The sequence below is a fragment of the Pelecanus crispus genome, chromosome 1 (assembly GCF_030463565.1).
Source record: "Pelecanus crispus isolate bPelCri1 chromosome 1, bPelCri1.pri, whole genome shotgun sequence".
NCBI classification, from domain to species: domain Eukaryota; kingdom Metazoa; phylum Chordata; class Aves; order Pelecaniformes; family Pelecanidae; genus Pelecanus; species Pelecanus crispus.
In genome coordinates, this window is record NC_134643.1 from 207,283,314 (window position 1) to 207,571,671 (window position 288,358).

Here is a 288,358-nt window from a genome sequence, read left to right on the forward strand (position 1 = left end):
AATACTATTTCTTGTCTAGCTGTAAAAGTGATTGACAGATATGAGTGAAATCAGAGAGGTTTTAGTAAAAGTATTAGATAAACTACTGAAAACTGAGTTCACACATTCCTAATTCAGTTTAAACTGCTTCCCTTGCCAAACACAAAACCCAATACTAGATGTGGAAAGCAAAAATAAAGACCACAGAGAAACATCTCATACTTTTCCAGATCATAGTCACTGTCTATTGCAAGAGTTCTTAAATTGTTCAGATTACAGAAAATTATAAGCCCCAGTGGCATTGTGGAAGAGTACATCAATTCACAGAGAAATATTCTTATGCCCCATTTTGAAAGGAAAATCAGAAGAAGACATTCGCTTAACCAGAGAAGATACAAAAACCCGAATGCAAGAAATACATTTTCCCACAGATTGTAAGAGATGAGTTGGAGTAAAAGACAACCAACCATTGGCCATCTACCACATCCTGCTGGACATCAAGTGAATCGTCCCTCAAATGAAAGGAAACCTTTAAAAGCCACATAGTTCTCTCTGTAGTGTTACTGGGTCTTTAGATCTTAAACGATCCTGTTAAAAGCCTTTCATGGAATAGGTAAATTCTTTCACCTCTTCCACAATGGCTGAATATTGAGAAGTTATTTTATATGTATCTGTACATTTCACTACAGGTTTTATGAGTTAAAACCAGTATTTCACTGCACTTGTTTTAGTGAAGTGCTTAGCAGAGAATATCTGATTGGTATAATACTAACTCTTCCATTTATGTATTTCACAGTGAAAATACTTGCTTTAGAGACAAGGTTAAATATGTACTCTTCTGAATTTTGTCATACTAATAAGTTTGCATGAAAAACATAAGGCTACCAAAACTTTATAAGTCACTTTACTTCTAATGGTTGCATGTTTAGGCAACTAAGCTCTTAACAAGTGCTTAGTTATGCAACCCTGTAGGAGACAATGGTATATGTAATAAATATTCAAAGCCATGTGCAATTACTTATACAGAACTATTTTTCAAGGATTCTGTCTAGATTCTCTAACAAGATTCAAGATGTCAGTATCATAATCTAGAACATTCTAGATATTGGAGCTTTTGGGGGATTGTGTGAATGGTACCTGCTATCAATGGACTTTCAGAGGTCAAGGCTCTATTAGGGAGAGGTAAACTGAAGAAGTTTAGTTTGGGGTTACATCTGAACTAGAATTCTTCACCTTGTACACAGGTTTGGAACTCAGCAACTGTTTTAGGTAACATTAATAACAATTATAAAATACAGAATTGTTGTCAAATAGTTTTCATACAAAAAAAGTTATTTTCTTCATTATCCTCAAATTCAAAAAGCATCACTATGAAGCAGTCATAAAGAAAGAAACTCCTAGCTGTGCTTGAAAGGGAACTTTTCCAGGGTTGTTTCCTCACCTGATAACACTGCCCTGGTTTCCAGGTGATAGTAAGACATGCTTGTCCCCTGCTCTGGCAGGTTGCGGTCCTTCCTCAGTACCCAAGCCATCCAGGCTTCAGCCTCTGCTGCTCGTTCTAAACCAAAAATGACAAAAGGTAAAGTTCTGTAAATGTTGAAACTGAAACACATCAACTTTTTTGTCATTTTGCCTTCTCCCTGCTGTTGGCCAATTACACGCTGCTTACCTTTGTGTTGGGTCAGGTGCTTGTCAGACCCCTCATTGAGCTGATTCAATTCACCAACAGAGCAGAAAATAAATTCAGTAGAAAAGCGTGAATTTTTCTGTTGGCTAGTGAGGTAACTGGATCATGCCAGGGTCTGCTGAGCATGCAAGCCAGCACAAGGAGGGGGACATTCTGTGGCCAAGGGTGAGAGGAAAGTAAGGAAGAGAGAAGCAGTAGAGGAAGGAAGGGAGTGTTTACTCCCCCATTTTGGTGACAATGTACTATTAGATCAGCTCAGTTGCTTGTGGAAATGTAACTTAAGCATATTGTGAGAATTGTTGCTAGATCACCGTATGTGCAGACTATGGATCCATCACTTTAATAAGGGAAACAGTTCATAGGGAGCTCATTCAAACTCCAGCTTCTTTCTTGCCTGCCAATGCAGTGAAATCTCTTGCTCGAAATCATTAGGGCAATAGAGAAGCACTGAACAGAATTGCCCACTATCCCCAAAAAAGTCTTTCCAAAAAGAAACTGAGATAGCCAGTGCTTGGAAACCCCTTACCTCCATATCAATGATCTAATTGCCAGGCACGTCTCCTGCTTATCTAGCATTTGAGAATTAGATGTTAACACCATCTTCAGCCTGTCCCATGTTTCCAGCTGTGCTAACTTTCACACATTTACTGTGATACTCTCATAACTGTCTTTTGGACCATTAGCTGTTTATCACGTCTTCTCAGTGCAATGCCACAGCCCTCTCCTACTCTGTGAACCCATGCTCCAGATGTGGTGGGTCAACACTTCCCTACTACCTGTACATACATTCACCATGGAGCAGAGGAGAGGTGTTAGCTCTGCATCGGGATCTGTGCTATTTAACAGGGTTCATCCTCAACAGTTGGTAGCCTACTCATCTTCAACCCAGTGCTCTTCCCTTGCTCATGTGATCCCAACAACAAATTCTTCCTGCATCATAAATGGTGTCACAAGAGGAAGAAAATACCTGATGAGTGTGGGGTTTAGTATTTTTAAGGACCTATCAAAGGCATGGCTCAGTTTTGAGTGACTGCACTGCAAAGATTGTTTCCATGACTTTAGTGTGCGGTTACTTGGATGGTAGCTGCTGTGTAGAGGCCATAACCACAGATAGACTGGTGGTGGATTCTTTTCATGGTGCGCAAAGTATGGGATGAAGAATAGTAGGCGGTTTTGTGATTTGGTAGTGCAGTTTTCATCAGCTCGTATCAGGGTTAAAGCATCAGAGAGTGGTTAAAGTTTGTCTGGACACCATGTGTCGTGATAGGACTTCAGAGGAAGAGAGAGGCTTCCCGAGGACAGAGAAAGACAAATGCACCCAGTGGGAAGTGCAAAGGGGAAGGCCTCTGGGGCCTGCAGGCTATTTTCATTGGGCTAATTGCCTAGCTTGGTGGTAAGTTGCAACTGCTCAAATTTATGTTAAACTGCTCGGAAGAAAATGGCCTGAATAAAATACATTTGTGGCACTGCTTTCTTTCAGGGCTAGGAGCTCAGCCCTTCTGGGTCTCCCCCAGTCACTTTAACTGTTCCACACAAACTGCTGCTTCTTCCTAACCTAATCCCAGGGACTGTCTGTCACGAAGCTCTACTGCCTGATGTGCTGACAGCACACCGAATGACTGTTTAGAGATAAATTAAGGGCTGAATATATTTGGGGAATGCTTCCTTAAGGCTTTAACTTCCCGATTGCCTTAGTAGTTAACTGTCACTCTTCTGCAGAATAGGCAAAGACAGTATGCTGAAAAATATTCAAAAAGAAGTGCATTGTATGCATTGGTTATATTCATGGGGAAAGTAGCTTTGGAAAAGTTAGGTAACTTTTGTCGAGCCTAAATGTCCATCTGACAAGTACATTTTTACAGACAAATGTATTTTCATATATTTTCAGCCCTTGTTTCCTTGAGACCAGTGTTGTTTTAAAGAATACTACTGATTTCTCATACTCGGATAATTCTGAAATACTGGTTTTCATTCATGTAAAAAATCTATTAATATGGCATACATACAGGTGACTACTAACCATATTAGGTTAGGTTTTACAGATTATTTTATAAATGTGATTCATATACGTTTCTCTCCATGTAAAAACCATGAATGTATCTTGTTGAATTATGCTAATATTGAGAAGAACAGAGAAAGGAGGCCTGCCCACCAGATTTAAAAATAGAAAATCCAAGTCATCCTGTTCATCTGGGACCAGAGAGATAATTTTATTGTAGGTTTTCCGTCTTTATTGTCGCTTGATTTATTCTATTGAAGTTCTAGTGGTAATTCCAGTGTTTGTCACCAGATGGCACTGCAATGACAGTCTCTTGTAACCACTCTTTATGCCTGAGTAGTAGCATAATGAGGTCATTCTCAGATAACTACAAATTATGCATCACTTCTTCAGATTGCATTAAGCACTTCTTTCTCCACACCGTTATGTTTATACCATCAGGCTTGCTGGCACAGCTATGACAGCTAGTATTTTTAATATTCTTAGCCAATTTAACTTTGTAAGAAAAGCTCAGTGGTGGAGACCAAAACCTACCTTAAGCTTAATTTGTCCAGACATTACCGTGAGTAACGCTGCAGGCAAATGCTGTCTTTAATGGCAAGAGATGAAGAGCAGCAGCAGCTCCCACCTGTGTCAGGTCATGCACAGAGGTGTGTCTCAGTTCCCTGGCCCTGCACTTCTGAATAGGATCCCAACCTGAGGTCATCAACCACTGCCTACTGCATTCCCTACTTTTTCAGTGCAGAATTTCATGCTTTCTCTTGTTTATCCCCTCCTCCTAAATGGAGCATTCCCCTCCATGCCCTAATTTACCTCTCAGTTCTAGTGCACCCTGATATATTCTGTCACGATCTACCACTGTAGCTTGAGTTACAAGTACTGATCCTAACCATGACTTGTTACATCTAGGAAGTAAAAAGAAATAAACCTGGGAGTCCAGAGACATGTTGAGCAGTAAGCCACAATTGCCTCTGTTGAGAAGCTGACTTTTGCACTAATACAGCTGTCACCACTGGAGTGCTGTTATCCAAGCAATCACTCTGAAGTTGTTCAAGGGTAAACACAAATAGTTTGGGATTTTTATTTGCAGATCAAGATGTGTAGCGTTTACAAGTTTACAGCATAAAAAGCTCTTATTACTTTCATTATAGAGGTCTGATTCATCCCTTGTTTTCAGCAGGATCCTGATATTTGGTAGGCAAGTAATGCTGCGATACAGAAGATTAAAAGCTAGAACAGTTGCTTCTGACTGTGTCTCATACGGCACATGGCTGGATGGTGTGTCTTTTGGAAATGCACCGAAATCTCTTCACAGCATTACACCAAACAGAACCTTTCTCTGTAGCAGACAAAATTAAAAATACTGGTGATTTTCACAATTCTGCTCCTGTTTACTGCCACTAAAATGTTCTTGTCCTTAGGGGAATAGTGATTGTACTACAGACAGTTGTGCATATGCAGAATATTGTATTTGTGCTAATAAATTTAAATACACAACCATTTGGAAGATCATAATCCAAAGCTATACATAAGTCAGAAAAAGGAGTCTGGTAGTACATGTAAAGGCAGTATATTACTAATACAAGAAGTTGTAACCTCCAGGCCAAAACAAACTTTGTTAGTACAAAATTAGGGTTGTCTGTTGTGGCCTTTTGAATGCCAAGTTGAATAAACCCAGGCTTCCAAAAAAAACCCCTCAAGAATTACAGAGTGAAAGCAAATTACTATGTGATCATAACTACTATTCCCCCACTCTTCTGAAATTACTTTCATGTAGTTCAGCTGCATCCAAAGTGTTACATACCAAACTTAGGGAGAGTGGCTGGAACAGTCTAGCAGAACTCCTCCCATGATATGAGTTGCTATTAGTAAATCATAAAAATGTAAGTGGATGTTTATAACAGAAGGAAAGCATTGGAACAAGAACTTCAAGGGATCCATTTTGTCTCCTTTCAAAACATTTTTTTGTTAACTGGTGTCAGTGGCAAGGTGTAGCAATCATCGAGCCGCAAAGACTCTGGGCAGTTAGGTAGGAGATAAACCATCTGGGGTTGTCCTGATGAATGAGTAAAATGTGAAATAATATATTGTAAATGAAGGTGAGGAAGTGATTGAGTATGGCAGATATCAGGTTCTTTTTGTACATCACCTTAAAATGTTTGACTGTAGGGCATGTGCAAACTGCTCCTGCTCAACAAAGTTCAGAAACAGTGCAAGTATATGCATTATGGTTATACCTTGAGTCTGAGTGATGAAGGTAAGCTATGGATGCATGAGCATATTAAATACATATTTCTCTTTTTTTGTAGATATATTAATCATTTTCTTGTTTCTGGAAGTTGGAATTTTATTGATCTATTTTACTGGACTATCATTTACTATTCAGACATTGCTACAGCTAAGGAAAGGTAAGAATAGTATGGAATTTGTAAACACTTCTTGCTCTTCCTATTGACTTTTTTATAGCACACAGGAAATCATGGTTGTATATTTAAATGCTTGTAGCTTTTATTACTAACCTGATTTGGAAAGCTGTGTCTGAAAACCATGGCAATTTTATTACACAGCATTGGCAATAACTTAAGCAGACTAGTACACATCTCCCTTTTCCCATCTACTGAGCTTTCACTCTCTACAATGTATAGTCACATTGTTTCTAAGCTATATTTCACTCTCTTTACATGCTTACCAGTTTTAAAAAGCTATTGGTTTGCTGGAAGTCATTCCTTTTTTGTCTTAACACTTGTTATTGAATCCTAAATATACTACAAACCATAGCTCTTTGGACAGTCAAGGTGATGAAGCTTTAGGGATACTATACTGCTACTCCAATACCTCCCTCATGTTCCTACACTGCCTGACTTCCTGCCTTTGCTGTGAGTAGATACCTTTCCTCTACCATCTGCATTTTCTGTTTTCCAGAGGTTTAAATGGGGTTCAGTTCAATGTCCTACACCCACGAGTCTGCTTCAGAAACAGGTGGGCTGATAAAGTAATACATGCTGTCTGGGAGCTCATGTTTTCTCCAGATCCTAGTACAAGCTCAGAGATAGGAGGAAAGGGACTGAGATCTTTCTTGTGCCTCAAGTGGAAAAACAAGACAGAGGAACTTAAAATATTCTCCAATGGACAGGGAAATCCCTGAGCAATGGATTTATGCTTGTTGTAGAATTAACTTTTTCTTGAATATCATACTTGATATTGCTTTTTCAAAAGAACAGTACCAGTATATGCCATGCACTAGCTGAAGTAACTGTTAACCACATGAGATCGTCTGGACTTTTTCAGTGCTACAGTTGTATTAATAAAAGAAATAATACAGTTATTTTCTCCTGAAGTCTTGCTCTGTTGTCTAGAAGTTCCCTCGCATGATGCAAATCTATATGGGCACCTGAAGCACTCAGGCTACTCTGGTAATCAGCCAAGGACTGATTATTATCAGGCTTTCTATGAGGCCCTAGGCAGACTGATGAGCTCTTTGAGAAACAATGCACCAGCTGAATTACTGGTTGAAGCACACAGATCAAACCAAGCAACTGGGCATCTGGCAGGTGCGGAGGAGAGAAAACCGTAGTCTTGTGATGCAGATGAGAGATACGTAGTCCTAGCTACAAGAAGGGGTGCCCAAGGAAGGAAATGTTTGACTTCACACCTCCGAAGAAAGTCATCACCTTTATGACAGTGTCCTGGTTTCGGCTGGGATAGAGTTAATTTTCTTCCTAGTAGCAGGCATAGTGCTGTGGTTTGGATTTGGTAGGAGAAGAATGTTGATAACACACTGATGTTTTTAGTTGTTGCTCAGTACTGCTTATGCTAGTCAAGGACTTTTCAGCTTCCCATGCTCTGCCAGGTGCACAAGAAGCTGGGAGGGGGCACAGCCAGGACAGTTGATCCAAGCTGACCAAAGGGCTATTCCATACCATATGGTGCCATGCTCAGTATATAAACTGGGGGGGTTGGCCGGGGAGCAGCGATCACTGCTCGGGAACTGTCTGGGTATCGGTCGGCGGGTGGTGAGCAATTGCATGTGCATCACTTGCTTTGTATATTGTTATTATCATTATTATATTGTTATTATTATTATTTTACTTAATTTTATTTCAATTATTAAACTGTTCTTATCTCAACCCAGGAGTGTTTCTCACTCTTACTCCTCCGATTCTCTCCCCCATCCCACCGGGGCAGGGGGAGTGAGCGAGCGGCTGCGTGGTGCTGAGTTGCTGGCTGGGGCTAAACCACGACAGCCAGCTGTTGCCCTACTGTAAGAAATTGTTGTGTGCGCAGCAGATGTATCAAGGCCTCTCTCCACTCAGATTTGTCTCCCCCATGTCACTCGCTGAACGCTCTTCCTGCAGGCCCTGCCTCTCGCCTCCCGTGCCATTCTGCAGCGCTCGGGCGCTCCTTCCCCCGGGCCGCTCCCCTGCAGCCGCCTCAGCGCCTCACGCCACGCCCGCCTCCCTCCGCCGCAGCCCCCCGACGCCCCAGCAGGGCCCCCCGACGCCCCAGCAGGGCCCCCCACCCGGCTGCCGTTCCCTCAGGGGGGACGGCCGCAAGGCCGCCTTCTGCCTGGGGACCGACCCTCGCGGGGCTCGCAGGCTCCGGCCGCTCCCGAGACCGCTGCTCTAATCCAAAATGGTTGCGTTTGCGGCGGCTCGCCCTGCGCGCCGCTCGGGCACCGAGGGAGCCGGACTAGCAAGGAGCAGCCGGGAGGCTTCTGGGCGGCTGATCCTCCCGGGCAGCGCAGCCCGCCGGCGCGCAGCTGCCTCTGCAGACGCAAAGACCGAGCCGCCGCGGTCTGAGGCGGCTCCGCCGCACGCCGGCGCTGAGAGGGAGCCGCGGTGCCCGATCGTGGGCAGGGTGCGGGGGGGGGGGGGGGGGGGGGGGGGGGGGGGGCCACCCCCACGGCCGCGCAGGACGGCGCATGCGCGGGCCCCTCCCCGCGCGCGGCCGCGAGCAGGAGCAGTGGCGGGGAAGGCAGCGCGGGCGATGGTGGGCGGGGCTTTCCTCAGGGACGTTACAACTCGTCGAGGTTGGCGGCGGCGCCATTTTGAATTGGCTGAGGCTCGGAGGCGGTGGGTGCTGAACCGGGCTCCGCATCCCCCGAGAAAACCAGGGAGAAAGGAGCGAGGCCTGAATATGGCAGCGAATAGGAACTTGAAGCAAGTACGGATCGAGAATAGCTCCCCGGCGGCGCCGCTGGGCATGGTGGGGGGTGCTGGCGGCGGCAACCTGAAGGGATTGCGGGGCCTAGAAACGGAGAGTGAGGCAGCGGCGGCCATGGCGCTAGTGCCGAGCAAAGAAGGTGGAGATGAAGAGCAGGAGGTTGGGTTCACCATCGATATCAAAAGCTTTCTCAAACCTGGCGAGAAGAGCTACACGCAGCGCTGCCGGCTGTTCGTGGGGAATCTGCCTACCGATATCACCGAGGAAGATTTCAAGCGCCTCTTCGAGCGCTATGGGGAGCCTAGCGAGGTCTTCATCAATCGGGACCGCGGCTTTGGCTTCATTCGCCTGGTGAGGATTCGCGCGAGCCTCTGTGGCTGCCCCGTAACCCGGGGGCTGCCTTTGCAAGCGGGAAACTCCTGTCCCTTGCCCCCCCACCTTTCCTTATCAGGCGGGTGTAAGAAAAGACAGTAGCTGTCCCTCATTCTTCTTCTTGCTGCTAGCGCTGTTCCCTCAGCTTCCTCTTCCTTCTCCCCCCTCCCCTGTTTGCCTCCATACATCCAAGCCAGAGGCCTGCATTGTGAGCAGCCTTCCCAGCCCCTCGCGTTTAGGTTCCCACCTCGCTACGTGGTTTCTCCGCTGGTTTCGGGGCCCCTCCACCAAGTTACCGTATACGTGCTGCTGCCATGGGTATTCCTGCAGTCTGTTGTTATTTAGTGAATGGAAAATGTCGTTGTGCGATCTGCTTTGTTCGTGTAATACCTGTATAAAGGCTTTCCTTACTTAACTGGGAGAATTTATCGTACTTCAGGACTAGAAAAAAAATCCTTCTTTGTGCAGAAGCAAATTTCAGACTATACAGTTCATTATAAATACAGGTTTTCTCTATGAAAACACAGTTAATTTTAAAGACTGGACGGGATTGTTTCGAGACACCACTGCTTACACATCGTGAAAATGGAACGTGTAATCTCAGAATTGCAAAGAAATGGGACCTCAGGTGGTTTAAATTACTCGTGCCCAGATAAGACTAGTTTTTTAGCGATAATACAGTATTCGATCGAATATGCTCAAGTGAGCATGCAAAAAAGGAATCATCTGAAAAGCTTATGGCACTGTATTTAGATGTCAATTTAATGTGCAGAATTAGTTTTCGTGACTGCCATGTCTAGAATGCACTGATTTATATCATTCTGGGAATAGCTTTAGAGTGCTTTGGGTGTCTCTAGTCATGATTTTTCCATATATCTTACTGGTTAGGATTTTTTTCTTTTTGGTTGTCATCTTAAAGATAAGTGCTTGTGGCATTCTGCCATACGTCTTTTACCCTAAGAATCCCCCAGTCTGAAACAGCAATTTTCTGGAGGAAGTGCGATATATTTACACGTCATTACTCAATTTTGTATGTGATACAGATTAAATATAGCTTTTATCTGAACTTCCCTTTTCCATTATGTTTAGGGAATATGTTGTATTTTAACAATTTACCTAGTCAGTTGAACTGTGGAGAAAATGGCTGTAATCTAAAGAATAATTTCTTTAAATGAAAGGATTGCAGGTATCAAACTCAGTGAAAATCTCTGAAATGAGAAAAAAGGCAGTTATTGATGCAGGCTGTCTCATGGATGTGGGTGCAGAAAGCCCATAAATGTGAGAAGAATGAATACATGAGCGAAGAAGGTAATTTCATCATTTGTTGATGAAATTTGAATTGGACATCCACTGAGAGTTCATCCAACAGTGGTAATGAGCAAGTGTGATATTTTTCATTTAAAACCAAAACAAAACCCCAAAACACCTTAGATCCTGTAATGTAATCTATAAAAATACTGCCTCCTACTATATGGAGCTAGGGATGCAGAATATAAACATTTGAGTAAGTAAATGTGAAAGCATCGAGTTTTCAACTCTGCTGAAAGCATTTACAGAGCAGCACAAATGTATCCATCATAATGAGAATTTAAGTCCTCTAACGTGCAACGGGTTTTTTTGCCTGTTTCGTTTGTTAGAATAAATCATGGAGGATGACAAATGCTTCCCCTGTGCCCCAATCAGTTGACAGGAACTTTGGGGTTTTTTGGGGGGAAAAAAAGAAGAGTTGAATGACCCTGGTGATAATGTGTTCAGGTTAAGGAAAAAAAATCTGCTATTTTTCTTGGCGGGGGGAACCACAAAAGTGATATCTGTTGTCTTTGAAAATAAAATATATAAAATATTTTATATCTTGAAAAAGGAATCTAGGACACTGGCTGAAATAGCAAAGGCAGAACTTGATGGTACTATTTTGAAGAGCAGACCACTTCGAATTCGATTTGCTACTCATGGAGCTGCCCTAACGGTCAAGAACCTTTCACCTGTGGTTTCTAATGAGCTGCTGGAACAAGCATTCTCTCAATTTGGGCCAGTGGAAAGAGCTGTTGTTGTAGTAGATGATCGTGGCAGAGCTACAGGAAAAGGTTTCGTAGAGTTTGCAGCAAAACCTCCAGCACGGAAAGCTCTAGAAAGATGCAGTGATGGGGCATTCTTGCTAACAACGTAAGTTCACAGGCTTTTGTTTGAATTTGTATGAGTATATATTTCTGATGTGAAAGAAAACTGCATTCATGAGTATTCCCTAGTTCTTATTTTATTTTCAAATTATGGAAGCCATGAGGTGAGAAATTAATGTGTTTTACATGAATACCCCAAATACTCCTTTTTTTTTTTTTTTTTGTGAGGAAACCCATCTTTTCCTGCTCACTGTTTATAAGACTTGTAATTACCCTATGAGAGTCTGATAGCAACATTTTGCTTTGCCTTGTCTATATGTAATACTACTTTTCCTTCTCTATATAGTAGGGCTTTTTCTACTGACACTTTATTTTCATTGATTGCACTCTTCCTGATCCCAGTAAGAATGTGACAAAATAATATTCCTCTGTGTCTTAGCAAAACAGTGCACTACATTGCTCATATTTCTGTAAACTCAGAAAGCCTTCCTGTGTTTATTTCTATCTCAGAAGTTTATTTGTGGCTTGAAAGGCCAGAAGATTTTTTGGGTTGGTTGGGGTTTTTTTTTTTTCCTCCCTTTCAAGGGCAAGCAAGCTTGTGAATTACTGCACTTCTCTCTTACATCTCATATTTCTGTACTTGCTGAAGAGAGTTGTTAACTGCTGTGCTTTAACACATTCACTAGTGACGTTTTCAAATGCTTTCTTAAAGACTGTGAAATGATAGATGTTCAGGATTTTTTTTATTTTTATGGTTTTCATTTGGGAAAATAAGGCTGTGGTTCCACGGCATGGAAGCTTGGTGCCGTCAAATTGGGGAACTTGTAGTACTTTTTCTGTTCATGCTCTGGCTGCGCTGTTGATATTTTATCTGCTTGAGAACTTTCTGATACTTCCTAAGCCACTTGTGCTTTCTAAAACAACAGAAAAGTATTCAGCTGTTTTTGTTGGGTTCATTTTTGGCTATTGAAGCATGTGAAGGTGCTTGCTAACATGGGTGCGATGAACATCAGGTCCAGCAGAGGATAAGGCAGGAGAAAATGTTGCCAGGAGGAGCTTGCAGGTAGGGAAATGGTCTGGGACTCCTCTTTCTCATGATAATCTAATAAATCTTGTGTGCCACTGAGGTGACCTGGTGGCTACATAGTAAATTCAGTCTGAATACATCTCTACTGTTATCAGTAGGTGCCAGCAATTTCTTATCATCCCCTGGGTTTTCTTCGTATTAGTATTTGAATGGAAGCACAGTAAGCCAAACCGGGGAACTAATCCGGTTCATTTACATGAATGCTATTCTTGGCATAAGAGATGTGGCAGGGAAAAGGAAGCTAGCATATGAGGGAGGGTATTACTGTTTTACCAGCTGGATGGATTTGTTGGATTGTAATGACAGTCTAACCATGGCCTGAGTGAATGAATCTTTATCTTGCTTAGGTGGCTGACATGTTCCCTAATGTGCAGTTGCAAAGATAATTAGCATGAATCTGCTGCCACGATACTTTGATGTTTTGCTTCAGAATCTAAAATTTTACATTTTTAGCTGAAAACTCTTTGCCTGATCAGAAGAAAAATCTTTCAATTCACAGGCTAAATTTATCAAAACTAGGCATTTGAAACATTAATTTAGAGATTTAAAATTGTTGTTTTAAATCATAACTTGTTAACACCGCTGTTTAGTTCCATTTAAATAACAGAACTGCGAGCAATTCCCATGTAGATAACATCGGGAGAAATAGTTGCTGAGTTGTGTGCTCTGTGATTCTAGACTTCATCTTTTTAATCTGCACTCGATGCCCAAAGTTTTCTTTTTCAGCTGTTGATGTTAAGATGTATTGATTTTTTTTTTTTTCCTGTGAAAAGATCTGCAAAGTGAAATAAAGGTGTGGAACTCATTAAGTAAGCACCGGTGTTTTGAAAATAGTATCTGTAGCTCTTACCGCTTTAAGGTGTGTATTATAGGCTATGCTCCCAAGACTGATCCACAGAGGGTTTTACACAGTTAAGGATCCTTATACTGCTGTCCTTGGCAGGACTGGCTAATACTTGCCTTTAATTATTACAGATAATGAGAATTCAAGGAAGGTATTTTCAAAGATAAATTAGGATTCTGATTCGTGAGAGTATGATTCTTTGAAGAATGGGTTTTAAATAACTTAAACAGAAACTTTTTTCTAACTATCACTGGAGTATTAATGCCAAATTATGCGGTTTTTAGTTGTAGAGTAACTTTCAAAAGTAACTTAATATTCTGTGGAAACATTAATAGGTTGTGTTGCTCTGTTTTGGGTTTGTTGGTGCTTTCCTAATATAATCATGACCCTTGATAAAACAAAAAAGTAGTTCCTTCCTAAATATTTTGTAATTGTTTGTAGATGGTTTTGAGATTTTTTTTTTTAATATTTAAATAATTCATAGCAAACAGAACTACATCAAGTAAATTGTGGTTTCTAGGCGGAATATCTGGTTTTGGGCGTAGAAACAATTATTTTCAAAGATAATTCTTAAAATCAGGATTCATTGGAATTCTGTGACTTAAGAAGAATTTGCAAGACACAGGAATTATACATAATGTATGTTGGCTTTCTGGAGTATTTCCGCAAAATACTAAAATAACTTCTAACTGCTTCAGTTATGATTCAATTATTCAATTGAAACTGTCTTCCAGAACACCTCGACCTGTTGTTGTAGAACCAATGGAGCAATTTGATGATGAAGATGGGCTTCCGGAGAAGCTAATGCAAAAAACACAACAGTATCACAAGTAAGTTGTGTTTAGCTTTATTTTATAAAACATGATTTATGTTACTTAGCTTGGTAAATATATGCTTATATTTATTTTTGAGTTTGTGTAACAGGAAGTAGTGTTTTGTATGTTGTGCTGTTTTGTGTCAAAGGATTAAATAGGACCTTGCCAAGATTTCCTAATCATAGTAGAATTCAGACTTGGCTTGTTGGTTTAACATTCTATGTATTTACTAAACTAGATAGATGCCTGGCCTATGCTGAAATCAGTTGGAGCTTGTTGCCAACCAGGCTATAATCTTTTATGGATTAAGGGTGTGGTCTTATCCTGCAGAGATTTATATACCCACAGATGTTTTGTTCTCTGAACAGCCCCTTAACTGTTTGTGAAGTCAGTGGGAAATAAAATCTTTGCAGCTTCCATGGTCCAGATAAAACTTTGAGCGTGACATGAGAAAGTGAGTCTTGATCATCAGGTGGAAGAGAAGTCACCTAATCTGATAATACTGATTTTTAATATTGAAATTTGATTGCCATTTAGAGATCACGTTGCTTGAAGCTAAAATGCCTATTCTGGTAAGGCTGTAGAATACCACTTTATAAAAATGTGTCACTGTTAGTTACAATATTAGTGTTGGAATGTGAAATAAAATGTTGGCACCTTTTAATGTTTAGAGAGTCTGGCTAATATTCTGAGCTGTCTAATAAGCTTTGATATTTATTTAAATAACTGTTTTATGAATTGACTGCTTGCTTTAGAAGGCTGAAGATAGTTAATCTAGTGTTGCAGCTTAGTATTTTGTACTGATGTAAATACAAATTTTTATCTTAAAGTTATATAAATTGAACAGATTTTACTGGGATAATTTCGCTGATCATATTACTTGTCTTAACAGCTGAATTAAGCTTTGACTGGTTTAGAATGTAGTTATCTGACAGGTTGATTTAAAGTCAGATCTACACTTGAAGTGATTGTTCATAAATTCCTTGGCTGTTGCAGCTGTTGATCTAAATGTGTCCTTCTGTACATTTTAACTGCAATATATTTATTAGGGAAAGAGAACAGCCTCCACGTTTTGCTCAGCCTGGGACATTTGAGTTTGAGTATGCTTCACGGTGGAAGGCCCTTGATGAAATGGAAAAGCAACAGCGTGAACAGGTTGACAGGAACATTAGAGAAGCCAAAGAAAAACTAGAGGCAGAAATGGAAGCAGCTAGACATGAGCATCAGCTAATGCTGATGAGGCAAGGTAAAATCAGATAATCTACTAGTATTACATTTGTTTTGTAACGCATTTTCTTTGTGTAGCATATTGAGCTGTATGTTAAACTTAAGAGATTTTGCCAGCTGCTATTTAATGAAATGCATTGAACTGAGAAAAAGGAAGTAATATTTCTCCTTACAAATATTCCTTGATGGTTTGCAGAGATGGCTTAAGAAACTGAGAAAGGGGTGATTGTCTAGGTCTGTTTTCTTCACTTTTTAAATTTGTCTCATGTAAGTAGTTCATGTAAAGAAATTGAATGATAGCTTCACACTCATCAGTAAAATTATTTTCTGGTTTTGGTGTTGGCTTATGGTACTAGATAGGACTAAGTACTGTTTGTGAGCCATGTGCAGGAAAAAAAAAATGATAGCTCGTACTTCTTTTGGCTGTTCTGTGTACCTCTGGTATGATTTTAAATGTTACGGTAGCTAATGTTACTTTTTTTTCCTTTGAAACCCAGCTGAGAAGTCTGATGTGTGCATGGAGTTGTATGTATGTAAAAAACTCAAAATAATGTACAGTTGCTATGAATTTCAGTCATTCTTGGAATTTTAAGATCATGTATCCCTCCTTTGTAATTGTTTGGACATCTTGTCTTCTGCTAGTGTTGGGGAAAAAAGTCTAGCAATTGCTTTCAGGCCCCATATATAAGAACAGAGCTGAGTGGAGCTTGTGTTTCTTGAGCAGAGAGGACAGTAGCAGGGCGAGTATCTGGTACTTTCTGCATGTTAGCCTTCTCCCCAAAACACGTTTTTCCCAAAATGCTGTGGGCGTGCAGTCACTGCTTTCCAGTTCAGAACTATTGAACTACTACTTGATGTTAGTTCCCTCTGTATGACTGCTAAATTGCAAGGCTTGAGTGGATTGTTTAAATATATTGCAGATCTTTTGGAAAGGATCTTAAGGTTTGTTGTGTGAATGAAACACTGAATATTTTTTTAATCTTATTTTTTTTAAATCTTAATTTAAGGGAGATTGTGGCTACCTAAAAAAACCCTCTTATACCTAAGAGTGTTAGATCGTATGACAGTACAATAACTAGCTTGATAGGCTGAATAAGAATGCCTTGTAAATTTAAAGGGATTTGAACTTCTTGAGATTTTAAGTAGTGGATGCATTTCAAAACTTAAACCCAGATAACTCATACAAGCTGTCTGCTGCAATTATTTGACTTTACTTAGTGCTTACTCTTAAGAAAGGACATTTTGTTGATAGTATGACTTCCCTGTGTGAGACTGGTTTATCTTAATTTTTTCTGCTGACTTGAATGACGTGTTGAAAGTATCTTTATGAGCTGGATTGGAGTATTCACTAGTTTGGTGGAATTAAAGCACCTAGATGCTTGGATATATTGAATGTAAACACATAGTCTTTTAAAATCTGTTTTAAAACATTTTTGTAACTGGAGAGAAGATAAAAGGAGAGTATTTGATTTTTTGTATAGTATTCTTAAATCTATTGCAACTGAAAGTTGTCATTAGGAAAAAGTTTACTTAGCCTGTTTTTTTTAAATAGGCATGCTTGCCTTTAGTGTGAAACCATACTGTTTATGTAAGATCTTGTACTGAAATACAGAACATAATACAGTAAAAAACTGTTTTTAAATGCCATATAGTTATTGCAGTGCCTGAAATGACAGCAGTCAAGTTGTTTCTTGGTTTATTTTCCAAGCAAAAAATGTTAAAGCATTTGGTTTGTATGTAAGCATAGGTATATCTTACAGGTGAGGAATATGAATGTTAATCATAGAAACATAGAATCATTTAGGTTGGAAGAGACCTTTAAGATCGAGTCTAACCGTTAACCTACCACTACCAAGTCTACCACTAAACCATGTTGCTAAGCACCACATCTACATGTCTTTTAAATACCTCCAGGGATGGGGACTCCACCACTTCCCTGGGCAGCTTGTTCCAGTGCTTGAAGAAATTTTTCCTAACATCCAATCTAAACCTCCCCTGGTACAATTTGAGGCCTTTTCTTCTTGTCCCATAACGTGTTACTTGGAAGAAGAGACCAACATTAACCTTGCTACAACCTTCTTTCAGGTAGTTGTAGAGAGTGATAAGGTCTCTGCTGAGCCTCCTTTTCTCCAGGCTAAATAACCCCAGTTCCCTCAGCCGCTCCTCATAAGGCCTGTGCTCCAGACCCTTCACCAGCTTTGTTGCCCTTCTTTGGAAACACTCCAGCACCTCAATGTCTTTCTTGTAGTGAGGGGCCCAAAACTGGACACAGTATTCCAGGTGCGGTCTCATTTGAGTGCTGAGTACAGGGGGACTATTCGCTTCCCTACTCCTGCTGGCCACACTATTCCTGATACAAGCCAGGATGCTGTTGGCCGCCTTGGCCACCTGGGCACACTGCTGGCTCATGTTCAGCCGGTTGTCGACCAACACCCCCAGGTCCTTTTCGGCCAGGCAGCTTCCCAGCCACTCTTCCCCAACCTGTAGCATTGCATGGGGTTGTTGTGACCCAAGTGCAGGACCCGGCACTTGGCCTTGTTGAATCTCATACAGTTGGCCTCGGCACATCGATCCAACCTCTCCAGATCCCTCTGCAGAGCCTTCCTACTCTCGAGCAGATCAACACTCCCGCCCAACTTGGTGTCATCTGCAAACTTACTGAGGGTGCACTTGATTCCCTCATCCAGAGCATTGATAAAGATACTAAACAGTACTGTCCCCAATACTGAGCCCTGGGGAACACCACTTGTGACTGGCCACCAGCTGGATTTAACTCCATTCACCACAACTCTTTGGGCCTGGCCATCCAGCCAGTTTTTTGCCTGGCAAAGAGTACGCCCGTCCAAGCCATGAGCAGCCAGTTTCTCCAGGAGAATGCTGTGGGAAACGGTGTCAAAGGCTTTACTAAAGTCTAGGTAGACAACATCCACAGCCTTTCCCTCATCCACTAAGCAGATCACCTTGTCAGAGAAGGAGATCAGGTTAGTCAAGCAGGACCTGCCTTTCATAAACCCATGCTGATTGGGCCTGATTGCCTGGTTGTCCTGTATGTGCTGTGTGATGGCACTCAAGGTGATCTGCTCCATAACCTTTCCTGGCACCGAGGTCAGACTGACAGGCCTATAGTTCCCTGGATCCTCCTTCTGGCCCTTCTTCTAGATGGCCATCATATTTGCTAACCTCCAGTCAACTGGGACCTCCCTGGTTAGCCAGGACTGCTGATAAATGATGGAAAGTGGCTTGGTGAGCACTCCTGCTTGTTCCCTCAGTACCCTTGGGTAGATCCCATCCAGCCCCATAGACTTGTGTGTCTGAGTGGTGTAGCAGGTCACTAACTATTTCCCCTTGGATTACGGGGGCTTCATTCTGCTCCCCATCCCTGTCTTCCAGCTCAGGGGGCTGGGTACCCAGAAAACAGCTGGTCTTACCATTAAAGACTGAGGCAAAGAAGGCATTAAGTACCTCACCCCTTTCCTCATCCTTTGTCACTATGTTTCCCCCTGCGTCCAATAAGGGGTGGAGATTCTCCTTAGTCCTCCTTTTATTGCTAATGTATTTGTAGAAACATTTTTTATTTTCTTTAATGGCAGTAGCCAGATTAAGTTGTAGTTGGGCTTTGGCCCTCCTAATTTTCTCTTAAATTTCTCTCCTCATGACATCCTTGTAGTCCTCCTCAGTTGCCTGCCCCTTCTCCCAAAGGTCATAAGCTCTCCTCTTTTTCCTGAGTTCCAGCCAAAGCTCTCTGTCCAGCCACACCGGTCGTCTTCCCTGCTGGTTCATCTTTTGGCATATGGGGAAGGTCTGCTCCTGCACCTTTAAGATTTCCCTCTTGAAGCATGTCCAGCCTTCCTGGACTCCTTTGCCCTTCAGGACTGCCTCCCAAGGGACTCTGTCAACCAGGCTCCTAAAGCAGGCCAAAGTCTGCCCTCCAGAAGTCCAAGGTGGCAGTTCTGCTGACCCCACTCCTTACTTCTCCAAGAATTGAAAACTGTATCAGTTTGCGATTGCTATGCCCAAGATGGCCTCCAGCCCTCACATCACCCACAAGTCCTTCTCTGTTCACAAACAACAGGTCCAGTGGGGCACCTGCCCTAGTTGGCTCACTCACCAGCTGTGTCAGGAAGTTATCTTCCACACACTCCAGGAACCTCCTAGGCTGTTTCCTCTCTGCTGTATTGTGTTTCCAGCAGACATCTGGTAAGTTGAAGTCCCCCACAAAAACAAGAGCTAGCAATTGTGAGACTTCTCCCAGCTGCTTTGTCTGCCTCTTCATCCTGGTTGGGTGGTCTACAGGACTCCCACCATGGTATCTGCCTTGTTGGCCTTCCCCCTGATTCTTACCCATAAACACTCAACCCCATCGTCACCATCATTAAGCTCCAGACAGTCAAAACTCTCCCTAACATACAGGGCTCCCTACTGCTTCTCCTTCCTTGCCTATCCCTTCTGAAAAGGTCATAGCCATCCATTGCAGCACTCCAGTTGTGTGAGTCATCCCACCATGTTTCCCTGATGGCAACTATATCACAGTTTTCCTGTTGCAGAATGGCTTCCAGCCCTTCCTGTTTGTTGCCCATGCTGCGTGTGTTGGTGTAGATGCATTTCAGTTGGGCTGTTTATCCTGCCACCTTTTTTGGGGGCGGGGGGAAGCCCTAATTCCTGCTTGACCATTCTCAGGCACTTCCAAGTTTTGTCAATAACCCTTGCATCTTTGCTGCCGCACAGATCTCCATCCCCTACCTCTGCTGAGATGGCAGACCAAAAGACGTCGCTAGCACACCGTCCCTCAAACACTGGCATGCCACCCCCTGGCTTATCTCTGTCGAGCTCGGTCTTATCCCTTTCCCCCTTCAAATCTATTTTAAAGCTCTTTCAATGAGCCCTGCTAACTCCTGTGCAAAGATCCTTTGCCCCCTTTGAGACAGGTGTACCCCGTCTGTTGCCAGCAGGTCTGGTGTCATGTAAAGAAACCCATGATCAAAAAAACCAAAATTCTGCTAGTGACACCAGGCTCAGAGCCAGGTACTGATCTGCTGGCTCTTCCTGTTTCTTCCCTCATCATTCCCTGCAACTGGAAGGATAGAGGAAAACACTACTTGTGCTGCTGATCCCTTACCCAGTCATCCTAAGGCCCTGAAGTCTCCCTTGATTGCCCTTGTACTTCTAGTTGCAACTTCATCGCTGCCAACCTGAAAAATCAATAATGGATAGTAGTCTGAAGGCTGTACCAGGGTAGGAAGCTTTCTCTTCAGATCTTTAACCCGGGCCCCAGGGAGGCAGCAGACTTCCCTAAGAAGTGGGTCCAGTCTGCATACTGGGCCTTCTGTTCCCTTCAGAAGCGAGTCTCCTATGACAATGACCTGTCTTTTTTCTCTTTATAGAAGCAGTTTTGACACAGGGCATAGGCCGACCTAATTTTGACACCTAACAATGGCTATCATACACAGTGCAGCCCCCCCTTTTCAGTTGGACACATATTTTTAATTTTGTGTGTATGTGTGACTTTGATATTGGTAAAGATGATTTAGTGCTGAAAATACAGGTTGGATAAATTTACCATTAAGTGATTGTTAATATTTGACAGTGCTAATGATCTAATTCTAGAACTTACACTCTATTTTTTATGAGAATTTATCCACCTGCTGTCTGTACTTCATGGCAATGTTAGGGGTTACTTTCTCCTAAATTGTCATGCCTTAGTCATATTTTAAACTGAGACAAGACGACAGTGGCCTGTTTATTAAGATAGGAAAGGTCTTGATGCTAAAACGTGGGAGAACAGCTTAGGTATGTTTTGTAGATATTATGGATTCTTCTAAGGACACTGTGAAGGAAAAAATACTCCTTTCTTTAGTGTCTATTAAGCTCCACTTTTATATGGAAAAGGAAGATAATTACTCCTTCCATTACAGAGCCAGTAGAATATGAATGAATGCTTTTCGTGCTAATATTCCAGTGAGGAAACATGCTTTTTGTTAGTGTGGGAAGAGGGTTTTTTCCTTCACCATTTGGTTAACAGAGTACTTCTCTTCGGTACCAAATAACTTGGAATCTTCTTCAGATTATTAGATTTCTGCTTGTGCACCTGCAGATATTTAATTTGCCAAACTCTAGGGGTTAGTAAACATTCTTTCTGTTTCAATCTCACCAACTCCAGCTTCAGTGTGTATGAACATAAGGTGGTTTTTTCTCTTGTATTTATCTTCAGGTATTAGCTGCTTCTAAATCTTGCTGGTCTGAACAGTGTCTCTGGGTATAAGTTCAGACCATGCCAACAATATTAATTATGTTAATGAGATTGCATTGCAGGGTTTTTAAGAAACATGCAATGAAACTTTTGAGGTATCCAAACCTAGAATTAATAGTTTTGTATACCTCATACACAAACCAGAGATTTAAAGGTGTATTGAAATAGTAATTCTGAAATATGAAATATAGTATATTAATTGTCAGGAGCTAAAAAGATAGGAGGGATGAGCTTACTAGAGTCCCTATACTCCTGCAAGTGAAGGTTTTATAGAAATTGCTTTATGAGAGCTAGTAGGACTTAAGCCAACATGTTCAAGTACTCAGGTTTTCATGGTGTGATATTAATACTGACGGTAGACTTCATGCTTTTGGTGTGTGTAATTTTTCACTTCTAAGTGTCATGTTTTGACAGATTGAGTCAGGAGTAATTTGTAAAGCAGAATACGTGTTTCCATGTGTAAGTAAATTGGCATGATGTTTCTGATCTACATATTGGTGGTATGCTTCAGACTTCTGTAAATATTCCCTCATAATGGCGGTTAAATAAATTATGAAAATAGCGGAAAACGTGACTGAATTTAATGAGAAGCTTCATTCTTTATCACTTGTATGGAAGCTGGGCATTTATTCTCCATTTTTAGAACCTGAAAATTCAGCAGCTTAAAACAACTTTAAAATCTTTTTGGACTTGGTATTCCTGCTTTGTAGGATCAGCTTCTGAGGTGAGAGTACACTTTGACCTTCTGCCCTCTCTGCAGAAGGTTGAGGATAAAATGAAGACCTGGCCCTTTTTTAAGCACAAGAAAGTGCAGAAGCTAATACTGCTTTCTGTCTTTTTCTTTCACACCTGCTTTAGTGCAGGTTTTTTCTACTCAGAGAAAGGGCCTGTGTCCAACATACGTCAGTCCAGAATTACCGTCATTGCAGATCTTTTAATATGAATGGCTCTGTGTGCAGCCTGAACTTCTAGATCTATATTTTTCACCTGGCTAGTAAGGCTTTGTGCCAAATATTCTGCCATTGTCAAATGGTACTGGATCATAAATTGGTATGTTGAACTTTGAAATGCTAACAATTTCAGGAAAGGCAGTAATTGGAACTATGCTGTGGAAAAAAATTAAGGGGACACTGGGAAAAGTAGGACTCTACACCTTAAGAATAAAGGAGAGTAAATGATACATTTGTAGCAATTAGTGGTAGAGAGAAAGTAGGAAATCCTGTGCCAGTGTATTAACACAAGAAAAACGGAATGCTACGTAAATTTGAAAGAACAAAGAACTGACAAGGAAACTTCTCCAACAGTGGACAACATTGAGCATAGAATAGGCTAGTTCTTGATCTCAATAATACTCTGAAGCAACCTGAAGGTTAATTTTAAAAGAAAAAAGTGCACTTGTACTCTGAAATAATCTAAAGGTTATTTAAAAAAAAAAAGGGTGTGCTTGTGGCACTTCCTGACTATCAGGATGACAGTGGCCAAGTTTGCTATGGCAAGCACTGTTGGAAAGAAGCAGCCCTCAGACTTTGTGACTTGAGTGACTCTTCAATGTAATAATCATATTCTGTTGAAGTGTGAAACGTATTAATTTTGCAGAAGAGATTGGAAAATCAGGCCTGCAAAATGTGCTTGAGAAAGGACTTCCGATGTTAGTAAGGATGCTATGAGAGTAAAAATCTGATAATCTTCGTTAGAAAACAAATACATGATATTTTGGTGAAAAGTACTGGTCATTATAGTTGGTTTTGAATATTAAAGTAAAAGGTTAAGTGGTAATAATATATGCTGATACAAGGCTGAGGAAAGTGCTAAAAAGATGTTTTAATTAGAATAGTGAAGAAATGCAGAGAGAAATGTGTGGGGTAGTTGAACTGAAGCATAAAAGGCATATAATGGGTGGTATAGTGGAATGTTCCTCATGGTGTCTGTAAATAATGTCATGTGCCCAATGTCCTATGAAGATAGAAAAGGCAAACAAATGCTTTCTAACAAAAGGTGGAATTAATATTCATTGAAGAAAGCATAAACTTCCAGGCAGAAATCAGTAATGTGACTGGTCAGAAGTACAGCAAAAGTAATTACTATTAGTAATTAGCCCTGCTTTTTAAGAGGATATGTCTGTTCCTTTCTGGTAGTGTTAAAGATTAATCATTTGTAAATCACTGTAAGCAGAGTCATGTCATAAATCTCTGTGGAGGCTCAGATTACATGCATCTGAAGTTCATATCGCTTTTTTCTGATGTGTGCCATGCGGTGGTCTGCAATAGGTAGTAGAGAGTATAAGCCCATATATATCGTACTAGGTTTCTTGCTAGTGTGAATTTAGCAGTACACAGCACTGTGGGAGAACTGATGCCTTGCCCTAGATGTAAAACTGGGATGTGATTTAAGTGATTGAGAGTTCTTTCCTCCTTTTCTTTTTTTGAGGACTTCAGATTTCTGTTTCCATAACCTGCTTCAGAGGCTTTGCCAGTCCTGTAGCTTTCTGTGTTTCTGTGAGCTGTGGATCCAGCGTGTTTTTTCATATACTAGACTTAGCTTTATGGGAAGAAACTAGTTAAATGTGTTGAGAAAATTCTTTAAAAATTGAATTAGAACTGTAATGTGACAGTAATAGTAATTTTTTGTGTTGCCACATTGCTGATTGACAGCTTTTATGTATTACATTTTTAATCCTGTTAGATCTCATGCGACGTCAAGAAGAATTGAGGCGTTTGGAAGAACTTCGAAATCAAGAACTTCAAAAACGCAAGCAGATACAATTGAGGTATTTTGTCTTCTACTGTGCAAAGGTGTGGCATGCAGCTGCTGTAGGCCTGCTTGAATTTAGATACTCTAGCTTGTAGAGCTTGCTTTTGACATAAAATAAAATGACATAAAATAAAAATGTTTCTGCTGCTAAAAAGCTGCTTTTCAAAAGCATGCGTGATGTTTCTGTTAATGTTCTTGAACAGAAAAGTGATCGCTTATGCTAGTATAAAAGAAAATGGTTTCAAGTATTTCTTGAATTTTTTCATTTTTCAGCTCTACTAGTTCTGTTGTGAATTTCTGAGTTTTCTAAGTAGTGTAGAAATGTCTTAACACAAATCTTTGTTTCATATGATTTATTTTAACCTTGTGACTGAAGCATAGCTGTAATAGCTACGAACATGCTTCTAAGATTTATGGGCAGGTGATCTGCATGTGGAATAGCACTGTAAATGTGTAGTCTGACATGAAACTTTGGGGGGTATTTTCACTTGATGTTCTGGTATGTTGCAAACAATTTTTTCTTTATCTGATTCATACAAATATTTGCTTTCATGCCTCTTAAAATTTAAGAAAACAGTCATAGTATCATCATGTTGATTGAGTTTATACTTCTTATGTTAAATATTACAAGAAATGTAGATGAGAAAAAAGAACAAAATGCAAACACCTTGAGTTAAAAATGCGTCTTTTGGTAGTATTGAAATGTTTTAATCCAGTGTGACTTGTTAAAAACTGGAGTATTTTAACCTGTATACCCATATGCAGCTGGAAGAACAGGTACAGAATGTACTGGTATTGTAATTACCTGTAGTCCAGTTTTAAAAAAACAAACAAACAAAAAACCCCACAAAAAACCCCAACAGACTTCAGTAATATTCAGGCCCATCAGGTGGAGTAGATCAATGCCTTACACTATAGAAAAAATTAAATAATGACCAATTTTGTTTATATGCATGACCTTATCTCCCGAGACTGAGTACAAGCCTGAACAGGTCAAGAGTCTAAGTTGACATAGTTTTTGAAAAATATTCTAGACATGAAGAAGAACACCGACGTCGTGAAGAAGAGATGCTACGTCAGAGGGAACAGGAGGAATTAAGACGACAGCAGGAGGGAGGATTTAAGCCAAATTTCATGGACAATGTAAGTAAAATTCTGTGATGAAAGTCCAAATTGTAAAAGAATTTTTTTTAATTAAGATTTTTATATACTAGCTATTGAGCTGCTGCCTTCTTGTTTACTGTTTTTCCTTCAGTATTCCATCGTTCTCATGAGTGGAGTGGTACAGATTTAGTAGTGCAGTTATTCTCTTGTACGATGGCATCACTGTTATTTTTCCTACAAGCTGGCGATGTAGCATTTCAGTTAAGTGAAAGTGTTCAGATAATAATTTGCCTTTTTTATTCAGGAAATTAATTTTTCCAATAAAATAATAGAATTTTTCTAAGTGCGAGGTCATGGGAAGAAATGATGTTCCCATAAGAAGGTGTCCTAGTTTGACTGACGGTTTAAATTTTAAACCAGTTCAGGCTGTTAAGCTTGTTTGAACTGCTTGTTTTGGTTTATGCTTAACTTACTAAGAATAATATACTTCGGAAACAAAATGGGCAGTGTTAACTTCATATGGAGCCTAAAGTCACTCTCCGCTTTGACCCTGCTGTAAAACTAGATGAGGAAAACCTCAAAATCTTTATTACAGGAGACCGAAAGATTATAAAGGTGGAAAAAAAAATGGTCCTCTGCTATAATTTCTACATTATTTATATTAGTAATTTAGGTGTGTTCTGCCTCTGAAGACTCATCCTGCAGGACTAGCAAAATGGTGTTATCAGAGGAGTCAGCTTCTAAATTTTCATGATGATCTATTTTGGTCAAGGGTATGATTTTTTTTTTCCCCTACCAACCAAAGCAGTTAAATGAATGCAACCTGTATTGTGAATGCTTTAGTTTCATGTGAGAAGGAGACCTTTTACTGGTACAGTTATTTTTAGTGAGGAAGCAACGAATAAGAGGTCCACACAATACTCTTTCACATTATTACAGTAACTGTAGTCTGCAGGAGGGAAGTTTGCTCCCCTTTACAGGTACAGCTTGATACATAAATCAAAAATAAACTGCTGGTTTCCCAGCTACTTTCTTGTTTTGTGGAAGAAATACCTATTTTACATTCTATACCATACCATTTTCTGTAGGGTTGAAAAGAATATATTATGTACGTTCTGAGACATCCTAAGAGAAGTTGGAAAATGAAAGATTTGCTGTTCTCAGCAGGACATCTTTTTTCCTATTCTCTGCCCCTTAGTGTTTTTAGTAAAGATGGGGAGGAAGCAAAATTGTTCCTTTGATGTTACTAACAGCTATCAGTTCATTTTGCTGATTGTGTTTTGAGAAACTTGCACCAGAAAACAAACAATCATTTATATCAGTATGTGCTCACACTGTAAAACAAAACTGCTTTCAGCATGTCTCTTCTTTGGGTTGACGAAGATCAAGAATTCAAAAGTCATAATGTCCTTTAGTGTATTCCCACATACTATTAAACATACTTTGTGAAATAGCACGTAACAATTGTCTGATGTAATTTAGAAATAGCACTTATTGTGAATTCTGGAGTGCCAAATAGGAAATTTCACTTCACCTTAATATCTTCACGTAGCATCTTTTGGGGTGGCCTGACTTTCTGACCCTATAAGCTACCTGTCAAAACCCTCCTGTGGCTGATCTGTGAGACCCATGCTACTCGCTGCAGGAAGAGGAAGCTGGGGAGCCAACCCACAGACTTGAGATGGCAGTAGCTCCCTCAGAGTCCATTGCTGTTAGGAGGTTGTGGCCTATACTCTGCAGCTTGGGGTGCTGGGAAAACTAGCAACTTCTGCTGGTTTTCTTCTTGCAGCTGTCTTGAGATAATGTTACTTAGCCGCTGTGCTTGAATTGCTTGCCACAGTTTGGCCATCCTCGTGCTTATCTGCATCTTTAAATTCTGAAGTCTGTGTGAATAGAAACTATGCAAGTTGGTGTGCTGGACATGGCAAAAATGTAAGAAGGGAAGAGGAATGGTTCAAATGGAAAGCACTTCAATCACTATGCACAATTTCTGCAACTTCTATACGATGAAATTTTTGCGGGGGGAAAGGTGAAGGTGCAAGAATGCTTTGGAAGAGTGTAGCTTTCCCACTGAGTTGTATTACTGGAATTTTGTGTTCATCTGGAACTAATAAATACACTTCAAGAATATATAGATGTAGCTGTGCAGTGACAACCCTACCAAAAGTGTTAGAAGTTATATAAAGGAATATATAGTACAGGTGTTGTTTTTTTACTGTCATGCAAAGTTGAAGTGGCATATACAATAATTCAAGAAAATGTTTTCTCTAGTCTTCAGACTATTCTTTAGTAGTCTGGTCATGTGTTGACTTATGTTTTACTTCAAATGTCCTTTGAAGTTTAAAAGAGGAAGAACTGAAACAAAATTGGAAGTGATGTATTTACTTTCTTTAGCAACTGTTTCTAATAAGGGCAGCTATGTAACTAAGCATGGCCTATCATTTTATAGGCGTTCATTATGATGTCTTTAGATAACTGTACTTAAGTTCTATAGTGTGAATGGGAGTGTGAAAAAGCCTTTGAATTTTGCAGCAGAGAAGAATTGTAAACCATTTCTGGAGACTGCAAAACGATACATCAAATCTTTTTTCATTTTAGTAGAATTTCTTACAAAACTAAATTTTTTTATTTATTCTTACTAATACTTGTTTCCTGTGAACAGATTCCATCTGGTAGTTACTTCTAGTCTCAGATTACTGTTGTACATACACTGAAAAAAAGTTACTCTGTTTGAAGAGTTCAAAAGTTGCCTCTTGGTGAAGATTGCCTTTTATGATACTGGTGGATAGTTTTTTACCATGTCAGGTCTTGATACTCTTTTGGCATAATCCTTATAACATACGAAAGTCTGCCAACCATGTATTTAGAAGGAAAATAATAATTGTTTCTAATCCTTATTTTTGTTTCTTAAAAGCTTTGAAAAGTAAGCTTCCTTCACTTATATCCTATCCCTTTTTACTGTTCAGTATAAAAGAAGGACATAAATGGTAAGTGCAATGACAACTGGAATTGGAACCTATCACATAAGGCTGCAGTATTAGGCTTTTCTGTTTAAAGTTTCTTACTGTATCTTTTCCCTAACTTGTTAAACTTTGATTTTTCAGTATGACTACTTTTGAAAAACGTCTTGTAATCAAGTTTAATGCAGTTACCGGTTACTCCGTTTAGTTACAGAAGATAAAAATATTTTCTGTGTGGGGATTTATCTTCCTGAAGCATTCTTGTTCATGGTGATGTTGTATGTTAAAAATTTGATTGCATTGATTGTTAATATAATGGGCAGCCTAGTGATACCTAAATAATGTATTAGTCTAGTTGTGTGATCTCCAGTAGATAAGTTTTTGATAAAAACTTTTGTGTTGGTTAGGGTTTTTACCTTGCTTTCTAAAAGTTGGTTAGTTGAAATCTGCTGTTACAGCTCAATATATATGCATACTAATTTTGTGATAGCTTTATCAGGAAACTTGTTTTCCTGTAGTATTTTGCTAATTTTTAGTTTGCATCCATATTTCTTGCTAAAAGAGGAGCTTGCTGATGGTGATTGGAAGAAATATTTTATTTTTCAGTAGCACAGATATTTTTTAAAAAAATACCATACTTCTAAGCACTAGTAATACATTAATTATTCAAACTGTGCAATGGTTACTATCCTATTGTGATAGAGTTACATTGTTAAATCTCCATCAGAGCCTTTTTACCAAATAATTCCAGTTCCAGGAACTAGTTTTGTCTGACCAGTTTTGTCACCAACTTAGAAGAGTGAAAAGAGAGTGATTTGGATTTAGTGTATTAAAATAGTTTTCATGGGTCTACAAAAGAGACCAAAGTATGTAGGAGTTGTAGTTTTAGTTTTATGGTGCACAGATTTAATTCTGTAGTAACGCTGTAAAATAGCGTTGGGTGGGTATTGTACTTAATGAAACAAAAGCTGTGATACTGGCCTGCAGCTTACAGCTCTTCTTACTGATGGTTTAAAGAGGGAGTTGAGATTTTTGCGTGCCCTTGTCCTCTTCCCTCCAGGGAAACTCTGCCTTTTTCAAGTGTAACTTGCACATGTAAGGAACTGCTTCTTGCTTCAACTTCAGAATGCTTACTGTTCTTTCATGTAAGACTGTATATTAAATTCTTAACTTTTTTTTAAATCTCCTAGTCTTTACAAGAATTATTTCTAGATGTTGTTTTGCTTTGCTTTAATTTTTCTTACACAGAAGCTCTGCTGCTCAGGTATGTTGTATAAGTATCAGCATAAAGTGGCAGCCGCTAAAGCAGTGGAGACTGCCTCAAGAGCAGAGATTGTAGTGCTCTTGGATCAAAAGCTGTAAGACGGTTGAGAGCAAGGGAGTAAAAAAGTGCATCCCAGAACAACAACAAAGTTCATAGCTTCAGGAATGCCAGAAACTTGATTGAAAAAAAACCATTTAGTCTTTGTTCTAAGAATTTTGTCCTTTGGAGTAGCTTATAAATGTAGCTTCCCATTTCTTTATTACTTTTGAGCCTACTGAGGTATATCTTATCCCTTGCTTCTACATTCTCTTGCAAGTTGAGTAGTAGACATTTTAGAAGGAAGACTATCACTTAGATTTCCTTGGACTTCTGTAATTCAGGAGTAGTTTTTTGCACTACTTGGCTCTTAAGTGAATAGAACTGCATTTTTTTTTCTGTCTTCTGATTCCATTATGCTCAAAAGCCCCAGTTACACAAGACGTTTGAATTTTCACTGAATGCAGAATTGTTTCCTACCTTATTCAAAACTAAACTAAGCTAAGGCAGATTTCCAATAATAAGTAAATTAATAAAAATTTCCAAGTGTCTTTTCAAACTTGATCTGTTTTCTACTGATAATAAATTTGGGTTATTTTGTGTTGACAGCCTAGTGTACTTAATGAAACTGATGGTGGTGAAGTTTTGTGAGGTTGTATGAATCTAGTCTCTGTTTCTTAACAAACTGCTATAAAGCTAAGCTGCTTTATAAAAGCTCTTTGCAGAGTTTGGTTGGGAGAGGTTGAATTACCTCCTTATTGCAATCCAGCATATATACTCATGGAAGAAGTAGTTCATGTTTGACACCTTAAAAAGGTAAAACTAGCTTGGAGAAAAGCAGATCATTAAATGTAGAACTGAAAAAAACTCCCAAACCTGACAAAACATTCCTGCTTTCTTGTCAGTGGGTTTGCTTCAGTGATCAAGTTTCTTCCTATGCATAGAGCAACATAGGCTAGGCCTTTGAACAAGCAGTTTATAAGTATGCAGTTTGTGTTTTTGTGGGTGGTCTTAGTTTTGGCAGTAGCACTAAATTTTTTTTTATTTTTGCAGGATTGCAGTGGTATATATCAGTAGACAGATGCTTAAATCTTGCATTTCTTCTGTTTCTCAATGTTTTAGATAATAAATTTGGTGCTTTAGGCAACAATAATAATTCCTTAACAGGCCTTAAATACTCACATTGTATTATTTTCAGCCCTTAATAACACTGCCAGATGTCAAAACTATTTTAACTGTCATATCTGCTTTTAGTATGAAAAGACATTGCATAAAAATCAATGCAGAATTTCAGCCATCTTTTTGTAGCATATTATGTGTTTGTATGCATAAACTGAAGCTATTTGTGGAGTAAGATACTTTTTGGTCGTAAGTATTTATTTCATGACCATTTTAGGATGGTTCATAATTGACTTTATATTATGGTTTTTTTGTATATCAAGGTTGCTACTAAGGTAATTTTTCAGTAATGAAGCAAATAATCATTACAATGTGACATGTAATTTATAACTTTATATTTCAATGTGTGTGAACTATGAATATTTAGGGTAATGTGATAAATTTTCCTTATGTTATAGGTATTTAGGAGACTAAAATCTTTTAGTCTGTTGCCATCACCTTCTAATGTTTGCACAAAATGCTTTAGAACATAATAGTATTTAGTTCATGTGAACCTGCAAACAGAACAAGTGACCATTCATAAGTAATTTTTGTCCCTTCATATGCTGTCAAAAGTGCATAAATCTCCAGTATGAATTTAGGTGTTGCAGTACTACTTGCAAGCATTCCCATGTTTGTTCTCTTCTATAGTAATTGATAAGGAGTTTTTGTCTGTGTTTTTTAGATTGTCTGTTGCTGTTTATAACTTAATTTTCTTTCAGTAAGACTAATGGATCAAGAAACTAAAAGAACACTTTTCTAAAGATACTTTGAATGCAATGGCAAAATGACATCAGTCTTTGCCAGTCTTAGTGTTTTATGAGGCCTCAGATTTAGCAGATGCCATTTTTGTTCAATTATTAATGGAAGGACTTCAAATGCATCTGGTGTGCTTGTTTATAGAATACTCCATTTGTGTACTTAGCTTCTCCTGTTTCATGGATTTTTACAGATAAAAATGAAAAAAAAAACTATTAAAGAGCAGATATAAGTCTGTATTCCATATTTTTAATAGAATTTCTGAAAAGGTTACTGCTCACAAGTTAAAAGAAATCTACTTACCTAAGTTCCTCAAATACTGAGTTCTTCAATTTTCCATCTTTTGACAAGTAAGAGTGAGGCTTTTATAAATAATTTAGAAAAATCCTTTGCTAATGTAATTGTTTGATAAATGCCCTACGTATTTTGAAGAAGCTAAAATTAATGTTTGCCTTTAATAATTTTCATTTTTTCTTCCTCAGCTACTGGAGTTAAGTTTGACTTGGAGTTTGTACACATATTTACCCAGACTAAGAAGAAATTAACTTTCAGTTTCAGTTGTCTACTTGGTACCAATTTTGGACTCATCCACTTGTCTAAATCCCGAGATCTCACTTGGTGGCATTGAGACTTGCAGCCAAAATAAGTTGCTCTGCTTAGAAAAGTTTGTCTTTATTCAAAGGGTCTGTGCTTAAAGAAAGAAGAAAACACCCATGAAGCAATAAGTGAGTCTGTAGAAATAGTATTTTTGATGTGAGGAAACCTATTAATGGATCTGTTGCTTAGTGTGAGGAAAGCTTATTTATAGATCTGGTTTCTCTCAAGAGGCAGTGCCTTCCGAGTAGTTTTTTTTTCTTAGTGTGAGCAGTAAGTGTCTGACCTTTTGCTTAGTCTCTAACATTTTGCTTCAGTAGCTCTCACAGAGTGGAAAATTTTAATAGTGGTAATGCAGTAAACTGAGACATAGAAATTAGCTTGTCTTAGTGAGGTTGCCTGTCTTTTCATACCAGGCTAAATGTTATTTTTTTTAATTAAAATATTTAGGGGTTTTCTCATTAATATTTTACAAGCCTCCTTTCTGTAGTGTAGGCATCGAGTAGGTTTATCTCATTACCAGACCTAATGCTTGTTTGGGGTTAAGTCTTCCATGAGGAATATGGAATTTAAGTCTGATACTTCTGTCTTCCATCAAGTCTTTCTTTAGGTTCCACTTTAATTTTTGAGAGATTAGGTGTTATTAAAAATGTTAATTCATCTAAAAATAAGAAATGCATTTTAGAAAACAAGATGATAAGTTTCTGTAGAGCTGTTTTGTAACTGTTCAGATGGGGAGTTTAGTATCTTGGTTAATAGAAACTAACATTTAAAGTATCAATTAAATATATTTAAGGTTTACCATTTAAAGATGCTTTTCCCAAACATTATCATAGAATCATAGAATAGTTTGGGTTGGAAGGAACCTTTAAAGGTGATCTAGTCCAACTCCCCCTGTAATGAGCAGGGATGTCTTCAGCTAGATCAGGTTGCTCAGAGCCCCGTCCAGCCTGACCTTGAATGTTTCCAGGGATGGGGCATCTACCACCTCTCTGGGCAACCTGTTCCAGTGTTTCACCACCCTCATTGTAAAAAATTTCTTCCTTGTATCTAGTCTGAATCTACCCTCTTTAGTTTAAAACCATTACCCCTTGTCCTATCACTACAGACCCTGCTGAATGTCTGTCTCCATTATGATTTCATACAATAGCTCATGGCTCACTAATTTAGGCTTAGCATTGTGTAGGATGAAAGAGCATTTGTATTAGTTTTGTTTTGTACATGACATGAAGCACACTGCTTTTACCTAGTGTTGCCGAATGCAGTTTTGTTGATATACTTGTGGCAGGTTACCTGGTGTCTCTTCTGAATGTATTAATACAAAAGATCTGAAAGAGAAAATACAATGTCAAAATTAGGTTCTTCAGGCTTTGTTTCTCTTCTGTATGTAGTGCTGGTTTTTATAATCCGTTTTAAATTTGATTTACTTATGGAGTCTTTGTGTTCATTCCCCACTGCCCTTTCTGAATTTAATAATTTTTTAATAGATAAACATTTTTTATCTATAGGGGAACTTCTGTGTTCTTTAGGTAAGAACCAACTGTTCTTGTTTGTCCCTGTTCATAGTGATGCCCATTGGGTCCCTAACATGATTCTGACCTTTGGGTCTATAGTACATAAATAAAATAGTAGTTTTTGTTAGGTACCTTTTGATGAGAGCAGACACTGTAGCTTAAGAGTTACTGTGTGTGAACTTGGGACAGGGGATTTAACTAGAAAGCAATTTTTCTTAACCCATTTGGATTTGTTCAGATGACCAGTTTCTTACACTTTCGATTAAAATAGTAGAATTGCCTGGTACAATGTGTATTGTTTTCCTCAGTCAGAACTCTCTTTATTCAAATGGTAAGGGTCTTCATTCAAGTCTACCTCATCTTGCTCCTGTTTCACAGTAAATGGCCTCCAGGTTGTTTGAAAGTACTAGCTGGAAAACTATGGAGCCTTGTTTCATGCCAGGAGGTTTCATTGATGCTTCTTTATTCATGTTTTGTATGTTTAGGTGATGTATGTGTGGACAGGCCAGAACTTTGTTAGGGAAATCTTAAACATTGAACTATTCTGATTGTAAGCAACGTTTGTAACATGTATAAAAGACTGCATATATTAGAAGTTTCTCCTACAGGACCTCTTTGTAGCGATGGAAAACTTAGGCTTTCAGCTTCCTTTTGGCAAATACTTGCGTATTCTAATCACTTGGTAACTCAGATCAGTTATGGGATAGCAACTACAATTGGATTTTTGTTCTTGGTTACAATTTAGTCAGCATATATAACATCTACTTGGTGAGGAAAAACTTTTAATACAAAAGTCTGGCAAAGAGTCATATTTAGTGTACTGTGACTATAACTAGTGCCGCTTTTGAAGTGTTTTAAGTTGATTTTGCAATGTTATATTCGACATTCCAATTAAGAAGAAGTTAGATTTTTACATAAATACTTCATGATAAAGGATATTCTTGAGTGGTTAATTTTTCTTCTAAACATGGATGACTTTCACTTCATCTCATCCTTATTCTTGCAGTTGGGGAAAATTGTTGTTTTGAATCAGTCCAGTGTTCCCTCTGCGTTAGTATTTGCCTAGATTTGTTTCCTGTGCAAGGAAAACTTAACATTTGGGAAATCTAAAATGCAGCATTGTTTTGTAACACCCATTTTTCAGTTAAATATTTTAGTGTATTTCTGCATGATGGTACAGTTAGCCTAGACTTTGTTACCAGTTAAACAGACCGTCAGCTCCACACCCGCCAGGGTGAATTGTGCAGTGCATCTTAAATTAAGTAATTTGCAACTTGTTCTGTGAAAGTAAGGTATTCTCCATGCTCCCATGGATATCTGTGTTGATGCTTACCTACTCTCACGTCATTTCTTTAGCTAAAAGAAAACCAGAATAATTCTGAGCTGCATCATAAAATTCTCTAATATGCCTCTGAAGATGTGAATATATTGTGAATGTAATGTTTATATAATGAATAATGTAATTATATTGCATGTATCAATTGTGAACTTGGTGCTATGGTGGATATTGCTTTCAGAAGGTAGTTTTGCAGGTGAGTAAACAGTTAAGTGCCTTAAATTGATTACAAATGAAAAAAATATTTGTATTATGTTCAGCTGTTGAACTGTATTTAATTTATGTTTTTAATTTCATTACTGTCATTCAAAAAATGAAGCTAATAGAAATAGAAGTGTTTTTATATATTGGTTCCATGGATCTAAAGTGTCTCTTAACTCCAGCAGAACCGAATTGATTGACAGAATGAGGAAGTTGCTATCAAGTGAGTTAATATATAGATCTTTTTCCCCCCTTTTTTTTTTAAGGATTTCCAGATCTGTTAAAGTGGTTGCCTTCTCAAGGCACCTTTTGTCTTGTGAAAAATTATTTCTGAATTTCACCTTAAAGTATCCGAGAAGCAGAATTTTACCTTCCTTGTGAGTATTAGTTGTTAGATCAAGGGGAAATTTTGACAGAGTACCTCTGTTCCTGTTTGCTCTCAAATGGTCAACAGTGATGGCGTTTGGAAAAAACAAATCTGTCTTTGCAGTTATACTCTGAGTGCTTAATCTGTGTAGACATAGACAGTGAAGGGACATGGTAGGATTTTCCTTTACCTGAACAGATGATGTAAAGATGATTCAGATGAAGTATGGAATTAAAATTTTTGGATTTTATTCCTAGCTACTGTTTATATGCAGTTTTTCCATCTCTATACATTAATTTTTTTGGCTGGTGAATAACATTTTCCACAGGTTGTGAGAAAATGAGGAACCTTTTTACTCAGTTTTATTCTGTAGAAGTTGTATATACAGTATTTTACTGTATTATAATAAATGGAAGTGGGAGAGATGTGGAAAAAACTTGGGAAATAATGATATATTAATGAAGTGTTTTAAATGCAGTATTAAAATTCAGAGAAGCAGCAAGTAACTATGGGACAAAATAATGAAGCAGAAAAGACATAAATCTCAGTATCTATAATCAGAGTAGGTTCTACAGTACATCTTGCCTTATTTTAGACTCTTTTCTTTTTTTGTTAAGAAGTTAGATTGTAATTTGAATTTTTGGCCTATAATATAGCATTCTGAAAGTATGAGTTCTGTGTAAAATGAAGCTGCAGTAGCTTATGTGATAACAGGTCTTTAAAAAAAATCACATAAGCTTTTTTAAGGAAAACATTTATTTGTGATTTTATTCAAGTTATTGAGACTTCGGGATATTTTCTATATAAGATTGCAGTTCTCAAGTTTAGTGTCTAAGGTCACTAGGTAAAGACATTCAGAAAAATTTCTATGGACATGTAGATAACTTCTGTAGTAGTGATGGCCAGTTTTTAATATTGAAGATGGATGAATATCTCTGCATCCAGATCAGTGACTGAATTCTCAGTTGTCTCCATGATAAAGTGTAAAGGGTCTATTCATGAATGTCTTTCAAAAAACAAAAAAGCTTATACTACTACTGTTTCTGGCTCAGACAGTAAATATTCTTTTGCTCACTTGTTCTGAGATAAAAAACAGTAATGATTATTCACATTTTTTCACATAATTTTGAATTTCATTTGTCTTTTCTAGTTTGTTTGCCTTATTCCTGTAGTGCAGAGCAGTGGTTATTTTCTGCTTCTCATGACATAGGAGTGAAAAAAATGTCTCCATTGTATAATGGTTGCAAGTATTTTAGACTGTTTTCCTAATCTAGTTTACTTTCTACCCCAAACTTAAATTTTGGAAAAAAATCAGTTTTTGACGGTATTTTAACAGTTTACTGAGAGTCACTCTTTACTGCAGACACATTTCACTCTAAGGTGTTAGCCATTTCCACTTGACTTTTTCTTGAAAGAATTTCAACCAGCTCTTAACTTGCCTTCTTGCATCAGTATTTTTCTACAAGATTTTTTTAGTTTTCCCTTTGCTAATTTTGAAGTAGTAGCTGAAACATATTTCCAGGCTGGAACAAGCCCAGTGTGCCCATATGGGGGTTGATGAATAGCAGGAGTGCTTGGGAGTCTTCTGTGTTGTGAAAAAATAAATTTACTTTCCTCTTTCAACATTGGTGTTTTGGTCTACGTTTTATGAAAAGGAAACATATTTTTTGATCCGGTTTTACTTTTTGATTGTGTAAGTATATACTCATGTTCTACAGGATGTCACAGGCTTGCTTTCTTAGAGGTGGAATTAACTAGAACATTTTGGATTTAAAAAAAAAAAAAAAAAAAAAACAGAAAAGGACACCTGAAATGTAAGTAAAATCTTGTAGATAAGATCATGGTTCTTCTGCATTACAAAGGAAAGAAGAACATGTGGACTGCCACCTCTTATAAACAGCAGCTGTATTTGGAAAGCATGAAATGCAATTTTTCTTGGCCAAGGTGCAAGAACAGCAAGTATATTAATGTACTCGGGTGTCCTTTGACTTAGATTTTGAGGAACACTTAAAATCTTAAAGTCATGTTGAAACTAGTCTTAAGAAAAAAACATTACTTGCACCAATATCTTTTGAGAATAATAGTGATGTAATGACTGTTCATTCTTGAGTGTTTTCAATACTTGTAATCAGATTGCATTACTAAGACTTTGCAGCTGCTATAGGTGACAGTCTTTTTGAGTGTTAATGTGTACAATGAGATTTACATTATAGTGTTTAGTAAAAATGTATTGCAGTTTCTGGGATCTTTCAGTTTTCTTGATGCTCACAAATTTGAGGGGCCTCCAGGTGATCTGTGGGCTTACCTCTTTTAGATTAGCCTAGTGGCTGTCTCTTCTGTATTAAATAGTGTTTTCTTTCAGGGGGTTATTAAATGTTGCTGGTTAGTGAGGTGTCCCCTAAATGTCTTTATAATGTGAGTCATACTAATGCAATTAAACTGCTTTCTTTTCCAAAACTGTCAGTGTAGACCTGAGTTAAACAACATGTGAGGATTGATGTGTTGAAAGGAAGTCAGCTTTTCTTCAGATTGGGTTTTGCATCCAGCTGTAGCAGGATGACTTAAAAAACAAAGCATACTGGGAGGATCACAGTTAAACAGTGTTCTCCCAAAAAATGCCCAACAACTTGCGTGTTTTGGAAAGTAGAAGCTAGTTTTACTTAAGCAAAGGAAGAGCTTAAGCTGTCTTCCATCTTGTGAAGATCAGAAATGTCTGCTATTAAAATAAAGGTGATTTTGAGAGAATATGTAACTTTCTTTTTGAAAAGATCTTTCTGTAAATAGAAGTGTCGAGTGTGTGTGGGTTCTCTCTCTCACAAAACTGCAATCCGTTTCTATCTTTTCCAGTGTTAATGTGTGTTAGATGATGCACTGAGGCTTTTCAATACTTAGTTAATGAAATTGTATAATGGAGTACTATCCCACCCATTTCTTTATTAATGCTGTGTAAAATATGCTAGTATATGTTACAAGGTATATTAAGACTGATGTTTTAATATGCTGTGGTAGCTGTCTTGCACATTAATAGAAATTTAGTATCTTTTTATTACAAAACATTGTGATTTTAAAAAATTGTTTGAGGCAAAATATTTTTTTTGGTATTTTAAAGAATAACTTCAGCTTAGAGTAGTAAACACTTTTGGCTTGTTTTAACTGCACTTGTTTGGTTTTTTTTTTTCTGTGGGGCTTAGATGCTGAGGACTACCCTCAGCAACTGAGTACTCTCCAAAAGATATAGAAGGGAAATGAAGGAAGGCCCCACAGAAGTTGAAGATCTTTCTTATTTGTTCCCAAAATGGAAAGCAGAGAACAAAGATGTAGTGCATGGAGGCTTCTCCCAAATACAATACTATACTTTTGGTGTTAATTAGTTTTTAAAAGAAATTCCACTATTCGAATAACATTGATACTTCCTTTACAATATTATTGAAATGATGGAAATATTTAAGAAATGCACTCTACTAATAAAAAAAAAAAAATCTGTTTTCCATAAGGGAAATCATATTTTCTTTGTCAACAGCTGTAATTGTTACTACCACTGGGAATGTTTTTCCAGCTTCTAGCATTTACTGGAATACATGTATCTGTGTGTATTTCATGCAGTGTATATTCCTGTTTTTACTTGTGATAGGGTTTTTGATATATAGATTTTTTAAATAGTATAGCTTAGTGAGTCATCTCCATCAACTCTATTCATGACTTGAGTCACCAAGGAGGAAATTGGCTTTAACTATCTGCTCTAGCCCTATTGGAATGTTTTTCTCAAAGACCCAGTCCTGTTGACAGCTATTAAACCTGATGAAAATTCTTTTAATTTGACTTCCCATTTAAAAATAGGGCTGTGTAGTTTCCTGGATGCTACATGTTTTATAGCTACATTTACTTTAGTTGTTATCTAGTTTAATATATTTGCTTGTGTAATTTTGTGTGAGGTAACAGACCTTACTTTTTTCCAAACTCCTGGGTGGGAGCCATCCTTCAGTTTGTAGAATTCTTGAGTAGTTTCGGCTGGAAGACATCTCTGGAATTATCTAGTATGATGCACAGCTCAGAGGGGGGATTAGCTCTCAGTTTAGGTTGTAGTGCTCAGAACACACAAATCTTGGATTTTGAAAGAAGATCAGTATTTTCTTTTAAAATTATTTACTATTGCTGCATGTGATGGGATAAAATTAACTATTTTGGGATATTGTAACTTTCAGATCTTACATATAGATCTTAACTGATGGATAAAGCAGAGAGGGAAGGGTGACGGGGGTGGGTGGAAGAAGGCTTTTATTACTTTAACTCCTTGCTGGCAGTTTAACTTCCAGTAAGCTAGTCATTGGATTGAAATAGTAAAATATTCTGAGGAAAAGACAAATAATGCACAATCAAAAGTATCCCCCAAATTCTAGTTTTGAGTGCCAAACTAGCAATTTTAACCACTTTTATGTTTTATGTCTTTAAAATATAGGCGTCTTTCAGTAAATTACAATTGTGTGTAAGGTTTAAGGCATTTATGCCTCCTGGAGAGGCCTTTGGAAATAATTTTTCTTTTCTAGAAAAAACTTATTGAAATAAACCACCTTGGAAGGGAGTAATAAATTCCAGTAAGAGGTCCAGAAATGTCTTACCTATTTTGACAAATACAAAGTCTGCTAGAGAATAGAGTTCAGTTTTCATGTTAATGAAAACAAGTGAGAATCAACAGCTCTGTGAATTACATTTTGCTCTACACACAACACCTTGATAAAGTGCTAATTAAGTTACTGATTTTAATGTGCAAGCTTAAGTTTATGGGGTAAGTGTTCTTTTTTTTTTTTTTTTGATAATGCTGTGTCTTAGCATTATTTCTGTCACCATTCCTTAGCTGAAAGGTGAGTGAATAGTCCTGTGTTAATTGGGAGTGCATCTCCTGGCTACAAACACTTGAAGAAAACTGTATGATCTGTTGTCTTAATATTTCAGTTAATATCTTGCTTTTTGCTTTTCTAAAATATTCCATGCCATATTTATTCAAAAATTTTTTTGACAGTTTTGCTACCATGAGTATTGCATCATTTGGAGATAAGGTTTAATTTTCTTTGGGCTGCTGCAATTGCAAGGCCTGTTTTCAGGGGAAGAAAGTAGTATTGGTTTGTCAGTTAAAAAAACCCAGTTATTGTAACTACTTGTATTTGTATTTTCCATGTGAGAAGGGAATTGCATCTGACACATTGTCCTGTATCAATTCTTAGGTGTCTTTTCAAAACAGTTAGTTTCATGGTTTTATAGAGTGAATTTGAAAATACACTAGTATATTTTTAAAAAATCAGAAGAATCGTCTTGGCAGTTCTCTGTATACTTAGACTACTGGTATCAATGGTGATTGAGGCGTAAGACTGTTACGCATGATATACCTCAAATGCTCAAGAAGTCTTGTTTCTATAATACTTGTAAAAATGGGAGAATCCGTAGTATATTAAACATACTATATATATCTAATTTGAAAACTGGGTGTATTCAGGATTTTTGTGTAGATCTACTTTTTACAGTTGACATTAAAAGGAGTTGGAATTGTGAGGAAATCTAATTTTTAATGCTTATATCTAATGTAATTAGCAAGTAAAATGCTATAGTTGCCATCATAGCAGTTTTTGTAAAAGCAAATTACTCGGATGAATGAGACCTCCTTGAGGTTTGTTTGCATTAGTGAGTTCTGAAGTATTTTGCAAGAATCCTGCAACAGAAGTAATTTGGAAAGCTTTCTTCTGAGTTGTGTAAAGAATTGTCCTTTTACAATAGGATATTGGTCTTTGCTTCCCTTTGTTTTTTGTTTTTGTTTTGGTTTTTTTTTAAAATGTTCCCAAAGCTTAAATTACACTTTAATACACATTCTTTGTCTTATGGTTTCTTTTCTGCTATAACTGCATATCATCCATTTTTATTGTTCTCTTCCAGTTTAAGTTGTCTTCCCAGGTACCGGGTGACTTCAGAGGTTCTTAATTGCCTCCCTACATATTTCTCTAGTAAAAGTTTAGCCCTCCTCTCTTGCTGCTCAATTTTAACTCCCTGTTACGGGTAGTTATGGGTGGCTTTGGGGAAGGGGCTGAAGCAGGCTGCTACTCAACAGAAGAATGGGCAGTCGCATAGTGAGGAAAAGAAGCTCTGAGAAGATAGATGCTATCATTATGTTCTGCAAAAGGCTTGAGTATCCAAGAATGAAGCTCTCAGGTGGGCTAGAATATCAACCAGCAATGGCTCGGCTACTCTGTCACAACTGGCTGTTGGTATTCCTTTCTTTGTCGTATTTTGGGCAAAACCCATGGAATAGTTGACCTAACTTACCTGCAATAACTTGTTTATGCTCACATAGTAAATAGACGTCTAGGACATGATTTGTGGGCAATAGGACTGAATTTTTGTTATCATCTGGACTCCTGCAAATACAAGTTCTGGCAAATTAAATACATCTTTTTCTAGTTAATATGTCAAGCATTTGATTACATTAATGATATATGCTGTTGGTTAACATTTGAAATTGAGTATTTTCTCTGACAGATTTATCTTAAATTTGCTAATCCCATGTTAACCATATAGAAGAATTTCCCCATGGTGAAAATTCAAAAGAACATAAGTTGTGAACACACAACAGTAGGAGTAATAATAATTCTTGTAGGCATGTTGATAGATTAACAGGCAGCAGAGATCATAAGGCACATTTATGGATCTTGAGTCTATAGCTGAAATGTTTTTTTATATGGTAATAATTAAACACCAAAGTTAAAGCTACAAAATGGCAAATAATTACTTCATGGCTTTTGTTACAAAGGTTAGACTAGACTAAAAACCATAAAAATAACAGGTTCTACCCCTCTCTTTTGTTGTACTTTTTAACTGAAGATTGGTAGCATTTCAAGCTGAGAAAAAACAGTGGTTTATAGCTAAGAGGAAATGTAGTGTGCCTTTTAAAAAAAGTGTATGTTAGGGCTTGCCAATGCCTCTATCCTCTGCAAAGAAAACGAGTTAAGTTCTAGTGAGTAGTACAGCTTTAGAGCTCTGTACTTAACGTCCTTATCTAGCTGGTATTGTACTCAGCCCTGCCTTATATGGTACATTTCACATTAAAAAAAACCCAAAAAACAAAAAAAAAACCCCACACCAGCTTGCAGTTGAACCTGAGATGCATCAAGTAAGTATGTGCAGTAATTAAAAATCTGGTACTTTCCCTTGTAGCTAAAGAGTATCTCAGCTGTTTGTGGCATGTCCTGTTTTCACACACACACATATGCAAGCATGTGTGCATGCGCAGTCTGATTGATGTGAACTGATAGCCACGGCATTTTTCTACCATGTTGGGCTAGGGGTTGATGTTAGGGATGATACACCACTTTTCTTCCACTTCTTCATGTCAGGGCTGAGATGTAAAAGCAGACTAATATCAACAAAGTTGTATGCTGATTTTTTTTGACTAACTCGTTGCTATCAGTTTGTGGGTATAATTGATCCTAATAGGGCTGCTGATTTTACTTAAAATGTCAGTTGACATTACTATGAAAGGTCTGACAAAGTAGTTGCATGCTCTTTTAGAAAGGTTTAATGTGGGTTCTGGGGTCAGAAGAAGAGGTCCTTCTTAGCGTTCATCAATGGCGTTCCATAGCTGGACCTTAAAACTGCCTGTGTCTTTTAGTTATGAGGCCTTACTTTTCCTCTCCACACTAAGCCATATTCTTTCAAAATTAGTTCTTATGTTCTTCTTATGTTAAGTTCATTTTCTACGTTAATGTGAGTTACCAGAAACTAAATTACTGAGCTGAGAGCCTTTTGTTGTGTATCGTATGATAATTTCCTGTACCAGGATATTTTTACAAAACTGTTGACTCTGTTCTGTCAAATATTGGTGTCTGCTGCTTTAAGCGTGTGAAGATAGAAGACTCGTGTTTGGCATCCCAAACATGATTGAACAAAAAGGGGTTTTGTGAAACAGTAAGAGTACTATGAATGTATTTTGATTTGATTAATTTTTCAGTTTAAAGGTTGGTTTTAGCAAGACTGATTCAGTTGCCTAGTGTATGGAATTGTTTTCAAAGTGCATCTGAACTTACACTCTTAAATCATAAGTGGAATGATTTTCAGAATCAGGTAAATTTTTTTGCATATGCTTATTCTCAGCATACCTGTGTTCACTCAAGTGGAATATACGTTAACATTCTTGCAGAAAATTAATGAGAATGAGAATTTTTGGTGTAAGTTTCATTAGTTTTCATTTTGAACTGTGCATTTGTTTCTATTTCATCCTTTTGCTGTAAACAGTAATATTAAAATCCCTTGGAATTATCTGTGATAGGTGTACTGTATTTTCCCCTAAGTGATGATTTTTGCTACTCTGGGTACTGTCTCTTGAGTATTGTTTCACAGCAGGCCGTGGTTCATGATCAGTAATGTCAGAACTCTTTTGCTGTTGGATGACTGAGCATCAATTGAATCTGGATCAATTTGGTGTGTTACTTGTCTATTTAGTATAAATGCATGTTAAGTAGTTTATGTTGATACTACATTTTTATGGTGGTTTCAGAAGGGTGGTCAGTGTCTGAATTGACATAGCAATAGCATGATATAATTTATCAAAAAATGTACCACCATGAAGTTAAGTCAAAACTATTTGAACAAAGATGAACTGGCAGATTGAGTTTATATACCATAATATAACACATCAGAGCTTGGTTTCCAATCAACACAAGCATTTTTGAGTCATGAAGCCAGATTGACTGTATTATTGAACCACGGCCTTTAGGCAATATTGTAATAAGACTTCTTTATTTACAGTTAAAGTGTAAATATACTGCTGCTTATTAATGAAAAACACTGAGTGAAGATTGATTCGTTTGCAGTTGATCACATAACTATTTGGGAACTTTAGACTGCTGCATCTGATAAATTAAACTTACGATATTTAACCTTTAGCATTATGCAAAAATGTACAGCATTGCTATATTAAACTACTTATTCCATTTGATTTTATAAAAACAGGGGAGTATAGTTGACTTTATTCCTTGTACATTTTTGTGATCAATGGAAACTTTTGAAACTTGAAAGTTTTTATTTTCATGGAGTAAATGGGAATGTTTTAAGTTCTAAGAATGATAGGTTGACCGTGAAAACTATGTTTACTTTCAGAGAGAACAGGAAATGAGAATGGGTGATATGGGTCCTCGTGGAGCAATAAACATGGGAGGTAGGGATCTGAAGGAAAAAGGCTTCTGTAATGTAAAATTTCTTTTTCTTTGGGACTGTACATGTTACTCAAGCGCTATTAATTAGTGACAACTACTGGTAAAAAGTAAACAGTATTAGGAAATAAAAAAATTGCACATATTTTGCTTCTAAACAGCTGGGGTTTTTTCCCAATGTGTATCTTTATTTTACTGTTTTGACTACCTGTGGGAGAAAAATGTAATGTGCAAGTTAAGAGAAACAAAAAGGCAGGGAAAGGTGGTGCTCTAGAAATTTACTGATACAAAAGAGGAATTTTCTGTTCAAAAAGTATTTGGCATACTTTTTGAGGGACTACCTATTCAGAGAAGTTGGGACTGTAATTGCATGCTGTGAAATGATTGTAGAGCTTAAAATAGGTAAGTTCTTCTTGACGTACCTGATTAATAATGTGGTTGACGTACCTGATTAATAATGTGGTCGGTGTTCTAGTAATTTATTGCAAGTCTCTATTTGCAAAATTCTCAGTTCACTTTTGTGACTTAAAATATTGTCAGTGCTAAAAACTGTTACTGTGAAGTCTAGAAAAGTACATTCTTAATTAGTTCTTGCTCTATATATGCAGGCTGGAACAGTTTGAAATCTTACTTAACCAGAATATCTGCTTTTAAACAAGACTGAAATGTAAAATATTTCTTTAAACCAAAAAAAAAAAAAAAAAAAAAATCTTACTAAACTGTATTAACTGTCAATGTATGTCTCTTGGAAGCTTCCTGACGTTCATTTAAAATAAATTAAGATGATAATTCTAAGAAAAGTTATTTTTTGCATATTTTAAATTTGAAAGTACATACAAAACCTAGTAAACATTGTCACTTGACCTTTTGAGTAATGTGAATTTACAGACTAATGGATCTGCTTGGTCTGGATTTTAAACTAAATTATTTGCCATTTCCTTGCATTTGTTAATTGAGACATAGTTGCAAAATAGAAATAGGCTTTTTCTTTCAGTGAAGGTGAAGAGCTTTAAAAGTAATTCTAAAGGAAGACACTGAAGTCACTTACAAATAATAAGCTGAAGCATAAATTGTGACTAAATTTTTTTATTTTATAGTTGTACTTTTGCATATTATGCAGTCTACATAAATTTCATTTAATTAGGACACTTTGTGAATATTGATACTGTGAAAACTACTAATGCTAGTTGTCCAGATCCACAAGATACCCCTTTTATGTACAGATGTTAAATGTGTATTTATAGCAATCAGATCACAGCCCTTTTCTTGTCAGGTTTTAATGCTTAAGTGATGTTTAGCATAGTCTTGCTTTGTAAGCTTTGTGCTGTAACTTTTGATTTTAAACTTGATACAAATGCTTTTAAAAATAAATGTGTAATTCCAAAAGAAGTTGTAGGGACAGTGAACTAGTATTTTAAAAAGGGAAAAATATCCATACCGAATAGGTGAAGATAGTGTTTGTTTTCACAGTATCTGGATTTTAGGTTAGCTCACTGTAGAGGTGTGTTTTTTTTTTTCTCCAGCACATTAACAACCCCACCACTACAACCAAAAATACCCAACTCCAAAAACCTGCAGTGGACCTTTAATTGTTGATCTTAGCATCGTTTCTCAACATTTCTGTTGGAATTGTAACTTTATTTTTAACTGGCATTTACCTGTGCCACTTGTGACTTTTCATCCTGTGGGACAGTGGGAAGCTGGAGCATCTTCAGTAATGGAAATACCTGCAAGATAGTGTTATTAGGAAGCAAGGTACCTCTGATGGATTTAATTAGTGTTGGGCTGACTTACGCAAGACCGCTCATTTTTACATTTTTTTCTGTGGCAAACAAATTCTGAGAGAATCTGTGTGGCTCACCGTAGCACTTAACTGGATCTGTAATGCTAGGTGCATAGGTGCAGCTGATGAACTTTGGGGGGGGGGGGGGGGGGGAAGGGAAGGCTTTTTTGGGAACTGTCTCTGCATTGGTAAGGATTATTGACTGTGTCTTGTTGCCAGCCATGCCAGACCTTGGCATATGCAGTTTGGACACTTAGAGTGTACTTTTTCAGCCCTCCAGATTGCAGAAAAAGACATTTTTTTTTAGTCTTGTGCATTGTGGCATGAACACTGCTTTCCACCTGTTGCTGAACCTGGTCCAGTGAATTAATTACTGTGTGCCACCAAAAAGAAAGGGCAGTTAAGTAAGTGGTTAGCTCTTAGGGTCTGCCTTGGAGCTAGGAGGACCTCTGAGGTATAGCTAAACTGCCATTGTGGCCTCTTGTTGAAACTCTGCAGGGCCCCACTCTCTCCTTGCATTGCACTCTCTAGTTGTCCTCATATCACAGCTGACTCTGCCTGAAACTGGCTTAATAATACAGAGTTTTGATAGTATAGGTCACTATACATCACCCTGGAAGCAATATGGGTGCATTTGTATGATACAGAGGTTAAGAACTTTGTTGCAGTTGAAAGATAAGCGAACGCTTACCCAAGTGTGGCCAGCTGGCTGGGTTCAGTTAGGCTGGTAAGCCAGCCAGTTACAGGTAACTGAGCATTGACTGCTTTTAGTTAATGGCACTGCTACCAGCACTAAGCACTGCCATTGTGATAGTCCTGCAGAGTACTTCTAGCCCCTGAAAATAAAGGTTTCTCCTTACATTGGCAGTTTAGACTTCTCTGTTTCCTTCCATATTTAGTCACTGAATGGATGACACTAAAAAACAGTTTTAGGGCATATTCAACTGTAATTCTCTTGAATAGTAGCACAGTCTTCTACCTGCTACGTGAACTGATCATGCTTGTGGGTAGGTCAGAAGCGTCTGACTTGCGCATACCTTTGTTTTGGCTCAGTGTCATAGGGAGAAGTCTTGGGAGTTTCTTGTTACTAAGCTCAAATTCTGCTTTTCAAAATTACAGGATTTTTCTCTATGGGTTCTAATAAACTTGTGTAGCACTTTGCATGTGCTACTGTGTTGCATGGATTGGTTTTGCTAAGCAGCTTGCAGTTGGCATAATGTATATGATCAAGCCCTGGTCTGCAATTTTAGCTGCAGTGTCTTGGATGCAGCGGTTTCACTTACTGCTGCGATATATGTACTCAAGGCAGGTAATAAAGATGCAAGTTTGCATACATGCAGATAGTCAGAGTACTGTATCTGTGCTAAATGGCCTGCTTAAAATGAGGTACATGTACATATTTATTACTAAAGAAGTTACAGTTGTGGTGAGAGGTGAGAGGTTGATTTTCAAAATAACAAGTCTAGCAACATGTCAGATTTCTTTATATTCTTGTATGCTGTCATAACTTAAAACATAGGCTAGATTCCAAAGGCATGTCATCTTCCATTATCAAATTCTTTTTGGACGCACACTTTTGGCTGAAAAGGGTGGATTATCATTGTGTGTGTGTGTGGGAATTGCATCACCACCAGTCTTAAAGTTGATAATATTTCATAATAGCAGATGTAAATGATGTATGTAATGACACTTCTTTCTTATAACAACATGAGAAAATGTTATGAAGGCAGTTTTACCTACCTGTTGCGTATGTTAGTGGGTACTGGTGTTTCCTAGCTCAATATTACAGCTAAGTGATCTCCTCAAAAGAAGTCGTTAAGCTTTTCTTGTACCTCTTACTGTGAATCAGAATTTTGGAGGAGACTGTTCTGTCACTTTCAATTCTAACAAGGGTTTTCTGGTACTTTTAGTATAATAAATTTAAATGCAAGATTATTTATGCCATATTACAAATAATTTATTGTAAAGTTGAGTATGATCTTTGGTGTTGCTTTTAGATGTTAGACTAATATACTGTAACACTATATACAGTTAACATAGTACTGGTAGAACAGTTCTTGCAAATGTGTATTTAATACATTATGATCCCTAAAGAGCCAAGTTGCCTTATAGCTGCCAATTACTGCAAAATCACTTGAGATTTTTGCTAATTTGTGGTGTGTGTACTGCATATATATGCTATATGAACACTTCGATTCCTGCACAGAAACAGTACAGCTATATTTAGCTGTAAAGTTCAGGATTTTCAAATACATGAGGCAGATTATGTAGTGCAAAATAAAAGGGATCAATGAAAATCTGTTTAAAAGCAGATGATTGAGATAAATGTACAGTCTCAAAGAATAACATTTTTATTTGAAGTTATTGGAAGTCTTGTACATTTGGCTTTTTAAATATTGTAAATTGTTTGTTTATTCTTGTAAAATTCAGATAGGACAGCTCTAAGTATAGATTGTTTTGCATAGATGCGTTTAGCCCAGCACCTGCTGGTAACCAAGGCCCTCCTCCAATGATGGGTATGAATATGAACAACAGAGGAACTTTACCTGGCCCTGCAATGGGTCCTGGTCCTTCCATGGGGCCAGAAGGAGCTGCAAATATGGGAACACCAATGATGCCAGATAATGGAACAGTGGTAACGTATCACAAATTTAATTACTTTGAATAGCTGTCATGTCTCAAGGCCCATTTTTGTTACCAAAGATATTTTCACACTAAGAACATTTTACATGTTTTGAATGTCTTAAAAGTAATTGATAAAACTTGTTGATGCAAATAATTTACAACACAGAAGGGAAATCTTTATTTAATATTACTATGAAAATCCTGCTTCCCTCAAGAGTGGTGTGAGTTCTTTGATCAGCAACCAGACTTTAAATTGAGGTTAGAATATACAGCACTTGTGGCAAAACTTTGCATGTATATCCTGTCATGAAAAATTAACTGATAGAAGGAAATCACTTCTGTGAAATGAAGAAGGAACAACATACCAGAGTAATCTGTAAATTTAGGCATTTACTTTTTTTTTTTTAAACTAAATTCTGTGTATTAATTTGCTGGGGTTTTTGATGAACAGTTAAATGTTGGAAGCTATATAGTGTGAAGATATCTTTGTGTAAACGATTTACTTTTTTAAAGCAACTTTAGTGTTTTTTGTATTTCCTTTCTAACAGTGTTGAAAGCATGAGATTATGACAGTAATTATGCCACTTTGAAAATAAGTATGCCAACAGCTGTTAGGAATAACTGTCATATCAACACAGGGAAAATTATATTGCCTAGTTGCCAAGGGTGGTAGGGAATGTCTTGTATACATCTGGAATTTTTTGTCAAGAGCAGATATGCCATTGGGATGCAGTTAAAGCACTATGCTCTGTTCTCATAGCCAGTCACTTTTCCTAGCTGTAATGTCTTATGTAGAGAAACAACTATATAATTTTTAATCTGATTTTTACATATTTCTCAGTATTATTCTGTAAGTAGATATTTGGGATGTTCTAGTGGTGGTGTGATACAAAGGAGTATGTAGTATAAACAGTGATTCCATTACAGTTTTATTGGAACACAGAAGCATTTTGTAGCTGTATTTCTTTATGTATGCCTTCTCAACAGTATCCATCTGTGATTGAGCAATCTGTATAATGAAGTTTGGACAAAATCCTTTGTTCCTTAGAGGAAAACGAGATTTTGATTGAGCACAAAATACATAATGAGTCTGGCCATTACCAGTTAAAGGAGAGGCTCTCACTTCACATCATAGGAGCCAGCTCATTTTATCAGTTGTATCATTTCTCACAAAGCATAGGGATGCTTTTCACAAAATAGTGTTTTCAGAGATGCTTTTTCTGGAGACCAGTGTGTTACTGGTCACCTCTGAAACATTCTCTTGTGATTATATGGACACTGAAAAAGAGGTGTAAGGAAAAGAAAATGGTATCATAAATCATGGTATCTTTCTCAAACTGTTGTTTTTCTACAAAAAGTCATTCCAGGTATGGAAATGTAGGGAATATACTGACACTTCAAAATGCATGCTTTTAAAAATAATTTTTTTTTTACTTCCATTTTCTTCTGCATGCTACTGAAGGAGAAATTAGATACTCCCCCCCCCCACCCCTTTTTGGACTTTCAAGGTTTCAGTTAGGGGGACAGGCCCCTACAGAAAAGGATAGCCTTATTATGTTTTTGCTGCTGTTCGAAAGACAGACATCCTTTGAGGGCTGTCTACTAAAACACTGTAAGAGTTCATTTCAGTGTCCACTGAGAGAAATGGAGAATATGCTTTGTAGACCAGAAATGCAGTTTTCATTTTTTAAATTGGATGTTTTTCTGAAGTCTTTTAGGGGAAAGTTGGAGCAATCTTCTTTTTGTTTCACTGCAGTCTTTTGAAACATAGATTAGCTTTGAACATAACATTTTAAAAATAGCTTTCCCCCCACCCCATACTTTATTGTAGGCAGTTAATTACTGCAGTTTTCTTGTTAGCTGGAGAGAGAGGGGCCCTTACTGGAAAGAGGACTTGACTTTTTGTCCAAAAGTCAAATGGTAAAAGTTATCAGGAGTATGTGATAAGCTATTTGTTGAAATTCATATCCATTGCTAACAAGCTGCAACAAGTTAAAGATAATTTTTTAACAATTTTTAACCAGCGCTGCAGATTTTAAGGTACTTTGGGGCAGTAGTAGATCTTTACGCAGCTGTTGAAGTAACTTTTTTCTTATTCAATGTCAAATTTTAAACAATGCACAAACATACAACCATGATCTAAGTTGCATACATTTTTATCTATATAAATATAATGCTGTTTTTAAATAATACATATGTATGAATTAGCAGGCTTTAGAACTGTTGAGCTCTACTACTATTACTGGAGTTAGACTTTCAGAAGAATTCTTCTCTGATTCGGGCATATAAATAAAGTGTTAGTCTTGAATGTTCTTGTTGAACTTTGTATACCTGGGCAGTTAATGTAGATCTCTGTACAGAAGGAATTTCTTCTGAAAGCATAACTGTCCTCAACAGGTGAATGATGAGTTATGTCCAGATCGGTTGTACCATAGATCTGTGCTTTTAATGGTTTGTTATGTTGAGTTACTGTTTTAAATTTCATCATGTGGAGTGCTATTTTTAAACACTTGCATAAATACTGAACTATAAGTGCTTAGATGCATGTTTTCTGGTTTAGGTCTTAATTGCTATAGCCAAATAAATCTGTGTAAGCACATACACCTTTGTTAATATTAGACGCAGAACTAAGGAAAATAAATGTGGCACATTAACTGGATTTTCACCTTATATTGATATTTCAGGTTAAGCTTTAGATCTATATATCAAGGTTTTTTTAAACTAAGCATAGTCCAGTTACGCATTTTATCACTAGTTGTGTCAGTTTATTTGGACTGGATTTTAAAAGTGCTATACAAATGGCTGACTCCAGGTAGTATGGACTGAAATACACTATACACAGATATGTGGGTGTATAAGTCTTCAGGTTAAATTGCTATTAAAAGAATAAACATGCAGTATCTAGAAATACAAAAGCTGATTTTTTTTTTCTCGCCCTATTTTTACAATGTTTCTGTGTCTTAATTTATTTAAGGGAGAAGCATTGTAGTTCATATGTAAGGCAGAACAGGGCTCAGGTATAAAATTACTGTTTGCTGTCTCTTCTGGTACATAGAGAATATGTATTGGTTCAGATGTGCTTGAAAGGATAAAGTTACATTCAGCACCAGAGTTGGTCTTAATTAAGTTTTTAATTTCTAATTTACTTTACAAAGTTGGAGCATAACATTTAGCACTCTTGAATTTCCACCTCTTTTTCCATAATAACTAATTGAATTGCTCCTTTCTTCCCTCTATGTGTGATCCTGATTCTGCTGGACTATCTGCTGAACTTCATGACAACATCACTTGTGGTTTTTGTTGTAACTCACATTTGGCATGTTCCAAATGGACTTGTATTAGCATAATGAGAGATTCCCTCAAGGAGGTCCATCACAGATGGGTTCACCTCTGGTTAGTAGAACGGGCTCTGAAACTCCTCAGCCGCCAATGAGTGGTGTAGGTGCCGTGAGTGGTGGACCTGGTGGCTTTGGTAGAGGAAATCCAGGGGGCAACTTTGAAGGACCTAACAAGCGTCGCAGATACTAAAACTTATTTCATTCCTTACTGTTTAGAAATTCCAGTAAAACTATACAGTGATATGCCTTTATAATTTTAGCTGTAACCTGGAAACGGTTTTATTGTTATTGTAGTCTTTAAAACGGTTTCTTTTGTAAAACTTTTTTTGTATTCAGTCATAGGCTTTGTAGTATAGAGCAGAAATGATGCAGATCATTATGTAAGGCAATGTGTTTGTGACTAGCAAAATACAATGTGACTATGCTGTAAAACGTGCAGTTATCTGATTACAATAAAATATAAAAATCACTTGAAAGGATTTTGGGAATGTTATTACTAATACTGGGTGAGAATGATTTTATGCTTAATTATAAGTGGCATCATTTTCATTCTTATGTAGTTTTTACTATGTGTCGAGAAAAATTCATTCTTAATAGTGAATCTGTTTAGCTAAACTGCATGTTGCAGTACATACTATGAACAATTTATAATACAACTGCTTTTGTTTGTTCTGACTTTTGAAGAACGTCAAATTTTATACAAAGTGTTCTCAAGGATTCTGCGTCCTTGCATCTCAGTCTCCCTTTGCAAACTTAGTCGCGAGGCTTATCAACAGAGTATATCCGTTACTCAAATTAATGGAAAATTTAACTTGGGGGGCGTGGGGGGGGACCTTTGGAAGACTAATCTGTATGTATGCTTTATTCATAACAATATGAATGAATTTGCATAAACCATACTTCTGCAGAAGAAAAATTGTTGTGACATCTATGTTCTACTGATCGTTAAAAGTCTCTTGCAAGGAAGGAGACATTTGTGCAAGATTGTTTAAAGCCTTCCATTGTGTAATGCATCATTATAAGTATACATTTCCCCCAACGGCTGATTTGAATAGAAACATCTGTTATCAATTATTAACTGTTTAATTAGGAGGCAAATACATGTTTTCCAGTTAAAATAATTGTTCACTTAGAGTAATATGCATTTAGAAGGATTGCACATGAGTATTCTTGATAAATATTTTACAGAATGATGAATTTGAAAAATACCCATTTCCAATACAACTCAGGCTAGATTTGCTGATTGAGTCTTAAGATAAAACTGATGATAAAGCTGTTAGGAAGCTTATGATTCGGATTTTGTCAGCCATGGAAGATGATGGAAAAGACCTATTGGTTCTATTCCTGTAACAGCAAGAAAGTAGGGATATTTTCGGTTACCATTGCTTTTTTCCTGCGCAAAATATTAGCGTTCTGTTTTTATCAGTTCACTCACATTTTCAGAAGTAGAAATTAATAAAACTAAATTTTAATCTGCATTGAGTAGTGATACTAAATTGATTAAAAACGGATTTGAGATAACATGGTACCCTAATTATGTTGAAATTGTATGTACATAGCTCAAAGCATGGGATGCAAGCAGCAGAGAATGCACGCATGTGTTACTTCCTAATATAGCAGGGATGGTTGTGGTGAATTGAATTGTGAGCAAATGGGTAACAGGAAAATTGGGGCATTGCTGGCATTTTGGAAGTACACTGTTATTTAAATTGCCAGTGTTAATATGGCTTAAGATAGGGATTGTTTTCATGCAATTCAGGAGTTACCGCTGTGTAGGTCCTTACTTGTGACATCTATAACTACTAAGCATTTTCCTCGAGACTGTCTTTAATGTTGCCCTCTTTTGCTTGACTTTGAGATACATGCCACACTTCATAGTTTGTAATGCAATAGTGAGTTAGGTTTAAAGTCTGAAATACTCCTTCCCCTACTTGAAATATGTATTGTGTTACAGCACTCACTCTTCCAAAAAAAACCCTGCAACTGGTTTTACATAGCACACTGTTCCTAAAACTCAACGTTTGGGAAAATTGCTGTTTTTTCACTAGGTGTAAACTAGCGTTTGCATACAGCAACTGCTTAAGCTCTCTGGTGTACTGCATTCAGTTGAAAATGCAGTTTACATCGGTGTCTAGTAAGGTGTCTAAATATTAGATTACTTCTGTCTCATCTTTTCTGCCCTTGTACATGGCGTTTTTTGTGGGGGTTGAGAAAGTACTGGTGTGAGTTGGTAATCCTAAACTGTAAAGCTGTAAGGGAAACGCGTTTTAAATATAACTTGAACTATATTCAAGAGGTCTGTTCAGTTTTTCAAAGGAAAAGGCTGTGTCATTCAGGCCTTTTGGCTATCTCTTATATATTTGTTTAGATATATACACCCTCATCCTTGTAGTATCTGAGTATGTTAATCATGTGTTATCAGAAGTATGTTAAACATGCAAATCTGCAAAAAGTGGTTCATTCTTCCCTTGCCAGCCTCATGCTGTTTTAAGTGCATGTTTGTCGCACTGCATATTTGCTAGCAAGCAGAGGTATGTATGTATTTGAAAGTTATTGTAGATTTTAATTAGTATTAGTGATTTTCATTCCACTGTTGTGAGCTACCCTTCTTGTAAAACTCTGACTTGGTTGGCTCTGCTGCATAGTAGCAGTGGATTTGTCTGCTGTCCTTATTGCAGCAAATTATCTAATCTCTTTTTAAATACCCATGAACCAAGCCTTTAAGTCCTAAAAAAGAAATACTGAAATGTTGAATTTGGGCACACTTTAAAGATTTCATGAAGAATTCCTTTTGTAGCTGATGACAGGCTGCTGAATTCTGCTCTTAATAAAAGCTTTCTTAAGGCTGCCTGGACATGTTGATTGTATACAGCTCAACAGTAAAGGCGGTGATTTTTGTTTCACCATACGTGGTAGTAATTGACTCTAGCTATACAATAAACACAAAATTTTGTTAGAAAAGGAATGGTCCCAATTTGTTTCCTAAACATGGTATGTAGATGTGGCCAAGCAGCGTTTCTGCTTGAAGGTACTGCCCATGTGCTGGAAGTGATTAATTTTTCTTGTTCCTCATCTGGCCAATGAGTTTATAATTTTTTCTGTGTACACATGTACTTAAGTTTTTAACTGTCTTTGGTCTGTTTGACTAGAAAGCGCAGTGAAGTCCTGACTTTCTGCTGTATGCTGTGGTAAAACAAATAAGCTTGGAAAGGATATGAAATTGAAAGCTACAGTGCACTAACTTTACTGAGTTTTTATGTTATTCCTGAAATTTCAGTCTAAACTGCTTAATTTTCATGCGAGATACAATTTTAATACTTAAAGATAGCAAAGCCTTACTATTCCATTTAAATAAGAGAAAACACACTGACACCAGAATCTAGCTTGTCTAACTGCGTTTGCATTTATCACCTCAGTCATTTGAAGGGCAGCTATTGGGCACTTAAAAAAAAATAAAATTCACTTTGCTTGTGAGTTAATTTTGTTGTAGTTCTGTCCAGTGTGCTCATTAGATGAAGCACATTGAAATCTTGGGAAAGTTGGTGGTGATTCAAGTATACTTAATAGTATTTATTGCCTAAGAAAAATATAGATTACTATGGTTTACTTAGAAAATTCCTGACCTTAAGTTGTTTTATTGTCCACATCTGTTTTATCCAATTGGACATAAAGATGTGATAAACTGGAGGTTTTTATTAGAACAAAAGGTTAAAATAGATGACAAGAAGACAATATGAACTAAATGTTAACGTTAATTTAATTTTAACCATAATCCAATAGGATTTTATAGTATGTGTTCTTTGAGGAGCATGCTGATCTGAAGTATACTGTAGTCTTTTAAAATGTTATACCAAATGCATTTTTCCTCTTTTCCACTTTTAATTCAGATTTTTTTTAACTTGAAAAATACAATAATCTGTAATTACAAATTCTTTTGAAAGGTACTAAATGCAAATGCATTGATTTTTATGAAGTACTGATTATTAAACGGTCATAATCTGCCTTGAGATAACAGCTCAAAAAATGCTGAAATAACCAATCTAAAGGAAGATTCTTAAGTGAAAAACAAAACCCCTTAGGCCTTTTGAAGGAAGCATATGCTTTGAGGTGATGTTCAGCAAATGAGTGGTGTGCTCTGATGGCATGAAGTTCATTTTACTTAAGCATGTTGTGGAAAGTAATTTTTGGGCATACTCCTTAATAGAAAATTTTTTGTATAACAAGTTGGATCATAATTCTTCCCTTCTCAGTGAAGACAAGTCAAAATAAACTGTAATTGAACTATTAAAATGGCAGGGAAGGCTGGGTAGCAACTGGTGGAATCAGTTTAGATTGGACTGGAAACGTGAATGGGTTCTCAGTCCCATTCCTGAGACTCGAAGTGGTGCATATCTGTAGGTGGAGTTTCAGAGTCTCCATCCAGCATCTCTTGCTAGCTTGTGCTTGGGGCCAAGACCAGGGGACTTGAGAGAACACGTATCTCATGCAATTTAATTGTCTTCTCAGGAGCCCTGAATTTATTGATTTGGGCACTGTGCTGTCATTAAGATGCAGAACCATCATGGGATTTGGTGCTTTCCTGGGACTGTTAGCTCACTTCTAGCATGAGGGAATATCAGTCCAAACTTCCCTGATTCTTGAACAGTGAGGAGGGAGTGAGTGTGGCCTATGGAAAATACAGAGGCTGGACATTACTCCTTTAGATTATTGGCTATTCAGTGCTAATTTAGTGGCAAATATTGGACTGTATTATCCCAAAAGCATTTGCTTTCTTAAAAATCCATTCAGTGAAATGCGAAACCTTAATAACAATAGAAGGATTGACTAAAAACTTGCAATACATGTCAAGTATAACTTTTCCCGTTGGATTGACTTTCTGTTGCCTTTTGGGATATACTGTAAAATATACTTGGTAGGTGGTCTCACCAATTTGCTGTTATGAAGAAATCTGTTTTGTTAATAGTTTTGGGGTTTTCCCCATAAAATATTTTTAAAATTATAGCTCTGGGCATTTCAGGTTTGTTTGCACAGTAATCCATGAAATGCTGAAGTTTATAAAAATTATCTATGTCTAAAATAGAAGTTGTAGAACAGATAAACTGAACATTAAATTTTCATGAAAACAATACTTTTGATGATTTTAAATGCATGGAAACAAGCCCTCAATGTGTTTGTTTTCAGTGGGATAGTTTTAATAGGTCTTTTCCATCTTGAACTTCCTTAAGCTACTATGAAAATTAATGTAATTGAAATTTGGAGGTATTCATATTAATGACCTAAGCCTGATTTCCAAAAGCAGTAAGACATGGGTTTCTTCTGAAAAGCAGTTTAGAACAGCAACCATTTTTTCCTAATTGAAGGAACTGTTCAGAAAAGTTGAAGTTCAGAGAGAAGCATAGCATACTTATAGGTAAAACCATTTAAAAAAATGCTTTCATATAGTGATTATTTTATACCTAAAACACATTAAAAGAAAAAAAAAAAAACCCTTTGTAAGTGTGGGTAAAAACTTAGTGATTTGTATGTAGTCCCTCGAGGACAAAATGGTCATAATAAGAGGTATGAGATTCAAAAGGAACTTAACTGTGTTACTGCATACATGTGCTGATAAGGTTTTTCCATTTGTTTTGGTAAATGGTTTGTCTAGAGCTTCTATTGTTCCTAGTTTTACTAGTGTGCTTTTATATCTTAATTTCTGTAGAATAAAGCATAGCTGTATAATTTGATTGAATTTACATGCTAACTGTATGTGGGACGTTAAGTGCTTGACCTGAAAGAAGCATGGTGAGAATAAAGATATTGTTCTTGCCTTTTTCTCAGTTAAAAAATTGCATAGAACCTTGGACAGGAATAAGTGTGAAGGGTCTTGTATATAAATTGAAAAAAGATGGGGAAGGGGGAATAAAGTAAAATAATAAAAATGGGAGAAATGTGGTTTAATTCTGTATGTACACCAGACTCACAAAAATAACTTCAAAGCTTGTTATACATGAAAACCACAAACTAATTTTTAATGCAAAAGATGGAAATGCCAGTTACATTAACGTCTTTGATTTTTTTTTTTAACTTTGGATTTTAGTGTTGTGCAGATGGCCAAGGAATAGCAGAAAAATGGAAATGAACTAATGTTCTAAAAAATTTTAATATTCATGGAACGTAGGGTGGGACCACTGCAGTTGGATATTTTTCTTCTGTGTCGTTCTTGTGAAATTGTTCTGTAGGACTTGATTTTTGCGGCTGAATACAGCAGCTGTATACAGCATACACATCTCATGTTGTCGTAAGTATGAAACAGCTGATTTTAAGATGATTAGCCTCTCATCAAACCAGTGAGAATTCAGTCTTACACCTTTGTTGTAGCCAGAGAAGCACCAAACAGAAGATGGTGTGAAGGAAAATAAAATAGTGAATATTTATTAGTAATTATGGGATAGGATTAAGGTATTTTCAGTAGTGTTTTGCATTAATTTCAGTGTAATAAATGTTTTCTTTATGTGAAAGGGAAAGTAATTTCATTCTCTGTAAATATTTGAAAGGAAAAAAAAAACCCACCAAAGTGGAACACCCCTCCCAAAAAACAGAAATTCCACCCCCCAGTGCTGCACAGCCCCCCACCCCCACCCCACCCCCACCCCCACCCCCCCCCCCCTGCAAAACAGGTTTTCCCTCTTTAAATAACCGTGTATACTTAAGCAAGGTGGAAAACCACGTATACTTAAGCATGTTGGAAGAGGAAATGTAATAAATATAAAAAGATGTAAAACCAACAAGGATTTATTGTACTTCTTTTTGCAGCTGTTTGCTCTTGGTGTTTTGGGCATTTTAATGTGTTTCTTTTTTTAAAAGCTCAATCCTTCATTATTTGCTGTAAAAGGATTTATTCTGCAGTGCTGTTACTAAGCTTTAAATATTTCTATCTAGTGTAAAATTGCAGGAAAAACCCCCTGCATAAACTAGCTATTGCAGTACTGTAGAATGCAGTCTTTGAACTGCCAGCTGGAAGTGGTCTTTCAAGCTGCTTACAAATGTTTTAAATATTTATATGCTAATGGAAAATTTGAAATATTTGTGTGCATATTTCAAATAATAATTCAATATATGCATTGCTGCAGATATGAATAGCCCTTTGCCCTCCTTGCTACTTGGTCCTGCTTCCTGCCTGCTTTGTGCCACACTTGCATCTCTGTGCCAATGCAGTGAGCAGGGTAAAAGAAACCCAGTGAAAATTACAGATCCTGCTCATTTCAGTGTGGAAGGAAAGAACAGCAAGGAGTGGGCAGTAGAGCAAGACTCTTCATAACTGTGCGGACATAGGTTAGTTTGTGCTGTGTCTACATGCCACATAGAGAATGTGGTTTTATATATGTTCTCCTTAAGTGAGTTTGGATGAGTTTTCAGTACTTCTGAGAAATACATAGCTTAGACCAAATAGGTAAGAAATATGTTAAGGGCTTTATATGTCTGAATAGCACAGTTATGTTTTACATTTCAGTGACAGTTGGCCCAAGAGGGCAAATATTTGAAGTAATGAAGAAAAAAAGGTACACTAAGATGTTGAGCCAAATTACATGTGAGCTTGATCTGTCTGTTCACTTTCTGCAGTTGCCAAGAAGGTTACGTGCAAGCCATTAAAGTATGGAAAATAGTGTCCTTCATGATTTCTCCAGGAGAGATGATACACACAGTTGCTTTAGAGAAGCAAGACTATTCATGTGTACTTTTTCTTGGAAAAAAACATGTAAACTGCAATTACAAAGATGGGAAATACTGTCTGTTAAAATGCTAACATTCTTCATTCTTTGATAAAATAGCACTGCATTGTTCCATATATTATGTTCCAATTTTAAGGGACAGAGCATGTGAAAGGTAAGCTGTAGCTCCAGTTTTAATCAACTTCAAATCAAAAGCCTTTTCCAGAAGGCACAGAAGGAAAACTTTAATGATGAAACAGTAGTTCATCTTCAGTTTTGTTCCAGTGTGGAACATTGTGCTTCTAGAACTGCCGGCATTGTATTAGTAGCGGTTCCACATCTGACATTTTCAGAACCAGAGCTGTGCCAAATAATGCAAATAAAGTTTCTGCCTTAGTGTGTGAAGAATGCAGTTATTACATTTCAAAAACTGAATGTTCAAGAGTTTTGAAAGAAAATGTATGGAATAATTGTCATATATTGAATTACTGGTTTAAAAGTGAAAATTATGTTAACTTGGCAGTTGGGATGGCTATGACTTTTTGGTAGAACCGTTTTGGTATATGTGCTGGTTTATCGCTGCCATGTTATGCTTTGTGTAGTTTTTGTAATATCACTTAATGCATGTTCAACATCATTCTTGCATCACAGTTGTGTACAGTTTGATATTTTATTCACACTGCTGAATGCAAATGTCTGTAGCGGGGGGTACTAGAGCATTTGTGTGGTACTATGTAACTTGTTCAGGAGGGTTTTCCATTGCTAAGCTTGCTATCTGTTTTGTGTTCACTCTGCATGTTTTGTGCAAAATATGCTTTTTCTATTGCATTTGGGGAAAAAGTAGCAAGTCATGAAAACGTGTTTATTAGGAAAGTAAACGGAAGTCCTGGATGCCTCTTACTGCTTCTAAAATGACAGCTGGCTCAGGAGAATAAAATCGCTTGGTATACTTTCATGCATGATTACATCTAGATGTTTTTTTCCTGCTTATGGCCCACTTGAGTATTAGTGTTAAAGATAAAAAAAAAAAAAAAGTCCAGTTTAGTTTCCATAGATAATCTGGTTTTAATCACGAGCATGTGTACAAGACAGTAAATTAATCACAAATGACTTGATGTTTGCTCTAGATAGTACTGTAACTCCTCAAGTTGTATTAAACATAAACCCAATAATTAGTTTCAATTTCATCATTCTAAAACTGAAACTTTAAAAATTGTATTGAGAGTAAGGCAGTCCACTGGGGGGCGGCGGAAAGTACAAATCTGTGGAGAAATTGTGCTCTGGTACCGAGTTGCATTATGTTACTGGGCGTGTGTTTTTTACTCTTTAAATTGGGCCCATTGTGCGAAACTGTTTGTTATAGAGACTTGAGAAGAAATATAATTAGTCTTATTTTACCCAGTTACAAGTATTAATTCATTGTTAGCATCTTAAAAATAGAATTGGTTAGATTAGGCACATGTACTTTACTGGAGATGATGGCATGTAGTATGAATACCAGAAATAGGATAATTCAAGTGTTGGTAGTTACTGAAGACTGATAATATGTTATGCCTTTAAGCCTAGTTGGATAAAAGCTGATCTTAAGCATTATTCTTACTACCTTTGAAATGGATTCTTTCATATATCTTCCAGTTAACCATAAACCTGAATTTCCCAGGTGTCTGATATTTTTGGGTAATAAATACTGATTTTAAAACTCTGTGCTCAGAACCTTGATACTACATTTCTGCTTTATTGCTGTAGTAGTCACAGAAGTACTCACAGGTTTGAAAGTGTTCATCTAGATTTTTGGGGAGGGTAAGGGATTGATTATTCTATGTTGCTTAATTCTTGAGGCCTCAGGTGGGAAAACTGGTAATATAGAATCTTATTATTGTAAAAAAGAAAAGAATTTTAAAAAATCAAAATTGTTTTAAAATCTGTTATCTTCAAAACTGCCCAGTGTTGAGGAAGCTGAATGGTGTATCTTTAAAGAAGGTGGGAAAAACTTTATTTTACCAGAGGTCTTACATATTTATGAAGTATTTAAGCTCTAAATCTTTCACTGGTCTGATGTTGAGGATGTTGTGACTCAACCCTAACCTTCTATTAGTATTGGGTGGAAATCCTGCAAGCTTCTGCAAAGCTTTAGAAGTGATGTGAGGACGTAATGTGACGTACTGCCTATAGGACTGGGCCAAGTCGTTCATCTTTGAAGATTGTCACTGGCCTGCTCAGGGTGTGCTTATCCATTCCATTTAGGACTTCGTTTCCTATTCTGTATTCCAGCTTTTCTTTTATTGTAAGTAAACGGTTTTAATTTTTCCTGATGATGTGGAAGATATGAGCTGTATAAAACTTTATTTGGGGGTTGTAATACTAAACAATGGAAATGGGTTAGAAAGAATCAGATGTCAGATGCACGGTAAAAACATGATTTGGCAAGTTATTATGTACCTCTCCATGTGTGTTTTGTTAGTATATGAATATCATGTATGTATTCTTAACCTGTTGTGTCGTTAAAAAGGATTTATAGCTCTTCCTGAGGGGGAAAAAAAGACTTCATTCTGGATTAATTTAATTTTAAAGTTTCTCTTTTGTGTAAATCAGTACACAATAATTAAGTGACAGAATACATGAGAACTTAAAAAAATAGCTAGGTGCCCTTTCTTGACTCATAGGTGTGTCGAAATACTAATATGGAAAAGTAAAAGCAGATAAGTGCTCTTCATGGGTTTACAGATGGGGGAGATAATAATGTGGAAAAGCATGATGATGTGGTTTGACCTCATCTTTCAGTTTGTTTCTTCTAAAAATTTGGAAGCTACCGTAGAACTAAAAACCCCAAATATGACTCTTGATAAACTTCATCTAAAATTCTTAAATGTTGTTTCAGAGTTCTGCTATAAATGAAACTAGTTCAATGTAAACATACAAATAAAATACATGCTTTAATGGACAAAATAAGTCTGAAAGCCTGTGTTTCATTAAGATATGGAGAAGAGTAATGTTATTGGGGAGTTGGCTATATTTTCTCGTATTTTTAGTTTTTGTCTATGTAACCTTAAAGGAACAGAGGTGGAACTTTAATAATGACATGCAGGGAAAAGCTAAATATACAAGACAAAATTGTGCTGAGAAAGGACTGAAGTTCAACTATGTGTAACTTAATGTACTGATGCTTCCAATAGAGGACTTCTGTCATGAGTTAAGAGAGCTCCTGCTTAAAAACAAATGCTGCCCAAATCTGGTCCTGCTCTTATTGCAGGAAAATGTCATCTTTGCCTTGCTCATGATAAAACAAGAATAGGACTATCAGGATTTAAGTTTATGAAGGACATTATTTTGCCACAGTGATAAATTTGCGTAATTGAACAGTCAGCACCTGAGGTAGCTTGTCTGCTGATTTGAGTATGTGTACTGCTACATGACTGTCATAACCTTCCCAGGACTTTGAATATGGTAGTGCCTTCAGTTGCTTCAGCAGTTGCTTCACCTGCCTCAGTTAATGAAGTTCCTTTATGGCTACAAGGATGCTTTTTGAAGTCTTCATCTCTTCTGCTTAGCAAATACCAGCTGCACAGTGGCAGCTACTGCAGTTGGGGGTTGAGGGTGGTATAGGCACGGAGCGCTTAAATCAGGATTTGCTCTTGCCAGCTACAGTCTTCTTAGTTTACATGTTTTCGGTCACTGCAATGCACTTCCAGTTGTTAACTTTTGTGAATTATAAATGTGTTCTCAATGAGGTATTGATCTGAGCAAGCTTGAGTAGAGACTTAATAAATATTATGCACAAGTTTCAAAAAATACAAACCGGTTTCACTTGTACAGTCAACAACACAAATTCCTCTGATATGAATCTGTTGGATGGTTATTTCAGTCTGATTCCCTGATTTCATAGTAAAGATGCGAAGACCTGGTTCTACCTCCAGGTGCTGAGGTTCATCTTTAAACTATTTGGATATCTGCATTTAGTTTATACGGTGTGGTGTAAATTGGAATCAGCCAAAATTTATATATAAATATACCCTGTCAGAGCATATTCAGCAATCAGATGTGAGATTTTGCAGAGCTCAGAATGAAAGCAAGTTGACTGAAATAGGTTTTTAAATAAGATAGAAATAAAGTTACAAGAAGGCAAGAACAATGTTGAGCAGAATAGGAGAGCAAACTGTGAGCTCTTTGAAGATGGTCCGTAAAAAGTAGTGGAAGAATCTGATAACAAGTAAATCTTCTGTTAACCTTTCAAAGAAATTGATGCGTTTGTTTTGAAACGTGGACTTAATTGGAGAAGCTGCTGCTTGCTTATGTGGAGTTTCTTTTTCAAGACATAGCAAATAATATTTGTAGTGTGTTAGAATGGACGTTTTTTCCTTGTCTACATCAAAAACAGGTAACTGAAGTAACAGCTTTTACGTTCTAGTCTGTGTTCATAACCATTTTCTCATTAATGTGTTGATATTTACAAATTTGTCACCTGACATAATTTTGGTAACTTATTAAAAATGTGAGAATTATAGTATGAGCTTGAATCTTGAAATCTGAATGAACCATGACAAGAAATAGCGCCAACAGTCAACCTCTTTGATTTGAAATATTTTAGTCTTGAATATGATGCCGACTGACTGTGTTTGTATGTAAGATGATAACCAAAGGGAGTTCCCTCTTTCTTACCACGTGGTCTTGGCTTAGTCCTGTGCAAACGTGGTTTCATCATTAAGGCCTTTGTACTTTGTTGTTCTCAAGAGAAGAAAGTTGTAGCTAACTGGAGTGTCTTTAGGGGTAGATGGTGGGAGGATTAGTTTTAATAGTATTCCTAACATACACTGAGTTTCCCGATAGTTAAATCTGTTACTCAAAGTTGAAATTATTCCTAATATCGTGCTTTTCAGTCTTCTTCATTACATGTTAGTAGGTGCTTCCTTAGCTCTGCGTATATGAGAGCTGAGGCTTAATGCTTTTTTAAATGTTTAATATTCACTCACTTTGGGTAGGAACAATATCTTACAGATAGTGCCACTTCTACTAAAATAAGGAAAGTAAAAAGGTAATAGAAAGTTGAGATAAATGTTAGCGCAGCAGCAGCAATATGTCCAGTTGTGCAATGTAGAGGGCAAAAAGCCAAGTTTGAGTCCCAGCTTGCCAGATGATGAAGCTTGTACACCAGTAGCAAGTAGAGAATTTCTGCTCTTCAGTTTTATCTGGTTGAGTTTACTGTGTATTCTGCCTTAAACATTTTCACAGGTTCCCTGGTGTTAGGCACAACTGTTAGCCCAGGTCTGAGTAGTAATCTGCTTAGACTAGGCAAGCGTAGGCTTGGTTTGTTGCAAGGATTAGTTATGTCATATTGAAACAGATCTGTAAATACCTTCATGTCTACAAACCACAAGTTTTCATGAAGAAACGGTACCTTTCTTTAACGTTGCTTTGGGTTTTTTTTTTTTTTTTTTGTGAACAGGTAAGTCTTTATGTTAGTGGACCAATATGTGATAAAACATTTGCAGCATATCCTGCAGTTTTTTAATGCTGTTTTGTTGTCTTGGTCTTGAAGTACAGATTCCATTTCCTGTGTATTTCAAATCTAACATAAAATTTTCTGTTTTCTACCAAATACGGCTTTATTGTGGTGGAAGCTAGAAGATGGTGTTCTGTATTTGCCATAAAGTAATCAGAGATAGAAATTGCCACCCAGCAGAGGTAGCATAGGAAGGAAATTACTTAATTGCACAATGAATTACCAAATCTTTTGACAGGACCAGAGGCAATGGGCACAAATTGAAACACAGGATGCTCCCTCTGAACGTCAGGAAACACTTTTTTATGGTGAGGGTGACCGAGCACTGGCACAGGTTGCCCAGGGAGGTTGTGGAGTCTCCATCCTTGGAGGTATCAAAAGCTGTCTGGACATGTCCTGGCTCTAGGTGGCCCTGCTTGAGCAGGGGGTTGGACCAGATGACCTCCAGAGGTCCCTTCCAGCATTAACCCTTCTGTGATTCTGTCATCTAAATAAAGTTTTGATGTTATTGAACTTTTATATGAATCAACACTAAAAACCATGCTTAGGTATTTGAATGCTTCCTTACTAGGTTTCATTTCAATATAGATGTATATATTGCTTAGTGTTAAATTTTACATTTTCAAATGAAGCACTTCAAAGTTGAAGGCTCTTTGAGTGAATCTTGAGTTGTTGCTCTTTATAAGGACGGTGCGATCACAGCTTGCCCTGCCCCTTCCCCCAGCACAGTCTTACGTCTTCAGAGATTTTAGCCCCACAAAGATAATAAATTCTGCTGTCATTATTTTGGAAGAAGAGGTTAGGACACTGGCCTAACTTGGCACCTGCTGCAAAAATGACAGGTAAGGAATCCTACAGGAGGGAATGGGGAGTGTTGTGTGAAGCAGCATTGCTAACGCTTCAGAAGTAAATGCACTGTGTATCAGTGAGTTTCACAATTCCTTAGGAATGCTGGTTTTTTTAAATTAGAGAAAGTTGGATTATGCACAATCTAGGAAGTTTCTCTTAAAACTAGTTTCACCCCTAGTGTTTGGAAGATGCAGAATATCCTTAAACTAGTGAGGTCATCGCATCTCAACTATATAGAAGTATTTTTTTATAATAAAAAGTTTATGCTGATTTTCTGTAGCCTTAAAACTCTAAAATCTGAGAACTCTCTTAGGCTTTGCCTGTACACATTTTTGCTACTTTAAAACAATTGAAGAATTATTTTGAAATCAAACTAAATTGATATTAATTAAACCGTGCCTATTTAAATGTCTCTAAAAATTTCTTAGTGGTGTTCTCATGTCAGATTGCATAATTGTAAACTTGTGTGCACAGTGTGTAGGACAATGATATCCTGACTTCTGTTAAAGTAGTAGAGCAATAGTGATACTACTTAATTCTACGCTAGCTGCGCTGGCTTAACTAGTTTACAGCAGACTCTTCTAAATGTGTTTCAGACTCGTATGTAAACAGGCCATAAGTTTCTGTGATAGGTGAACTCACTCAGAATTTCTAGAACCTGACATAAAACAAGCTCGTGAAATTTTACTGTAACTTCCAATGCTGAGTGATGCAATGGTTTCAGATGCTTTTGATCTGTCAGGTTTCTTAAGTTCTCCTTGTTAATTGGTGAAGTCACAACTATATGTCATTATTTCTAGGTGAAAGAGATGATGAGGGTGAAAGGTTATTCCCTTCTTCAACAGTTTCGTACTTCTTAGCTGTTCATGATACGGTAAAGTATCACAAAATGCTCAGGAACTTCGCATCTTGTAACAGGGCATGTGAGTTCAGAATGGAGAAAATGATACTGTTACTTGGTTGTTTTTCCAAGCTGCTCAGCATGAACACATTGAAAGTAGAAATCTGCACATCTGAAGATGTTTCTGCTGCGTTAATGACAACATACATAGAATGGATAATTATGAAAACCACTGTCTGATTAGCCAGCTATTCTGGTGCTGCAGATTCTTCGACTTGACATGGGAATGTTAGGGAGCAATATAGGGGAGGGGGCTGTCTTCAAAAATACGGGATTGAGTTGCTGTTTCGTATAGGATTATTTTAATTACTTTGTGTGACTACAGCCTCAGTTCACAAAATTTTTCAAAAATAATGTATATATTTATGTATAAAATAAATATAAAAATATAACTTTAATTATACAGTGTGATAGAAGCGTGAGTGATGTTAGAAGTTAAAGACTTCATTACCTTCTGCTGATCAAATCCAAACTCGTTTGAAATTGTAGGGAATCTTTTTTTACAAAAAAAAAAAAAGGATCCTCCTTTTTTATTAAATGCACGTTCTTACATCTAGGAACATGTAAGCTGCACAGATGAAATCTTTGTCCTTTCTGTTTAAATCATTTCAGACAAGCTTATCATTCCCCAAATACTGAAGAAATAGTTTAAATTCTGTATGAGTCAAGTTTTGCAATCCAGGCAAAACAGAAAAATAAATGTCCCTTGATTGTAGTATTGTCACTAGTACGGATTTATTACCTAGTCACTAGTAACTGCCACTGTTTTTTCTTTTTTGAAATCTGATTCCAAAGGAGGATTATTGCTACATTCACATGCCTCATTCTGTATAAGATGCTGACTTCAGATACCCTATACCTTACAAATTGAAAATTGTGAAATAGATGTAAAGTGGTTTTAATAGTCTTGTCAAGGAAATTGAATGCCTTGCTGGCTCAGTTGAAGTAGTATTTGCTCTTTTGTTTCTAGGAACTTAGTTTTCCTTTTGAGCCTTAATTTGGCAATGTTCACTTTTTCCCTTAAATACTTATTTGCTTCTAGCTGTCTGCAAGTGTATGCTCTTAAGGAGAGAATTTGGGGAAGGTTATGTTGCAGATTGTCTCCTGTAATCACTGGCAGCCATGCAGTGATGCCCAGGTGATAACTGATTTACTCTCTGATGGTTTTATTGTTGCAAATATGTGCTTTTGTCCTCAGCAGCGGCTACTCATGATTAAGGTGAGCAGATTTGGCCAGACTTGAGTAAAAATTAAGAGAAGAATGGGGAGGAAAAGATTGTTTGACCATTTAAAAATGTCTAGCACTGTATCTTCTGTTAGTATGTCAGCAGCCAACATTCTTATCTGTTACCTTTTGATAGGTAAACGTGAACAAATGCAAACATGAACACAGCTCTGCGGATCATCTCGGGTTCCCTTTGGAAACCCCAAATAAATGGCCACAAGGGATTGTGTGTTTTCCTGAGAACAGCTCGGCATTGGAGTTCTTCCTTTCTGTGTGGTGGATAGTGGCTTTGCTACTCTCGAAATACCTGTGCCTGCTGGTGCAAAATGTCGTATGGTCCACTTCAGTGGAAGTCAAAATTTACCCATGCTGCTGTTCTGTGTTGCTAGGTAATATTTAAAGTAGACATTAAATAAAGGGGGAAGTGGAGGGAAATATAGAGGGGATGCTCTTTGTTACAGTAGCCACCAAAAATCCTGTTAATTTAAAAAAACCAAAACCACCAAACAACAAAACCCCAACCTGTTCTGTCAGTCAAGCCAGTGAAGCTGCGTAACATCAGTGTGCAAGGTAAATGTACAACGTCCTTCAGTGTTGTAGATTGTCATGGCTGTTTCTGCTTGGTATGCTGCTGTGGCAGCTTGGAGCTTGTCTCACGTAGCAATTCTGCATTGGAAAAACAGTAGTGGAGAGTACTGTCAAGCTGAATATGTGTTACTTGAGATAGGTTGTACTGAGGAGCTGGTTTTCAATTTTCCTTCATAATGGCACAATATATGCACAGTATCTTAGTTTGTGTGTGATGCATCTGTTCTCTTTAGAATAGGCATGTTTATCATGCTGTTAGCCTTTTAGAATAGTTCAGATTAATTCTGTTTGGCACTATACCCACTTTGAGCTTTAATTTAAAGAAAAGCTTTATCATATGAATAAAGATGATTCAGAGTCTGTTACTTTGAAAATAACTATTTGCTATGTTCCTGCTCACTCTTGCAAATCCCTTTTTTCAACACTAGCTGCTAGGATACATTCAGGTCTAACAGAGTAATTACTGTTAATCATAAAGGCTCTTACATGGGGTAGAGAGGTTGAAATGATCTTAATTTCTCTTAGAGAATCCTGAAGAAATAGCACAGAGGCAGAGACATACTGTTTAAAAAAACCCCACACACTATATAATCACTTTGTAAGTATTTGAGTTATGGTAAATGATTCATTTGTAACACTACCATATGGTCTTACTGGCTGGTTTTAGGGGTTGTCTTCAAAAACATACCAGATTTATTTGGCTACAGCTTTGTCACTAGTATCTACGTAGCTGCCAAGAATCTAGCTCGCTGCTTTCCCTTCAGTAAATCTGGCTGGCCAAGAAAGGGGAGGAAATATACATTGGCTGTTACGGAAACTGGAGAGACTGTTAGGCCTTTGGAGGTTTTAGCTGTTTGTAGATGGGGGGGGGGGGGGGAAGGAAGACAAGCCTAATTAATATGGTTTTTTCCATAGTATTAAAATACAGACTGAAAGATGTGCAATTTGTAGCTTCCCTTTGAGATGGATACATACTTACCAATAACTGGATTAGTTTCACCATATGGAGGTAATGTCCCAGGACACTAATATTTATCCAGATGACAATTCCAGCCTGTCCCTGAGGCTGACAGCCATCGCTATGGCCATTATTGCATTTGAGCTGCTAAATTACTTTAATACTAGCACTTGCAAAATTACAGCTCTAGTTATAAAGGGTTAGTAGGCTGTGCTCTGTCATACCTGCTTTAGGAAGAAAGTATCCATCTTGCTGAATGCCTGTGCTATGGAATAGGTAACAGAACTTTGGAAATTTCATATATAGCAAGCTGTACCATGGTGGCGGGGGGGCGGGGGGGGGGAATGAAAAGGAAGCAAATGGGAGAATTGGTGAATTAACAGCACTTTTAATAGGACTCAGACATTAAATTGTGCCAACTTCAAAATCATAGTTATTCTGAGCTGCTAGCCTCAGCTGTACTCGATAAGGTAAATGTTAACCTTTTTTGTAAATGTTTGTGGTTGTGTGTTGTAATTTGCACATGTCACTTCTGAGTTGCTTTTTGGGGCTGTTCCTGAAGTGAAGCTAGCCTGAAAGGTGCAACCTGTGTGTGGCTTTCCAAAGTAATTCTTTCTGTAGCAAATACTTTGCAGGGTGTGCTGAGTTTTCTGATCATCAAACAGGACCTCACGATGTTGGTAAATTGTTTTAAGAAGTCTTTATCTGAGAGCATACAGAGCTCTTCATCCCCTTGTGCTGCTGTAACTGGGGGCTTTCCAGGCAGTCTTCCTCTCTACAGAGATTTCTTTAGGGCTCCTTGGCTTTGCAATGTGTTTCCACGTCAGCTTTCCCAACCTGAGTAATGGATTATGTTAAACCTACTAAACATGCAGTACTCGCATGTTATTTTACATCAGAGGTATTTGTGGAGACAAGGTGATTTTAACTGGGCGGGGAAGATGTGTGCATATGGTGAGAGCTGTTTGGAAGCCCGAATGACTGGGGCAGGGAGCTGTTGGATTTTAAACACTGGATAATTTTGCATGTGGACTGTGGAAGAAGACACACACAGTTCAGGATGGATACCCTTATTAACACTTATAGTTATTATTTATGCCTTTTTGAATAAAATTACAATAATTTTAATTATGAACTAATAAATCTAATAGGAATAACATTTTACTCTGACTTGCTGTTTGTTATTCCAACTGTACTTACTGCAAATGCAGGCAGATCTGCAGAAATTTTTAAATTACAAAAGTCTTAAACTGTTGCATCAATTTCTAATGCTTTTAGTATTAAAATGTATTTTAATAAGATTTGTATGCAGTTCTGTTCTGCAATGTTGTTATAAAGTAAGAGCACTTCAGTTCAGTTGTATTATTTTCATACATAGCTTTGCCCCTTTTAAGTATCTGTTAAATGTACCCCACAGCAGGCTTTGGAACCCCTAGGGAAGAGACTGTTTCTGCTTTCATACCCTCAGTACAACTACAGTGAGAGCAGTTAGTTCTCAAGTTTTGTTAATACCTCTGTGTTGTGTGCAGGGATCCTAATTATTGTAGTGGCAATAATATGAGAAGGATGAAATGTCACTTTGGCCACATGCATTGGCAGGTCTAGAAGAAGACAGTGTTGTGCTTGATATGTGTGTTATAAAAACCCTCCAAAGAGAAATGACTTACTGCTCTTTGGAGCAGAACTGCACTTAAGCTACTCCAAGCAGAATTATGAAAATCTAGGAACTTGTTGATGTTCTTGGAACAGCTGTTTTTTAACTGTTGAGGTAGTAAAATTAAATTTAAAATCTTTAAACATATCTGTGTAGCAACAACTAAGTGGTAATAATGGGTAGAGAATAAATGGATTTTTTTTTTTCCCTGGTAATGTGAAGTTTTATTATAGCTTATTTCTCTACATTATACTTATGGGTACTTGAAAAGAGAAACCATTGTATTTTTTAGTTTGTTTGAAGTGTTGCAGTTATTTACTGTCTCTTTATTTTTTCAGGTTACTATTAAAATCTTAAAATGCAGATGAAGACTGGCTTGTGCAGAATCCTTCTGCTATCTTATGCATACAAAAGGGAATCCTAAACCAAGTGTTAGTACGAGGTATGTATTAGGATGTTTGGCTTTATTCAGCAATTACTGAAATTAAGAGCCCTCTTTTTGTTCACATTTGCGATTTGATGTAGAGTAATTCTGCTTCTACACGTCAACTAATACTTGCTTGCAGATAATGTAACTCCTTGCATAATTCTGTCATATGATAACATGTTTTTAAAGGAATTTTAAAGTATATGTACACAGCTTCTTGCAGACGGCTCAAAATCTGGCTAGTCATAATGTGTCTTACATCCAGAAACCATAGTGCCACATTAATATGATGCTGTGTCTGAACTACTGGATGTTACTGATGCATTGCACTCAGAATCCAGTTTGTACGATCAGCGTTGTAGTTCCTGATTCTGAACGGTCCTCGGGATTAGCCAGCAGGCTTTGGCCTGGAAGGCTGTGGCCGTGTACTCTGTAAAACCTGGGGTTAGAGTTCCAGTTGCGTACACATAGGTATGTAGCGTCATCTGCCCTGGCTGTTGGAAGAACCTCTGTGGGACTGACAGATAGGAAGGCTTTAAAGAGAGATTTATGCAGCTTGGTTCAGTAGTTCTGGTAGTTCTGAAATTAAAAAATATCAGTTGCTTTTATAAAGTAAAAATAATTTTAAACACTGATGGGATTTAACTGAGATGTGCCAGTTCTACTGATAAAGCAAGAGGAATTTGGGTTAGTTCTATTCTGTGTTCATTTGGCCTAGTCAACGTACTCAGAGTTGTCTCTATAGTTGTGTTAACAGTAAACAGAAAACTAGATACATATAGAACAAGATCTATTGGGGTATTTATTAATGACATGTGAAAGATGTCCCTGCCCATGGCAGGGGGGTTGGACTAGATTATCTTCAAAGGTCTCTTCCAACCAAAACCATTCCGTGATTGTATAGTAGTAGTAGTTTATATGATTTATTGCTAATTAGAGGGGTCCTTTTACTGATTTCCAAGTCAGCTGGTAAATTAAGTGTGGGAAGTAAGCAGTAAAACTTCAGAGGGTTGCAAGGGAAGTATAAACATGATGGGGTCCTTTGTCATTCTGTAAAAAGCATGGAAAGGGCAACATGAGAGAAGAAATCTTTCTGCAGTAGTACATCTCAAACTGTACTGTGAGTTATAACTAATACTGAAAAATTGCCCATGTGGTCTTTGATTTCCAAGATGAAATAGTTCAAAATTTCTACCCAAGACAGGCAGAATCCTATTAGACTCTCCACAGAAGCTCTGTCTCCTTTTTTTCTACCTTTTACACTCTACCTGCTATGCCTTGTTGCATCTTTCACTTAGGTAGCACTGCTTTGTAAAGGATTTTTCCAAAGAAAAAATTTTCTCTGTGCATGCTTCAGATGAAGAGTTGGAGCCCTGCACCCCTCCCTAGTGTTAAGGCCACCCCAGTAATGTGCTGTATGTCAGACAGTCTGGTAGTTACCATTGCCACTGGAAATGACTTTTTTCCCTGAGCCGTGCAGTGCTAACTCCCATTTCACCTCTGCAGCTGAAATTGGGGCAGGCTTTTCACAGAATCCCAGAATATCTGAGGTTGGAAGGGTGCTGTGGAGATCATATAATCCAACCCCCTGCTCAAAGCTGAGTGTCAGGTAGAGCAGGTTGCCAAGGACTGTGTCCATTTGGGTTTGGTCTCCAAGGAATGGAGACTCCACAACCTCTCTGGGCAACCTGCGCCAGTGCTCGGTCACCCTTGCAGTAAAAATGTTTCCTGATGTTCAGAGGGAACCTCCCGCATTTCAGTTTGTGCCGATTGCCTCTGGTCCTGTCCCCGGGCACCACTGGGAAGACTCTTGTCTCTGTCATCTTTATACCCTCTTGTTAGATGTTTATAAATATTTGTAAGATTTCACCCCGACTTCTCCAGGATGAACAGTCCCAGCTCTTTCAGCCTTTTATAACATGATAGATGCTCCAGTCCCTCAGTCGTCTTCCATTCACTGTTGTACTGGGGAGCCCAGCACAGGACACAACACTCCAGATGTCTCACCAGTGCTGAATAGAGGGGAAGGATCATCTCTCTTCATCTGCTGGCAACTTTCTTTGTAATGCAGTGCAGGATGCCATTGGCCTTGTTTGTGGTCAGGTCACATTCTTTGCTTGTGGGGGTTCCTGGACTTTGGAGTCCACCTGCAAAATTGCTTTCCAGCCAGTTGGCCTCCAGCCTGTCCTGGTGCCTGGGATTACTCCTCCCCAAGTGCAGGATTTGGCATTTCCCTCTGCTGATTTTCACGAGATCCTGTGGGCTCATTTCTCTCGCCTGTTGAGGTCCCTCTGGATGACAGCATGACCCTTTGGCATATCAGCCACTCCTCTCAGCTTTGTACCCCCTGCAAACTTGCTGAGGGTGCTCTGTCCCATCATCCAGGTCATCAATGAAGATGTTGAAAAGGACTGGCCCCCAGTACTGATTCCTGGGGAACTCTGCTACTTACTGGCCTCCAACTGGACTTCGTGCCATTGATCACAACCTTCTGGGCTCGGCTGTTCAGCCAGTTTTCAGTCCACCTCGTTGTCCACTTACTTCATCTGCTTGTCAGTGAAAATGATGTGGCAGTGTCAGAAGCCTTTCTGAAGTTGAGGTAGACAATATCTGCTGCTCTCCCCATATCCAATGAACTGGTCACCTCATCATAGAGGCTATCAGATTAGGATCCTTAAAGATTTGCACGTGACCCCTTTGTAAATCCATGCTGACTACTCTCAGTTACCTTCTTGTCCTCCTTGGTCTGGAAATGGTTTCCAGGAGTAGTTGGTCCATCACCTTCCCAGGGCCTGTAGTTCCCTGGGTCCTCCTTCCTGCCCTTCTTGAAGATCAGAGTGACATTTGCTTTCCTCTAGTCCTCGCACCCCTCTCCCAACTGCCGTGCCCTTTCGGTGACCAAGAGCAGCCTTTGCAGCGCCATCAGCCAGCTCCCTCCGCCCTCGTGCTGCCTCCCATCAGGCCCAACGCACTTAACTTGGGTCCAGTGTAAGTGCTCCCTATCCTGGACCTGTTACCTGTCAGATGTTGAAGGGGCGGGCGCTGAGGAGGTGGGAAAACTGGTATGTGCCTCGTTTCGTGGTTTCGCCTTGCCCTTTACTAAGGAGTTCCCTGTTATTTTCTAGTTGTAGTAAAATCACAATAAAATCTTAATATAAAAATAATCAGACAGTAATGTGTAATATACAGCAGGCTATGGAAATACGCAAGCTACAAGCATTTACCCACAAAATATAAAAACAACACAGTTAGAACTCTTTATCAGAAAAGTACCAGTAACAGAAAAAAACACTTGATTAATTTTTGTGAAGTTTGACTCAAAAGAGATTTTTCTATCCAGCTGACATCTTGTCTTGACCATGTAGCTGTTGGGAACTCAGCCTTCTTGTTGTCCTTAAGTATTGGACTGCCCCTGTGCAGAAGAGCCATTCGGGAGCCTCGGCATTTGGCAGGTTTCCCAGGCGTCTCAGAATTTTTCTGTCCTCAACTTACAGTTTCCTTCCTGTGAAGGGAAGAGCAGATGGCCAAGGTTCCTTGGAGATACAAGTGTTTCTTTGACTGGCTAAATAATGACTCCTTGTCTCAGTGGAGTGATAAAATCCTTTCTTTCTCTTTCCCCATTGTTTGTGTGTGTGCACCTCGGGTTCCAGTGTGAACCTGGCTGATAAAGCCTAATAATAATAATAAAAGCTGAGTTAAATTGTGTTAAAAATTGAGGGAAGATTAGATAAAAATGAGTGGATTGCATTGTGTTTGAGGCACAGCGTGCAATAGCAAACTGTGAAAAAGCTGCAAAAGACTGGGAGAGTGAGCTAAATCAGTCACATAAAAAGTTACACCTTGCTTGTTGCTGAGCAGTATTTTGTAGAGATGAGAGCTGGCCTTGGTGTGTCATTGCATTCCCTTCTTCAACTCTGAAATAAATTTGCATACAGTTCTACCAGAAAATGCACTGGGCTCCCATTTAATTTGTAGCGAGGTCAAAATGTTCTGTCAGGCTGCCTGCTGCTGCGGTTCCTGAACAGTGGTAGAGAATTCCAGGTAACCTCTTGGAAGGGCTATGTGGGAAAGCCTCAGTATTTCCCAGCTCTTTATCCAGCTGTATTTGCTAATGCATGGCTCTGTAGTCTGCTATTTGAGTCGTCTTGTTTGCTGTACCAGCTACAAAAGTACGTTTTCAAGGAAGTTATCACTTAAGTATCTCTTGTAACTCCTCAGCCCGAATCGTACCGACTTCCTGAAAACGTTCTCCATTGTGTTAGGTTTCAATGAAAACTGCTGGTGGCTATACGCCCTCAGGGCTGCAGGTGGCTTTATGCTATACCGTGACTGTGTGCAAAGCGCTGCTCTTCACGTTGGAATTACAAGGACCATCGGGGTGAGAATGTAATCGCGTTGTCACTCATTAGAGCACTTAACGCTGGTTGTGGTTCTTGTGATGTAATGTTTCCTTTGTGCTCTGTCATCAGTCTCTCTTATTTTTGTGCTTCACAGGTGTTCTTTGTTTCTTCATTGCTCTCTATGCTCCAGGGCACAAGAATAATGCTGTTTTCTAGTAAAATAGTAATTAAATCTGTAGCACCTAGCTGAGCAGGGGAGAGGGATGAATTGTTCGCTCACCTAAGCTGTATTCTTTCTGCTTGTAGACAGGTCTGCCCTGCAAGGCCTGCGGGAATAGGGCCGCTTGAAGTGGTGGGAAGGGGACCAGCATGGAGGTGGCGTGTCCCCCACCAGCGCCCCGGATGGGAAAAGGCACTGATCAGAAGAACCTGAATACCGTGTCTGCTTGCGAGGTTCAAGATGCCTTCTCCTGTACGAGGAGCCAAGTTCCAGCTTTTGTGACGTCTTCAGCCTCCAGCAGAGAAGCTGACACCCAGTGTTAAGCAAAGTCAAGCGTTTCATAAAGCTGATGCTGGCTGACTTTGATGCGTAACTGAGGTCTTCACTCCTTTTATCTAGACTGTACCGGAAGCAGATTTTCTTTCTGGATCTCCAATACTAATACTGGGAAATGATGTCGATAAAAGGATTAAAGTTTGTAGATGCCAGAAAAGGACTCAGAGTAAAGACTGCTCCTTGGTTAAATGATTCGGTTTGGACTTAAAAAGCACCTTTAGAGTTAAATGAAACAAGTAAGAAAATATTTTCAAGCACTAAAATATGTGATAAAAGATAGCGAAGTGGTGGGTTTTATATTTAAAGAAAAAACCAATAACGTGGATTGTGTTTAAGTTGCAGCAAAGTTTAAAAGAGCACAGAAGTATCAGAGAAAATTGTATAAGCCAGCAACAGCTGAAAGGGACTGGAAGGAAATGTTAACCCATGGGGAGATTAAAGCTACAGCAAGATTTCACTGTCTGTGCAGTTAAGTTTGAGTTGGAAGTTATGATAAAAATGCCTGCTCTCTTAATGTAGCCCAATAAAAAGATGAAAAACAAAACCATGAATGAAATGAATAGTGAAAAATGAATTTTGATGTAGTGAGATTTTAACATTGCACTGTAATATATCACCAGGGTTTTTTCAGGGTTTCTGTATCTATTATAAAAACTGTTTCAAATTAATCTATGAATAACAGGATGTTTGTTTTCTATTTCCTGAAATCAACAAGGCAGTGAACATGAATCCAGGGCCTGACAGGAACCTCACTGAGTCCAAACAAGGCAAATGTGAAGTCCTACAGTGGGTGCTGAATTAACCTGATGCAGTTGTGCAGCCTGGGCACAGACTGGTTGCAAAGCAGAGGCTGATCTGGGAGCCCTGAGGGACAAGTGATGATGAAGGTGTCCAGCCCCATCCTGGGCTCCCTTAGAAGAGCACAGCTGAGCAGGGGCAAGGAAAGCAACCTCTCCTCTGTTCAGCGCTTCCCAGACTGCTGCTGGGGCACCGTGACCAGTTCTGGGCTCCTGAAGACAGGATGCATATGGGAAGAAGTGCAGTGGAGGCCACCGAGATGATCAGGAGGTTAGAGCGTAGGAGCCATGTTCAGTCTGGAAAATGGGAGGTCTGGGGGTAGGAAGTCTTTACTTCAGCTCTGTAATGGAAGGGGGTAAAGAAAATGGAGCCAGGCTCATCTTAGTGGGGAAGAGTAACTCATGTATAATTTTCAGTGTATGCAAGTGTTGCATCATACCTCTAATAAATAAAAATAGCACAGGTCAGCACTGTCTTGCTGTAGTTCCTTGGTCTCCCCACACTCTGGTACCACTCCTGGTAACCCTTCTGTTTCAGGAAGGGTGAATGCAGGGCACCCAGGCCAGCGGCCTGATGGTCACTTGTGGTTAGGGATGTTCATCCTACTGTTCACGGAAGTATGAACTGCTGCATATTAAGACAGTAGAGCTGACAGATCCAGGTGAGCAAGGGAAATTTCAAACGCTTACCCACCTCCCATGCAACCCTTTCCAGACAGGATCTCACAACCAGCTTGGTAAAGCCTTTTTTAAAAAAATGATGAACAGGCATGTAAGCGCAGGCCGGGGCTCTGGCTGTCACTGTTCGTGGCAGGGATAGCAGCTTTTCCCCCAGAATAGGGATGATTCAGTGTGAGACATGCAGCTGCTCTAACAGGCCTAACTGGGCTTTTCTTGCTCAAATTCATATTCTCTCCCTGTGGCTATTGAAAGTCTGTACAAGTAACAGCTCCAGGGAACAAGACTTCCTGGCTGAAAGTGAGGGTCTATGATGCAGGATCAAGATGTCACCGCATGGGTAATACCCTCGTCCAGTTTTGGAGCAGGCAGTGGTCTCCCTAGGTATGGTGACCATGTCTTCAGTTCCCATATGCATGGTTTTGGTTGTCTTACAAGCCAGAGCTGTGCCCACCATTGTTTTAACAGCAGCATGCACCTGAGAGGGGCCAGGCAATGTTAAGGTCTGACCCCTCTACTATAAATGTAGTAGCTACATTTCCAATCGCATAAGGAAGTGTTACAGAAATTCTTGAAAAAAGTCCGTTGCAGAAAACTCAGTTGTAGTAATCCTGCACAGCAGCTGAGACTTTGCACTCAGAAAGAACCATCTTCTCCCTGATCCCTCCCCCCTGGCTGCTATACTTGAGGTGCTTGAAATTTTATTTTTTTAAGACACCCTTTTTTTAACCTTAATTTCTACTGCTGCCTCAGTCCTGCTCAAATTTGTACTCTGTACTGTCTTTTAGTATTTTTTTCCTAACCCTTGTCTTTGCCTTTCAGTCAAACATTTTAAGACAGGTTCCGAATCTGAAAAAATATTTTCCCCATTTATGTGGGACACAGAAAAGCTGAGGAAGGGTCAGGATTCAGTGATGGGCTTGCAGTGCACACACATGCTGCACCAGTAGCTTAGAAACATGTGGCCTGTATAGTTCTCTCCCATTCTTAAAAGGTAAGACTCTGTTACAGCTCCCTGTTACAGAGGGAGACTCCAGCAAAACTGAAGACCCTTTGTGACGCATTGCTATCGCAGTGCTGTCTCAGCTCCCACGCTACCGGACTGCCACTGCTCTGACTGACCTAAAGGGAAAAGATTTTACACTGGCTGTTTCCCAGTACTGTAGGGGAAGGCAAATGGTGATAACAGAATTATAGCAGGTACAGACAGACAGAACATTTTAGGACAGCTCTTGGGCACTCTGAGCAATCCTAGCTGGTTAAGATGGCAGCTGCACTCTGCACTGTCTCTTCCATCTATTGAAACAGCTTTCTTCCATCCAGACTGATCAAAACCCACCTCATTTCCGAAAAACAGGTGCAAAAAGCACTAAAGACCAGTGATAAAGCCAACTGCATCACCCACCAACCTTCAGTATCTGTGAAAGAAGCCAGGAACACAAGTACCCATGATGTAGCAGCGAAAGATAATGAATCCAGGCCTTCAGAACAATTTATTGCCATTGCAGTTAATAGTAACTGCAGCTGCTTAGTCTTGCTGACAGATAGCAGCAAGAAGAAACTGAGCAAGTACTTCAAAGGTATTTCACCACAGTGCCTAAAGCATTGCTTTTTATTGTAGCTACTTTCTCTTCATCTTTTGTCCACCAAAACCTTTTTCTTAGCAACTGGATAAAAAACATGTAATAAAATCAGACAAAAACCAGCTTCAAACATCTTTTCATGTGCCTTTTATGCATCTTCAGGAGGGATTCTGAATTTGTATCACCCACTAAAAGAAAAGATGGCTGCAAAATCCATCCCTCAATAAAAGCATCATGAACCCAAATTTTATTCCCATGTCCTGTAGAACTCTTCTCTCTCTCTCCCAAATGCCTCAAGGGGGGAAAACAACCAAACAACCCCAAACAAAACCAATCCCCAAAATCAACAGCCTTTGACAAACTACTTGCTATGTCAACTCTCAGAGCATTACTAGACATTTTTAGGTTAGACTGTACAACAGTTTCTAAATAGCATCTATATTATATGGACATCTGCTCATAAACCTTTTGTCCCCACCTTGAACAGCTCAAACATTTACTGCTGACAGGTGCTGTACAGAGCTGCTCGCGCACGCACTACACTGTTAGGTGTGCAGTGCAGGAGTAACTGAGGAAGGGGCAGCCATGGGCATGAAAACTCTCATGCCAACATCACGAACCACAGATGCCCCCTTTCCTTAGTCAGCTTCCAGGGTTATGCACAGTGACTAAAAAATGCAGCTACAAAGGCTCAAGCGCTGGTGGTGACATACCTGATTCTCTGCCAGTGCTTTTCATGCATTTCAGGTGTTCCCACTTCGTAAAATGAGGTATCTAACATATTTTGGAGAGGTGGAGGTACCAAGTCTGTTCAAAACCCAGACCTGCCACCATCTCATCAATACTGTTTGCAAAGAGATGAGCAACTGTTCTAAATCAAAACAGAAATGAGCATTTGTACATCATGTTGCTGTTCTAGTTTTAAACAGCTTAATGTGACATTCCACAAAACTGAAAGTGTGGTTTGTTACTTACTCATTTGGCATCTCTTAATTATGAAAGTTTTAAACTTTTGAGAACCAAAAATTAAAAACTGGTTAATTGAACTTTATATTAAAAAGTCACAGTTCTTAAAAGGATGCTTAATACATCTGCACCATTTTGATGGTAAGCACTCACAATACATTAAGAATTTATCCACAATAGTCTTGCTAATAATATAGGCACATAGTGGCATGTAAACTACATGTGGCAACCAGAACAGCAAAGGCACAATCTGGATTTTTTTTTTTTTTTAAAAACTTTTCAAGATGTTGGTTAATTTACAAAGAAAAATATTCTATACTTCATGCAGAAGTATTACATTTGTATTTTATAGCACAGGACCATTACAGAACTGCTGTCATCTGATAAAATGGGTCATTTAAATAAAATAATAATAATAATTAAAAAAAAAAAAGATAGCAGCTCTTTGCACTGAGGAACTGAATTTCTGAATTAAAGGACAATACATGTTCTCATCTGCCAGGTTGAGAACATCTGAAACCCTCTATGTATCCTCTTGTTTAAAAAAAAACATTGCCTGCACATTTAAGGTAGTTACAAGTTTCCTGGTTTGCTATTTTCAGCTTGCATTTGTTTTCCCGTATGTCACTTGAGTAAGAACTCAAAAGTTAAGATGTCTGTAAAACCGTCACTTGCTTCTCTAATACCAAAGTAGTTTTAAAACAACACTGATCTAACTCGGGATGCGACTGCGATCCTCTATGAATTGAGCCTATTCGGATGTTTTTGTTCATACCTGCAGCCCTATCTGTGTGTTCCAAGGGAATCACTCTCAGCGTAACTGCTTTCTCATCAGGAGGCAGGAGCAGGAAAAGTTTCAAACCAGAACACAGACCTCAGCGATTCAAAGTTAAATCTAATGCAGTGACTTCAAAGTGTACTTTCTGCCCACGGCCCCAAGAATATGACAGTTCTGCATCTTACATAGAAACGTTACAGTTAGAGTAAGTAAAAAATTTTAGTTTACAAATGGAAAAGATCTTTCTATTAAAAAAGACATTTCACATGGTTACCTTAAATAGTTCTTATATGCACCATTCCACATTGTGGAAAAGCTGAAATATGCAGTCTGGACTCCACAAGTTAAAGAAAAACAGAATTATATGTATTGGCACAAATACTTACATCTACATCTGTACAAAGTGAAAAAAAAAAAGCTGACAACCCTGTCCCATCAGCACAGCGTATTCAGCTGCTCTCCAACACACACTTTCCTATGTGACTGCCAACAAGTGACAGCGAGATGGGAACTTAGTCTTAAGATTGTGGTGCCAAAAAGTTCCAAACTGCTTTGTCAGTCTCTAAACAGAGGAAATCAGAAGTATATCCAAAAACACGTCAGTCCGCTCAACACGCTCGCAGCTGTGAGGTCACTGCAACTGCACTCGGTATGCGCCTATTAGCAGCTTTACCTGTAAAAGCAAACAAAGGTTTCATATAAAGATTGTTCACGTGTAACTACTGTGCTAAACACTTTCTCTAATATAAGAAAAGCATGAGAAAAGGCATGCAATTGCAAGTGACTGAGAACAACAAAAAAACCCACCAAACGAATTTACAATCTGTGTTTAATAAAATCAGTTTATAGCGGCCCTACTGAAGTATGAATGGCTTGTAAAAGGACTCAAGTAGAATACTACTGCATTAGGTGGTGTTTAAAGAAATCAGCCCCAAATCTGAATTAGACATACACATACATGTGCATCTGAATACAAGTTCAATTTTCTCCCTTAAAAAAAAAAAGAACACAATAAAACATTTAAGAGTCTAAGTTTTAAATCTGAAGATCTAGAAAATTTACTGGTGCATCTTCCAAGGATAAAAGAAATGCTGCCAGAACAAGATCTGTTATTCACCTTGCAACATGTAGTTGCACTACTGCCCAAACCACCTGGAAAATACAACAGACTACACAGACTATTTAAAAGCAGACCACATATCCTAGTAAATACTTCCAAGTTCTCCTAAACACACAGGCAAAAGCATCTGTATGCAAAAAATAACTGACACTCCATGTATCTGTTAGCCATTAAACTCCGAATATAGATGGGGAAAATGTTTAGCTGTAACCGATACTTTATCCTGGTGCATGAATTATTCTGACTGCAGCATAAAAACATTTAATTATGACAGCACTAACACCCTTGGCAATGTTCCTAAGTTCCGGCAACGTCACAGGATGGAACTATAACTCATGGGAACTGGGATGAGGAGACGGTGGAAAGTCCTTAGTTTTACATTTGCAACATACAATATGGAAGAGTTCTTGCAAAACAAATTAAAATACGGATTTCATTTTGAGAGCATTTTGTACCTTGGCAGTAGGAGCTTCTGCCAACCGTATAAAAAGCTTGTTAAGGCCTGCAGTAGGGCTGAAGGAATAAATAAAGTGACTATCCTAAAAGGAAAAAGAAAATGGACAACGTTAAATGGCAGGATATGGCTGAAAGTGCTATCCGAGTGGACTAATAGAACAGGATGTTTTAACTATGCATTTTTTGAAAGTAAGTTGTGTATACTGCAAAGAATCTTTGGTGCAACCACAGAGAAAACAAGTGGACTTGAAAAAGCATAGACAGTGATGCATTTAATAGGTTTTAAAAATATAATAAAAAATTAGAAATTAATCATTAGAAATATGAAGTAGGTTGTTAAAACACAGCAAAGTACTTTTATTTCAGAACTTAACTTGGGTCAAAAATTTGAGAGGCTAGGTGAATTTGAGAAGTGAAACAGCTTTAAATTCAGAATTCTCACCTGCCTGCTCAAACCCTCAGTTCTGAAGTCACAGAATCACAGCAGGGTTGAGGTTGGCAGGGACCTCTGGAGCTCAGCTGGTCCAACCAGGCACCATTTGGTGCCCAAGCAGGGCCACCTAGAAGCAGGTTGTCCAGCACTATGTCCCTGCTTTCTAAGGCATAAGTTTTTATGGGGTCTAGTATATGCAAGGTTTGTAGTTCTCTACATACACAAAGAAGAATTAAGTTTCTTTTTAAAAAAAAAAAAACAAAACCCTATCATGATAAAAAAATGCTTCATCACAATACTCAAAATCCAAATTAAGGCACTAAGATTTCCCAGGCTGCTCCATAAAGACTTTATAAAACAGTTTTACAGTCCATCAGTTGTATGAAAAGATTTACCAAAAATACAGGGAGCTGGAATTTGTCGTTTAAAACCACAGCTTGTACGCTGCATGGTCCACAGAGCCGAGCAACGACTTCTTTACCAAAGAAATTTGCATGGAAAACAAAGAGAAGAATTCCAGATCCTGAAAGGGAAGGCAATTCAGTCACATGAATTTGAAATGAGATCCATTATTTAGAACAACTGCATACACTGAATATTTGAAGACAGGTACAAATACATATATAGAAAAAATATAAATATTATATAGTCTATATTAAACACCAATGGAGTATCAAAGCAACATGCAGAAATCCAATTTCCCAAGCCAGTGGATCCCAGCACAGAACACAACTGACTTGGTCACTAAGTTAAGGTCTTTTGGCAGCAGCAGAAGTCCTATGTGGGTATTGAAAAGGAAAGCAAAATGGATACGGCAATCCTCGGTACGGTTCACCTCTGTGGTTTTAGGTTTACCTAAAGAAAGTTATGAATTTAATGTGGTTTGGCTTGTCTATTCTCTTGCTAAGGACAACTGAACCCCGCCAATTATAGATCTTTATGAAATGCACTGAAATTCAATGAGCAACAACCTTCAATACCCACAAAAGCCTCATTTAAATACATAAACTTATGTAAGGTTTCTTAATTCTACAGAGAATACCTATAATCAAGAACCAGAAGACTTATATTACAACTCTCTAACAACCAGAAAATCAAGCAGACACAACCACTTTCAATCTTGGTTTAAGTAGTATTGCTCTCACATTAGTGTATTATTTTGAGAAGAATCAGTATCAGTGGATATTTCCCTGATATACTCAAAAGGTGAATAAAAATGACTCGGCTGAGCCAAGCACCAGAGATCAGTATCTGGATTCCTGAAAGAACAAAGAAACATTCCCAAGTATCCTGGGAATTTGATTCCCAGCTTTTTCAAAGGGTCTGTGGGCAAAACAGAATTGATTGATGCTGGCTTCTTTTTTATAGTGTTTGTAGACTGCATTTGTATCATGACAGTGCTGCGACTATACTCCAAGACTCCAGTGCATTAGGTACTGTCTACAAAACAAGATGATCCACTACAAGATTTTCAAAGTATGGTCTTAGATTAGAATTAATACTTTTGAAAAATCTTAAGGTAAACCACTCCTTTCCTATAATACCTGTCACTTAGCTAATGTAACCCTCACAAAGCTAAGGTAACCCATGAACAGAAGAAAGAAGCTGTGCATGTGGCAATAAAAAAAACCCTCTTCAAAAAATAAAAAAGATACACACAAACCCCACCCACAATGCATCAAAACACTGTTCCTCTCCCTATACTCCATACTCAGAGCATCCTTAATGTAATGTACTGCAATATAATGTCATACAAAAATAATTTTGCATAGCAGACACTTTAAGACATACTTACAAGGCAGTTTCTTAATGTATGGTTCTCTTTGGTTTTTCTTTTTAACCCAAACAAAAACCCCACCACCAAAAAACCCCCTACCTTCTGGCACATTTTGGGGGGGTTTATAGTTAAAATCCGTAGAAAAGTCTGGCCCTTCACAGAGACGATGACACGCGATTGGAAAGACTGGCTCCAGCAAAGCAAGACGAGCTTCAAAGTAATCCCTGATGGTATCTTCTGCTACTCTTGAGAGCCTAAAAGACCAAACATGGGAGGCCTGGACTTCACATAGTAAAACCACTTTACCAGACAGACTTCAGAAAGATGTCCCTGAAACATCAGTATGTACCTAGTGGCTAAACAGAAACAGACAACCACTTCCCCAGCGTGGCTGATTTATCAACCTGACCGCAAGTACAATGTGCAAATAAATAAGCCACTGTATAATTGTACTGGCAATACTGTTGGAATAATGCAGTTCCCAATTAACTCTACTAAAATGCAGTGAGAAAGTAGCAACACTACCGTTAAATAGCCAATTTCGGGGGTTTTGTTTGGTTTTTGGGTTGGGGGGGTGTTAATTTAAGCGAATGGCCTAGCCTTCAAAAGAGAGACCACATCAACCAACAGCAGTTGGCACTTTTACAAGCAGGTTACTAAGCAATCCTCTTCAAAAAGCTGTTTTGACACAAATGGGTTTTAAACGCTTTTGCAAGGCAAAGGTCCTGACTCTCTCCCCTTTACAGCTTTTTGAGCTGTTATTCAGAGCACACTTGCCCTCCATGCTAGCTGAGGTTACCATCTGCAGAATCTGAAACTTCAGTCTTTGACTGGAAAGAAACCGCAAGAATTGCCATACCAAAGCAAGCCTGGAAGCCCATCTAGCCTAGTTTCCAGATGCTAGACAAAGCCATATTAAATATGGGAAATTAAACAGTTGTCTTTTTCTGGTACACTGTCCTAGTTTCCAGCAATCTGATTTAGAGGCATCCAAAAGTAGAGACTGCAGCCAAATCGCACCTCTCCTTAGATCTACCTTAATCCCTTATAAAATCCCATGCATTTGTGACCACAGCTTTCTGCAACAATGAGATCCGTAATTCAGTTTTTCCTGTGCAAAAATATTCCTCCATTTCAAACCTATCACTAAATCATTTAACAGGATGGCCTGTAGAACCTGCCTTATGGCTTTGGGTTGTTTTCTGCTGTTGTTGTTTTCTGATTTTATTTTAAATTTTGACCTTTTAATCTGTCCCAAGGTGATGTGTACCACTTCCCTCGGTCTATCCTCACAGAATAGGATAAATACTCCGCATCTCTGATCTTCTTTACTTTTCCTTTTTGCTTCATCTGGTTTTGAAACAACGTAACTGGCATGGCATGTGCTATTTAAGGCATTCGGACACCACGGATTTACATTTTATTTTCAGCTCCACTACTACTATATTATCTTCGTTTTTGACTGACAAGAAGCACTGAACTAGTATTTTCATGTAATGAGTCTAGAAGCTTCTTCAGTTGGCAAGAGCTATGTTACTCCCTGTATAGTTCACATTACTGGAGTGATACTCCCTGGACATCACTTTGCATTTATCAGTATTTAATTTCAACTGCCATTTCACTGGCAAAATTACATGTTCAAGATCTTCCAAAACTCATTATTCAGATTAGCCAAAACTGAAGGTGGCAGATTTTAAACAGGAAACAAACTGGAAAAGGCATCAAGTAGTGAATGAGTGGCAAAGTTTTGATATGCGGAACAGCAGGTACCAGACCACTTTTATCTGCATGCTTGCTGTTGCCTTCAAAACCTTAACTCACAAGTCATGATTTCCTTCCCTGGGCAAGATTCAGCATACTCCATTTATCCACTTCAACTTCTCCTGCTCACTTTAACAACTTTTCTATGTTTGAAAAATTATTATTAGTTTTTATGCCTTTAGCAATTTTCTTTCCATTTAGCCTGCTGTAAGAAGAAAACATTCCTTACAGCTTCTATCTGCTCAGGACAGAAGTTAGATGCAATGATCTACAATACCTCAGACAAGCTTTACACTGCATTAAAAATACTGGCATCACAATACTTTCCTCCCAGTATGAAACTGGATCAGAACACACTAGTTCAGCTAAAATCAGTAGCACAAAGTCTAGTTGGAAGCCAGTCATTACTGGTGTACCCCTGGGGTTAATACTGGGTCCGGTCCTGTTTAACACCTTCATTAATAGTCTGGATGATGGGACAGTGTACCCTCTGCAAGTTTGCAGATGACACCAAACTGGGAGGAGTGGCTGATTCACCAGAGGGTCATACTGCCATCCAGAGGGACCTCGACACGCTGGAGAAATGGGCCAACGGGAACCTCGTGAAGTTCAACAAAGAGAAGCGCGAAGTCCTGCACCTGGAGAGGAATAACCCCAGGCACCAGGACATGCTGGGGGCCAGCCAGCTGGAGCGCAGCTTGGCAGAAAGGACCTGGCAGACACCAGGCTGAACACGAGCCAACAACGTGCCCTTGCTGCAAAGGCGGCCAATGGTACCCTGAGCCGCGTTAGGCACAGTACTGCCGGCAGGTCAAGGGAGAGGGCCTGGAGCACTACGCCCAGTTCCAGGCTCCTCACTACAAAAGAGACATGGACATACTGGAGAGAGTCCAATGAAAGGCCATGAAGATGATGGAGGGACTGAGCATCTGTCCTATGATAAAAGGCTGAGAGAGCTGGGACTGTTCAGCCTGGAGAAGAGAAGGCTCAGGGGGATCGGGGGGGGGGGGGGGGGAGGGTGAGAGAGGGTGAGAGAGGGTGAGAGTCTCTCTCTCTCTCAATAAATAACTGAAGTGAGGGTGCAAAGAGGATGGAGCCAGGCTCTTTTCAGTGGTGCCCAGTAACTGGACAAGGAACTATGACACAAAGTGAAAGGCTCCCTCTGAACATCAGGAAACTTTTTCACTGTGAGAGTAACTAAGCACTGGCACAGGTTGCCCAGAGAGGTCAGGTCTTGGATATCTTTGGAGATATTAAAAAACTGCCTGGACAGGGTCCTGGGCAAGCAGCTCTAGGCTGCAATAATCATATATGAGTATCTGCTTATAGATTTTACTTTTTAGACACAGCATGCTTAAATTTAGCATTTAATAACATTCTAAAGGAAAGAGCACTAGTAACTATTTAAAATAGAATAAGAATATTGGTAGTACTACAGCATATGTCAGTGACCATTACAAGGCAGTTTCTGTCAAGACAGATTTAGGATGTCAGCTGATGGGAAACAAGAGATCAGAGACAGAAAACAGCCAGGGCTTTCTAAACACTAAGATAGGAGAGAATGAGCTTTGACTACAAACTACTTGATAAATTGGATTCTTGTATTATATAGATAAATCATTAGAATAAAATCATCATAAACCTGAGACAGTGTTCTTCCAGCACTAACTATGCATTCAGGGCAAAATCTCACCTGCTGCAGAAGCTCTGAGACCCTCCTTGAGTCTTCTCCAAGTTTAGAGACTGCTGGTTATGATTTTCCGCCCTGACAGGTTAACTATCAGTATTCTTCCAAAATGATATTTAAAGAGCTTGCTTCTTCTCTTTATGTTTATTTTGTCTCCATTTAGCATGCATATCATAGAATCATAGAATGCTTTGGGTTGGAAGGGACCTTTAGAGGTCATCTAGCCCAACCCCCCTGCAGTGAGCAGGGACAGCTTTAACCAGATCAGGTTGCTCAGAGCCCCATCCAACCTGACCTGGAATGTTGCCAGGGATGGGGCCTCCACTACCTCTCTGGGCAACCTGTTCCAGTGCTTCACCACCCTCATTGTAAAAGATTTCTTCCTTATGTCTAGTCTAAATCTATTCTTCTTTAGTTTAAAACCATTACTCCTTGTCCTGTCACAACAGGCCTTGCTAAAAAGATTGTCCCCATCCTTCCTATAGGCCCCCTTTAAGTACTGGAAGGCCACAATAAGGTCTCCTCGCAGCCTTCTCTTCTCCAGGCTGAACAAGCCCAGCTCTCTCAGCCTGGCCTCGTAGGAGAGGTGCTCCAGCCCTCGGATCATTTTGGTGGCCCTCCTCTGGACCCACTCCAGCAGGTCCATGTCCTTCTCGTGCTGAGGGCTCCAGAGCTGGACGCAGCACTGCAGGTGAGGTCTCACCAGAGCAGAGCAGAGGGGCAGAATCACCTCCCTTGACCTGCTGGCCACACTGCTTTTGATGCATCCCAGGATACGGGTGGCTTTCTGGGCTGCAAGTGCACCTTGTTGGCTCATGTCCAGCTTTTCATCCACCAGTACCCCCAAGCCCTTCTCTGCAGCGCTGCTCTCAATCCCTTCATCCCCCAGCCTGTACTGATATTGGAGGTTGCCCCGTCCCAGGTGCAGTACCTTGCACTTGGCCTTGTTGAACCTCATGAGGTCCCTTTGGATGACATCTCATCCTTCTGGTGTGTCAACCACACCACTCAGCTTGGTGTTGTCTGCAAACTTACTGAGGGTACACTCAATCCCACTGTCTATGTCATTGATGAATATATTAAACAGCACTGGTCCCAGTGCAGACCCCTGAGGGACCCCACTTGTCACCGGTCTCCATGTGGACATCAAGCCATTGACCACTACCCTCTGGATGCAACCATCCAGCCAATTCCTTATCCACTGAACAGTCCACCCATCAAATCCATATCTCCCCAATTTAGAGAGAAGGATGTTGTGGGGGACTGTGTCGAACGCTTTACAGAAGTCCAAATAGATGACATTCATTGCTTTTGCCTTGTCCACTGATGCAGTCACTCCTTCATAGAAAGCCACTAGGTTGGTCAGGCAGGACTTGCCCTTGGTGAATCCATGCTGGCTGTCTCGAATCACCTCCCTGTCCTCCATGTGCTTGAGCATATCTTCTAGGAAGATCTGTTCCATGATCTTCCCAGGCACAGAGGTGAGGCTGACAGGTCAGTAGTTCCCAGGCTCCTCCTTTCTTCCCTTTTTAAAAATGGGCACAACATTCCCCTTTTTCCAGTCAGCAGGGACTTCACCTGACTGCCAGGACTTTTCAAATATCATAGAGAGTGGCTTGGCAACTACATCAGCCAACTCCCTCAGGACTCTGGAATGCATCTCATCAGGTCCCACAGACTTGTGTACACTGAGGTTCTTCAGCTCAGTATACTTTATATGACCATATGACATGAATGCTTCACATACCGCATACACTGACTGCACTGCTCTTCAGTCATTCTGTTGCATGAAGATTTTTATTTCCATCATTTACTGGCATGAAAGGCACTCTCAGCTGACATTTAAGGGTCCAACAACACCCTAACTATCTGCACTGACTTTTCATGGTATTTTTGTTTGGTGTTCTTTTGTTTGTTTCTGGTTTTTTTATGCTTTTTAGCAAGGTATTTTATTTGGCATGCCCTAACAAGAGTTTACATTCACCTACCCAGTGCTATACACTTTTTAGTTTTTCTGATTGCTGTATCTCTAGTTTAAGGAATCTTTCACTTCTAGTAATTCCCTTTTCCTCCTTTCCATCTTTTTACTCAGTGTTTAAGCAAGTGCCTGCTAATTCTGTTAGCTCACATCATTTTCATTTCACATGATTTATTAGTTAGCTTTCTGCCCAAACCAGATCGGTTTTCTTTCCTGAAAACTCCCCCTCTTCCCCTTGACTTAAACCAAAATTGACATGCCCAGTATTGCAAACTTTACCAGAACAAACTTCAAAGTACAGTTTACTCACTTTTCCAAATGACTCTTGAGCTGATCATACACCAGTGCATTATTACATTGTTTAGCAAAATGCAGTGCACTGTTCTGATGCTTTGACAAAATGTTACAGTCTGCTCCACTTTCAATCATAAGCCGCACTATATCAGAATTCCCTCTTTTACAAGCCTGTGCAAAAAGTGGGGAGATAGAAGGATGGAAAACAACGACAATTCCCCCGTTAGAACACAGCATAACATTGGAGTAGGCAGAACTGTGGAAATGAATTAAAATCCAAAATTATTTACAATTCAGAAAACAAGTTTAGGTATTTGCTCAGCAAATGGTAACACAACTGGAAACTCAGGATCACACTCCATAAATATTTTATCTTTACCCAAGCAACACTACACACCTGATCCCACAGAAGCAGCAACACTGAGGGTTACTAAGTGGACTTAATTAGAAAATAAATAAACAAACAGATAAACCCAAAAGTTCTGTGAAAACATGTAACCTGCTGGAGTTCAGTAACTGTGAACTTTCTTGCAATTGTTTACCTGAATAAATGGGTTTCTGCAGAAGTATTCAGAATCACTTAAGTAACACTCCCAAGTGTCTGTTTCTAGGAATCCCAGTTCAAATGGTACTTCAGGTGTGTAGTAAATTAACAGAATTTGCCCCAAATTGTTATCTAGTTATGTTAGTCACTGTTATCAACTGCCGAAGTGTCCAATGCTGTTCAATGTTACAATGAGAATTTCAGGGCATGTCAACCGAAGACTTGACAACAGGAAAATGTAAAAAAAGCCCTACTCTGAAGAATGCAAACACATGCTCTTGACCACTTGTGTTCAAACACTTCACTCGGACGAATTAGGGAAATGTACAAGAGAGAGAAATTTCTACCTTTATGAGGCCTGTTTCAGAAGCTAACTTCTGAAATTTGTCTCAGCTCTGAACTTTCACCTGTGTTTTCAATCCGTAATCTTCCATAAATAAACAAACCCATCTGCTCCCCAAACAAGAAACCCATAAAAATCACACACCACCTCAGAGAAAGGAATTAAGTGCCAGGACTTTTTCTCTCTTTCAAAAAGTATGATCCAACTCCTAAGGTTAAATAAGAGTGACTTGATAACACATTTCTATGTTTATCCACACATGGCTAAACTTGTTCCAGTAAGTTACTGGAAATGAAGACCCTATTCTTTTTCTTTGTATCTGCACAGCAAAACAAATATCTGTAATAAGTCACTGCAGGCTGCCAATTAGAAAGTATGTACAGCTGTGCAACAAATACTAATAAAAACCTTTAAAAACAATGAAGGTCAAAACTGAGGTTCATGGAGGTAGCCAAATTATGAAGAGAATTTGGACTGAAGTGGCTGAGGAAACCACAAGTGTGTTACCATTTTCTTTACAGAAAATGTGAATTCCCCACACTTGTTAAGCCTTCCAGAGGACAGAAGAGAAACAATACCACACTGTCTTGGACAGAAAAGCTTTTCTAATCTCCTCTGCAAAAAAATTGCCTTAACAGCCTACATATAAATACAGCAAGTTTATCAGGAAGGGGAACTTTGGTGGAATTATTTGGTATGAACAAAGAAAAAAAAAAGAAAAAAAGAGGAGCACAGACTGTTTTAAGGGTCTTAGAATTTTCCCATTAAAACAAAATAAAAAAAAAAATTCCTTTGTGATGGGAGGGAGTAAAGGTGCAGAACAGGCAGTGGGAAGGAGACTGCAAACCGGTTATTTTACTTCTGGCCTGCAATGAAATGGCAAAAGTAAATCACAGCAACACTCAAGTGTTTCTCCTTTCTGGAATTTTTCTCTTCCTGCTGACTACCAGATTGTCTCAGTTTTAAGACCACATCTTGAGTCAAATAATAGAAGAGGATGATGAGCTACATTTAGCATTGTATGCTGATGGCATCTGCATTTATTAGAAAAATGGATTAAAACACTGCCTAGAATAACTAACAGTAGTATTTGTATTTAAAACATAGTACATGTTCCCCTAAATCAACTCTACAGATATGCTTTTGTTTTGTTTGTTTGCCAAAAGTATTTACTATTAAACTGTGTCAGGACAAACACTGAATTTACCTTCATTAAAGCAGTTTCACCACTGCTCTGCTGCATGTTCACATATGCTCCAGCTTCCAGAAGAATAGCTACTGTTGTTAGAAAATTCTGAAAAAAACAAAACCACAAGACAAGTAAGTAGAAAATATTCTGGTTTGTTTCAGAATATAAAGTGGCATTTATTTAAAATCCATCAGTAAAATCCAAAGCATGAGGCATGACACGATTAACATTGTTCTCTCCTATGGCTAATAAAGAGCAATTCAGACTCAGGCAAGTAGACAGCCGTATTTACAATTCTTACTTTTTTGCAATAGTGAACACCACAAGAAGAAAACAGTATGTTTGCATTAATCACCAAACTGGAATTGAGCTCCCTTTTGGCCTTCTATCTACTGTATATGCGAAAACACATGAACCAACTTTAACGAAAGAGCACACCCATGAAACATTCTCTAACTTACCAGTCTAACTGGTCTTAGTTTGAGAAAAGCTTGCCACTGTCTCCATCTCCCAACTCTCAAACAGTAAACCCTGCTTAACCAGAGATTTGCTCTCAAAGTCTCCCAAGTTTGGATCCTGTGTAGCCAGAGATCATAACAAGCACTTCTAAAATGAGAACTTCAACCCCCACGACAAATTCAGAGATATCCTTTGCCTCCACTTTCCCTCTAGGTAGCCCTATGATATTCTCTACTCAGGGTAGGGTTTGTGATCAGAATTTATTTACACCACAGTAACCACAGCTGCTGAAATTATGCAGTTAAGAGGTCACCCCACTATACCCTGCTAACTACTTTTCAGGCACCATCCAAAGGAAAAAAAATTGTGTACCACTTTTAAACATAAGTAAAAGAGCCAAGAGCCACAAATACGACAATAATGAAGCCAACCTTCTCAGCTGCCTGTATTAATGCAGTTGTTCCATTTTTCTGTCTACCATTAACTTTAGCTCCTTTCCTGATTAGGACCCGGAGAAGGTCATCGTGCCCACCAGCAGCAGCAAGCATTACTAGTGTCATTCCACTCGAGTCCTGCCAGAAGAAATCATTGCCATTACAAAGGAAAAAAAAAAACCCAAAAAACCCCTCCAAACCCCAAAAAACCCCCAAATACTTTAAGATAAATCAAAGCCGCAAGACAAAAATTGCAAGTGCGTCAACAGGTTTCACAAAGATTCCCCTCCCTGGCAGAAGAATTCACACATACATGGCTGCCAGATACTGACGAACTATCACCTCCCACTTCTGTCCACAGGCCTCACACTCCGAGCTCCATAATCTGCAAAACCTGTAACATTACGAGGACCAGAACAAGAAGGACGAAAACCAGAATGAGCCAAGAAGAAAGGCGGCAAGGTATCTGAGGGTGGGGAAGACAGCAAGACAGTGGAAAAAGAAATCAGCAGCCACTGGAGGCAAGACACAGTGGGTCAAGTCAGCTGTTATCACAATGCTGCTTTTGCATTTTATCGAAGTATGAAGAGACTTCTGTGAGTGGCCAGTCTCCTCACTCATTCTCGCATTTTTCACCAGGCACTATAATTCAAAGAACACATGCTTGCCTCAGTAGTTCATTTGGTATCTTTTCTACTATGCTACAGATGTCTTAGCATAACATATAGTTCTTAAAATACCACATAACACAACTACACAAGATCACCAGTGAAAATACTGGTATCAGAGATTTTAATCCTCAAAAATGGAACTACAGTACTATTTAACAGGAAAACAGATCGTTGAAAGAAAAACCAGCAAGAACACAGCTGATGAAGAACTGGCAGAAAACTAATTATTCATGGAGTGAAGTGGTCCCAGTCTGTCAAAGAGAACATTCCAATTTTTTTTTTCCTCATGTATATATGTTTAACATAGTTTAGCCACTTGACCTGATGGGTATCATCATTCCTTATACCATGTACAGTTCTAAATTTAACATTCAGTTAAATCCAGCAGGCAAATCTGCTGCAAATCCAGCTACTGGGATGCTCCTATCAAACTTTACTTCTATCAAACTTCATTTTTTCTTTGGAAGAAGTGGGTAACAAATACTGAAGCCTCAAATTCTGTACTCATCTTGTGTGAGTCTGTACTCACTTTTCTCACTTGTGCTTTTTTTCCCAAGGTGAGACAGAAATCTGCTTCTAGCAAGAGGGGAAAACTTTTCAAACAATCCAAATGCGCACTCTTCCCCCGCTTCTACTGCAGAAAAATTACCTCTTGATCCAGATTATACTTCTCATTTGAAGAAAGTGCCATCTTTACTGTCATATAATCTCCACTTTTAACAGCATCCCTCAGGAGAGCTAGAAAATAAATTCAATGCAGTTATAGGATATTTCACTTTGAAAAGCCAGCTAAGAAATGTCCCTTCCTCCCAGCAACTACTCACTACTTGATATCGGTTCTGTTGACACACGATTCTCATCTACTCCATCAAGATGGTTCTGAAAGTCTTCTAGTGTCAGCCATTCTAACTGCATGTCCATACCCAAACTCAAGACTTGCTGCTTGCCATCTATCATGTATTTGATTTTATGGAAGAAAAAACATAAAATAAATGGTAAGTAACATAAATTTCCAAACCATTCATCACTTGCCCTTGCTTTAATGATCAGCAGCTTAATGTACTACTACTTTTCATTCAAACAGACTCTGGAAGTCAGCGTGGAATGGTTCCAAACAATGAAGGCTACGTTACAAATGAACATAAAATGCTTTTACTTGAAACAAACTGTTTCTTTGTTGTAATAAATTAGGCTGAATTGATAAGAGATGGCGAACACTCCATTACTGTAATAGCAGAAACACACTGAAAAGTTATCAGAGAGTTTCAAAAGAAAACATCATTTCAGCCTCCTGGGGAGACAAGAATTGGAGCACTAAAAGATGCAAGCAGGAATGGAGAAAATAGTAAGTGCCAGTGCTCAACTTTCCCCTGCATTTGTTTCTACTGCTCACCAGATTTCTCCATTTGACACACATCCACTACTTCTCGATCACCTTCTGCAGCAATATAAGTCCATGTGTCTGTTTCATCTCTTATGTTCCTCCTTTCCTTGTACACCTTGCTGTCTTTTGATTTTAATTCTTCTATGAATTTATATTCTAGCGAAGATTCTTCTCTTTTGCAGTTATTCTCAGAATATTCACTTTTTTCTTCTGAAGCTACATTAAAGTCAAATGCACTTTTGATGTCCTTAAAGCCTAGAATATTAAGACAGTTACCAAGAGTGACTACTTGAGCCACTAAAGACTATTACATAACAAAGTTTAAGTGAGTGACCAGAGTCCATTTAGAAAAGGTCTCTTCTCTTTCCCTAAGTTAATCATTGCTGAAACGTAGGAGCAAGCTTAGTAACATAAGCCAAAAATTGGGAAGAGCTAGTTCACCTCCAGCTACTCTGGCAAGTCCGAGTTCTGACTGTTTTCAACACGGTACCATCTTCTTTTTTATGAAATGTAGTTTAGAATTATGCGTAAATTACTACTTTGAAAATATGTTTCAGTATCTCTGATGAACAGACGAAGGACAGGTGCTGTATAAGGAACCATAATTAATCATTCTGTTTGTTACTGCTTTTCCTAAGCACTGTAAGCATCCATGCTACTTTCATTGAAATATGTTTCCCTAGCAACAGCTATTTGAAGCATCATAGTTCCTCCTAGATCCATTCATGGTTATCAAAGGTGGAGCTACCTGGTTTTCCGCAGTTCATCCTCATCAGATTAGTGAGGGAATTTATCTTGAATAAAATCATCCAGAATTTTACTGAGATCAAGAGTGGTAACATTAATGCTCCATTATACTATTAAGAACAGAAATACAACCTAGACATTTTTCTTCATGTATCAAACCATTCAGTTCTGGTGATATTTTAAGGGTTGTATAATATAACTCATCATTGTGGCTAAAGCAAGAGGCAAGAAGTTTGTCTGACGGGAACCTCTACTAGTTTTTCTAAACATAAGAAGTGTGTATTCCTAGTATCATCAGAACACTTCTGGAAATAGCCAATAGCTGGATGAATTCCTCTAAAAAAAAGAAAAGATTACCGTTACATGCCACAGAAGCATAGTTGACAATATTAAGTGAAAAAGGGCAAAATCTTGACTTGTCTACAAAAACATTAGATTTCTATACACTTCCATGCTTCATACATGAAAGTACATACAGCACTCTCATGAAGCATATATTAACAATGCCATTAAACAGCAGACTTTTGCTTCCTAAAATAAAAGCAGAAATTCTTGTTTCTGGTATGTGTTACAAAACTATACACAATAGCCGCTCTTACAGAAATAGGAGGAGAATGTCCTGAAGGGTCTTTCCCTTCTCTCTATTAAGCAGTTAGCACTTACTTTTTAGGCCCTTTTGTTCTTTTCTGTTCTTTTCTTCTTTTTCACACTCTTTCTTTTGAGATTTTTCTTTTGTTTCAGTTTTCTTTACTTCTTTCTCCTAATATTGAGAACAAGGATCAAATTAAAGTGGTATAGAAAAAATGGGAAATAAACTAATTTCACCACTCCAACAATAAAATATATTTAAAATTAATACTACTGAAACCTGTATATAAGAGAGTTGTGAACATTCCTAAGAAAGAATTAAACAGGTGAGTCAGGAGTTAAGTCTGTGAAGGCTTCTTCTGCAAGAGATGAGGTGTTATTTCCAAAATAAAATTACTTTAATTCAGATTTTTACTGCATCCCAGCCATGCAAGGTGCTTTATGGCATGAGGTGAAGATATGCTAAAACCAGCATTTTGAAGAAAATTCAAAATTATGAACTTTTCATTTGTTCCAAATACCAAATCTGAATAGAATGTAATTATTTCAAAGTATTTAACATCTTTGTGGCATCATATTCAAAGCAGTTATGATAGCACTGACTTGAACCTTAACTAAGAAAACCTGACATTTGTATACAGAAGGTTCCAAGTTTTCCAGTTTACACATACAGGATGTTATGGCAACAGTCATTTGTGAAAAACAGACACTCAGAAAAATCCACCCAAACCCACCATATCCACACAGAAGACTGAGCTTAGCAGTATAGTATCCAGTATCACAGAAGAAATTTATGGTAGATGTAGATATATGATCAAATTTACCAAAATAGATTTCAACTGCCTCCACCAAAGGCTGCCTTTCTCTTCCTGTAATCGTCTCTCGCTCTCGATTCAGCCAGCAAATTCCAAACTGCAGAGCAGGTGGGACAAGGCTCCTTGGCATGGCTTTGTATCAGTCCCTGACACTAACCTGGTACATGGAATAGCATGGGCTTTCTGAAAAACTGCCCCAAAAGATGTCCCCACGAGAACTACAGACTCAATTTATCATTAAATGCTACCATTTCTCTGACACGGGAAAAACTTAAACTAAAATAGATGAATTTGGCATATCATAGTGTTAGCAGAGCTGAGACATTTAACCAGCCGTCTCAACCCCTCCCTCCCCCCCCAACCTCAGCTTTTGATCACTGGCATGATTAACTAGTAGCACAGAGAGCTGTTAATCCCGGCAGATGCCCAGTATTTAGGAGGAGACCCATAACTTACTAAACGGATTACCAGATATTTGCTACACAGAGGAGCTGTTAAAATCAGTAATCCTGAATTCTATGCCAGATTTCCAATACTGATCAGATGCAGAGCGTACACTGCACGTTTATTTTTGGACGCAAATCGAATGGAAAGAATGGCTCAGCATGCAAATGGACTCCAAACAGAGAATACTGTATTATAAATTGATGTGACAGTGTTCTGTAATCAGAAATACATAAAGAAAGACAGGTAGCTGAAACATATGCAATGATTTTATTTGAAAAGAATAATCTGCTTGGGCCAACAATTTAGTGAAGCCAAAAAACCTCCACAACTCTCCACCAAACCCACCCATATAGTAAGGCCACAGCTGCTCTGGAGAGTAACTAACCAGTTACAGAAAACATTGTTTAATCCTCCTAGACTGAAAAAGAAGCTAAGAGCAGAATGCTTTCCTTGCTTCCTTGGTACCTTGGAGCATGACCTTCCACAGCGCATGATCATGAGAAAGGCATACAGACAACTTATTGAGACTGCTGGCTGAAGAGCCATAAGCAAACCAACTTTCATTTGCTGTTGACTTCTTCATGTTTGGGGTGACAGGATTTTTATACTACTGGTAACTAAAACAGAATCCCAAAGATTTACCTGATTATCATCACTGATGTCTCTCTCTCATGAATGCTATAGCCTCGAACTACGAAAACATACTTGAGTAATAAAGGGCCATACCATTTCAGTTAATTAAGTAACTTTTTGAAACTGGGCTATGCCTCATAGTAATTGCTTAACCTTGTTTACAACAGCTTTCACCGCTAAGCTCTTGCAAACACGCTATTTTGTGTAGCTCTACTCTGAGATTACGCCACGTAATTCTGTACCCCAAAATCAACTTCCTTATGTTTAAGGCAGCCTAGTCCACACATACAACAATCTTAAGCAGAGGACCACAGCTGAACCTACAGAAGAAACTTGCCGCCACAGAATTATGGCCTCAGAAGAAGTGGGATGTAATCCAGTAAGTATCAAGGTGTTTTGGCTGCAATCCTGATACAAATCAGAAAGGGGCTTCTCTGAGCAGCCAAAGTTTTATGAACTGCAAACTGTCTTAGAACACTCTGAAGCAGCTGAAAGAAATAATATTCTCAGAAACATTCCAGAAATATTGGGGGTTTTTTTTTCCCCTTTTTTTTTTTCCCCCCTTTTACCTTTACCATCCTGCTTTTCTCAAAACACTACGGTATTAAATAAGGAAAAAATAAATATTCCAGTATTTGCTTAGCTCATTTCTCAGAACAGGTACAGAATTTGTAATTAATACGAAACCATGTCATGAAACTAAGCATCTTCTATAAGCACCCCAGGAATTCTAACAAGACAAGCCAGCTGCACAATTGTCTGGGAGACTTGGGTTTAGAAGCGATTTCAGCATTCCAATTCTCAGGTACGTGCTAACACATGTAAGGTACAATGGAGTGCCTGGTTTTTGAGAGAGATCAAGTGTGTGTTCTAGCTCAGAAGTGCACTTCATTGTGCAGTGTTGGATGGATAGTTGCTCAAGGCTGAATGTCTTGCTACAGAAGTAGAAAAAAGCCAAACTGAGGCAACTGTGGAAGGTGAGGGGAACAAAGCTAAAAATGGCTTTGGAGGAACAGTAAATTTCATTCTAAGTAAGTACGCATAACAAAGAGGAGAAACTCATACCTTCACATTTAAGGACATCCTTTTCTCCTAAAGTGCTCCCTCATTTACAGTGTCCAGAATCCAGAAATTTTTCAGCGTCTCCTATACATTGTGCAGCGGGCCTTTCTTCAGCTTCATCCAGCTCATTAACTTCCCAATTTGTATTTTTCTCTTTGCTATCATGAACAGTGGCCTTTTGAGATATCTGTACCTCAAAGATGTACGATTTATTCCCCAGCCCCCACCCCAATGCCTTAACATTGCTTACCTCCCCAGCTGAATCGGTGGACTTGCACCCTCTTTCATCAGTGCTCCATTTCAAACCCTTCTGCACTGGTGAAGGAGCAGGTGACACTTTCTCCAACTCTCCGGGTACCATTTTTACTTTTTCTTGACCTTTTTGCTTTTTGTGCATGCTTCTCTTCTCTAAATAGGTATCTTGAGTTTCCAATTTTCTACCTTCCTCTTTATAATCTTCAGCTTTCTGAATTTTTTTCTTCTTTCTTTTAACCTTAACATCAATACTATCATCTTCATTACTTGCTGATCCATCAAGATGCCTATCAGCAATGGAATCTTTTTCAGCAATTTCTTGTTCCAACCTCTCTTCTCCAGTTACTACCTTTTGCTTCTCGTCTTTATTTTCAGAATTTAAGTCTGAATTTTCATTATCAGTTCCTTGAGAAAATACGTCGTCTAGAGTACTTGATTCTGAGTCAAACTGAACATCTCCATGCCTCTCCTTCCGTGATTTTTTATTTTCTTTAGAATCTTCTTTAGATTTTATTTTTAAATCTTTAACTTCTCCCTTCTTTTTCTTGATGTCTTTAGGATCTTCTTTCCTCTGCTTCTTTGGGTCCTTTGAATCCTCCTTGGTTTCTGAAGTCCTTTTTTTTGGTTTCGAATCTGAAACCAAAGTATCTGAGGAATTTTCACATTCTGTTCTGCGTTTTTCTTTGAGTTTTGCAGACTTAGACTTTTTCTTCTTCAGATCATCTGGACTTCTCTCCTTTCCATCTTTTGACTTCTTCTTCTTCTTCTTTGGTGAAACATCATCTTTTGTTTCACTTTGCCAGTCACTGTCAGATTCTGCTTCAAACACATCATCATTTAGAGATAGTTTCTAAAAGATAGGGGAAAAAAGAACAGATTTCTTTCCCCGTTAAATTGTATCACTTTGGTGTAAACTATACAAAAATGGTAGTGGTGGTGCTTGGGAAAAGTAACTTTTTAAACACTTTAATCTTTTTATCACTGCAAACATCACTCCTCATTGCCAAATTGTAAAATTTGTAAATACAATTCTAGCTCACTTACCTAAATTACATTAGTAACTGCTTGGATGAGAATCAATACATGAAAAAGTCAAGTAAACCAATCAGATATTCAATAACCAGATCCCAGAACAGAACTAAATCTGAACTATTTTACATCAAAAACAATTAACCTGATTTTGTAAAATTTACCTATAGGTTTCCCAGAAGTAGGGTAACAGTTTTCAAAGAAGATTCTTACACTTCATTTTCAAACTGAGCAGTTAAAGAAAAAGCCACATGTTGCCTCCTTGCAATTAATTTTTCTGTATTCCTATCTTACCAAATTTCATGGTTAACATGCAAAAATTCATCAATCTTCTCCACAAAGCAGGAGGGTGAATTGAGCACTGCCCAGCTTCACTGACAAGACAATATGCATGTGGGTAGGGACGGGGGTTGTCTGTGTTGTCAAAAGCAAACTAAAATGACCATACATCATTTATATAGTCCCATTAAAAACTGAAATAGAGTTTAGATGGATTTAGAGTCTACAAGCAAACCTGTCAATTAATAAAAAAATCCCTAACCAGAGAGCAGCAAGATTATTCAGTTTCACATGAAACAAAACACTTCCAGATCAAAGGGATTCTTAATTCTTAACTCTTCTTAATTCCCAAATGCCTTCCCTTCTCCCTCCCCCCATTAGCAGAGCCTAGGTAGGGAACACCTTTTCAGTGTAAGATATTGGAAGGTGAAACATACCTGTATGTCTTTTTTAACAGGTTTAGGCTTATTGTCAACAATTTTTTTTCTGAATTCAAGCAGCACTTCTTTGCAGTCTTCCAAATGAACCTCTGGTTCCCACGTATCATCATCAGAGGTATATCCTTTCCACCGTACTTTGTAGAGAATTTTACCCTGTAGAAAAAAACCCCAACATTTAATACAATACAGCATAGTATTGCATCACTTACTCAATTCTTGGGGATCTCAGTGGATATATCATTTCGTGTCTATAGAAATTAATATAATGGGAGTTCAACCCAATGTTGACATAAGAATTCCCAGAATTATTTCCATCTGCATCACATACTCAACTAAGCAGGTTGTAAAATGTTTCAGTAGTTGGAGTGGTTTTATCCAAAATATTTGTAATATCTAAAATTTGTTCAGAACCACAGCTACAACGTACAAATCAAATTCCTGGTCATTTTACTGAAATAGATTTTCTGACAGTTATTAAACTAATTTTTTTAAAGTTTTAATATTTCTTCTATAAAAATTTCAAGCTTGAATTGCTTCTCTTTGAAAAAATTTATATAAAACCTTAAGACTTATAATGCATTAACACCATTCACCTAGTTTTACATTGGAATTTGTAACTTATGTTAGGTTTGTAATTAATGCCACTTTTGATAAATGGAAATATCAACAACTAGAAAAAAAAAAAAAAACAACCACCAATGAGATCAAGTTAAACCTAGACAAAATCTGAAAGTGTACATCTCAGTGGAATGAGTTAGAAAGATTTTGGTAAAACATTACATGCGAAAGCCCCAGATCAATTGTTTCAACAGTATTTAACTTCACCATAGGATGAAATTACACCTTTTAGTCTCTATTTGTTTTTTCACTAGATTAGAAAGGGGTTTTTTTAACCATTTAAAAAAAAAAAAAGAGCTTTCCACCAAATTATCTCTTGCCTTTCTCCTAAATAAACTAAGTAGTCTGAATCCTTATGTTTCTCAAGATGGACTCCTTTTCTTGCTGAGAGGCAAGGCTTATTAGCTTGGACTCAGCACGTTGCTGGTATAGCCAGACAGTGGCAACTCAGGGCCCCCTACACCAAGCTTAAATGAAAAGCAGAGACATGTCCTACGAAATCAATCTGGTCACCTTTACTGATTAAACCTGCAGTCTCTTTAAACAGATGTACGACAAAAGCTAGCACCAAACTTAAGAAAACCCACTTTCCGTGTAAAAAAAGCTAATAATGAATACGAAGCAACATAGCCATTCCAAAAAAAAAAAAAAACCAACCAAAAAAAAACCCTATTAGCAAATGTACTAAGGAAAGTACCTTTGGAGAGGCAAAATAATAGTATCTTTTTCTTTCAAAAATGGATTGATAATGCTCTGAAAGATCCTACACTGCTAACCAAGCCTGAAGAAAGAAAGCTTCAAAAGAACTGCCATTTGCCACTTACTGTTAAATGTATTTATATCCATAAATTTACATTTTTGCATGAACACCATTAACCTTTGACCAAGTGTATATATATGCCATTAAACTTTAGCAATCAACTCTACTTACAATCTTCTGTATTTTGCTTCACAGACACATAAATAAATAGCCTATATTCAGAAACATTAGTGCAACACTTCTCTTATAACTTAGCTTAACCATACACTCGATTCAGAAATTAGTTTTCAAAATTATGTTCACCTATCTTTCTTTCTTCTAATGGGGTTACTCATGAAATAAATGACTAGTAACTTTCTTATGACAGTCACAGAATAATTTAGGCCATAAGGGATCTCCAGAACTAACAAGTAAAATGCCCTGCTCAAAGAATGACCAACTAGATCAGGCTGCTCAGAAATCTGCCCAGTCAAGTGTATCTATTCAGATTTCCCTGTGTTCCAGCTTGTGTCCACTGCCTCCCTCACCCTTTCACTGTGCACCTCTGAGAAGGATCCGACTGTCCTCTCTACACCCTCCCATTAAATAGATATAGATATCACTATGATCACCCTTGATTCTTCTCCTCTTAGAGCAGAGCAAACCGAGCTCTCTCAGCCTCCTGTGCTCCAGCTCCCTAAACTGTTTTCATAAACCTTCACTCCAGCATGTCCATGTCTATTCTATCCTGAGGAGCTCAAAACTTGACACAGTACCCCAGATGCATCTCAGCAGTGCCGAGAAGAGAGAAAGAAGCATCCCTCTCAGTCTGCTGGCTACACTCTTGGATGCTGTTGGTTGGCTGCCTTTGCTGCAAGAACTGCTGACTCATGTTCAACTTACTTGTCTGTGGGGACTCCCAGCTCCTCTCCTGCAAACCTGCTTCCTAGCCAGCTGGCCTCTCACCTGTCTGATGGTACAGGGTTATGTCATTTCAGATGCAGGACTTCAGTTAGCTTCAGAGTTACTGTTAAACACTTGTAACTCAGGCACAAAATGAGTTACAAGTCCTTTTTTAATTAATTGAGAAAGCTGGATAAAATAAAGTAATGCAAATGTAAGACTATCTGTACATCCAGTACATACAGTGATACAAAAATGCAGCTTAAGTGATACAAAAATGCAGCTTAAGTGAAGACAGGAGATTGATCATTATACTAAAGATACATACACAGCCTCAACATTATTTCACTCAGCATTATTATTTCTTTCCTCTGTATCACTTACAAATAATAGAACACTTCCAAGCATTTGTATACTGCTGTAGCTTCTAAAAGAACTAGTGATGGGCTAGAACCAACTCCTATGAATAAGGGGTATCACCATGTCATTAGAGAGCAGAGTTAAGGTTACCCATTTCCACTGGGGAATGTCACTATTTGCATTGGAGCCCGTTGTTTTAGTCTAATTGTAGTGCAGTATGAAAGACTTTCTAGACATACTGAGAGGAAACATTTCCAAATTTTTATTGCTTGTTCCCTTAAGTAGGATATGCTGATGTTTCATTTATCAGCAGGTCTAACTCCCCAGCCCAATCCCATCCCAGGAGTGCTGTCTCATGCTACCATTACTACCAGCTCCAGCAAAAGAAGCTTCTCTGTGTGGTGCTCTCCAGCTCTCCCACTTCTGCAACTGGCACGCAGAACAAAGTGACTGGCCTTATGCTGTGCTGGACAGTGGCCGACTCGGTGTATCTGCTCGAATTTTGTATCAGACTTGGGAATCTGCAAACTGGGAACCACTAGTCTGAAGCAGACTACATAAAATATACTCCACTGAATGTAACACACTGCTTTTCCCAGCCATTTCCAATTTTGGACTGGGTGCGAGTATCTGTCTCGCCCTATATTTCTGAAGCACAGGAGCATCACCCCCACTGAAGAACAATAGAAAGGTGACCTGATGCAACTGCAGCCCACGGTACAAAGCTACAACCAACACATACTGGGTAAGGCACACGCATACCACCAAGCCAGGAAACATGAAATTAATTATTACAGCACCCTTAACTGGTTTAGTGGTGGGCTTGGTAGTGTTAGGTTAATGGCTGGTGATGATCTTAAAGGTCTTTTCGAACCTAAACAATTCTGTGATTCTATACAGTAAAGCTAATTGCACTGACCCAGCCTGGAAACCTCAAGCGTGTACAGCTCAGAACCTGCTCCAGAATGGGCTGCCTGGAGGAGGAGGAAGAGGATGACAGAACGACGGGGTGTAACACACCGTTTTACCGGCACATGCCAATGACATTTTTAGAGATGGTACTTGATGTGTTCTGGTATTCTTTAGACATGTATGGAACAGTATGACTCCCCTGCCAATACACAGATTTTAGGTTCCGCTGGAGGGGTGGCGTGGGGGGGTGTGTGTGGGTGGAGAAAAAGGAGTCCTCTTGTTTTCAAGACTGACTTATTATTTTGACCAATGCGTCATACAGGCAAAGCTATAAATAGCATATTACCTCAAAAGCGTAACATTCTTAAGCCATCAAGATATTTCAGCCAAGATACAAACTAATCATGATAGCATCACAAATATCTAAGAAATTCTTGATCTGAAGGTTCTCCAACCTAAGGGTTTCAAAACCCTGATGTTTTACACTAACCAGGCAGAATTCTGTATTACCACGTACCTGACTGCAGCCTAAAATAAAAACCACAAATTAGTTAAAATAAACAACTTTCAGACACAAAAATCATTAAAAAAAAAAAAAAGCTGTATTAATTATTTTTTGTATTTGAGGTTTAGGAAATTTTAGAAGAACTTCAACCAGTCTAGGCTGCTTTCAAAGAAAGAAGGTACGATATTTCTGTCTAAACAAAGCAAAGATCACTACAGCTAGTTATTTTAACGGGAAGAAGTCTCTCATTTTAAAAGCCAGTAAACACAGTCTCACTAAACATACCTTGAAACCACCTCCAAGTTCTGCACTATATTCAATCCTGCCCATTTCTGCATTCAGAACGTTTTACCTTAGAACAGTACTGCAGTTCAGCCATAAGAGCAAAGAGTAGCTTAACAATGCAGACAAAAAAAAAAACTTAGTAAAGATACTCCAGATTCAGTCTCTTTAGTCAAAGCTGTAAGATAGAAAAAGCTGCCTTGCAAAATCGCGCACAACGTGTTTTAAAACGCACTTATAACGGAACTACTATTTTTGCTGGGTTCCCGCCCAAGTATAAAGGAATCGTGCAGGAAGACCTGCCCGAACGGCAGCCCTGCCCGTGCAGCCCGCACAGCCTGCGCGCCCCGAAAGCCAGGCAAGAGCCCGGGGCGACCGAGCGCACCCGGGCCCACGCCGCCGCCCGCGCACGGTTAACAACCGCCCCCCCCTCCGCCTCCTCGGGGAGCGGGGCGAAACCCGACCCCAGGGCGGCCGCCGGCCCCAGCCAGGGGGCGGCCGGGCTGCCCGCCAGCCCCGCCGCCGCACGCCGCAGCAGCCTCCCTGAGGGACCCGCCGCCGCCGCCGCACCGCCCAGGGGGCCCCGCCGCAGCCCCGGCAGAGCGGCCGGGGGCGCCGCGCACTCACCCCCTCGGTCTTCACGTCAAGGATCTTCTCCACCTCGAACACGTCCTCCTCCTCCTCCTCGCTCTCGCCACCGGCCTCCCCGCCGGCTGCCGCCACCGCGCCCGCCGCCTTGCCAGCCCCACTGCCGTCTTCCTCCCCGTCCTCCTCATCCTCCGCCGCGGCCGCCGTCTCCTCCTCTTCCTCCGCCCCCTCCAGCCTGGCCGCCGCCGCCTCAGCCCCGCTCCCGGCCGCCGCCGCCATTTTGGGCCGAATTTCAAACGACAACGGTGAAAAGCGGCTGCGACATGCACCGCCGGGCAAAGAGGGAGCGAGGCGGCGGCCGCAGCCAATCGGCGCCCCGCCAGCCCATGACGCACAGGGGCGGGGCCCGGAGGCCTTCGTGCCCTCCGCGCGGCGGGCCGCGGCAGCCAATGGGCGGGGGCGGCAGCCGGAGGCCCCGGCAGGGCGCGGAGGGGGGTGGGGGCGGCCCGGCCCGGCCCGGCCCGGCCCCTCCGCGCTGGCTGCGGGCGCCCGCCGGGCCCGCCCCGTGAAGGCGGCTGCTCCGCTCGCCCCGGGGCGGGCTGCCCGCCAGCCCCGTGCCCGCCGCAGAGCTGGGCGGCGGGAGCGGGGAGCCCGGTGCTGCCGTCCGGCTCCGTCCGTTCCTGCCAAGCTCTGCTGTCGCCCGCCGGTGCCGGCCGTCGCGAGTCTCGGCGCTGCCGGGAGCCCCGGTGCCGTCGGCGAGAGGCGAGCGCGGACGATTGCTGGAGCTGCCTGCCCGCACGCTGGCCCCTTCCTCGAAAGCGTGACCGAAGCCCCGCTCGGCCGCCGTGTCAGGTTTCGGTGCCTGGCGCGGCAGCCCTCCTCCGGAGAAGGGAGGGGGTGCCGGTGACCGGGGGCACTCAAAGGCAGGTTCGCGCCATTGATCTTTCTGCCAGGAGATACCGTGCCCGGGTGGGCCTGGCTTGTCCAAATAAAAAGACAAGAGCGTGCTGAATATCCCGGTCCAAAGGTACCTGCCCTCAGCTGGATGAGGCTTTGGGGAACCGCACAAGCAGGATGTACGGGGACACCTCAGACGAGGCCCTGCTGGGGAATGGGGTTTCTCACTGGGAAAAAGAATCCTCTTAAATTTCACAGTATTCTGCATGTTAAAATAATTGCCTATAGGCAAGCACAGCTTTTTTTTTTTAATGTAACATGCAGGAGGAAAAAAGGACGGTCTTGTAAAAAAAAGCAAATAAACCACACCCTATTTGCTTATTCAACTGGCTTTGCTAGGGCCAGAGTATTAATACACTGTATGTCAGAAACAATTCCTTAAGGAACACGTATCACTCAAATGAAACTCAGGCTTCAGCGTGAATGCATACTTTTCGTACAGACCAGTATGGGAATATATTGCAAGTTGCAACAGTGAAAATGCCAAACTATTTGAATAATTAACTGCAGTGAAGGAAAAAAAAATTCTCCTTTTATTCATATTTTTGCCAGTACTTATTTTCTAAGGTAACTCCAGTAATGCAGCAATTGACCATACGAAGACTTAACAGCAGATGTAGAAGCTCGTTTATCATCATCTACATTAAAGAGTCTTTCTAGTTCTTAAGAAACCCATTGCCTAGCTCTTCTCAAATAGTATAGTACAAATTTTTCTTTTGTGTTACTTACTAAAAAGCCAGCATCTTACACACGTGAAAACAAGGATCCAGAGCACCTTAGAAACAGAAGGACCTCAGGCTACCCCTCTTAGCAACCTCCTCTACAAAATCAAGTGTATCTACTCCATCCTTGGTAGATGTTTGCTTAAATTCTCATAAAAACATCTATGAAAGAGATTCCAGTTTTCCTTAGTAACCTGTTACAATGCTTCTCTATTACTGCTAGGGAGCATTCTCCATTTGCTAGGGCAGTGTAACACGTTACCTACGGTGGCTGTGGAATCTCCTGCTTCTGAATATTTTTGCAGTGGTTGGACAAGCAGGTGTAGAGTATGTTCTGTACACACTGGAACCCGCCTCAGTGCAAGCACTTGTCCTAAGTCTCTAACTACATTTCCTCGGATCACAAAGTACCAAAGTATGATTCTGTGCAGCTCCTTAATTTAGAAGAGGTAATGCGTTCATTCAAACACCTGTGAAAAGCCCATTGAATTAAAAGAAATCACTTTTAGTCTGGTTTTGTTATTAGGCTTCAGTGTTTGGTCTGGTATAAAATAAAACTAATCACTTAGGTTTTTGTTGGAATAAAATCAAAATACAGAGTAACTGCAGAAAAAAAAAGAGAGCAGTCATTCCTCCTAACAAAACTGGCCTATGTATTCACAAGTTGACCTATGACTGATAAGAAAAGCAGTGCAGGAGAAAAATAACTGTTCTGCTGTTTGCATTTCAAGGCACACTGTAGGAATTACAAAACAAACCAGTTGAAAACACTAATATGTATGAAGATACCTTATGAAGCTCTTTGTTTATCACATTCTTGTATCTGTCAAAACATCTCCTGCCATATTTAAGTGAATTACTACATTACACATGCTTTACCGTGCCATTAAAGAAGTACGTAAGATTTTAGGAGATATCAAAACAAAGATATTATAAAACTACTGTTATAACATGCAATGAACTGAAGAGATTAATGTAAAAAAAAAAAATATTAAGGTACTTTTAACAGTTACAGGTAAGTAAAATACTACATATATGTAAAATCAAGACTTACTAAATGTAAGACCCTTATTTCCATATCTTTATCTCTGTGAGTATGAAAATTATTATTCAGTAATAATATAAGATCATATGTCCTCAATTTAAACAGTTTATGTAAAACTGCAAGGAAAGCTAACTCTGCTATTATCTTTAAGAATTACATGATTAAATATTTTAAGTAGAAAGATAACCGATGTTAGATAAACTTGATACCCAGTATCTTCTTGGTGGCAGAATCCCAGTCTTTCCCAAGTTCAAGTCAATAGCAAACAGATGGAAATCGCCTCTCAACTCCTCTTACCCACTCTACTGCTTTCTTGACCAACTCAAAAGCCCAATGAACATCACTGTATGTAGAAATGAAGTTTTATTATAATAAAATCTTGTAAATGCACCAAAGGAGCAAGAAGAAAATAATTTCTTCTAACAATAATTATTTGAAAGAGAAAATTTTCTATAGTGCTATGATCCAGCCTGTATAAAATATCATCTGATGCAGAAAACATCATTGTCTGATCATCTTTTGAGAATCTTCCACATGGGAAGGACATAGACTCCTAATCATTACTTGCATTTATTTATTTGCACTATTCCAATCACCACAGTGAAGTTCTATGCATTTCATAAAGGCAAACTTGATGACTCCTTTGTACATTCACATATGTTAGAATTGCTTTCATCTAGCAGTCAGTGCAATTATATTTGTATTCCTGACTAGAGTAGCCAAAATTATACAACCATTTTACACAAAATTATACAACCAATTTTTCCCTCTGCTAAGGAGTTTCAAAAGAGGGAGGAAGATTTCCAGGGCTCTCCTGACTGTTTTTTTATCCTGTCCTAAATGCCCTGTAAAGTATGAAGTGTGTAAATCTTCCCATTTTGGCACAAGGGATCTGTTGGTGGCTGGGGCAATCCAGGTTCACTGGAGGCCTATTCCTTCATGCTTCTTTTAAGACCTTTCTCTTTCCTCTATGCCAAAAACTTGCCAGATGATAATTGTTCATTTCATCCCCAAAGAAAGGGAATTTCCAGATGCAGGGAACCTATATTCAAAAAATAATAGAGCACCAGGACATACAGAAGTGAGGGGGCGGGGTTCAGAATAAGCCAGCACCAGTATTCTTCACAGCTAAAGGAAAGGGTGGAAGTTGTGCTGTGAAGAATCATCTGCTCTAATAATTTCAAAAGTCTTGTCCAGAATATTTTATGGTGTATGCTTGTGAAGAACACCAAGCCACAAATATAATCCTGAAAAAGGGTGCAGGCTAACAGGCATAAGTTACATGAAGGAAAAGTTCGACAGAATTTTTTTCCTGATTTCTAAAATAAGTGATATTAAACACTGGAAAAGGTTGCCCTTAAAAAAGTTGAGGTTGAGGAATCTCCATCCTTGAAGATATTTAAAACTCAGCTGGGCAAGATCCTGAACAACTTACCCAACATCTGAGCTGGCCCTGCTTTAAGGAAGGGATGACCTCCAGAGGTCATATCCAACCTGAACTATTCAGTGATTCTAATAAGAAGTATAAAGTATTTTTTACTACTTTCTATACTTCTCAATTTTTGTATCATATTTTGCAAAGTATTCCTTCCTCCATCCATCCTCTTAAAAGAAACCATGTGCCACCAATACGATTAATACCTTCCATTCCCTTTTCTACAGCCATATCCTGTAGTATAGTCATTGACTCCCCCTAATGAAATTAATCTTCTGTATGTTGAGAAGGTTTATATTACTACATTAAAGATTTTATTTAAAAGCACACCTTGAATTAGATGAATCATCCAGTTTCATCAGTGTTTTGAAAACGATCCCTTTCAATTTCTTTGTGCAGCATATGAACTGTAGCACAAGAAGAGTAGCAACTGCAGTAGCTTTTCTTTTCCATTTGAGCCTAAGGAAGAAGAAAAGGGAAGCGGTATTACTATTTAAATGATTTCTTGACAACAGAAAAGGTACCTTCTGCAAAGTACTCCATATCACTTTAAAACATCAGTTGTCCTAGTGCTATTTTTAATTGCTTCACCATACAATCACTACTATCAAGAGTATTCACATTAGTGATTTGACAAACATGCTCCTGGCTTTCAAATTTAAACTTGGCAATGCTTTGTTGGGATTTCTTCAGTTTGTGTTTGCTTGGGTACTAATCCACTTTGATTTTAGTACATGCAATAATGGGAAACTTGTAAGATTTTTGTCCTTTGATGAAGCATTGCACCCTCTAATAATTTAGAAAGAAGGAATTGCCTTTTTTCCCCCCAAGTTTTCTGGTCTGCTGCCAGCAAAGAGCACCAATTGACAGAATCAAACAGCAAAGTGTGTATAGGCGGAGTGCATACTGAATGCTGCAGACAGAGTGTGTGTGTGTGTAATAATTATATATATAGTATTCATATTATGTGAAATGTGAAAAGCAGAAGTGATCTCTGCCTCTCTCCTAAGAGACTTTTCTTCCCTTTTTTCCTTTAGTAGGTATTAATATAGCAGATACAATAATTGAGATAAAAGAACCTCTGTTGCTACTCGCAACTATCTCACATCCTCCACATATTTCTCCAGCAGCTGTGCTTAGCAATCAGGACACTATATTGTGAGAGAAGTTGAGAAGAAACTGTATTATTAAAATCAGGCACTTTTGAAAACTTTAAGAGATCCATTTAAATTCTGAGAGAGTTCCACTAGACATACAGAGAATGCAATGTACTGCTTTTTAATGCCAGAGAAGTATCTACCAAGTGACTGAATGCCTTTTCTAATAAAGAACTAGTTAATTAAATGATCAACATAAAATTTCAAGATTTTTCCCAACTGTGGGCTGAGATTCCAAGAGCCATCCTATGGAATAAACAAAGATATGGATAAGCCAAATATTCAGGACACTGAAAATGTATTTGGCAAGAACAAAGTAAGACATAGGAGATTCACTTTAAATATTTTTTTAAAAAGCTTACACAAACACAAAAACTGAAATCCACATAATCAATTAGGTGATTCAAATATTAAACTTCAAAAGCTTTGATATACCCTGTGACTGATTCATTGCTCAATGCACACACACGTACTTGGTTAGATGAATTCCCATTCTCGGTACCCCATCTAATACTTAATCCAACTGATAGCATCTTGCTTACTGTCATACAGCTTTCCATTTGAAAACTCTTCTTACTGACCTGTGAATTTCAAGGTTGTCATTTATATGTATTTCTTTCTATTTGCTGCAAAGTTTATCTTACCACTGTTCTAATACTGAAAACAAATGAAAAAGTTCCATAGTTTACTGCAATATTAAAGAGAGTTTTGCTTTCCTTGTGACTTCCGCCTGACACAGAGTTCCCTAGAATGACTTGGGAACTTAAAGTCCATTACTTCAGCAATCCATGGCTACAGTGGCCAGTTTGCTATAGTCTGGCATCCTCACTTTTTATGAGAAAGGGTTCTGTGGCTTATGCACCAAGGATTGAAGAGTACTCTTCATTTGGCCTTGTCCTGTGACCTGTCTGGCTCCCACAGCACTATCAGGAATTACAAACCCTTGTAGCAAATCACAACAGGAACACCCAGATTGACAAACTTTGATTGTAAAGTAAGGACAAGTAATATAAGAGACAGAAAAGGAAAATAACTTGCTGTATTGCAGAAGAAACCAAAATAATGTAAAAAATAATAGTTTTAGCTCTGTTGTAAAAGAATAATCATTGTTCAGCAAAAGGAAGACTGGTTTTGATATGTGCAACGGTACAGAATTTAGAGTCTTTTGACAGAGAAGCTAGTGGGAACAAGATATTATATAGAAAACATACCCTTTTCTCAACTGCAACGAAGCTTGTAAGGTGGCTTATAATTGAGTTCTTCAAGCTGAGGTGAATAATCCTGTTTTTCAAGATTTGTTTCTTCATCTAAATTGTTAAGTATTAACAAATGGAACAGGTAGAAAAAATACAATCAGCTAAAAGAAACGTTGATGTCAAAACTGAACACATAAACACACTTATGCACTCTAAATAGGGACATGTAAAAGGAAGAGCTCATGTGAATATACTGTCCTGCCTAACTCCCTTCTAACTTTCTGTGCTCCCTTATTCAACTTTGGGCAGGGATATGCATTTCCTCTAGTTAGAGTTCTTTTGGTTCTATCCTTCTTCTAGTGTAAAAAGCAGCTGTATTTTATAAGAAGAATTAGTCTGAAGTCTCAGATAACCCAAGGTGGCAATATGGTAAGCTTTTAACTAGCTAAAAGCCATTTTTTTAACAGATCATCAGATCATTAAGTCTGTCTATCTGTAAAACACAGGTCATTATCTTCCACCATATCCTATACAAAAGCTATAGACTTTTGCTGGATTAATATGTATCGATCTTCACGAAACTAAAATGTTGTATGTCACAGGAAAAGAAGAATCACCAATGGCCTACAATGACAGGGTACAGATTAGGAAAAATATGCACACATTATGCCAATAGAGGGCATTCTTATAGTGGGGAAGAAGAAAAGACTGTCCCAAAATTTTTCAAAATCTTATCTGGGAGGATATTACTGTACGGTGACTTTAACCTTAAAATGATATTAGAATTGCAACCTTCTAGTTATGTTTAACAAAGCAAGAAAAATCTTTTCTATTCCACTGAAATGTTTGCAATTTAGCATTTTAAATGTATATTTTATTTCAGATTATCAAACCTCATGTTCTATTTCATTCTGATGAAGAATCCCATCTTCATAGTCATTAATGAAAGCTCTTGCTGCGAGTTTGTGCAGCACCTGAAAAGAAAACAAAACTGATGATGAGAGTAGTAACTTTTTTTTTTAAAAATTCTTCCTTTCATTTATGAGGTCCAGCTTCAGGCAATTAGCTTCCATATTTACAGAGAATCCCATTCTCTAAGGAAGGGTCAAGCTAATTTTCCATTTGAAAAGCAAGCATAACTTGCACCTAAGGTACATTTTTATTTCATTTAATTTCAGCAAACTAAATGCCCCTTCTGGATGTACACATTTTTCTCCAGTGGCTGTAAACAGAGCCTGGACAACTACCTCAGATTTAACCAACAATATCAATATAGGTGAAGTTAGGTAAATTAATCCTGTCCATAAAAACACAGAATTTGGGGAAAAAGTAAAGTGAGTCTAGAGTGTTCAACTTTAAAAAGATCATTAGGTCTACCATAATCAAGTAATTTTTGACCTGAGGGGCTGTACGCAGAAAAGGGAAATAGTGGACTGTACTAACCAGAAATTACTTTTTTGAACTAAACCAGTCTTTCATAGAAAAGAAAAATAATTTTTGTCTCTTCAATATATTAAAACTAACAAAGACCGGGAGCTTTGTGGGGGAATTGTGGTAAAGTCCAGCTGTATTCCAGTTCCAATTGCCAAAACATTCCCACTGGCTCATTTTTGGAAGAATATGATAAGAGAGCCAAAGAGAGCCACTTCTAAAGAAAACCTCTTAAGCAAATAGTTACTTTTTGAACTAAGGTAAATTGGCAAAAGAAACAGGTAGGAATTCTCAGAGTTCACCTAAAGCATCAAGAATTAATAATTTTTTCTAATTTTGACCCTGGTTTTTATCATTTTGCCATTTCAGTTTACACCTTTCAAAACTTCTTTTTTTTTAACTGCACCTGGAATTTGTAGTACAGGTACTTTTCTAAAAGCAAAAATTTACTATGGCAAGCAAATACATTGCTTCTGCTTGCCAATTTTATTTGCCTGTAGAAGGACATGTCCTTATGGAAACCAACATAACCAACATGACCATGGAAACCAACCCATGATAGTAGGTTTCAAAGTAGATTACACTAAATAGGGAACAAAATCATTTCTATTTGAAAACAAATCAGCTTCCCTTATTGGGGAAGGGGTAACAGTCATATCAGAATTATTACTGAAGGTTGACTATCCTCTTGATTTTTCAAGTGTAGATACCTGTTAGATTTAATAAATGGCTCTTTTAGCCTGTTTTCCTTTTCAAAATGGGTGCTGTGCTTTCCTCTGCATAAAGACTCCTTACTTCATTGTTACTAAAACAGAGGAAAGGCTAATACCACTTTACTGTCTCTTTTTCCATACATTTCTAGAGATGACAGGCTAGTGATGAGATGTTCCACACAGCAACAATTTACAACATGAAAGAGAATGCTGCAGCAGCTTCTTCACAGAGGTCACCCGAAGAACAGCCAACTCAAGGATAACATTACAGCCCAAACAGACTGCCAAAATAAGCAGCAGCACTTCCTATTCCAAGAAGCTTAAGTTTTGTGTTAGAAAGCACAGAGAAAGGTGACACTTCTATGTAAAACAATTTCCCCTTAGAGGTCTGAAAACTGAAGGTCTGTTTTAAAATATCAGAAGCAAAAATAAAAGTGCAACAGCTGCTGAAAACAGGGGTTTCAATTCCTTCAAAAGAGCATGAAGCAGCACACAGTTGTTTAAAGCAGTTTGTCTCGCTATGGCATGTACAAATAATGTTGGCCAAACTCACTGTTCCTGTCGTCTTCTGTAGCTCAGTAGTTGACACCATGGTCTGTAGTTCTTGGTCATTTATTGCTGCTTTTAAAGTGGCCTAAAAGGAAAAAAAAAAATACTGTTTCCTTCTCTGTCATGCTATGTTACCAGCACACATGCATGCTGTTCTGTCTCCCAAATATAACTCAAATCTGTAAGTCTTTGCATGTCTAGGTTTATAATATAGGTTTCCCCTTACAACAAGGGGACAGTCACAAATAAAGGAACCCTGTATTTACCAAAGCACAGTGATAGGAACATTAGATTAGGTAACTTTTTCCTCTCTGCTTCTTAGAGGGAAGACTAATAATGACAATTAAATAGTAACTTAATTATATTTAGCAATGAAAAAGAAGCTAAGTGCATGCTGCATAGAGGATATATAATACAATATAGTATTTCCTTTGTGATTGTTTTACATATGAATTTCTATCCAGTAGTGCATGTGCATTCCAGTCTTTACCTGAGTACAGTGAGGGATGAATCCATAGACAAGAAGTCTCTCATTGTTAAACAGACTGTATTTGAGCAGGAGCCTGCATTGGCTCTGGTGCACCTGTATTAAACTGTTGCCATTTAATAGAAACTGAACTGCATCCTGGAGAAAATATTCTAGATACCTGGCTCTGTATCTGTGTAAAGAGGCAAAACAAATTAGCTCTGTTTGTTAGCAGCCTTTCAAAAGAAAACATAATCTCTCAATAGAAAATAACGTATTTCCAAAGTGAACAGAACTAATTTCTTTTTTTTTTTTTTTAAAAAAAAAGAAACTAAAACAAGCCACATACTATTACTGGTAAAAATGAGTCTAATGTTTGGAGGTAATAAGGAGGATCACTCAGCCATTATTGTACCGGCTTCTGGAATAATGAGACTTGTTTTAACTAAAAGCTGAAATTTGAGACTAAAGTTCCTACGCATCAGGGTTGCCAAATAGGCTAGGGACCTGCTATGCTTAGCACCATCTCCTGCATGTGAACTCTGAGATATGCAAACACTTCTGCACATCTCCATGGCCTGCTCTGGATAGTTCTTCATATATCACTCAAATGACAGCCAGAATAGCAAGAGGAGAAATCTATGCTTTCATCCATTCCCCCAGGCAAAAACGTGCCAGATACTAGCCTTGCTGCAGCACCTTCTTTACTGTCACTGTTCCAGGAGGGACCACATTCAAGGCATAGGATAGTGCTGTAGACACATAATTATACAGGGAAAACTGAAAAGCACTGCACATGGGGTCCTAGATTGCCTGAAACTTCTAGACGCACCAACAGTGAAAAGTTACAGAATACAATTGCTACAGGCCTCATCGCTATAGCAAGGACAATGTAGATGGACTGTGACCTATGACAGAAGTAAAGCCATGTTTTTCCATTCAGGGACAGTTATTGATATAGCGTCACATTTTTTAAACTTCTTCCAAGTTGGTGTTATTGCACTTACCAAGAGAAGTACAGGAGCTCTCTCAAAAAGAATAGGAAAAATAAAATAAGTCATGGCTTTCTTATTTTCTTTTACACATTCAGTGACCAATCTGAATGAGAAGGTAGGGCAACTACAGTGACAAATTGCCTCCCTTATCAAAGAACTGAGGGTTCTCTGCAGCTCTCATATCCCTTCCTACAGCACATGTGTTCCTGCTGAAAGGCACCTTTGTAATACTCAAACTAAATACTTCTCTTTCTCCCTTAGTATCAATTTATATTTAAAATAAAAGAAGGCTTAAAAGATAAGCATCTCTCCTTCCACCTTCTATGAAATGTTTCTTGAACTGTCTTATTGTAATAGCAAAGCCGTGTGATCCCTTGAAAAGTAGTAACTCCCATTTTGAGATACTGAAGATATGCAGCATCGGATATTGATATATCAGACAACAATCACATACAGAATATAGTTAAGATTTGTAAATGTACCTTTGCCTCCCAGTTATACTTTGATTTCAGGTCAAAGTATTCAATGCTCCAGCACCATATCAGGACAAAGATCTCAGCATGTGTCAATTTGCTGTGGAACTAACAAAAAAATTCGTTATGTAATTATTGAATTAAATTGTTCATCTGACACTATTTCTAAATATTTTCTTTTTAATTAGTACTGCAAGCTTTTTGAATCTGTGTTTTTTTTAAATTCTATCCGTTTTTCAGGGGACAGACCAATGGAAAGCAGCTGAGCCAATGAATGTGCTGCTGTATTAGAGATTTCCTAACAACATTCAAGGAAATTACATGGTACATGAGTTTTTACCTGTCACAGTGCAGAGCTGTGCAGAGAAATTAACTTAGGTTCAAACACCAATAAGACTGCATCAAAATGATCCTGATCTTGAACTCATTAACCCCAATCTCAGCAGGGCTATTTAGTGTGGACACAGCTATCTCACAGCTAAGTCCAGTGTCAGCTAGGGAATGTTACTATCTGAACAACATGGATATAACCAATATGGTAACACTTAACTAGCCTGATAGAACAGCAGGCTCTGCTAACCAACAGGCTGACTACTGCAAATCTATTTCATAGGTATATATACAAATGAGAGCTTTATAGAGGACTAAAGGAGAACAATTAAGCAGATGAGAATTCTTTTGGGCGAGAAACAGCACAGTATGTCTCAAATCTTTGTCAGACAGAAAGTAGACTAATTTCTCAACAGGACCATACCACTGTCTTAGTGACCTAGTGAATCCTCACCAAAACCCCTTCAGGCAAAATTAAATAGTACACTTGTATCTATGCTAAGAACACATAACATCTTGGGTTTAAAGTTTACTGCTCTTTTAAAAGTCTTTTTATCGATTTTGCTGCCTTGTACAACTCTGTAAAGTACAAATCTTGCACTATTTAAACCTTTTTTTTTTCATTTACCCACAGCAAATTATCACAGATAAAACAGATGTAGTATTCTCTATTAATTCAGCCTTCTAGAAAACACTCTCTTTGTCTACACAAGAGTATGAACCAGAGCGAACTTCTCTTTTACACCTCTTCACCATTATTACTTTACCAATGTAACACATTAAATTCAGATCCTGCCTACTGAAAACAGATTGTTGCATGTTAGCACATTAATGTTAGTGGTCTAGAGGAACCATTAAAAGCCATGCCCCCTCAGACTACCAGCACTGAGGTAATCCATCGCGAGGCCTAGTTCTATCATATCAAAAACCAATAATCAATGAATGTAAATATGCTGAACATGAACATAACAGGAATGTAAATATGTTGAAAATGGTGTCAGTGTGCTGCTAATGGACGTGTACCATCTGTTCTTTACTGTGTGTTGATGCAAGTTCTATTATAGTCGTAACATACAATTACTCTGGAAGAGCACTGGGATGTCTGGTACGTGGCCTGAAGGGTGTGCTTGCCCAGTGCTGGGAGAGGACCCACAGCCGTGAGATCTGGGGAATGTTGCGGGAGCTATGGTGGTGGTGTAATAAAAAAAAAAAAAACAGTCTTAGAAGAACATGACCCTCACTACTGGTATTTATTTTGATGTATCCTTGCCAACTCTCCTAGGATATGGCAAGAACCTAACACGTCCCTGACCCTTTCCCATTTATGCCTTGCAACCTGAAATATGTAACTGTAACCCAGTTTTTTTTTAAAAGTCGTTTCAGTCATGTACATATCTTTCTAGTTTGTTGTTACTCAAAACAGTCAAACTACACTGCAATGAATTTCAGTGAGGTTTTGCCTGTCCCTCTGATCATTGAGAAGTTTAGTGCTTATTTTGTCTTTAAGTAATTACCTTACAAAACAAATGAAAATTAAGTAATAAAATTATACAACTACTAATGTTGCATTGAAATTGCACTATTAAAATGAGACTATACCAAAACATGAAATGCAAAGTTTCAAAACGTTAACTCTTGTATTTTCCAATTATATTCTTAAGTAGTATAGTTGTTATATTGAAGAAAGATATGAATAGGTAAGACTACCTGGACATGGAATTAACATCATTGTAGGCATCTCACCTTTGAAATTCCTTACAGATTTTCCATTCCATTATTAAAGGTAGGCAAACATTTCTGCATTTAATCTAAACATACATATATATCTTTAAGACAGTACACACAGGCGTCTGACAGTTCTCAGCTTATTAACCTCTCATTTTGAATAAATTATCAGTGATTTTAAACAAATGCAATTGCTAGCTAACTTTGTACTTACCCAACACCACATGTAAATAACCTCGAATGTTGGACATTATCTTTCACAATCTGGAAGGTCACACTCTCGTTCTGAATGTGTCCATCCAATATAAGAAGAATGTTACAGTGTCCTTGAGAATGAAATAGCAGACTTAAGTAACATAAGGTCTTCCGTAAATCAGTGTTTCCCAATGTTGCGGTAGCAGACTGAAAAGTAAAGTATTACAATTTTAGTTTGAATTTAATTTATTTTTTCCTAAAACAACATGTAATGTATAATTTAATCTTTATTTCATTATACATGACTCCTGGTTTCCAACTATAAATAATTAATTTTTAAGTTTTATTTGTTCCTGCTCTTCTGTAATTACTATTAAAGATAGAGCTTAAGGTCCATCTAGTCCTGTATCTTCTCTGGCTTAGGCAAAAGGCACAAGGAAAATAGATAAGAAAAATGGTAAATTCTACTGTTACATTGTTTTTAGAGCTTGCAGTAATCAGTGGTTTGGGGACTTCTTGAACTGGAGTTTTCATCCAGACTGCTGCATCTAAAAGCTATTTACAGCTCTTTTAATTTGCCTAACCCATTTTCTGAATTGAATTACAGTTTAGCCTCAACATCAAGCACGACAAGAAATTCTGCTATTTATTATGCATGAAAAGGACTGTTAGGTTTTTCTTTTAAATCTGCCAATCAATCATTTTTCTGGGTGTCCTGTGATCCTTAAGAGGTGAGAAACAGCACGTAACCATCCCTATTCTGCTTTTCCTCTGTTTTTCCTGGAAAAGAGATTACTGTGTAAGGATTCAACAGAAGCTAAAAAAAATCAGGAGAAGCCCTCTCCTTGTACAGGAAGCCTTCCATATATCTGGCCATCTTTGTTTTCTGTCTCCCTAGCTCTTCAATTTGAGATGAAGTGAGCAGAGGTGCATACAGTATTCAAGATGCCATAGCAAACCAGATTTATACAACTACCTAAGTGTTTACCTTTCTCACTGCTGCTGAACACTGGGCTACCATTTAAAAAGGACTATTCACAATGGCTCCAGTATATCTTTTCTGGGTTAAACCCCAACATTGTACAGGTATAGTTAGTGTTGTTTTCCTGTTTGTGTTAGTCTGCATTGATCACCATTTGCATCTTACCATCCCATTTTCAAAACATCCATTATATTAGTATCTTACACATTATGCTAGCATCAAGGAGCTTTAGTTACAGATGAGAAGCCTACTTCTGGCACTGACAAGATATGGTACTAACCAAAACCTGTTGTCCTAAGTAGTCTACATGTCATCTTTTGGTGCCAAAAGCATTTTCCTTTTCACAGAAAGTCCTTCAGCCTAAGTGCTGCCTTCACTTACAAATTATAGATTTCCAGAAGGAAGTAAGTAATTTCCTCTCTTTCTGCTGTGTGCAGGCAATGAGAGGTATGAAACTCCAAAAGATAAATTTGGGGGAAACACTGAAAAATGTCGTAACACTGATAGCTACTCAGCTTCAAAAAACCAACTTAAGCGATTGCTTAAAACCCAACTGGAATTAATATTCAGATGTGGCTGTGCTTGATACTAGGGAAAGTAGACTTCAAACAGACTAAATTACAGAAAAATCTTAGATGCTGGCCTAAAGAAAAAGAAAAAAAAGAGGAAAAGTTGCAGAACAGAGTTTTACAATGATAAGCATCCCATACAAAGAAGTGTTCTTTAGGATACAATTAAACTGATTTACTTACTGTAATAAACTCCTTCAGTGATGCCAAATCATTCATGATGTTCATTGAAAAAGAAGAAAATTCTGTGAAATCTGTGAATAAAGATTGGTATTAAGAGCATTAAAATATTAAGCATGTAGCAACAATATGGAAAGACAAGTTTAAGTTTTATGACGAATATCAGAGAAGAAATACTCCAGACTGCTACACGTTCCTGGTTGCATTTCAGTGTATTATGCTGGTTTGATAATAAAGATATGCATAAAATTAAGCCATGACAAGACGGCAAAAGGTGGCTCTTGGGTAAAAAGGAAATAGAGAAACTCCCTTGTGCCAAATTTGACTACATTCACTCTTTGTCTGAAACAACATAGTTCCACAACATGTAAAGCAATCTGCTTTGCTTGGTGTAGAGCTGAACCTGCCATAGAATTTGAGCAATCTAATAAAAGAATAATTTCACTGGACAGTGGCTCTTCTTCAAATGGTGTTTCAAACTTTGGTTGGAATACAAGCATGCAAGCCTACAGAGGGAGAAACAAAATCATCAGTGCAGTGGACAAATACTATTTCATCTGAAGTGTACCCAAGCATCTTCATTTTTCTTATTATAGAATGAGAGCAGAATATAGCCATATTTCAAAGTTTTAACAAATAAATGTCATTTACTCTTAATGTCTGAGAAGTGCAACGTCCTTGTCCTTTACTTTTATCCCAGGTCTCACATGAAAAACTGAAAAAGGAATTTTGTGGTTTCATGTTCCTATCTGATTCACTCTTCTGCAAACAGCACTGGATTCCCTCCTACAAGTTAAAAAAAAAACAGAAATCACAGATATCGTCTTTTACAATCATCACTGCCACCATCAGTTTGTGAGATGTACTAGAATTAAAAAATATGTAAACCAAAAGTGCATACTGTCCTTGCTATGAACAGAGAAGCTATAACAAGTGGAACAATGAAATGCTTGAAGGAGTGAAAATGTTTCCAACAGGGAAGGAAAGGCTTGCGGTTTTGAAACACAAATAGGAATCTCTTTCTTTCTCCTTTCCTTTGGGGAATATCAGTATTATTGCAGTCATCAGAAAGAAATCCCTAAACTAATACATTTAAACTAAGCAACTCTGATTAAAAGGAAGAAAAATAAGAGACATCATTGTTGGAAAGAAAACAATCTTATCTGTCATTTTACTTATTTTAATCAATTTCAACATTGGACTGATATATTGGTAACACCAAGGCTTTACATTTCATCTCTGCAGCATTTTATCTTATTTAAGAAAAAAAATATAAAAAGGAGCTGAAAATAATTAAAAGTGGCAGGGACTTCACAAAAAATGTGGGAGAATGAAACAGCTTCTAGTAACTTGGAATCACATATTTTAAGTTTTAAAAGTATTTCTCAGGCAAGGAGTTACTGTGGGTGAAGGCAGAAGGGGTTGAACAGATCCTTCCTTTCCTATGTAACCTTTTATTAATGTCTTCCAGTGGTGACAATGAGCTCTTCTGTGACATAGCCACAGCTGGATTCTATTTCTGGGTGATCCAGAGTGCTGGAAGTGCTAGCTATGTCTTTTTCATTTATGTCGTGGTTTAGCCCCAGCCAGCAACTAAGCACCACGCAGCCGCTTGCTCACTCCCCCTACCCCGATGGGATGGGGGAGAGAATTGGAGGAGTAAGAGTGAGAAACACTCCTGGGTTGAGATAAGAGCAGTTTAATAATTGAAATAAAGTAAAATAGTAATGATAATAATAACAATATAATAATGATAATAATAATAATAATAATAATAATAATATACAAAGCAAGTGATGCACAATGCAATTGCTCACCACCCGCTGACCGATACCCAGACAGTTCCCAAGCAGCGATCACTGCCCCCTGGCCAGCCCCCCCAGTTTATATACTGAGCATGACGTCATATGGTATGGAATAGCCCTTTGGTCAGTTTGGATCAACTATTCTGGCTGTGTCCCCTCCCAGCTTCTTGTGCACCTGGCAGAGCCTGAGAAGCTGAAAAGTCCTTGACTAGCATAAGCAGTACTGAGCAACAACTAAACCCTCAGTGTATTATCAACATTATTCTCATCCTAAATCCAAAACACAGCACTATGCCAGCTACTAGGAAGAAAATTAACTCTATTCTAGCCAAAACCAGGACAGAAGGTCAGATGCCTTTAAAATAAAACACTGACATTCCATAAATATTTTTAAGTTGTAAATACAGCCCTACAAATGGTTTAAAATCTTACTTATTTTTAATTAGTATAGCGATTGCATGACTCTGAAGCTATTTAGTTCCAGCCTCAGCCATGACTTATTTGTTCACTTCCACTGCTGCAAATGCAACATCTGTATCAAACATTGTAGTCACATTCCTATGAAGTACAAACAGCAGCACAACAGTTAGAAAAAAGTATTTTAACAGAAATGATTAGACACTGTGTTGAAACATTTACTCTCTTACAAGGCAAAGGATAAAACAAAAGCAACAAGATTCTATGCAACTGAAAAGAAAACTAATTTCTGGAGACTACTCAGCTTAATAAAACAGATCAAATTGACCACTGTCCATGGCGTGAAATTTTTCTTCATCTTTTACCCATCAAAACTAAACTGTTCCTGTTTATTATGTTTTAGCATATTCACTATTACCTCATGGAACAGTACAAGTTATGGAGTACCTCACTTATTTTGTTGGGATGCTTCTCTACCCACATTCAAGGTAGGTAGACCTGAGAAATCCAGATACCTAAAACAAAGCCACTAATGTCCAAGGAGCGGTTCTCCAGAGTCTTAATTACAGCCTTGCAGTCTGTTTTCTAGAAGACGTGAAAAATAGGCATTTAAATATTTATTTATAACAATACAGTGAATATTATTTACTTTGTGAGAACAGGGAATGACGACAGCAGATTTAATAGGGGTAGTCACAAAGCTTTTTGCCAAAAAGGCTATAGAAAGTTTACACGGTACAGTTTCTATTTACATATTACATTCTTTAAAATATGATTCACTTTCCTGAATGTATTTTTAAGTAAGATGACAACCAGAACAGAAAGGCTTCAAGCACAACAGAAATTTTCATCTGAAACAGAGGACCAAGCTGTTTGCAGAATGAACAGTGCACAAAGCCAGACAGATCTGGCACAAGTGTTTTCTAGGATGAAAGTTCCATTTTAAATACACAGCAGAACTGCCAAGGCAGAGACATAGTTACAGTGAAATTAATTTACCTTTATTTTAAGTTTGTGTGTCCAACTATGTATGTGTTCAATACTAGATGGCATCTCAATAGACATATCCACAGAAAATCCACTAAATAAAGAGAAAAGAAAAAAAAAAAACCTGAATGGCACTCCAGGGAAGATGATGTTTAATCTGCACACCATGAGATCTCCATGAGAAGGAGCTATGTTTCCTGTCCTTTATAACTCTTTGGATAAAAGTGGAGAATACTGAACTAGTCAGAAAGGTTTCTGCCCCTAGGATACTCAAAGAATAACCATGCTGATTCACTACAGGTATTCATAGTTTAAAAGGTTAGAAGGGATCAAGAGGCCATTTGACATGATCTCCTCTATAACACATCACGTAACATTTTAGCCAATCATCTCTTCACTTAACCTAATGTTTTATTTTCTAAAGCAAAGCTTCATAACAGACAGCCAAACTTGATTTCAGAGAAAGCAAGTTCATAATTTTCCCTGCCTAACTGTTCCAAACCTCACTACTAAAACTGCGTGTCTTTTTTGCTTATTCGGCTTTAATTTCCAGTCTTTGCTTCTTAGTTTATTTCTGTAATGACATTAAAGAGCAATTTGATAGGTGCAATCATAAAATACAAGATACCTAAAAGTCACAAGATATCATACAACGTCATGGGATCACCTCCCAGTTTGCAGACAGATGTCAATATGTGTGGCCTTGAGGCTGGGTTTTTTGTTGTTGTTGTTTTTACTGGGTTTTGGGTTGCTGCTTTTTTTTTTAAGGTCTTCAGCTTGGCATTTTGCCAATTTCAGTCAGTCTTGCCTGACAAAGTAAAATAATCTTCTCTCTTCACTACTTCTTGGTTTCTATATTTTGGGACTGTATTAGCCATTTTTGCCACAACATCACAATGGTTGTTCCCTCCAGGTTGTTCACTCACTGGGTTATTGGTAGTCACTGTATTCCAGGGTATAGTCTCCCAAGATGTAGATGCGTAGGGCTGCAATCATTTCATCTACATGTGGCTTTGCATTTGTCAGTCTTACAGCATTTTTGTTACATGGGCCCATTTTAATAAATACTCTTATTTAGGACTATTCTGAGTCCTAACTTGAAATATTAAGTGCAGTGATACTGAAAAAAAATGAAGATCATGGTCTCATTAAGTTTTGTGACTTGGGAATTTATATATAATCCTTAAAACAGAAATGTTTCTGAAACAAAATGAAGTATTTAGTGAAGAAAGAAGTGTAATAATTAAAAGTCATTCCCCTATGATATTACCTATCTAAGGATAACAACAGAGTAGAGTGAAAGGTAAAATTAAACTACTTTCTTCATAACGCAAGTTACCATCAAATACTCCATATAAATAGAAAACCGTTACATTTAAATGTTTTAACTTAATCATTTAATGTATTGATAAAATAAAGCAGATAACAATATTAATGAAAGCAACTTACTTTTTCTGTGGTTTTAGTTGTTTAACACAAACCTTTTTTATTGTATCCTACAAAGAAAAAAAAATGTACCTGCACCAGTTATGCAATATTTGTACTATAGAATCGTTTAGGTTGGAAAAGACCTTTAAGATCATCAAGTCTAACCATTAACCTAGCACTGCCAAGTCCACCACTAAACCATGTCCCTAAGCACTGCATCTACACATCTTTTAAACACCTCCAGGGATGGGGACTCAACCACTTCCCTGGGCAGCCTGTTCCAATGCTTGACTACCCTTTCCGTGAAGAAATCTTTCCTAATATCCAATCTAAACCTCCCCTGACGCAACTTGAGGCCATTTCCTCTTGTCTTATCACTTGTTACTTGTGAGAAAAGACTGACACCCCCCTCACTACAACCTCCTTTCAGGTAGTTGTAGAGAGCAGTAAGGTCACCCCTCAGCCTCCTCTTCTCCAGGCTAAACAACCCCAGTTCCCTCAGCCGCTCCTCATAAGGCCTGTGCTCCAGACCCTTCACCAGCTTTGTTGCCCTTCTCTGGACATGCTCCCACAACTCAATGTCTTTCTTGTAGTGAGGGGCCCAAAACTGAACACAGTATTCCAGGTGCGGCCTCACCAGCGCCAAGTACAGGGGGACAATCACCTCCCTGCTCCTGCTGGCCACACTATTCCTGACATAGGCCAGGATGCTGTTGGCCTTCTTGGCCACCTGGGCACACTGCTGGCTCATGTTCAACTGGCTGTCTACCAACACCCCCAGGTCCTTTTTCTGCTGGGCAGCTTTCCAGCCACTCTTCCCCAAGCCTGTAGTGTTGCATGGGGTTGTTGTGACCGAACTGCAGGACCCGGCACTTGGCCTTGTTGAATCTCATACAATTAGCCTCGGCCCATCGGTCCAGCCTGTCCAGATGCCTCTGCAGGGCCTTCCTACCCTCAAGCAGATCAACACTCCCACCCAATTTGGTGTCATCTGCAAACTTACTGAGGGTGCACTTGATTCCCTCATCCAGATCATTGATAAAGATATTAAACAGAACTGGCCCCAATACTGAGCCCTGGGGAACACCGCTCGTGACCGGCTGCCAACTGGATTTAACTCCATTCACCACAACTCTTTGGGCCTGGCCATCCAGCCAGTTTTGTGCCTGGCAAAGAGTACGCCCGTCCAAGCCATGAGCAGCCAGTTTCTCCAGGAGAATGCTGTGGGAAACGGTGTCAAAGGCTTTACTGAATTCTAGGTAGACAACATCCACAGCCTTTCCCTCATCCACTAAGTGGGTCACCTTGTCAGAGAAGGAGATCAGGTTAGTCGAGCAGGACCTGCCTTTCATAAACCCATGCTGACTGGGCCTGATTGCCTGGTTGTCCTGTATGTGCTGTGTGATGGCACTCAAGGTGATCTGCTCCATAACCTTTCCCAGCACCGAGGTCAGACTGACAGGCCTGTAGTTCCCTGGATCCTTCTTCCGGCCCTTCTTGTAGATGGCCATCATATTTGCTAACCTCCAGTCAACTGGGACCTCCCTGGTTAGCCAGGACTGCTGATAAATGATGGAAAGTGGCTTGGTGAGCACTCCTGCCAACTCCCTCAGTACTGTTGGGTGGATCCCATCCGACCCTGCGGAATAATTGCTGGACGTGATTTAGAAATTAAACTTACATTCACATTTTTAGGAAAGGTACAGCACTGAAGAAGCTTACAGGGTGGAGTGCTGCTGGCATGCAAGGAATCCATTCCACGGGAAGTTTCCGAGGCCTGCAACCTTAGATGTCAGCAACACCAGGGGAACTTGGTGTACTGGCTCTAAGAGGAACTGCCCGGAGGGTGGAGTGGTGTGGAGACACCGTGGCCAGGCTCTATGATAATATGGGAACTTGAAGGTACCACAGAACTGATAAGCTGCGTATTTGCTACCCTGGGCCAACAGTCTGTCATGTTTTTGACAAAATGCTGTCCTTTTGGTAAACTTTGTTCTTTATAATATCATTATAATACCAAAACACACCTTCATGCCAAAAGCTACCTGCCTTTAAGGTACGACCACTCCTCACTGAGCTTGCGCTTTGAATTTTTCGAATTTATACCTTTAAAAGTGAAGTGAGAAAATTTTACACCAATCATAACAAAGGTATGTATGACTAGAGTCACTCAAGCTCCACCTGAAAAGTAAAAAATAGTATAAAATAGCCTAAGAGAGAGAGAACGTTAGGGAAGATACCATCGCGTACCACTCTGACTTCTGGGATCAGTTGGTGGGCTGAGCCTCTCTTCCCCCCCATTGGGATGCCTTTGGGTAAGATTCGAACACTTGGTTACACCAAGTGCCTCCCCAGGAAATTTAGAAACCTCTATATAGAGTCGCTTTATATCATTTAAAGCATTTGTAGCCAGGCTGTGTTACTCATACTTTTGGTATTTGCACGTGCTTTGCAGGCAGTGAATTAATCACTGGTAATCCAAAGAACCCGTGTATCTGTTGCTTTAATAAACTACACTATTCATTAATCTAGCTGTGATAGTTCTCACTGAACACCACTAGATGCTTTAAGTGTGGCTGTGGTAGTTCATGGAATGCAACTAGGCGGAAGGTGTCTCATGTTATTTATGCATCAGTAATTGTGATCAGTACACTGAACGCGACCGGACTTATAACGATGAATTGGGCATCTGCCAAATTACTTTAACCTCTTAACGCAACAGGCCCCATAGACTTGTGTGTGTCTGAGTGGTGTAGCAGGTCACTAACTATTTCCCCTTGGATTATGGGGGCTTCATTCTGCTCCCTGTCCCTGTCTTCCAGCTCAGGGGGCTGGGTACCCGGAGAACAGCTGGTCTTACTATTAAAGACTGAGGCAAAGAAGGCATTAAGCACCTCAGCCTTTTCCTCATCCTTGGTCACTATGTTTCCCCCTGCGTCCAATAAGGGGTGGAGATTCTCCTTAGCCCTCCTTTTGTTGCTAGTCTATTTATAGAAACATTTTTTATTGTCTTTTATGACAGTAGCCAGATTAAGTTCTAGTTGGGCTTTGGCCCTTCTAATTTTCTCCCTGCATAACCTCAGGACATCCTTGTAGTTCTCCTGAGTTGCCTGCCCCTTCTCCCAAAGGTCATAAACTCTCTTTTTCCTGAGTTCCAGCCAAAGCTCTCTGTTCAGCCAGGATGGTCTTCTTCCCCACCAGCTCATCTTTTGGCACATGGGGAAGGCCTTCTCCTGTGCCTTTAACATTTCCTTCTTCAAGCATGTCCAGCCTTCCTGGACTCCTTTGCCCTTCAGGACTGCCTCCCAAGGGACTCTGTCAACTAGGCTACTAAACAGGCCAAAGTTTGCCCTCCGGAAGTCCAAGGTGGCAGTTCTGCTGACCCCTGTCCTTATGTCTCCAAGAATCCAAAACTCTATCATTTTGTGATTGTTATGCCTGAGATGGCCTCCGACCATCACATCACCCACAGCTCCTTCTCTGTTTGCAAACAACAGGTCCAGTGGGGTGCCTGCCCTAGTTGGCTCACTCACCAGCTGTGTCAGGAAGTTATCTTCCACACACTCCAGGAACCTCCTAGGCTGTTTCCTCTCTGCTGTACTGTATTTCCAGCTGATGGCTGGTAAGTTGAAGTCCCCCACAACAACTAGGGCTAGTGATTGTGAGACTTCTCCCAGCTGCTTATAGAATATTTCATCTGCCTCTTCAATGTATGTCATTCCTGACACTTTTATCGCCCTAAAGCTCCTTTCTCTTATTATATCACTACGCTGGGATTGCACGGAACCCTCCTTACTTCATTTAATCATATAGCTTTGTAATCTGAGCATCATAGCAGCTGATGAACGTGTGCATGTTTCTCTCCCAAGGACACAGTGAACTTCAGAACTCAGTATAATACAGCTCTGAAGCAGAAGGCATGATGAACAGTCAGACATACAATACAGCTATACAATCTCACAGGGACTAGGACCACAAGGACCATATCTGGCTCTTTGCCAGTATTTAAACACAGAGATGACCTCCCATCCCACCTGGAGAATTCACGAGCCAACAAGGGCATCCAAAGAAACGGATGTCCAGCCTTGTCCCTGAAGCAGAGAAGGGTAATAGCAGAGTGTTCAGCAGATACTCAGCTGCTGTTTCACGATGGAGATAATACAATGTCTTTGCAAGTCAAAAGAGGAACAGCAGCACAGAAACAGCAGATAACTCAAAATACGAGATTTAACATGTGCCAGCTCAAGTCAACTTTCTAAGTCCTGCAGGAGCAAATACATCCTCAGAGATAGATGCTTTCAACCCATCACAGCATTCCTAGGTTTGTGTTCACATTGCTTTATGACAAGAATGGTTACAAACAATTATCTTCTAATAAAAGAGAAGAAATGAAAACAACCATAAACTTGAAGCCTCTTGTGTAACTACAATCCCCTAGGCACAGAACTTTTGCTTCAAAACAAGAAGATGCTATTTTAAGATTGTATTTTAACAAACCTGCGTGTTTTCATTTAATGCTTTGTCCTGTTGCCATGGTGACACAGAAGCAGGCATATGAAAGGTGATACAACCATGCTCAAAACTCAGTTCAGTGATATAGGTGATTTGGATCACAACTGTAGAATTTGGAGGTAAGTTTCCAACACTTATTACAAAAATATCCTAAAAAATAAAGAAACAAACCCCAAACCCACAAACCAGCTTTAATGACATCATTACATCATTAAAACCTATGTTTTCCAAAACAATAATTATTATTTAACTGGTGTTTAGGCACACTGAAACCAAATGCTAAGACAGAAACTACTATTTGGTTTTAGAATCATAGAATCGTTTAGGTTGGAGAAGACCTTTAAGATCATCCAGTCCAACCATTAACCTAACATTACCAAGTCCACACTAAACCAATTAAGGGTAGACTAGAATAAACCATGTCCCAAAGTGCCACATCTACCCGTTTTTTGAACGCTTCCAGGGATGGTGACTCCACCACCTCTCTGGGCAGCCTGTTCCAATGCTTGACTACCCTTTCCGTGAAGAAATTTTTCCTAATTTCCAATCTAAACCCCTCCGGCGCAGCTTGAGCCCATTTCCTCTTGTCCTACCGCTAGTTACTTGGGAGAAGAGACCAACACCCACCTCACTACAACCTCCTTTCAGGTAGTTGTAGAGAGCGATAAGGTCACCCCTCAGCCTCCTCTTCTCCAGACTAAACAACCCCAGTTCCCTTAGCTTCTCCTCATAAGGCCTGTGCTCCAGACCCTTCATCAGCTTTGTTGCCTTTCCCTTGGTGAAGTATAAGGAAAAATGGGACTACGATATGAAACATCAAACTTTCAATAATTCCTGAATTTCTGGCAAAAACTGACCAATAGTAACTGAATAAATCAACCTTTTACCAAAAAAAAAAAAAAAAAAAAAAGAAAAAAGAGGAAACCACCGGAAAGAGAAATAGCTGTTTTAGTGAAGCCACAGCACATAGCACATATTTAAAGAAACAATAGTTATTTTTAAAAATGGTCAAATGTATGGTCCAAATAAGTTCCAGTAAAAAGGAGTTTCCCAACAAAGACATGATTCAGCAAAGAATCTGTAGTTAGACAACTGCAAAAGCTTCAAGTAGGTGCTAAACCACAATATACAACATACTGGTGCATCCTGGTCCATTAAATAAGCTCCATCACCCTGACTGATAGCCTTCCAATATTCCCTATGTGCTTGCTTCTGTTCTTTAACCTATGAAAGAGTGTTCCAAAATAAGTCATTTCATCTCTACAGACAGAAAACTTAACCGATAGTCTCTTAAATGACATGACCACCTTGAAATCCAGTCAGGTGGTAACAACAAAGGACGTGAGAGAAACCAAAATCAGTGTTGCACATCTTCATTACTAATTAAGTGCTTTCAGATCTTGAGATTGAGGGAGCTACATCAAAGACAAAGTACAATAACGTTTTACCTCTCCAATAACGTGTTTTCCATTGATAAAAGCTTCAAATCCACAAACAGCAGCTTTATCATCCTAAGGAAAGCCATATTTAGATTCAATTGGTTTACTGTTTTGATTGGTGTAGCTCTGAAACATTACTACCTGAAATCAATTTTTTGCATAATTGTAATGTTAAAATGTGCTTAAAACATCAATACTTTAAGTGTAACAGCATAACTGCCCTGCACCACAAAATGTCAACAGGCATGCCACAACTGGAACTTCTATTTGTACCTTGCAAATGAAGGTATAACATTCATCAGTGCTTCACAAATAGATATATCCAGAAACATGCAAGGAGCTGTAGAACTTTTAATCTCCAAATCATTAATCAAATCTCTTCCAGAAGAGGAGTAAACCCTGACCTTCTAAAGATTATCTGATATACTGGTAGAGCTGGAGCTCTGGCAAGAGCTCTGGTCAAGAAGTGACCACTGCAATATGTCTATAATAGTTTCAAGCCAGTAAGGACTAAACAAGAAAGAAGAGTAAACCTCCATAAAAAATTGGTCTATTTTTATGATACACTAAAAGGGATGTTTGGAAAAGCCTATGTTACTTCTGTATGTATAGTATCCATCTTCTAATGACAGGATTTCTGTCTCTGAGGTGGCAGATTATATCTGACTTTCTTCTCACATCTGCTCTTCTGTTTACTTCCGTGTGTCATAACAAAACTCTAGCAAATCCTCATTCCCCTTTGCTGCCATTCTTATTGTCCTTTGCCATCTGATCATTTCTGGTTTATGCTCTGTACCTCAGCCTGATAGACTGTTCTCTGCTTTGATGGACTGGGTCATAGAACAGATGCCACTGGATAGTAATTCATTCCATAGGATGATAAAAAACAAAAAAACCAAAACCAAACAACCCCCCCAACAATCCCTCATGAGAACAGTCGTTCAAAGGAATCAGACTGATCAGACAACAGTTGTGAGTGTCAGAATAGTTTAAGCACAGACTCATTTACAGACAATTCTCTCCTGTTTTCCCCTGCTTGCTTTTTTAAGGTTTTAGCAACAACATGTAAAAAACATTATTTACTTTTATGAAGCTGCTTTGGCACTGGAAACTCCTGAATACAGATTCTTGTGGAGAGACAAACATGTGACAAAACTCGGTAAAGCCATAGCTTTAGCATGATCCTGCTTCAGGCAGGATGCAGTTGAAGGGGGAGGAGATTGTGGAATTATGCCCCAGGACTGGAAAAGACCTGTGACTTGACAGAATGTGTTCTTAGGGCATATGTACTAAAAAACCAAGGTGAGCCCTTATTTTAGCCTGCTTAGCTAGCTAGCTAGCTAATTTTCAGGTTAGAACAGCAAGTTCTTTTGCACCGATTGTTATTTTACTTGTTACAGCTAATTTAGGTTGTCTAACCAAAGTCAAAACCAAAACACATTTCCATAAACCTTTAATCATCCCAGCTATTTCTCACTGGTTTATAATTCAGCTGGCAAACAGATTGCCAAGAAGGTCTTTCAAAGAGAACAGAATGCGCACGCTACTGCAGAAAGTTTCTCTAGAATGGTGACTCAATTATGCATAAGCAGAAAACAGACTTAAAATAAAGCCAAGCCTTTCACTGTCCACAGAGCTTTTGGCATTTGTTTGACTATACATCTCTAAGAATAAAAACTGTTTCCACTCAGTTTCAGGACTTTCCTTAATTTAGAGATTGAATTCCTCTTCCTCCTCCCCCCCCCCCCCCCCCCCCAATTAACTAAACACTGAATAGCATTTTGACTAAAACACTTTTATTTAATGCACAGGTTAATTTTTCAGGGCTGAGTTATGGAAAAGGACAATAAATAGCATACTCTACCTGTGCTACAAAGCCTATTATCCTCGCCTTGATATAAATACCTTCCAGAGGGACAGGATTTCCCAATCTGTCCTGAAGACCAGTTTTTACAGGATTTGAAAGATTTGCATTTGGTAATGCAAAGCCTAAACAAAGAGTTTATGAAAGATTAAAAAGATATTTTTTGAAATACACATTCAGGAAAGATGATTGAAACTAATCTTGTATCAATGGCCCATGTTTGTTTATGCAATTCACAACACAAAAGTAACACTCAGTTTCTGTTCTGAATACTTGTGTCGTATTGCTGAGCTGTATTGCTGTCTAAGGGATCATGAGCTCATGACAGTTCTTTAAGGTCTTTGTTTAGAACCTTGGATTTGAATTATTTAAAGACCATCTGATGATTTATGCAAAAGCGCTTCCTGTGCTGCTCTTGAAACACACTGTGACAGGAGGAGTTGCAACTGCTGTTGGTAATTATGTCTATAGGAAATCTGTCAAACAGATGCTATACAGATGCCACACAGTAATGACTAATTTGGTAACATCTGCAAATAAACTATAAATTACTTTTTATTATATTATCTTCATACAAGTACTCTAAAAAGGGTTCTGATAAGTATTTAGGAAACTCTGGAAGCAAGTCAATATACAAACAGAAAACATTTCTTACTTTGATGCTGTAAATGACATTGTGACTCTCGCTCATTGTTATCTTGCTCCTGTTCCACCCCAATTGCAGGCTGAAATCGTTTTATTTGATCTTCAGCAAGGCAAAACTTAACAACATACCTAATTTTAACCTGACAGGTTTTATACACAACAAATACATCATCCTGGAAGAAACAAAAAAAAGGTATTTTACAATAAAAACAAAGCTGTAGATAATACCTAAACCAATGCAAATTAATCAAGAGGTGAACCTAAATGACACGTCATTTCTGAAAAACAGTAAGAATCTGACAGCTTTTATTTTCTCTCCCCTAATCTCTCTGTATCACTACCACTTGCATCTCTTATCTTACTTTGTATTCTCCACACTCGTTATATTTCCTCTTCTCCATAAAGCACAATCATTCCTCAAAATAACTAAGAACAAAAAAAGTACAGAACTGGTGGATATCTAGATATCTGTTAGCGTGCCGCTATAGTTATCATCCCTGCCTTAAGTACCAACCCATAAGGACAGCGATTTTTATCAGCTGGATTCATTTGCAAAACAATGAACCTTCCATAGTAGTGATTTCTTATTCCATACAAAGTAGAATATCGCTTCGAAATACCAATATCACAGACCAGATATTTATATGACTATTCAGTTATAATAAAGTGAAAATATGATATTTACATCTTTCTTTTAAGTATTGTTTTCTTGCAAGATTTCTTTACAAGTAGCAATTTAGAGGCTTAGAAGTTTTATGTGCACTTTACAGGCTGCAAGACAGACAAAAGTGATTTTACGCACTACTGTCTAGTGATTTAGTCTCTGAGCTGAAATGCAGGTTACATTCATTCTGTTATCTATCAGTGGTATAAGAAATCAAAAATTTGGTGCCTTTTCAAGTGCCCAACACTGCAGGATCAGTACCTCAAAGTCTGAAGAGAAGCCTGCTGTTTTACAGACTCCATGCACACTGTCATAACCTGATGGTGCATTATTCAACAAACAATCTTGTTCATACAAAGCTAAGCAGTATCCAAGTGCCACATCACAAACTGCCAGGAGCCGGGTTCCATCCATTTCACTGGGTGAAGAATACTGAATACTGGTGTTATATGTGAAGAAAGATAATACACATTTTATTAAAATTTATATTAATGTAAACATCATAGGAGTTTAAGGATACACAAGTACTTCTGAACAGATGGACAGGAATAAACTTTATAATTAAATTACCTTAAAAGTATTAAGCATGATATCTACTTAATTTGAAAAGTAAACAGAATACACAGAGGATAAAGTAAAGAGATATTGTCATTATTCAGACCTAACAGAATCACTGAAGTAAATGCCACTGCCCAAATTCCCAATGTCAGTTCTTTCCAGGCCACGATCTTCAACAACCGCTTTTGGCATTAGGAGTCCTCTGGAGAAAAAGAAGGTCACACAATGAATGAAGTACAATATACTTTTGCATATAGCATGTGGGCTAATACACATTGTGCAATTACGAACCACAGAGTATTAAAACAAAATACCCTTTACAGAAACCATCCATAGACACTCGAGGAAAATAAAGTTTATTCATAAAAAAGATAAATCCCAAAGTCGTATTAATTACCAAGACACTGATTACATAAGCAATAAAGACTGTTAGCTTTTCTTCATTTAGCAGAAAAACAATGCATTTTCCAGATTCATTGCCAAACATTCAAAATAATTTTTCGGTTATTAGATGAGTAGTTCTACATTTCTAGCAACTGTGCTGCATTCAATTTCAAAAAACTGTATGAAATTTTTGTATCTAAGAAAAAGAAAGTATGAGTTTTAAAGGTAGAATGCTGGGGAATTGATACTTGGAAACTTTTCCAATGTTTGATTTGCAAACCTATTAAGTGTAGAGATACCATCCTTAGACTGTTTATGAGACATCTGATATACTACCAGTTGATGCCCACAGAAAACATTTTATATATAAAGAATGTCAAAAGACACAATATTTAAATGAGTTCAACACTTGTGTAACTTAGAATTAAAATCTGCAGTGTGAGGGAAACAGAATGCTAGTATGACTTCTGAGGTATTTTAATTCTGATGGTGTTATGTATCAGATATGTTTTTTTAAAATATCCTTAAATTTTCAGTGGGTGGTATTCATTGCATACATGCTACAATGAGGATTTAAATACGTCAGACTACTAGAGGTTATATTATTTTAGCATTATTACCATGCCTGAGTGAATCTATGGTATTCAGTCATAGAACTAGATATTCTGTTATTCCAGGAAATTAGGATAATCTAAAAATATGCCAGATAAAGTAGTCATGGGGAAATAATGTATAGAAGTGGAAGGAAGACATCATCAATGCAATTCTTTCCTAAACCAGTAAATTTTCCACTCAGCTGTTATTCTCCTACTTTCTCCATTTTGTCATCTTTCATCTGGACTTAAACCACACTCCTCACTGTCATATCCAAATAGCTGCATCTTAAGTCTAATCTACCCGGAGAGTAATTAAACTTATCATTACAAAAGACTGATTTCCCTTCCAGAGGTCTGTAGAAGTATATGATGTTCCTATAAATGTTAACAGTAAAAATTAGGTTAAACATAATGCAAAAGAGCTTCATTAAAAAAAAAAAAGTCAAAATATATTTAAGAATATAATTAAGCCTGATTCAATGTCACAAAAAAGGGAATGTAAATTTCCACCTGGAAAGAATTCCCATGAAGTTGCGCACAGATGATGCATGGAATAAGGATCTAATGTTTACAAGACTGCTCAGAAATTCTGCAGTTTCAGTTATTCTGCCAACCCTATACACTTGTAAAATTCTCACTCGACAGTCACTGCAAGAAATTTGAAATGATGTTTGAGATGTCATGACTTAGTGGATTTAAGATCAATATACTGCTAAAAGACAAAGTCTTATTCAAATCTCAAAGTAATGTTCAATATTTTTTTATGTTAGCAATTTGGGTGGCATTTATTAAAGAAAAAATAGCATAAGAGAACAACCAACAGAGATATTAGAAACTTAATGACTAAGTTCAAGACCTATTTAGACTTTTAGGGAGAAATTGAAAATGTGTTTTCATGCTTAAAGTCATGTGAAATTATCTTATTTGACATTTTGGGATATAAATTCAAAGATGTGACATACAAAACCCCATATAACTCTATGCAGCTCAGAGTCTGTAAGTATATAAATTATTGCCAGCAAATTTATCTTGTACTAAAAATTCTTTTACTGAGAATACTCAGAAACCTCATTGTCTTGGATGAACTACAAATATCTTAGCATCACAGTTCAGGCTATCTGGAGGTAGTAACTCCCAATTAAGAAAGACTTCACAATAAAGAAATACACTTGAGAGGAGAAAAACAGGTTGCAATCCCACCTCCAGCAAGACTTACGCATTTTACATATAGTAGTTACAGGACAGAGCTGTCACCAAGATTCTTGTCCTTTCCTTCTTGTGATTACACAAAACAAAAGATTCAGATTCTCTCTTTACCTCTTCTTACCTTTATACTTGCCAGCTGAATGCTCTATTTTGCTGTTGTGTAAAGGTCTGAGTGGAGAACAGTGTGCCTACCACCTTCCTTCTACTTAAGCAGTCTGCTGTGTACACATGCTCGGAATATACTTCCTCAGATGACAGACTCCGGACTAAGGACTGAGTTGCTAACGGTGTAAAGACAGTGATACCCTATGAAATACCCAGAAGATAATTTTAGGATTCTAGGATTCCTAACTCTCATGCAGTGAGGAACCTTTGGATTTACAAAGTAACTGAGAAGAGGACTTAAGGATCACAATTTTAGATTTAGATACTGAAAGTAGGTAGTACCTGGAAAGTAAAAGCATAAAGCCCCATTTACAAATCAAACCTTTATGCTTTCAAGATTCAATAAGCTTCAGTCAAGTTTTGAATTCCCAAATGCTAAAATAGTATCAGTAAATAGGACCTAGCCTCTTCTGTAATTTTGAACACTTTACTCAAACTGTGTGGTTTCTTTTGTTGAGGATTAGAGATATGTTATGACCTAATTTATGAAGCTGTTATATGAACTTTTTTATATGAAGGGTTTTGTTTGTTCATTTTTAAAGAACCTTACTTGAACCCTGATCCTTCAGCATGCTTCTACTGCAGCTGAAGTTTTTTTAAACTGTTTTTAGATTAAAAACTAAGATTACAAATGGAGAGACTGAAAGGGAATAAATATGCACTGATTCTTGCAATGTCATTATGCTTACCTATTGTATAAGAGTAGAGTCAAAGTTTTGCAGGAAAATCCTGTCCTTATAATAAATATAATTTAAATAATTAAATTAGTTCATTAATATAGGCCCTAACATAGATAACTGCTATCTACAAAGAGCAGTGCTGTGGGTTCAGGTAACGGCAAATCTCCCAAAACTTTACTCAATTGTTTCTGTCACAAAGAACTCTAAGGTGGAACCGAGTCACGTAAACTATTGTTCTATTAACTTTAAATGACTTAAAAATTTAGACAAAATGTCAAGTGAAGGTCAGCTACTGAACTTTGCTGAAGACAAAGAGAAGTTTGTGTGTTCCAAGCACAGTGCTCCTTCCATACTTAAGCAATATATAGTTGGGTATAACCACTTAGTAACCAGTAGTTGCTATGTAGGTTTAGACCTTAGCTGCTTAACAGCATATTTACTCAGTAAAAACAAACTTGGAGTGACTATGTATGTATAATTGAAGCCCACTTCATTATTCCCTGTATTAATGATCTAACCATTGACTATTCCACTTCTAGAACCATCTTCTCTTTTAATTTCTTCACATTTACCCATTTTTAAATTTTATTAATCAAAGAGACAGGGTGCCCAGTTAGAAGCCAATGTCAAGAACATTAAATAGAATTATAGGCAGATCTGCAGAGTAACTTCCCAGAAACATGTCTTTTTCACACAACTGAAAGCTATCTAGAAAGGGGTGGCAAGTTCTGTACATAATCAAAAGGTGACCAGGTATTCCCTCCCATCCCCATCAAGTTTATTCACACTAGACAGCTGGCTGAACATGAGCCAGCAGTGTGCCCAGGTGGCCAAGAAGGCCAACAGCATCCTGGCCTGTGTCAGGAATAGTGTGGCCAGCGGGAGCAGGGAGGTGATTGTCCCCCTGTACTCAGCACTGGTGAGGCCGCACCTGGAATACTGTGTCCAGTTTTGGGCCCCTCAATACAAGAAAGACATTGAGGTGCTGGAGCGTGTCCAGAGAAGGGCAACGAAGCTGGTGAAGGGTCTGGAGCACAGGCCTTATGAGGAGCGGCTGAGGGAACTGGGGTTGTTTATTCTGGAGAAGAGGAGGCTGAGGGGAGACCTTATCGCTCTCTACAACTACCTGAAAGGAGGTTGTAGTGAGGTGGGTGTTGGCCTCTTCTCCCATGTAGTTAGCGATAGGACGAGAGGAAATGGGCTCAAGCTGCGCCAGGGGAGGTTTAGGTTGGAAATTAGGAGAAATTTCTTCACGGAAAGGGTAGTCAAGTATTGGAACAGGCTGCTCAGAGAGGTGGTGGAGTCACCATCCCTGGAAGTGTTCAAAAAACGGGTAGATGTGGCACTTTGGGACATGGTTTATTCTAGTCTACCCTTGATTGGTTTAGTGTAGACTTGGTAGTGTAGGTTAATGGTTGGACTGGATGATCTTAAAGGTCTTTTCCAACCTAAACGATTCTATGATTCTATAAGAAAAAAATTACTTGCTTACTCAGCAAAATTCAGTCCTCTTTAGAGGTATTTTGTGCACTATACCTTGAATTTTACTGGAATCATTGTATAACTATTAAACACTCACTTGTAATTGTTTTTTAACACTTGTTGTTCAACACTGAGAAATCCATAACTTGAGTCCACAGCTTCAACCTTGCACCTCAGAGCCCAGTATTTGGCCAAAGACGATGGGTTTGGGCATGACATATTTGTTTCACGTATATTAAGCGTGTCTCTGATTAGCTAGAAAATACAGACAGAAATTTATGAATACTTGTTACATTTTAATTAAGGAAACATGCAAACCAGACTGAATTACATAAAGTTACAGCATAGTAACAATGAAATGAAATACTCAAAAGAACATTTCCACTTGTTAGACACAGTTTGGAACAAGAGCAAACAGCTGTAGATAGAATCCCATGAAAACAATTCAGAAGAACAAGGTATATGAAAAATAGCGTTAAACTGCTACTGTACAACTCCAAATCAAGCTTTAGATGGAGCCTGCTCATAACAGCTCCACAAAACAGTATTTGTGCTTGGTTACCATTTTGATTTTGCTTATGAGGCAATTCTTACTTATTAGAATCTGTCATTTTGTCCCCGAGGCCACCATACAGCTAGGGCAGTAGCACAAGGTACCCATATAATTTTCTCAGATCAGGAGAAAGAAGGACATCTAGCTTTGAAAAGATGGTAATGCTACACTTCACTAAGCCATGGGAAAGCTTTATGAGATACAGTAATTTTTTTATATCAGAAATGTCAAAAGGTATTAATTATCAAAAGATTTCCAAGGTTAAAGGCACTATTAACATTTGTTCTTTTAGAACAATAAGGAGCCTCCTTCCCTTTACCTCTCCCCCTTTATATTTTGTAACTTACAGAAGACTGACTTCTGGATATCCTTTGCCAAAAGAAAGAGGTATCTCTGGCAGAATCTATGGAATTTACATTATAATCACAAGACAAGGAGGAAATTTGAGTTTGCTCTATAGTTGCAAGAGTGATGTAGCTGTCAGAGCTCTGCCCCTTGCCTCTCCAGAGGGCCTGGCTGCTTGGGCTTAGGGCCAGCTTTGACAGTGCAGCTGTGGAGCCTTGAAAGAGAGCTGTGAGAAAACTCAGCAGATTGCTGCCCCCCGCTTTGCTCAAGAGATGCCTTTGAGCTTAGGCTCTTGCCCTTGGTCTCCTGGCTGAGCCGTGTTGCCAATATGCCTGCATCCAGCTTCCCACCTCCCTGGTTCTGACCCAGATCATGTGGACTTGAGTTCTTGGTTTGACCTTGGACCTGCCAGACAAGCCATAATGAGGAGGCAATCTAGACTGACCCTGGCTACTATCACCACTGTCACCTGCTCTGCTCTTCCTATTTGGGTACCGCGGGACTAGAGCCACTGCCAGTGGTGTAACTGCCCCGGCCTTGCTCACTTTCACCCCCAGCCCTGTCCACCTGCCCTTATGGAGCAGCCAGCCCTTGCTGCTGGGCACCTGGGCTGTAGCTGTGTGCACACTCAGCAACTCGTCAGCAAACCCCCGGCAGGCTTAGAATTTCCCAGCTAGTTTTCGCAAAGATGAGACAATGGACTGACTTACAGCAGAGTAGTGGAACTCCCAATTGACTGAACTCCTAGCCAGCTTAAAAATGAAGAAACTAAGTAACACAGGAGCTGAGGGGGAGCTGTCTCCAAATCCTTGGAGATTTCCCTAGGCAGGCCAGCTGTGCTTAGACCAACTGAAAGATGTTATCTGTTTAGATGTGCTGACTAACTTCTTGCACTAACAATGCAGGCAGTCCAGGGAAATCCCCCAAGCAGTTTGTGCTGTGGAAGTAGGAACAGACCAAGCTGTAGACAGATGGGTAAATGGTCTCTAGATACTGTTCCTGCATATGCAGGAAAGGAAAGGGTACACAGAACAGTCTTTTCATATAGTTAAAATAGCTTAGATATATTTTGTATATAGCTTAAGATAATCAACAGAAACTGATTATGCTGGAGTAGTTGCTAGGGTCAGCTGGATGATAACAACAGTTCTGTGATTCTCATTTGATCCAGCTGAAGATGCCATCACAACAACGATTGCAATGGAAACTCCTGCCACCATCTAGACAGCAATTGGTCTTCCTGTTCAAAACACTGAATTTGAATCATAGAATCATAGAATCGTTTAGGTTGGAAAAGACCTTTAAGATCATCCAGTCCAACCATTAACCTACACTACCAAGTCTACACTAAACCAATCAAGGGTAGACTAGAATAAACCATGTCCCAAAGTGCCACATCTACCCGTTTTTTGAACGCTTCCAGGGATGGTGACTTCCACCACCTCTCTGAGCAGCCTGTTCCAATGCTTGACTACCCTTTCCGTGAAGAAATTTTTCCTAATTTCCAACCTAAACCTCCCCTGGTGCAGCTTGAGCCCATTTCCTCTCATCCTATCGCTAACTACATGGGAGAAGAGGCCAACACCCACCTCACTACAACCTCCTTTCAGGTAGTTGTAGAGAGCGATAAAGTCTCCCCTCAGCCTCCTCTTCTCTAGGCTAAACAACCCCAGTTCCCTCAGCCACTCCTCATAAGGCCTGTGCTCCACACCCTTCACCAGCTTTGTTGCCCTTCTCTGAACACGCTCCAGCACCTCAATGTCTTTCTTGTATTGAGGGGCCCAAAAATGGACACAGTATTCCAGGTGCGGCCTCACCAGTGCCGAGTACAGGGGAACAATCACCTCCCTGCTCCTTGCTGGCCACACTATTCCTGATACAAGCCAGGATGCTGTTGGCCTTCTTGGCCACCTGGGCACACTGCTGGCTCATGTTCAACCGGCTGTCTACCAGCACCCCCAGGTCCTTTTCAGCCAGGCAGCTTTCCAGCCAATCTTCCCCAAGCCTGTAGCGCTGCATGGGGTTGTTGTGACCAAAGTGCAGGACCCGGCACTTGGCCTTGTTGAACCTCATACAGCTGGCCTCGGCCCATCGGTCCAGCCTGTCCAGGTCCCTCTGCAGGGCCATCCTACCCTCCAGCAGATCAACACTCCCACCCAACTTGGTGTCATCTGCAAACTTACTGAGGGTGCACTCAATCCCCTCATCTAGATCATCAATAAAGATATTAAACAAGGCTGGCCCCAATACTGAGCTCTGGGGAACACCACTCGTGACCGGCTGCCAACTGGACTTAACTCCATTTACGACAACTCTTTGGGCTCGGCCACCCAGACAGTTTTTTACCCAGCGAAGACTACGCCCGTCCAAGCCGTGACTTGCCAGCTTCCCAAGGAGAATATTATGGGAGATGGTGTCAAAAGCTTTGCTAAAGTCCAGGTAAATGACATCCACAGCCTTTCCATCATCTACCAGGAGGGTCACCAGGTCATAAAAGGAGATCAGGTTGGTCAAGTGTTACTCTATTCATAAGATTCCAATCTATTTTTTTAAACTGGCAGCCTGTGACTAGCTGTGCAAAGTATCCTGTCAATTCATGCAGTAAGCATGTTCAAAACTGCTGTAGCACAGTGCACATCAGGGCTTACTAGCAATTTGGAAAAGTTACCTGACACGGGTCCTGTTTTCTAGATAAAACCTTTTTGGAAACTTTACAGTCTATTTCAGTTTTGTGACGTATAACTCGATAGAATTCCATCATCATCTCTTGCAGTGCCACCTCACCAGCTCCCTCATCCAGTGCATTCTTTACTTGGAGTAAAATACCTTCTGCTTTGCTCACCTTTAAAAGAAGAGATTATTAAACTGAAAACTATCACAAAACTGCAGAAAGAGCACAAAGCAATAAATACTGAAAATGGATAATTTAATTCCACACTGAAATAAAACTTTAACTCTGGTTAGTACAATATCCACAAAGTATTTTATTGCAGCTAGGATAGGAAAACAGTATTTAAAAGTTAGATATTATTCTGCCCTTATACTGGGCTACTTGCAAAGTACCTCAAGCAGAGCTAAGAGACTGTAAAATAACCTCCCTGAAATAAAACAGAATATGAATCTGATTGAAAGATAATGTTCCTTAACATCTTGTCAATTCACATTGTCACCTTTAATTCATTGATGAAATAATAGAAAGTAGAGGATAACAAATTTCTTATTAAATATCTAAGTGTACTAGTTTGTCCTAAAATACATAAAGCAGAGTAGAAATCCTATTTATAAAGTGCCACCTACAGATGAAATGAAAATAATGATTTTAGACAGTTTGTCCAGACAGACAGGATATAGATTTGCTTGTATCTGTATATTCCTTCTCAATCAGAAAATTGTCATGGAATACTCTATGTTATTTTGTCTTCTCAAGGCAGGAGGAAAAAGGCAAAATGCTTTTTAATTTACATGAACCACAGGCAACAGCTAGTAAAATGTTGACATTAGAGGCTGCATAGCAATGCCTTACTGCAGTTCAATATTGATCCAAGAGTGGTCTCTGTTCCACAAATTTTGGGGAAAAAAATGGAGGGTTAATCTAACTGAACAGCAACCCACTTCTTAATTATTGTGCTTCAAAAATCCAGAGGTTTTTTTTTCTTTCAATACAAATGCTATTTCTCTTGCAAATTAATTATAAGTAGGAAGAATTAGTGAAAACAGTTTTATCATATTCTTACAGATTGATGCATTGAGATACAGAATCTTTTAGGTCTATGGTTCAGCACTACCAATGACTGAACATTCTTTATCAAATATTTATCAAATTTCACCTACCTGAAATATGTTAGGAATCTTAATATCCAAACAATTGCACCTCATAAAAAGCATTTACCACAAACAGCATTCCTTATGCCTTTGCTGATTAATGCAATGCACTTGCTACTGTCTCTGAGTACACATATACAATATTACTAATGTACTACTTACTCACCAGAACCTACATAAACGTGTATTATTTCCACATCAAAAAGTGAAAGGAATATTCTTCTACCATATGTCAATTGAAGAGCATAAAAAGTGAGTTTCATGTAGTAAGATTAGGGCAAAGTCATTCCAGAATTGGGGACCTTTTACCGGCAAAGCTCTTCCAATTTAAAACCAACATAATCTTCAGGTAATTTTGCCTTCAGTGATAACAGAGGTGAACAAAACTCTCATCTTAAACAGTAATTTTTCTAGCTTTTTGTTAAGTTATATGAACTTAAATTACATGAATAAACATTATCCTCTTAAATGTCTAGGGAGCAAAGCAAAAGAATTGAGGTATGTGGGAAAGTGGGATTAAATGAGCCATAGACCTAACAAAGGGGTGGACAGGCAGTTACTCTTAATAATAGCTGTAATATCCAAAGGCCTTCAAGAGTAGCTGCATGTTAATTACATGTGTCATCTGATAATGCAGACAGGGACTACAATTAAAACTATTTTTCCATTACAAGAGAATGGCTGACTGAAGTATGGTTGAAACATACTGGCAGAAAACACTGCCTTCTATGACTGTCTTCTTCTGTGACTTGACTTAACCTCAGGGAAGGGATCCTCTCATAAGAACTGTGTAAATTGCTATAAAATGGAAAAGATGGCAATCTGCTCTAGGAAGTACAGCATGTTTTTAGTGTCATGATGCTAAAGCAAAATTTGAGATAAAAATTTCTGAAGCACAGATTTGCTGAAGTGCAGGAGTATCAGAAGTGTAATTGCCAATCCCAATCTGAAACACAACATATGTGTTTACTGGGAAAAAATTACTTCTGACAGCATTTGCATATTCATCCTCACAGAGTAACAAGAATTAACTTACATCGTTTAGGCTTATGTTGTTTACTGATTCAAATAGTAAACTACCCAGGTGGCCAATGGCTTCTGCCCAGATCAATTCCACAAAATCACTAACTTCCTAACATACAGCACTTGAATGGATGGCTTCTTCTAGAAGTAACTGTAGTAAAATAAACACAATTCAGTGAAAAGACAAAGATGCAAGTAACAGCAGTTAAGTTCTTACACAGATAATTAAACTCTCCCATTCCCATAAACAATACAGTGTTTGAAAATAATTTCAAAACATTTACATATAAACAGTTCCCCTTAACCTATGGCTGTATCACTGTAATCTAGACCATGTTTACCACATTCAGAAAACTGGAAACTAAAACAAATCATTAAGGACAGAAAAGTGTGAACATGCAAGTTGTACAAACCTTTTGCAATTTTGTAGAAGCTGAAGATTCTGCTTCTGGTGGAAAAATTTCTCTGAGCAGGAAATCCTGGCCCTTCAAGTCTGTAATAAAAGTTTCATACTTTTATTTCTTCAGCAGTATTAGTTACGAATTGTTTATTATTCTGTAAATTGAAAGAGTAAAGTTAGTCAAAGAAACTATATAGAGACTTAAAGAATCAATTTTACTAGACACTGCTTTAACAGCTGACAATCCACACTTAACTTCTGGGTTGTGATTTAATGGGCTTCCAGCAAGGCAGTGCATTCATGAGGGTTCATGATGGTTCATGACACATGAACAACAAGCGCAGGGCTCCATATACAAAACCCACAGCGACAAGATAGGTTCACCTAAGTGTGTGCTAGAATAACTTGTTCTATCAATTGAACTATTCAAAATTCATCCCCAATACAGTTCCTTTGACTTGAATCTAATGTTATCATGACACAGACTGAAAGTGCTATACTACAGCACATACATAACTTGTATGCTGAGAAATACATTTAGGCTGCCCTCAGGACAAGCTTTTCTGTCTGTCAATAGTATGTCCAGAATATCACTCACTATAGCATTTCAGCATGTAAACATGTCATTATACAGTTTAGATATTGCCCGGAAAATATATGTCAGTATGAGGCAGGTGCACCCAGGACCACGCTGCGTTGCTGCCAAGTCCCAAAACAGGTCTTCTGAACAAGTTTTAAGCAAACACACAGAGTAGAGGAGCCAATTATAAATCAAACTTTTTATGATAAAGCTTAACAGAATGACCTCCTATTATCTATATCTAAGGATTAGCCTGCAAGTAAGAATGAAAAGCATCTGAAGCTCTCTGGAACAGGTATGTTCAACATGCATAAAGAAACAAACTGATAATATCAATGAGTGGTTCATAGCTTTGTTCCATTTGATGCACTGAAGCGTGCATACAGTCAAAACGGAAACTGGCAACGCTCTTGGGAACACTGTAATTCAATAACTACAAAATCTTTGCTTTCCTTGGAGTTAACCTAAATGGAGAGATAAATAAAGCCCCCCCCCCCCCCAGCCCCCAATTTATTGCATAAGTATGTTTCATTCACGTGCTATTACACCAAGTACCTCCCCTTGTCCTACTTATTTTTTCACCCCATTTAGAACCACATACTATGACTGCTTAAGAAAAGAAGCAGAATTATTCATTACTTGTATCATAGTAACAAGCAGAAGCTCCTCTCAGGGCTTCGCTGTACTGATTGCTGTACATTTCCACAATTTTTGTGTTTTGAAAGATTTTTAATAAGAAGTTTAAAATTTAGATTAGATTTAACAAGTAACAGCCATGATAACATATATCTTGTCAGAAGTAAACATATTATTCTACTGCAACACTTTGGTGAGAACACTACAGCAATAACAGAAAAGTTTTATTTGGGTAGAATTAGGCTGCACTGAAAGACAGAAAGCATTAAAGTACTTTTCAATACTCCTCTTTGCATTGCAGTACATCCGCCTAATGGATGATGGAAAGGCTGTGGATGTCATCTGCCTGGACTTTAGTAAAGCCTTTGACACCATCTCCCACAGCATTCTCCTACGGAATGCCGGCGGCTCATGGCTTAGGCAGGTGTACTCTTCACTGGGTAAAAAACTGGTTGGATGGCCAAGCCCAAAGAGTTGTGGTGAATGGAGTTAAATCCAGCTGGCAACTGGTCACAAGCGGTGTTCCCCAGAGCTCAGTATTGGGGCCAGTTCTGTTTAATATCTTTATCAATGATCTGGATGAGGGGATCAAGGGTGCCCTCAGTAAGCTTGCAGATGACACCAAATTGGGTGGGAGTGTTGATCTGCTCGAGAGTAGGAAGGCCCTGCAGAGGCATCTGGACAGGCTGGACCGATGGGCCGAGGCTAATTATATGAGGTTCAACAAGGCCAAGTGCCGGGTCCTGCAGTTCAGTCACAACAACCCCATGCAACACTACAGGCTTGGGGAAGAGTGGCTGGAAAGCTGCCCAGCAGAAAAAGGACCTGGGGGTGTTGGTAGACAACCGGCTGAACATGAGCCATCAGTGTGCCCAGGTGGCCAAGAAGGCCAACAGCATCCTGGCTTGTATCAGGAATAGTGTGGCCAGCAGGAGCAGGGAGGTGATTGTTCCCCTGTACTCAGCACTGGTGAGGCTACACCTGGAATACTGTGTCCAGTTTTGGGCCCCTCACTACAAGAAAGACATTGAGGTGCTGGAGCGTGTCCAGAGAAGGGCAATGAAGCTGGTGAAGGGCCTAGAGAACAAGTCTTATGAGGACTTCATGTTAATTTCATTAACATGAAATTATTACTCTACCCTTAACTGATTTAGTGGTAGACTTGGTAGTGTTAGGTTAATGGCTGGACTTGATGATCTTAAAGGTCTTTCCAACCTAAACGATTCTTTGATTCTATTCTATGTTCTATAACATAGAAGAATTACTGTTGATGTGTGTAAAACTGTAAACCTTTTATTCATCTACTGATTCTCCTACATTCGCTCACAATAACAGAAAGACTTACTTTTTCAAGGACACTGTATTTTGCAACTTCAAAATCCTGGGGGAAAAAAGGAGTATTGTGATCATTTTCACTGTCAAATCTGGAATGAAATCAGAGTAATTAAAATCATGTATGCCCAGTAAATACCATACTGTAGTAGGCTGCAACATCATACTAAAGTAAGAATTCATATAAGAAGATAAATCTATTTTTCAGCACCAAAATAACAACAACAAAAGTTTTGAGAAATGAAATCCCACCTGGACAAGCTGCTGCACTAACAGGTCAGAATGCCTAGCATGAACCTGAAGACTAGATTTCAATCTTCATTCTTTAGAAAAAACTACGGAAGCAACACAATAGATGTATTTTCATTGCCTGATTACATGTTAATTTTTTAATAGCTTGGTCAGCTACCTGTGCTGTCTGACGCCAATTCCGCCCTTAATCCTGACTTTCACATTAGGATATATATGTGTAGTCATATCCTTCAGCATCAGGACTTTTAGACCAAGTGCAACTTCTAGTATATTCCCACAAAGTAGCTAAATACCTACCCTATGACCAAACAGCAGTCTCTGGAAGTGAAAGCTGCATTTTGTTAACAAATTTAAGAGTGTTGGAGCTGGTTTTGTTCCTTTAATGCAATAATTAGGAACAGTTATAACAATACTGCTTCCCTATCACCTAAGGGCAGTCTCAGTTACCTCGATTTTCAGCACTCTCAAGAATTTGCATGGGAGAAAGAGATGCTCAGCACTTCTAAAAACAATGAATCGGACTGGACTGCAAAAACCCGTGTGAACTAAGAAAAGAAAAAAATTTTGATGATAAACAGAGCTCCAATCAGAAAACCGTAAAGCTTGAGCTGTACTAACACCTGCTGAGTTGGTAGAAGCTTTGCATGTATTAGGAGCTGGACTGTAGTGTACACCGAGATGGAAAAATGTAAAATCAATTTCTGCAGTCAGATCCAAAGGTTAAAACCAAAAAACGCCATTATAAATTCATACACACGGAATACAGAAAATGAAGAAAGAATAATTTTATCTGAGCCATCTCCAGAAGTCACTGAAACAGACTGGGAAAAAAAAAAAACCCACCACTTCCCAATTTACAGAAATATCAAAACAGGTGTATTAAAATGTATCTTTAATTTTATTTTATTTTACCTAAAAGTCCCCACTTTGGGTTCCATTCTTCTCTCAGTGTCTTCAATAACAGTAAGGTTGGAATTGCTGTTTTCATTTTTCTTTGTGGCATTTTTATTTTTAGCAGATGACAGGTCTTCCACATCTGCAATCAAAACATTTATTTACTTGGTATAATAATCTGGTTTCCCTAATTTAACTTATGAATAGTTAATAAAAACAATACTACTGTTTAATATTCATAAATATTTTACACGTTGAAACAAGTTAAGAGCTTCTAAGGTCACATTTTATTCAGCCGTATAACTTGCAGGATACAGAGTCAAGTGAAGAGCAACTGCTCCAACTGCCTCACTGCTACAGTAAGTACCTCCGTGGGCTATGCCAGTGCTTATTCCCTCCAGGCACGTCGCCACCCTGACTTCTGTGACAGGAAGGGGAAAAAGAATCATGGCATGACACATAGCTGAGAGCTACGCTGTGCCACTTGACCACAGAGCCTGAGAACTATTCCTCCATGGCTCATGTTGGTTTTGGGGGTTGTTGATTGGTCTGCCTTTTTTTTTTTTTTTTAAAAAGTTGTAAAGATACAGTGCATGAATGCAGTTTTACTTTTAGCTTAAAACTATTTAGGATTACTACTGAATGGATCTACCCAGCTTCAGCCACGCATGCCCACGGCCTCTGCTGTACAAAATCAGATTTGTCTAACAGATTCAACAACACAGCAAACATACAAACGCAGGGGTCCTGATTCTCATTCTTATATCTAGTTCTGAAAATTGTACTGATTCATGACATGAAAATGCTCATAAAATAAAATGTGTTATGTCACAAGTAACTACTTTTGAAAATACTTAAAGGAAAGACTAGCACCCAGCAAAATGCAGGAGATGCAAAAGTTAAAGGAAATAAAAAGCGTAGTTACTAGGAAGAAAAAAAGAGAATTAAAATACTAGTAACTTTTGGGATGATAATTTTTTGCTGACCATACACATTAAATAGAATTATCTTTCTCATCTCTTTTTCTCATTCTTTGGCTTGTCTCACAGCATTAAAATGAACATTTGTCTTTTTTTCTTCTACAGAGAGTTATAGTTGTTTGCATCTGAACCATGTTACATATTGGAATACTTGAAGTTCTTCTGTGTTAATTATGTTGCATTAAATATTTCTAGCCCGTGTTAACCTGTTCTCTAGCTATCTTACTTTCTCATAATTTTGACTTCAAAACATAACACTTCTTCATACAAAGGCATTGAAAACCCACTGCATTCTGTTGAAATTAACTAAAACTTCCAGGTTACTGTCATTTTTTTCCCAGTGGAGTCAAATAAAGATAGTCATTGGAGTAGCTTTTTTGTTATTTTTAATATTTTATCCACATTTCCAACTTGAAGTCTTATTTGAAGTTTCATTAAAAGAAAAAAAAAAAAATTCTATGGAAAGATTCCACAGGATGGAACTAGTATTTCTTTTCTGAAATATTCAAATTTTTTTAATCAACTTTATTGTCAGTTTCCACGATTGCTGATTTCTTAAAAGCTGATTCCAAATATTCATCTTCTAAAACTTTCTTTCCCAAAGTCACTGATAGATGAATAAACTATGTCAAATATACGTACCTTGTCTGTCTGGCCTTTGGTCAGAAGTATTGTCTTGTCATTTATTAACCTTATATGCATCAATCTGTATAAGCTTCCCCTTTTCAACTGATTTCCAAATGAAATCTGCACATAAAACAGGGAGCTGATACTTCTCAATATTTTTTAGATCACGACAGCTGAGGACATCAGCAATATCCACAGGAACATGTGTACTCTGAAAGACAGGTTACAATTACAGTTGCTATGCACACATAACTACAATATTAATCCAAATACTGTTTATTTGCAATTCATACTGGTACAATCCTAGAGTCCAAAGGAAACAGTTAAAAACAGACAACCTTTTTGGACCATATTTTAATTCAAACATCTGATTTAGAAACATGGTACCTCTGCACTTCATCCATAGGCAGCAGAGACAGAGCAGGACTCTTTCAGGTAACAGTTCAGCTGAATTAAAATATGGATATCTTCAGAGTGTGTCCACTTTTCTAGAGTAACTACAAAGATATGAAGGTGACTAGGTGCCTAATGTTCTGCAGAGCTTTTAGCAGCACACAGGAGGTCCAGTAATGGGCCAAGTTCTGTTGTGGCCAACATGGTACAAACCCAAAGCTATTCAGGGTAAGAGTGTTTAAAAAAAAAAAAAAAAAAAAAAAAGAGCTGTGCAGAATGCTGAGTAATCATAATATGCTTTGGTAGCCTTATACATCCATTGAATCATACATTGTTTTACTGGAATCATATATATGCTGAAAGTTAAAACTTTCTGCAGAATTAGGACAAAATAAGAACATTTAGAGAAGTCAAATCAAATAAAATGGTCATAAGTAAGAGGCACCAGATTTTGTATTTTGAACAGTTAACATTAAGCATGCAAGAACTGATGGATACAGATAAACGAAATGAAAGGTTATTAAATCAGAATGAAATTGGATATACCTTACTTGGAAACAGAATGATAAATGCATGTACTTTTATTTGTCACATTTGACAAAAGTACAGCTTTGAAAAGTAAGAGCTCTTCCCTGATACAGCAGCACTGAGCCCAGATCTGTTCCAAGGTTCTTTTTAATCTTTAATCATAACATAACTTCTGAAGCTTGGGTAAGATTTACCCTGAACAGGTTGGCCACTTGTTAGCTGTTCTCAGCATCCTAGAGCTCACAAATTTTAGGTATTGAAATATCTCTCTTCCCACTGTATTTATAAAGATGATTCAAAATACAGATTTCAATTAATACATATTTGTACTGCATTAACTCTTAGTTCATTTGCTATTTTCAATAACTAAATTTTTTTAGCAAAGCTTTTTTTAAAGCTTATTGTTTTTATGAGGCAATTTCCTTGACATTTTCCCCCAAATCATGCCTGGAGATCAGCAGTTTGGTGGGATAAATGTGAGCCTTAATTATTGCCCACCCACTGCTTCTTTAGAAGATCACAGCCACCACAAAGAGATGTGTCAACCCATTTTGTAAGATCCTGAATTTACAGCGCAAAGAAATCTATCACATCTTTGGAATACTCTTGCTAGATCTTGATATATTATTCTTTACTTTCTCTCCTAAACAGATATGCATTGTCAGAGTCAGGAAACTACTGGGCTCTGAACAAGATGATAATGTACCTGCAATACTCCTTTTCTTCACACATTCTTTTCTTTTTCCTTTAATGTCAACACCTTATGTTATGCACAATTTAAACTGCAGACTCTTTGAGAACAGCATATACAATTTTTGCTGTTTGGAAAATGGCAGTCGCCTATGGGAGCCATATATAACAGTAGGACTTAAAGTAATTCACCCAACGTTTTATTAGGAAACATTACACAAGAGTGAGAGGGAGAAATGAACTCAGTCTTCTCAAAATTAAAAAACTGTATACAGAGAAAACAAAAAATTAAATCATAATACAATGCACTACCTTCTCCCGAAGGTGGATTAGAAGTAAGCACTCTAATATGACAATATTTATGAGCTTGCTGTAATTACTAGCTATGGGAAGGAGGAAATAAATGTCACTTTTAAGTGGCAGAAGTAACAAGGTATTATGCCTTCACTGTGAAGTTAGATAATATTAGATAACTCCCTGTCACTGGCATGTGAATACTTATATTGTTAAGGCATTTGCATGTTCCTTGGCACACTTCTAGCTTCTTGCCAACTCACATCCTCCCAGTTGACCAGCCGGGTTAGCTCAGTTGGTTAGAGCACGGTGCTAATAACACCAAGTTCACAGGTTCAATCCCTGCTTACTGCAGGGGGGTTGGGCTCGATGATCTCTCAAGGTCCCTTCCAACCCAAAGCATTCTATGATTCTATGATTCTAAGTTTCCAGGCATGGTTTGGGAGACAGATCATCACCATGACCATTCCCATTAGGCAGTCTGCATATGAACACTCAGTTCTAAGGACCAAGACAGTTCACTAGTATAGGTGTGGGCCAAGGCATGACAGCTGGCCACAGTCCCTGCGAGCATTCCTAGGCACATAATGTGCCAGCATAGATGCAGCCTACTGATTTCATTGCTGTGCATGTCATGCAAACAGGCTTCTTGATTTACCCATGCTGTGTGTTCAATATATATTCAAAATAAAAAGCTGTATTTAAATAAAAAACTGCAATATACAGACAAAAACTCTACAACCATCTTTTTCTCACTCTAATCAAATGCTTGCATTAACAATAACATAACCAAAACCCAGTTCAGTGATGCATCTCCTTATTCAGTTTCCCCTCTCTGACGATGAGAGAAGAAAAACAGCATTGCAATTTTATCCAGGAAAAAAACCTCCCTAGTTCTTTTGTGGAGGGAGAATATTACTCTTGATTTTTTAATGTGACATTTCAGTACTACTGCGCCAGATGCATTAAAAATGTAAACTGAGTATTTCTGTTTAAATATTGAACAGAGACATAATCTCTACAGTTCTTATTTCTCTACATGTCGCAAGATTAACACTCTACAACACTTGCACCACTTGATGTTTTCCTACTGAGATCTCAGAAATAAACCTGGAACCTACCTTGTGATTAAGCACAAAATTAACTACTCCACCATTTTCTTTTATGCATGCTTTCAGCCTGCTCTTCTCCTGAAAGGTTAAGTATTTAATTTTAATAAAGAACACACAGTTTGCAAAGATTGCCATTGCCCTCCTGTTAAAAGAGAAATTTTTTTTTTTGGTTGAGAAAACTTTCATTCCCACTATCCTCACCAAATATATTCTTTGCAACTGTCCTGGTTTCAGCTGGGATAGAGTTAATTTTTTCTTCCTGGCAGCTGGCATAGTGCTGTGTTTTGGATTTAGGATGAGAATAATGTTGATACCACACTGATGGTTTAGTTGTTGCTCAGTAGTGCTTACACTAGTCAAGGACTTTTCAACTTCCCATGCTCTGCCAGGTGCACAAGAAACTGCGAGGGGGCACAGCCAGGACAGCTGACCCAAAGTGACCAAAGGGCTATTCCATACCATATAGTGACATGCTCAGTATAGAAACTGGGGGGGGTTGGCCAGGAGCAGCGATCGCTGCTCAGGAACTGGCTGGGCATTGGTCAGCGGGTAGCAAGCAATTGCATTGTGCACCACTTATTTTGTATATTATTATTATTTTTTTCTCTTCCTTTTCTGTCCTATTAAACTGTCTTTATCTCAGCCCACAAATTTTACTTTTTTTTTTTTTTTCCTCGCTTCTCTCCCCCATCCCACTGGGGAGGGGGAGAGCGAGTGAAGGGCTGTGTGGTGTTTCGCTGCCTGCCAGGTTAAACTGTGGCAGCAACTCTAACATGTTCCAAAACAAATCTAATGCTAATTTTATTAGCATGGTAATCAAATCCACTCAGAACATCTCTTAATCAGTTTTATTCTTTTTATTTTAATTATGTGTAAAATTTAGCGTGACCTATATTTTCAGTGAAGTCATGGCTTGAACTAACTGCCAACCTCTTTTCTTGCTGCTAATACCCACTGTTAGTAATATAGAATTATCTTAATTTAGACTGGAACAACCTCTCAGTTCCCCTTTCACACAGTACCATTATAAAACTCCCTTTTTCAAGAATGTAAACTGCTTTTCATGTTTCCACTCACTGATTTATAATCTGTAACTATAAAAACACCCCATCCCACAACATTTAAAAAGAACTTTGGAAAATTGATCCAGATTAAACCCAACACAGCAAAAAAAACCCCAACAACACCACCCCCAAAACCAAGAGGCTAGTTTTAATCCAGATCTGTTTTCTGATTGAATTTACCCTCTGGCCTATGACAAAGATTTACAAAAAGGAGTAGTGTGGCAGTGGAAGTGATGGAGATGTAGGGGAGAGATGGAAGTAGGGGGACTGCTTCTCTTCTCAGCAGTGTCAACCTAAATGGTCTGTAAAACAACCTGAAGGAAGACGGGCTGCGTGTCATTTGTCACAAACTACGCTAAGATAAGAGAGGCTGGGAAAATTGTATTTAAACAGGAGTAGAATTTTTGACAACAAAATGTAACAGCAGCATCTGGCTTAAGTGATTAAAATGTATCATCAATGTATATTTATTTTTCTGGATGCCTATGAGTGTGAAGTTATTTTGAAAACTTATGAGAATTATAGCGTGAGAACACTATACAGAGCACTGAGCTCTTTATATAGCATATGAGCTCCTCAACATGTCATGGGCTTTCCAGGGTTTCAGACCCCTTCAGTGGTAAATGAGTGGTAAGTGCGAGCTAGAGGGCCTTATGACTGGGTGGGTTCAGACAGCAGCCAAAAGCAATGCCCCCATTTAGCTTATTGGAAGCACAATGCCCAGTTTAGTTTTCTCTGAAAGGCATCAGAGGGTACACCTCAAAACCACTTTGAGAACTTAATTTTGACAACCAAAAGGTTTGGCTTAAATTTGCATTGCTGCTCCAAGCCAAACTGCTAATGCAGACACGCTGCTAACGCTACAGTAACTATCATGAAGAGAACATATGCTTGTGAAACAAAACATTCAGGTCATAAATTCTTTCTACCAATGATTCTTTGCATCCAAGTACTCCATGTCTGTATCTCATCCAGAGGGTTAGTATTACTGTCCCTGATAAAGACTGTTTTTATTCTATTTGTTTTTCTGGAAAAGCTACTTGATAATGTAAATTTTCCACAGTGACTTAAAGCCAAATAATTTTATTTGTGAAATAACTGGACAAAACTGACACTCTAGAATACTTGGCCTCTACAAATTCATCCTGGACTCACAGGATGAGGCAGAACAAATATGAAATTCTTGTTTGAAAGTAAAGATATGTGAACCAAATGTGAACCAAAAATGTTGGTATCAAGTGCCCTGTCTCTTGGGGAGGCCATTTGGAGCAAAAATGACCTTTCTCCAACTTAATGAGAGCTCCCCCATAGACTGCAAATTCTGATTAAGCTTCTATCCTACTTCTATAAATAAAGAACACCTACATTAAAGACTGCAAAAAGGAAAGCAGATGCTGTTTGAACTATTTCTGTTCATTTACCAATTCACATTTTTCTGCACTATGCATGTGCAAATGAGGAAACATTTATTAGAACAGTTTCTTTACCAGTTTCTTAGGACTAAACCCAAATAATTTAATTACCCAATAGGTTCTTCTGGCTTAAAAATTAGTATTGGTCAAATTGCACCAAATCCTTTACAAGGTCAACAAAACCTTTATACCAACCCTGCAGAAAGATTTCACTGTAGTGTGGAGAGAGAATAAACCAAGAGACAGTAACAATGCAGAAGAAATCTTTAAATGGCACTGACAACAGCACTTCACAATCTAGTATAAGATTATTATTTGACTAATTTATCAAGGACCCAAGTCTCAAGCAGATGACTAACATAAGGTTTCAGATTAAAAAAAAACAAACCCAAACAAACCACCACACATTAGCCTGAGGTAATTTTAGGGTGACATTTAGAGTATGTTACCTATACTACATTTAAGAAATGTGTTTCTTTTCTTCCTCTATCGCCTATTTGATTTTCAATGTCTGCAACTGAAGTTGTTCTTCTTTGCAGTAAAAAAGGAATCAGATGGCCAGCTACCATGGAATAACTTAAATTATTAGCTAAAAAATAAGTAGCTATTCAAGGAAAGAAAGCAACATAATTCCTTTGAATATGGGGTTTCATGAAAATCTGGAAAATCAACACTATCAGACACAATTTTATACATGTCTGTATAATTTTATTGCAGAAAGGAATCTATAGGAAGGGCTCAAATCATCTACTGCACTATACACCTGATAGAACTGGCAGCTCTGTAATGGCAATATGTGCATTTAGGTCAGGCAGACAGCAGATCAAAAGGCACATGAGGTCATGATATACCTATATTTTGTGGCTCTCATTTTTGTTTCTTATGGCATTAGCAGTGCTTTTGGCATGAAAGTACTCTCTGCTCACACAAAAGAACAACTCTCCATATTTTAACTAAGAGGTTTTCACAAGATACCGTGTTATCTGAGGTCATAAAAATCTTTTACGATGCAGCCTTGTTATAACTTGGCTCTGTGCGAAACTGTACCCTTAAGAAGCTCTACTTTGTGGTACAAAGTATTATTTTAAGCTGCTTTTATCAACTTGATTTTGAATCTTGTCACAAACAAGATAAATTAATCTGAGGCATATATAAGGGCAAACGTGCCACTGCCAAAGGCTTCCTTTAATAACCATAGAATAGATCTGGGCACTGCCTTCCTCTTCACTAGAGCTCTGTGTGCACTAGTTTTCTCAATATATTCTCTAAAGCAGATTCTGGATACTGCTAAAGTATGACCAGAAATTGTCTCCTCAGGAAATAATGAACTCCATTTGCACAGCCAAACCAAAAAGTTTTATTAGAAGACAATGAAATACATACAACCAATTGCAAGCATCAGCCCTGCCTATACATCCATACGTCATCCAGAAAACACCAGAAGCAATTGGAATTGGTAGCTACCTGTGGCGCAGAACTCCACAAAAGCATTTTCTATTACATTTGCTTATGAAAATCAAGCTGCTAAGAACTGGGAAAAAAATTATTGCGAGAACTGATCTGTAAATAAACCATAGGTCAGACAGTAAGCAGAAAGGAATGCATAAACTCAAGGGATTAATTTCTCCAAGTCTTTCTGCAAAGACAACCCCTGCTCTGTTCCCAGCACAAGAGGTATTAAATGACCCCTGATCCCACTCCTCTGTTTAGATTTTGAGGGAGCCAAATTGTTTACTCACCTGCTCAGGCAGCTGCCCTCCCTGAAGGATCTTCCTGCTTCCCCAACAGCGTGAGGTACAACTGGAGAGCCTGGGCGTTGTAGGTAGAAAGGGCTAGGACATACTCATACTTCCCTGTAAAATGCCCGAAGGGACAGCAACCCAGTCAAATAAATAAACCAAGCAAAGTGCAGTCTACTGCACAATAAGGGGCAGTAACACTCACTGCACTTGGAAGGAGGAAGAAATTGTCCCTGTTAAAGCACAAGTGAACTTTGGAATACCTGACAGAGAGCAGGAAATTGGGTTAAACCTGTTCAAAGTCTGTTCCCAGAAGCTTTTCTCTCCCTTGAGAGAGGATTTTATTATCTTTCCTTGTTGATGAATGCTACCATGGAATAGTAGCCTCTCTTCTCCTATTTCCCTAGAGAACCAAAATTTTCAAGGAATTTTAGCACTGTTCGGCTTTACTCTTTTTGAATGGTAAAATTTCCCAAATTCAAAATCAGAATAGAAAACTATTGTATTTAATCTGAGTGTTGAGAATTAATTAACTGCTGATAAATACTTTTATAACTGGAATACTGCATTGTTGCAGCACCAGATAAGGAAGTTATGCAAAGTGGAACGGGTGACAATTATCACTGGTTTAATTCTTACAATTTTAATTTATGTTGATGGAGATCCATAAAGCCCCAATAGCCTCAAAAGGATTTCACACAAGCACAGGAGCTTGTACTTCATGATAAAACCACAAATTCAATACCATTGTTAGCAATGGATTATATTTTTAGCACAGAGAGGGAGCCAAAAATAATTTTTTATCGTCCAACAATAGACCACAAATAATCTGTAGTCCTGCAAGGCCTTCAGTGTGCAGGTAAACTGAAAACAAACCTCTACTGTATTTTCTTACTAAAGATGTCAAAGGGACTGAATGTGATGCTGCGCTTTAAAAAAGCGTGAGTACAAGTCCTTGTATTTTCTTACACAGTTCTATCACTGTTAATACAGAATCCAGTCTGAGGACAATCACGTAGACAATATATTCCTAAGTGGCAAAACCAAAGTGCAGGAAAGATGATGCCAAGTTTAACAGCAAAAGCTCTGTAGAACTACAGAAAGTAATAGTGGGAATTAGAATTAGTAGTAGGCAACTGAAAGCACTGCCCTGGGTTTACACAACCTAGAGCTCGGTTTTGTACCTGCCCACAACAGCTACAAAAACAGGTCACAGCCTGCGATGTACCACAAGTGTTTGGAGCGTGATGCTCTGCCACTTACTGGAGTTTAGAGGAAAACACTAATTTCGCTCAGTAAGATAGAGCGTGCCTAAAGCACAAAACGTCAGAAAGCCACGGGATGCTTTTTGCACCTTTATCTTTCCGTTCCTCCCGTACTGCAGCTATTTAAAAGGGTGTAAGTAGCCGCAATAAAAGCGCACTCAAAGTCCAAAGCCTCACCCCTGCAGAAAACGCCACAGCCGGAAAGGCCTGAGGCTAGCTCGCTAGGCAGGAACTCCTCACACACCAGGCCGAGAGAGCCGCTGAAGAACGCTGCGCGGACACGGCCCCCGCCTCTTCAGGAGCAGCGCTGCCCGGCAAGAAACCCCGTCTCCCAGAAGGGCCACCAGCGGCGACGCGGGGAGGACCCGGGAGCCGCCTCCACCCGCGGGCCGTCCCTCAGGAGCGAGGGGCAGGCCCAGGTGCCTGAAAGGATCCCCGCCGCCTCTTCCCGCCCCTGAGAGTCCCGGGCAGGAACCGGGACAGCGGCCGCTGCGGGCGCACTACTTCACTGTGGAGGCCCATCAACGGCCTTTTCGCCGCTGAGGCTCTTGGGAGCTGTAGTTCGAGCGCCGAAACAGCGCCTCGCAGCTGGGCGGGGAAGGCCGTGGCTTGGGACTACAACTCCCAGCATGCTCGGCGCCGGGGCGGTGCCCAGCCTGTGGCGCCGGGGCGCTGTGCGATGGCGGCAGGTTCGTAATAGAAAGAGAGGGGGGGGAGGCCAGAGGGAGTGTTGCTGCGGGAGCGGCCTGAGGAGCGGTGCTGGTGCTGCCTCCCCGGTACCTGCGAGGGGCCGCCGGTCGGAGCTGTCGCGGTGCGGGTGCCTTGGGCGCGGCGGGAGCCGGCGGCGCGCTTGGGGCGTCCTTTGTGCGGGCGCCGCGGGCTGGGGCGCTGGCCGCGTCCGGGGGGAAGAGGGGCGCCGGGCCTGGCCCCTCGGCCCGGCTGAGGGGAATGGCTGTGCTCGTCTCCCCACCGGCGACCTTTGGGGGGATCCCTTCGGCCCTGCTCGCCTCCCCGGGACGGGTCAGCTTCAGCCCTGCCAGCTCTTTCGATTGGCACGAAGGTGCTGCTGCCCTTAGGCTTTAGGAGAAGCTTTAAGCTGGCGGGCCGCCGCGAAAGGGTCTCCAGAAGGTGACAGGAAAAACAGTGTATGAACCATGTAGGCTTGAATTTGCCTATGCAGGCATCTGTGCCTCGCTGGGAACTTCCAGTGGCGTCTCAAAACAGAAAATAGTTGAAAAACATTTTTCTAAGAGAGTTTCGCTATTTCTACTAGTCACAGTTTCAAGCTTTGGTTGAAAGCGTAAGCCCTTTTGCAGCGGGAAACTTAAGCGAGAAGCTGGCATGAGCTGATCACTTGGGGAAAAAGGAAGCCTTAAGAAGTTATTTCCTGATCAGCAGGACTGTTGAGCCAGGGCTGCTGTGCTTCTCTGTCCCCGTCTTTCTCTGTATTCCCCATGACACACTGTATGCACAGGCAGAGAGTTAATTGCCCAGGGACTAGTTTGAGGTAGCAGGGCTGAGTGGTCCGGCTCTTGCTTGCCACATCGTCATCGGCAGCAGTTCTCTTTTTCTTCCTAAGTGAGGAAATCACTTTGGGACTCCTACCGACCTGAATTCATTCACGTTTTGTGACACTTGTAGGAATTTGGTTATCACTGAAACTTTTGCAGTATTCAAACTATTTTTTTTGATGGATTTTAAAAAAGAAGCTGGTTGGGAGGAAGAGGCTGACAGTCCATGTGGTTGTAGAATTTCCGTGAGAAACTAAGGAAGTCACGAAAATAAGTGCTGCTTTGAAATATGTGCAGTAAAATGTTTGTATTTAGGTGGCCACTTTTGAAACTTTGCATTAATATGAAGGTCCTGTGAGGGAAGTCTCTCTCTCAACTCCTCAGATCACCTCTCATCTTTTGTTGCAGGCACTTTAAAAATGCTGAATCCCTCTCTGTACTACTGAAGAGAATATTATACACAGCTTTATAATATTTGAGATAGTATTAACTGCACTCAAATAAATAATAAGATTAAAAGTTGGATTACGTTGACTTCCTGCACAGAAAGTGTTTGTTACTAGTTGGCCAAATTGTTTCTATTGCCTGGGGAAAAGTGGATTGTGACTTATTTTATAAATACACTAGGGTGGTTATAAGAGAGTAACTTTCTTTTACTGGGAATCTGTTATTGTAGATTTCTTATTTTGTTTATCTGCTTAATTTCTAGGTGCTAAAGGCAGGTAACCATCCATACCAAATACCTGGAATTTTGAAAGTTTTACTGTCCTAACACTACATAACGTAGTATTGTTATGTTGATGCTATATCAGCAGATAAATTGGAAAACAATTTACAAGATGCCAACCGTTGAAGATCCAAGCAGTGAACAAAACTTCATTGCACATTGGATGTCCGATAGTTCCCGTGCTGGAGTCTTATTAGATCCTAGTTTTACTGGTTTGAAAATCAGCAAAGAAAATTTGTTATCTGGACCTGAAAACATCACAGCTTTCCCTGCTGAAGAATTGCATCTTTCAGACAGCTGTTCTGTAAGTGATGACTCCTTGTGTGAAGAAGAGTCTGGCACCTCTTGTACACTTCAGCAACATACCACTGAAGCATCCTTTCCAGCAGCAGCATATAACATAGAAACCTCCAAAACAGACTTTGTCCATGGTGAAGTGGATGGTCAGAATAAATCCAGTCACAGCGATCCACTCTTACAAAAGCTTGAACAGGTAAAAATTCTAGAATTCTTCGACATACAGCAATTAAGATTTATTTTGTTTCTGCATAGGATTTGTCATACCTGGAAGTAAGCAAACTCTTTGCAATGTATAGAACACAGCAAGCTTAAAAGAGCAAGTCCTAAGTCACAGTTATGCCTGCATAAAAATTGGTGTCCTCGTGATGTGCAGTTATTCAGAGTCTAATTTATGTTGTTTCTAGCTGGCACAGGTTCCAGTCTAAAATGAAATTGCATTCAGTGGCAGTGTACTTGTTCTCAAAATCTTTTTACCTGGAAAGGTGAACACAGTTTCACAATGTTCTGTTGTTTCTTCACTTGAAGCTGCAGGAACAGGGTGCTGGGCATTACAGTGGTAGTGCTTCACCACAAATATTCACAACGTGGTGAAGTTGTATATTCTTGTATCTATAGCAACATCTTCTGTTAGTTCTCGAGTAGCTAAACACAACCCATATGCCTGGTTGTGTTTAGATGAAGAGAGATGTTAGTGTTGAATGTGATGAAGTATCCGTGACATTGGGACAAAAAGGCCTGGAATTACAATGCTGTGATGTTTTGTGTTTGGTTTTTTTTTTTTTTTTTTCCAATGCAAGCATGTCAGTTAATCCACTGTAACTGGCTATAAGTTTGCTCGTAGCTTTTCCCAATTACTAGATATGAATTATTAGCTGGAAGTTTTTGTAGGCACTTGAGTAGATCTTGCTGTTAAGGATTAAGAACTTGCCTCCTTGACCACTCTGCTAGCAGGTACCTCAGTACAAATCCCTCTGTTCACTCAAGTGGGGTGTGTAGGAATGTGTGTATGTATGTGTCTCCAGAGTAGAATTCCAGAACTTATGCGGTGCTATAAAAGTTTTCTCCTCTATTTTACATGGTAGGAAAATATTTATTAACTTTTTCAGTGTTGTCAGCAGTATCAAACAGTAGCTAAATGATAGATATTAGCTGGTTTAATGGTATCTTAAGAGGAATTGTTAAGTTTCCTGTCTTAGAAAGTTATTGACAATCTAATATATTATAAAAAAAATAAATCTGGTGCTTGCAGTGATGAATGTATTTTTGGATGTATGAGATTTTTTCCAGTTTGGTTTTCTGAGGATATTATTATCAGAACAGGTAGAAGAATGATTTCTTTAATAAATTAAGTGAAGGGGTTGGAGATGAGACTTAGGTGATCTTTAGATCTTGATCATTAGCTCACAGCTTCTACTTGACTAGTGCCTTACTTCTGTTTTCACTGGAATTTTAAAGGACTACAAAGAGAATTCAAGGGAAATTTTTCTTACCTGTTGGATGACAGGTGTGGTCCAATTGTTGATCTATGGAAGGATTTCATCAGGCCTCCTGTCTTTCCTTTGGAGGAGCTGGAACTAGCACATATATATGTGTTGGAGATACAGAGATGGGCATGGAGGTCCACCACCCATTGCTGTGGTTTGGTAGGGTACAGAATGCTCTGCCTTCATGTGGCCCTTGAGGCTGGTCTTGAGGAAGGGCCAGGGACACCTGCTACACAAGAAAATGAAGACTGGATTACAGAATTTAATCAGTATTTTAATTCTTTTTTTCAGGCAGCTTCATGAGTCTTAATGTTCTCTGATGCCCTTTTTCCCCTCTCTCGGTCCTTTGTATCTGTACTGTTCACTGTAACTGAGATCTTGGAGAGGAAAAAAAAAAACCAAAACCCACCCATACTTTTTCTGAAGCTTTAATTATTATGAAGTATTTCACATTTTGATAAAAACACAACATAGTAGAAGTTAATGTTAAAAGAGCAGAATTTGAATATTTTTCCCATGAAGTAGAAATGAGTGTTCTGATTCCTATTGTTTGCAGATTGGTCAATTAAAGACTAGTGGAACTGTTAACTGGGCAAACTGGAAATAGCATGTGCATTCATAAATAGCAAAAAATGAAAATTTTGTTTAGCATAGCATTTCATATTCTTAATTTCCTTCATGTTACACTTACCTAATGGAATATCTTTAAAGCAAGAAATACCTGTTGTTTTGATGACACTAATCCTGAGGTTCATTCTAAGTAAACCTAGCCTCTAATATATTTATTTTTTTGTTTGAAAAGCTGAAGGAATTGCAACAACAGAAACAGGAACAGCTAAAGAAACAACAGATGGAGCAACTTCAAAGGCTAATGGAAGAGCAGCAGAAGCTGCTTAGCATGGTGTCTGGCCAGACAGCAGTTCTTGGTAAGTTGAGAAAGAAAGCATATGACATACTTCGAGTAAACTGAAGAATTTAATCTCATTTTCCAGTTAAAAATCTGAAAGCATATTCAGTGTTCTTCATCTTGATTAGTCAAAGATAAATGTTGCATCGCTTCAGTGCCTGAAAGTTGAGTGCTGCTGTAGAAGGAGTACTGTCCTGTTTTTATAAAAGGCCAACTGTAATTGTAACTTGATCAATATGTGCTATGATGGGAGCCCTTGTTTCAAATAATGTACTTTAAATACACAAGACAGCGTAAACCAAACAGTTGCTTTCCTTTCTGATTAGCTGTTTCTCACAATACTTTTGATTGCTTTAAGCTATCACTGTATCCAAATGAAGTCATCCCTCCTTGTTTGTGCTCATGCAGCACATATTTGTTCAGGTGATGAACTGAACTAGACTAGGGAGCTGATCTGTACTGAAAAACAAACACTTGTAACCTGTATCAGTTTTCCAGTCTCGTTTGCTGTGTGCAAAGGGAGGGGACAGTGCTGGGCTGCAAAAAGCTTTTAGAGTTGGGGTATTTTCTCCTGTCGGCAGTATCAGTCCAACCTGACTTAAGTGATTATCTTTCTTTCACTCTGCCTACCTGAGAAAATGAATTTAGGGCTTAGCCTTAGGAGAACAAAATCCAGATTGCCTAATCACTTATTCTTGATCAGTAACGTAAGGATGGAGGCTGGGTGATCAATCTTGCAGTTCAGTGCCATGTCTTTTTCTCCTGTGGAACAGTGGTGGTGTAATACAAATACAATGACACAGCCATTTTTTTCTCTTAATTTCAAGGCTATACTGTAATGGCTGAAAGTCCAAAGCTAAGACCTGGGCATTCAGCAGGCTTAACAACTTTACACCAATTGCCATCATCTGGGTATCAGAATATCTTTGAAGACAGAGCTTATGCTCCGATTGTTTCTCCACATACACAAGACAGTGATTTTTTACAAAAGTTAAACAACAAAGAATGCACCTCATCTTTGAAGAACAGTCTTTCAGGAGTGTCTGCCTGTGAGAAACAAGCTCTGGGTGCGCCTCTGAAAATGCTGAATTCTTTGAAAAATGAGGAAGACAAATATATTACTGGTTAGTCATTTATAGAAAGGTAACTTGGTGTGTGGTGGGTTTTTTTTCCCCTTGTAGTTGTTAAGCAGAATTTTCTACTACTTATTGTGAGTGTTTTGTACAAGTGTTGGTTTACTTGATTTGTTGGTTGGTTTACTAACAGCTTACAGACCTCAGAGTGTTCCTGTAGTTATCCATGTGAGTTTTGTTAAAAGCAGCATAAGGAAAAAATCAAGTTGTTCTGCCTGTATGTATGTATGCTTGTCTGTTTTAGGCAGAAATTACAATCTTTACTGCTAAAGCTTACTTACGATAAAGACTGGGAAAATAGCAAATAATGATAGATACTGCATAGCTGAATTGCTTGAGCTGAACTGTACCCACGTTTTCACATGGCAAATGGAAAATAACAACCTATCCAGGGATACAGAATGTCTTCAGACCAGCTCTATTGTGAGGATTAGTGCCTGAACTGGAATTAGGAGTCAAGACGGGTTGATAAAGAGATCCCATCATATGACTAAAAATTATTTGTACATCAGAAGCAATGCACTGGAGTTCTTTATCTTTCTTCCTCTTCTAAGTTTTACCACTGGCACCAGCATGACTACTATGCTGCTGTGACTAGAATAGTGGTTTTGGTTTTAATCTAGCAGTTTAATAAGGTTGCTGAAAACCTGTAGAGGTTTTGGGGGGGAAAAGGTATGAGATTGCATTTTATCATACTTCATACCAGTTTAAAGCTTTTAATCAGAGGGCTTGGTCTAAGAGGATGTGAAAGGACAAATTGATCTTCATTTGTACATATATACATGGGAAACATGCTTGATAACAGAGTTCTTCAGTACAGCAGAAATCCAAATTTGTTCAGTTATTTTATTTTTAAGCCATAAATTAACAATACCAAAGATGATGAACAATCAGAATGGGTTATTTAAGGTCTGTGGAAAATTTTTAATACGTAATTGGATGTTCCTTTAAAAAGAAAGCTCAGATTCAAATAATAATTATTTTGGGGAAATCTTAGGACTATTTTATGTAGGAATTCCGACTACGTTACCATGAAGCTCCCTTCTGGTTTTAATCTGACCTGAAGGTTGCTTAAAGTATGAGCTGAAAACTGATTTGTTGTTGAGGAGGAAAAAAAATTCTCTTAATTTCATAGGAAAAAGCATGTGGTGTCCAGAACAAAAGATGGAAATATTAATGGAGAGTGAAGATTGTCACATTGATCCTTTATATGTGGAAAGTGCAGATATCTCTGAAAATTCCAGCAGAGGAAAACACTTGTGGACTAATACAGAGGAAAGGTAATTCAGACCATTATTATGCTGTTTTTATCAAATAACCATGAGTTTGGTTGAATTCTGAGTCCTGGTTGAAAGAGTCTGATATTCTCAATATGTATAGCTTTCTCAGCCAAGGATTCCATTTTGCTAGGTACTGTGGAGACCTGTAGTAAGAGAGGCTCTGGCTTGAAATTGTTTATGCTGTGAAAGATGTGATGTTGTGTATTGTCTGGAGAGGTGCGTGCAACCTGGGGTGATGGTAGTTTAGAAGCACGTTTTAGTATAGGCTTAGTATATAAGCAGTTGTAATTACTGCCCAATTTGATTTATTACAACCTCCTTATCCACTGTTGTGTAGTGAAAGTCGTTATGTCAAGGAGGAGTGTAAGGCTGTGACTTTTTAGTTTTTTACCAGGAGTTATGTTTGTTTAAACATCTGTATACGGTTAAGAAGTAATAATAGTGCTTGTGGCAGAAGCCTTCTCATGTATGGTAAAAGTTTTGTTTATGGAGTGGGTAGAATAAAAGTAGTGGTTGGCATTGTTTTAGAGCTCTGCCTTGTCTGCTGGGTCATCACAAGACAAGAAATACTTATTCCAGGCTGTGGTGAGTTGAGCCCAGCCAGCAACTAGGCACCCGCCCAGTCACTTGCTCACTCTGTCCCCCAGAGCAGAATGGGAGCGGGTATCAGAGGAGCAAACTTGAGAAAACTTGTGGGTTGAGATAAAAGCAGTTTAATAAGTAAAGGAAAGAGGGGTGGGGGGGAAACCCAAGAGGTGCAAAGGCTGTCATTCTCTACCTCCCACAAGCAGACTGATGCCTACCTAGTCTCTGAGCAACAGCTACTTTTGGAAGACCAAGACCCCAGTTTTTACTGAACATGATGTTACGTGGCATGGAATATCCCTTTGGTCAATTTGGGTCGGCTGTACTGGCTATGTCCCCTCTCAGTGTCTTGCCCACCCCCCGCATACTCGCTGTGGTGTGGCGAGCAGCATGAAAAACCAAAGAAAGATTTGATGCTGTGCAGGCACTGTTCAGTAATAGCTAAAACATTGGTATGTTGTCAACACTGTTGTAGTCGCAAATCCAAAACACAGCACCATATGGACTGCAGGAAGAAAGCTTGATCCATCCCCCCAGACCCAGTGCAAGGCTGTGAAAAAGAAGGAGTATCAAAGGGGGAGATATGGAGTACAGTCTCAGTAGCATTACTGAGTGAGAAGGTGATACTGTAGAAATTGGCAGTATGACTAAAATACGAATGGAAGTGGTGGTCTGGACAGAAGAAAGGGTCGTTGAGAAAAGCAATGAAAGAAGAAACAGCAAAGCCTGCATACAGTATCCTTTAGATATGTATATTAACCATAGCAGGGATTTGATAAACCATTTCTCAAAAGATAAACAGCTAGTGTTATAATGCATTTCTCAGATTAAATTTGACACTTAATGACCAAAGTACCTCATAATTTGTCATCTTTTATGTAATTACACCTTAGGTCTTTAAATAGCAGTGGTGATAAACACAGAGAAATGTAAGACTTGATTTTTTTTTTTTTTTAATTACACTAGACCTATTAAAGCTGCGATTCAGGAGAAGAAACAGACATTTGAAGAATTCCTGGAAGAACAGATACAACTAGAAGAGCAGCGTCTGGAGCAAAACCAGAAGTTACAGGTTATTTATTTATTTTTTTTAACTTCATTGTTTTTTATGTATTGCACCAAGATGTGATATGTGCTTTAAAAATACACAAGGAAGATTCTAGCATCAAAAGTTAACACCGAATGAAATAGTCATGTTTTTAAAAATAAAACAATAAGCCCCAAATATTTCACTTGTTTAAGATTTCTTTAGAAATCCAGTAGAAATGTACTGTATAAGTTCATATTCACATGTGGGGTATATTTGAAGGAATTTTCAAACTGTGTAAGGGGCTTTTTAACATTTTGTGTTTTACTTTTCCTCACCCCTTGTCAGGAGACAAATGGATCAGCCATTCAAAAACCAGTGATCAAACGACCGTTCCTGAAAAGAGGAGAAGGCTTAACAAGGTTCACTAATGCAAAGTCTAAAATTACAAAACTTGGAGAAAGCACCTCAAAACTTCAACAAAGGGATTCAGATGACAGAAATGTTATTAAAGTGGACAGATCACAAATACAGAAGAAAACTATGCCTCCTGGCAAAGAACCGGTTTCTGAGAACCCTTTTGCACCATGTAAAAAATATAACCACCCTGATAAAGCAAAACATTGCCCTATTCAGAAGAACCTGGTACTCAGGAATCACAATGGAAAAAATACCTCACCATTAGAAACAAGAATGCAACCAGGAAAAAATCATGATGGACAGATGAGAGATTCTTTCCTATCGGAGATTAACAACAAAATAGAAAATAAAGAGAACATAGTAGAATTTGCAAACGCTAACACTGGCAAAATTGGAAACAAATTACCTGGCACAGAAAAGCCTCGGTTGTCTCATGAGCTGGCCAGTGCCTTTTCTAATTCTAAATGTCCTATAGGTCACCCTGTAAAGGATCCAGAACTGTCTTTTGAAGTTTCATTTCAGAATAAGCTGGAAAACTGGGAAAAAGAAAAAGAAAAAGAGAATCTAGAATTAGATGAATTTTTGTTTCTAGAACAAGCTGCAGATGAAATATCTTTCTCAAGTAATTCCTCATTTGTGCAAAGGATCTTAGATCAAGATCAGCAAACTTTAAAAGGCCGTAGAATGTCTTCTACCCCTATCAAGGCAAAACAGCAGCAAGTAAAGGCGTTGGCTGTTGAACTTACAAATAAGAAAAATAAAAAGGCAGACTGTATGACACAGGGTAATATAAATGATAGAGCAGTTATGCATACAGTTTCAAATTCAGGAACAGCTGTTAGAATGAAGGATCCATTGAATAAAACGGACAGTGTAATATTTTCAGCTTCTTCCATGACAGCAGCTCCTGTTTTGAAAAGTAATCAATGGATTATAAATGAAGATGAGGGTGAGGGCAGTGGTGATACTACTACAGATTCCGAGAGTGAATTTGAGACCACATTAAAGCATGAAAATGAAGATGCTAAGACATCCTTTATGAGCCATAGAGAAAGTGATCCAGAATTTTTTGATTATGGAGGTTCTGTTACAGACATCAGCAAAAAAAGCAAAAATGGAGATGATGACCTTGGCTTGTCAGACAAAGATTGCAATGCACTGTCAAAGCAAAAGATTAGAAAAGCTTCAGACCATCTGAGAAGCATGTCTTGTATAAGTAGGAATAAGTTTGAGTTTGATGATGAAAGAACATGGAGCGATCTCGATGAAGATTATGTTAACACTGATTTACCTGAAAAATGTACTAAAATGCCTTTACAGACGGACTTTTCCAGTAAGAATGATAAAACTGTCCCAGATAAAGCAATAAAGAGAAAAGTTGCCTCAAAGAGGGGAGATGAAGTGTCCAAAGAGTCTGCAGTGGACAGTGGTTCAAATGGACCTCCTGTATCAAACCTGATGATGAAACTCTTTCCTTCACTGAAACCGAAACAGAAGGCAGGCTGTCATTCAGAGCATGAAATCAAATCAAATGTGGAACAGGAGCCGGGAGGTGAGAGAACAGCAACTGGTAGGAAATGTTGAAGAAGACATATATTACAAGTCTTTCCTTGTAACGCTTAAGCTGCATCGTGACATTACACCAAGGGGTGTAAGTACAGACTTCTGCTGCAGGGAATGGCCCTATTCTCACCTTTCATCTCCCCTCCCCTCCCAGTTGCATGTCTGATGTCGGATCTAACAATTATGCAGCTTCCAGTATGAGTACGATCAGTGAAAACTTCCTGCCCCCCCACCCCCCCCCCCCAAAGCTAGTTTTCTGTCAGACCAACTCATTGAACTAGCATGATCTGGAGCTGCTCGATCACTGTACCCAAATTAAAGAAAGTGTCAAACCCATGCTGAAAATGAAGTGGTACCTCCCTTTCCAGTGACAGTGTGCATTTACATCACAGTAGGGTTATGCTATGCATTGTTAGGTTAGCTTGTTCCCCTTATATAATTATGGAGGCGGCAGCCCTGGCCGTATTTTCCAACAGGAGTATAGTATTTAGAGAATGCACGTGGAATATGGGAAATACGGATTCATTTTTCTGCTTTACCCAAGTTGATTATGACCATATGGTTATAGTCGGGGGAAGGACTGCCTCTAAAAGCTCATGTTGAAGCTGTTGCATTTATGTGAGATCATTGAAAATGTGGTTTTTCAGTGAAAGTATGATGGCATAGCCTAGCATATAAATCTCTTCTCTGTAAGGTCGTGAGATCTTGGTTTCAAACTCTGCTCCAGTGAATGTTTAGGGTTTTGTTTAGGTTTTTATGAAAAGTTCATATGAAAGCTGCTCTTTCTGCTTACTGTTTTGTGGAGAATTGATTTTGTAGGGTTGTCTAAAGGTGCGTGCTAGATGTTGTTTGTCAGAAGAGGGGTAGGGTGTTTTTACTGAATCTCAGAGCATTTAAGGGTGAATGAGACGACTACCTACACTGCAACATCAGTATTTAGGCTCTTCTCTTGCATACCAAGAACTGGGCTATTAAAACCCTGGGAGTGTTAAGTAGTGACTGAACAGGAAACTGGGTTGGTGAAAAACCCCACAAATCCTATTGTTGGCCTCTGCAATAGATTTCACATTGGTGATGGGTGTGAGAAGGCTTTGTTGTGAATAAAACTTGGAAAAACTTAACACCCATAAACTTTCCTGTTCGATGCTTGGCCCTTATACCTTGATTTAATTTCTCTAGCTTGACGTGAAGCCCTTCACATTCCAATTCCTAATATATATTTAGTTGTACAAAGATGATATACTCAATATTTGAGCTACTTGAGTAAATAGTGCAGAGTTCTTTAAAATGTCACTTCTGTGTTATTTGAATAGTAGGAATCTTTTGCAATAGAATCATAGAATCATAGAATCGTTTAGGTTGGAAAAGACCTTTAAGATCATCCAGTCCAACCATTAACCTACACTACCAAGTCCACACTAAACCAATTAAGGGTAGACTAGAATAAACCATGTCCCAAAGTGCCACATCTACCCGTTTTTGGAACGCTTCCAGGGATGGGGACTCCACCACCTTTCTGGGCAGCCTGTTCCAATGCTTGACCACCCTTTCCGTGAAGAAATTTCTCCTAATTTCCAACCTAAACCTCCCCTGGCGCAGCTTGAGCCCATTTCCTCTCGTCCTACCACTAACTACATGGGAGAAGAGACCAACACCCACCTCACTACAACCTCCTTTCAGGTGGTTGTAGAGAGCAATAAGGTCTCCCCTCAGCCTCCTCTTCTCCAGGCTAAACAACCCCAGTTCCCTCAGCCGCTCCTCATAAGGCCTGTGCTCCAGACCCTTCACCAGCTTCGTTGCCCTTCTCTGAACACGCTCCAGCACCTCAATGTCTTTCTTGTAGTGAGGGGCCCAAAACTGGACACAGTATTCCAGGTGCGGCCTCACCAGTGCCGAGTACAGGGGGACAATCACCTCCCTGCTCCTGCTGGCCACACTATTCCTGACACAGGCCAGGATGCTGTTGGCCTTCTTGGCCACCTGGGCACACTGCTGGCTCATGTTCAGCCGGCTGTCTACCAGCACCCCCAGGTCCTTTTCGGCCAGGCAGCTTTCCAGCCACTCTTCCCCAAGCCTGTAGCGCTGCATGGGGTTGTTGTGCCCGAAGTGCAGGACCTGACACTTGGCCTTGTTAAACCTCATACAGTTCGCCTCAGCCCATACATACTACTACTATCTCTAAAATAGTATCACTTGATTTTTTTTTTTTTTTTTTAACTGGTGTGTGATAATTGTTTACGTCAGTCTTATGTATGCTGCTTAGATAACTTGCATCTGGCTGTTCTTTGATAGGAAACACTGTTCCATCCCAGGTACTGAGAGAGAGACTCACTGAATTGGAAGCTGAAATAGAAAGATTCAGAGCTGAAAACACAACTCTAACTAAACTTCGTGAAGAAAGAGAGCATGCCTTGGCAAATATCAGGTAATTTTTAATCGAAACATTTTGGTGCATTCACTTACATAGTGTGTTCCAGACTATCATAATGTCCAGTTACCAACAGCACAGATAAATATTTGGTGTGTTTCAGTTACAGTGGAGACATAGGTCAAGAAACTGGTTGTTGCTATATGTATATGTTAAACTGTAATTATTACTCACACACAAATTATAGTATTAAGAACCCTTGCAAGTTTAATATGATATCCTTAAAGGCTATACTTGGGAGAATTTGCATACTTTTGTTCTGAGTGATAACACAGTCCCAAACTGGTCTTGCAAAACTGATCTTCATGCTAATATGATTGATGCTCTTCCTTTGGATTGAATATTTGTGTGTACAAACTGAGAATATTTGCATTTGAACTGGGGTGTTTATAAGCAACATATAGAGCAGAGTAATTATCTCTGGTGACTTAAGTGTGGCACACCTATTCCTACCAAACTCACTTTTGTTTTGTTTGGAAACAGCATCATGTTGTTGGCTCATGTTTAATTATGGCAGATTCTTTTCCCCAGTGTTTTTGGCGGAATGGTGTTCTACTGCTTTGAAGAATGTTGGAAGATTTTAGCCAAAGCTTTATTTAAATTCAGGATAACTTTTGTGACTAGAAGATATAAAAATAGATATTGTTGAACTTCAAACACTAGCTGTGTGATGATTCTTACTCCTTAAATAAGTAATATCATCTATAGGTAAGTCTTCCTGGGAGTAACGGATGTTGGATTGGAATCAATGACCACAAAATTCAGAGTCTTCATGTTCTTCCTTAAAATCCAGATTTGAAGTAGTTTTGGGCTAAAACAACAACTTTGTTTCATAATTACAGGAAAGAAATTGCAGACTTTCAACAGCAGAAAGCCCAAGAACTGGCTGAAATAGAAGAATATAAAAAAAAGGAAATCAAAAAACTGCAAAAGGAGCGTAAAGTTTTTGAAAAATATACCACAGAAGCTAGAGCAATTCCAGATAAAAAAGAACGTGATGAAATTCAGGTATAAAAATGTATTATTCTTCTACTTCACACAGGAACACTTAAATTCATTTAAAGGCAGTCGAGAACTAAATTCTAACTAAATTGAAAGGTTGCAAGTGATTCTAAGATGGGAACTGTTAGTAGACATGGCCTAATTGAGGAAGGAACTACGGTCTTCACAATGTTGTTTGACGGTTTTAAGGCAAAAACCCCTGATGAGCAAATCTTTTTGTCACGTTTCCATACTAAAAACTGCTCATGACTATGGTAGAATGATCTTCGACTTTGATACAAAATTACTGTAGTTAATATTAAGTTGTAAGTTTTTATTCATGGTAGCGGATTGAAATGCAAACTAGAACTGTACTTGAGTTTTATTCTGTCTATAACTGTTGTACAGTAAATGTAGTTCTCTTTTACAATTTTCAAAGTTACATTTTGTTATTACTTACTTGTAGGTCTTTAGGTATCAGAGATGTAAGAAACAAGATCTGTTTATTCCTTCATTGTCAGGATGCGTGGTACATGAGATGTACAGACAAGTTGTATTAAACATCACACATGGATTTCCCTCCCCCTTGCCTACAAATTTTCCTTACATAACTTCAACAGATTGAAGTAATATTTGCTAAACTGGCTAGGCAGATTCACATGTGTTTTATGTGATTGTGTCCTCCCGATTTTCCTGTGCCAAGATTTTTTTAAGGGTCCTCTCAAGGGTAGCCTAAAGATTTCATGTTTCTGTCTCAAGTGTATTTGCACTGGCCTATCTGTGAAGTATAAAGGATGTTAAGAGGGCAAAAAGACACTTCCTGCAATTGAAGTTGAGTTTATAAAGTTTGTAGTCTAAAGTAAATAATATCTCTTTCAGGAAGAAAACTTCTACCTTTCACCCTCTGCCCCATTAATCTGATCTTATTTTTTTTTGTCCCACTCTTGTGCTTTTTTTGTGTGCTTGTATTTCTATTAGAACATTAAAATCTTTTAATATGTTAAAAAATGAAAGCTCTTTAATTTATAAACATGCATTTTTCTAAGGCTTTAAAACAGCAGATTGCAGAGTTACAGGAAGATTTAAAACGGAAAGAGGCAAAATGGTCAACCACCCATCGACGCCTGAAAGATCAAATAGAAGCTTTAGTAAATGAGAATATGGAGCTAAAAGAGGAAGTCAAAATTATGGAGAGATTTCGTCTAGAAGCCTGGAAGAAAGTAGAAGCTGCTGGAAGCAAGAGGAAAATAGAAAATTCTGGGATGACTCTAAAAAGAGCAGAATCTGTAAGTTATTAATCTTAGTGTTTTAAATTCATCTGTGTGAATACTCTTGAGTTTTGGATCATAAACTTGGATTCTAGTAGCTACAGTTAGATATTTACTTTTAATTTACTAATCCTGGGACTCCACTAGTGATGAGAGACACAGGATTTTGTTAATGTCACATTCTCTCCAAACAAGGATGTTCACAATGTGCAGCATCCATTCTGCTGAGGAACTCATCTTAGAAATTCAAAATGAAGCAATTATAAGAAAAAAATCATAGATGTCATCTAATCTGTGAACCTCTGCACCTAAGGATCAGCCAGGCAAACCAGGCAGTTCACCATTGTCTAAAATTGTTATATTTAGTTTTGAAACAGAAACTATTATTCTAGATTGCTTGCACGAAGTTAACATTCTGCAGTTGTTGGCAACGAAGCAGCAGAGGAAGAGTTCCAAAGTGTATCTTGGGCTACATCACACAAGCCCTTCTGCGCACTAAATATAAAAAATGTATAGTTTGTGCAGAAAGCTTCCAGTAAATTTCATGTCACATGGTGTATAAATTTTGTTGCTGCTGTATGGACAGTTATGAATAAATGTCATGTAAACCACAAATAACTTACTTTCTTTTAGTGTCTACCAAATAGAGGCCCAAAAAGTCAAACTGCATCTCTGCTTTTTCCAGTACAGAAGTGCAGCAAGATAAATGGCAAAGGCTTTTCACAGGCAAAAGGTTTGTCTAATCAGAGAATTCTGTTAACTCTTTAAAAGAAAATTAATGTGGATTTTTGCTTTTATTAAAAAGAGCGCATTGCAACCTCAAAAGTAGGTAGAGAATAGTTGTATACAGATAAATACCTCCCAGGGTAGGATTCTAGAGAAAGCTGTGATGAGACCATTCTCAGAGCGAAAATGCTTCTGGTCATGTTTGGTGATCTGGAGCATACCAGCAGCATTCCTGTTTTGTAATCCAAAATGGCATTCATCGCTGATGTTCTCCAGGCTGTGGATGTTGATTGGATGACTGTGTTGAGGGCATCAGAGCTGCTGTGTCTCTTCAGAACCTTCTGTTACCGGGATCTGTAATCACATGGGCAATGCCATAGCAGGTGTTCCTTGCTCACAGTTCTGAGCAAATGCTGTTGGCAGCTGTACCCCCTCCTAATGAATAATCCCATACGGAAAGTCACTGGAGGGTACTTCTTTTGACACGTCTGACAGCTCAAGCAACCACCGTGTTATCTGTTAGAGGAGCGCGTTCCACAACTGAAGCCCTTGCTAGTTTTGTTTTGGTAATCTTTCTGGCATGCCAGGAGAGACATGGGAAAGGTCTGCCAATTGCTTCCTGTTAAATGGTTACATTAGTCTTCCTTTATTTGTTATAAGGCATAACTAAAAATGTTGTCTAGATCCCTAGGGGGGGAAAAAGAAATCCTTTTTAAATCTACAGAAATGAAATAGGAGAGAAAGTGCAAGTATTATGCCTGTTGCAATGATTTTTGTAGCTTCTTGCTGACACACAAAGCAATGACCTACCTGAGAAAGCTGGCTTATGCTCTTCATACACTGCTTTCAGTTCCTACTGCACTTAGATGTAGGTGTCTTGTACAATTTGACCTCATATATAATTATGACTGTAACACTTAAACTGTACTTTTACTGTCCTAATTAACTTTATTACATGTATCTGAGTAGGAAAGCTTTCTAGAACACCGGCATCAGCACCTGCTAATGACAGAAGCAACTCTGAGACAACAGCTGCACTAGAAGATTCTTCTAGGACTTTTATGGTAGTAAGTCCTGTATCTTGATTTGATTTTTAACGGGGAGGAAAAAGCCTAAAATAAAACAATAGTTACTTGTACTTAAATGAGTACCTGGAGGGTGACTGGTGAAGCTGTTGACTCCTTATGTTCTTTAACTGCAATTTTATTGTCATACCAGAAAATGGCTATGTAGTAGTCAATGCAGAGTGTTTTACCTGTGTCTAGTAGTTGCAACATTCTTTGACTGAGGAAATAATAACATCCCACCCCCTTGAGTTTTGCAAAATGTTTTACATTTTGAGAGAGGGGAAAAAGATAGATGTTTATATGCTCCATGTAGGGCAACCATGCAAGAATCTGGTAAACAGTTGATTTAATTCTTACATTAATTGCTGTAGGTAGCATTCAGGTTTTATGAAGCTTCATCAACTGTTCCATACCTTGATACGGATGACTTAAGGCAGCTGAGCACCATGCTACAACATGCCACTGAATTCCACTTTAGTCCAGACTACAGCTGACCACAGACAACCAGTTACAGCTGAGTCTCAGTCTGATGTACCACTTGAATTCTACTAGGAGCTGCATAAAACCCAGACTGTGTTTATGCCTTCCTATACTTGTCTTCCTGCCCTGAGGCTCTGTGTTTCCTAAAATACCTGTCAGACAAGGAAAAAACCATGTATAAAGACAAAGCTTGATTTGAGTTTATGCTTAGATTATTGTTGTCATTTCAGGACACGTCTCCTAATGAAGCTCATGTGTCGCTGGCATCTGGACCTGCATATACAGACAGTGAAGAGATACAGAGAGAAACTGCTTATCCTGATGGAAAGGTAAAATTAGAGCTCGGTGCTTGGAAATTCCACAAGACAGCTGTTGTGAGAAAGGAATGAGTATGTGAGTGTGATGGCTCGATACTGACCTCTCTGTCACGTATTCTGTAGGTTGAAAAGGTTTTGAAAAATGGCTGTCACCTCATATTTTTCCCCAATGGGACATGGAAAAAAGTGGGTTCTGATGGGAAGACCGTAACTATAACCTTCTTCAATGGGGATGTGAAGCAGGTTATGCCTGATCAAACAGTGGTATGTATCCTACATCTTCTGCACTTTTCTGTAAATCCTTATTTATGTGCATGCGTACACACACACACACAGTGTCTCACTATGTTAAACCTCAACTGTTTTCTGCAGATTTATTATTACGCTGATGCTAAGACTACACATACTACATACGCTGATGGCTTAGAGGTCTTGCATTTTTCAAATGGACAAATAGGTAAAGAAATAATCCAACCCTCAAAATTGCTGCCCATATGTATATCTGTATTTATGTAATAAGCGTATTGCCTCAAAATACATTTCAGAGAAGCATTATCCTGATGGCAAGAAAGAAATTACTTTCCCTGATCAAACTATCAAAAACTTATTTACGGATGGGCAAGAAGAAAGTATCTTTCCAGATGGTACTATTGTTCGTATTCAGCGGTAAGCTTTGCCTTTTCAGGTACCCTAGACTGTTGATGGGAAAGTAGCAGTTAGGGCTCACTGATAGAGGCAGTATATGGTGACACATCTACTTCCAGAAGTTTACATATGAATATACTGTACCGTGAACATGTATTTACTATTTGAAATTTTGATTTTTTTTTTTTTTTTTGGTAGCTTGGAGGAGACATAAAGACTGCCTGTGTGTATTTTCTCGTACCCTAACCTGAGAGATTTTTCAGATCTCTGCATAATTCTAGAGAACATGTGAGAACCTAGTTGGTGCGGCAAGCAGGTCTGACATCCAAACTGATAGCGTTCAAAACTTTAAGTTTTAAACTTTTCCTGGACTGTTGCAGCAATAGATTTAGTGTAAAGAAAGTGTGGTAGAGGCTCTTGAGTATAAAGAAGTTACGTCCATTTTGCAGACACAGGTTTTTTAGTACCAGCCAGGCTAAGATGATATTTAACAAAACAAGCTTTTCACAAATACTGTATTTTTTCAAGTTCTTCCTTCATTCAGGCTTGCATATTTAATGTTTGTTCCGAGATGAAGCTTAAGCCTATGTATAGTCCTTACAATGTTGGTTGTGTTTTTTTTTTTAAATACTTACATACATTTACTTAATGCAGAGATGGAAGCAAAACTATAGAGTTCAATAATGGCCAGAGGGAACTACACACTTCACAGTTCAAAAGACGGGAGTATCCAGATGGAACGGTCAAGACTGTGTACATGAATGGACAGCAGGAAACAAAGTATGTCTCTGGGAGAATACGAGTAAAGGACAAGGATGGTAATATTATCATGGACACCAAGTTGTAGGTAATATCAAAACTGTTGGAAGTGTTAGCACGTCAGCAAAAATAATGTACATTCCTGTAAACAAGAAGAGAAACCCCTTTACGCTTGTGTATATATTGTTTATAGTCTTCCTGAAATAAATTTATTTTTCAGTGGGTGTTACTGCATCAGAGCTTTTTCTAATTTTTTTTCCCATTTCTACTTTAAAGAAGCAGTTTATTGATTCAGTATTTTGTCATGTGTGGTTTAAAGGGTATTTTCTAAATCAGCTGTCAGTGAAAATTCATCAAACAGCTGTAGATTACCTTATCTAAGAGAAGATTCCTCAATCCAAGGTAAAAAGTTGCACTGTTATGAACCCCTGCTGTGGTGAAATACAGCAGGTGGCCAGATTTAGGAGTCTGGGTTTCACTGTACTTAAGGTAAATGAATGGCAGTATTCCTTTTCCGTCAGCCTTGGGCTATTCTTTTTCCTTCATAATCCTATTTTTTCTTAATCTCACAGTTAGGAGGTAAGAACATTAGCAGAACCCAACCTCTGTTCTGTAAAGTGCTCTTCTGTATTCATAATGCTAGGACAGATGAGACTGTGGGACAGGTTAATTCTCCAAGCTACTCAGAAATGTGGGAGGAAACACCAGAAATCAACAAAGGTCATCTCATCCAATTCTTCCACTGAACAGGCATTTTTAAGCTGGCTTATCTTTTAAAATTCCGCAGTATCTGCAAGCAAAGTGGTACTGCTGGAGTGTCTGCTCTAACTCTCCAGTGTAGTGGATGCTGAAAAATGTTTCATTCTCTTGCACAGTAGAAGACACTTTCTTCCCCTTGTCCCCTTCCCACCCCCACTTTCTCCCCAGTGAAAGCAAACACTGCAGTTACTGTGCCTACGCCCTTTTTTACTCAAGGGGTAAATCAACTTGCAGTAGGGGGAACTAGCCTCACTCACACCTGAAGTTGCCTGGTTGGGTGGACAGCCATGTCCTGGCCTTTCTGGCAATCTTAAACAGCAGCTCTCGTGTAATTCGGGGCTAAGTCCCTTTCAAGCTGGCTGATAAACTTTTTTTTTTTTTTTTAAAATGAAAATAAAGAAAGAAACATTCTGCAGAATGAGCTCTATATGGTATTTGCAACAGCATACAGCACATCTGATTAATACCAGAATGTGTACTGAAACTCTGAAAGAACCCTTCCACTGCTAGTATAAACAGGCAAGCTACCCTTGCAGCATGCCTGAGCAACACTACTGACAGAGGTTTTGTACACTTGCCTTCATGTGATCTTGAGGGAAGAGACATGCCTAAGGGTATGTGTGTATGGGCACAAACATGGGCACGCACTGAAACACAGGAGGTTCCCTCTGAACATTAAGGAACACTTTTTTACTGTGAGGGTGACCGAGTGCTGGAACTGGTTGCCCAGAGAGGTTGTGGAGTCTCATCGAGTCTGTTTTTTCCTCGATAATCTAGACAAAATTCTCCACAGGGAGACAAAGGGGTTGAGCTTTAAATGTAAAGGATATACTACACTAGTACAATAAAGAGACATCCAAAGAAACCTTACATACTATAGCAGTTAAGGAAAACAAGCTTTCAGATGCATGCTGAGCAAGCTCCTGTTTATTCCAACACTTTCAAATGAACACTGCAGCTCCAGGAATGAGGAGGAGGTGCAAGGACACCCAAAAACACATCCATCTCATCATGACTGAAAACAGAAAACACAGCAGCAATGCAAACACATGCCAGAACAAAGATAGTAACACTCCCCCACCCCCAACTGTTCATTTCTCATCCCAGACTCTGGTACTGGAGCAGTCTGTCACCAAATATGCCTGAAACATAAACAAGAGTTACATCACAGTAATAAAACTATCATCTTCCCTCCAAGTCTTCTAACAAGATACGAGAACGAGTGTGCCCAGGATCAGCTTTTCATCTATTTCTTTACTACTATACATTAATTCAATTTACTCTTACGAAAAGGATATCACAGAATAATACTTAAAGCTCTAAGGGCAAGAGATTGAGATGTGAATATATAAGTTTCACTACTTCAAGATTCAAACGTGTTGGGAACGTTATCTATAAACATAGGTTAGAAGAATGCTTATTAAATGGGAGGGAAAAGGACTACTTAACATAGAGGTGACCAAAAAATTTGAAAATCCAAGTGTCCAGTATTCTCTGTAAACAACACATACTTATAAAGCTTTTCATTTAAAATAGTTCATGTTTGACTAGATGTACGGACATCCGTATGTTATCATGGATCTGTCTGAGAACCACTGGTGCAGGACATTGAGATCAAATGCTGAAAATGAAGAAAAACAATTAATTTTGATTGTTTGGGCAGAGTACACTGCCACACATCTGCAAGTTACCTTCTCCAGTTACTAGCAGCAAAAGCTCTTTCTGTTATATTGCCTTACGGCTCTTTAAGTACCTGTTAGTTCTACTGTGCGCTTCAGCAATGTGTACGTAAAGAAATTAACTTTTTTTAACAGCATTTTATTAAGAGTGGAAGTATGGACAGAAGGGATTTTTTTTAGTTGTCAACATCACTGACAGTTAAGACTTCACTTAAAACTTTTGAAATCACTCCTTCCTAACATTATGAATTTGTCGTTCATATTCACTGTACTTACACGTCACTCATCGAAATCGGCGAGTCCCATTTCTATCAGTTTCATATGAACCAGGTTTTGGTCATCTCCATACAAAGAAATGGTGACCTCTGGTGAAAGAGTCTGAAAACCAGAAATTGAGACTGACAGTAACAGATTTAAATCTCAAGCTAACCAATAGTAAAAGTTATTTTATTGGCTATACTCACTGCCTAAACAAAACTATGACTAGACAAAGAATATTTCTGTTTTTAAGTAAAGGAAACTTGTTTTAAAACAACAGGAATGCTCAGAAACATTTTGTTTAAGAAAAGCGCCACGTGATTCTCTCTCTTCATCACCATTCCATGATGGTAAATGGTTCACAATTTTAAATTACGAGGGTTCACGGTAAAACAAATACTCAGAAATTCTACTCAGAGTGCTAGTATGCATTTTAGGCTGAGCAAGAACTAGGAGGGGGGAAAAAAAAAAAGTTTCTCACAAGTATGGAAGCAGAGAGCTGTTTTCCTTCAACACACTCCATCATAGTCCACAATGCTTCCACACTCCATTCTGGGGAATAAGGAATTCTTTTCACGTTTTTGTCATATAAAGCAGGTTTAAATCCAGCCAACAGAGCTCGTACTGCCTGAACAGGATACTTCAGCAGATGATAAGGTATGTGACGCAATCTAAAACAAAAATGAAAAATGTTTGCCTGCAACAATCCATCTGCCAAGCTAAACCATCAGTAAGGACATAAGGATAGCTTAATGGTTCATGCAGATTTACGGTGTGGAAACTGGGATCAGAGTCCCTGCTCTACAATAACATGCTGGTGTCACACTGAACAGTTCATCAGGTAGGGTCAGGCCCTCTAAAGGCCTTCAGCACAGTAACTATCAAGAAGCAGGCCAGTATCACACAGACCCCTCAGCCCACCAGGCACACCGGCTCCCCATTATAACGCTTGGGGAGGAGTCTCAAGTGCCCGATACAGATTTGAGCACAAGAATGCAAGCGCAAATCATCACAATGCAGGCTCCTATCTGGTGCGTCTGGAAAATGACGTAGACCTTTGTGGCCTGAAGTGTGTCACGCCTGGGTGTGCTCTAGACACACTCCTGGAAATGGGCACCTTAGTTTTATATTACCATCTCCCCATTTTTCTATCTTTCTATTCCAGAAGCAAGGGAATGGGGAAGCAGAGCAGGAAGTGCAACCCTGAAATAAAACACACACTCTTGCATGACCCTAAGGGTCCTGTTCAAATCCCCATTTTGCCTCATCTTCACGATGGACCTGTAGATCCCCCAAATGAGCTCAAGAGCAAGTCAATGTGATTAAGCAGTATATATATGTAAAGCGAAAGTGCTTCAAAAGAGAAAATTCAGACAAGCTCTGGGGACCCTAAAAGCGTGGGGTGTTTGAGACACTCAGCTGACATCCGTGTGTCAGCACAGGAGCAGTTCCTAGGGCGGGCTCAGTACCAGGCAGAACAGGGATTTGAACTTCCAATTTCCACACAAGCAGCATGGGGTGTGTCCCACTCAGATACTCCCTTATCTTATTCCCCAGCTGTCTCCTATGCAGATTGTAGTCGCACAGGATCAGAGAATTTGTTGGTACCCCTGGAGGGCTCAGTCCCTATTTTGTGTAAGCTTCTTGGGTGCAAAAGCAGATTATAAGCCTGAGCCTAATTCACAGGTTAAGCCACCTGAAGATGATGAAGAAATCTGATTATTATAATAATGGGCTTCGCAGAACAACCTGAGGAGCAGGTGCACAACCCCATACCCTGCAGACAGAAATTATTTAACCAGCCAACCACCTTTCTCTCCAACTGAAACCTAATGCTAAATTATTACAAGTAATGTATCTTGTATACATAAAAATAAATAATAATAAATGTAAAAATACATACACTTACTTGCAGGTACGTATTTTATAATGTAAGTGTATGCATACACGGACATTTTACATGCATTTTTTTCTTATGTACTTACCTGCTTGTTGGGACAACTGAAAAACTACCATAGTCAACAAACTGAACTAGGATCTTAGCAGGGTCAGATTCTTCAACGGAGAGGAGCTTTGCTCTATACCATAAACCATCCTGGTATTCTACAAGGCAAGGCATTTCTGCGAAAAGAAAAAAAAAACACCACTGAACACCCCAAAATATACTCACAGTGCAGTACAAACTAACTGTAGTACTTGAAAATCCATTTTACTTTGTGACCAAGATTAAGATTTTTTTCTTCCTTCTTTAATTCATGCTACTATTTTGCTCTACACATCCTCCAGTTCTCTCTGAACTCCAATTCACAATCATTAGTATGCAACTTAAGTCAAGTTTCTCTACCTCACATTGCAATGATAAGAACTAACAGAGAATTGCTTGGTAAAGATAGTGATCCCAACTGTTTAACGTTTAAACTTTTCGACTTCAACTCATTTGCACATTTCAGTTAGTAAACAGACTGATCTATAAGAGAATAGACAAAAGTCTGGAGGACACAAGGCAGGTGCTGCCAAAAATCTCAACCAGAATTTTACTAGTTTCTAGAACCAAGTACTAGCAATAACTGGTTTCTTCATGAAGTTCTAGACCCACATACATTATGTTAATTTAGGCCCAACAGTTGTGAACAAGAGAATTAAAGCCCATCTTTTGCCTGAACAGAGAAATCCAGAATTAGTGAAGTGATACTCTTTACGGTTCACCTAATTTCTAACTCTTGGTAACATGATCTTCTGTACCTAATGTGTCTTTTGAATACTTAATAGCAAGATTTGCACAGTTACAGCTTCAGCATCAGTCACCTTAAGGGAAAAGTTTTATTTTTGCCATATGCAATCTAAACTCAGTTCATCAACTTTAACGGGCATCGGGAAGTCTGAGTTCTCTCCATTGTTTTCCAGTGGAGCAGAATGACAGAGAAGCCTCAATTTCATGAAAAGTAAAAACATGATTATAGAAGAATCACTTATGTTGGAAAAGACCCTTAAGATCATTAAGTCCAACTGTTAACCTAGCACTGCCAAGTCCACCACTAAACCATGTCCCTAAGCACCACATCCACACATCTTTGAAATACCTCCAGCGATGGGGAGTCAACTACTTTCCTGGGCAGCCTGTTCCAATGCTTGACAGCCCTTTCAGTGAAGAAATTTTTCCTACTATCCAATCTAAACCTCCCCTGGCGCAACTTGAGGCCATTTCCTCTTGTTCTATCACTTGTTACTTGGGAGAAGAGACCAACACCCACCTCACTACAACCTCCTTTCAGGTAGTTGTAGAGAGCAACAAGGTCTCCCCTCAGCCTCCTTTTTTACACTCCTGATTATAGTGTATCGTATGTATATCATATGATATATGATATCATAGTGTATCATATGATTATAGTGTAGTGTTACTCCTTACACTCCAGAAATTTTATTTTAAAATAAAATATAAATATAAAATATAAATATAACATAAAAAAGAAATATAATTATTCCTATTCTTCAGAAATAATTCCAAGGTTTCTGTACATCCACATGAAACAACAGGGAAAATAAACACACTAATATACCTGTTCGGAAGTGTGTTAGAAGAGGAAGAGCCTCCACACTTTTATTGCACCATTTCAGGGCTTCATCAAGGCTCTCCAACTCCGAGTCACAGCTGGCATCTCCCTCTGTGGTAGATTGCTTCATAAGGTTCTTAGAAGGATCAAGGCAAATATATACCTAATCAAAGAAAAGGCTCTCCTATTACAATTTTTGCAGATGGCTTAGAACCTTCAAATTCCATCAGTGATCATGGATTATTAGAAGATTAATTGTTCCCATCTTTGAAAGGTTCAGCACATCCTTGCTCCCCTTTCTTCTTTCCTCACTTTTGGAGTAACTTCGTATTTACACAAAATTTTTTCCAAAAGCAAAAGAGAGTCATGATTCATTAACACCACATTTCAATGTTAAAAAGAAAGAATGAAAGGAATGCACACACTAGAGGATACCCACAGAAGATTTCACAGCTGTGTCTTATTAGGATTCCTCCCTCCTGCTAGTTGGTAAATAATCTCACTTCATAATATCAAACCAAAGTTTAATTTTAAAGTTAATGAAAGAACTTCTGAAATAGTGTTTTGTTCGCTATGCAAAGACATTCCATTCCCCTAATTTATAACTGGATCATCAGTATAATGCTGTAGGTCAAGGAAAACAAAGTTTAAACCACATGCACAGGCAAATTAAAAGCTATGTAACAGCTTCTAACTGAAATGCCTTTTTTTAAAAAAAAAAACCACCACAGAGCCATTTCAGAGCATTACAATATTTTACTGATAGTCCAAACAAATTAATAAGTAGGGTTTTTTTCTAAACTCATCATTATAATTCACTAGTCAGGAAGAAAATTAATTTTCATTTTCTAATTTGTACGCAATATAATCAAGCCGCAACTCCATCATGCCACTGCTACTTAAATCTGTAGGAGTCCAGAGCACGATCTAGTGTTTACAATTATATACCATGTTCAAAAGCAAGAGTTCAAATCATTTGCACAAAATGAACCAAAAAATACTCATTATAATGTTTCTCCTGTAAGAGAGGAAGCAGAATACACAATTTAAGAAAAGCCCTTTTCTAAGATACCCAAACACTTTCATCCTGTATTTAGTCAAAATAGTTGTATATGTACATTATACATCATTTTTTGGAAGATGTGTATACTCAAATGAATTAGTGGGGTGAATTTACATTAGACCTTGATGCTGAATTTAAAGCAATTGCTTCAGTACTGTAAAACCTGTTATTTGGTTTACAGATTTACCAAAACAATGAACACACGCACTTCAGTATAAATCAATCCACTTAGAAGATGTTAGATTTTGTAACACGATCAACTTCTCACTGCTTCCTGTTCTCCTATTTCATCATTCAGCATTCAAAGTCCACATAGGAATCTTCTATTTGATCAATGAACATTACCTTCCACCTTTTGCCTGGGAGACTACTAGAGGGAAGCTGTGTGGGTTTACACAAAAATCAATGATCAGTCATCGACCAAAGGCAGTAAAATACAACTATAACAGCCAGAAAATGTACACCTTACTGTACAACATTCCAGTAATTTGATTTTTGGAGAATAAAGAGGAGATAAGTCATTATTGTTCTGCCAAGTTAAAATCCAATGACCTATTTTCTTATTACACAAGGTAAGTACCAGACTGCAGTACTGTAATTAACATTCATTTTTTAAGGCACATGGTCAGTATTTCTCTGCCCCCACCCAAGAGGGTATTTCAAGTAAGAGTTCATTCAGATGGTTGCACTGAACGACCATCTGTATCAGTAACTCAGTAGCATTTTGCAACCTTACTAATACTTTTTTATATTATCTAGAATTGTTAGCCATTATTTCCTTTTCACCAGCATGATGGGACTGCAACATTTGCTGTCCGCAACATATATGAGATGTTTACAAAACGTACCTCCTTAGGGGATACCAAATGGGTAACTCTGACAGGAAAGGTATCTCCTGGAATAGGCAGCGGTGGCAACATGTATGAAGGCAAAACAGGAACATCTCCTTCAAGCAGCTCCTAGACCAAGACAGACTTTAGTCAAGCATCATATTTAGTAACAAAATGCAAGCTAGCTTTGGTACGATTTGTGGTTCAAAGGAGTTATCCAATAATGTAAAGTGTGTCCTTGATGAAAAAATACTAATCAACATTTCCTTTCAATACTTCCTAGGTTTTGAAGAAAACTTTAGCTAAAACGTAACAGAACTAGTTAATTAACACTTTTAAAATATAAAGAATAGATCTTTGAAATAGTCCTAACATACCAACTTGCTAACTTGACTGCCATTAAAAAATGCATTAAATATGGAATTCCCTTTAAAGAGAGAAAATACTTAGAAAGAAAAACTAAAATAATAGCAATTAATTGGAACAGATTAACCTGAATGCCACGCCCAATGTTACTGCAGTTTGCCAGAGCAAATTATCCCTTAAGAGAAAGGCAAAGGATAATTTAACTCCTTAGCCACCAGAATTATCACTCCCTCAAAAAGATAACAGATTTTGCAAAGTACAGATACATATTGTCTCAGTAGCATAGCATACTCTAGTGTGTCTTCTTCTAGAACCAGTTATTTTACAGCTTGAGTTCTACAGGCCATTAACTCATTTGGTTCGTGACAAAATAAACCTTGGTGCACTGAATTATGCTTTTATAAGGATGTACAGCACATAGCTCAGCTGGATCATAGGTCATGAATACAGCTCGTACTCTCTCTTGTACTTCAATATGATGCATAACAAAATTCATACAATTTCTCTAAAATAGTTTATTTTTACACATTTACTTGAACAGTTTTCATTATGCCCAGAACAAAAAGAAAAGTGGAAGCAACCAGATATCTATAACTGCAAAATAAAACAATAAATGTTGACCCTTTCTTCCCCCTGCATGATCTGACATAGGATACAGTACAAAACCCCATTATGTTCTTCAGACTTAACTAGGAAAAAACAGCTTTTCCATTAAAAGTATGTACTCCTAAGATTTAAAAAAAAAAAAAAAATCTATCTTGATAAATACTAGTAAAGAAAGGACGTCCAACTATATCATAGATACATACAAACTAAATGCCAGATTTCTGCAAAACAATCAGGAACATTGTGACAGGCCACCTGACTACACTTAGCTCTAAAAATTCAACTTAAATTCCAGCTCATTCCCAACTGCACGTAGCTCAGCTGGGTATCTTAGTCAGCTCTTGTGCATGTCTTTGAAAGAAAAACTGCATTTGGATTTTTGCTGTTAATGTCAACAGTCTTTTCTTATTGTCAGCAGATTGGTTACTGCTAGATCTACCACACTTAGGCAGACAGTCCAGTTGTAAATACTGACACTAAAAAGATGTTCTACCAAGACAACTTTAGGAGTTACCTATTTCAAACAGCTGTCCCCCATCCTTTCTGCCTCTGTGTCTATTCTTTAAAAATCTAAAAATGGCTTACATTCCTTATTACATCTGTAAAGCCACAGCAGAAATCATGTATTTCTAATATACATTTACACATCACATAATACTGTATACTTAATAAGGTAACACAAGTGTGCTTTTCAGCATGAAGAATTTAATCCAAACTAAGTAAATGGTAGGCTGCAGTGCAGTGTGTTATGTTGTACCTCCTTCTCTACCACATGCAAAGCTTTGTTTATGAACAGCCTACATAAGCCCACCCAGTAGTGTGAGGCATTAAAGACATCTTTAGAATGATGAAGACCACAGCGATAGCCTGCCAAGTCTCAGATTCTGTATTTCCCCAGAACGGACAGGGTATCTTGACAAAAGGAAAGCAGAAAGGGCTAACTAGGCGTTTGCAGAATGCTTTTCCACTAGTCTTGCTGCAAACACCAGTGACAGGTCTTCTTGGTGTCAGAGATGGTGGGACTATGACCCACACACCTGGCCTTCAGCCCATGTCCATAGTCCCGCCCTTAATCCAGGCTTGTCCTGATAAATTCCTAACAATGAAACAACAACTTAGGGTATCTGGCAGGTCTTTTAGTCATACACATCACTGGTTTTAGAGGAAATTTAACTGCCTATTTAAAAGTGGGGAATAGGGACAGGAGGAATATGCCTTCCAGCAAGTTGAAGTGCTAAACCACACAGCAATCTCAGTGCTAGAATCTGTAATCATACATGCAGTACTGTGACACCAACTGCAGTATCTGCTCTCATCTATCATGGAAGCCCATGCAGAATCGGAGGAGGAGAAATTAGCCCTTTGTATGCTGCTGATTGTGCCTGAAGTTTCTCTCTGCCTGAAAAGACGCTGATCTCTCTCTAGAACTGCTGGCAGGCTGAACAGGTCCTGGTGATGCTGAAAGTGTTCAGATGACTACAAGTCAGTAACATCAAAAATGGCTTTGCATGAAGTCTTTTCAGCATTGTCTTTGCTGTCATTCAGAAGGCAGGTGTTAAATGAATGAATATGGCTAATATGTCAACAGCAGTCTGAAGCGCATCTCTCCTCTGATCTAAACTAATGGACTATTCAAAAAAAAAAAAACAGCATTGGCATTTCCAGGGGTGGATTAAGATGGAACAGTCTGGCCAAGTGTTCGCTCAGATTATGAGCTTAAAATCTGAAGACTTCAAGTACCTCACTGTAAAGAGGCTGATAGGCAATGCAGTTAAATACAAAAATAGTCTGTATAAGGAAATTTTGAACTGATTTTCATTCAGATAGTTGGAAATGGTTTGTAGTCAACTACTGTAGAAAATGTAATTCTAAAAAATAGTGTTAGGTAAGCCTGAGCTCAGAATGAAAATATTAAAAACTTGTCTATCAAATAAAGCAAGGTCGTAGTCCACCATGCCTGAATATATGAGCACAAGGGAGCACCTGGCTACCCGGTTCTGACCCACAGTGGTAGAGAAACAAACAAAACGAACCAACCAAAAAAAACCCCATCTCCCAAAAAGCCAAATCAAAAAATACCACAGTATAATGGTGTTGTATATATAGGCAAGTATGCAAGTGCATATATGTGTATACAGACAAACACACATGTATGTACACATACACCCAGAATGAGATTCACTGCTGTAAGCTCACCATGCTTGGGGTTCTGGTGTGCTCTCCAATATCCTACTGCCTGCTGGGGAATTTTCTGGCTAATGACTAAGCTAGGAGTGTCATATAGTAACGAAGACCAGGTCTTAAACTCACCTGTGCAGCAAAACAGAACTGCATCTCAAAGACAATAATGCACTCTGCAGCAAGACAGAGGTGTAGTGGGCTCTGCCTAAGCAGCTTATTACCACTATTAACAGAATTGCAACACTCACAGACACAGAATACAGTCCTTATCAGATTACTCACCTGAAAACACAGATGTGAAGCAGTGAAATAAAGTTACAAAATTATAAAACATACATAATGGTTACACCTTATATAATAATAGTATTCTTTAGTCAATGCAGTGTATCAGTTGGCTTGTGAGGATGGCTGCTTAGCCTCTACAGCTAAATCCAGACCTGATAATATTTCAACGTTCTCAGAGCTGCATGCTTCCTACTTCTGTTATTCCAGAGGTTCTGCTCCTGGAACCACCTCAACCTCTGGATGCTTTGCTCCTTTTCTGGTCCACAACTGAACACCTCCGATACTCATTTGCTTACGAATTGTTCTGAACAACTTATTCTTGGAATGGATCTGCTTAATGCTATATTCCTTGCTGAAAGCATTCCAGGCTTTCTGAATGCTTCTTGCTTACAACCTTCTTACACAGCTTTCTTTTTGTTTTCCACATTTTGTTTTTGTTTTAAGGGTACAATCTCATTTCAAGACCCATATTTAGTTTGCTGAAAGTTGTTGTGTCGTGTGCGGACTTTATGCAAATGCAGTAAGAGACTGATTTACAATTGGGTTTTCCATGGGTACTCAGTTCTAATACACACTGAGAGATTTTTCTAACTGCATCACAAGCCCACAGCAGTGACAGCAGCGTACTCTGTAGTGCACAATTATTTTCTGAAGCAGAGACTCATGTTGGAAAGGAAAATACATTGGTGGGCTTGAACAGAATTAAGAGAAAAATGCAACAAAGCCTTAGTAATTTAAATAAACCTGATCCTAAGATTTTAGAAAAAAAAAAAAAAAAAAAGAACAAAATACAGAGAAATTACTTATCCCATTTTTTTTTTGTGTTAAGACAACAAAGTTTGGTAAAAGTTTCAGTCTTCCTCTAAAGAAGACCAGATGAATATCCCAGACACTTGGAATGAAGAACCTAGGTAACTCCCTTAGAAATCACTACGTTTGTTGAAATACTTGAATAAATTTTCTTATTAATATCTCCATCCTTGGTTATATTTTGATGATTAACTAATCCCTTCAAGTGATAAAAATACTACCTTATTCCTATCCTTTTAAGTTTCAGAGGAACACAAAAACTAATTGGACTTTAAACAGAAATGCAAAAATCTCTTTTCAGTAAGGAGTCCAAGAACAAACTGTTGGCAATTCGCTATTCCATACAATCTTACCAACACATCATATCCATACTTGTTATGCTACAGAGCTATGTACTTAGTCTTACTGCTGTTTACATCACAAAACTGTACAGAAATATAAAAAGAAGTAACAAATCATCAAAGGTCACAACAAGCAACTGAGTAATCTTTTTAATGTCAGAATAACAACAGCAAAAGACACCTCCCCCCCCCCCCCCCCCCCCCCCCAAATCACCCCCAAAAACCCCACTCACCAGCTCTGGTATGTCCTGACAATCTTCAGCAACACAGTACTTCTGGTATGCCATGAAGGAAGAAAGTGACATTCCACCAAAATACAGGTTGATGGACAATTTGCCCCATGGGTCATCTGGTAATTCCTACTTACGCAAGACAAAAGAAGATTATAACAGCAATAGCGTGACTGAGGCTTTAGAAATAGTGACCAGGAAATTCAAACCTATCATTCCTATACACACCACAGTCATTCATCAAAGATACAAAACAAGTCAGGATGGCTATTAACATCAGTTATGACACCAATGGGAATAGATCATAGAATCATAGAATCGCTTAGGTTGGAAAAGACCTTTAAGATCATCCAGTCCAACCATTAACCTACACTACCAAGTCTACTCTAAGCCAATCCAGGGTAGACTAGACTAAACCATGTCCCCAAGTGCCACATCTACCCGTTTTTTGAACACTTCCAGGGATGGTGACTCCACCACCTCTCTGGGCAGCCTGTTCCAATGCTTGACAACCCTTTCCATGACGAAATTTTTTCTAATATCCAGCCTAAACCTCCCCTGGTGCAGCTTGAGCCCGTATCTCTGGAATGGCAGCACCAACTACTCAGTCTGACACCGAAACATTATCCCATATTTCCTCACTCAGCAATAAGCCCTTCTCTTTCACAATTTATCATTAGAAATTAAACTATCTCAAATTGCAGGTTTTCAGACAATACAGATTATGTGTTTCCCTATAACATTAATATATTAATTTAAGCATGTCCATACTTAATTAATTTTAATCACTTAAAATTGAATTTAGAAGAACTTATGCTGTTGGTAGGCAGGTTGCTTGTCAGAATGCCAACACAGAATACAAACAAGACCAAAAAATATTAATACCTCTAAAGGACACATTTAAGGCATGAAAACTATAATAAGAAATAACTTTAGCTTTGGATTTTGTTCTAAGAAATACATTTACTGCTATACTCCACCTATTACTCTTAATGCAAGTTTAAAAAGGAAAAAAAAAAAAAAGAGAGGACAAAAAGCATCATTCCACATCTATGAATAAATTAAGCTACCTGAACATGTATTTCAACCTCTTCATTTGTAAGTAGTTCTTGAAGGCAATCTACTGCATCCTGCTGCCAAAAATTTCCAATCTAGTTGGTGAAAAGCAAGAATACCCCATACATTAAGATGCTGCTAAGTAATACTCTTACTATTCTTAACACAGTAAGATGAAAATATGTGCCTATCGTTGAAAAACTTATTTGAAAACACACATCATTAGTTTCATTTGTCTACAACAGTTTAAACATTATCTGCTATTTGATACACTAAAACTTACCGTGTGACAAAGCCACCCAGCAATTTTGAGATCTTGAAGTGACTTAGAAAGACATGCTGCTTGCCAAGTCTAACCTTTACTATATACATAACAATGTATGTCTGTATAATTATCCACAGAATAACCCAAAGATACAGAATTACACTCGAAGATAACTTAACAGACAACAAAAACCACAGGATATTTTAAATACTTCTTTTATTACCTGCAATATCTGTTTGCCTCCCAACCTGTAGGCTTATAAGCCTGTTTTTCTTAATCAGCTGAACTGCTTCCAGCAATAAAAAGGTTTTCTTTAAAAATAAGTTTAAAAGTAAGCTAGTAATTTCAGTGATTCACATTTACTAAATGCACCATTCAAATTTGAGTAAGATGTGATGATATGTGAAGATGTTATTTACACATCAATTACTTACTACAAAAACCCCTAAAACAAGTCACTTGCATTAGTTTAGTGTAACAGATCATTTCCTACATAGCTAAGTTCAAAATGATAGAAACACTTTTGGAAGACTTGAAGATTTACAATTTTCTGGCCATTTTGCATTAAGAAATCCAGGCCTTACTTCTTGTTGCTGCTATTGGAAAACGAACTACCACTTCAGATTATCATCCTGCCAACTACTGCAGTGCCCTGTCTCGCAAAGATTTAATTCCAATGGCAGCTGCTTTTGAAGCATAGTCACTTCATAAAGCAATCTGGCATTTCCTGATAAAAGACTGCCTTGCTGAAATGATCCTCATCAGCTATTCTCTGAATCCTCCTAGGCAAGAAAAAATACCAGCAACTAGTCTCAACCTTTGTATGACTAAACAGTGTATCGATCTGAGTAACTACCTACTAAAATGTCTTCAAAATTACCATTACTCACTGGCACTGTCTTGTAGAGCTGACATGGTATGCAAAACGGAGGAATACTAGTATACAATGTAGTTGGATACAGATGACACTGAGGAATCCTCTCTATGCAGCCATGGTCTATGTACTGCACCTATATGAAAACAAAAGCTTTCCTGGAATAATTCCTATTTTTTAAGTCAAGTTTAGTAAGAGAAGGCGTTCATTTACAGCATTCACTTTTCTGGAAGAAAAAAAAAAAATGGTTTGCCGATAAGTATGTGATGTGTTGAAGTGGAAATGAAGGAAAGGATTAAAAACCTGGTATGGCAGATTAGAAGTTCAATTTCTAAACCTGTCTTGCAAGAGATCCTAACTTTTGTGTAATAACCTACAGCAGTTTAAAATGGAAAGAAATAAAAAATTTGTGAACTAGGATAGTGTCAGACTTGCACATCTACATTCAAAAAGCATAAGCAGACTCAAGAGTTTAGATAAGAGTAGCTGCTAATTAGAAAAAGTAGCTCTATAGCTGTGCAGCTGAAAGAATTCAAAACAGACAGCCACTACTTATTTGGGTGGGGATAGGTTTAGAATCATAGAATTGTTTAGGTTGGAAAAGACCTTTAAGATCATCCAGTCCAACCATTAACCTACACTACCAAGTCCACACTAAACCAATTAAGGGTAGACTAGAATAAACCATGTCCCAAAGTGCCACATCTACCCGTTTTTGGAACGCTTCCAGGGATGGGGACTCCACCACCTTTCTGGGCAGCCTGTTCCAATGCTTGACCACCCTTTCCGTGAAGAAATTTCTCCTAATTTCCAACCTAAACCTCCCCTGGCGCAGCTTGAGCCCATTTCCTCTCGTCCTATCACTAACTACATGGGAGAAGAGACCAACACCCACCTCACTACAACCTCTTTTCAGGTAGTTGTAGAGAGCTATACTGTCTCCCCTCAGCCTCCTCTTCTCCAGGCTAAACAACCCCAGTTCCCTCAGCCGCTCCTCATAAGGCCTGTTCTCTAGACCCTTCACCAGCCTTGTTTAGCTTCCACCCACCCTAAGTACTTTCAAAGCATTCTACATACGATAGCAACAACTAAAGAAGAAAAAACCTAAAAAAAAGTAAAAGGGATTACTTACAGGTGATCAAGGGTAGCTTTTTACTTAAGAACATTTATGATCACCAGGAAAACTATGGGAAAAATTGTTACAACTGAAATACGCAGAGTTAATGTTTAAAATAAATGTAAAAATCAGGACAGTTATACTTTTAAGCAGAATGAGCATCTGGATAGTCAGGTCAGCTGAACGAAAAAAGATGTGATCATAAGTGTATCTTAGAGGATTAGATTATTTGCCCCCCGCCCCCCTTTTTAACATACACATGCACATGTTTATGCACACACACATGCACGCGCGTGACATATAATCAAACTTACCTGGAGACTACTACCACTGAGTTCTACAACTTTACCTCGATACCACATGGTATCTGATCCTCTTACAACACAAGCTTCTCCCTTCTTCCAGCAGTAGGGTTCCAGAAGACCAAGGCATTTGAAGTTACTTTGTATTTCAGTCATCAATTTGTTTAGTTCAATTTCTGGGGGAAGAGGAACAAAAAAAAATTCAAAATAGTTTGTAACACAGTAGCACAAACTATTTCCATCACTAAAAACCAGCAGATTCAGATGAAGGTATGTTTAACATAAAATACACATGCTGCTCCAAAAAATATTTTCTAACACTGATACAATATGTATGTTCAACTCTAGCATATGCAAACAAGTTACTACTTAAACAAAAAGTAAACTGCATTTCCAATTGTGAAGCCACTAGTAATTCTGGATTGTAATCTCAGAGAAGGGTCTATAAATTTTGCAACTGACACCTTGGCAGCACTAATACAAGAGCCTCTCCATGAACAAGACAACAGATTCCCAGAGACAGTGGTAGCACACCATGAAATAACACAAAACAGGCGTCCAGAAGACCTGGATTCTGCTATGGCTACAGTTTACAGCAACAACTGCAAGAAGAATACAGTCTTGGGCAAGTGGGGTTACTGTACTTTGGATTTCAAAGTTTTATGGTATGTACAAGTACATTTAAGTATTGGATAAGTTAAAAAAAAATTAATGTTCTCATATGGAAACATTTCTCTAAAGCACAATATACTACCATGATACTGAAGACTGCCACTGCATCTGTCAGATGCAAATGTACCTCTTTCTAACAGTACAAACAGAACATATTAAGATAGAGACAATCTATCACAGTAGAAATAAAGAGGCCAAGGAAACTGGGTATTGAGCTCACACTGAAGGAAAAGAATCCAGTAATATCTGAGAACCAGCCTAACTTCCGAGACTCTTTAGGACTGTATCTCCATTATTATTAGTAAAATGGATCACAATCTCAACATTATAAAATACAGCACTTGCTGCTTTACCCAGTACTGCCTAGAGAAGAGAAGCAAGTAGGGCGGGTGGAAGGCTGGGAGAGTGGGTTTGATGGGTTTATGGATGGGACGCCTCCTGGGGATCTGGGTGTCCTCTGCCGGGAAGCTGCGGGACCTCTCCCCACTGCTGCAGAGCAAGGGATGTGCAGGCACGCACCCCTCGCCCCCCCATGCCAAAGGCCTCATCACCTCCCAACAGCAATCCTCCCAACAGGAATCTTCCAGAACCGTGGTCTGATACAGAACATGTATACCAGAACACGTATCTGGTATATTCTGATATATCAAAGCTATCATTCATAGACATAAACCTTATTTTCTTCTATGTAATCTTACCGAATGATTTTGGTATTACGTAAATAGTTCCATCACGTCCAACACAACTTACTACAGCTTGAAAAATTTTCGCTTCAGGTATGATGGGGGATTTATATATTTCATCCATTCCTGAATGAAGCAATGCCTTGTATGTTTTACATGATTTTTGTTCACTCTCTGATACAGTGATGTTTTCCTCTGGAGCAGCGCTGGTTTTTCCATGTGCAGTTTCTGAAGTACCACCATCCAGTCGTGTGTTCTCTTGCTCTGAATGTACTTTAAGTTGTTCCTTGGAGACTGAGCAAGCCACACCAGCTTTATCAGTTCTAGTAGATTCAATCAAATCATATCAACATATTAAATGATAAAGAACTTGGCAAGTACAAAAGAATAAAATAATATAAGTAAAAAACCAAACACACAAAGATGGCAAATGATTGTTAAAATACTGTCAACCATCTCATTTACCAACTTAGAGAACTGAAACGTGCAGTGGATACAATTAATAATGTTATACTCAAATAAGTTCACTCAAGATGGAGTTCTGTTGCTACATGTTGCAGGGAACAATCCAAATTTTTGTTTTACTTATTAGGTTATCACGATGTGAATGTGAGAGTCTGAAAGAATACGAATGTGAGAGTCTGAAAAAATAAAAGTATCCAAACCTTCTGTTTCTAAAAGCCAAACCCCTTTTAATAAGGTGTTCTGAAATATCAATCAATTGTCCTGTCTCATCTTTGCAAAGAATTTTCACAGGCAATGCACAAGCCGCATTACTTTCCTGGAAAAAAAAAAGGGAGAGTTGGACAACTTATTACAATATGCATGTCTTCTAAACTATAGGCATATTTTTCATTTTATTGGTACTGACTGCAAATCAGATGTTGTTGAACTACTGAGGCCCACATCACAAGACACAAAATATATTTAATCCCTGTCACAGTTCCCATCATTTTACCAACTGTTCTAAACATGACATAAAATAGAGTAACAGAAAGAACCTTGCTTCTTCCCTTAGCTGTTTATTATAATGAACTGCCAAATACTTGTCTTCCTCTAGCAGGAGCTTTAAACCCACTCATAACTAACTTTGCTCATCAGTGCTTTTATTTCCAGACACACTGTAAAACCTCACTGGCAACTGCCAACAGACACTTAACAAATCAAACCCTCATAATGATTTTTTTTACCAGTGGAAATCAATTACTAATGACGTTCGTACAGCATCGAACTCGTTCTTTCAGTTTCTGAGGCTTGAAAACTAATATAGTAGCTGCTGAAATTACTCTCATCAAGAACATTAGCATCTTGCTCATCTGTCCATAAAAGTTGTCAGCATCCAGTGATCCCAAAGATGTAAATATTATTCTTCAGTAATCAAATATATCTAAGACTGTGTCCTTTCCACACTGGGTAGCCAAACTGCTCTAATGCTCCAGTGAATAACAAAAATAAAGCAGAAAAAAAGAAAAAGCATCTTTTTCCCTACAGCAAATAGCAATCTAAGCAAGTTCCACTCAGGACTTTTTTGAAGACTGAAAATACTCAGAAAAAAAATAAATTAACAGACAACCTGACAGAAATTTTACAGGAACCGCTGGTTTTGATCACAAACCTGTATGATTATCTTTACTTGTGCCCCGGTTAGGTAAGATGATAAACATTCACACACTGTTGCTGTCCACTGCATGCTTCCACCTGTTGGTCTAACAAATTATAATCTCCTTTAGCACAAGAGAAGTTGGCATCTCCTGAGCTTAACAAACAAGCCCTCCCCTTTACTGAGTTTTGATTTTTTTGAAACTGCCTGTACTGTCAGGGAAAAAAGACAATCTCCATTACAGTTAACAGTAAAAAGAAATGGTTGTTCACCTCTAGATCTATATGACAGGAAGAATTCAAAAATATAACCCCAAAACTTCAAAACTGAGGAGGATCATGAGTTCCAGAAGTATGACACCTGTCTTAACAGAACAAAGGAAAACCCATACTTCATCTACAAATCGGGCTTTTTGTATTCATTCAGGGAATGGGTATTACAAACACGATTATTTTTTCTTCACAGTATACAACACACAAACAAATGCACATGAGAATACCCCGGTTCTCTCTTTTTTCTACAGTCTAGAAAAGAGAGACCTCCTGTGCATTTTCATGAGATCTAATGCATCTCAAATTCTGAGCCAAGGAAAAAAGCATTCAGTGAAGTAAGAAAAACCTCTATCATCTGTCCAGTATTTTATAATTCATCCTATGAATATTTTTTCTTTCTGTAGCACAGTTGCTGCTTTACTGCTACATAGCATAATCTTTAGGAAAAAAAACCCTTTATAAAACAAATCACAGCCACCATCCCATTTTGTCTTTATTCAGAAAGCAAACCACATCCAAATCTTAGATAATCAGTGCTAACACAGGAAAATATTAACTTATGCCATTATTAGGTTTCTAATACTGCTACTCAGTATAAGGGAAAGGCTACCTTATGCCTGCCAAGGAACATTCTATTGCTAATGTCCTAATTATCTTCATGTTTTCCTCAAGTTTTCTTAGACAGCTGACATCCACTGTTTTTTCAGCTCCAGAATCATAAAGTATTACCTGTTACAGACAAGAAACACAATGAAACAGAACGCTCTGCCCCCCCGCATTATCTGTGATAATTCAAAGCATGCCTGAATAGGTAAAAAAATTCAAACAAACATTACCAGGATGCAATGAATGTCCTTTGCACTGAAGTACTCCATCACACAACACAAACGACTACCACAGGGTACTGAGAGGACAAAACACACAGATGTGCTCCAAGGGGCTTAAACAACTTTACAGAGGCTGTTACTTGAGTAAGAAAATTTCTTTTCCCCTGCTTCAGTTATGTTGGTGCATTTAAATTTGTAAACCTAGAAATGCTGAAATAGCTCCCCTTCACCCCTTGCTTTTTATTCTGACATGGTTCAATAGCTGTTTGAGGGCTCTTAGCCTTGGAAAGCAGATGATGCAAACCAGAAGTATAGGAAGTCCCGCTTCTGCTTCCTACTACCAAGACCCACAGGCATAATCTGATGATGGTAGAGAGAACCAATGGTAATCCAGTCCTGGATTATCTGTATGATTAAAAAGCCAATCTTACTTTTGAGGTAAGTAGCTATCTATTCAAGAAATGCCTCTTCTGATGCTCTTTACTCTTTCCAAATGAGTACAACAAAAACCACGTTTAAAGCAGCACTGTGTGAGAAGTTACTATGGAAAACATTACACCTACATGGCATGGTGCATCACCATCAGTTTAGGGTTCAAGCAACAGCAGGACTACATGCGTTCTTGTGGTGCTGCACTCAGTTCAACTGGCTCCATCTTTTAGCAAGGATCATTAAATTTGAATTAATGTGACCCTCAGGTTCACACAGCTTCTAGAATCTAAGCTGAACTGTTAGGCTATAGCTTGGGAATCTGTGCTGTGTTGCAAAGTGTAGTGTAAACATACACAAAGTCAACCTCATGAGCCTTCCTCAACTACCAGATTCCCTGCTAAAGGCATCTGAGCTTTGATGACACAGTAATCTTATTTGCAGCAATGTACAATGTAACTTAAACTCTCGACAAAAGCAGAAGGCTGTATGCGAAAACATTAACACAGAAGTAAGAAGCAAAGATTTGACATTATTTTAATCAACGAATGCTTACAAACTTTAGAAATAAAAGTATGAACCTCTTACAGTAACAGGTTTACCTCTGCACTTGTTTCAGAGACAATCCTGCTTATTTGACCTCTTTGCCACTGTTTCAAATCACGCACATAAACAGCACAGTGCATACTACTTTCCCACTTCATGGACTGTGGCTGGGATCCTTTGTAGATAGTAGCCATCTTCTCCTGTAAACTAACGTTCAAAAAACCACTTTTCTATTGGTAAAATTTTATGTAGTGAATAAAGGGTTTATTTAGTCCACTACTGCTTAACTAGCATACAGTAAAGTTTTAATAACTGTTTAACAGACATACAGTATTGTAGTTTTTCTTCATGACGTTAGAAATACACAAAATGTAGCTTCAAAGCACATGCAATCTGATTAAAATTCTGTAAAACTATCATGTTTTCTTCAACAATGGAATTAATCCGAGTGATCCTGACCCTTCTGTATAGCACTACGTGAAAGATGCACTATTTTCTCTCCACAACTTGAGAGTGTGGTACTCATTTAGTGTCAGGACTAATTCAGTTGGACCCTAGGTAGCTACATACAAGAAGGTAAAAACATGAAAGAAAGGAGAAATAAGAAGCAGAAAATAAGCATCTCGCACTAATGACAGTTCCATTTAACTGTCTTCAAACAGTACACACTATTACCTACATGTTATCTAAATATCTACCAAAGGAAGGTTGATACACTATGCCTAGAAATTGCCTTCCAACTTTCCTAACAGCACATTAAACCCATGTTGAAATAAATAACTTGACTGAAGTTCTATGACTTAAGATACCAGTATTATTTAACAAGATTTCTAACAAAGGAATGGAGAAGAAAAAAGGAAGAGCAGAAAGATTTATCTTTCTGGACAGTGTTACATTTACCAGGCCCCAATACTTACTACATTAAAACTGATGTGAAATAGGGAGTTAGATGATGTACTTGATTTGGAATCACAAATATTTAATAAACCACAACATAGTGCCAATCTGTCTGTTCTTATACTGCCCTCAACAAAGCAAGATAAGTCAACAGCATTCAAAAGAGCACCCAGTGCCAAATGCAACCCTAATCAGAGTTTGTTCTAACTATACTTTACCACTTTGCAATAATGCCTTAACTTGAGAAAAGTTCTTTGCATTTTAGTACCTTTTCAGTACACCTTCTGATGACAGCTGCTGTATAAAAATTTTACTAGGAGACACAACATGACTAATTCTCACTTGTAGCTCTTTCTTAGAGAGTGATTTGAAATCTCCTTCATCCACAGATTCCATGTCTACAGGATTTAAAGCTTCTGAGGTTTCAGAAATTTCCTCTAGAGGAACATCCCATATTTCGTTGGGCCTTACAGCAGTACTTTCAGTGTACCTGTAAAGAGCATAAAGTAATTAGAATGGAACATTTAAACACATTTTAAACAAAGTAAAAAAGAGCTCAATAATCAACAGTTCAACATGACAGGAATCCTTCAACATGAAGAAGAGTGAGGAATAATGAATAACTTAGAAAAGCAGACAAAAATGCCAACAAAAGAGAAAAAACATTTCTAAATGGTACTTCTGAAACACTCATGATAGTAACTTATTTTTATTCTCCTTCAGAACGTATGCTTGCACATTCTACTGACAGATGAAAGCACTACGCAATACAGGCTGCCAGCGGAAAAGCAAGCCTGACACAAATGGGCTGCTGAACATATAATGTTTGTGTCTGGCTTAAAAGACATCAAATTACTAGTTTCATGCTTCTGGAAATCAATGTTGCCTCTGAGTGAAATCTGCAACATTCAACTTCTCAGATGTGTAAATATTCCTTTCAGAAGTAAAGAATACTAACATTAGTGAAACATTTACCTTTCTAGCATTCCCTGAGGATACAAATACAACACAACTGGTGCTAGCACTTTCCTAAGTAGAATACTGAATGAAGTATGGTCATGATAATACCTTGATGAAAACTTGTTTAAATTGTGTGAACTGGACAGAATAAAGCCCAACAGCAATCAAGAGTTGGCTGGTATGTATTTTGAGCCACAGCCCAGCTTAGTACACGTCTGCGTGAATTGTGCCAACTAAAGACGTTAAGAGATTGCAGCTTGAAAAAAACCCTGTTAATGCAAAAGAACTGGCTTCTCGTAAACATCACTGACTACAGAGAGACAGCAAGCATGAGTTAACTGCTGGCCATTTCTGGGCCTCCAGGAAGAAATTCTACCACCTCTCTTTTCCTTCACAGGAAGGAAACAAACTGCTCTGTCAGAGAGAAAACTCTGTGAAGTATTGAATCATCTACTACATACTACTACACAAGTATTTATGCAAACCTTCCTAATGCAGGTGTTTGGAAACTGCTGGGTGAAACAACTAACTAACAGAACCAGGAAAGAAATGAAAACCATAGCTCATAAATACCCTTACCCTGCATACAGCTAGTCTGAGCTATGAAATAGACAGAGGCAATCTGCCATGGAGAGTTCTCCCAAATGAAATACATGTTACATGTCTTACAACCCCCTTTCTAAGAACTCCAGTATAGCATTATCATTGCAGATCCATGAGAAAAACCAATCCATTTGGAACGAACTTCAGATTCCAAGGTTTCTTCCTGGAATTCTGTATGGACTACCTCCTATCCCAATGCAAGAGTAAGGTTACTGCCGTTTGCTTGTCAGCAAGTCAGCTTCAGTGGAGGCTGTGCTCTCCTGCTTATACTGTCTTATACTAGTTTAGAGCTGGGTAACCCAGCTGTGTAACCCCCAACAGCATTAAACATGGAAGGGTAATCATAATCCAAGTATGATTCTAAATGACCTAAAGTACATTTATTCACCAGTCTCTTGCCATTTGCAGACATCCATCTTCACAAATGGGAAATTCAGTGAGTAAGTGTAACAAATGAGCTCTGGAGGGCTAGAGACCTATGTGCGCTGGAAAACAAAGCAAGCCAAAAACTCCCAAAGCCCCTACACAAAACAACCCCCTTGCCGCCTGCCCCCCCAACAGAAACATCATTCCAACTAAAAGACATGGTGCACCAGGTGTAAATGGCAAGGCGTTGGTAGCTGGGGAGAGTGGCTGCAGTGGTGACCTCTGTGCTGCCCCATGGCAGACACAGCCGCGAAAGACTCTCTACAGGACATGGCTGAGCCCTTCAGTGAAGCTGGTAGCACCTCTAATTTAATGAAGCGCAGAAAACGCCAGGGAGAGAGAGGAGGGAACAGAAGAGAAATAACATAGGAACACCAAGGTCAGAAGAGTAGAAGGTGTTTTGTGGGGCAAGAGGCACACTCCTGAAGGGACTGAGGCCTGTGGAGGGCCCACGCTGAAGCACAGGAAGAAAAGAGCAAGGAGGAGGGAGCAGCAGGGAGAAATTGGCGTGTCCTGACCCCAACCGCCTGCACTGCTCGCTGCCTCACTGAAGGGACTCAGCCTAATGCGAGTGTAGGGGGGGAAAGAGAGGTGCGTGGAGCGAAGCTGAGCCTGGGAAAGAGGGCGGGTAGGTGCTATACATGTTTGTCTTTTGTGTCCCAATGCCTGAATGAGTAATTAAATATTTATGCTAATTAGTAATTAAGGTAAACTAAGTCTGTTTTGCCTACAACAGTACTTGGTAAGCAATTTTCCTGTCTTTATTTTGACCCATGAGTTTTCTTGCTCCTGTTTCTTCTATTTTCTTCCCAGCCCAACTAAAGAAGGGAGAGTGAGCGAGCGACCAAAAAATCCGCATTAGTGAAGTTATCAGTGTTAGACAGCAACTTATATTAAAGTAACATATCCACTTGTTTGCAGGCCGCAAGCAGACATCTAAGTGTAGCTGCAACACAACAAAATACCCTACTGACAGTGACAAAACAATTCAGCTGTTCAGGTTTAAATAAAGCTGCTTAACTTTACAAAAATCTTATTAAAAATTTTGACTAGTACAAGAAAAGTGCTACTAGGGTTTAGTTACATTTCTGAGCTAAGAGATGAAAATCTACTTATTTGCTTCCTCCTGAAAAAAGCAAATTCAGGAATTTCCTTTTGGAATTCCCTTTTGGAATCTATTTAACAATCTTTTCATTTTTATCAGTATTGAAACATTATTAATGAAAGAATAATGACTGATTTTCATGAATACAGCCCATGGATTATCTTTTTAAAAAGCCAACACATTAAATGCAGCAGTGTTATCTCCTTATCAGCCTCATCTCCCCTAGCAGGTTTCCCAACCCTTCTGTCTGTGGCTGTCATAGCTGGTTATCTGAGTATTTGTTTCCTAATAACAGGCCTTCCAAAGAGATGACTTACCTTAGGTGCAGGTTAAACACACAAAAGTGGTATTTCTTTTCTTTCTACAGGGGAACAGGAACCTTAATGATAACCAGTTTGGGAAGATGTGGCACCTAAGCACATTACAAGTATGATGCAAACATTTCATTTCCAACTTCAGCATCAATTTCAGTAAATTATGTTAGTCAAGATTTATTTTGAGAATTCAACTATGCCAAAGTGTAGAGTTACACTCCGTAACTTACATCAGTTTGTAATTAATTTATCACAAATGTGGTAAATTCCAGCCACTGTAGGTGACATACTAAAGCCAGTAATTCTGTTACACAAATTCAGTATTTCTAAATATTTTAAGTTATGCACAGTGTATCTACCCAGGTATGCAGGATGCTAGGTCTTCTTTAACTAGCTGACAGTTAATACTAAAGCTTCTTCCATGAACAGCAGAGGAGTCAAAGAGTTCAACAGATAAAATGTTATTATCTGAAATTTCTGTGAATAAACAATAGAAACATAAGTAGTGACAATCAATGACAGTATAAAGACTATTTATGGCTTTGGAGACATGGCAAATGGTACTAAGAGACAGAATTTTGTAAAATTACATTTGATTTATAAAATACTTGATTCTAAACATCAACAATATGTAGAGGCTTAGCTTGGCACATAGCTATAAAATTAACTTAGAATACACCAACAATTACAAAATATTTTTGTACAAAGAAACCAACTGCTACATGTAATTTCATTTATTAGATGGGTTCCAAACCACCATTCCACAAGTGCTGAAAAATAACTAGCTGCATATTAACAATAAATGGTATTGAGAAAAATCCTACAAAGGCATATATGTGCTATCTGAAATTCTTTTTTTTTTTGCGATGTTTTAGAGCAACAGTTATCACACTCCCAGCTACCAATAAAGTCAGAAAGAGTCAAGGATAGCTAGTACTTCTGGGAACAAGCCCATCTTAATCAAACAGAGTATTTATATCAGGTAATGCTGGTGTGGTCCATAAGAGAAGACATAAACAGAACTTTTGTCAGAAGTTATATCTGTTATGTCTCCTCCAATTAGTTCATGTTTAGATATTCTCACTCCAGGCTACCTGTCTCAAGTATGAACATAAGCATTTCAAATAAATACTACTTAAAATAGGAAAGTGCGTGTTTCTACATTTAATTTAATAATATTTAAATATCAATTAATACACTCTTGATAACTTACCAACAACTGAACACAGCATAAGTTTATCTTCAGCCATTTCTTCAAATCTTTCCTTGGCTTCTCTCTTCCACTCATTTGCCCCTTTATAAGGCCCAATGCAAGCCAGCCTGCATCTGATTGCCTAAAGAGTAACTCAAATTATGTATCTACCGTCACATATCAAGACCACCTCCTTACAGCCAAATCACAGCCTCTGCTTTGCACTCATGCAGGACAGCAGGACAGCATGACCTTGGCTTTTGGTTCCACATTACCAATACTTGGTTTAAGATGGTCCCCCCTCCCTGCTGGCAGCTGAGCATGAACCTCACATTCAGATACATTCTTGCTGAAACAGAAAGAGCTTACTTCTCCTTGTCTCCTTTTATGGTTAAACATAGAATTGACCGCAGAGATCAGGAAAGATTACCGCAGAGATGTGATAAAGAAAGCCTTCATCCTGTTTTGCTTATCACGATGTAATAACCCAGACTCAAAGCAAGACTAACATGACTATACCATTCTAGAAGTCTGACTTCACACAGAGACACCAGAGTACCACAATACCTATGTCAGAAAATTCCTGCCAGTTTTTGAAAGCTATTAATTAGGAGACTTAAAAAGAGACACACAGGAGATCAGATGCGATGAAGTACTTTGATTAAAAGAATTTTTGTTTAGCATCTTTGTTGCAAACTTTGCAGCTACACTATGGCTCAATTTTAAATTAACTGTTAATGTTATTGTTTACTCCTTCTTGCTTATTGCACCAAAAGAAGAAAAGAGTAACACAGGTGGGGGGGGGGGGGGGGAAGGGAGAGAAGGAAATAAAGACAATTGAAATAAGAATGTTTTGTGCAGATATTCTTAGGATACAGGCAGTCAGGAATATAAAAATAAAACTGACTGACAGGTTAAGTAACCATTAAAAGAAAGGGCTGTGGATGGCAAAACCAACACTGCATTAAGCACTGCTCGTTCTAGACTTGGCCAAGATTTCTGCACCACCCAAGTCCATTAAAATGCCTGCAAACTGTATTCAGGCTGAAAAAAGTCTGACTTCTCTTGTAACAGCCTAATTCAAATCTCTTAAACAACCAACTTGCATTTGAGGCAACGAATATGTGATCGTGTGTAGACTTGCCAATGCTTACATGCAACAGGACAGACCCGCACAAGCAACCTCACTTCTGATACTCTTGCCTTCTGAATGCTTGATTTTGCAATCTGGTGTTCATTCACATTTCAAAGAATTTTAAATACTTAAAAATTACGTTTTTAAAATAGAAAATATTTGAAACCATATTAACACATAAGCAGACTCAAGCCTCCTGATCTTTCTATTACTTGCATTAAAACTAACAGCAACAGGAAGTTGTTATTTATTATACAAACTTCAAGTGTAAACACCTATTCAGAGTGTTTCACCATAACCTACATTAGGCATAAGAATGCTGAAATTTGAGCATAACTGATGGGTTCAAGTTTTTTTAGACCATTTTTTAGACCATCTCTGGTCATCATATACCCATCCATATCCCTAACTTTTCAGCTCCTTCTCCTTTATGTTCAAACTGAGGAGGCCTAGTAGTATGTGCTCAAGAGCTGAAAAACTCTCAATGGATTTTTCTGCGGATTTGTATTTGGTCAATAACAAGCAATCAGTTGGTATGATGGAATAAGACACATCAAAAATCCCAACACCCTTATTCATTAGCTGCTCTGATCTGAAGCATTAAGACACTGCAACTGCAAGAACATTTTTCCATTTTCAGAATGTTTCCTCTCCCTTGCTGTCAAAAAAGGCTCAATTATTTTGGCTGAAACTTTCCCCAGAAACATTTGCTCAAAATATAAACAATTAAATAGTATTTTCAGTAAAAGATGCTGGCCAACCTTGGTTACAACAATCACTACTTCTTGTGCCTACAACCGATTAAAAAACCCCTATCAACATATGAAGTTTTAAAGTTTAGCATAATTATGGTTGGCAACCAGAACTATCAAATGAACAGCAGAAGAAAAAGAATTATTTTATACTTATGTGCGTTTTTTATTTGACAGAAATATTTTGCCATTTCCTTCCCCACTTTTTTCCTCCTTGTCAGAAGGGGAAAACTCCTAGAACACCTGAAGTTAGGAAAACACCAAACTTTAAAAGCCATAAAAAACCCCACAGTTTTTTAAAAAGACCATTATTAGACCGTCATTTGAAAATGAAGGAACGTAAAAGTTAATTTGGCTTACTCTGGTGTAAAAGAAGGTATTTGAATTAAACACACACAATGTATATACAGCTTCTCACTGCAAGGTAACATTAGATTTCATTTAAAACTGAATGATTGTCCTGGTTTCGGAATTAAAGAGTTTTCAATGTGCACCCAAAACATTAAATAAGTCACATCATAAACCCATGTGAAAAGGAACTTTCTTAACATTTTATTTACTTCAGAATGTTAACAACCCTCTCTTCCCCCTTTCATCCACTGAGGTTCTATTGAGTATTTAATCCAGGCAAGCACTAATTTACCTTTTCTGGAAAGCTCAGAAACTCCTTTCTTACTCTGCGTATGTCTTTAAGAGTTAAGTTAGCAACGTTGCCAAAGTCAACATATTTTACTGTAACTTCCTGAGGACTTGGTAGCTCTTCAAGAAAAACAACCCAAGTTATTAAAATAAAAACTGAGTATCTCATACAGGTTAAAGCACCAGAATTTCAGAGCAAAATCCACATTTACACCATATAATCATAAAATACCACATTTTAAAATGTTCTATAACCCAGTTCAAAAACTATATTCTTTAAGAGCCAGCTCTTTCAGGTTCCTGAAATGTCAGAGTTAGCATTCTGGTCCCCGTCCACCTAATCGCTTTATGAGACACTGGCACATTAAATACATGCCAAGTAGACATGTCAGTATACAGGCATGCTACACTGCCCATACAGGCTACACAGAGGTCAGCACAAGTACAACCCCCATACCCTTCAGAATTACTACAGGAAATTATTAACCCACACTAGTTACACTCAGAGGTTGGCTATAATAGACAACTCTGTAGTTCAAACTGTAATAGTAAGTGAAACGTTATTTAAAATAATTATGTAATAGAATTTCAATAATATCTAAAAAATTAAGTATACCGCTTCTCTTAATTTAAAAACCAAACAGATGTATAAAACACTCCATTAATCATAGAATGCTTTGGGTTGGAAGGGACCTTTAGAGGTCATCTAGCCCAACCCCCCTGCAATGAGCAGGGACAGCTTTAACTCGATGAGGTTGCTCAGAGCCCCGTCCAACCTCACCTGGAATGTTTCTAGGGATGGGGCCTCCACTACCTCTCTGGGCAACCTGTTCCAGTGCTTCACCATCCTTGTAAAAAATTTCTTCCTTATATCCAGCCTAAATCTATCCTCCTTTAGTTTAAAACCATTACTCCTTGTCCTGTCACTGTTGTCATTAACAGCAAAAGAATATAACATGAATTAGTGCTACTGACTTTGTGAACCTACGGGTTAGTGTAAGAATGCCTAGTAAAAATAATGGCTCTGTGTTACTATTCATATCCAACATGTGACTCTGATCTAGTACCACAGCTGATTTTGCAACCTAGCATTAGAGTGAAAGAATCAATACTTCACCTATAATCTGTGCTCTGTACCAATTCCCATCCTTCTGTTTTGCAATACAGGCTTGGCCTTCAACTGGGCAGACAATTTCCAAATTTTTCTCATACTCATGTTTATATACCTCCTGAATTTTCTCTGGAAGAGCTGAAGAATCCAGGCTATCTCTCTAAAATAAGAAAAATAAAACATACATACACACCAGATGTTCTATTTTTTTAGATGGTATTTTTTCTCTTTTAAGGGACATTTTTTCTAGTAGCATACTTCCTAGTCTTCCCCCTCCCCCCCCAATTAAACAGCAGTTATGAATACGTGAAGTGAATTAAAAGAGTCTAACAATTATTGAATACTGCCCTGTTTAATCACCACTCTAAAGAGTAAAACACTACATACCCACGCAGGAATTAACCATGTAACATAACCGACAAAAAAATGTTAACTTCCTGGAATGGTAAGAATTCTTGGAATTAATCTAGGATTAATCTAGGACTGTAGGAATTAATCTGATCTATTAATTCTAGAAATCCCAAAACTGATAACACGTGACAGAAATTAATGGAAATTGTAGCTTATTTAATGTCAACTACAAGTAGCTCAACATTAAGTTTGTTTGGAGTTTTATTTAAAATAGACCTTATTTCTAAACTTACCAACTGGAGATAGAAATCACTTGGACTATTAATGTGGCAAACTACAACAGAGATGACTTCTCTTTCTTGTGGCATCTTAGGTGGACTATACTGCAAGATGGTGTTATTTTCTAACTGACTAGGAAGCTGTGATCTAAACCTAAGGTAAACAAAATGAAATTTTGAATAAATTCTGTCCAAATTAACTGAGAAGGAACCCTTTTATATTCAAATGTCAAGTTTCCCATAAAAACGGCAAAATGGTCCTCTAAAAATAACTTGATTCATGTTTGTATGAATAGCTTGAACTTTCCTTCTTGCAGTTGGTGCAGCCAATTCTCTCTAATGCTTCTCCTGTCACAAACGTCATCTATGAAGAATGATATACAGCAGCTGGCTCCTACGAAGACTTTATTTGGGATTCAGTAGTGTACATTTAAATTGTCAAAAAAAATAAAAGGCTAGAATCCACTACACTGACAAAACCATTTTCTTTTAGATTTCCTTTTCCTCACTTATGAGAAAAAGCAACTACCTGAGGAACACAGATGCAGTAAAAAATTATTTCCCACTGTTCTCACCACCATAACTAGTTATGCTCAAATATAAAGAAAGACCTTTCTCTGTGTGCAGAAAGATTAACTATAATTTCCTACAGATTTGCATGCCATACCCCTGTACCCAAACACCAAAACGCTCGTGGTGTTCTCTGTCTCCTGCCTCTTCCACCGGTCCCTCCAAAGCAGCTCTTCTCCGTCCTAATGCCAACATCAAGCTCCCCCTTATGCCCTGTCATTGTTCCTCCTATTTGCTGTGCTGTATGCATCATGTCACATGGCTGGTTTGGATGTGCTGACTAGCCTGTCACTGCCTACCAGCCAAATCAAACAGATACAAAGCTGATTTCTGTATGGTTTTTTCTGTCCCTGGTAGACGCTAAAGGCTTCTCCTTTCTCCCCCTTGTTATTTCAAACTTGTACAGAAACTTAAATTTTGTTCTTTTCTAAAATAAAGTTCATTATCCAAATACAGCCCTGACTAGTGCTAATGAGTATGCCAGTGCTTATTAATGAAGGTGAAAAAAGGAAATCAACAGATACTGCTGAAGATTACTACATCACACGTTAATACAGCAAACACTGCAGAAACAACTCGCTTAATAAACTTTACTTTATAATAAAGTCATAATTTATGGCATAAGAACATAAACTAATAGAAAACACATACCTTGCCAAGTCTAAAAAAACTAATGCATCCTTGAGAGACACTGGCATGTTATTGCTTATTTTATTAAATGGAGGTTTTTTCAAATCCACAATGAGAACACCATCCTCTTCTCTAAATATGGTCATTAAAACAACTTTATTATTTACCATTCCTAAAAATTTTGTCTTTGCTTCCTCTCCCCAACCTTCGCTCTGTGTTAGGAAGAAAGAACACGTTACTGAAGATGTGAGAGAATGTTCAAACAAAAAATACAAATAGTAATTAAAAATAAAATAAAATAAAATAAAATAGAAGCAAGGAAGGTTGCACAGGCGCATGTGAACAGATGAAATACTAAACACACTGTTATACTGTCTAGTCCATAGCCAGGACAGCACTAAACAGTATGATGGATTTAAGTGTTTTTAACTGTATAAAACAGAGTCAGATGAAAGGGCTGCAGCTTCCACCACGTTTCTTTTAAAGATTCAAGATTTCATCCCCTCTGATTGTTCTAATAGATAAACCAGAATTGTCATATGCTGTTTCATCTTATGTTGACTTATGTTTCTGCTCTACCAATTCATTTGAAAGTTTATTCTTATCTTGTTGTGTTTTTATACAAATGTACAACATAGTTTGGTCAATTTACACATTCCTCCGTTCCACAACATCCTTCTTGATGTTTTACCTACCTTGAAAAAGCCTGTCTGAATTTATTTCTCTTGGATCAAGTTAATGCATTTCTCATTTGATACTGCAAATCTGTGCTTTTAGGTGCGGGGGAAAAAAAAAAGCAAGCACATACAAGGAAGGCATTTTACCCACACCTATGAAAATTGTTCCAGATCTTTCCTATTTAAAACTATTTCAGACAACAACAGACTGGTAAAAAAACCCAAAACCAACCAGCAGTTATACTGCCCAAAATGCACAGCTGCACTGGACATAGCTCATTTTCATGTGAATGTGGCAAAAATAAAGCCTAATAAATAAGTGAATACTGAAGAAAATAACGCTGCAATATATGTCTTTTTTCTAAGTGAATAAGGGCTGACAGTACTTTATTTGTTGTTATACTGAAAGAGAACAAATAACACTTTTCAATATGTGGCAAAAAATTTTAAGTAACAAAGGACAATCCCTGAAAAGATTCTATTAAAAATTCTGAAGCTGTTTCTTCTCTGTTTGGATGATTTCTGGAAGTTACTACTTGCACAAAGTTATCAGACAGCCATGAAGTAAGAATATCAGTTCTGTAATTTGTTTTTAAATTTGACAAAAGACCATGTCTAGAGTAAGAGTAGTGAGATTTAAGCCTGAAATATGTATTTGTTAACCAAGAGGCTCTTTAAGACAGACTGCTTATAAGCTCGTCTCCTTTCCAGTGAAAGCAATGCAGCCCATCTATTTACAAGAGATGATTTAACTTTTTTTTTTTTTTTAAATAAAATATACCCTTTACTCCTCTCAAGTTTCATTCTGTTTATACTGGGATGAGATCATTGTAAATTATGTATTTAAGTTCTTTAATATAAATCTTAGGAAGAAAAAAATTCTCCTGAAATAGTACAAATTGCTTTTACTTACTGCATTTTTGGGAACAACATCCTTCAATGAACACCGTACTGCTAAAGGAGGAACAGCTGCAAGTTCTGCCTCAATATGCTGATCAGGCTTCCTTACAAACAAACAAATGTCGTCTGTTTCAATAGTCTGCAGAGTAGCAGGTTCAGGTCTTTCAGCGGGAACATATCTATTGTCAATGGGATTAAAAGCAGTACTGGCTTAAAAGAAAAGGAAAAAAAAACACCACCAAAAACACCCCAAGACCAAACCCCAGACTTGAAATAAAGGCCATTACTGCAACAATTGGCATAACGTCATGTCATTGAAACAAAACCAGAAAGTCTCAATGAAATGCATTTCTTTTCATTTTTTTTAAAACACTGAGGACTCATGTTCTCTTCTGCAATGCAAGTCTAAGTTAAACATTTTAACGCGTGAAGGCTTGTACACTTGCGTACTTACATACACTGCCACTTTTCCTGTGGGAAATACCTACGTACAGAACATTAGTGTCATCTGGATATCTGGTTATCTGCTTGTGCGAAGCTGACAGAGGACTTGTTTCTTAGTAGAGATCCTCTTGAGTAACAACAGTCAAAGACAACAGTTGCAGACAAAAATCTCTCTCTGTAAACATACCCTGAGAAAATTAGAACTACAGAGCTCCCAAAATCAATCAGGAATACTTCCAGCAGTGCAATATCACAAACTTTGTATCTTACTGGACCACAAGGCTTCCTCTCATTTTTACTTTTTAGGGGAATTAGTTCAGTGATAGTTCCACGGCACCACGTTCCAGTTTCCTTACGCTTAATAAAAGTTCTAGAACCTATACAGAAGCAAATAATAATAAAGACAGACTAAATTCAGTATCTGTAGATATTTCACACTGGAAATATTATTACAGTTCTGCATAATGTTCCATTGTTGCCTATCTTCCACACAGGCAGTAAGAGTGCTACTGATAAAATAAAGACAAAAAGACATTAAAAACCTTGTCTCGATAGCCACCAGAAGTTTTCTCCCCACATTCATTTACAGAATGTCTGTAAGGATAGGAGGTGTCTGGATTGTATAGAGAAGTCATTTCTGGCAAACTTTCTATACCTCTTAGTAAAGTGGGAAAAGAACATTGAAGTTGAAGGCTATTACATACTTTTAATCAGTTTTCTAAACACCTTCTAGAAGTGAGTAACATTGTCAAAATGTGGGCTAGAAAATAATTTCCATGATTTAGCAATAGATTGTTGTCTTTCATTTTTACTTCCAGAATGGTTTCTATCCAGTTAGTGAACTTCTATCTATGCAAGGGAATGTTGCTTGCATGAGAGAAAGCTGATTTACTGAAGTAATGGAAGAACTAGGCTAGTCATTAAAATCAGTATACTGAAAAAAACATGTCCGTTAACAATTACCACCTAATGCTGGAAAACATTAAGTTTACAGTCAGGTGTTTCAACTGCTGGTTACTCTAAGCACTCAATTTATTGAGGCTGAGAAATGCAGAGTCTTTTTTTACTTCTACTGTGTTCATTTATATGATTTAGTAAAGTCTGCTTTACCAAAAAATGTGTACAATGTTTCCCAAAAAACATTAATTGTAGATTGCAGAACACATAAGGACTGCTTTACTATGTAAACCGGGGGGGGTGGGGGGAAAGAAATAAAAGAAAGAATTTTATCCTAAGGAAGACATACTGCAGGATACTATTTCAAGCTAATGTAGACCAGAAATTAGTACTTCACCTAGTTCCAAAACATCTGAAGGCAAGAGATACGAACTCTTATTACAACAAAAGTTTTTCAATTTCTTCTCCAAAATCCCTGCTTCTTTCTTCTGTGAGTATCTCCGAATATAGAAGTGGCATGGATTTATAACATGGCTTACAAACACTAGTTCTGTCGAACCTAAGACATAAAACAGATTATCAAACACTCTCCAAGTGACTCCAACAGATATTAGACATGTGATTAGGTTTATGTTGCAATAATCGTGATAACATTACCTCAAATAGCTTTTAATCTGACAAGTCTGCTTCACACTTGTTTCAAACTAGTTACCATGTTTGCTTTCTGATTAAATCCACTCTTTTGAACTACCTCCCTTATGCTACCCTTCAAAACAAAAGGCCATCTCACTGTTTACAAAGTGGTAGCCTGAATTTAAGTAGGTAATTCAGAGTTTGTATTCCCTCTATTTAACAGAGAAATAGGAAGCTTCTAGAAGGCAAACCGGAGAGATTAAGACTCCTACCTTTAAGAACAGGTATGCTAAGCACTTTTGTACAGTTAGTCAGTGACAATGCACGAAGGTCAAGGAGTGGCCTAAAGCTAGCCAAGAGATGACCCTATATAAGACAGTACTTCCGACTAAGCATCCAAATCCTTTGTACTGCAGGGGCCTTCCCTGATTTGGGATCCGAAATGCACGTTTCTCTTTCTGAAGCTACTCACCAAAGGTGGTGGATGGGTCAGAAGGTTTTAGAAGCCCAGCAACTCAACTCCTACAAGAGTATTTTATACCACAAAAATTCCTGCAAAGAGTGGATAGCATCATCTCGATCCAATGCCACCTGCGTGACTGATCAGGGCACAGCAGACAGATTTGCAGCATCCTAGAGCACTGCCATCTCTGTGCCCATCTCCAAACTACAACTGATTGTGGGCAAAAGATGGTACAAAGAATCTGGCATTTGAAACATTCCGAGCATGTATGCAGGACTGTGCTTGGAAGTTCAGGAAATGCAGTGTCCAGAACAGATGCAAGATTACTTTTGGGCATTTCCAGTGGAAAAGATGGTATCTGAGTAGAAAGTCTGAATGTCTTGAAAGATTTCAAGGTATAGGTACACTAACTCTTTGGTATCACCCCTGGTCACCATCTCCATGATGTGATGAGTCAGCTAACTTGTCTTAAGTAGACAAGGAAAAGCATGTATTAACAGTCACTTCACTAGATGAGTGGAGGCTGATACCTCCAGCCAAAAACAGTAACAGGAGCTGGGCCAGTTCTGGATCACCAGAGCCAGATGGATCCAGAAGAGGTGTATTTAAGCTGTTTGAGTATGTTCCTTAAATAAATGCAAACAAAAAATCCCAAACCCAAATCCAAAATCCCAAGATCTTGTTCTCCTAGTGTGTACATGAGATACTCAAGTGTCTGGTAAGGCTCAAACATCACACAACTGTGACAGCTGTGAGGTGTTTCTCTCCCCATGAGAATTCTTTGATGTCTAATAAAGGCTGAGCACACCCTACACTAACTTCAGTATGGGCATTAGGACAATTTCTCTGCTAACTACTTATTTCCACATAATTTGTAATGAACCTAAACTGCTCAAATTCCTTAATACTCTGTCAAGTCTCATTAAGCGCAGCCAGTGAATTCACAAATCATTGGACAGGAAATTGTTAGGGGAAAGCACATTTATAAGACTCCAAGGTTAAAAAGAACCCAAAGAAAAAAAAAAACAACAAAAAGCCCAAACCAAAGGAAACAATGCAATTTCCTTAATCTTTTTACTTTGCTAATGTTATTCTGTGTCCCAGATTAAGGCACATCTTTTTGCAGCAGTGCTTCTTCCTCTGTCAACATCTTAGGTCACTTTCTTTCTTTCCCAATACTAGCATCTCTACTTTTATTACCATTTACACTCAACAATGAACAAAGCTCAAAGCACCACACAAACTGTGCCTACAGAATTTTTGAATGAAGCAACTTATTTCCTCAAATTACTCTGTTTTGTACATTTATCTGTTCACTTATAATTCAGAAAACCAAACACAGACAGAGGGAAAAAAAGACAACAGTTCAAAATTCAGTATATAAACTACTGACCTAAGAAATGGGTCCCACTGTTCACAGAAAGCACTGCTATCATTATGTCAAATTTACCTGCCAGGTGTTGAGAAACACTGCCAATGCTGAATTTCTGAAAGTTGCCTGGGACTTCCTGTACTGCATCTTCCAACTAAGTGATTTTATGGTAAATCTTAAAAGACGGTATAGTCTTTACATTAGCAAGGAAAGCAGACCAGGGAGTGTTTTTGCAGAGCAAAACTGCTAAGAATGACATCAGCACTGTAAGCACTTCCCAGACTAGTTTTAACTGGAAGGAAATCAATTCATGTGCCCAAGCCTGCTCTTACATGTGAGAAAATACATGCTAGGGACAGTCAGGAAATCTGCTTCCTAGTACTGATGATCCAACTAGAATGCTAACGTATGTCTCCAACTCTCCAATGAATTCCAGAGTCTCTTCTCACTGCTTAGAGGACAGGTCCCTTCTAGTAAACTAAACCATTTACCAGATAGGAAAACCACTAACCAGCTTTGCATTGAAAAGGTGTTTCCTTCTTGGAGAGTTTATTCCTCTGTTCATCAGCATGATATTCTGTGGGAAATTCTGTTTATTGTTTTTGGAGAAAAGTTTAATGAATTAGGTTAGTTAAGTATTTATACATATATAGTAAAGCAGCAAACACAGTAAAGAGAAATCACATGTATTGTAAGGGTACTGCAAAGGCAAAAATTATCCTATCTGATGTGACTGGAACAGATGCACACATAGGGACTATGTGCACATGGCCAGCCCACATGCTAATTCCAAGACTGCAAAACTACCATTAAAACTCTTAGATTCAAGACATGCAAAACTCATATAACACTGCAATCTGAAGGAATTTTGTTCTGACAAGAGTTTTGTGAAGTCCACCGGGATTCTAGAATATGCTATTTTAGACAGTCAGGTCCAAGCTCTGAAATTTACTTTACCTTGATCACAGCTATACACTACCACAATTTCTCCCATATACCCCCCCTACTCTCTCCCTCATCTCCCCCATACAGATTTTCTAGGTATGTTGTGGATATACAACACTCTGAGGTTAAGCATCTTACCTATAATGCGAGACACATCTACCTATTCCCCCCTTATTATCTAATTGGTATTTCCATGTTCCAACTTAGAATCACGGAATCATAGAATCGTTTAGGTTGCAAAAGACCCTTAAGGTCATCAAGTCCAACTGTTAACCTAGCACTGCCAAGTCCACCACTAAACCGTGTCCCTAAGCACGACGTCTACATGTCTTTTAAATACCTCCAGGGATGGGGACTCAACCACTTCCCTGGGCAGCCTGTTCCAATGCTTGACGACCCTTTCCATGAAGAAACTTTTCCTAATATCCAATCTAAACCTCTCTGGCACAACTTGAGGCTGCTCCCCCTTGTCCCATCTCTTGTTACTTGGGAGAAGAGACCAACAACCACTTCACTACAACCTCCTTTCAGGTAGTTGTAGAGAGTGATAAGGTCTCTGCTGAGCCTCCTTTTCTCCAGGCTAAATAACCCCAGTTCCCTCAGCCACTCCTCATAACACTTGTGCTCCAGACCCTTCACCAGCTTTGTTGCCCTTCTTTGGAAACACTCCAGCACCTCAGTGTCTTTCTTGTAGTGAGGGGCCTAAAACTGAACACAGTATTCCAGGTGCGGTCTCATTTGAGTGCTGAGTACAGGGGGACAATCACCTCCCTGCTCCTTGCTGGCCACACTATTCCTGATACAGGCCAGGATGCTGTTGGCCTTCTTGGCCACCTGGGCACACTGCTGGCTCATGTTCAGCCAGCTGTCAACCTAACACCCCCAGGTCCTTTTCGGCCAGGCAGCTTCCCAGCCACTCTTCCCCAACCTGTAGCATTGCATGGGGTTGTTGTGACCCAAGTGCAGGACCCAGCACTTGGCCTTGTTGAATCTCATACAATTGGCCTCGGCCCATCAATCCAGCCTGCAGGGCCTTCCTACCCTCAAGCAGATCAATACTCCCGCCCAACTTGGTGTCATCTGCAAACTTACTGAGGGTGCACTTGATTCCCTCATCCAGATCATTGATAAAGATATTAAACAGAACTGGCACCAATACTGAGCCCTGGGGAACACCACTTGTGACCGGCCACCAACTGGATTTAACTCCATTCACCACAACTCTTTGGGCCTGGCCATCCAGCCAGTTTTGTGCCCAGCAAAGAGTACACCCGTCCAAGCCATGAGCAGCCAGTTTCTCCAGGAGAATGCTGTGGGAAACGGTGTCAAAGGCTTTACTAAAGTCTAGGTAGACAACATCCACAGCCTTTCCCTCATCCACTAAGTGGGTCACCTTGTCAGAGAAGGAGATCAGGTTAGTCGAGCAGGACCTGCCTTTCATAAACCCATGCTGACTGGGCCTGATTGCCTGGTTGTCCTGTATGTGCTGTGTGATGGCACTCAAGGTGATCTGCTCCATAACCTTTCCTGGCACCGAGGTCAGACTGACAGGCCTGTAGTTCCCTGGATCCTTCTTCTGGCCCTTCTTCTAGATGGCCATCATATTTGCTAACCTCCAGTCAACTGGGACCTCCCTGGTTAGCCAGGGCTGCTGATAAATGATGGAAAGTGGCTTGGTGAGCACTCCTGCTTGTTCCCTCAGTACCCTTGGTGGATCCCATCCAGCCCCATAGACTTGTGTGTGTCTGAGTGGTGTAGCAGGTCACTGTTTCCCCTTGGATTATGGGGGCTTCATTCTGCTCCCTGTCCCTGTCTTCCAGCTCAGGGGGCTGGGTACCCGGAGAACAGCTGGTCTTACTATTAAAGACTGAGGCAAAGAAGGCATTAAGCACCTCAGCCTTTTCCTCATCCTTGGTCACTATGTTTCCCCCTGCGTCCAATAAGGGGTGGGGATTCTCCTTAGTCCTCCTTTTATTGCTAATGTATTTATAGAAACATTTTTTATTGTCTTTTATGACAGTAGCCAGATTAAGTTCTAGTTGGGCTTTGGCCCTTCTAATTTTCTCCCTGCATAACCTCAGGACATCCTTGTAGTCCTCCTCAGTTGCCTGCCCCTTCTTCAAAGGTCATAAACTCTTCTTTTTTTCTCTGAGTTCCAGCCAAAGCTCTCTGTCCAGCCAGGCCAGCCTTCTCCCCCACCGGCTCGTCTTTCAGCACACGGGGAAGGTCTGCTCCTGCACCTTTAAGATTTCCCTCTTGAAAAATGTCCAGCCTTCCTGGACTCCTTTGCCCTTCAGGACTGCCTCCCAAGGGACTCTGTCAACCAGGCTCCTAAAGCAGGCCAAAGTCTGCCCTCCAGAAGTCCAACGTGGCAGCTCTGCTGACCCCACTCTTTACTTCTCCAAAAATCAAAAACTTGTATCATTTCTGATTGCTATGCCCAAGATGGCCTCCAACCCTCACACCACCCACAAGTCCTTCTCTGTTCACAAACAACAGGTCCAGTGGGGCACCTGCCCTAGTTGGCTCACTCACCAGCTGTGTCAGGAAGTTATCTTCCACACACTCCAGGAACCTCCTAGGCCGTTTCCTCTCTGCTGTACTGTATTTCCAGCTGATGGCTGGTAAGTTGAAGTCCCCCACAAGAACAAGGGCTAACGACTGTTGAGACTTCTCCCAGCTGCTTATGAAATATTTTGTCTGCCTCTTCATCCTTGTTCCTAACACCTTCAGCCCTATCCCTGAACACCTCCTGCACACCAGCTCGGTAGGCTCTGCTAGACTCCCTCCAGTATGACAGTGACTTTCAGTACTGCAGGGTCCAAAACTGGACACAGTACTTGAGATTCAGTCTCACAAGAGCCTAAGAGAGGGGAAGGATCACTTCCTGGACCAACAGGGCAAGCTACACTCTTACTAATGCAGTCCAGGGAAAACCTGACAAGCTGAAGAACGTAACTGTTACCGCCAGTTAACGTTAGGACAATGCTCTCTGAGAAGATCCAGGAAGTCAAGGGAACTGCCAGACAAGCATCCTCCAAGAGCCAATGTCAGAAACTCTGAGGATGACTGTAATCACCAAGAGTCAAAGAGAATCATCCAGGCACACAAGAACTTATGACCCCTCTTTGAGAGAACTTGTGAGAAAGTTTTCACTAAGCTAAGCTGAAGGAGAACAAAAATCATGGTAACTCAAAGGAAGATAAAGTGAAATACAGAGATCATTAAAGAATTCGTATGAGCCGAGTTTAACTGCAAACACACAACATAATACAAAACACATGAATAACATCAGCTCAACAATGGAACATCTCAAGCATCAGGTATTAAGAAACTTACTTTCCTCGTCATCTTCAAGTATTTCTTCTATTATGACATCAGGGCTGGATGGAGACTTGGGTAGAGCAGGAATACCCTGATGACGTATAATAGAAAGTGTTTCTTGTACTTGAGTATTTTTCACTTCTTTGTGAACACCGAGTTTATTTGCAAGAGCCTTTATGTTACTTTCTCTGCTAAGTGCTGGAAACATATTCTCTGTAGATGATTGAGTATCGCAGCGTGGCATTTCTTCTTTGTCATCAAGGATAAGAGCGTGTTGTATGCTATCTTCACTGTATTTGGGAAAACATTTATTTGGAGACAAATTAATATAATCCAGTCTGTTTTCAGAAAAACACACAATTCAAAGCAGAGGTTTTATTAAAAACATACCACTATGTTAAGAAAACACATCATAAAAGCTGGTTGAAATAAACTGTGTTTTTGAATACCAAGACAACAAAAACAGTAACATGATTTCTGAAACCTAAAAAGGATTTGCACAGAAATGGCACATATTCTTGAGCACAGCTCAGTACAAGAGCTACCCCTCCTTAAATGATCAGAGACCATAGGTACAAATACAAACTGTTTGAAAAAAAAAATTAATAATGTGAGATAGTTCATGTTAAGAACAAAAGGCATGTCAGATGCTTCTGTCCTAACAGTTACTCTTCACTGTAATCTGCAGGATTTTCAAAATTACAGTATGCAATAATCCTTTTTTAACATAACCAGTGCTAACTACAACTGCCCTAACAGCAACTCCATTCCATTTTCTCAAGTTTTTGCCAAAGACTGTGGGGAAAAATAAATAAAGGGACTACTAAAATAAAAGCAATTGTAATTTTTAAAATAAAAGTCAGGAGTTTTTTTGGTTCAAGTTCATCTTAAGTAATTTCTTTTGGCATCTGACGCAATCAGTATTTAGACTGTGAAGTGGAAATATTATAAATTTCAGTATTTTGTTGATTTTAGAGATTTATTTACACTTATATGAAGTAATTTTCATATGCTGAAATGATAAACATCTCTATTACATGTACTATGAACGTGTAGATGTGGTGTTTAGGGACATGGTTTAGTGGTGGTCTTGGCAGTGTTAGGTTTACAGTTGGACTTCATGATCTTAAAGGTCTTTTCCAACCTAAATGATTCTACTATTGTATCATTAAATGCCAGCCAAAGCTGAAATGCACACAGCATTAAAAAAAAAAAAAAAAAAAAAAATCTCGATAACTTAAGTGATACTGTGAAATATAGTTGGGTGAAACACAAGTAAAACTGAAATGTCAGAACTGAAACACTAACTGGATTAACTGGAATGCTGATTGAAATACCAGCATCTAAAGTTTTGCTCGGTTTCATTATACTCTTACAAACTCATAAGCATATACAGATCTCATTTTTAAATCTATTCTCCAATAAATATTTAACCACCAGAAGAACAGGTAAGTCACTGTACCTATCCTCTTTATTAAAAAAATACTTACTGCCCTGTTGTTCCCCATTCAATCTTGCCCAAATTTTTTAACAAAGATGTAATCTCATCAGCGTTTAGGAAGAATCTTGAGAGAAGAGAAGAAAAATTACAAAAGGTGAATACCTAAATCACTCTGACAGTTTGAGATGTACAACATTCTTCAGCACAATATTCATGGAGGGGCAAAATAAGAGATTAATACCTACTCCAGTTTAATTCTTCCACTCCTATTAACAACAGATTTGGTTGCTCATTTATCTTCACATTCATACTTAAAAACTCTCTTGCCTTTTACTTTGTCTCTCTCACGCAGAGTACTCCAACATTCACTTAACTGAGTTTTCACACCTATTGCCAGTTTAGTTCAATAAATTATTCTGCACGGAGAAATAGAATTCTCCAACAGTCCTGAAGAACAAAACCATAACTGAAGTCCAAAATGTATGTTCTTTTTGTTCTGTTTATTGTTACACTAATAAACAGTTGATTCCTTTAGTGATGAAAGCTAGCGAAATCTTTTAAGTACTTTTACAGTTAGGGTAACAACTGTAAATATAACTTCATTCAATCAAATCCTTAGCTTTGCTGTCCAGTTATAACGAACCATTTCAAAAACTGAAGTGTAAGCAGTATTGAACAGCCCATCTTTTCTTCTCCCCCCTGCCCTTTCAGGAATATATCTACCCTTCATTCTACAGTATTTTATATCTACAGAATGCATCTCAACTCCTCTGCACCTCCTAGCTATGATTTTTTCACCTTTGATGTTATTTTGGAGTGACACTAGCATGCAAGGCCTTTATATTCATCCTTCATCAGATGTCCCTCTTCCCCTGTTTTGTTCAAGTTCTTAAAAGGTCTTCCAACGCAAACAAATTTGATTTTGTCATGTTTTAGCTTTCTTCTAGGTTGGGAGAGTTTGCCATTGTGCATTTAAATAGGCTTCTCTGAAATTCTCATTTACCACTGACATTATCTTCACAATAGGCCCCACCTACCAAGTCACTGAGTTTACAAAAAGATGATCTACAAGATTCCTTTCTCCATATTCTAATGACTCAACTAACATATGACAGGAGGAGTCACAATTTTTGGCAAGCATTGGAACGGGCTGCCCAGGGAAGCAGTTGAGTCACCATCTCTGGAGGCACATGGCTGGGAGTTGGGGTTGTTCAGCCTGGAGAAGAAAAGGCTCCAGGGAGACCTTATTGCAGCCTTTCAGTACTTAAAGGGGACTTTAAGTACTGAAAGAAAGACAGGGACAGAGATTTTAGCAGGGCCTGTAAGTGACAGGACAAGGGGTAACAATTTTAAACTAAAAGAAGGCAGATTCACACTAGATGAAAGGAAGAAATTTTTTACAATGAGGGTGGTGAAACACTGGAGCAGGTTGCCCAGAGAGGTGGTAGATGCCCCATCCCTGGAAACATTCAAGGTCAGGTTGGATGGGGCTCTGAGCAACCTGACCTAGTTGAAGGTGTTCCTGCTCATTGCAGGGGGGGGAGACTAGATGACTTTTGAAGGTCCCTTCCAATCCACACCATTCTATGATTCTATGATATAAAAGACATGTAGATGTGGCGCTTAGGGACATGGTTTAGTAGTGGACTTGGCAGTGTTAGGTTAACAGTTGGACTCTATAATCTTAAGGGTCTTTTCCAACCTAAATGATTCTATGATAATTTTTCACATTTTGCATGCAAGTAATCAAGTAATCAACTCTGAGCTTCATTCCTCTGTGCCAGTCAGAATCTTATGGCACACAACCACTCCATCCCCCAGAGTAGTTCCATGTCCTGAAATATAATGGGATTCCCAGATGTTCCAACCTAACACCATCTTTGTTCTGTCCCTCCTCCATCATTCCTGAATGTTGCCTTTATACATTAGGATTACAGTACTCTGACCAGCCTTATACCCAAGCTGCATAGGGTCAGCTGTACCACAGCCATGACACATTTTTCTGGCTCATTTCTGGTACAGAAATCATATTTGTCACTTCCAACAAGGGCAACAGGCTAACTGGGATTTTCCACAAATTTCTTCTTAGGCATCAGTGCCCCAAAAAGCATTTAAGTCTTTCCTGAAGGTGAGAAACAGATTGTTTTTTTAAAAAATAATTAAGCCATTACCATTATTTCCCCAATTTATTTCTACTTATAAGGGAAGGAGAGGACATTTAAAAGTGGCAGAAGTCTGTCCAGGATTTTTTAAATGCATATATAGCAGCCAATTCCATGTGCTTTCTCCCTGATGCCTCAGACAAAGGTTACTGCACATTGTTAGTGATGAGTTTATACGCATCTGAACTAGTAATTTTTCAGTAAAGTGCAAGTGAAGCAGCTCGATTTCTGCTGTTTAACTGTTATATGAACAGTTCTTGTAATTAAGATAAACAGTCCATCCATTTACCTCCCACTATACCTCCCGCTCCAGTCATTTACCTTGGAGATATTTTTTCCTTCAAACTATTCACTCTTGAGAGCTCAGCCTCAACTGGCAACTTTAAATTATAAATAACCTGAAATTAAGAAGTACAGTCTTAGCTTCTGTTATACAAAAAGCAGATTATACAGGTGCCTATTATCTACAACATGACAAAGCCAGAGTATGACATCTTCAATTTTACAGAAAAAAAACCCCAAGAGTCTATTCCTTAACAGCCAATAGCCAGTTCTCAATTATGTCTTCTTACGTTGTTAAAACCTAATGGTTGGGGATTTTGTAATGTTAGCATGTAAACAGAAGCAGGAGTCAGATCTTCCTTTTTGTGTGAAGAGCTACTGAGAAGGTGACTTCTAAGTAAGAAAATAGGCCTACGGGAGGACAGTGGTGGGTGCCAGCTCCCAAAATTCACACTGGGCAAGATGGAGGGAAATGACAGAAAAAAAGGAGAGATCAGACTTCTTTTCCGAGTCAGATGAGAAACACTAAGTTTCTTCATATGGAAAGTGACAACTGGATGCAGTGAACATGAAAGTCTAAAAATCACACTACTTCAAAGAATGACGAGACCAGTTATTCAATATTTTTCTCAACAGAAGGACTACAAAGGCTCCAAATGAAGTAACTGGATAGCACATTTAAAAAGAGCAGGAGCTGTTTTATAAAAACCTCATTTTAAATATTAAAATATGGAATTCACTGCCACTGTATATGAATACATACATATAATGTGTATGTATGTACACCCACATATACATTGCTACAAGCATTATGAAGACATTCAAGGAAGCGTTACACAAGCTTATGACATAGTGAGGCAATGTTTACTCAGTGTAATGACCCTGATGTACCCTAGTGATCATAAAATCCTTAACCTTCAAGCTCCTACACTCACTAAATGCCCAGGTTCTTAGTTTCTTCCTCCAAACATCTTTTCCCCTCTGTTTTCACAGACAGGAGACTTCACAGGATGGACCTTTGGTCTGACACAGCATGGCAGGTAGCATGGGCTTCTATAAACAGCAGATATGATGGGAAGGAAGAATGGAAGCAAAGGCCTGGGACCAAGAGGATCAGGAGAGTGTGGCTATTAATTCCAGAGTAGTTCAGTGAGAAGGTTGGAAAGCTCTGGAATGGGAAAGGCTTAAGAGACTTCTAAAGTGCTGAAAACACTGCCCTTTCATTGATCAGTACTGTGTCACAGTTTTCCTGTCCTCCATTTGCTGTCTCACATAGCCACCTCTTCAAGGCAAGGACTATCCTTTTTGTTTCACATCAGCCACCAGACCCTAATTTATGACCAAGGCCAAATACAACACGCATGCGCATGTATGTGTGTACATGCATATAGGTGGGATAAGAATACATTACTGCAAAGATCTCAGTACTGAAGTTGGCAAACTGAAAGACGGATCACAGAAACTTTCAATCCAAATTTGAATGTATTCATTAAAAATAAATTATTTCACAGTGCAAGAATGTAACTACCTGAGCAAGATCACAATAGGTTCTTACAGAAGGTGTAATTTTTAATTCCTTTGCAATCCTAATGACACCAATCAAGCACTTTTTCTTCTCTTCAATGACTTCCTTAGCTTTTGCAATACCAGCACTGTAGTTATTGATGCCCTTCACTAATTCTGCACACAACTTCCTTTTCCTGTATTAAAAACATTACTTTTCAGAATTTAACAAGCACTCAGCTGTACAGATTCAAACTTCAACACACAACTGCCAGTTATACCACAATACAAAGTGGATACAACTCACACAGAAGTACCATTTTCCTCAAACAGTGAGGAGTGGAAAGCACAGAAAACCCACTTAATTGGGGGAACCACAGAAGTTAAGACTTCACACTGAAAAGCACTTTGTTTAGAGAAACATTTTTTTATTCAATGTTTAAAGCACTCTTCCATTCAAGCCTCCTGATACTTCCACACACATCCAACTGAAACCTAAACAGTCCAATTTTGCAATTCAGTCTATTAAGATACCAGGTCTCCCTCTCAGAGGCTCTTCTGGAATCCTAAGTTTGACACCCCTCCCCACCCCCAAACCTGAAGATACAAATATTTTTGAAAATGAAAACATAAAGTGTCTTTGGCCTTCTATCAGAAATTTGCAGAAAGTCGATTTCTTAAAAAGTTATTCTTGCTGTTAAACTGATCATCCACTAATGGCAGTATCAAAAACGCCTCATAATTGAGGTATTTCAGAAAACTAGCATCATTAAAAGCATTTTAAGTTTTTTCTTTTTTTATAGAGCAGAGGCTGCATATGCTAGTGTTTTCCAACCATGCAAACCAGCTTCAAGATGCCACTATGAAAGGGCAAAAGTATTGCACAAATATTAAAGACAGGTATTATGAAATACTGCTACAAGGAAGACTGAAATTTTACTTAGAATTCTTTTATCTGAATTAGAAACAACTTCTTGATACAACTCACCCCCAACATCCTACAAACCAGATTACTACCTTGACAGGAGAGAAGTAATAAGTTCATCAAACGTTCTATCTGCAGTTTCTGCAACTTTGTCTCCCTCCTGCTTCACTTTCAATTCCAAGTATTTCAGCATCTATTTCATTCAGTATTGAATAAACATGCATTTAGTATTTAATTATTCAATATTATTATTTCATTATTCTCACATTACTTCTCTTTTTTTAAACTCAGAACAGAAGCAATGAACAGTAAGACAGCGACCAATACTCCAGCAGAAAGAGTGACACTAAACCACACTGTGGTTCATTAAAACGAAAAAAACCCAACAACAAAAAAAAAGGCAAATCAGAGGATGACTACATAATGTAACAGAGGAAAAATTATGGCTCATTAATCCCTTTGTTTTCTCTAACTTCTAGTCAGCTCACACTGTTAGGATCCTCATGTCAACTGAAGTCTTCAGCTCTATAAGGCAAGAAACACATAGATCTTGGGCCCACTGCCTCACTTTCCTTACCTGACATTCTAATACAGCACTGTACACACTTTTTGGGGCTTTTTTAAAATTCATTGTGAGCATAGAGGAAAAAAAATAAAGATTCCTCCTCTGGCTAAGCATCAATTTTGTTGGTATAGTAACATTTAATATGTTAAATTATGGAAAAAAATCTCAGTAATGCAACACTGCTTTGGCAATTCTCAGTCTTTGTTGGAAGACTGTTGGAAGACCACAGTTGTATGCATGAGTTATTAGAGCTGCTGAAACGGTAGGTAGTTACAAGACGCTATTAGTATATGAATTAGGTATTTAACGTAACTTTGCTTACCTGACAGATCGGCCACTGCAACAAAACAAGTTAGAAAGGGAACGGAAAGCAGGTTTTAAGGACACTTCATGCCACACTTAGTAGAATTAATTTGCTTTAAGCTTTTGGATCATTAAACACTTCTATGCCTGGTATCTTAGAATACATGTAAAATATAAATAAATGGCAAAGACAGAACTGCAAGCTTTTCCACCGCACATTTAGTAAGTGTTAAAGTTTAAATAAAATAATTAACATTGATGAAGTTCATAGGTTATTCAGTAAAACCTATTAACAGCATTATCCAGTACTTTAGGATTCTTCCCATATTTTATACTATACGCATTACTTGATTTACACATTTTGCATATTGTGTCTGTTAAAATTATTACTTCTGCTGCCAATATAATTTCTTTTCCAACTTTAAATCCAGAAAGAGGCACACGAAAACTCAGAAGCTAGCACAGTTACTAGAGCAAAAACAAATGCTGAATTTTACCCTGATCCAAGGAACCACAAGCTTAGTACTTAAAAGACTGGCTTATATATGGTTCTGCCAAATACATGGATTGACCTGGTAACTTTAAATTATGCATAGGCTCATGTACTCCTTTACAGACTAGTCCTGTAGTATGTCAACTCCAGACTATATATATAGCCTGGAGTTTAAAGCTGTATATTCACAGAAACAGCACAAACAGTTGAAGGACAAAAAGAGATGTCAAAACCAAGGCAGTAAAAGCATGTTTAAATAGCATGCTAATGTGTGACTACTCATAACAAAAAGCTTCAGTCAAGGATAGGATTTAGTATTTCATGATGTATTTAACTTATATTCACCCACCTCATCTGCATCATGTAAGTGGCTGAGATTACGAATAGCTATGCACAAAGCTTCATCAATATCTTCCATAGTTTTGCTGTCCTGGGGAAAGATTTGCCAATTAATATAAAGTTGCTTGTATGACTGGAAGACAAGATGGGCTAAACTTGTTTGCCATTTTGACAGAGGCACTTGATGTGGGTGACTGATGATCTGTCTAAGGCTCTGAGCAGCACTATAGCTGCAAACAGGCCCAAAATACTTAGCTCACCTGAACTGCACTGAAAACATTTACACTGTAGTATTTCTGAAACATGGGTTCTAAATTTTGTTGTCTGTTAAATACATGCAACTTATTTGCACAGACACATATGCACAAAAACCAAATGAAAAGATAGCACATGAAGGAAAAGCAAAATAAAGTTACACAGACGAAAAAAAAAACATGCAAGATTGACAAACAGGAATACTGCAGCCTAGAAAAAAGTAAAATATTTAGGAATATCATTTGCGGAAACCCAACAAAAATGAAAAAATGTAATAAGCTCGCAGTGTTATGCTGATGCAAGAAAAGACAATAAAATACTTGCATATGAATTGACACAGAAGCAAATGTACATACAGAATGCCTTATTTTGTCAGTGGCACCACGAAAGCTAATGTTTATAGAGTACTGGTTAGAGTGCTGGTATTTTACTAAAAGCAAAACGAGTACATCATCAGCTGGGGATGCCCCAAAAAGTCAGGGACAGTGCTGTGTAAGTCTGTCACTATTAGGCAACCAGTTCACTGTGCCAAAAGGCAACTTAACTAACGTGCAAACATCTCCAATTTCTAAAGGGTTCCTTGCTAGTGTTAAGGAGAACACAAACTAGAGAGAAATTAAAGCTTAGAGGTCAAAAACCTGAAATAGTTCTGCCTCTGACCAGACACTGGTGTAAGTGAAAGGAAGTACTGCCTACAATCTGGGAGAGCCCATTAGTCACACACATCATTATAGAGTTTATTAAAGATCTTTGCTGTCACCTTCATCTCTAGACCAGCTTTCCAATTAATGTATCTGAACATCTCAGACCAATTATGTCTCCTTCCTAGGAGCAGAAAAAGGGGAGAAACCCCTCCTCCTATTATGACTTGGATGTTAACTGTTCCCTATGACAACTATTCCCACTATCAGATGAAATTAGACTAGCAGATGAAAGACGACGTAACAGGTAAAAATATCATGGAATTACATTGCTCCCCCCTACTTCATGGGTCTCATTATGATCAATGATGCAGTAATAAAAATCCTTCCAGAACTTAAAAGACATGGATTTACTCATTCAATGATATAAGAAATTATACTACCAAAGATCTAGTAATCACCAGCCACAAAAATAAAGGAGTCTCAAAAAAAAAAAATCAAGAAACAAAAGTAGCAGTTAGACTAGGATCTCAGTAAGTGTGGGTTTTCACATGAGCTCATTCTCAACAACTTTCTCCAAAAAAAGAAAATATTCTGTCAATAGAAGAGGTGACTACCATCAGAAATATTATGTACGACCTCAAACTCAGGATACTTCAAAGATAAGCTCAGGCTATTTCCTTTAGTATTTTGTCAACAGTAATATATTGAAGTTTTAAGATAAGATGGCTTTAAGATAAGATGACATGGCTTTATTTCAAATAGACTTTTCAAAAAAACATCCAGAAAAGAAAAATGTTTTCAAACTTTAATGGGCACTATAACACAACTACCTAACAAGCCAACACAGACATTTGTAAGTTATGATTCTTTCAAGGTAACTGTACAGAACAATCTCCATAGAAGAAAACAGGACTGGCACAGGATATATCATTCCTTTCCCGTTTATTCTGGCATTTTAAAATACCCACAACATTAGTTCACCTGGCCTAAAACTTCACAAACCTCATTCAGAAAGATCAGGCTCAAAAACTTAACAGAATGTTTCAAGAGAGATCCATTTATCCAACAACTTTGTCGCCCTGAATGACTACTTTAAGGATGTGCTTCATGAGCCTTGCAGCTGTCTCAAATTTAAAAAGAAATAAAAAAGCCCCAAACCCAAATAGTGTGAAGCCTCATATGTTTTTTAAAAAAGCTAAATTCAAAATATGTAGTTTCACAGCCAGGTGAATACACTAGCCCTCCTCAGCTATGATATGGTTGGGTTTGAGCTGCATTCATTTTGTCTAATTATTTTATTAACACTGTAGACGCACATCAATTCTATGTTAAGATGGAATAATAGTACATAACTATTAAGGCTGCAAGTTTTTGTGTTTTAAGAAGTGCAGTATTAACTATGCATATACAAAAGTAACAAGTGAGAGTATAAGGAAATTCCATATTAACACACCATGTCTGCTGATGGAGCTAGAGCTGGTTTATCCCTCAGCCCACCACTTGAAGAAACTGGGTGCTGAACATTTTTCTCTTCAGTATTGTCACTGAAGGGCCTGCAGAACAAAACTTTAAGGAAAAAGCCTACACATTTTAAATAAAATAACAAACTTGCCACAAATACTTTAGGCACAATTTGAGTATTTCAAAATCTGCCATTAAATACATACACACACCTATTTTTAAAACAGTAGAATTCACATTGTGATATACTACAGATACGTCATTTTTCAAAGTTTTCTTTCTACTAGTATCATCTTAAAATTTATCTCCAGTAACTATTTTGCATCTGACAATTTTGGCAAGGCTGAACAAAACCTTAGTAGGTGGTAGTGATTTTTATCCTCATGAGAGTAAAATGCGTAACTATTAACATTCCAGGATTCATTTTTCATTTGTTGCCCAAATATTTCCCTTTAGATATCCCATCAGATATTGATTAGGCTGTTAAAATCTTTAGAATACATGACAGATTATACTAAAACCTTCTACTGACAACCTGTTAGGAAGGCTCTTAAGTTCTGTTGTATGGTCAGCCATCCCTTCTCTTCTGCACAGTAACATGGATCTAAACAACTGTCAAGACTCTCACAGAAGCAGTCTGCATAAACCAGCCTAATCACAGGAAGGACGCACTGTGGTGTTCTTCCTGTGCTCAGCTTGTTGTTTCTGATGGGTTGTGAGAGGACTTGGAGAACACTGCTGCAGAGACTGACAGCCATACATGAAATCTTGAGTTCCTACTTTACTTTGGGCAAGGTTAGCAATGCATGTTACACGCACCCATCTTAGGAGATTAATTTCCTATACCTCCCTTACAGAACAGATCTGTAGAGAACAAATTCCTTATGTAACACAACTGTAATTGCGTTCTATGTACTCAGCGCAAGTTTACAACTCTTGGAAAAAAGATACTCGAGCAGAAAAACCCAGAAAAATAATTCTATCTGGGCCTATTCTCATTTGTATCAACATGAATCTCCATAGCAATGGCAGTGAGGGGAAAGACAACCACTTTAAGACTTCCTTCAAGTTCACGTAGGCTAGACAAATAAGCAAATTAATGTAATTTAGGTATGACAATACCACAGAACATTGCTGGCATCTAATCTTTATAGCTGTGACTGGTTATCTAAGCAGAAGGTGCAATGAGAACAGCAGGGGAGTGGGGGGAAGGAGGCGCTTCAATGACACAGTCCGTCCTACCACAGCCTGGCATTTCAGCAGTTCTGTACTGTCCCTCTGAACCCTTATCAGGGAGTTACCACAGTGTTTTAAAACTTTCCGTTCCAAACATTTTCAAGGCAAACCAATCTGCTTCTTCTTGCCTTCCAGTGAAATGTTGTTTTGTTTTCTCAAGTGTCAAGCGAGCTGTGTTCCCATAGTACTAGACACCCGTACTGAGAATACATCAGTAAAGTTTGAAGAACCCATTTAAAAAACCAACCAAGCAACCAACAAACCCCCAAAAAACAGCCCCAAAAAACCAGCCAGGAATGCTTGCTCGGTCAAGTACTCCCCCCAGTGTGGCATCTGAACAGATAAAAACCAGTTGAGTTCATAAAGGTTTACCTTGCCAGCCTTTGAGAGTCGCCACTGCACAGCCCAAGTTTAAAATCAGTTTTGGTCTAAATTCAGAGAGAAAAAGTAGAGCAAGTTCAAATACAGGGTTAAATCCAAGCCCCAGTAAAAAAATGTTCTATAAGCCCATTTTCACCTTCAGTACCCACCCCCGCCTCATTTCAATGAGGCCAAGCTTCAAGGCTAGTGCTGTTGAATTGAGCGACAAGAGGTGTAGCAAAATGGCTTCCAAGCCAAAGCTCTGTAGCCATCTGTGTATCTTTGTGGTAAATGAAAAGAATGAAAAGTATTCCTAGTAAAAGAAATGCTGATTTCCTGTTTGCTCTTAGTATTTTTCGCACTATTATGCAAAACTTATAACATACTGCATTAGTGAACCTGATTACAACTTATTTTTCAATAAAGTTTCATGACAGGGCTTAATTCCAAAGACTTATTTGTATTTTGCAATAAAGGCTAAATCTGAATTTTGTAACAGAAAAAACAGAATGGCCACACCCTATCTTTTGCATGAATTAAAAATAAAAAAGCATTCAATGTTTGTCCAAAATACAGATTTCTGTGAAACAAATGGCATTAGCACGTCATAACACAGAAAAGATTCACAAGCAGAGCATTTATTTTAAATGCAGAAACAAATATATTCATAAGTTATGCACTACTGTGCAAAGTGAAGTTTTTCAAAAAAATCTTTTAAGTCCTTTTATTTATGAGCTGACAGGGAAAGAGTTTTGTAGGTTTTTAAAGGAAAAAAAAAAACCAAAACAAAAACCCAAACCAAAATGTACATATACACCAGTTGCTTTCTTCACATTATGTGCAGACAAGAGGGTGGAACAGAGTTGGCAAGACAGGACACTAGTGAGAACCATAAATTAAACTTTCCGAAAACCAGAGTCTGGACATCAGATGTGCATGCGCTACATAGCTACACTGCATAACGAGAAATGCTGGCGAAGTCTTGCTAGGGGGCAGTGGTTATAAAGCGCAGGCCCTTATCTCAGAGGGGACCTGAGCTTGCTTTAATCACTTTCAATGAAAATGGAAAAGATCCTGTAGTATCACTATTTCAGCCCATCACAGTGACTACCAAACAGAAAGCTTTAGATCATCTTACTTCTGTAGAAGAGAAACCAAATAAATCAGCATCTTCATCCTTCACATCATCATGCAACGCTGTAAAAGCAAGCACAGGAAACACTAGACTGCGAATGTTGTTAACTAGAGGGCATCTTAATCAATCAGACAAACAGGAATACATGATCACTGGTCTTCTACATAATATTCATCAAGTCAACAGGAATTTGGACATTGACTTTTGTAATGACAGAATTTGAAAACTAGAAGTCCAGATAAACAGATATGGAAGATGTCCGGGAATTACAAAAACTTACTTGCATTTAATGATTAGGGTATTATCTGTGTGACTAGCTATATTAGGTTGCTGCTACATTCAGGACAGGATAAATAGATGAAAGGGAAGGGAAAAAGGCAAAAGAAAATACACATTCAAAATATGTACCTATAGTACAGGAAAAAAAACCTGTTTCATAAAGCATCCATAAATACTATGTACTCAACAGAAGTTTACAACTCTTGGAAAAAAGACACTCAAGCAGAAAATCCCAGAAAAATCAGTTTCTTTTAAAACAAACTTGTCGGTAGGTTTTTCAAGAAAAAACAGAAGGAGGGGAAGAGAAGAGGTATTGGTTGTTCTTGCTGAGTACTGGAAATGTAGTGAATAAACAATGTATTAAGCAAATCTGGCAGCTCATCTATGGTCTTTAACGGACCATACAAGATATAATTTAACACTGAATACTGGACACCACAAAATTGCTGGAAATAGAAATCAAGATCCAACAGCCTTACCTTTCACACTTGTAGCTTTTGACATATGACACAAATCACTGTTTCTCTGATTTGGTTCTGTAAAATCCTCTTCTAGTATCTTAAGACATTGCCTTCAGAAGTAAAGATTTAAGATCATTAGCAGTATCAACCAAACATGAATTCTGTCTTCCAGCTCTCTTAGAACTAAGCTTGCCACTTTTTACCAAATGACGCTATGTTGAAGAACGTGCAGGTAATGAAACACGCACCATGCACACAAAAACTGTTGTCACGCTCTTAACAGGAGGAGAAGCAATTTACCTCTGATACTGAATTCATCATCCATAAAAGCAGTACTACAGCTTTTAGGTATGCAGAACCAGCATTTAAGGTAAGTAGAACCAGCATTAACAGATTTTTATATAATAATCACATTCATTCTATAGTTATTCAACTAAAAATATATTTAATAGATCAACAGTGTTTTATTTACTTGTAAAATATGGATACAAATCAATACGAGATATTGGTAGCCTAGTAACTCAGTATTTGACAACATCCCAAGATGCATTTAAAATCTTTGTCCCTAGACGTACTTCAAATGCTAGAACTTTCCACAAACAGCATGTTTTACGCACGTACGTAACACATAAAAATGCACTCACTTGCAACACTACAGAACAGAAACATTATTTTCTATATTTCCTCAACACTATTTCCTCATAATTATACTGTTAGAACTTAAAAATAATAAAACCACTAGAATTAATTTCAAAATTCACATACCTTATAGCTTTCATTTTCCTTCTGTTAAGGTCTTCATTACTGTCATCCAACAAGGAGAACTCTTTCTTTCTACTCATGACAGTGTCTGACCTTAAGAAAGTGACAAATTCTCAACAACATACACATTTCATTACTTCAACAAACACTACAAGTTACTTACATGACTTGGCAAAGAGAAGAATGAGAAAAAGAGCCACAAAATTAATAGAAAACACACACCTATCTTCCTTGAAAAGCAAATCTTTTAAACACAGCAAAACACTGGCCTGTTTTGCACTATCCAGCTACTCCCCTACATATGCTGCTCCGCCCCTGCCCTCACCCCTACCAGACACAGGGGGAGACACCACTACTGGTCTTCAAACCTCCTTCCTACTCATGTATCCTCAACATGGTTCTTTTTTCTGCAGTACCTCAACACTGTAGGTTCACGCCCTGTTTGCAACCCAACATGTACTGACCCCGACTTCTTTCCTTAAAGCCTGCTATCTGGCTTCCCCCCCCACTCACACACACTCGATGGGACAGGTGCTCTTTCGTCCCTGCCGGCGCCCAGAGCAGGTGCCACGAGGTCGCCGGTGAAGAAGCTGGAGCAGGGACATACCGAAACCGCCGGCGACGCGACGCGACGGGACTCGACGGGACGCGACGGGACTCGACGGGACGCGACGGGACGGGACCCGACGGGACTCCCCTCAGCACGAAAGAACAGCCCCGCCGCAAGCAGCCTCGCGGAGCCCCACCGCCCGCCAAAACAGCTACCCCAGCCACCAATCAGCGAGCGCTTCGTCGCCCCGTGTTCCCATCGCAGCCAATCACGGCGAGGCGGGAGGGGGAGGGCGGTGGTTGCTGTGGCTCGGGGCGGGCAGCCTCGCCGCCATGTTGGCGGCCTGAGGCGCGGCGGGGCTGCTGCTGTCGGCGAGGCGCTGTCTGGGCTGAGCCGTCTCCGCCCCTGCCGGGAGGCCAGCGGGCCTTTGCTGAGCATAGGGTGGCTCCCGGGCTAGAAGCCGTTAAGTCCATGCTTTGGGGTTACTTTATTCTACACGCATTCTCATTATTTGCAGAACAAGAAAGAGATGTTTTTGCAGTGTTTCACCACTCCTGTTTTGGCTGCCATAAATTTAGCGTGATACTGTCCAAATTTGTGTTTAAATCACTCCTAGTAAAACGCAGTTAAGTTTTAAAGTACACTGATAGCTCCCCTGCGACTTTTAGATGCTTGCCAAATCATGAACTAGGCCAGCCTGCCAAGAGGCAAGCTTCCTAATAAAACCTAGCTTATTGATATTTTTGCACTGTTCACACAGTAAAACTAGGTTCTACCCTAAAAATTCCATTTTAAATGTACTGTAAGTGTTTTTTAAGTTTTGACTCGGATAACAAGGCAGAGTTGGAAAGCTCACAAACTCTCCTCTAGGCTTAACAATAGGGAGTAGAATCATGGAATCATAGAATCGTTTAGGTTGGAAAAGACCTTTAAGATCATCCAGTCCAACCATTAACCCACACTACCAAGTCTACTCTAAGCCAATCAAGGGTAGACTGGACTAAACCGTGTCCCGAAGTGCCACATCTACCCGTTTTTTGAACACAAAAAGCACTTCAGTGGAGCGGCCAAGGTAACTCTGCTGAGAAAAGAGCCGAAGGAGAAGACTGCAGTCCTGTCTGCTGAAAGGGTAGAAGTAGTATTTCAGGAGTAATGGTGAAAAAAGCATGAAGAAAGGAGCAGTAAAGTTCAAAAATTAGCTATTTCTGTGGAGCTAGGTCCTCACCTACTTTTTGGTAAAACACCCCAATCAGGCAAGCTTGCACTAGTTTTGTTTATCTACACTTGAATGTATATGATTTGGTTGTGAGCAGCAGAATTTTCCAGAAGTTGCCATCGAACTGATTTCAGCGTGTACATAATTTTGCTCCGAAGCCCTCGTTGTTAACCAGGACCTGGTTAGACTCGACTTCGTACAGAGTCCCTGTGGAGATCTGTTGTCAAATCTTACAGCTGTGCCTTGTGCCCAGTCTGGTTCCCTTTGGTGTGGTTTGGCCTACAGAAAGTTTCTGGGAAACCCTATTTGTGAGACTAAAAATTGGCATGAACCAGGCTGAACTCGCACATATATATATATATATATATGTATATATATGTGTGTGTGTGTATATATATATATGTATATATATATGTGTGTGTGTGTATATATATGTGTATATATATATGTATAACTTCCCCTTACCGGTAGTATGTTTTTCAGAAATGACCTGCGAAGAAGTCCTACAAAATACTGTCAAAAGACAGGGCTGGGAACTGAAATTCTTATTTCTCCTTGACATTAAAACTTACAGACTCGGGTTAGACACTGGTTCTGTGGCACATTATCATCATCCCGTCTTCAGCTACCCCATGCTCCACAGGCAACCAATTCGTCTCTCTCTGTGTCCCGTAAGAGCTAAACTCCCTTCTCCTGCTCTGTAAATACCAGTTGTCTTTTCTCTCAGATTCTCTAACCAGTTTTTGCAATGAAGTTAAAATCTCAGGAGTTTTCTCAACTTCTGTTTAGCTTTGGAAATTGCTTCCTCTATGTCAAAGGTGAGGAAAGGCTTGAGCGCCCCAAATTTTGTCTTTATCTTCCGTATTCTATGTTAATTCCCACTTAAAAATTCACTCTTCTAAACATTATTTAAGAACATAGTGAATAACAGCTGAGGGGTAAAATGCAGGGTGGGTGATGGCAGACCTGTGGTGGAGGTAGCAGAGAAAGGGAAATGATAGGAAGGATTGCCTTGGTTGGAGGTCTGAATGCAATTTTAAACCAGCAGTGTACAGGATTGTCTGAAAAGTAGCTTAACTAGCTCTTTGATGAGAAGCCTAATTAGGCCTAATTAGCTCTTTCGTGAGAAGACAGCTCATTCTTGCTTTTATTTCAACTTTTATTTCAACATTTAGTAAACAAGTGAACAATAACAACAAATGCTTATCATTTTCTGCTTTTGAATTTGTCAAAATTCCTAAAAATATAGCTACAGATTCTGTTCTCTATGCCTTTATAAAGAATTATAAAAGATATACATACATGTTATGTTATATATCCTGCATATATTACGTTTGTTTGTAGCTCTGTCAGCCTATACATGAAAGAATTAATAAGCATACACTGCACCCTTTCAGTTTTGTGCTCATACCGCTCTGAAAATCTGAAGAGAAAACCCGGCAATATTGGTTTTCATTATTTCTGAAAAGACAACAGTAATTTTCCAGGAAAGAAGGCGCACCTTCTCTCTGTGCCATTAGCTATTCAGAGAACATGACTGGTTTTTCATAATTTTATACGATTGTATTTGAAATGCAGGAAATGTAAAAATCAGTGTTTCTCATGTGGGAAACCACAAGATGGCAGCATGGATTAACCCTGCGTGGCCTCGCTCGTCCTGCGGGATTCTGCTTACACAAGTGTGATCTCAGACGCTCCACTAGTTTTGTCTGTGGTGGAAATTACACTGTACTAGAAAGATAATACTGAACAGACTGTCGTCTTTGGTGTGAACAATGTAGTTGTATTTAAAAGATCATAGTCAAATGTAGGTTGAGAACACATGTATATTGTCTAGACCATCTTTCCAGCCAGGAAAATGCAGCAGTTGTTACCTCCTTTCTCATCGCCTTGCCCGCCCTTTCTTAGCAAGAATTTCTGCTTTCAGAATTTAATGACTAAATGCACTAAAACTGGCCAGTGTTTGTAGTTGGTTTGGGTTGTTTGGGGATGGGGTTTTGGGTTTTTTTTTTGTCATTTAGATGATAGATTTTGCAAATGTGTATCTTGGTTATTTGGTATGTAATCACTACTGGATTTTTTCTATAGTATGGTCATGTGATTACATGGTAAGTAGAGAAATAGCTTTCCCCAAGATGTTATGTGAGGGGCTGCACATGTATTTAGGGAAGGAAGAAGACCCCGTTGTGTTACTGCAGACAGGGCCAAATGCAACGATTCAGAAAAGTTTGTAGGTATGGGATCTGCAGGTGTATAGTAAGTATGATTTTATCAGTGGTTGTGTAGCATTAACAGCTGAATTATCCTGTTTCTAAGGTTTACAGGAGTTAGACAAGTAATCTCAAAACATTCTGGTGGTCTAACTGAGAGGCACTGATGCCTGAAGGAACTGTTGTACTTAATCTCAACTCCTCACGCACAGTTTCTGGCTCATAATATTTATGTCCTCATAGTACCGGTTATTGGGTGCTTATATTCAGTAGCTATTATTTGTCTAATTTTCTACTAATGAACTTAGTTGCAAAGTATGCCAGATACTTTTTCCTCATCCACCATTTTGGATAAAACCAACAAACTCTCTGTAAATGTAATGGTGGACAGTTTGGTCCTAGGTACTTCTGTGGCACTGGTGCTAAACCCACACTACTTTCTTTTCTCTACAGAATCTTTTTTCTGTCTGAAGCACAGTGTAACAAATTGCTGAGTCTGTCTTTAGGTATATTAATAGTAAAAATATGACATAAAAATTCATAGGTATAAAAGCATTTAATTTAAAATGTTATTGTGATTTTTATAAGACACCTTTAATGCTTGAATCAAGCTTTCATCCTTTAAAATTCCTCTTACAAGCTTTTTACTGTGAGCATAACACAGTACTTGTTGTTTAAATTCTTTTTTTTAGCATGTAGGGAAATAGCAGCCAGAGGTTGGACTGTGAGTTAGCCTTGTCTGTTGTGCTCAGTTGCTGAATCTGGGAGTCTGAGGTTGTTGCAGCTCCATCTCTCCAGATCCAGCCAGTAGTGAGGCTGAGCATGTATTCCCAATTTTAATTTACTATTGAAAAGGCTACAATGCACCTTGATGACATAGTATAAATAGGGATATCTGGAAATAAAGACTTGTTAAACAAGTAGAAAATCTTTTTCTGACTTCACCTTTCAACCTCTGAAGCAAGGTACAGATTTGGGCCCTAATGCAGAAATGAGTATCAAAGAGAGAGACTGCGATATCCTGCTGGGTCTGACTGAAGGCTCTGTGTAGGCACTGAAGTTTGTTTGGGGGTCTTTCAATTATATTTGTGTGTATGGAGATGTATAAAAGATGTTGACATCTTTCTGAAATACGTGTTGTAGATCAGCCACTCTTAGGCTCATTGAAGATTAAATTCTGTCTCTAGGCAAACCAAGCTTTCTCTTTTGTTTTTTTAAAATCTTTAGGAAACTTGATTTCACAGCAAAAATTCCATTTGAAATTCTTCTTTATGAAATATTCTTTCTAGTCCAAATCTTTGGAGCATAAATTATGGTTTAGTTAGTACAACAGGGGCAAAAAAAGTCTAGGTTTTTAGGGTCTAAACACATAGCTGAGAGGAACATGCTGGTGAGCAGGCTTGTTATTTGTTTTTACCCTATCATATAATGTAACTTTAAGCTCATCCTTTATTGCTTAAGGCAATTTTAAAACACAGCTTCAAAAATACTAAAGGTACATGGAGCCTTCAGGAGACTGTTAGAGCCTAAGGAATAGCAGTATTTGAATAACATGTAAACCCAATACTGGCAAATGTTAAGCAATGCTTTTTGGAAGCAAATATTTCAACTGCATACATGCTTGTGTAGTCCAGAATTACTATAAACTCTCAAGGAAAGAACCAGAATGGCTCCCTGTGCCACTGCTTTCAGAAACCAAATGAGATGATAGACTATATTAATAGTGATTCCATAGACTGTGGAATATAATATTGAAGCAAAACATAGTGTAATACACTGTGCTGCAAAGGCTGCATGTAGCTTTGACTGCCATATTTCTGCTCGTGCATGGAAAGAACAACTCCAGTTGTGTTTTATGGAGCTTGTTTGCAAGAGAGTGAAGACGTGGTAACCTGGGCAACCAGACTCCCTGGTAAGCTTTACGGTGCATGCTGAGGCTTGCAGCGTTGTCTTTTCATGTATTACTGTCCAAACGAACTGGATCCAAGGTAATTATACGCATATTGCAACCGCATCCCTCGCTGTCATATGTTTATTATTCAGAGACAAAGACAAAAATTATTGCCAGTCACAAACAAAGGTGGTGGAGGCAAGGGTGTAGGAAAAGCATAGCCACTCTGGAAAACAGGCATGGCCTCTTCTTGTATCCATAGAGATTACATATGGAAAACATGCTGAAGGGAGATGTGGCTCATGACCTACATTGAACTTTGTATGCAAAGGCTATGGGTAGCCACAGCGCCTCACCTGAAGTGGACAGGGGAAACATACCTTCTCTCAATTCTCCTTTGGGGTCTTTCTAAGTCAACAGCTATGCACTGTATGCCACGATGGATGGTGAGATAAATGTGGTGATCTGGTCCTATGATAAATATGAGTACTCCCATCAAATCACCTTCTTTTGTTAAGAACCAAATTTATTAGAAGATTTGTCAGAATCACCTGTGTGAGATGAAAGTGAAAAGATCAGCAGTATTCTTTCAGTGCCTGTACATGAAGTTTCAGCAGTTCAAGATGCAAATGTGCCATGAGACTCCCCTCACAGCAGGTTGTTGAAAATATGATTTACCACGTGTGTCTGTATAAGCCTCTCAGCATCCCACTGGGCTGCTCAGCTTTTGTGTCCCTTACTGGACCTCCCTGTAAGACAAAACCACTAGCTTCGTTGTCTTTTATAACCGATATATAGAAAATAGTTGATTTCTTAAGAAGACATCTAGAGGATTTACTAGTTAGAATTCTTCATAATGCATTGAAAATGGGGATTGATGAAGGGAGAGTATGGATTATTCCTATGGTTAATAAGGCTTTGTCTGATGGTTATGAGCTTGGATATTGAAACTGATAAAATGGCAGTTTAGTACCATAATCTTCCACTAACTCCTTGTATGACCGTGAACTAGTTAGTTACTTGGTCATCAATTCCCCTTGTCTATTTTAGTTGTTTTGTGATGCTTTGTCCAAAACTGTAGACAAAGGAGTTGGACAGCTATTAGGGGTTGTAGTACCCATGAGAAATAACACATACCATTGGTTCTGAATTCTGTTGCTTTACTGATGTAGTGATGTTGTTTAAAACGAACAGGATTACCGCGCCTTGGCACACCCATTCCAATCCCTGGCATTGTTATTAGTATCAAATTAATTCTCCCTATTCTAGAAAAGATATTTAAGTATTTAACTAGAAGGTACTCTACATCTTAAGGTTTTTGTGTTATTCATGCATGAATAAAAAGGAATGGAATCAATGACAAATGACAAATCTGAATTTAAAGAGACTGCTAAGCAAGTGGGGCACATTCTCAGGACTGTGAATGTTTTAGTTTTCAATCTATCACTCTCTAAACAAGGTATAATATTAAAAAGCCAAGAAACACAATGTTTGTGGTCCCAGAGAAAGCTATGATTGTATGCCTCTTGTACCTACTGTTCCCAGAAATGATCTTTATATTGTTCATTTTTTTGGGTGCGCATCTGCTATTGAGAAAGTTTAAAGTGTTGCTGCTATGTATACAGCATATGAGAATTAATACACCCAGAGCTTTTGTTGAATCAAAAAAAGAGATCTGTGTTTTAAGTTTCACTTCCTTTCAAAATACAAGAAAATATCATGAACAGAAAGTCTTTTTGTTTACCTTGGCTGGTATAGCTGGCTGCTTCATCTTTCATGTACTTACCCATCTTTCTGATTTTTTTTTGAATAATAATTGAAATATGTAGTTAATAACTTCTATTGGTGGAAAAGCTATTTTTTAGTACATTCATATAATGCTGAGCATAAAATTGAGGTTGATAATCACATATAAGGAAAAATTACTCCAAATCACTTACAGGAACGTTCACTTTTGTTCTTTGCATTTGAAGGCAGAGATAAAAATCACCATGAATGATTAGAAATATGCAGAGATTTCCATAGGAAAAGGCTTACATGGGCTATAACCCTTAGGATGGATGTGGCTGAAGAACAGAGTAGGTGATAGAGTTTTCTGTAAGAACATGGACAGGCATGGTTGTTCATTCTGTCTAAGTAACATAAGAACCAGAAGGCACCTGATGAAATGATAAAATGACAGAAGCAAGAAGTACTTTTGAAAACAGTCCATAATTTAGCAATAAAAATTACTTTGTACAGAATTATAAATGTATTAAAATATGATCAGTCAGTTTTATGGTCCATGAATCAGACCAGAAGAGCTGTTAAAAAGGATGATGCACACATGATCTATTATAGCTCCGTTAAGTCTCTAAATGCTCGTAGCAAGAGAGTCTACTAAGGGAAGCACCATTCCACACTGCCTATTTTTGTATGTTTGCTCTAAACATCCACTTATGGCCACAGGAAGAGTTAAAGCCACTTTTCTCAAATTGTCTGTCGGTATGGACCAGTATATTTTTGCTTTTATTTCCATGCTAATAGATTCTGACCCCAAGAATCTAAGGAAGGTCTAATATAAAGTTAATACTGTAGAGTAATACTGTGATATAGTGCCTCTTTTTTTTGAGAACTAATTCAATCATGGCACAAGATGATTCAGTATACATACAATAACAGTTTTACACACATATACTTATTTCAGGTGTGTGATTAGTTTTTTATACATGATTTTAATCCACTTATTATACCAGTGACTGAGTAGTTACACATTATTTATTTGATAGCATCACTGAAATACATTTTGAGTTTTAGTGTATTCCCTGGTTGGGAAAACATCTCAATTAGCATTTTGGCTGTTATATTAACTTTAGCAAAGATGATGGTGTTTGAGTTGAGAATGGGAAAAACATTCTTACACATGAAGATATAATCCTTTCAATAAAGGCTGATGGCTTGCTGATGAAATGCAATGGGGAGTCTTGAAGAGCAGTTAAAGCACAGGCTTACATTTCCTATGATAGGCACTCTGGCACCTTATTTAATTCAGACATGAGCTTGTTTGTGAATACTTGCAATGTTTCTCAAGCTTGTATCATTTCAGAGAATATTTAATGAAAATTTATGAAATGTATTAATCAAGGGACAAAAAACTCAAGCATTTCCAGCTGTCTGTTTGTCTCCTGTGAAGGAAGGGCGATGCTGGATTTTTTCTCTGTGTTGCTTTCTCCATTTCTTCAGTCACACTTGTCAGGCTGAAATAACGTGTGGAAGCTCTTCCTTGTAAATCACATATATTCCAGGAATCACTGGAGTTCTAAATGGAAAATTTGAAACCTGTTCTTCTAAACTGAACAACAAACACAGCCAGATTGGAGCAGTAGGACAGTGGCTGGAACAAGGAGAAACACAAATCCAAACTTTTCAAGCAGACTTCTATTAAAATAATGGAAAATACTAGGATAGAATCAGAAATGCTGGAAGTTCCTCTTGAGTGTATTTCCATGTATTTACAAAGGGAAGCTCAGTCACATACCAGGCAAAGTTGATTAGTTCATCCCTGGCCAGTTGTTTTCAGTCTTTCCAAGCACATCACAGGTCCAAGAGTCCTGGACACATGTTTAGAAACCCAAATCAAGTTGTTCTTATCCTGGAGTTGCTAATGAGTCCAGGAAAGAGCCACCAGTTGGTTTGAAAGTGTGTATTGTTTTGTTGTTTGGTTGTTTTTGTTTTTTTTTTTTGTCAACCACTTTTAAAAACCCACCCATCTCAGATGGGGTTCTGTATGGAGTTTGCAGTTGAGGAATGTCGTTAAGTAACACAGGTTGGTTCAGCAGCTTCTGGATGTGGACTTGAAGGCAGATCGCTTGAGGATGTAGAAGAAAAGAGCTATGGTGTTTGTGAAAGTGTAGGTGAGAAGAAAGGACTTAAGGAGAGAAAGCTGGATAAAAAGTGTATTCATCCCTGCCCAAAATACGCTGCTGAAAATTTTACCTGGTTTTATTTACCTTGCATTTTGTTTTCTGCTGGTGTAGCAGTAGAAGCTCTTCTTAGGACTGATAAGAGTCCATAAGTTTTACTAATTCTTGAGGCTAATAAGAGCATTGTATTCTCCAGGTTTCCTGTAGTGTTATTAAAAGGCACAGCTTCAAAAGGAGTTCCAAAGCTTATACAGATTACCGTTAAGCTAGGGTGCTCTCCATTGTAACAGTTATCTCAGGCTGGGAAGAAGTGAAGATGGCAAAGCAGCAGTATGGCTTCACTGGATTCTTCCTGGAAGGTTCCCAAAGACGTCACAAGAAAAGGTTTGAAAACATGTTGTGTCTGGCTAACTTATTCTTCTCCGTCCTGTCACCCAGCTGACACCCTCTAAAGAAAGCCAGGGCCGGAAGATTTCTGAGCAGAAATGACCATGCAGAATAACATTTTCCAGATGGGGCTGGTTTCCTGCAAACACTCCATGAGTGCAGTTTCAGCCCTTGTTTAGCCCTACGTGTGAATAAGCTGCCTTGCCTAACCATTACTTGTTAATAAGCTGACAAGAATGACATGGGACCCAGAGAAGTGGAGAATACCAGCTCTCTGCTACTTGTGATGAAGAACTCTCATATCTGCAACCATAATAGGCATTTGCTATGTCACCTCAAGGGTCAGTTTATAAGCGTATGGATTCCTAGATCTTTGCAACATGGACGTGATTCATCTGACCACCCTCTTGTAATTGGTGAAGAGGAACAGGCACTTTTAGAATACCAGTCTTTGCATTCTCCCAGAGATGTTTAAAGCAAAACAGATGAATCATACTTAGGAGTGCCTATTTTTCTCCATTGACTATAAAGGGAACTTAGAGAGACTAGCTGAGATTGAGACATCGACCTTACAACCTTTTGCTGAGATGAATCCCGCCCAAATGATTCTGCTATCTAATAATGTGTCTGGAAGAGTTTTCTCTTCTCTTCTCTCCAACCTGTATAAGTTATCTTGCATTCTGTCCATGCACATTAGCCGTGTACTGGGTTTGGGATTTATTAATGCTTTCAAGCACAACTGAAAGAAGACTAAAGTGCAACTGTTTACTACAAGTGAAACTTTGAAGAAGTGTGCAGAAGTGCCAGGGGTTCCTGAAATCTCAGTCCCTAGGAAAAAGCAAAGTTTTCATTTTATGCTCATCCAGCAACTGACTTTTCAAAGTCAAATTAATTCAATCCAAACGGTAAAATAATGTGACCACAGGGAACATACTTATAGGGTATCTTTCTTTTAGCAGTAGCTGAAAATGCATTTTTTGTGCTGCTGTGTTAAAGAGACCATCCCCATGCTCCTGAAGTCATGTGTTTTTATCCACTCTGATGGCAGGCTTCAGGATTGTCCATCTGGTATGAGAATTTACTGAACATTATCTTTTGAAAGATTCACATAATATCTTACTGTTTTTAAAAATAAAAGGGATTGTGATGCTATTACTGGTTTCTCTCCATCCAGTTTAAAAACCAGGGCCTACACTGTAAATTTATTTGCAAATTGCTGTAAATTGAATGACTATAACTGCAATTCTAGAGGCATTCAATTAAATTAATACCATTAACTGAAATTACATGTCGGCCTTTTGCCAGGTTATGCAAAGATGGTACAAATTAGTTCAGTCGGCTTGGGTTTTACTTATTTTCTTTCTTTCTTTGTTTTATTGTAGTTTCTGTTTGAGATTATTACTGTAATTAATTGATAAAGGTTTATGGCAAACAATTAATAAAAAGCCATTGACAAGAAAAGCTTGTTTGTGTTTTTCTAATAAGATATAGCATTTGCTTTCTGATGATTCAAGTGGCAGGTTATGTAAACATTTCTATTTCTGATCCTTCTAAGGCTTTTGTCTCTTGTCTGTTAAGTATTTTGTGGGGGAAAACATGATCATCAAGTCGGCAATCTGCCTAGGATTTCAGAATGGCATGAAAATAAATAATTACACATGACGAAAACATTTAGGATATTACATTGCGATCATTTCATATCACTGGCAGACACATTTCAGGAAGAAAAACAACATTACATAAAGTCTAGTGGTACAGTAAACAAGGGGATTTAAAGACTGATGGATATTGCTGTCTATTTTCTCCCTAGGATAAAGTATCAACTGTAATACTTTAAAATTAGGTTTTGGGGTTTTTTTGTGTCCACAACAGAGCAATCTGCAGGTGGCTGATAATAAGTAATAAGACTTTGGCAGTCTGTAATATCTCTTATTGGAAAGAGTGAACTAGAGGGAATGAAGGACCTAATTTCATGGAAGGATTTCCCTCCAAGATTACCTGAATTTGTAAAAATCTTACCTCGGTCACCTACCTAATCATTAGGAGGAACAGAGCTACTCAGTTCCAGGTTCCAGGCCTGAATAATACAGTGTCTTTGTAATATTCGTAATTCCCTTTGGAATCCGAATGTAGCTGATATTCCCCTTTATTTATTTCTTTTATCCTTGTTCTGACTCTAATGCTAATACTTGTCTGAGCTTCTGCCCAGAATGAAAGTTTGAGATATATGCTGCATCAAAGGATGAAGTGAAAATGATCATTCAATGACAAGGTGACCTAATTTAATGTAATTAATCTATGATATTAAAAATAGCTTAGACATGTCTGGTTTTCAGAGGTTCTACACTTCCAGAAGGCTACTAGAAGTCAGTGGTATTAGCACTTTCATAAAACAATTCCTGTGTCCATATGCATGTGGGAACAGAAGCTTTTGACAGCTCCTTTGGAGCTATATGTGTTTCTGTACTTTTAAACATTTATCTTGCCTTCTTATCTCATAAACTGGATCTACTTAAATAAAGCAACTTGAAGACCTTTTTAAACAAAGTTCAAGAGATGTTGTTACATCCTTGGTTTTTGTCAGCTCTTGTGCCTGAAACCCTTGAAGTAAGGAGCGCTACTTCCGTGCATCTTCTTCTAGTGCGGACCTGCTTTGGTGTCAAAGGAGTCCCCTTAGCTTCTCCCATTTGGGAAACTATGTGATCACTGCATACTACTGAATGAGTGATACAAGGTCTGTGATTCACATTTCTCTTAGCCTGAATTAGCAGGAGTTTGGGCCAGAGAAAGTAGAGCGACTGAACACATTTTGTCTTTGAAAGAAACAGAGGAACTGCCTCATCAGTAAGGAGTCATGCAAAAAGCAGGTTATTCATAATGACAAGTTGGTTGTGCTAATTTGTGACAAACACGTGAGGACATACAGGTTTTATTTCACAGGGGTGGCTCTTGCAGGCTTTATCTTCAACAATAACATAGAAGATAATAGATATTATACACTGTGTTCATGCAAGGTGATACAGTTAGATTCACTTCAGAGGAAGGCAGGAAGTCTTCAGGGTTGAGCGCTTAATGGTGCTATAAGGGAAAGAAAAATGCTTTGCTGTATAGAAGTAACACATCCTTACCTGCCTTTGCCATATCTCCTCTGTGACTGCTCACCCACCTGTTCTCTGAGTGGCAGCCTTTTTCAGATGTTGTTAGGAGGGAAGGATGTGTCCCAAGACCATTAGTGCCACTTTCTTCCATCAGACATTGTGCTGTGGATGTCCTCAACTAAGATGTAAACTGGGCCTGTATATGTTCTATGAAAGGATTTTGAAATTACGTAGTTTAGAAGCAATGGGAGTCCACAACAAGGCAAGCGTGATGTGAAAGATACTTAGTGTACTTGTTCTGTCTGGCAGGCCTCACTGCTCTATTATGCCAGTTTTGGGGAAGCATGTCAAGGAAAAGGTGGACTGGTTGGATAGAGTCCCAGGGAAAGCAGCCAGACTTGTCAGGGGACAGGAAAGCACAGCCAATGAAAAGAAAATTAAAGGAACGTGAATAACAGTGAGATGGGTTGTCTTGGAATATATAAAAGCTATCAGAAAGGAAGAAGTCAACAGACCTCCCTCCATGTTCACTGAAGAAGGAACAGAAGTCCCTTCCTGGAGCTTTAGCTGAACAAAGTTTGGACTTTAGCCGAAGCAAAGACTAGTTAGGTTAAGTACTATGGAAAAGCATTCAAATGTTAAGGAGACATAAGCACTTAATAGCATAATTGATATTTGAAACTACTGCACACCTTAAGAATATAATAAAAAAACATCTCTCAGGAACAATATTTGACCCTGGCTTAGAGTAAGGTGTTAGACCATGACCGTATAATGTTCCTCCTCTACCAAAGGGATGTCCCACACCATATGACATCATGCTCAGCAATAAAACCAGGGGGAGGTTGGTGGGGGGGCTGCTGCTCAGGGCCTGGCTGGGCATCAGTCGGTTGGTGGTGAGCAGTTGTTTTCATTTGCGTCACTTGTCTTTCTTGGTTTTTATTTTTCTTTCTGTTATTTTTTCCTCTTTTCCTTACAATTTATGATGATGATGATGATGATGATTTCTTTTTAATTATTAGACTGTTTTTATCCCAACCCATGAGTTTTCTAACTTTTACCCTTCTGATTCTCTTCCCCATCCCACTGCGGGGGGGAGTGAATAAGCAGCTGTGTGGTGCTTAGTTGCCAGCTGGGGTTGAACCACGACAGTAGCCTTACAGGATCAGACCAAAGATTGAACTAAGCCACTAAATCAGCATGACCATGTACCTCTCTGGAGTGCCTGTATGCTAGTGCATGCCACATGGGGAGCAAACAGGAGGAGTTACAAGTCTGCATGCAGCTGCAGGGTTACAGTCTCACTGTGATTGCAGCAACATGGTAAGATAGCTGCAGTGGACTGGAAACACAAGCTGGGAAGACAAGGAGGGGGAGTACAAGAATGTGATGGACATACTGGAACAAGTCCACGAAGGGCCATGGAGATGATTAAGGACTTGAAGCATCTTCCATATGAGGAGAGGCTTAGAGAGCTGGGACTGTTTATCCTGGAGAAGGCTCAGGGGTCCTTATCAGTGTTTATAAATACCTGATGGGAGGGAGTAAAGAAGATGGAGCCAGAGGATTCTCAGTGGTATCCAGTGACAGGACAAGAGGCAATGTGCACAAATGGAAAAATGGGGAATTCTGTTTGAACATAAGAAAAAGCTTTCTTACTGTAAAGGTGGTCAAACACTGGAAAAGGTTTCCCAGAGAGGCTATGGAGTCTCCCTCCTTGAAGATATTCAAAACCCAGCTGTGAAAAACCTGTTCTAGGTGACCCTGCTTTGAGCAGAGATATTGGAGTAGATGATCTCCAGAGGTCCCTTCTAATCTCATCAAGCAGTGGTAAATAGTGGATGTGTAGAGAAACAGTAGAGGTATGGGTTGCTCCTTCCTCTGGTTTGTCTCCTAGCTTCTGGAGTCAGTAGCTTAACTATTAATTATGTTTAATAGTCATTGATATATCTTCTCTGTATAAATCTCTTTAATAATTTTGATCCTATTTATGCATATGATTTCTCTGGCATGTTGTGATAATGAATGCCACAATTTGATTAGGAGTGACATAGTTCATGCACCCAGGACTATAAAATCAGGCCAGTGAGTTCCCCAAAGCACAAAGTTCTGAGCCATTGCTATTGGTAGGAAGGTTGCGTGGGGATCAGAGGGAGAACGTGACTGTGTGTGGTAACGAAATACTTAGGTCCTTATGATATATTCAGTGCCATTTGTTTACATTTGCAATGCACTAAGAAAATCTGGTCTGCTCTAGGCTGCTGCTGTATTTTGTTCACTTTTATCTCTCTGCTCCTTCTTTCCCTTTCCTCTCTTTTAAAGGCTTCTGTCTTTTTCTTGTAACATTTCCCTCCATTGTGCAACTCAACTTCTAATGGAGCTATTTTCACTCCAGTGCCTACCCTATCTGAACCACTAATATGACTGCTTTTTGATGAGATAGTTTTGATTCCAGATGACTTTTATGTGCTTTAAAGCAGATAATCCAGCAAAGGGGGACTTAGGACTGTGTGCTTTGGTAGATAATGTTGGATGAATGTGCCTCATGCTTGTGAGGGTCTCTGCAACCGTGAGATAGGCTAACACATAAAAAAAGGTGATAGGTGGATTTCTAGAGATCTTTATATATCTATATCTATGGCTATGTAAGTACATTGTGCCATCTCACACATTTGAAAGCCTTTCTGTAAAGCCATGTGAATTGAAAAGAATACAATGCAAAGACTGGTATTAGAATATGTTTATACTCTGACAACACTATCTAAGTCATATATTGAGTTACAGTCTTAGAAAACTACCCCTAAAGCTTTCCTCAAACAATACAAAATGAATGACTAATGAATTTTCAATAATGTAAAAAATAAACTGTGTTTTTAAAAATGCTTGAAATGCCATTTAAATTACTAAAGCTGTTTTTTTACTGCTATGGTTACTACTATCACTACCAAAAATAACAAAGCTTTGTAACTGGTCTTGTTCCAGTTGAAGTAAAGATTGTTTTTCTATGAAAGAACCTGGTGGAGGATTAACTTGAGTTATATTGGATGCCATCCATATTGTTTTTTAAAATGAGTTACCACTATGAACTGAATTTCTTGCTTTTTTCTTCACTAGTTTGGAAAATTATAATGTTAGACTACTTAAAATATACAAATCTTATCTCATTTCTCAAAGAACATTTTGGGACAAATGTTTCCTAAGTACTGGTTTTGTTTTGTTTTGTTTTTTAATTTAATGAATTAGAAAGTACTCCAGTTCTTTTCAGGTAATTTTGATATTACCTGAACTTTAGAAGAAATTTAGAAAAATAAGAAACAAAGATGTGAAATAGAGCAAGACAGAGAAATGTCTCAAGAAAGGCTGGATTCTGAGTAAGTTCAATTCATTATGTGGGAGACGCATGGCTGGTTGTGGAAGTTAAATCTACTCGTTTGGCCGTTAGCTTGGGCACAGTTCTTTAGCCACAGCTCTCGTGGGGCAGTGTGGTTCAGGCCATTTTGCTCTGTATGAAATTGTAGGGTTCCCTATCTGTCCCCACATGATCGTTTCAACTGGCTGTTTATGGTGCCACGAGGTGGGCTGCAGGTGTGATTTCAGACCTGCTTCACTTCCCTCCTTGTTGTGTCCAGATCTACTAGTTCTATTCGCTTTGAGGCCAATGGAAAGCAAGGCAGAAGGGCTTGTCTATGTGAGAAAGTTACTCTAGAGTAAGATTGAGCATGTGTTCAAACACTGCGCTTCAACATTCATACAGTCCGCTCGTGACATTAAAATGTCCATAGAGGCAGCTTCGGAGAAAGAGGTTTAACTAGCATAAACTACAGAATCAGAGGAACTGGGCTTAGGAACGTTTCCTGTGAAAAGCTTTGCCTGCATTGCATTGACAAGGGGGTGAGGTGCGTATACAACAGCCAAAACCAGACCCCAAGGTGGTAATCCAATGTCTTGCTGAGACATAGAACACTAAAAGCATTACCTCCACTCCCCTTTCTGCTCCCCCTGCCCCTTCATGAGTCTGCTGAGCTGTAAATTAGAAAGATGAAGAGTGTGCAGGGAGCACAGCTTTCCCATGTGTCACGGAGTTCAAGCAGATGGGTATTTCCAGCACAAGGGACACGGGAGGGCTGGAGTAACTATCCTGCTATGTCTATATGGAGAAGGTCAGAAAGCATCTCTCAGCGTCTCCACTGCGACAGCCTTCCCCATGGGAGCTCTGCTGCTTGGACTGAGCACGAGGGCTGGCCTGCTGTGATGGAGAGAAGGGGAGAGCACGCGCAGGTCCAACAATGTGCTAACACCTGCTGTCAGAGCTGATGGGGCTCGTATAGGAGGTACTCAGTGTGCTCTTGTAGTTCAGGAAAGTGCACTGCATACCCAGAGAATTCTGGAGAAGACCCTTGCGAAGAGAAGATTTCTTAGGCTAACTGGGAGGTAGAATAGGTTAGGAGGGACCAGCACTGAGAATTAACTCACTTTTTTTTTTTAATTTAACAGCTTTATTTTTTAAAAAAATGTGAAAAGGCAGCATTCCACTATGTCTCTGTGGAGAATCAAAAATCAGAAGCTTTTGAACGATTGCCCCTTTGACAGCCTTTCATCTGGGAGCTGGTTTAAACAGTGTTATCTTGCTGTACACTGTGGCAGAAGGCTTGCAGCACTCAGCTCATTGCAGGAGAGGGAAATAACACATAAGGAGATGTATTTTTATAAATGCATTCTCTCACTTATACATGAAAAATGTGTCAGCTAGCAAAATCAAATCATCAAATCTAATCTAATCTAATCTAATCTAATCTAATCTCTAACATGGATTTTTCATTTTAAAAACTGGAAGAAGAAAATTACCTTTACTGTGACAGTATCAAGCATGCAAGGATGGACTGGGTAAGGAGAAGACCACTGTTATTGACAAAAAGTTTTGGGTTAATTTTTCTTGTTCTACTAAGAGATTTCCTATATTTTATTCTCTATGATATCTTTTGTCATCTTACATAACTCACATGAAACTTTTATTCATGGTAAAATACGAACATAGGGCTGAGAGAGAGAAGGTTCAGGAAGAAAAATAAATAAACAGAAGATTCAGTATAAATCCTTGTAATGTCAGACAGGCAACTTTAAATAGTAACTGTAGAAGCATAAAGAAATTAATTCCAAATGGAGTAGCATACTTTTTAATGTATGAAGGTGAAAAAGTTCTCAAAACTTTGGGTCTGCCAGAGGCTACCAGCCACTCAGGAACTAACAATTGCCCTTTAGAAAAGTGTGCAATGCACAGAGTTATACAAAATATTGTCAGATCGAGGCTGTACAGAAGGCAATCCACTGGGAGCAGATTCTTGTCCTACTGATGTAAAGTTGCCTCTCTGTAAGCCAGCAGGGGATGCCTCCAGCAGTTTAACTACAGCTGTCCCCAGCAGATTTGTGAAGAGCATTGGATTTGTGTGCATAGTTAGATATCTTATAGTAGCCTTCTCAGTGTGCTACTGTCTGTGGTCTCACTACTCTTGCAATCTTAATATGTAACATTTTGAAAGTGTTTCCCACACACTTGAGAATTTGGAACAAAATCTTTTATCAGAATGATAGATTTGGTAATGAGCTGGTTGAATGTCAGCGTTCACAATGAAGACAGTCTAACAGGTGAGTTTTACTGTAGGCACACACAATTGTGCAAAGCTAAGCAACAATATAATCATGTTAGCAAAAGCTCGCTGTTAGCTGTGCAGTGGTCAAACACTAAACTGGATCTGCAGTTTTGCCATTTGGTGTGAGAGATGGTTTCTCCCAGGGTGCTGGAATGTATATCTTAAAAATGACAAGAGAGATGAACAGTGTGGGAAATAGAAAATGCATGAGGAAAAAAAAAAAACCTTTATGCAGAGCTATTCTCTTCATCATTTAAAATGTTTAAAAAACTGTACTTGGAAGGCATCATATGTTCCTGTCTCTTCTTTTTATTAACAAGTGATGAGGAAGGGGCTTCTGAAGAGGATGCTAGAACTGTATGAGGATCCATACCTGCCAGTGATCCAAACGCTTCAAAGTAATACCATTAAGATCTAAATGGCTAGTATGTTAGGAAATTATTTATTAAAGCATTTTTATAAATATTGTACTTATCAGTTCTTTGTATTTTTATTTCAGTGTTCAGCACTGTATATTGAGTTGCAGATATCAGTAACTTAAACTTTTTAAAGAAAATTTTAAAGTCAAAGATCATGATATTATACTAGATAAAGAATAGGTAATGCTTACATCTTGATATCATGCTAATATAAGGCATCATTTACCAAAACTGGTAATTTGTTCCAAGCAGAACTAATTTGAACAGATCAGGCTCATTGTACAAGAGAAATGCACTTTATTTAAGGAAGCAAGGAGAGGTTACTGCCCACAGTTCTTGCTTTTCTGGTGGTGAGATCTCAGTGTGCCTGAACTCTGATATCTGTGCATCCTGCTGAGCTGTGTCCAGCCATTGGATAGGTGAGGTTTTGTATCAGACCAGGAATAACTTTATTGGAGTTTCTTCGTTTTCTTAGTTGCTCCATTGCTCATCTGAAAATCGACATTTTCTTCTTACTTGTTCTCTGTACATAATGTGACTACTTATAGAATCATAGAATCGTTTAGGTTGGAAAAGACCTTTACAATCATCCAGTCCAACCATTAACCTAACATTACCAAGTCCACCACTAAACCAATTAAGGGTATAGTAGCAATTTCACATTCTATTCTATTTCATGTTATATTCTATTGCTAGTGGTTAACATCAACAGTGAAAACACATTTGAGCAATTGCATGTGGGAAATACACTTGCAATGTGTGATTTTCTTTAAATGGTGAAAAGCCACTGGCTTTGGGAGAGGAGTCAACTGGAGGTCAGACTGTCCCAAATATGTTGTAGGTCAACGCATTAACCATAATATTATGTTTTTGAAATTTCTTGCAGTAGTTTTTATGTCTTGTAACTTTTGTTACCAGTTATGGTGACCATGATTTAAACATGCACAGAATTAAAGAAGCCAGTTATTTATGAAAAAATCACTCTTACTATTCTGCATTGTCTTTTGTGCTAGCTGTTAATTGCCGTGCGTGTTAATAGCCTTTAGAACTGCATCTAGTTTTGCTTTAAAGACTGTAAATTAAAGAAAACTCATCAGACTTCTAAGAAAGTTGTTAAATTCCTTGTTAACTGTTTCCACCTATTTTTAGGCCAAAGTCTCCAGTTTCCATATCTACATATTGAATCTCATAATGTCTTTCCTCTGCTAGCTTAAAGATCCATCTACTTTCAGAAGTTTCTTTGCTGTGTAGATATCTAGAGACTGATCAACCTCTGTGTTTACCTTCTATTAAAGAAACTGCATAGAGCATGCTTTTAATTCTTTGATAACAAAGCTGTATCTGGATGTGCCACTGTTGTTTGAACATCTTTCTGAACCTTTGTCTGTGTGACCTGAGGACCAGACAAAATGCGATGTACCGAATGATTATCACTTCACCACTTCTTACTGCATAGCGTCTGTTAAGGCACTGTAAGGTTGCGGGTTTGCTCTCAGCTAAAATTAAATTGCTTTCAGCTAAAATTAAATCACTCTCAGCTCATATTCAGTTGGTTACCCTGACACATCCTTTTAATTTTCTCTGCTTTCTAAAGTCAAGTTTCTCATCTGCCAGATTACACAAATTTGTTTTTTCACTCAAGTTTGCAAATGCATGAGTTTGTCAAAGCTATGTATGTATGTATGTATGTATTTAATTGTACCTTTGAAAAGGTACTTAAAGCAAAAATACCATTATGAGAGTATGAATATTGATATGAGAGTATGGGGGGAATCACACAGAGATCTAAAATTTGTCTTATTATTCCTTCTTGTACTACAGGTTCTGAATCTAATAATGTGATGTGCCAAAGACAAAAAAATAGAGATAAGGAGCCAGAGATTGTGTTAGCTTCACTAAGAGGTTTTGCATGGGTACCAAAAAGTGATATGACAGATGGTCTTAGCAGTATAGCTCCTCTAACTGTCCATGTGCTCATATCTGTGTGATATTTTCAACCAAGTATTTTGAGGAAAAAAGCTGAAATTTCTGGAGTGGTTGTGCTGAAGGGTGTGCATCCATATTTCGGGGGTTGATTCTTTCTTTTTGGTTTGCTTACCAGTTTGTAAATGTCCTTCTGCAAGTCTAGTTCAAATTTTCAGGGTCATTTACAGAGGTATCAAACACCAAGGAGAGTGTCAGTTTTGGTTTATATCTGAGAAAAGCCCCAAACATTGTACTGTCTGAAATATTACAGAACATCTGACTTGATTTCTTCCTAAATATAATCATCTTTACAACTGTTAAGAGTGTCCAAGATATCTTACATAGGGAAATGTTCCCCACAGAAATTCAGAAATCATTATTGGCTCCATCCTATTCCTCTTTTTGAATTTTTTTTTTAGATTTATTTTTTTGTTTTACAATTCTGTTAATGTAAGTGAAGTCAAACTTGTATAAAACTGATGTGAGGGAATGGAAGTCCAGATCCCCTCAGCGCACTGATGTATTGTGACTGGAGTACTCTGTTCCGACATTTAGAGAAGATATTGTAACTGTGAAAATGTCATGTTCATTATCAAGATCTGAATGTCATCATCCTTTGACCTCAGAGTTCTGTAAAGATTGGTAACTATAAAAAAAACTGTTATGTTTTCCTTCCCCATTTGTCTTCTGAGCAGAGTTTCTGCTGCTTTGGGAACAGCACTGACATTTATTTGAGAACTTAGTGGCAGGCACAAAATCACATCCTGGAAATAAACATATAGAAACTTGTTTAGACATGTTGGCAGCTAGATACTTTCAACTGTGCTGCCTTTCAGATCTTTGTAGAAAACGGGTGTCATGGAAGAGATGTGAACAATATGGGTAATACTGACTTCTTGATACTTATGAAATTCTTGACTTCTGATAGATTCTGCTCTGAGCCTAGGCAGGAGTGAATATGAGAAAGATGATGGGTTCTTTATATGGTAGCTTGTCTGGCAAGTGACTGACTTGCACAACCTCTAGAAAAAAACGCTGTATTGTAAATGCTAATGCAGTCTGTGACCTTTGCATAATAAGAACATTGATAACGGATTTTCCAATGGTGCACTCATTAATAAAGCGTAGGGAATAGGGCTGGTATAATGGGTGTGAGGCAGATAGAATTAGTATCTTTAATCATCTCGTCTTGATGACTGAACTGCTTCACACACATTTATCTTGGAGGCATGGGCTGGAATTATACATGAGACCTCTACAACCTCATTAATATCCAAGTGAAGATTAACATGCTTTTCAAGGTGATGCTAGACACCTTTCTACCTGGCGTGACGTCTGAGAGGCCACAGGTGCTTAAGTCTAACACAGATAGGATATACTTATTAGGATATCCAGTTTCCTATGAGGATGAAGGGCTGTGCCATACAGAATGCTTTCTAGAGTTCTGTCCAGTTTTAGAAGTCACTGGCAACAAAGTCCACTTAGAGCAGGAGATGAATTAATTTTCATTGAAGTGTTCTGCCGATGATCTCCTGATTTGTACTGAATCTTCTGAACAAGAAGCAGAATATTGACTCTGTGTTCACCTGGCAAGGAAGCCACTCTGCTGCTGGGAACAGTACTGGTATGCTTACCAGGAAAAAGGTAAAACATGTTCCTACAGGGATGTGGGAGACAGCATGTATTTAGGCAGGACTCAGAAGCATTAGCGGTATATTAGTACTGTATATGTGTACAACAGAATCCTTCCCTGGCTGAGTTAACCTGGAGGGGAGCATTGGGCCATGCAGAGTTTGAGAAAGATCCAAAAAATACGGCAGTAAACGAAGGAAAGGCATTCTGTGATCATCATACACAATTATCCTTCATTTAGATGAGAATGAGGCCATGGCTAGAGGCATTGTAAATCCCACTGGTATAATAGAAATAGCCCAAGAAACTAAGTATTAATCTGTAAAGCACTGAAGAGGCCATTTATTCCAACTATAGAAATGTGTGAGCAGGCTGAACTTAGCCACATTGCTTTTGTTAAAAGACATTTGATGCTGCTTTTGAAATGTGGATCTGAGATACTTGGTAGAGAGTTCTCTGGTCTCATAGTCACTTCATTTCTTACTTCACTACAGATTTATTTTGGTGGCTCTTTAGTGGTACAGGTTTTACAGTCACTCAGATGTTTCCTGGAAGAGGTTAGTTTTAGGCTGAAATTAAGTTCAAGAGTGGATTGAGTAATTATCTGAGGCTGGGGATATTGATAGTGATCTCTTTATTGACAATGTGGAAAGGTGTAATTATTATTTTTGGAATTATTTTAGATACTGTAAATTTGTTGCCAGTGTGGCATATAGAGCATGTTTTAACGAAATAAAAGTTGCCATGGACACATATTAAAAATATGTGTCCTCTGAAGACCGAAATGCAAGCTGTAATGAGGAAAAAGGTCCAAAGTAAAGAACAAAGAACTGCACAAGGGATTTCAGATGGTGCGGAATCTACTCTGAATTTCTCTGAGTAACACCTATTACTTCAGCTTCATGTTTCAATTACCTATAGGAGAGAGAGAAGTAAGATTGCTGAAAATATGTGTCAAAAAGTAAAAGGACTAAAATGATGAACAGGAGGCCTGTTTTCTACTACCCATGTTGGTTGTGTGCTCTCATGGTCACATTCCCCAAGCATCTATAGTGCCTTGCTCTGGGAGTGTGCTTGACAACATTATGAGCTGTTTACTTTGAACGCCAGATCCAAAACACCCAAGCTTGCCCTTCAGCCTGTGTATACACCCTTCAGCCAAGCGTGTATGTATGGCATGTCCACTGGCTCTGATATCACCAGTGGGATATCTGAGCTGGAGTTGCCACATGGCCCAAATGTGCCTAGTGACTAGCCAAATCAGAGCTGAGCGGTCCCAGCACGTTTGGATTGCCTTTGCCAGTACTGTGCGTATTTAGATGAAGTAGTTTGGTCTTTCAGCTTCTACTGGATGTAGCTGCAACCAGTGTGTGCTTAGGTCTTTTGCCCCTTTCTCATCAGAGAGGAAAAGTTGTCCCAGCCAGCTACTGCATTGCAAAGAGGCACCAGCATCAGCCTCACCTCATGTACATGTACAAACACGCGGATAGCATGCCGGGAAGAGGAGCCAGAGGAGCTGTCTCCCTCTGGACCCAAAGCGTTCTCATGCTTCCCCATTGCTGCAGCACTGCCCTCCCTCTTCTTCTGCTACCTGAGCTACATTTACAGATGCTGCCGAAGGAAAAGATAGTGCGTGGCCCCATGTCACCCACCCAGCCCAGCGAGAGCTCCCAGTTTTAGGCCTGGCACTACCTGTTGTGGTGTGTAAGTACTCAGCAAGGATTCGGCACGGCGTGCCCTAGCCTGCCACGAGTCATCCTTGGGGATGGACAGCACAGGATTCAGGACTGTCAGAGTCAGTCCACCTCTTCTCATACCGGTAATGATACTAAATCACAAATGCCCTGTCCTGGGTCCGTTTACATTCACACTTGGGCTTCTGTGCTGAAGGGAGAGAAAAAGCCCAGTCCGGGTGTTCTTCAGATCAACACCTTAAAGAGATGGGAACTCATATTACTTCTGCCATGATGTTCTTGAGGGGAAAGGAGCTAATAAGATTTTTTGTGGCACCTAATCAGATGTATACTTGAGGAAAAAAAAAATACCGAGTGTGTCCAAACCAAAGACTTTCTACCTCCAAAGCCAGCTACCCATAGGTGCAGTCATGAGAGGGCTTTGGGACTCACATCTTGCAGGTTGTGCCTGGGCCCAGGCTCCTCAGGGAAGATTTGGGGGTACTGTTTCATGTTGAAGTTTTGAGTTTATCAGGTGCTGGCCTTCCTTTCTCTGTCTCAGTTGACTGGGTTGCTGGGGTAGACACTCCTCTGTCCAGATTTCGGCAAGCAGCTTTTTGATCATATCTGTGCTTTACGAAGTCTATCAGAGGATTCTGAAGGGTCTGAGATGGAGGGTGGCAGCCTTCCCTCCATGAGGCAGCCTTTGCAAGGGGACTGACAGATGTGTCTAAAAGCTGAAAGAGAAAATCATGAAATCAAGAAAACCAGCTGGCCATTTAAATTTTTTATATGCTTACTGCTGGCACGTGCACTTTCCTTCTGTCATTAAACAAATTTAAATTCTCCCTAGCATGACTGTCAGGACATCAACCAGTCCCCTCTTCAGTGCAACTTTCAGGCAATAGCACTTCTCACTGATGTCTTCTAATAAGTATGTAGCACCCATTGGTTCTTCAGCACGTCTCGCATGAAGACTTTCCTGAAGCATTTAGGGAAATACCAGCTGGAAGGCCCTCTTAACCCTACCAGCAGACTCCCTTCTCCCTGGAGAAAGTCTGTTGCTTTTAACTTCACCTGAAAGCACTGGCCTCTGCAGCACTTTTGTGGTGCTCTTGTGATCCTTTCTGTCCTTGTGCTTCTCTGAAACATCAAGATATGGTATTGGGAGCATCTTCTTGTCTAGTTAGGGTCCTGCCACCATGTACAATGAAACTATATGAATCAAGTTTTTGTGTGCTTATTTGGTGGTAAAGGGGAGATCTATTTTGTCACCCCCTATTCTTGCATCTTTTGCTTAAGTTTTAGTTGTGGCATCCCAAAATGTCAAATTAAGATACTGCTTTGCATTAGAGAGAAACAAGAGAAAATCATACAGTTCATTATGAAACATTCTAACTGTATGTAGGAGAAATCACACTGTTCGGAATGAGACCACCTGATTATTTGTGAAATAATAGAATATACTGTGTTCCAGGGGACTGAGTGGATATAATGATCAGATTGCAGCTCTGGTACATAGTGTGCTAAAAACCGCTTGCTCTTACTTCATTATTTTCTACAGCAATTCTAGTTCTTCCTCCACTTGCATCTACTGGCTTTTTTTCAAGAAGGGCCTTTCCCATTTATTCAAAAGGGAATTTTGCCTAACTTGAAATTGCAATTTCAGGGTGGGTGTTCATGATTCTCACAGATGTCTTTACCACGCACAGGGACTGGAAATTACAGTGACACAACCTCTGGGAAATGACATGAGCTATATTAACTGTAGAAAAACGTCTCTTAGGAATTAGACAGTAGGAAAAAAGACAGTGAGAAACTGTACTGGTAGGAGCAAATGTGAACTGGCATAAAAACAAATAGTGTCATGCATCTTCCTTTCTCAATTCTACTATTTTGTTTGTTCAAGCTTGTATATGCACAAAAAGCTCTGCTAGGTTAAAAGGATTTGTGATAAGACTGAAATCACCATCTCACCAGTCACTAGGACTGGAAGTGTTCCTGTTACACTACTTACTGGATTTGAAGCATTATGTTACAATAGTAGGAAGAACAAATTTTTTTAGGCAAATAAACGGTAAGATATGGAAGAATAAAAGTAATATTCATTAGATCATAGTAGGCCCATGAAGCCCTGCTAACCCTAAGAGGGGTCAACAGCAGATGCTTAGGTAAGAATGTAAGAAATGAGCAGCATTTAGTGATGCTTTTTCCTACCATTTTGGTGTGGAGGAGTAAGAATTTCCCACAGTATTGAGATGTAGTTGCCCATACAGTGACCTGTGATACTTTTTTGTCTTCCAGTACTTTCAAAATAGTGTTTTGTATTTCTTACAATGTTATGACATTATTTCATGGAATTGCCCCATGGCCTCATTCCTGAGGGGCAATTGCTGGCTCAGAGCCCATTATGATTTCCTTCCTCTGTATCACTTTAGATTTACTTGTACCGAACATGATCTGTCATTTTCTCTCTCAGTCACTTAGTGATAAGACCTTTCTGCATTTCTGCAGTCAGCTGGCATCTCTATTACCTTGCACAGCTTGGTATCGTTAACAAATATTGACAACCCTTATGCATCCTCTTTATGGATATGGTGAACAGTGTGGCCCCAAGCAGAGCTTCATGGTGACCTTCCACAACATGAAAACGGAGTGAGTATTCTTACCCTTTGTTTTCTAGCCATGCAGCCATGTGAGGACCTTTCCTCTTGTCCATTTTAGTTTGCTTCATCAAGAGTGTCTCACAGTAAGCCCTACCAGATGCGTTTTGGAAATGAAAGTAGATTATGTCAAATGCATCTTCTTTGTCCACATGTTTGTTAAAAGTATAATCAGAGAATTCCAGCAGATTTGTGACACTTGACCTCTGTGAAGGCTGTGTTGATCTTCCCCACTTTGTACCTCCTCATTCTGTTCCTTGGTAAAGTTGCTACCAATTTCTCCAGTGTAGATGTTGAGGTTATTTGCTTGTAGTTCCTCAAATTTCTTTTGAAAGCCTTTGTAAAAACTGTTGCCACTTTTCTGGTTGTGAGGCAGTTTTAAGGGATTTAGTGGTTTGGCTTTTTTCATCCCTGAGAGTTACCTTTAGAAATCATGAGTTCCTACCATCTTGTCCTGTCCAGTTGTTACCACTCTTTCTTTATTTTGCTCCATAGCTAATTCTACTGACACCTTGAATTGAGACAGATCTTCCACATCGTTACCGTAAAAAGTGTTCTGATGCGTACCAACATATCCTCTCCTCCCCTGCCCTTTGTAAATGCAGTTACAAAATACACTTAGGTTTTCTTCTATGGCTTCATTTTTTTTCTGAGCCTTTCTGTTGTAGCTTCATCATCTATTGTCTCTGATAGATTTCTTGCTCTTACCGTGTTTGAAAATTTATGATGCTTTTATTCCTTACCATGTTTCACTTCCAGTTATTTGGCTGCTTCTCTCTGCTTACCTGAACTCTGACAAAATATTGCAGCTATCATCACAAGAACTGTTGTTTGTGGAAATGTCTGGATTTGATTCTTTTCTCGTTTACAACAGGTTAAGCTAAGAACAACACTAAAATTGGTAATCAGTGATCTTTTTAACGGAAAAGAAGAGTTACAAACCTTGAATTTGCCAAAGCATTTCTGTGCCCTCTAGATCCAAGAATCCCACATCTGTTGGTCTAGCAACACCAGGATGTGGTCCTACCTCAGTCTCTAATGAAGAAATAATGATACATAAAATTTCAGCTTAATGCCCTTTTTGATCCCCATTCAGAGCGTAACAAATGTCTGGCATATGTTCAAGGCTACAGTACAAGACTTTGTACCCAAATGCTTACTTCGCCCCCCGCCCCTGAAGCCAAATGAGGGGACCATGCGCCCTTTGGCAAAGAAACTATGATCCAAATACTCACTTGTACCAACCAGAGTCCAATCAGTTCTGTTGTTCTAGATACACAGTTTTAGGAAAAAACTGCTCTTTGGCTTTTCAGTGTCTTGTTTTTCACTAAGGTCATCCAGATGACTTCCAAACTATGGGGTACAAAATTATCAGGAGCATTTGAAATTTTAGGCTCATAATTCTTGCTTTCAGCTAGAGGAATACTGGAAAGAATAATGTTACTGAAAACAACATGAACATATCCCGATACATCATGTAATGTATGTAGTGAAACGTGTTCCTATTCTTCAGGCAACACTGGCATTTCAGGCTTTCCCTTTTTATGGCACATCCATGAACACGATACTGAACTGGCTAGTCTAGTTGGAAAGGCTGAGGCACCTGTTCTTTGCTTATAAGCTTTTACTGTAAGCCCAGCAGTTGAAAAGAGTATGCTAAATTTGAAACATCAAAACAGAAATATTTGAGGAACCTTTTTGTTCTCTATCTCACCTTTCAGACCACTGGCACTATTCCATCTATTCTGGATCACAGATGAAATAATTTAAATGAGGAAAAAGTGAGAATATAATATGCTGTGTGGATATAAACAGAATTCAGAAATAAAATTTGTGAAACTTCTCAGACTCTACTTTATCACTTGCAAAATTTACAATTAGTGAGGCAAAACAAGAAAAATTATACCTCTTTTGCAAAGAGTGAAAGCAGATTGCTTTTGAGCAAGACTCGTTTCCCGGATCGTCTCAGATGAGTGGCAGTGAGCTCTGATGTTTGAACTACAGTGAAGGAAATAAAAAGAAATCCTCTCCCCCTTCCATTTTTTTAAACTAATTTTGGAAAATTTTCAGCCTCCACACTATAGAAAGAAGGTGGGTGTAAGTGAGCCATAAGCAGAGGATACCTGTCGTATGGCATTATTAAAATGTAATATCATAATATCAATTTGTAGGAACAATAATTGTCATACATAATTGTACTAATGCAGTATATGCTTATAAGATATATTGCCTTTAATTAAATTCTTCAGCATTATATGCCTATGAAAGATGCAGAAGGCAATGTATTAAATCTCAGCCCTAAGGAGATGCATCCTTGCTGCTTTGCATGGGTGTTTTGGAGATACATTATCTCAGCTGTATACCTAGGGGTCTGGTTTTTTTCCCGCTTTCTTCTCTGACTCTTCTTCAGCAAAACACAAAGGAGACCTTTTCTGTTTCCCTTATTTAGCGGACAAATACAGGAATATCTTCTTCCCTGAAGCAATCTTGATTGTGACCTTGGGCTGTGTAGCTTGCTAGCGTCTTCTCTTTATGCAGCAGAAATCCCATTACATTTTCTCACTAACCAGAAGAACCATTAAATCAGAAGTACTCAGAACAGTTGGGATGCTGTTCATGATGGGTGAGTATGTTCCCGCTATGAAAAAGAAAGGTTCCATTACTAGTGTAGCACCACACTGGAACCTTGTTTAGAAATGCTGGAGAATTAACTGCAGAGCCATGGTGTCTTATTAACTTTGGCAAAGAGGGAAGAGCTACAGCTTTCCTTTCTCTAAGAGTCAGCTATATAATACAGAATAGTCAAAACTTCTCTGAAGTAAGCAACAACTGAGGTACATATAGCAAGGGTCATCCTAAATGCTCACATGATATGAAGAAATGCTTTGTGGGAATGCGAACTATTAGGTTACAGAATCACTTCTGAAAGGAAGCAGGAGGAACATTGAGACCTGCAACATTGACAATTGGCAAGCTATAAAATGTACTGAAACTGTAAATAAGGAAAAGTAAATACAATCATGTAGTTACAAGGAGGCAGACTTCGTTGCCCACTTAGGGTTCTTCCTCTCTGACTTCAGTGATTCTTGCCTAAGTTATTCCTCTTCCTGTTATTCATGACCTCAGAATTTGTTCAGAAATTGAAAATAGGTCACGTCAAGACAGAGGATGAGGAGAAATTGATGGCAATATGAGGACAAGATTTTTTTTAAAAAGTGGGTAAAGCTTGCTCCAGTCTCATTTGACTGTTAGCAGATGGCAAAGCACTCCCATTCTTGGCAAATTATTTTAGCAGGCTCTCTGAGCAAATGCATATGGGGGCGGAAGTTATGATGCAGTTCTAAAGTAGAAAAATAACTTATAACTCAAGCTTTATATATTTTAAGCTATTATGAGCAGCTGTGAAAACACATTTATTTTGACTATTTGCCTTAGCTTCAAAATTTGTAATTGGAATGAGAAATCACAGGGTGTTCCCTTTCTGTTTCCTTTTTTAAGGGTTTGTGTGCAGGGCTTCTTTACACCTGTGGATTCCAGAGCTGTAAGTAATGCAATAAAATTCTGATCCAAATCTCACTGAAATTAGCAAGTGGCTTTCCATGGTCTTTATGGGGCTTTCTGATGGACCTTCTCTAGCCTTATATCAAGCCAGATGCTTTACTTTTTTCACATCTACATGAAAAACTTTGCCTATTTTGAGGGTCTTGTTTAGAAGCTGGGGTAAGACTAATCTTACTTTCAGGCTCTGACATGCCTGAGAAAGCTGCACATCTGCAACTTTGCAGAGTTGCAACTCTGTCTACCAGGGTTTAAACTGAAGTAGAAATGATGGCATGAAGGGCCTAATGGAATGGGGTTTAGGAAGCTGCAGAGCTCTTGGACTGTGCTTCTCTGAGCATGCACCAAAACACAGGGTGCCAAAAGAACTTGGGGTCTGTCCTGGTTTTGGCTGGGATAGAGTTAATTTTCTTCCTAGCAGCAGGCATAGTGCTGTGTTTTGGATTTAGTGGGAGAAGAATGTTGATAACACACTGATGTTTTTAGTTGTTGCTGAGTACTGCTTATGCTAGTCAAGGACTTTTCAGCTTCCCATGCTCTGCCAGGCGCACAAGAAACTGGGAGGGGGCACAGCCAGAATAGTTGATCCAAACTGACCAAAGGGCTATTCCATACCATATGACGTCATGCTCAGTATATAAACTGGGGGGGGGGTGGCCAGGGAGCAGCGATCGCTGCTCGGGAACTGTCTGGGTATCGGTCGGCGGGTGATGAGCAATTGCATTGTGCATCACTTGCTTCGTGTATCATTATTATTATTACCATTATTATACTGTTACTATTAGCATTACTATTTTCCTTTATTTCAATTATTAAACTGTTCTTCTCTCAACCCAGGAGTGTTTCTCACTCTTACTCCTCCGATTCTCTCCCCCATCCCATCGGGGTAGGGGGAGTGAGCAAGCGGCTGCGTGGTGCTTAGTTGCTGGCTGGGGCTAAACCACGACAGGGTCCCACCGATCCAACTGGGGAGTTTTGGCAGTGATAGACTAGAGCCTTCTGACTTGGTTCTTGGATTTGGAGACATAAGCTTCCTCCACGATCCCAGTGTGAACACTTCTGCATCTTGCCATTTTTGTATTTCCCTCATATAGTCTACCATCTGCTTCACCCCCTTTGTTTAGTGACTGAATGAAAGAGTTGTTTTAAAATCCAAAATGGGACTGTAGAGTGATTCATGACCAGGTATAACAGGAATTCTTAACTCATTTGAGAGTTTGTTTAAATTTTGAGAGTATCTTTCCAGAAAGTGCGGAAACCTGCAAATTCAGATCATCAGAAGAAATTCATACCATAAACCCCAAGTAACCATAGATTAAAATGTAATGCTGAGCAGTTCTGTGTAACTAACTTCATCACCTATGAATGAGAAAAGGAAAGTTGTCTTCTGCCACTATGTCCTGGGACCTTACAGACAGCTCCGTGGAGTGAAAGCCAATAGATGGGTCTGCTTGGAAACACTTGCTCTTGCTGGCGTGATTGATCCTTCCAGTGGTATGGGGTTTCCCACTGAGTGCTCAACAACTGTAGGTTTCACTCGTTTTTTCTGGTCCCTTTCATGGGTAGGAAGATCTCTCTTTTAAAGAGAGAAACACACGCTGTGGTATCCATGACTATGAAATGATAATCTCTGTAATTATAAACCACTGTGAATCACTATGTACATTTTGCCACTCAATAGGAGTGAGTTTATATTGCTTAGCTGTGGCTGCTGAGATTAAATCTTTTCCGTACAGTGACTCTAAGGGACTTTGAGGAGGGTTGGTTATATCCACACTGTGCTTACTTTAAGCTCATTAAGTTACAATTAAAATGATATCTATGAAGCTTATTGAAAAATTAAATTGCCTTTAAGGTTGCTACAGGCTGTTTTGAAATAATTAAGTTTTGCTTTGTAGGATATAGTATCCAGTTTGAGGAAATAATGTGTTTTAAAACCACTGAAAATTAGTGTGATAACTCAGTGCTATTCTTTTCTTCAGTAGTAATGAAATAGCTTCATATACATCAGAAGGACTGGTTTTTGTGCTTATGTTAAATTGTGAAGGTCAGCTAATCCACTCTGTTACATCAGTTCTACTTCAGAGGAAATCTAGAATGAGACAGTAACCTTTTCATGAAGTTCTTTCTACAGCACTATTTGTGGTGTGCTGAATCCCTGCCTGGTCTGATTGTGCCTGTACTGAAGATTCAAGTTCAAGTTTTCCTTGAGGCTTCGTAGAGGTGTTTGATAGATCAGAATTAGTTTGTATCTTCTTAGGAATAGGATAGGTACAAAAAATGGAGAAAGGTTTAAGTTGGAAAAGCAAGCACTTGTATTTAGTAAAAAAATGGGGTTCTTGCCTATTATTTCCTTTAAAACTCTTCCATTCAGTTTACAGACTAGATGCAAAATTAATTGAATTAAGGTTGGCCACGCACTCTGAATTCTGAAATGTTCTGTCTTTCAGTCATAATTTAGGTCACAAGTTTAGGCACCTTGGTTTCAGAGAGTAGGGTGGTAGGGGCGCAGATTACAGTTCTTGCCTACACCTTTCCCATGCAGAGTTTCCACTCTTGAGAGAGGGGTGAGACAGGAACCAACGGGGTCTTCTCCCACAGAGAAGTGCCTTCATATTGGTTAATTCCACACCTTATGTGATGACCCCACTACGCAGGAGGGGTGGAGATTGTCTCCACCATCGATTTTTCTCTGGTCTGATCTTAAAGGCATTTGCCTCCAATGTGAGATCTGTGAATTCAAGGTTGGGGGGGCTTACACGTCAGTCTTCTCGTTCTTCAGCAGTGCTCTAATTTCTTTGTCTGTTTGTTCAAAAAACCCCCCACAACCTCTTGATTTGCTGTCTTCTTTTCTTTCACTTCCTTCATTGCTCTCCTCTCTCTCTCCCCATCAGCATCTGTCTCTGAATGAGGGTGTCAGAGTCTAAGTTGTGAGTGGAAGCTCACAGCCATGGAGAAGGCCTGAGTGAGGCACCTGTGCAGACGTCTGCCAGTATGACTGACTCCTGCTCTCTTGTTTGGTGTTTGGAAAGGCCAAGTTATGCAGAGTGGTGCCTAGGATTCTTATAAAATTAATGGTAAAAAGAAATGCCTCACTTAACTGCCTATAATCCCTCTTAGAATATGTCTCAACCTCTCCATTTACTGTATGGAAAGCCTTATCCAGTGGTGGCAACTTTTTGGGGGTCTTAAGACCAACTTATTAAAAAATTCACCTTTCCTATGGGTAGAGGTGCTAGTGTGAGTAGCTGGTAATATAGGGACTTAATGCAATGTCTGCCCTTGCAGATCTGTGGACCTGCATAATTCTGTACTTGAATGTGGCTGCTTTGAGAGTTACATGTGTCGCGCTCATTCACTCTGTAAGAAAGACATTTACTTGTATTGCATTTTACATAATTCTTAAATGAGAACAACTTTTCAGAGAAATACATTGATTCAAAAAATTTCACAGTCACTGGTAAAAATTTCATGTGCAAGAATTTCTAGACTCTTAGGATTTAATTTTTGATGTTGACACTTGGTGTTTCACATTGAAGAGTTTTTAATTGTTCTCTTATATCAATCCTATCTAATTTTTAGAGATTGAATTCAGCTAATAAGTCACATTCTCCACCTTTACATTGTTTATAGCCAAATGGACAAAATTCTGCATTTATAATAATTTAAAATTAGCTTTATCAGGATTCATGATGAACTGGATCATTCTAATATTTTTTCTAGTGTTTTTGGGGTTTTGTTTTTTCAAATTAAAAAAATATGATTAAACTTTTCATGAAATAATTAAATTGAAAATTTACTTAATACCTCCATGTTCCAAAATTGCTGTCAGCATTGTTGTGAAAATTCTCTTATCAAAGTAGCTTCAGTGATAGGAAACACTTTAATTTTTCAAATGTAATCCTTGAAATTAGTTTCTCTTGAAGCTCAAGCATACTTCGCACATTTTTTTCATGATCTTAAAAGAGATAGCTTAGTGTTTTGAGATCAAGATTAAAATTAGCAAAACACATGAAGCCTGTGGGCGACTGCTGATAACAGTTATGGATAATTCTGGCCAGTGGAGGCTAGCCATAATGTTACCTCTTCCAAAGTCTGAATAAATACTTGCATATGACTAAGTTGTCCCATACTTCTATTCATCAACATCACTGAATACTATGAACTCCCTTTTCCAGAACTATCTTGAACTAGTGAATTTCAGTGCTTGTAAAACAATTCCCTTTATATTTTCTTTATAGTTCTCACTTATTTGTTATTATTTATAACTTTTGGTTTTGAGTGTTTTGTTTTGTCTGAACTGCTTCATGTGTGGCAGTGAAATGCCACATGATCTAGATGAAGGGATTGAGTGCACCCTCAGTAAGTTTGCAGATGACACCAAGTTGGGTGGGAGTGTCGATCTGCTGGAGGGTAGGATTACCCTACAGAGGGTCCTGGACAGGCTGGACCGATGGGCCGAGGCCAACTGCATGGGGTTTAACAAGGCCAAGTGCCGGGTCCTGCACTTGGGTCACAACAACCCCATGCAGCGCTACAGGCTTGGGGAAGAGTGGCTTGAAAGCTGCCTGGCTGAAAAGGACCTGGGGGTGTTGGTAGACAGCCGGCTGAACATGAGCCAGCAGTGTGCCCAGGTGGCCAAGAAGGCCAACAGCATCCTGGCCTGTGTCAGGAATAGTGTGGCCAGCAGGAGCAGGGAGGTGATTGTCCCCCTGTACTCGGCGCTGGTGAGGCCGCACCTGGAATACTGTGTCCAGTTTTGGGCCCCTCACTACAAGAAAGACATTGAGGTGCTGGAGCGTGTCCAGAGAAGGGCAACAAGACTGGTGAAGGGTCTGGAGCACAGGCCTTATGAGGAGCGGCTGAGGGAACTGGGATTGTTAAGCCTAGAGAAGAGGAGGCTGAGGGGAGACCTTATTGCTCTCTACAACTACCTGAAAGGAGGTTGTAGCGAGGTGGGTGTTGGTCTCTTCTCCCATGTGGTTAGCGATAGGACGAGAGGAAATGGGCTCAAGCTGCGCCAGGGGAGGTTTAGGTTGGAAATTAGGAAAAATTTCTTCACGGAAAGGGTTGTCAAGCATTGGAACATGCTGCCCAGAGAGGTGGTGGAGTCACCATCCCTGGAAGTGTTCAAAAAATGGGTAGATGTGGCACTTTGGGACATGGTTTATTCTAGTCTACCCTTGATTGGTTTAGTGTGGACTTGGTAGTGTAGGTTAATGGTTGGACTGGATGATCTTAAAGGTCTTTTCCAACCTGAACAATTCTATGATTCTATGAATGCCCAGTTACTTTTTCCTAAGGGTGAGAGTCCGCAAGTATCTCAGACTTGGTTCACCATTTGTTAGGAAATATTTTTTTTTTGAAGTAACAAAATCAATTTCAGGCATTAAGTTCACAAACATCTTTGATTTTTTTTTTGTTCGTGGAGCTTAGTTACTCTTTTAATATAATACAATATGGATATTTAACTGTAATTGTCAATAGTGTCTCAGAACTCTTTCATCTAAACAAAGTGAAAATTATTTCTCTTTGCTCAAATTGTCTTTCAGTAGATTTTGTGATATCATATATGAGTGAGCTCATTCTTTTTTAGCTGTATCCTGCTGCATATTTTGATACATTCAATAGTTTTAAACCTAAATCTTCAAGAATGACGTAGCAGAAGACAATATAGTTTCTGTTATGCAGTCCTTGTCAGATAGGAGCTTTCCATATTGAACAATAGAACATGCCACCTAAGAATTTATTAAATAGTAAAGTCAGGTTTTGTCCTTGTTGATGTGCATCCCATTAAAGTGGATTAGGAGCTTCAGAGAGAATTACAAGTTAATTAAAAAAACAGATTCATCCTTCCTCTCAAGAAACTGTAATATCACATTACTTCAGTCAAACATGTTATTTCCTAAGCATGCTGCTCAAGTAATAAGAATTCTTCTTTCTTCCACTTTGAAAATCAACTTTTGTGACGCCTTTCAAAATGGCATTTAACAATAAACATTCTACAAAATAATTTCTTTTTAATAATGCTTTGCTCTTTCATTCCATTGCTATGTGCTTGAGTATCTATCAATCATTTCTGAAAACATCTACCGGCACTTAGTCTTACTTTTTTACCTCTAGGCTTCACCATTATGAAGCCAAACAACTTAAGGGTCATGGTGTATGTACATAGCACTTCACAAAATTTTAACCTTTTTTTAAGGCACTTTTAACTGCATTAATCAATTTACTTTTCCAGAATTTAAATAATAGTGTCAATTGTGTCAAGAGGGTCCATCAGCTTGCTTCTGAAGTGGGATGTGAGTGAGGCTCAGCACCAGCACCACACAGAAGTAGCCTCTGGGTATGCCATTCCACCAGAGTCTTCATTCCTTCTCTTCAAAAAGTTTGCATGTAGGGAAGCTTTGTATGGGTGTGTTATGAAATAAATCCTTTTATAATAAGAAGTGCTGTAGACATTATTACTGGTGCCCACCCAAATCTCTCAATGCCAGTGGTTTCATTACTACTGGCCTAGATATCTGCTGCAGAGGGTGAGCATCCTTGGGCTTTTGCAGCACTGAAATGAGGTGTCTGTACAGAAGCTGCCCTGTTCTCTCCAGTTTCTTCCACTTCTATCTGTCTCATATTCTTTATAGGCCATTTGGTTCTTGTCTTCCATTTAATTTCTGGTGATGTTCATTCCACCTTTTGAACACTTCTCATCTCTATACCACTTTAGATATCATTCTAGGTCTACAGTCCTCTTGTCCAACCACCTTTACCTCTCAAAATAAACTCTCCAGATCATTTAAGTAAAACATGGCTAACAACCACTGTATTTTTTATTTGTTGATCTTTACAAAACTGAAGTCTTCAAGTAAGTATAAAGAGATAAATCAGAATGCAAAGCAATACAGATTGAGCAAATGACAGTTCTTGGAATTAAATACACAGTACTGAGCTTGCAAATGATTATCCTACAAGTTTTTACAAGGATGTTACATCGGTGTAATTCTAGCTAAATTCCCATACTTTAAATAGTGAATCATGTAAATCTAACTAACCAGCATCAGGAATTCCTCAGAGCTGATGTCAGCAAGGGACTTTCAGTAATTTCAGAGGGGAGATATTTGTAAGCTGAAAAAACATTCTTATTACATTTATTATTAGGATTAAGATAAATAGACCTATTATCCCAAAGCTGTTTTAAAAATGTAGTTGCACAATATTAAGACAAAACTGGAGGGAACTTCTGTGAAGTAACAGAAATTCCAAATGCGTTCTTGTCCAAAGACAAATTTTACTCCGATACCTGAAGCACAGATCCCTTGGACTGTTTTCTATGACAGCAGAAGGGTATTTTTTATTCTTACACCTTAAAGTACACAGATGGCCTGTGTCAATGCAATCACCTTTCTTGCTTAACAGAGAAGAGAACAGATGATAGAAGTTAAATTAGAAATGTGAAAGTGCTAAGTAAGAAAGTGCTAGAGAGAGATCTCTTAATTTCTCACACTTCCAAGTCTGCGGTAGCCTCCATGTACAAAATGTGGAGGCCTGTGGTCTGCAGGATCACAAAGGGTGGCTGCCATAGCAGCTGGAGGCTATGGAAAAAGCAAGCTGGAAGGCACTGACTTCAAAGAGACCTTTATATGCCAAACAGGAAGAAGTAGATAGTCTTCAAAAGTGCAGTAAAAGAAATTAAAAGAAAAAAGGCAACAATACAAAGCACAGGACTGTGTAGTTAGGAAGGAATAGAAAAGCATCTTCTGCAGTAATGTGGGAATCCATCACTAAGAAAGACCTGACCAGAAAGAAAGAGCTGAGTTATTAAGAGCTGGATGTAATTAGCAGCAATCATGGGACCAGTATGAGCAACAACTGCGTTACAGCTGTGAAATACACAAATATGTTTCCACTATGAACAAAGCAAGATGTTTCCATTGGGTATAATCTCATCAACAAGTGCTCCCCTGGAGTGTTGCTCTCTGTGCTGGCTGTGAATGCTCAAGGAAGAGTTAATTGCAGAGGAGCAGATACAGGGAAGGGTTGTTTGCACGATGAAGGGAATAGAGAGGATCTTTTTTGAGAGAAATAAAAAGAGCTTGGTTTCTTCTAGTGAACTGAAGTTAGCAAGTGGACATTATTGCTCTCTATAATTTAAGTGGATGTGGCAGAAAGGAGAGGAGAGGAGGAAATGAAAGAGCGATATAAATGCTGGAGAAGGAACAGGATTATTTAAACAGTATTGACAATTTTTGGCACAACACCTAGTCTTGCCTTGAAGATTCTCAGTCACACAGACAAAATATTATTTTGCTGGAAATATTTACTAATTACTTCAGGCAGTAATTCAGTTTTGCTGTAATGGCAGAGTAGATGCCACAGAAGAGCAGGAGAGGATGGGTACCAGGAGACCTCAAGGGAGGCGCTGTGGTCCTGTGGTGGGTCAGGGGGAGGCCAGGAAGGTGAAGGAGAGCTGGCCACTTCTTGTGGGGCTGTGGGAGGTAGGCCTAAAAAAAGTATTAGGAGAAGCTTTCAGTCAGATAATAGGCCACTGTCTCTCTAGGAGGCACTGGTTAAGTTGGGCGACTAGGAGGGCTAGTCATAGCTTGACAGGGAACTTTGGAGGTGGGTAAGGTGATGGGAGACATCAACTTCTGCGTTCTGTGGAAGGCTTTGTATGTAGATGGGGAGTTTTTCACTGTTTTCCTGCTGTGCTCTTCAGGAGAAAGGAAAACCTTAGCCCACCTCACTACGAAGGTTCAACAGAAGCTCCTCTACCTCTTCAGCTGCCTACCTACTCCTGATTCTGCTGCAAGAATACATTTAAGTGGGAAATGAGAAGAATATTTTTTGCCATCACAGAAAGGAGGCTCTGGAACAAGAACAGTGGAGACAAAATACCTAACAAATTTAAAGGTGAAACTTGTTCACTTTGTGAAGGTCTTTATGCAACATGTACTGCAGAGCAAGGCAAAGCCCAGCGGCTCTGACATCCTTTCTGGTCCTGTATTTCTATGAAAAAATAGTCTTAAGTTTTGTCTTCTGTTGCCTTAAAAAAAAGTTTTACGCTCAAAGAAACAAGACAATGAAAGTACTGCTAATGTCTATATACATCAGTGGTTTCTACAGAAAAATCACAAGGCATGGGCAGCCAAAGGGGTGCCCTGGAAATTAAAGTGCTTTTATGAGAGTATCTGACCCACTCTGTGACCCTCTCTTCTATCTTGCTTTACTACAGATCTGACTTAGAGCATACTGGACCCCTTCTCTACAAGTTTAAGCAGGAATAGAGGAGCAAAACTGAATGAAGTGAGCTAGGTTTTCTGTTCATACTGTAGCAAAGGGTTGAAGGGCCAGCCTTCACCAAATCACTTTTGCTTTTCACCAAATCACTCCAAATATCACTACGATTTTATTCCCTTTCAGGTGAAGAGATATTGAAAAAAAACCTTTAAATTCAAATCTCTGTAATTTTAATTACACAAAAACTACAAAGTGCTGAGAATGCAGGGTGATACTGTCTGTGAAGGTAAATATTAACAGCATGAAACTGAACAACAACTATCAGTCAAGTCTGTCATCTTTATCTGCATCATTAAAGAAAATGGGTTTTGTCAGAAAGAAGGCTTTGGCTGAGTGGTCATGATTAAAGCTTTTGACATCTATTCTGATGAATAGCTACCCTGAATTTTCAAGAGACAGCTCTTTTCTCCTGTCAGACATAATTCCTCCAGAAACAACAAATATGCTTTGAGTATGTATTGTGGAAGGAGGTCAGCTGTGATGTGAAATAGCAAACTCTGCTAATGCTGGACTTGCCTTCCCTCTGTCATGCCAAAAATAGAGGTTTATCATCTGTAACCTTCAGAAAAGACTCTTAGAAAGAGGCTTTCAGGTTGTTTTCATAAGGAGGCCTTTTCCCATTCCCCAGTAAGATCTCCCACCCCATTTAAAGTACCTGCCCAAGTCTAGGTTAAACATCTTTTAAGAAAGAAGAGGAAAAGCTGCTATGGGTGTTGAAGCATTCAGTGCTTCCTAAGCCAGAAAGCTTTCCACAGGCAATTGGTGTTGGCAAGGAGTGCAGCCTCCACCCCAAAGCTATTTCTTGCACAGTTAAACAAGCTGTTGGACTCCTTTCCAGGCAGCATATAAGGTTTCACTTGGAAAGAGAAAATCAAGGTCAATCCATCAAGACCATTAGCAATCAATAGTGGATTTTGTGGCAGGGAGATGAGCTGGGTGGTTACAGAGCAATACCTCAACCCACAAACCTTGCACAGCTGAGGTCAACAGAATTGTTTTATTTTGCTTTTTTAAAATGAAGAAGGAGGATAAAGGTCATGCAGAAATCCCAGCTCTTCCTTCTTGTTTATGAATGCAATCAATAGATCTGCTTTAAATTAAGGAACCAGTCCTTCCTTTCTGCTGTCAAGGATTAATGTCAGCAGTAATGAGGCCAAGCTCCTCTTTGGAAGAGAAAGGCTCTCCCAGATCAACAACTGAGATGTGAATCAAACCCATGAATACTTTGAACTCGAGTGACATTCTTTACCTTTCTTTCTTTGAACACTGGAGAAAACAATCTGATTATGTGCTACACATCAAGGAATACATATTCAGATGCAAATAGAGATGTTGTGTGGCCAGTATGGGAATGGTTTTCAAAAGAGTAGAGCATCCATAGCACAGATTCAGGCCAATGTTAAACAGTAATGCTCAACACCTCTGAAGACACCAAGGCCAAGTTATTTTAAACTGAGCTTCCCTCTACATGAATGAAGTTCATGAAAACTAGTCATAAGTTTGAAAATGTGTATGCCAGTGATTTTCCCATGTATGCATTGAACATAATAAAGTATTTGAAATGCCAGAAGCAATTTAGTCGGTCTAGCATTGTAGCAGTTCTTCGTCCCCTGTCTTCTTTATGTTCTCTCTGTCTCTCATGGGCACAATTTTTAATCATTCCCCATGAGAAAGATATAAGCATCAGGGCAGTACCATGAAGGTATTTTTGCTTTCAAGGTATCTTTGTACATATTAGCAGGAGACATACTGAGTAGTTGTTCAAGCATACAGGTCAGCATAGCACATGTATACACTCAGATGACAACTGCCAGCCCTGCACAGGATTTTTCTGCTAAACGGTAGAAATTAAATTTATATCGCTAAAGGAAAAATTACAGCATACAATGCAAGCAGCATCCAGCATCAAGGAGTGATACGTGAACATTACCCTTTGAAAGAGAAAGACAAAAACATTCTGTTTTCTCACACTGCAAGGAGCACAGCAAGACAATGGAGGTAGGTGCTCCCCTGTCCTGCAAAAAGCATTTAGATTAAGTGGGAACAAGTAAACAAGCCTGGGAAAGCAGCTCGTGCTGCAGCAAACTGTTGCCTGTGGGTAAGCAGTAAGAGCAAAAAGGTACCTGTTTGTTTGAGTAGGTGCAGAAGTGCTAAAATGCAGCCATGAAAACATCCTTTACCTGTCTGGACAGCAAAGACTATTGCAAAGAGCTTCCTATTATGTGACACCAGATCTTCTCATAAACCTTGCTCTCAATCTGTGCTCTTCGCTGTGGTCATGAGAAATTAGTGCAGAGCACTACAGGAGCCAGAGTTGCAGGCCAGTGCTGTGGACTGATTATTCATACTCTGGGAACTCATCTGCACCTGAAGTTCAGCCACTGGGATGGCTGTCCTGGTGCAAAGTCCTGGTGCAGACACAACTTGCAGTACCGCTATACAAGTCATTCAGTGCTGGCGTGGACCATGCTTACCTGAGAGAATTGCATCGGCACAGTTATACTCGTGGCAGATGTGCCTCCAGGCAAGAGGTGGGTTACAGACACGAGTGACCTCCATTCATGGAGCTGCCAGGTTTCAAAAACCTGGTTTTGTGCTGGCTGGGACACCTGCAGCATGTGCTTCCTGCACATCGCACATTAATACCCCATCAGACAGTGTTAGCCTCTTTCATCTTAACAAATGCAGGTATCTGTGCTTATGATGAAGCAGTCACGTGGCAAAGCCTGTGTCATGTGTCCCCACTCCTGCTCCCCGCTGATTCTGTGATCCCCGATGAACCGTACCCGCATCTCAGCTGGCAGCCTTCCAGGCACTAGGTGCCCTGCTTTCTGGGGCTGCGGCTGCTCTCACATAATTCTGCGTAGGCATCTTTATCTGGCACAGTGTGCTGTGAAGCTCATTTTACATTAACTTGCACCACGCTCCCGCAATCAGCAGCGCGTAAGACAAAGAAACATATGGGCCTTTATACTTGTCATTACTGTAATGATGATTACCCAGGGAAAAAGGGAAGATAGTTAAGAGCAAAATCTAAATGACAAGATTCTTATATTAACATGCCATTCTAATCAAGTAATCTGGTTTAAGTAATTACATTATGATTACTCAGAAGGTATTCATTTTAAGATCCAGAAATCTAAATTTATATAAGGCCAAAGCTCTGTAGCATCTGTGTTATTACTGCAATGTATATGTCATTGTCTGGACTAGATACGGGAAGATTTTTTCTAGAACATTTGCTTTGCAGTGAAAGTAGGTTTCTTTACCATGTATAAATAACTTAAATCAATCCCTTCTTCCAAATTAAGAATTTTCCTTTCTTAGAATCATAGAATCATAGAATGTTTTGGGTTTGAAGGGGCCTTTAGAGGTCGCCTAGCCCAACCCCCCTGCAGTGAGCAGGGACAGCTTTAACCAGATCAGGTTGCTCAGAGCCCCGTCCAACCTCACCTTGAATGTTTCCAGGGATGGGGCCTCCATTACCTCTCTGGGCAACCTGTTCCAGTGCTTCACCACCCTCAGTGTAAAAGATTTCTTCCTTATATCCAGTCTAAATCTATTCTCCTTTAGTTTAAAACCATTACTCCTTGTCCTGTCACAACAGGCCTTGTTAAAAAGATTCTCCCCATCTTTCCTGTAGGCCCCCTTTAAGTACTGAAAGGCCGCAATAAGGTCTCCTTGCAGCCTTCTCTTCTCCAGGCTGAACAACCCCAGCTCTCTCAGCCTGTTGTCATAGGAGAGGTGCTCCAGCCCTTGGACCATTTTGGTGGCCCTCCTCTGGACCCGCTCCAGCAGGTCCATGTCCTTCTTGTGCTGAGGGCTCCAGAGCTGGACGCAGCACTGCAGGTGAGGTCTCACCAGAGCAGAGCAGAGGGGCAGAATCACCTCCCTCAACCTGCTGGCCATGCTGCTTTTGATGCATCCCAGGATACGGTTGGCTTTCTGGGCTGCAAGTGCACATTGCTGGCTCATGTCCAGCTTTTCATCCACCAGTACCCCCAAGCCCTTCTCTGCAGGGCTGCTCTCAATCTCTTCATCCCCCAGCCTGTATTGATATTGGGGATTGCCCCGTCCCAGATGCAGGACCTTGCACTTGGCCTTGTTGAACCTCATGAGGTTCACACAGGCCCACCTCTCTGGCTTGTCCAGGTCCCTTTGGATGACATCTCGTCCTTCTGGCATGTCAACCGCACCACTCAGCTTGGTGTCATCTGCAAACTTGCTGAGGGTGCACTCGATCCCACTGTCTATGTCATTGATGAATATATTAAACAGTACTGGTCCCAGTACAGACCCCTGAGGGACACCACTTGTCACCGGTCTCCATTTGGACATCAAGCCATTGACCACTACCCTCTGGATGCAACCATCCAGCCAATTCCTTATCCACTGAACAGTCCACCCATCAAACCCATATCTCCCCAATTTAGAGAGAAGGATGTTGTGGGGGACTGTGTCAAAGGCTTTACAGAAGTCCAAATAGATGACATCCGTTGCTTTTGCCTTGTCCACTGATGCAGTCACTCCTTCATAGAAAGCCACTAGGTTGGTCAGGCAGGACTTGCCCTTGGTGAATCCATGCTGGCTGTCTCGAATCACCTCCCTGTCCTCCATGTGCTTGAGCATATCTTCTAGGAGGATCTGTTCCATGATCTTCCCAGGCACAGAGGTGAGGCTGACAGGTCGGTAGTTTCCAGGGTCCTCCTTTCTTCCCTTTTTAAAAATGAGCACGTTTCCCTTCTTCCAGTCAGCAGGGACTTCACCTGACTGCCATGACTTTTGAAATATTATGGAGAGTGGCTTGGCAACTACGTCAGCCAATTCCCTCAGGAATTCTTCTTTTGAGATTTTAAAGACAGGTGTATTTAAATGACTATGGTAAATTTGTCTGATTTCTTCTGTGTTAACAGGAAGACAGGAACAACTTCTATATAAATCTGCAACAATTAATGATAATCAATATTTTGCCTAATGTACCAATATCTATCTAAATCATAAAGATTAGCTAAGGATTTTTTCTTTTATGCTTAAATGACACATAACAATGCACAATAGCTGAATAAATCTAATTTAGTGTTGCTCTGCTGCTTTTGAAATACCTATTTACGAGCAGATTGTCATGCATTTCTAATGACAGTCATAGTAAATTTGGACTGTTTTGTTCTGTTACTATCTCATCTAATTAATTTAAGCATATGGCAAAGAACAGAACCCACAGTTAGTATTAGACTCAAAATGCAGTTCTGGGATCACAGCTGCATAATTAATTTCATTTATTGCTTCGAAAATGCATGTATGGTTCATCTGCATTTATTAGTTTATGTTAGATGGATTATTTGAAAAGTTGTTTCCCTTTAATTTTGCTCTGCTTCACCTGAAACCTTGTTCTCAAGTATGTCCAGCCAGCTTGATCTGCTGAGAGCTTCAGGGCAGCTCTCATTCCCAGTGAAATACCTTTCAAGAAGTGTTTGGTATGGTATAAAGTCAGACCATAGTTTTAGGGTTCCTGCTAAGCTTACATGAACCTTTTCCCTTGCTTGTATGCAGAGTCTTTTCCCCAGCTGTTGTCCTTCTGACTGTGATCCTCTGTAGTGGCTGCCTCCAAGAATACCTGCATTTATTTGCCTCTTCAGTCTCCAGTTCTTTGCTGGTCTTTTTTACTTCTCTCAGACTCTGCTATTTTTCCCTGTAGCTGTGTATTTACTTCTGTAAAGACTTTTGGGCACAATTTACATATAAAATGTGAGACAAAATAAGACCATATTGCATGAAGTTTGGGCTTACTCTGCATCCACAGCTGGTAGTAATAGAAAAACTGAAACATTATCAAGTTGATTGTGATACTGCTTGAATAAAGAGCTGTGATTTCATATAGAGTCTCCATATTTATTTTTTTTTTTTAATAGAAAGCTCTAGCATGTCTTTCTGTGCAATTTCATTTAAAAAGCACATGCTTCAGTTTTGTTTGGCAGGAAACAATGGGCACTAACAGCCCAGTGACCAGCATTTGGCAAATACCCTGTCCAGAACACGTATTTGCTGGGTAAACAAGTTATATGGAGTTAGGAAACTGCTGATTTGATGGTGGAAAGGCTGTGAATATCTTCTCATGTAGAAAGCATGTGGTGCCTTTCTCATAAACCCTACAGGTAGAGTATGTGTCATTCTTTAATGCTGCTATGGAGAAAATTGCAAAATGGAAAAAATACTAATAAGCTTTTCCAGACGGCAGTATAAAAACATTATTGCTTCTGCTACCATGTCTGCTATTTATTATATCTCCTGTTACCCAAGCATGGCTTAACTCTATCATAAGTTTCCCTCAGTTCAGTTCTGTTGGAAATGGCTGGGACAGAAATATGGAGAAGGTCTTCTGCTGAAGGTAGCTTAAGAGCGTACTTAATTTTCAGTGATATTTCACAATACTAAATTTGAATTAAAATGCTAGGGGATTTTGAGGCAGTTTATCTGGTTCTGAGATTTGCAACTGGTTTTTTTAGTTTCATTCTAATTCCTGTATTTGCTATTCCTCCAGTTTTGACATCAACTATATAGAAGGGAAGGGAAGGCCACATGGAGACAGTTTTAAAGTCGTGGTTTAGATAAACTGTTAGGCTCAAGTCTTTTGTTGGTGTGACAACAGATGATGCCATTAAGTATGCTGTGTGCCAGCAGTGCGTAAATGCTCTGGAGGACAGTTTCTCAATGCTCATCAGGGGTAAGTCAGGGACTGTAAGCAGAAAGAAACTTTCCCTGGGAATTCACATTGAAAACCATTGCAGAAGAAGGACAGATGCCCAGGAGGTGCCCAGTGAGGGTTTCAAGAGGAAGCAGAGGCCCCCAGGAAGTCCGTAGGCTGGATCCAGCCTGCCGGAGGAATCATCCCCATCACCAGAAGCCTGGAGCCTCCTGCCAGCTTTCCCGGTAGCCCCTCAGCCACATCTCTAGTACCTGGAAATATATTCACTACATGATGTGCCCTGCCGCATGGTAGGTCCACATGCACATTCATGTTAAGGACTGTGAACATATTGCAACTGTAAATAGTGACCTAACTGTGCTAATGATGGCTCCCATAACAAGACACTGACCCAGACCAGTACCATCCAGAGACGGGCATCAGTTTGCTGGAAACTATAAGAATCAAATTAATTGTTGGGGAAATTCAGTGAAATCCTACAGAGACATTTTGGATTCACACCAAGGAACTAAACTTGAATTATTAGTTTTTTTTCTAGAGTCTTTTTATCACTGGGAGAAGGATTTGCTTGACAGGTATTGGCATGGGAACAGGTAAACAAGCATTAAATATATGGTAACTGGGTACTGTTTCAGAAATCAAGGTTAAAATCAGAGCTACCATTTTGCCATGCAAGAGACTTATAAGGTGAATAGCCTAAGAGACTGGATACAATTTTCTGCTTATGCTCTTATGCTAAGTGGACTCTTCCTCCAGAAGAAAATGTTGTGAAGGCTCTGAGGAGCCAAAGACTAGTGCCGTGTAGCTCCCCAGGAGGGATGAAGTTGTTGCTCACACTGCACAGAATGAACCAAAGCATGCTGGGTGAAATTAATAGGATTACTAAGGAAGGATTTCTGGCCAGTAAAAAGGCCTGTAGGTGTTAAAGTCCCGTAATCTGTGACATCAACGGTTGAAAACTGCAAAGATAATCCACCTATTTTGGAGTATCTCTGTTACAGACTAGTAGAAATGATATCCTGAGCAAGGTTTGTATATTTTTCTCCCCTCTGGTATCAGCAAATACATGTCATTACAAAAACTGCCTGGAATTCTTTTCCCCAGATTTATGGGCATTTGCTTTTCCCAAGGTTGTGCTGATGTTATATGTATTTGGCATTAGTGATTTTGAATTGAGTCATTACTGAGTCTGAGAGCTGGCTCATCTGCATGTTGCTGGCTTGCTTGCTCTTAAACTTAATGGAATGCTGGGTCGGATTTTGAGAGAGTTTCTGGGAGAACAGCTTCTGGGAAATCTAGTCCTTGATCTGTCCCAGGGTAGATGAATGTCTGCCATTTCTAAGAACCCTCTTCCTTTAGTGGCTTGAAATCTGTGTGCTCCTAGGCCAGTCAATTGCCTCCTGTTGTCTCCTGCTTGCAACAGTCCCATAATCCCCAGAGACAGCAATCAGATGGTGTAGTAATGGCATGTCTAATACAGAGGGAGTAGATACTGATACATAGCAATCTATTAATTAAAGAGTTAAGGGTGAAAAGAAAGAGAGCTTTTATTTGCTGAGGGAGAAGGAAATTAAACTGTGAACGATGTGTGGCATTTGTGTCCATACACATAAAAGAAGTTGGAAACAAGTGATGACCCACTGCTGAGCAGTCTGAATTAGTCCTACTTCAGCTGAAATGGTAAAAAGCTTTAAAGAGACATTGTTAAGGTTGAAGACGAAAATGCTCCCCTTCATCCTACCTCTCAGCAGAAATACCTGGGTTAGAGAGGAAGCTAAGTGAGGCTGTTTGTGAAGTCCAGACAATTTTCCTACTCACCCCTCAGAGATGCAGGTTACAAGCTGCTTTGGGCTGGGACCCTGGTAATATTGGGTAGACTCTTGTCATTTTCTTGGTTTGTTTGCTTAGAAAAATTAAGCCTGTTTAAATAGCTTTTCTTTTCCACACTGTGCACTGTCTGACTAAAATGCCGAAGGACTTTCTCTTAACCTGCATGTGGACTGTCATAAAAACCTAGCACTTTAGAGAAACAAACAAACAAAAAAAGTGACCTTGAGAGTCTGTTTAGCTCATCTTTCCTCCCTCAGCCAGGATTAATTTGTGTCTATATAATTCATCATTCCTAATTATCCAACATTTTCTTAAAAGCTGTGATTGTAGAGCCCCCGCAGTCTTCTCAGCTGTCCTCTTCCAGTGCCTCACTATGCCCATAAGTATGAAGTTTCTTCCAGCCTGCTCTTTTCTTGATTCCCACTGATGACTGTTTCTTCACGTACAGTGCCCAAACCTGGACATGGTGCTCCAGTCAAAGTTTCACCAGAAGTCTTGATATATTGCAAGTTACAGTTCTTGTGACTTGCAGGATATGCCCTCACTTAGACTTGCTAGTGGGATTTTTATCTTTTCTATAGCAACATGATTTTTTTTATTCAACTGCACCTTGACCTCAGATGGTAGTGCCATCCACCTCCCTGTTTCTCTCCCTGTATTTATGCTGTTGATTATTCTAGATAGAGTATAGCACCCTGAACTTGTTCATCTTGAGCTGCAGTCTCATTTTTCCAGCTTTTTTTCCAGCTTTTCACTGTCATTTTGAACCCTAATCCTGTTCTCCAACACATGTGCAGTCCCTCCTAGTTCTGTGTGATCCTGCAGATTTAATAGGCACATTCTCTCCTGGATATCCAAAATGTTACTAAAATAGCAAACAAAACTGAATAGCCGAAACAACCATGCAGAAAATAACTTCAAATGTACTCAGGGTCAAGAAGGAAACATTCATAGCTACGCCTTGGGAATCTTTATGCACCAACATTCATGTAAACCGTGTTCTCTCGGTTACTTATGGGAATGTCATAAAGGACTGGAAAAGGCTTTCTGGAAGTCAAGGTAGGACATCGCTTGTTTCTTCTTTATCCAGAATGCCTGTTACATTATGGAAGGAGGAAGTTAAAAGAACATAATTATAATGATCATCAAATTATTTTTGACTTGTTCTGTTGTGTGAAGCTTAATATAATATTTGAACCAGCTCAGTAAGAAGGTGCAAGTGCTTTTGCAGAAATTAGCAACAACAGATTTCAAGAAAAAAGATAGTAAAATATGTAAATAATCATATTTTCTTTAAATGGACCATTTGTTGTTGATTATTCTTTCTTAAATTCTGACATGATATGCAGTGAAAGCTGTGGCATTACCAATTGGTTGAGTTAATTTTTCTGTGGCTTTGAATGGTTTAGGAGTTGAGTACGACCTTCATTTTGACTAAGGACACCAGGCTTGGCCAGCTGACTCACTGGCAGAAGTGGTATGATGATGCCTGCAGAACTGGTTGTTGTCCCTAATGGAGGAAGCCAGACTGCCTTCCTCCAAAATACAGCATCAGAGGCCTTTTCTCTTCAGCTCAGGTATGTACCTCACCTCAGCCTGTCTTTACATGGATGGGCCCAGCAGTGTTTTTTTTTTCAGAAGGCTTGGGATTTTT

General features: G+C 38.9%; 5 protein-coding genes across 16 annotated transcripts; 2 read left to right on the forward strand and 3 right to left on the reverse strand.

Annotated features, from left to right (window-relative positions):
• The first annotated feature begins 8,715 nt into the window (after positions 1-8,715).
• On the forward strand, positions 8,716-78,381 carry PSPC1 (paraspeckle component 1). Of its 5 annotated transcripts, XM_075726040.1 has the most exons (9): positions 8,716-9,179; positions 11,062-11,363; positions 13,983-14,078; positions 15,113-15,309; positions 24,220-24,304; positions 25,323-25,431; positions 44,720-44,777; positions 49,021-49,190; positions 52,523-52,948. In XM_075726040.1, exons 1-9 carry the CDS (start codon positions 8,802-8,804, stop codon positions 52,706-52,708), a joined length of 1,581 nt encoding a protein of 526 aa, XP_075582155.1. In that variant the 5' UTR covers positions 8,716-8,801; the 3' UTR covers positions 52,709-52,948. The 5 variants fall into 5 exon arrangements, 3 of the variants coding, with proteins under 3 accessions (XP_075582155.1, XP_075582136.1, XP_075582128.1); XR_012831850.1 differs by lacking the exons at positions 44,720-44,777; positions 49,021-49,190; positions 52,523-52,948 and adding exons at positions 76,955-77,134; positions 77,924-78,381 and having other exon boundaries at positions 8,750-9,179; XR_012831851.1 differs by lacking the exons at positions 44,720-44,777; positions 49,021-49,190; positions 52,523-52,948 and adding exons at positions 72,220-72,323; positions 76,571-76,997 and having other exon boundaries at positions 8,750-9,179.
• A 404-nt stretch (positions 78,382-78,785) lies between these two features.
• On the reverse strand, positions 78,786-108,041 carry MPHOSPH8 (M-phase phosphoprotein 8). 2 transcript variants are annotated; one of them, XM_075725996.1, is made up of 14 exons: positions 107,778-108,017; positions 102,829-102,984; positions 101,079-101,933; positions 97,947-98,043; positions 96,546-96,791; positions 95,977-96,102; positions 95,802-95,890; positions 94,479-94,619; positions 93,607-93,693; positions 91,529-91,683; positions 85,892-86,046; positions 84,411-84,538; positions 83,582-83,665; positions 78,786-82,679 (listed from the first exon to the last, which is right to left on the reverse strand). In XM_075725996.1, exons 1-14 carry the CDS (start codon positions 108,015-108,017, stop codon positions 82,638-82,640), a joined length of 2,601 nt encoding a protein of 866 aa, XP_075582111.1. In that variant the 3' UTR covers positions 78,786-82,637. The 2 variants fall into 2 exon arrangements, with proteins under 2 accessions (XP_075582111.1, XP_075582118.1); XM_075726003.1 differs by lacking the exon at positions 96,546-96,791 and having other exon boundaries at positions 107,778-108,041.
• Positions 108,042-111,359: 3,318 nt separating this feature from the next.
• LOC104037197 (protein mono-ADP-ribosyltransferase PARP4) lies at positions 111,360-156,286 on the reverse strand. The gene is given in 33 exon segments (XM_075715561.1): positions 111,360-111,504; positions 112,228-112,356; positions 114,266-114,361; positions 115,144-115,224; positions 116,948-117,028; positions 117,434-117,488; positions 117,490-117,602; positions 118,887-118,930; positions 118,933-118,985; positions 121,147-121,334; positions 122,862-122,932; positions 123,169-123,364; positions 125,528-125,665; positions 126,080-126,161; positions 127,517-127,563; positions 131,993-132,157; positions 133,145-133,231; positions 133,456-133,587; positions 135,311-135,435; positions 135,966-136,128; positions 136,881-137,058; positions 137,281-137,379; positions 138,668-138,805; positions 141,788-141,945; positions 145,257-145,430; positions 147,447-147,584; positions 147,847-147,946; positions 147,948-147,990; positions 148,766-148,877; positions 150,395-150,473; positions 151,546-151,669; positions 153,150-153,345; positions 156,161-156,286. Coding segments are annotated over 32 exon segments (3,696 nt in total). The 3' UTR covers positions 111,360-111,504; positions 112,228-112,242.
• Positions 156,287-162,421: 6,135 nt separating this feature from the next.
• On the forward strand, positions 162,422-181,453 carry CPAP (centrosome assembly and centriole elongation protein). Of its 7 annotated transcripts, none has more exons than XR_012831657.1 (17): positions 162,422-162,442; positions 163,852-164,362; positions 166,456-166,579; positions 167,388-167,684; positions 168,829-168,973; positions 170,525-170,630; positions 170,934-172,557; positions 174,861-174,993; positions 175,839-176,004; positions 177,024-177,263; positions 177,879-177,978; positions 178,941-179,038; positions 179,749-179,847; positions 179,959-180,099; positions 180,208-180,292; positions 180,679-180,796; positions 181,135-181,171. XR_012831657.1 is itself a non-coding variant. In XM_075721660.1 (17 exons), the coding sequence occupies exons 2-17, from the start codon at positions 163,937-163,939 to the stop codon at positions 181,325-181,327; spliced, it is 4,098 nt and encodes a 1,365-aa protein (XP_075577775.1). In that variant the 5' UTR covers positions 162,422-162,442; positions 163,852-163,936; the 3' UTR covers positions 181,328-181,453. The 7 variants fall into 7 exon arrangements, 6 of the variants coding, with proteins under 6 accessions (XP_075577775.1, XP_075577784.1, XP_075577790.1 ...); XM_075721660.1 differs by lacking the exon at positions 180,679-180,796 and adding an exon at positions 180,381-180,501 and having other exon boundaries at positions 181,135-181,453; XM_075721669.1 differs by lacking the exon at positions 180,679-180,796 and adding an exon at positions 180,381-180,501 and having other exon boundaries at positions 178,941-179,035; positions 181,135-181,453.
• Positions 181,454-183,956: 2,503 nt separating this feature from the next.
• Positions 183,957-238,145, reverse strand: RNF17 (ring finger protein 17). Its single transcript, XM_075721578.1, is given in 36 exon segments — positions 183,957-184,055; positions 184,417-184,606; positions 185,921-186,056; positions 187,493-187,649; positions 189,398-189,508; positions 194,202-194,327; positions 195,269-195,349; positions 196,410-196,529; positions 197,825-197,988; positions 199,183-199,490; positions 199,833-199,948; positions 200,783-200,873; positions 201,650-201,768; positions 202,898-203,048; positions 204,007-204,228; positions 207,506-207,623; positions 208,360-208,480; positions 210,869-210,984; positions 211,982-212,135; positions 212,620-212,758; positions 213,826-214,016; positions 215,395-215,560; positions 216,013-216,202; positions 217,120-217,281; positions 219,702-219,799; positions 223,483-223,749; positions 224,950-225,024; positions 227,384-227,460; positions 228,873-229,044; positions 229,865-229,965; positions 231,483-231,563; positions 233,825-233,924; positions 235,441-235,496; positions 236,567-236,625; positions 237,331-237,413; positions 238,069-238,145. Coding segments are annotated over 36 exon segments (4,794 nt in total).
• Between the last annotated feature and the right edge of the window lie 50,213 nt (positions 238,146-288,358).

Bases quoted from the DNA above. Each gene is read 5' to 3' on its own strand.
- PSPC1 (XM_075726040.1), top strand. From the start codon at position 8,802: ATGGCAGCGAATAGGAACTTGAAGCAAGTACGGATCGAGAATAGCTCC. The intron at 11,364-13,982 runs GTAAGTTCACAG...ACTGTCTTCCAG, and splicing joins GGGGCATTCTTGCTAACAAC to AACACCTCGACCTGTTGTTG. The intron at 49,191-52,522 runs GTAACGTATCAC...GACTTGTATTAG, and splicing joins TGCCAGATAATGGAACAGTG to CATAATGAGAGATTCCCTCA.
- MPHOSPH8 (XM_075725996.1), bottom strand. From the start codon at position 108,017: ATGGCGGCGGCGGCCGGGAGCGGGGCTGAGGCGGCGGCGGCCAGGCTG. The intron at 86,047-91,528 runs GTGAGTAAACTG...TTGGTCTTTTAG, and splicing joins CTCAAGAGTCATTTGGAAAA to GCTCTCAAGAGTAGCAGAAG. The intron at 84,539-85,891 runs GTAGGGGGTTTT...CTTCCCTTTCAG, and splicing joins CCCCCAAAATGTGCCAGAAG to GATCTGGAATTCTTCTCTTT.
- CPAP (XM_075721660.1), top strand. From the start codon at position 163,937: ATGTTGATGCTATATCAGCAGATAAATTGGAAAACAATTTACAAGATG. The intron at 168,974-170,524 runs GTAATTCAGACC...TAATTACACTAG, and splicing joins TGGACTAATACAGAGGAAAG to ACCTATTAAAGCTGCGATTC. The intron at 179,848-179,958 runs GTAAAATTAGAG...CGTATTCTGTAG, and splicing joins CTGCTTATCCTGATGGAAAG to GTTGAAAAGGTTTTGAAAAA.